The sequence below is a fragment of the Anthonomus grandis genome, chromosome 22 (assembly GCF_022605725.1).
Source record: "Anthonomus grandis grandis chromosome 22, icAntGran1.3, whole genome shotgun sequence".
Lineage (NCBI taxonomy): Eukaryota > Metazoa > Arthropoda > Insecta > Coleoptera > Curculionidae > Anthonomus > Anthonomus grandis.
Window position 1 is genome coordinate 38,676,020 of NC_065567.1, and position 255,364 is coordinate 38,931,383.

General features: G+C 32.6%; 4 protein-coding genes across 7 annotated transcripts; 1 reads left to right on the plus strand and 3 right to left on the minus strand.

Moving 5' to 3' along the window:
- Nucleotides 1–61,441: 61,441 nt before the first annotated feature.
- On the minus strand, nucleotides 61,442–63,862 carry LOC126748469 (uncharacterized). The gene is made up of 3 exons (XM_050457721.1): nucleotides 63,425–63,862; nucleotides 61,922–62,093; nucleotides 61,442–61,868 (listed from the first exon to the last, which is right to left on the minus strand). Exons 1-3 carry the CDS (start codon nucleotides 63,576–63,578, stop codon nucleotides 61,442–61,444), a joined length of 753 nt encoding a protein of 250 aa, XP_050313678.1. The 5' UTR covers nucleotides 63,579–63,862.
- A 19,009-nt stretch (nucleotides 63,863–82,871) lies between these two features.
- Nucleotides 82,872–86,114, minus strand: LOC126748470 (piggyBac transposable element-derived protein 3-like). Its single transcript, XM_050457723.1, has 3 exons — nucleotides 86,029–86,114; nucleotides 84,476–84,796; nucleotides 82,872–84,423 (listed from the first exon to the last, which is right to left on the minus strand). The coding sequence occupies exons 1-3, from the start codon at nucleotides 86,112–86,114 to the stop codon at nucleotides 83,757–83,759; spliced, it is 1,074 nt and encodes a 357-aa protein (XP_050313680.1). The 3' UTR covers nucleotides 82,872–83,756.
- A 2,527-nt stretch (nucleotides 86,115–88,641) lies between these two features.
- On the plus strand, nucleotides 88,642–221,339 carry LOC126748382 (lysine-specific demethylase 6A). Of its 4 annotated transcripts, none has more exons than XM_050457584.1 (15): nucleotides 88,642–88,832; nucleotides 88,937–89,003; nucleotides 96,245–96,407; nucleotides 98,128–98,239; nucleotides 176,763–176,938; nucleotides 192,837–193,295; nucleotides 193,415–193,637; nucleotides 196,705–197,507; nucleotides 197,567–197,813; nucleotides 198,467–198,902; nucleotides 210,953–211,098; nucleotides 211,196–211,483; nucleotides 211,653–211,994; nucleotides 215,864–215,990; nucleotides 216,051–221,339. In XM_050457584.1, the coding sequence occupies exons 1-15, from the start codon at nucleotides 88,735–88,737 to the stop codon at nucleotides 216,258–216,260; spliced, it is 3,897 nt and encodes a 1,298-aa protein (XP_050313541.1). In that variant the 5' UTR covers nucleotides 88,642–88,734; the 3' UTR covers nucleotides 216,261–221,339. The 4 variants fall into 4 exon arrangements, with proteins under 4 accessions (XP_050313541.1, XP_050313542.1, XP_050313544.1 ...); XM_050457585.1 differs by having other exon boundaries at nucleotides 196,705–197,483; XM_050457587.1 differs by lacking the exons at nucleotides 88,642–88,832; nucleotides 88,937–89,003; nucleotides 96,245–96,407; nucleotides 98,128–98,239 and adding exons at nucleotides 126,537–126,895; nucleotides 129,497–129,575.
- Nucleotides 98,003–103,347, minus strand: LOC126748385 (putative nuclease HARBI1). Its single transcript, XM_050457591.1, has 2 exons — nucleotides 102,241–103,347; nucleotides 98,003–101,194 (listed from the first exon to the last, which is right to left on the minus strand). Exons 1-2 carry the CDS (start codon nucleotides 102,537–102,539, stop codon nucleotides 100,282–100,284), a joined length of 1,212 nt encoding a protein of 403 aa, XP_050313548.1. The 5' UTR covers nucleotides 102,540–103,347; the 3' UTR covers nucleotides 98,003–100,281.
- Nucleotides 221,340–255,364: the final 34,025 nt, after the last annotated feature.

A 255,364-nucleotide genomic window follows, 5' to 3' on the forward strand; every position in this document is an offset into this window, starting at 1 on the left:
GCAACTGCTCGCAGCACCCGAAAATTCCTAGGAGATAACTCTACATTTCAGGTCACTTAAGGGCACCGAAAAGGCCCCCCCACAGACCACAGAGCTTGGTCCTTTTGATGTCGGAGGTATCTGGGATGGGTGGGTGGTCCCCCCCCTTAGAGGGAGTGCGAGCCTTAACTGGCTGTAAATAATAATAATAATAATCGTCTTTTATTCAAAGAAAAACAACGGATTGAAAATATTACAAATGAAAAAAAGGCGAAGTCTAGCCTAAGGCTACTCAAACTTAATAAATAATAAATAAATTTCGGTAATCATTCATAATAATAATAAGAAAAATAATATAAAGATGAAATATTATAAAGAAATAATTGTTCTCACCAAAAAAATACTTATACCCTTCCCAACCCAACCCAACACGAGGGAGATATAAAAGTCATAACCTGCACCAAAACAATACTGTACACAAACAAATACCCTTTTATGCAATCATATACAACCATCATGCTACCTCTGAAGCTCACGATACTAGTGAGTTAAAAAATAGGAGCTCAACTGTTCTCTAAACAAATACAACCTAAATCCTTTCTTAAACTTAGTTAAACTATGAAGTAGTAAATCATTGTTTGGCAAGGAGTTATATGTTTTAATCGCATTATAAGTAAAAGACTTCTTGCATGTTCCTATATTATGTCGAGGTATATCATGGTATATTTCTGGTATTTATATCATGGACGCTCGAATTGGTTTTAAATTATTTTTTTTTAAAGTTTAGATATGAATTTTGAATAAGTAATTAAACCATGCATAAAAACACACAAATGTTGAGTTCTACGATTTGACATATTTAACCAATTCAAATCATTAATTTTATATGATACGTTATCTGATTTTCTTAAATTAAAAATTAGACAAATACATGTATTCTGCACCTTTTGAATACGATATTGTTCCGCTTGACGAAGACAAGAGCCATAAATAAAATCAGCATAGTTAAAGTGGGAAAGTATAAGAGTTTCACATAACATTGCCATTAACTTGGTACTTAAAAGGTTTCTATTGAAATATAGTTGTTTAAACGATATATAAGACCTTTGTAGAAGTTGCTTAACATGATCGGAAAAATTAAGCTGCCAATCAAACATAAGACCCAGATTACGAGCAGAATTACAAAATGGTAATATTTGGTCATCTTTTTTGATTTTAATATTATTTTTTAAATATTCGTTTTGGTTTCTTTTGCCAAACAGCATAAGTTTTGATTTTGATGGATTCAGTTGAAAGGCCGTGTTTTTAGAGAGATCTTATAGGTTGTTTAGTCCATGATTAATAGTTTCGTTACAAGTAACAAAGTCTTTTGAAGAGAAGTGATAGTTTTTTTTTTATTGACCTTATGCTAAGCACATTTAGTCACGAGTTCCAATTGGAACAACCTCTATAATTTTGTTAAAACTAAATCGGACATTCACAACCGACCATGCTAAATCTGGGACTCGAACCCAGGGCCACAGGACTTCTAGGCAAGCACATACCAATCGCGCTGCCGGGGCCGGCAAGAAGTGATAGTACATCTGGGTATCGTTAGCAAAAGCTTGTTTTTTTCCGACATGAAGAGAGCTTATAAGTTCAGACGTGTAAATAATAAAGAAAAGGGGACCAAGGATAGAGCCCTGAGGTACTCCTGATAGTATCCCTTACAGTACCGACATAAAAAAAATTGAGTTTGGGGTTTATATTTATTTCACGCCGATAAAGTTCAGGGTCAAAAGGTACGGAAAATTATTTAAAAAAATATCAATCAATCAATCAATCATATGCTTTATTTTCAAAAAATTACAAAATTTTGTAGACAAAGCTAATAAAAAAAAACATATAAAAACAAAACAAAACACACAAAATAAAAATAAAAATAAATATACAAACAAAATAAATACATGCAAAACTGTACAAAAACAATGTACCTGGTCAATATACATCATGATGTATAAAAATATTCGAAAGGGTTAAGGGAGGGATTTAGGGAGTACACAATTGTGTGTCTAGGGAGCCAACATTAGAAAAGCACAATTGTGAAACAAAATTTATTACTTTGTATGGAATGAAATAAAACAGTTTTTATCTTTGGTTAAACAAAGAAAAACATTACATTTTAGGCAACGCATTCTGGACCGACTTTTGCACCCTTTTAACCTGCATTTAATTGGGTTCTTCATTTCTTTATTCTTTGGCCAGTGTTCAAAACCATCAAAGCGTTTGTCTGCACAGGGCAAACTGGAAGGCATTTTTCTCTTTTTTATTTCATTTCCTTTAACGCTAGTCTCTTCCTCTATATTTTCTTGGCATTCTGTTTCCCCCAATACACGCTTCTTAGTACCGGCAATCAGATATTCCCCAAGATTAAGTCTAAATTCCAAAACATCCATAATATCTTTGCTTCGAAGGTTTTGACTATAACAATCCCTTCGATACTCCATCCAGCTGTTTACTATTGCTAAGTCGAACAAATATAGGATGGCTTTAAGAGTCCATTTCCGGGTTCGAAAGAAAGATCGATAGTATTCCATCATTTGGCGCTCCTCCTCACTATGTTCTTCCCGTTCGGCAATCCATTTATCTTGATATGACCGAAATAATACTTCTGTAGAGTATACCAATTAAAATACGATGTATTTGTATTTTACCGACATTATTAAAAATATTGGAGGAAGTAGTTGGAACTCAGGTTCACCTTTTTCGCAATCAATAGTCTTTTGCCTGTAAAGCAGTCCGGCTTTCGGAAAGAACATAGTTGTAAGACGGAAATGTCTTATGTTACTGATAAATTACTAGGGTCCTGGGATAAAAGTAAGCTAAGTTTTCTTATTCTACTATACTACTCAAAGGATTTTGATTCTTTAAAATAAATTATTAGACATTGAAGAAAATAAATATAATAGCACCTCAAGGAAACATCCTTGGCCCTCTATTTTTTATAATATACTCATCTCGGTTTCATTAATGTGTTGAATTTTGCCAATATAATTTATATTTTATATGCAGATGATACACAACCCTACTGCTCACTCCCGTTAGAAAATTTAACAAATGCAACTAACTTAATAACTGCCGATTTGATAAAACTAGTTAAATTCTTTGAAAAGCATAATTTAAAGATAAATAGCACCAAATTTTTAGTAACAATCTTTGGTCGCGAACATCAAAATTTGATAAACCGAACTACGAACATCATCATTGCCACATAGGTTATGGTAGTTGCTTGAAATCTAAATAAATATAAACGTAAACAAAAGGCTCAAAATTCTTGCGTGTGTGTGAGTGTTACGGTCATGGCATTGGTTCAAACCAAATAGCCAACATCTATAAAATTCCTGCTTATGTCTAACTTTTGGTATCCGAAAAGGAAATCGAATTTTTCAGAAGATTAAGGACGCAGGATGACGAACAGAAGGAATGCACATTTTGCTAGAATGTGTTACAAAATTATTAAATTAAATTTCCTAGTCACCTTTAAAAAAAAGTTCATTTAGAAATATTGTACACGAACGACGTCTGCGAAATACAAGCTCTCTTACTATTCTTTGCCATTAAAAATAATTTTTCAAAAGATCAACAAAGTTGCTTACGTGTTAAATTCTTTAAAAATCTACTCTTTACACAAAAACCTAGAAAATACTTAATTCAAATTCAATGAACTTCATTCAGGCTTTCATCATGCCTAATTATGCTTGCTCCGCCTCTCTGCTTTCATGCTCTGTCCGCATTAATTATGACTGGAAAAACATATATTTGAATGCAACATTGGGTATGTGTAGTTAAATTTATATAAACGGTGATATGGGTTTTATTACGTTTAATTATTTAATTGCTTGTTTTTCGGGTTAAGTTTATAGTATATTTTGTATTAGTATTTAGTCTATATTTTTAAAATTGGACAGAGGCCTAAGCAGTCTCTAGCCTTTTCTAGACGTCTGAAACGACGATGTCATTTATTTTTATTTGTGAAAAAAAGGTAATATACCAAAAAACACTTATATAAAAGTTGCATAATCAGAGAGTTACTCCACATTATGGAAAATTATTTTTAACAAATCTTTATTAAGTTAAATGGTTACCATTTTTAGAAAAATTGTTCAAAAATTTCCCCATTCGTTCGATTAACACACAATCTTGCTCGGCGAATCCACGACTCTTTACAAGCTTCGAAAATATAATCCTGTGTCCACGAATTAAATCACAAGAATTTTTAATACGCCTTTGAAATTCTTTCGGAGTATTTACTGCTCCATCCTGATACACCAATTCTTTCAAATAGCACCACAGGAAAAAACTCTCAAGGCGTTAAATCTGGGGAGGGAGGAGGCCAAAAAATGGGTCCATTGTGCCCTATCCGTCTATTCAGGAACTCATTATTTAGGTGTTCACGAACTTCTCGTCTAAAATGTGGTGGAGCACCGTCATGTAAAAACCAAACATTTGAATGAATCTCTATGAATAAATCAAAATCAATGTGAAAAATTAGGTCTTTTTACAGCATGCAGATTTTCTACTGCCCAAACAGGATTGTTGTGGAAATTTTTGCACTCCATCTCGTGTAGATGTGGCCTCGTCTCTACATAACATTAGTTTTCTAAAAAATCTTAATTTCTGCTAAAATGCGACTGGTACAATACAACTCTTCTAGGATGATCTTCAGGTTGCAACGCTTGTACCTGTTGATAATGGTAAGGATAATACTGTTCTTGTTGTATCGTCTTCCACACTTTACTATGAGAAACTTGTCTCAAGTACTCATTGTTGGGTCGTCTTCGACTATTTCTAAAATGTCTTCCTCAATTTGTAACATTTTAGGTTGAGCAGCTCTCCCAGCGTAGCCTCCTAGTCGTTCCTTTAAATACCCTGTGTCACGTAGCCTAATAACTAAATTTACAAACATACGTGGGGCCGGATGATTTCTTAAAGGAAACCTTTCGGCATACAAGCTGCGTGCTACGGCTGCATTTTTTTGATGAGTATTATGGCTCTGCGTATATTTCTACAAATAATTAGAAATGTAATATTAAAAGCCATTGCCGAGAATATCAAAAAAATTGTTTATTGACATACCTATTTTTTTCAATTCTTTAATGTTTTATTATCTCTTTTATTAAGCATTTTTTATATAGGTGATTTTGGGTATCTGATCTCCTTTTCACAAGTCCCACATGCAATTAAAATAAATGACACAACTTTGGAAACACTCTAAATATATTTAAGTAAAATATTATGGTTAGCTAAATAGATAAATATTTTTTTGCATATTGTAATTCAGAGTTTGTTATATTTATGCTATTAAAGGTATTTCTTTGAAAGTTATTGCTAACGTGAAGGATCTAGGTTTTACAAGAGATGTACCAAAGATTTTTAAGATATAAATTCCCTAAAACTCCTTTATAGTACTCTGGTTCCAGAGTAATACAAGAGTCCAGTACAAGAGTAATATTTCTTTACCTATATTTGATTAAAAATCTGAAAGTGAACTACATTTTCTTAGTCTCCGGGCTCATGATGACATGATGATTTGATCGTCTTTTATGATGTTCTCCACTCCAATAATTCATCTCCTTATCTACTCCACAAAATTCGACTTCATGTTCCTGGTAGACAATCTCCTCACCAGACAAGCAGCTTCGCTCCAGACAGTTCTTTTGTCACTTGAGTCAGCAAAGCTGAGCTGCGTAATGGTTAGCTAGCCGTTACGCCGCTCAGCTAGACTGCTTTGAAGCAGTGGCGGCTCGTGGGAAAAAAAGTGGGTGAAGATCTGCATGGCCCAGAAAACAGTATTATAGTTAGAGCTGACTTACCTAGTTTGTATAAATCAAGTCGATCCTTCGGTCCTGAAGGGAAGCGAATCGGTTAATAATATCCTCGTAAAAAGGGATGTTGCATTTGCATAAGTTATTTTAATAGTTCTTTATGTAGTGAAATAATAGCCAAACTGAAAAGTCTTTCTTGTGAAATAGTATTTCTTGTAAATGTTTTTAGCCTTTTTAAACACGAAAAACTCCTTGCTACGGACCCGCTTGTCGATGGAATGGTGAGAATTAGACAAAATAAATTATAATCTTCTGTAAAAATGTCTTTATTTAGTTTTAATTTTATTATTAGTTCTTGCAATTTCACATTTTTATAATTTTCATCGGAATACAGAAGGCAAAGTTCATTTTTTAGTCTTTGTTGTTTTGTGAACTCAAAATTCCAGTAAATTTTGAAAAGCGTCCGAAGGAAATCTTAAACTGTACGTTTCAAACTTTGTTGAATCTGCTAACATACAAATTTTAACTTCTCACAATCTTGAAAACGTACATCCATTTCTGATAAAACATGGTCATATATTTCAAAATATAAAAAGCTCTATATTGTTTGATAATTTCTATTTTGTTCAATCCAGCTTCACATCTTGTATTAAAAACTTCTTCAAAAGTTCTTGTATTAAAAACTTCTTCATTTCTTTTATTGTTTAACAATTGACGCGTTCCTTTTATTTGATTTAAACAATAATTAATATCCAGGGATTTTTTTTGAAGAACATCATATAAAATATCTGTTAAATTGAAAATATCGCTAAACACTGTTGCTAAAAATGTAAACTCAAAGTCATTAAACTCTCTTAAAAAGCCTTTAACCAACTGAACTGAATTACGATCTGACTCTTCAGAATTCATAATATTGTCAAAAGTCTGTTTCAGTTTTTGCCAGTCATCAATAATTACGTTGATTAATTTTGAATTAGAAGTCCATCGTGTCTCTGTAATTGTTGGCATACGTCTAGCTGATGTAGATGCCAGAGCGTAGGATCGTTTTAGTGAACTATGGAAAAATGATGGAATTCCTGCAAAAAAAATGCGGCTTTTAAAATCTTCCTAAAGCTCTGTTGTAAAACAAGATTAAGTCGGTGTGCTAGACATTGCACAAAAATTGCTTGTGGGGCATGTTCTTTTATTTTTTGCTGAAGTCCATTCAAATGCCCTGACATCACACTCGCTCCATCATAATACTGTCCTATTAGCTTATCTTTGTATTCTAAAGGTTCTAAAACTGTTGCAACTATAGTGAACAAATGATCAGCGGTTTTCCCAGCACTAACATCATAAAATCTGTAAAACCTTTCTACTGATACCCCTTGAGAATTAACAAATCTTAATATTATTGATGACTGTGAGGCCTGAGTTATGTCAGTAGTGTCATCAATTTGGAGGGAAAAAAATTAGTATCCTTAATTTCAGATCTAATGTAGTCACTAATGTAATTTGAAATACATTCAATTATCTCATTTTGAATTGTTTTTGACTCGAACGAAAAATCCCAAACTAACCACAAATTAATAAACGCCCGACACCACGAAAAACAACAGGTGAATATCAAACCGATTGATCTGCACCCGCCTCAGTTTCTTATGGCCGATTATGCGATGCCGCGCGAGGCTGACGTGAAGGCGATCGCGGATATAACACGGGATCTTCACTTGGACATAAATACGTATAATAGTAGGACATAAATAGGACGGAACTGATTAATAGAATTTATTGTTTATTGGATAAACTGATATATTATTTAATAAAAACCAGTTATTTTGGTACTTTTGATTGTCTTAGATCAAAAAAGAATACTCAAATGTTGTTTTTATTTTCTTATTTTATTTATATTTTCTGGTGAAGCTCACCTTCACCTACTTCACCTGACGAGCCGCCCCTGCTTTGAAGGTAGAAATTAGTCTTTGAGGTAGTTAAGAAGCAGTGTGATTATGTTATACGTCTTGAATAGTGTATTAAAATGTAACTTTTATACTCCTTGTGTTACTATTGTTATAAAATGTAAGGTGTTAGGTTAGGTTAATTTACTTTTGTTTTTTTGAATCGCTTGTGAATTAATAAATAAATTACCTTATTATATCTATAAAAATGAATTCCTTCCCTTTATAATTTTTTACTTGGCCTTTCTAAGATTTTTTGTGTTTTATTATTTTCATTTATATAAAAATACTATGAGATCGATATGATTTTAATATACACTTACAAATATAAATAAGTGTCTGCAAAACTAACTACAAGAAGGATTTTGTATAACGTTTTTTAAGAGCTCTTGTGTGATCAACAATATACCATTATTAGATTGATAAAACAAACGTAAATACTCCTGTACGTACTGCGACCAGAGTGTTAAAAGTCCTGTAATCCGCATAAACTGTATGTCAAATTTTCGAACAAGCTGTGCTAAGCAGGCAAAAGTTATAATAAATAAAAAGATTGTGAAATGCTTCAATCCAATTATTAGTCCAATAGATGAAACGGTGTTGAAAAACATCATCATTAAAATATTAACTGGTATTCTAAATCCACTTAAGGACCATGTTAATAGGTAGTTCGCCAACCTTATAAAATCAATTTAATTTATATTGAAATGTTGTTAGGAACCGAAAAGGGAGCTGGAAACTGTAAACAACGACGCAAAGCAACTAAAAAATAAAAACAGTTATCAGAAAACTAAATTAAAAAAATAAATACTCAAGAATAAAAAGAAAAACAAAACAATAAACTTAAATATAAACATAAATGTACAAGATAAACAAACAAAAACGTGCACCAATTCGTGTAAACTTGTCCGAGTTTACAAAGTTTACAAACTTGTGCTAAAAGCTTCCTAATCCTAGAATTAGAAGTATTTATTTGGTTATACAGGATACAGGACAAAAACAGAATACAGAATCGATTTGATTGTACATAGAAGCGTATTTTATATAATAAAAGAAAAAACCAAAAAAGAAGAAAAGAAAAGGCGAGAACAAACATAAAACAAGAATAATAAAAAAAAAATAAAATAAATCTGATCAACAGATATATAATTAATTTTAAATATTAAAATGAGTCGTTAAAATACTTTTCAATGCTGTAGTAAGCTTTTGGTAAGATTAATTTCTTTAGTTTTCTCCTAAATTTTTTAAGGTTTGTAACAGTCCTAATCAAAAAAGGAACATGATTAAATATTTTGTGACTAATAAATATAAGAGAGTTTCTCGTAAGTGAGGAGGTGGGCATTGGAAGAGATAAGTTGCCCACTTGACGAGTATTATGACTGGTGCAGGATGGTGGACTTACGGACTTATATATGAGTGTTGCAGTTTCCAATATAAAGAGTGAGAAAACTGTTAAAATTCTTTCAGCTATAAAAAGAGGTTTACAAGAGACTCTCAGACCAACACCACACAGATACCTTAATGCTTTTTTCTGAATAGTAAAAATTATGTTAAGGAGTCCCTTGGAGCACAAACCCCAAAATGGCAACCCATAACGGATATTAGAGTCTATTAGGGCGAAATAAACTGAACGAGCAAACAACCCCCCCTAACTCATGCCTGGCAACCCTGACTGCAAAACAACCAGAAGAAAGTTTAGCAGCGAGGCCCAAAACGTGGTTGTCAAACCTTAAACTCTCATCAATGAAGAGGCCGAGAAATCGACAATAATCCCTACTTTGTAGTGGGCTCTGCTCATCAAACAAAAAACTCTCTACATTACACTTAAAGCCCAGAACAAAAGTCTTATCAACATTGAATACAAGCTGATTGCAGATGCACCACTCTTAAATTTTGTGAAGGTCCTCTACTATGAGAGATCTGACTACTTTTTGATCTTTGTTATGCCACAGAATTGTAGTGTCATCGGCAAACTGAACCACTAGTCCATGCAGTGATAGAGAGCTTAAGTCATTAACGTATAATAAAAATAAAATAGGACCCAACACTGACCCTTGAAGTACCCCACATTTAAGATGTGCTATCCCTGACGAAAATCCAGATGCAACCACCCTCTGGGTGCGGCCAGACAGGTATGACTTCAACCACTCCAAAGCCACTCCCCTAAATCCGTAAAAATCAAGCTTTGACAGCAGTATTCCATGATCCACACAATCGAAGGCCTTGGACAGATCACAGAACACCGCTGCTGCAGCCTCCTTGGAGTTCATAGATAGATACACACTCTCCAAGAATCTGAAAATGGCATCCTGCGTGCCCTTAGATGACTGAAATCCATACTGATTAGGGGACAGCACATTGTATTTGGTCAAAAAAGAGACAATTCTCTTTTTTGCAAGCCGCTCAAGAACCTTGGAGAGGGTAGACAAAATTGATATGGGACGGAAGTTAGAGGGTCGGTCCAAGCTACCACCCTTATGAAGATGGATAATCATAGCTTCCTTTAAACAGGATGGGAACTCGCCCTGAAGAAATGATTGATTTATTGCCCAAACCAAACCACCTAAAGCGCTCGCGGGCAGAAGTGACAGCAGACGTGAAGAGATACCATCGGAACCCGAAGACCTATGATTCTTCAAGCACCGAATTGTTTCAAGGACCTCGGTGGCATCTACAGGGTGGAAAAAGAATGATTGGTTGATAGCATTCCGATTAAGATACTGCAATGGATCGCCGTCACTGGGAACTGCTTCCAGTAACTTTTCAGCAATATTAGAAAAATAGTCATTGAAATCATCGGGCCCCAAATCCGATTCAACCAACCGCCGACGAGAAGACTGCCTACATTCGTTAATGATTAACCAACTTTCCTTCTGTCTGTTACCGGACGAATCTATGCGCTCATTGCAATACAGTTCCTTTCTGACTTTTATCAGATGCCTATAAATTTTCCGATAATCCTGAAAATAAGACCTGATGAATTGATTGTCAATAGATTTGCGAAGTCTTGCTAAGCATCGCAAATTTTGGGCAGATGTTTTTAGTCCCGCGGTGATCCGTGGTTTTTGTCTCTTGGATTTAAGTCTAACCAAAGGAAAGCAGATATTTATTTTATCACGTAATGTATAATAAAAGAAAGAAAATGGTTGTGGAGCAGCCCGAATTACATTCCAGTTAACAGACGAAATGGATTGAGAAAATAAATTCAAATTGTTCCCACTAAACACTTTCCCAATGCGGCGACCAGATTTGTTTTTAAAGTCACCAGGGAATTGGACATACACCCCCTTGTGATCCGATATACCGACTGAGTGCACTGAACAGGTAACACCGTCCAAATTACTGCAGAAATAATCAATAGTGGTCGATGAAGAGGACGAAATACGAGTGGATGCATTAACATGCATGGTGACTGCAAATGATTTGAAGATTCCATCAAGAGACATTCTTTGCGGTAAGGAAACCTCTGAATAATTAATATTAAAATCTCCTGCCAAGATAACACGCGAGTAAATAGGGAGCTGAGACAGAAGACAATCTAACCTGTCACGAAACACTCAACAATACAATAGCAAACATGCTGTCTAGCAAACTAGCCGTAATGCGAAGACCTTTCCGGTGAAAGAAGAAGGACCATTACCATTTAAAATCGAAAATGAAATAGACTTTAAAAATACGTTTGGTTCATGGAAATATGTTTTTTTTTAAATGATATTTCCATCGAAAGTAAAAAAATTCAATGGGCCGAATTTCAAGGTAGTATTGAATTATTAAAGCCATAAGATCTATAAAACCTATAAATCTTTTGGCTTTGACATTATACTTTTAAATGTACAAGGTATAATGTTTACTATTGATAAACTTCTAGTATTTCTAAAGGGGCAGAAGTCATGAAATGTGACTTACTCATCATTTTCAGAGAATGTCATAAATTGAAAATAGTCCAGCAAGTTAACATCCTGAGATTTGAAGTGCACCTAAAGTTAACTGAAATAAATTTGATGGTAGTAATTATTTCCACAGAAAGCTACATTAATCTTGTTATCAAAACTGAAAAATAGTAAGATAAGTATAACATTAACTTTTATACTTTTTTGGGAAATAATAAAATTAAAAATGATTATCTGTCCCATAAACCATATAAAATCTTGCTGACTTTATATAAATAAATAAATAAATAAATAAAAAGGACTTTATTTTTGACTCGGCGAATTTCAGCAATGCTGCTTTTAACCGATTATATATGTTACGAGATGATGTTTGGAATACAAAAATATAAAAGATTACCACTGTATCTAAATTTACAATCTTAATAATTATAAAGAAAAACAGCAAAAAAAATATATAGGTAAATCCAAAATAATGAAATCATAAAAAATTAAATTATGAATTTAACGAACTAAACCATAAATTATAACAAATAACAATAATCCATGCATACAAAACAGTAATGGGCAAGAAGTTCAATGTAATATCTAATTAAAAGACACAAGAAATAAGCAATAAGATGGAAAAAAAAATCATGTAAAAAAAAGCATTGTTATTAATCTAATAAAGTCTGTCTGTACTTTTTTTTAAAAGCTCGTCTTTGCAAACCTATCAAGCTGGATGGTATTTCATTTAAAAGTTTGCTGGCCTGGTAGCTAAAACAACCTCTGAAAAGGCTTGTTTGGTATTTTGGTATTTCCAGTCGATTTCTGTACCGTGTATTTAAGTTGTGTACAGAAGTTCTATATGATAGTTTGTCTATTAAATACTGAGGTGTTTGTGTTGTTATGATATTATTTAGAAAGGAAGCAAAATGCAACTTTTGTCGTTTTTCGATATTAAGCCACTGTAGTTCTTTTATTTTGTGACTTATGTGATCCCTGATTCTTAAATTGAAAATTAATCATGCACAAGAATTCTGTATCTTTTGCAATTTAAACTTTGTCCCAAAATCAATGAAAGGTCCGTAAACATAGTTGCCATAATTGTTATGAGAGAGCACCATTGATTCACAAAGTATTTTTTTAAGTGCAAAATTGATAAAATGTTTGCTTTTATAAAGATTTCTCAGCGCATAGTACGCTTTCTGGCATATTTTAGCAACATGCGATTTAAATCGCAAATTGCTATCTAGAATGATGCCCAAGTTTTTATACTCAGTAACCACCGGTACTCCCTCGCCCATCATTTTTACGTTTACGTTGGACAATACATAATCCCTCTTGTTACCAAAAAACAGCCCCACTGACTTCTTTGGATTCAATTTTAGACCATTTTTATTTGAATAAGCATGAATTTGATCTAAGCATTGGTTAATTTGTCTTTCAGCTTCAAAACAGCCTTCCTTCTCAAAAGAAAACTGAATCTGACTATCATCAGCAAATTGCTTTAATTTACACTTGTTGGTTATACATCGGTGCATGTCCATCGTATAGATTACAAAGAGCAGCGGGCCCAATATTGAACCTTGCGGCACACCTCTTAAAACAGGCAGCACACTCGAAAACTTCTGGTTAATAATCACTCGCTGAGATCTTTGTGTTAAATAAAGATCCTCCTAGAAAACTTTTTAAAAGTTTTATGGTTTGGTCGTTAAATCCATAATACTGTAACTTGGCACACATAAGTTCTGGATCCAGCGTGTCAAAGGCCTTGCTGTAGTCAAGTAACACCAGGGCACATTGTTCTCCTTTATCCATCGACTGGATAATTTCATCCAAAATATCCAGCAAAGCTGTACCTGTACTAAAACCTCTTCTAAAACCTGACCGATATTTATAGAAAAGATTATTTTTTTTGCAAAAAATCGAAAATTTGATGGTATATTATCTTTTCAAAAATTTTAAAAACCACGCACAACAAACTAATTGGCCTTAAGTCTGAGTGACTCTTAGGATCACTATTTTTTGCCAAGGGTAAGACTGTAGCTGTTTTCCATTGTTGGGGAAAAGTGCTAGTTTCAATCATTTGATGAAAATATGCGTTAGAAACGGAATAATAACTGGACAGCATAGTTTAAGCATTTGAAGCGTAATCTGGTCCGACCCTGATGCATTTGACGTAAGCGAAGAAATAGCACGCCCGACTTCGTAATCATTAACCAAACGTAAACCAAAAGTGTCTTGAACGGTCGAATTGATTTGGTAAAATTTTATTGTATCTGGATCAACATTTGAACATATTTGCTGTACAGATTGAATAAAAAAGTTATTTATTTCATTTGGATCCTGTAGTTGCATGGGAATGTGATAATTGCTTTTATTTTTATTATAAACATTCATATCATTAAGACCTTGCCAAATTTTTTTGCTATTATTTATGGTGCTCAGAAAATTAAGATAAGCTTTTTTTTCATTGCGAACTGTCCGTGTAAAGAGGTTTCTAGCTCTTTTGTAATCCTTCCAATCACCAACGTTTTTTGACTTTTTGTACTTTGACAAAAGGCTATTTCTATATTTTTTCATTGTTTGCAAAACCCCAGTAAACCAAGGAGATTTTGGTTTGGTTACCCTTATTTTACGTTTTGGCGCATGCTTATCAAAAAGTAACAAAATATTATCTGTTAGCCTACTAATTTTGTCATTAAGATCAACTTGATCAAATATTTGTCCCCAGTTTAGGTTAAATAAGTCGCTATTAAAATTTTCTAGATCAAAATTCCTGTAGTCACGATACTCAAGAATTTTCGGAGGCAACACTGGCAAATTAATTGTAATATCACAGTATATTAATTGATGATCAGATGTTTCATGCATGTCGTGATGATAGACCTGACCATTCAGCAATTTCTCATTTGAAATGATAATCACATCTATTAAAGAGGCCTTTTTTAATGAAAATCGAGTGGGATTCATAACAATCTGTCTGAAATTAAAAGACTCAAGCAAATTGTTGAAAGATTCATTAATAGTCGCATATTCTAACAAGTTTATATTAATATCATAAGCATCAAATTCAGTTACCCACAAGTCACTTCTGAAGTAAACACCAACACCACCACCTCTAGTATCACGATCTACTCTTAAAAACCGGTAGCCCTCGATAGACACGTATTCATTAGAAATGCCCTTAGAAAGCCAACTTTCTGAGATAGCCAAAATATCCAATTTAAGACCAAGAAGGCAATTTTTAATATCTACTATGCTTGGCAGCAATGAACGTACGTTTAAATGACCCACTTTGAGATTAGATGCCATAAAAAGTTAGAAAAAAAAAACAAATAAATCATACCTTAATAAACCCAAAGTAACCAAAAAAAAAAAAAGAAACAGTAAAAAACAAACCAACTAAGCCAGCAGACTTTCTAAAAACCCCATACTTTTTATTGCAATTACTGGCTCACCATCATTCCCTAAGATCTGTCTATTTTTGTGCCATACAAATTTGTAACCTTTTTGTCTCAAATTCTTGGCTTTTTTAAAAAGTTCGTATGTGCCTTTGGTCATATCTTCATCTAAGAAAATTCGATCCAATGAGTCTCCCAGCCCAGAATTCTTCATTGTCATTTTTCCCTTTTTAGAGCGCGCTTTCAGAACCGCCCTTTTCAGCTCAGTGGGTAGAGTAAGTATAACCTTAAAATCGCAATTTTTTAGTGAAACATGTTTTATATATTCTATGTTAGCCTCAGAAGCATCAACATTTAAAGATTGAAAAAGCCTGATTGCTTTTGAAGCCGTCTGGTTTTTCTCCTCTTCCCCCTTAATTAGCCCTGTTATGCATACATTATTCCTAATTTTGTTTAATTCCTGGGAGGCTTGAGATGATTTTAAACATTCTACCTCTTGTTTTAGGATAGCATTCTCTCGTAACTTCTTCTTCATCTTATTCTTCAACTTCATTTACCATGTCCGTCAAAACTTTTGAGCGGGTCTTTTCTTCTTCGTACTTTTCGTTTAAAAAGTCTACGAATTTTCGAAGTTCCTTAATTTTATCCTGAAGGCTTCTAAGGAGCATCTTAAGCTCCGGATCTTTATTAGACGTACTGGGTTGCGCAAAAAGCAGCGATCTTCTAGTAATATTATTTACTGACTTGAGCTTGCATCACTCGGGCATCTCCTTCGGTAACGTTTCCGCACTGAATATGAAAATAACCTTTGCAGTGGCCACACTGCAGTTTCATTTTCTTTCCAATGTTGGCCTTGCACATTTTACACGATTTTGAGGTCATATTGACAACCTTGAGTTTAGTTGTGGGATGGGATCGAAGGAATAAAAACAAACGTCACTTTATGTACTGGCCAACGTTTCGCAATAATTTTATTGCTTCATCAGGGCCATAAGGTAACAAAAAAGACACAATAAAAAAGGATTATTATATATAAACAAAATTTAACTTTTTGGGGTTATGTTGATACCACAAAAAAAAAAGAAAAAAACAGAAAAACAAAAAAAAAAAAAACACAAAAAAACAACAAAATCTTAGATTTGAAATAAAAAAAATTACACAACAAAAAAAATGATAAAATTGCTTACATAACAGTGTGATTTTGCTTGTCATAAAAAATCATGTTTACAGGACACACAGGTAACATAGAATATATAAAATATTGTTTTTTTAACAAAAACGGTTTAAATTGATGGGTTGTATCACAGACAGTTGCTTTAAAATTGATTCTACGGTGTAAAATAATAAATTAGCATCTAGCCAGAAAAACCGGGTATGCGAGAACACAATAGACGCATTCTTTTTAGTGATAAGAACCAAAACAGTCCCAAAAGTTTACATTTTGATTTGATCTATTAGATTAAAATAAGAGGAACTTAGATTGTCTATATCCGTTCTTTTATTTACCGCATTATTATGTTTTTTTATGTTTATCATTTCGGCTAGAAGTCTCTTTTTAAAAAGCTGCTGTTGGCCCATAATTGTAGTCTTGCCAAAATTAAAATTGTGTCCTGTATTCATTTTGTGCTCAGCTAAAGCAGTAGGGTTTTTTTTAAGGGCTAAATTCCTACAATCATACTCATGTTCGTATAGGCGCTGCCTCAAATATCTACCCGTCTGACCAATGTAACACACATCACACCCAGAGTAAGGTATTTTATAAATAATGTTAGAATGTAAATCAAAGGCGTCTTTAGTTTTAAGCTTCGTAAAGAAATGTTTTCTTACCGAGTTTTCACTTTTTTCTGAAATTTTAATAACATCAGATTTTGATTGTATGGTCTTTTTAATTTTATGAGAAAGTGTGTTAATGTAAGGAATCTTGAAATAAGCCAATTGATTATTTTCATTGTTTCGTGTAATATTTTGAGTAATGTTCTCGGTGTCGTTAATTATTTTTTTAATAATTGATAGGGGGTAGTTGTTTTTCTTTAAAATTGTCTGAACATAATGAAGGTTTTTTTTATGATATTCTGGACTAGAAAGTCTCAAGCACCGATGTTTTAAGTTTTTTATTACATTTATTTTGTGTGTCATAGGATGTTCTGAAAAATAATTTAAAATGCGTTCTGAAAAAGTTGGTTTTTGATACCAATCTGTTTTTATGATACCATCTGTGGATCTTATGACTTTAACATCCAAAAATGGAAGACTACAGTTAATTTCTTGTTCGATAGTGAATTGTAAACGTGGATGGAAACTATTGAAGACTGATAGAATTTCGTTTTCTTTTTTATTTGGAATTGCCGTGATTATGTCATCAACGTACCTACAGAAAAAAGGTACATTAAAAGATAGTTCAGAAATACACTGATCTTGTAGTTGTGCCATTACAATGTCTGAGCATATTGGGGACATGCAGTTTCCCATTCCTAGGCCAAAAATTTGGGTATAGAAATTTTCGCCATGTTGGAAATAATTATTCTCAATACAAAAATTAAAAAGAAAAACAACTGTTTCAAGGTCTAGCGATGTATTAGGCCGGATAAGATGCCACTTTTGGGTGATTATATCAGTTACTAGGTCCACCGGTATATTAGTAAATAAAGAAACAACATCCAACGATACAAGAATATAACCTTCAGGGACTGTTTGCTCTTTAATGTAATTAGCGAAATCAAAAGAATTTTTCACATATCGTTCATCTTTTATAAAAAAATGTTGTAAAATGTTGGACAAAAGTTTTGTTAAATTGTAAAGAGGGGAACCAGTAAAAGAGACTATGGGTCGTAGTGGTGTCCCCAATTTATGAATTTTTGGTAATATTTCTAATGAAATGTTCCAAACTTTCTGCAATTTTCAAGATCGTTTTTTTAATATCACTTGCAATAAATTAAAAAATAATCAAATAAAAAAGTTCAAATCTTTACTTAGCAAACAACGTAATGATAGTTGCATGTCCAGTTACAATGTTAATGATAAATGGATTATCAATTTAAGAAATATAGACATTCCGAATGATGTAAAATACCTATTAAGTTTAGGAGATAAATTTAATCTTCCTTACCCCACTAACAAAGTGCCAATCGAACAGCTGATCATAGACATTGAATACATTTTTGAAAAATTTGATGAACCAACTAGGATTGACTTGCGTAATAGGTGTATAAATATTATTACAAACCATATTAAGTCAAACAAATTTTGCAAAAATACTAACAATAATTTCAAGAAAAGTACAAGTAAAACTATACAATTTATACGTAACCATAAAGAGCTTGTAATCACGAATGCAGATAAGGGTAATTGCACCGTAATCCAAAACAAGTATGACTTCGACCAAAGGATAGTTAATGCTCTCAATGATACTGAAACTTATAAAAAATTAAATAAAAATCCTACCATGAACATTCAAAGTAAAACTAACAAAATTATATCACAACTTTTTGATAAAAAAATGATATCGATTGAACAACAAAAATGGTTAAAAATTAATAATGGTGTCGCTCCCAAAATCTATTTTTTACCAAAAATTCATAAATTGGGGACACCACTACGACCCATAGTCTCTTTTACTGGTTCCCCTCTTTACAATTTAACAAAACTTTTGTCCAACATTTTACAACATTTTTTTATAAAAGATGAACGATATGTGAAAAATTCTTTTGATTTCGCTAATTACATTAAAGAGCAAACAGTCCCTGAAGGTTATATTCTTGTATCGTTGGATGTTGTTTCTTTATTTACTAATATACCGGTGGACCTAGTAACTGATATAATCACCCAAAAGTGGCATCTTATCCGGCCTAATACATCGCTAGACCTTGAAACAGTTTTTTTTCTTTTTAATTTTTGTATTGAGAATAATTATTTCCAACATGGCGAAAATTTCTATACCCAAATTTTTGGCCTAGGAATGGGAAACTGCATGTCCCCAATATGCTCAGACATTGTAATAGCACAACTACAAGATCAGTGTATTTCTGAACTATCTTTTAATGTACCTTTTTTCTGTAGGTACGTTGATGACATAATCACGGCAATTCCAAATAAAAAAGAAAACGAAATTCTATCAGTCTTCAATAGTTTCCATCCACGTTTACAATTCACTATCGAACAAGAAATTAACTGTAGTCTTCCATTTTTGGATGTTAAAGTCATAAGATCCACAGATGGTACCATAAAAACAGATTGGTATCAAAAACCAACTTTTTCAGAACGCATTTTAAATTATTTTTCAGAACATCCTATGACACACAAAATAAATGTAATAAAAAACTTAAAACATCGGTGCTTGAGACTTTCTAGTCCAGAATATCATAAAAAAAACCTTCATTATGTTCAGACAATTTTAAAGAAAAACAACTACCCCCTATCAATTATTAAAAAAATAATTAACGACACCGAGAACATTACTCAAAATATTACACGAAACAATGAAAATAATCAATTGGCTTATTTCAAGATTCCTTACATTAACACACTTTCTCATAAAATTAAAAAGACCATACAATCAAAATCTGATGTTATTAAAATCTCAGAAAGAAGTGAAAACTCGGTAAGAAAACATTTCTTTACGAAGCTTAAAACTAAAGACGCCTTTGATTTACATTCTAACATTATTTATAAAATACCTTGCTCTGGGTGTGATGTGTGTTACATTGGTCAGACGGGTAGATATTTGAGGCAGCGCCTATACTAACATGAGTATGATTGTAGGAATTTAGCCCTTAAAAATAACCCTACTGCTTTAGCTGAGCACAAAATGAATACAGGACACAATTTTAATTTTGGCAAGACTACAATTATGGGCCAACAGCAGCTTTTTAAAAAGAGACTTCTAGCCGAAATGATAAACATAATAATGCGGTAAATAAAAGAACGGATATAGACAATCTAAGTTCCTCTTATTTTAATCCAATAGATCAAATCAAAATGTAAACTTTTGGGACTGTTTTGGTTCTTATCACTAAAAAGAATGCGTCTATTGTGTTCTCGCATACCCGGTTTTTCTGGCTAGATGCTAAATTATTATTGTACACCGTAGAATCAATTTTAAAGCAACTGTCTGTGATACAACCCATCAATTTAAACCGTTTTTGTTAAAAAAACAATATTTTATATATTCTATGTTACCTGTGTGTCCTGTAAACATGATTTTTTATGACAAGCAAAATCACACTGTTATGTAAACAATTTTATCATTTTTTTTGTTGTGTAATTTTTTTTATTTCAAATCTAAGATTTTGTTGTTTTTTTGTGTTTTTTTTTTTTTTTGTTTTTCTGTTTTTTTTCTTTTTTTTTGTGGTATCAACATAACCCCAAAAAGTTAAATTTTGTTTATATATAATAATCCTTTTTTATTGTGTCTTTTTTGTTACCTTAGGGCCCTGATGAAGCAATAAAATTATTGCGAAACGTTGGCCAGTACATAAAGTGACGTTTGTTTTTATTCCTTCGATCCCATCCCACAACTAAACTCAAGATTTCAAACCTATAGGATCGCAACTAGAATTTATTGAACATATTGACACCGCCGCGGGAGTACAACTCAGTCGTTATAATAGAATACCATGAAATACGACCTCGGTTCAAAGTCCAATTCGATTGTTTATAAAGGTTGTCAAAGCAATTTTTTACTTTATAAGTATTTCTTTCGCCACGATAACAGCACTGATGGATAATGCACTTGCCAGTTACTGATAGACGACAAAAAAATTAAATTAAAAGCACTAAAAACTGATCTTATTTACTTTGAACTGCTTAAGCCAAACAACCGTGCTTCGGGCTACGCTGCCAGTCTCTAAAACCAATATAGTTTTATTGGTTTTTTTAGAAATATTACCAGACCTGTCTGTGGAACATACGTTGATTACGTTTTGATCTGACCAAGACAAGAAAATCCAAGAACGTTGCAATAAACATTCGAATAAAATAAACCTAAACCAGACGTTAAGACCCAAATCAAGTTTTAGTTTTACTTAACCTATAAATTAAATATCTAACTAATCCTATAGAATCTTTGATACATAGAAATTTAGTACGATGTCGATCTCTAGACTATTTAGTGTGTTATGAAATTAACGATTTTTTTATATTACCTTTAAATAGGCACTTCGGAAAAAAAGGGACAAAAATATAAGTACTTATAGGGAGTCCCTTTATATAAGAAGACCCAAATGTAAACCGATATTTTAAGAAGCCCAAAAGAAGTAACGTTAGAGTGGTGAATGGATCTGCCAAATTGTGTAAATATGTCTGTCTACTTCAAGTATATTTTTATTGGCTTGCTCATGTTTGGACAAGGTGCTAAATTGCCACCTAGTAAGTATTGTTATGTCGTTTCTTTGTCAAGAACAAAAACCCACTTTCAATAGTATTTAGTTTGGCGCAAAAGTTTTCTGTGAATTTAAAAATAGTTTATTATAATGATTTAGGTCTTCCCTTCAAAATGATCGTGGGTCGAGATAAGGAATATTATATTTTCGATATAAAAGAATGGTTTATTTTTGTAAAACCAGATTTAAATTCAAATAATGTTAGCTTAAATGGTTGGAGATTTATTTTCGGTTAACTGATATTAATCTTATTTTGCCATTTATTTCTCTAGTTGGTAAGTTAGTATAAATAATAATTTATCGTCGGAAAGGTAGTTGACGTAGACATATGCCCTACGTTATTTCTATGGCCTTATTTTTTTGATTCGATAAAAAATGGGTTACTCCGTTACGAAGAGAGTGGCAATTATTAATTATATTTTACAATCAGTATGCAATGAAACACATTAACAAATTTCTTGTTCCGTTCATTCAATTGGTTCGGTGGTAAATAAAAAAACAGAATATTAAAAATTCGATAATATTCATTTGACAGTAGACGATAAGTGGCTCTGTTACAAATTAATAAACATTGCGTGTTTGTTTTTTTTATTTTAAATAAAGTTGTATTTGTAATTTTAGCTAATTTAAAAAAAATTATAATATCGTGAAGATTCGTTGTAGATGCATCTGATATCTTTGATCAAATTGAAGATCTTGGCAGACATATACTGCTGTCCACATTTAAAAAGCGGTATCTGCGTTAAGAGTAAAACTGAGAAAACGAGCGAAGTCTTTTGTGCAAGTTTTTTAGATTTTTTTTTTTAAATTAAAACAGTGTAGATTTATGACTAAAAACTAAACCTATTTGGCAATATTTATTCTTTTAAAGCTGAAATTTCACTTACCGCCTTTTGATTGGGTAATATTGTGTATTGTGTATTATGTAATACCCAGTATTATTGCCGTATCTGCATGATAATAATATATCAATAATAATACCTATTATATTATAAACAGATTCTAAAAATTTAAGGAAACAAAACTTTTGTAATTAATTTATTTATTACATATTAAATAATAAACATTACACAAAACAAAAAATAATTATATCAAAAAAAAATAAAAAAACTTCTAAAAAATAAAAATTATTGCAGTAAGTGCAATAAGTCTGCACATATTTTAAAGTTTGTCAGTGTCCTAATACTCTTCACTTACTCCTGGTAAATTAGTCCAGAACAGTTTTCTGTTTTCTGGCACTAAATTTCCCAATTCCTTTAATACATCCCTTTCTCCACAGGGAAGCCGTGAGGTCTAGAGTTTTTGGTAACACTTCCTAAGAGTTGCTTTTTTTCATTGCCTTTGGCTTAAGAAAATCTAAAGTTTTTATAAGGGGCAAATTAAAACTATTTCGATACCCCAGGACAAATTTTCCTCGCTCAGCAACAACCTGTACTATGTCTGACAAATAAGGGCTATTTTCACCAAGTTTCTTTAGTTTTTGTTGCGACCTGAAATTATCCCAATGAAACAATCCGTATGGTTCATTTCTATCACTTTGACGTTGCCCTTACAGGCAGATGCCACTGAACCAACAAAATCATTAAAATCGTAAATTTTGGATCTTCATTTCATAGACAGCTCCACTTGGTGGTGGAAGCTGTCTGCAGACAAAAATGTATGTCCCGGCTCAAAATAATTAAAAGTTATGCTTTAAGCTGAAATTTTGTTGGAGTTTACCATTCTGATTAAAAAAGTAAACAGCGACCAATTTTTGTTTTGTCTAGCACAATTGTCTAACCAAATAATAATATTTTCAGTGTCTCTATGAAACTTAAAAAATGAATAAAACGTACTTATTAAATCTTCTTTAGATCACTTACTTACGGCTTCATGCCATACAACAGCAAATGGTTTATTGGTTTTAGTTATTTTTCCTAAGGGAACAAATGTTTCATTATAGGCTATTAGACGTTTCAAGAAAATCGCAGTCTTGAACGTATCCACTTTTGGTAGCATAACAATTTTTTGTAAATCTGCAGAGACACATGTTGTACTGTGTTCTCTGTATAATTTTCGTGATTCACTAGCGCGATTTATATGCTTTTTCCAAAGTTGATTCGCACGAGTCTTCCAAGTTATCTTTATCATGCCCATGTAGCTTAAAATGTTCACATAAATCGCATTCTTCGTGCCCTAGTTTGCTGAAAGAAATGTGTTTTGCTTTTATTTTTTTTCGGTATGTTTCAAATGAAATTCTAGTTCCAGAAAATTTTTCTTTAAAATTATTATACATTAGTGTCACTGTTAAGTCGCTGCTTAAGTATCGAACCTTTAGAGCGTGCTCTCTACGATAATGTGATACCTCTGGATGAAAAGACTCAATATGTTCGTTAATAGCACTATCATCAATTTTTCTTTGAAAAGCCTTGCCTGAATTTCCATGTGGCAAAGGTGTCAATCGACATTTTGGTGTTTTTGATAATACATTATGCAAGACCCGATCATTGCCTTTCTTGTAACCAACTGTAGTCAAAAAAAAATATTTTGCATACAGGCACCGCTTTGCCTATGTCATTTTTTAAGAAATACATAAACGTATTTTGCTTGATAAATTTATCACTTGTTCTTCAACAGTTCTTCGTTTTACTTCTAATCTTGAACATGTGTTGAGTATAAATGCGTTTTGCTCATTTTTAGACAATTGCCAAAATTGACTATTTATTGATTTTCTTACTTCATTTGAAATAAGCGACGAACATTTTTTCTTGCAGTTTTTGCAGCCAGGTAAGACTGCATGATTTTCAGCACGTTTTTTTGCTGCTAACAATTTTCGAGTCTTGAGATCGGTATCAAATTTCCTTCTTTTACAAAAGGTAGCCGTTTCTAAAAATAAATATTAATAATCAGTTTTAAAATGTACTTAAAAATAAAATGTTTAACTAGGTACCTTTTTGATTTGAATCTTTAACCTGAACCCTAGGAGATAGACGATTTAGAGAAATATCTTCACTATTCGTATCATTGTCATGTTCACTTTCAAGATTTTTATTGACAAATTGAACAATATCACCTGAAAATATTTAAATATGTAATAAAAGGGTAAAGCAAAGAAGAGAAATAATTTTACACACCTTCATCAATGCAGCAAACCTCTTGATTTTTATTAGGCGATTGGGTCACAGAATTTGTGGATTTTGTTACTTCCTGGAAAGATGCTTTAATATTCTCTATTTCAAAACATTCTAAAAAAGAAACAAAAAAATGAGTATTTTAGAAATGATATAAAACATGGCAGATATACCTTCAATGCTGGTAATGTTTTTTTCAGAAGTGGGCATTTGAAACTCTAGCTCCATACTAACATTATTCTCAGTAATTGGTTACTGCATGGTTGCTAATTATACAAGGTCTCTATCCAGTTTTACAAAGCCTGACTTTAAATTTATCGGTAATGAAGACTTGTTAGGTTCCAAATTTTCAATGATTGGTAATTGTATAGGTGAAGTATAGTGTCGTACATTGCCTGAATTGCTATTTATCTCTTCGACATTATCTAATAATTTAAAAAAATACAAGAACAGATTAGGTGTAGTAATATAATATAGTTAAAATTTTTACCTTGATTACTAAAATTTTCTTTATTACTCAGTTGATTTGGTTTGGTGATATCCTCAGTGAAAGGTTCTATGTTACCATCATAGAAAAACTCAGTATCAGAATTAGGAAGATGATTTAACCAATTTGATACTTTATCGTTGCTAGTTATACAAGATTCATCTTTTTGTGTTTGTCGGTAAGAAAGGCATAGGCTGCATTTCATGTAATACATAACCTGAACTGGTTTTTCTATTTTCATCAGGAAATATATTCGTTTTGATATCATTATTTCTGCAACAAAAGATAACTTTATTTACACAGCATAATTAATAATTTGAAGTCATAACATCGGCAGCAAAAAATATTCATTTTTGTTTTGTAAAATAATAAAACTTACCTGCGAATATACGATGAAGTACTACTAGATTAGTCACTGGTATAATAAACTTGGTTATTTTCACTTGTATTTAAAGCTAACTCTAGTATTAGTTTCGCTTTTTTATTGGCCATTATTAACTAATTTATTTACACAATTTTCTAAAAAGCACCTGTCGAGCGTGTTACGCGAGCAAGTTTAGTTATGTTTTAAAACTGATTTTGAAGACAATATTGACCGGACAATTCTTAGTAAAACCGCGGGAAGTACAGCGTGCCTAATAAAAACGCGGCAACTGCGTACTTAACGTCAGCACTTGCCGCCTAATTATTAAGCATGTTGCAGATACTGCGTTATCGTTAAGCGGGCTTTTCACTTATGCAACTACGCATGCAATACAGACGCGTGCGTCGCTTGAACGACAGTGGCGCGTAGACGCAAAGGGAGAGGCATGCCGAAAATAGTTGCATACGAGGCAGTTGCAAATAAACGCAAGTCGTTCGATCTGGTAGCGGGAGACACGTGCGTCTATCTGCCTCTTTAATGTTTTTTGTTAAAATTGTCACTACAGATTGGGGATATTTTATAATTAATTATCGTTTTGGCAATTTTAAAATTTAATATTTGTATGTGTAGTGAGTAAGATGGAGTGGTCTAATGAAAAATGTATTGCGTTTGTCGAGGATTACCGCAGTTTTACTTGCCTTTGGAAGGCATCCGATAATAATTATAAAGACAAATTTAAACGAGGTGATGCTCAACAATATCTGGTGGATAAATATAAACTGCCTTCAAAAAAAGAAGTTTTAAATAAAATAAAAAGTTTTCGGTCATACTTTCGCAAAATACACGGTGAACTAAGAAAGAAGATAAGTGGAGCTGGAAGGGATGATGTTATATCAGAGCCCAGCTGGTTTCTGTACAAATATCTTTTTCTTTATTTTGGATGGAGAGGAGGATCGGCCAGGGAAAGAAACATTTTCAACTTTGTCAAAGCCATTAGAATGTATACAGGAGGATCAATTTAATGACGTAAATTTATTTAATTATAATTTAATTATTATAACAAAAACAAATAATAGACTCTATACACAAAATGTACAACACAAATCATACATGTTACAAATATACAGCTTGCTATATATTTGTAACATGTATGATTACAAAAAGGGACAGCTCCTTCATGAGACATAAAGTAGTTCATAAATCCCTCTCTTATATCGTTTGCTTCTTTTGTGGCATTTCTTCCCGTCCTTGCAAGGTTTGTAATTCCAGTGTCGTGTATAATTTCCTTTCTCCATCTTCCAAAAATCAAATTTCCATCTACATCAGAGTCGAGGTTACCCGGGGGGCAGTAAAGAGAAGACGATTGTCGGCTTCGACGTAAAAAGTTGTGGATATAAACACAGGCCAGGACGACATCCTCAATAGTTTCTGTTTTAAGCTCAATCGGAGATCGAAAAATTCTGAATACTGATCTGAGTAAGCCAAAAGCATTTTCCACTATATGTCGGGCTCTTGATAATCTGTAATTGAATACCCTTTTGGGAGATCCTTTTACCAAATCCGTTGCATAGGGTTTAAGAATGTGTTTTGTTAGTGGAAATGCATCATCCGCAACAAAAACGTATGGTAGAGGAAAGTCAGTGCCTGGTTAAATGTTTTCATGCGGTAAATTGAGTACACCATCTCTTAAAGCTGTATATAAGGAGCTGTTAGAAAAGACACCCCCGTCTGACATTCACACTGGTCTACCGATATTTACATATCGAAAACAGTAATTAGCATCAACCAGTGCAAATAGGACTATACTAAAATATCCTTTATAGTTGTAATAAGAACTTCCAGAATTGGCAGGGCATTGGATGTTAACGTGTTTGCCGTCATGGGCACCGAGGCAATGGGGAAAATTTCACCTTTCTCCAAAGAGTTTAGATATTTTTAACCATTTTTCATCAGTAGTAGGAAGCTGAAACAAAAACATAAATTTTAAGAAGTTTTCTTAATACTTACAATAACAGCTATAAACTATGTGTTACCTATAGATAGCCTAATTGGAAAAGTCTAATTTAAAATTTTATTTTTAGGCTTCAGAAGAAGGGAATGAAAATATTAATCACCAAAGTATCAGTGTTGATGAATCAGAACATTCTGTGACCTCACCTCCGATAGTAAATCGTAAAACGAATAATGAGGATAACAGTACCCCCAAACAAGGTTCGTCTTTCAAGAAAAACACGAAGATAGCAGATTACGACAAACCGAAACCTGCAGAGGAAGCTGTCTTACTTCTTAAAAATGTTACCGAAAACATAAAAAAGAGACCATATTTCCGCATTTTCTGAGTATGTTGAGGCTAGGATTCGGAACCTCAAAAAACCTCGTACTCAGGCAATTGCGCAAATGCATATAAATTATTTTCTTTTCGAGATAGAAATGGAACAAGAGGACTCTATGGGCGTTTCTTCTAATCTAGTCTCCAGGTCAACCTTTATCCCATAAGCAATCCGAATCCAAATGTGGTTAATCAGTATCGTCTTCGCCAAATGTCTATGCCGGTCCCTTTGAAAGAGACTTGTCCTGCTAATACCGCCAGTAAACAAGCTTTTCAAATATACTCAGGAGATGCTTCGAATACTTGTATAGTAATTCCTGGACCAAGTAGTGGATCTACTATTACCTCCGACATGTCAACATCAAATCACCAATATGATGAAGAATTTCGCATCACAAACTATTTGAACTTTAGCAACAGCGGACAATAATATATTATATTATATGTATAGTCTGTTAAACGAGAGAAACAACACTTGACGTTTGGTTCCTATGCAAATTATGTGACATTTTTTATGTCAAGTGCTGTTTCTCTCGTTGAATAGACTATATTATATAAACTATTATGAAACAGTACTGTTTAATAAAGAACAAAATTATTAAAAAGGTATGAGTTTTTTTAGCTCTGTACATATTAGGCCAGGCGGCAGAGACTTTTCTATGGGAAGCAATTTTATAAATCTGGAACTTTTTCAAATCACAGGCTCCGATTTTCGTTATAAATAATAGCAAAATAACTATAAAAACATATGAATTTTCTTTTCTTACCTGTACACAATCATGTAGAGCCTTTGCAATAGCTTGGCTAACAGCTTTTATTATGCGAGATATACTTGGAGTTGAAACTTTAAAGGTGTACATTAAGCTCGCTATATATCTCAAGAATATTGCCAACATTGTAGCTTCTGGAAGTGCTTCACGAAAGTATGTATTTTGTTTGCGTATTGCTGGGCCAACTAAAGTCAAGAGTAATTCAAAATCAGACGGCGACATTCGCGTAAAGTTTTTAAGCGAGTTCTAAGCCAGTCTTATTTCATCTACAATACTCAAAGTTTCATTTCTGCTCTGCAGAAAAGGGTTCACCCAGCATGAAGGCTTTTTTCGTTTTCTTTTTTCCGCCTCAACATCATTAACAATAATTGCTACTGCAGCAGCAATTGCACCAATTTGTATTTCATTCAACACTGGTAAAAAGACGAGCAGCACAACCAACACCAAATGTTTAAACAAATGTGGACATAAAGAGAGGCAATATCATTTAAAATTGAGGCACAAATGGAAACAACATTAGGCAAGATACAAATGGCAAGCACAGTTTTGCATGCGTTTGTTGTTCATGTTCCATGCGTAATTGCATGCGTAGTTGCATAAGTGGAAAGCCCGCTTTAAGAAGCGTAGTAAATTTTGCAGATACGGCTAAACAATTTTAGTGATTAATTCAGATTTTATTTTAGATACGGCCTTATAACTTTGTAAGGACATATATTAAGTAAGAAGAAAAATTTTGATACCAAAAACTCGATTTTCGAATTTTCTGTAGATACCGCCTATTTATTATGGACAAAAATAAGCGCAAAAAAGCCGTTACTAGCTCTTAGTTATGATAATAGAGTATATCAGAATATCATAACTCCAGCTAAATTGTTAAGTAATAATTAAGATGCCAGCACTCACAAAATGGATTCCAAACTCTTCTGTTACAATTACACACATATCAGGATTAAGAAGACCACTTCTTTGGGCCTGCAGATATTCGGGTGGCATCTATGGATCCACCCATCTATCACCTTCTCAGTCAGTTCTCACATACTCGGCTATCGTTTGGTAGCACTGATATAATTCGAGTCCAACGCCTCGCGTGCCTAAATGTCGCAGTATCTATGCGATCGGCTTAAACTAGAGCTCTTGAAATTCTATTGAACCATGGTGCATAGGGAGTCACTAGACCAGCGTTACTCAAAGTGAGCCCCGGTGCTCCGCGAAACCTCCGGTAAGGCTCCGCCAGTTGTCATAATAAATGAATGCATGTATTGAAGTAGACCCTATAAGAATAAAGTTACCTAAGATAAAAATAAAGAACTAAAACGAAACGCCTACTTATAGTTGTTACTGGTACATATACCACAAATTTGATATATTATGTATTATTAAGTAAATGCCCGACCTATTACATCGAAATGTTACAGCGTTACTCGTACGCCACCATTCGCTCCCGGACTATAAGCAATCGAATAACCTCGGTTCGTCGCCCTGTTTCTCGTGCTCGTGCGTCAACGCGTACTTCGGAGAAAATCGTCTAGCTCTCCGAAGTTTCTGAGGAATTCGAGATGATTCGATGGTTGATGGTATAATATAAAGGGATTAAGTGATAAGAGGATTATTTGGTGCGGAGAATTTATTAATCAAGCAACGTACCGCAACATTTACTCACACCGTGCTCAGTATTTTATGTTCGCTTGTCTTGTTGTTGTTCGTAGTGGTTGTAAAATCTTGAATTTCGTGCGTCAAGAGATACTATTTGTCATAAAATTGACCAAATCAAATTAGTGTTAAAGAAGAATGGAGCGCTGGCTTAAAGGTACTGCAAAAAATGTGGTTTGCTTGGATGATGCGTCAAATTCAAATCACGGTGATATGACGGCGTCAACTTCTAGTTTTATGGTTTTAAGTTCAAGTAGTAAAGCAACAAAGTAGAAAAAACGAAAGTATGACGAACCATACATTTATCTCGGATTTGTTGATTCTAACGGCTCACCTCTTTGTATGTTGTGCAGCAAACTCCTTCCTAATAGTTCGATGGTACCTGCTAAGATGCGCCAACATTTAGAAACTGTACATCCCGACAAAAACAAAAGTAAAGAATTTTTTCTACGTAAAAAAGAACAATTATTAAGAAGCCAAAAAACTATGACGTATGCGACTCAGACTGTAAATGAAAAGGCCACAGAGGCATCGTATTTGGTTAATTACTGCATTGCCCAAGCAGGAGAAGCGCACACTATCGCTGAAAAGCTAATAAAACCATGTGTGATAGACGTAACAAAATGTATACTGGATGAAAAATCTGTAAAGCATCTTTCTACAGTGCCGCTTTACAGTTACAGCCGAAAGATACAGTTACGCGCCGAATTAAGGATATCGCAGTAAACATAAAACAAGAATTGGTTTCACGGCTTCAAAATAACAAATTCGTCTTGCAAAGGGATGAGTCGACTGATGTTGCTGGACTTGCCATCTTGCTAGTAATTGTGCGATATCCATATAAACATTCACTCGAAGAAGACTTGCTTATGTACTCATCGCTGCCTACTAACACAACCGGCGAAGAAATTTTTAACACGATTAACATATCTTTTAAAGAAAACCAACTCGATTGAAATGATTGCATTGATATTTGTATCTATGGAGCCAAGGCAATGACAGGTAGAACAGCAGGAGCAATATCACGAATAAAAATGAAAGCGCCAAATTGTAGTTCCAGCCACTGCATCCTGCATAGACAATCACTCGCGGTTAAGAAAATGCCACCAAATCTAAAACTGGTTCTTGATGAGTCAGTAAAAATAATCCCGATTGTTCTCAATATTGTGTGAAGATTCTGGTAGCGATCATAAAACACTATTGCTCCATACTGAAGTGAGATGGTTGTCTCGGGGTAAAAGTTTGACAAGGCTTTTTGAACTAAGAACAGAATTAGAAGCCTGTATTACAGATGTTCCTTTTAATTTAAAAGACCGTTTATCCGATAAAAGCTGGTTATTTAGACTAGCATTTTTAGCAGACATGTTTGGAAAACTTAAGGAATTAAACCTGTCACTACAAGGAAAACAGACAACAGTTTTCAATGCTAACAACAAAATAACTGCCTTTGAAAGAAAATTAGATTTTTGGATTACTTGTTTTGGTAAGAGAGAAATCGAAAGCTTTTCATTGCTAAGTGAGTTCCTTAGTCACCATAGTCTTAGTGATACAGAAATATTTTAAAATGAAATATTTGTTAAATTGGTGCAATATCTCAATGATCTGCAAGGGACTTTTGAATCTAACTTTCCTGAAGAACTGAATACAAAACTGAAAATAAACTCATGGATTCAAAACCCTTTTTCATCTAAATTGCAGAAACCTGAAAATATTTCAAATCAGATCTATGAATCATTTCTAGAAATGACATCGAATACAAGCATGGAATCATTGTTCAAAACAATTTCACTAAATGATTTTTGGTGCAGGGTTCGTGATGAATATCCACAACTTGCCACAGAAGCTTTGAATGTTCTTCTGCCGTTCCCAACAACGTATTTGTGTGAAACGAGATTTTCAGCATATACAGCTACAAAAACAAAATACCGCAACGGATATGGATGCCAAACCAGACATGAGAATTCAACTTTCTTCTATCAAGCTTGACATCACCCAGTTGATGAGGAATAAAAAACAATTACATGCCTCGCATTAAATGAACTTAGTATTATCATTTGCTTACTAACTCACTACTTACTGTATCTATCTTTTTTTGTATGATTATTAATAAACAATTCATATATAACTGCTTTTGCTTTTAGTTTAGAGTTTACGGTTCCGTTAAAAATTTAGTTTTTTAAAAGGGTTCCGTCACGAAAAAAGTTTCAGTAAAACTGCACTAGACTATAAGAACTGCTAAGGAGAAAGCGATCTGCCTTGATGGACTGGCATTCACAAAACTGCTAGAAGGCCCTGATCCTATAATCGGCATAGCCAAATGTCTAGCTATCGTATCACTAATGGCCCTGCGGAGATCGCCAGAAGCAACCCGCATGAGACAGGCTATGGGACACCTAGCTAGGCCCTTTACCTGTATATATTATTAAGCCGTCTGGTAATATGGGATTCTAGATAATTATTTATATGAATGTTAAATAATTATTTTTTGATATTTAGAGGTTATCTTTCATGCAATTTATGATTAAATAAAAAATATCAAGTTAGCAAAAACGCATTTTTGCTGATTTTTTGACCTCTTGTTTTTTTTTACAATTAGCACACTTTCACTTACCATTATGCCATTAAATGTTTAAACTAGACCTACATGCAAAAAAAACCCACTATAACTAATAATCTTGACTGAAGATAAGCTTAGATTCATATATCCGCAATGACAACTAATTTTATTAGTGTTAATCCAAAGCAAAAATTACATTTTATTCAATTTATTTTTTAATAATAATCTTTATCTTCGTATAGCAATACTGGGTAGAATGCGTTTGAAAATATTATTACAATAGGATAAAAGCTTTATTTAAGAATAGTAATCTTTTGATACAATTTTTTAATTGTATTGTTAGTTAGAAGTAACTAAACTTGAAATAAGTATAGCTTATACTTTATTAATAATCTGCTGTTCTTAAGTAGAATGGAACTATAGTTTTGAATTTGAAATACGCATCTTCAAACAAAACGCTAGGGTTTTTATTACAAAGAATAGTTATGCTTGTATAAGAATATAAATAATATAAATTATTTTAATAAGAATATAAAATTTGCTGTATCATCGAAGTTGGCAAATGCGATACAATTTAAAAAAAAAATATAAGGTACTTTCGCCTACTAGCTTTTTCAACAGTCCTTCAATAGATTGATTAGTGAATAAGGTTAGGTAAAAAGAAACTCAAATCTTATGGCATTTATTTAAGTTTTTTTGTTAACAAGTCATTAATGCAAATGATAACATTATAGTCGTAATTTATAATTTAGGTAATTTGGTTAATTATAATTTAATTTTACCCTATAATTTGGTCTTCATCCATACATTAATATAATAACATGTAGATCAAGCTTCTTATGTCATTATGGAATAAGAGCATATAACAACGCAAGTCTAGGTAACAAAAACTCATATTAACATTAAAAAAATATTTATTCTTTTTTATACAGTAGGTATACCATATAATATATGTGGACTGAATAATTCATAACAAAAAAAATGTTATTCTATGTTAGGGTTTTGAAAATGAATCTGCATTAAAACATTTTAAAGTGACACCCACATGAGGCATTTACATGCATCAAAGAAAATTTAAAAATTAATTATATTTTTTTTTCCAATTAACAACTTTTCAATCAAGAAAGAATTTAAATTCCAAAACAAAAAATATTTAAAATTCCAGAACAACCGGTATTTTGCCACGATTTTATTTGATTTTACATTGAAGAGATCAAATAACACTCATGGAAATCACAAATCACAAACTACGTTTAAGGCAAATCATTAAACAAACAATTTGAAAAGGAAAATTACGGAAACGAGCCTAAATGAAATTTACTCGCTTCTCCTATTGGTCGAAGGATAAGTTCGAAGTAAGTGTTACCACGTGATGTTTCCATGGTACCTTCAACTGAATCCAAGTATAGCAAATATCGAGTGAAATAATTTAGCATCTTGCAGAGAATGAAGATATAATTTAATTAATCTGTTGTGCATTTCAAGAAAGGTAAATTATTCCCGCTTGAAAAAACTTGTTCTTGATTTAAGAAAAATAAATATTTGTGTGAAGGCACTGAAAATATATTTCTGAGAACATTATATGTAATTTTAATAATAAGAACTTACAGTTGATTTAGCTGTAATATTTTCCCTAATGTTAAATATAGCTTGTTCTTGAACCATTATAAATTTATTTTGGTTTAAAATAAGATTTACTTTAAATTTTAAAACAAGCATACATTTGAAAATAAGATTGAGGTGTTCTTATCTTAATGTTTAACGGTTTACAAGTCCCCATCTCTTTAGTACTGCTTTCATATATGGAGTTCTGCACCCAAATACACTTTGAAGCTGGTTGATTCGATCTAGAAGAGTGCCATACGTTTTTTAGGAGATGGCGGACCTGACTGTTTTATTGATACCATCACAGAAAATTCTCGTCCGAACTGACCTATATCATTCCGCATAGAGTTATGCACGCAATATCTGCTGCGACTTATGAATATGAATGCATCTGCAGACGCCTAGAACGTCGTTATATCAGGACTTCTTTTTATAGAAATTGCAAGTATGTGGAATCAAAGCACGTCTTTTCCGAACATTGCAACTTGCAGAATGTTAAGAAAAACATTCACAAACACCTTCGTAGCACGAGGGCTACTTGTGATACTCGAGCCCTTTTGTGTCCATAAAGAAAAAGCACGTTTTAAGTACTTAATATTTAATAATGATCCGTTTAACAAGAAAAGAAAAAAACTGTAGTAAAATAAAAATTCCACATTTCAACACTCAAAACTGCATAGTTGGCCATAGGTTTTTATTGTTCTTAATAAATTTAACAGTTTGTCAAAGTTTTGCTACGTTTATTTCAGCTAAAAATGTCTGAAACAGCAATTGCTATGGTTGTGTTAATTCCAGATGGAGGATGTAAGCGTTACTTTACCCAACGTGATCACCCGGTATTAAATAGACAAACGCTTATGATTATTGCTTTATTATCTTAAAAAAATCTCTGAAATCGTCATGCTACCGCTGCAGGAATCAGAAATCGTCTTGGTCACGCCCGGAATACCAACGTTACCGAACGGACAAAGGCTTGGTGAAGTCCATCTTGCAAGTCATAGACCCGCGACAGATCCAAGGCTTCTTAGTACACTTAGTACAGTTATCTTGTTACAGGACTTCAGTTTGCCAGAAATCATGAACACTGGCGTAAAAATTAATGGATGCGCCTTTTGTTTACTAACGAGTCGAGACTTAGCTTACCGTCTCCGGATGGTCGTGAAAGGATACGGTAAAGACCACAAGAATGTTTAGCAGAATGTCTTTAGTCCTAGAGTAGCCTATACCAAGAGGGTTCAGTTGGCGTGGGCTAGAATTTTCCTAAACCACGCACGCACAGATATGTTCTCACAGAACTGATGTCAGGTATATTCATGAAATTCTGCAATAATTTGTTGTTCCTTATGTTAATTTTAATGGAAATAATTTTATTCTGATACATTATAACGTTAGACCTAAGCATTCCTATCTTGGAGTGGCCAGCGTTAAGATCAGATGCGAACAATTTAACCTATTTGGACGAAGACCACGAAGGCCTGTTTCTGCTGTTTTAACCTTAAATGATTATAATATGCTGTTTTTTAGAGGAGTAAGACCTTTCTCAAAAAGACATTTGTCACTTAATTTTAGGCATGTGGAGAAGAATGCAAAGAAAGCAATCATTCAGGCAGGTAGAGGAAACACTTGATATTAAAGATGCCTATCCCTGATTTTTGCTAGCAATACGTCTAATATTTTAATATTTTAAGGTATCTTCTAAAGCAAACTCAGCAAACTACTAATTTATGTGTTTTCGTAGTGATGTAACAAAGGAGTTTTGTTTTTCAAATAAATGATTGATTGTTATTAGAAACAGCTTAAAATATTTTGTTTGATTTCTGAAAAAGGTATTAGAATAATACATCATAAATCAATTAATTTTTTTTAAAGTTATATGCAATGCATTCATGATGAAAGGAACAAATTCATTTAAAATTCAGGTATTTTTTTCTTCTTTTATTTTTTGAACACATCGATTGGTATTGTCACCTGCGCGTCTTTTTAAATAAAAAATTAAAACATAAAAAATTATTCTAAATTTATTGCAATTAATGTTTAATTTGTTGTCGATTTGTCCATTGTTGTAAGTGCGTCCTTTGCAATGAAAATTTTGGTTACTGGCTGTCTGAAGTAGAAACTATGATGCCAACTTTAATTTTTCATGTGATTTCATTTGTGAGTATATTTATCATATTAGTTGCGTTTTCATGCATCATTTTTTAATAAAATGCATTTATCTGAGAAAGAACAAGCAAAAAAAAGAAAAAAAGCGCTTTTTCACTTTGCCATCACCGTTCAACAATTGCTTAATGCAATTTTTCCTAACAAATGGATTGGACGAAGAGGACCGATTGAGTAGCCACCAAGATTACCGGATATAATCGCATTAGATTTTTTTCTTATGGGGCTATTTGAAGTTGATTTAGAGCAACTAGTTTGACAAGAAATTAGACTAATTGATCCGCAATTGTAAAAATGTGCAATTGGAAATTATTTACCGACTTCAAAACTGCATTGAAGTCAATAGACAACAAATTGATCAGTTGTGAAATATTGTAAGTTATTTAATTTTTTATTGCCGTATGTTGCATTGGTCTATTACATCAAATTTGATAAACCACTAAGTTGGGCTTATGATATGTTATAAATGTGGCGGCTTTTAGGTATATACATTTAGGCCAACTATTTCTCATGGCTTATGATGACAAAAATCTTTTTTCGCAGGTACTATGACTTCTGAACATTTCTCAAAATACCACCGAGAGCCATTCTTAGGGAGCACTCGTTGCAAACAATAAGGACAAAGTTAGAGGGCACCAAAGTCACCAAAATAATTGTTTTTTTAGTCGTTTTTTTGTAACTTTCTAACTTTCTTCAGCTATTCTAGTTGTTTCTGAATTCTATATTATATCATATCAGTTTTTTTAATTCGTCATTGATGGTAAGAGTGATACCTAACTTGTGATACTTACTTATGCACTTCTCATACCTAATATATATTTTTTTAAGTAGCTACAACTAGTAGCTAGCTAAGCAAAAGGCTAGAAATTAATTTTATTTTGTTAGACCCGGAATACACTTACACTAATTTTATTTATTATTTCAAAACTTCCTGTTAAATTTCTGACAATAAAATATCCGCTTTTCAACCAGAACTAGAATTATGAGGAAGTACTTTTAAATAATCGGATTAAAAAAAATAAAGTAAAACACCACAGACACCTTTCTTTTGTCACTTTTAAGGACCCCATACTGATCGCCACCAAATATATTTTGTAAACACTTCCTTAACGGCATTCAAGTCATTTTTCGACACTTTATGGTTAAGCCCATGAAATAAGGATAAAATCGCTTTTAGTTAACATCTATTTACTGAAGGGCCTACACTTAATGCACGACAAAAGGCCTTTGTAAGAAAATAATAATATGGTCGTTTGAATAGTCTTTTATATGTAAGGGTAGGCTTTCTGACGTTGTAAAGTCCCTAATGATTTAATTTAAAATAAATAAAAATAAAATTAGGGTAAGTAGGTTAAAGTTGATTTCTTATGGGCTAATTAGAAAAACAACGTAATTAAAACCTTGCAAAAAATATTTTTAGAATCAACTGACCGTACTTAAAGTTGTATTCGCCTTTAGGATAAAAAATATAATGTAGCTAGATCGTTGCCCAGCTTATGGTAGGCTGGACATTATTATGTTAAATATTATTATAACAGATATTTTTTCCATTATGCTCGCTCCATGATATAATTTGCCACTGGTAAAATTTTGCAGTCAGCGCAGATAATCGGATTCACGATTGTATGCACTTTGTAGAATGCCTTTTTACGTAGAAATTTCTTCGTATTTTGTTTCCTAACTTATTAAAATCTTTACACCAAAGAGACCTGTCCTACATCGGCACGTCCCAAGTTTGCCATAAAGTTTGCCAATAGATCAAGCCTACTTCTAGTGTTATACACATAAAAAAATGTTGCAGTATTGCCTATATAGTGCATCGGTAGAGTAGCGGATAAATTCAATAAAAATGAAATGGACCGTTTCTGAAAAAAATGCTCGAACCCGTCGATTTTAATCGAGGGGAGTTAAATCTGGCGATATGAGTGGCCATTCAATGAACTCTCGTCTACCTATCCAAAGATTGGAAAAAACTTCATCTAAATGCTTTCGCCTGTCAAAAAGAATAAACACCACTTGCAAAATACATTCACTTTATGACACTGACACCAACAATGACGACAACAACTAAAAAACCAAAATACCAACATTTAATTTAGATAGATATTTCTTTAATTTTACATTTTATCATCATTTTTCGTTCAAAATTGCTTATGTAACCACTATTCATTTGCATCATATCTCTTGTAAAAAAATGCGTTGTTTCTGATTCTGCATTAAAAAATGGTGGTTTTGATTTGAAGAACATATTGATAACGTCATATCTTTTTTTTTTATCACTGACTTTTTTTCACCCTGTATATTTAATTTTCACGTATAAAAACCCTAAAGCCAATATTAAAATCGACTGATTCGGCCATTTTTTTCAGAAACGGTCTATTTAATTTTTATTGAATTTATCCGCTACTTTACGGATGCACTGTATACTGAAATTGACAGAAAAGTCAATATCCCAACAATATACCACCCCACGCAAAAATCATCTCACTTGTAAAAGCGAAAACTATGCGGTTCTTGAGGTTTTATACGAGACACAACCTACCAGATTCCACAAGATACAAAAAGCCAGCTCTAAGTTATACACTATATACTATCTCCACTTAGGGTTTCAAGGCAAGCTCCAGTTCAAGTTTACTTCAGAAAATGTGAGGATAGATTTATAAGGCTCATTACTAAGCTCCCTTAGGGAAAAACCATATTTTGAGCTTCCTCAGCGTTGAGCAGTTAGAGTTTGAGCATGTAACAAAAATTACTCTCCCAAAGCTTCATGGGCCTCTAAAATCTTTCTTTCCACAGTTGTTTTGCCTGCAAAGAACATACATTTAAAAAAGAATATATGACACAATGAAAACACTTGCTAAGGTATTAAAATATTTTCGACAAAAACTCCACAGCATCCAGAACTATGTTCCTCTTGAATCTAAATTCTAACTGATGATACAAGAATCTGAAAATACAAGAGCGATGGTAACTGTAATTCTTTATCATACTTTGTATTTTGTATAAACTGTATTTTCGACTTTATCTTTAATATAAATCGTACCTCAATAATAATAATAAATAGATTATTTTAGAGTTATCAATGTTTTTCTGTCAACAAATTATTAACACAAGTGTGTCAGCGATTAAAACTGACAAATAATGTACTAAATAGGGTATTATCTGTAGAAAAGGTTTAGTCCTAATCTAAATAGAATCTAAGTATAAAGGGTAAAGTTAATACTCTTAAAAATTTTGGGGTGGGCTACCAATTTTGAGAATTTTGAAATTATTGACACTTCTAAATATAACGGTATTATTTATAATCCTTTAAGTACGTCCTTCAGACGCTTTGATAAATAAGCAACCTAGTATAATAAATGGTTTTTAAGAATTAAAAAAATACATGAGGAGTCAATGACGATATTTGTCATAAAACATTAATTTACTTATTTTTTTTTTGGTTATGTAAACTTATTTGAAGATGTATTGTTTAATAGATCTGATGACAATGTATAAGTGATGAAAATGGATTAGACTGAATGAAAGCGAATGTTTTTTTTATATAGGGTAAACCACCCAGTTACTGGACATGTTGCAGTTATTGGACATATTCATTTAAACAAATAAAATCAAGATTCCTAATTCTAATATTTCATCGATGATAATATAGATGGCGCCATTTAAATATCTCCGATCTGTCTATTTTTTCTTCTGTAGTATCGGCATGTTTTGGCACCAAATCCTATTAGTCTTTGGTACATCAACAAAGCGGAGCCGATAAGTTAATCGTTTTCTTTAGAAATGCACTTTAGGTAAGTTTTTTATTTTAATTGTGCAAAAGTGTGGTTATTTTGTCTAGGATATTCGTAATACCTGAGGACCTAATTAGGGTAAGAATTTAAAGGCTCATGACAGAAGGTATTATTAGTTAGGTTAGAATATATGGGGTGTCCAATAACTGAAATGAGTAACCGTCTTTTTTCAATTATTGGACGTTTGTCCAATAACTGAATTTGGCGGTTATTTTTGGTTATTTCGCTGAAAATTCAAATCTTTAATTCCGGTTAATTTAATATAGGTTTGCCTGAAATATTCTTTTGTCGAGCAGTTATTGGACATTGTCCAATAAATGGTACTGGTCTGTCCAATAGCTACAACTTTTGTATTTAGGTATTGCTAGAATGCCTAAAAAGGGTCAATATGATACCAGTTCTATGGACACCTCAATTAACGAGGTTAAGAATAATAAACTGGGATTAAGGGCGGCGCCAAAAAATATGGCGTTCCAAAGTCCACCTTGGAATTTAAACACAAAAACCCTGGTCATAAGGAAACTTGCGGCCCATCACCTATATTGACCTTAAAAGAGGAACAACAGCTTGTAAAGTAGGTTAAATATCTACCATCTAACCGTATGAATATAGTAAATCCATACGTGATTATTCTTACAGGTGGATAGAAGAGTTAGCAAATAGAGGATTTCCAAGAAAAAAAGAAGATATTCTCAACAGTGTTCAACAGTTTCTAATCGAAAATCCACGACCGAATTCGTTTAACAATAACAGACCCGGCGACTGTTGGTTTAAGGCAAATGTATTTAAAAAACATTTTTTATGCTTATTTAGGACTTTTTTCGCCAATGAAAACTTAAAATTTATTTAAGTTTTCATTGGCGGCTTTTTTAGGCTTTACTACGGAGAAATCCGACAATCGTGCAAAGAACCAGTTAGCAACGCAAGTGCTTGTGTCTCTGAAAATTATATCTTTTTAATGGTTTAGAGAAATTCAAGATTACCTGACGATAAAAAATATTAATATGAATAATCCTTCCCGAATCTTTAATGGGGACGAAACAGGTTTTCAGATTTGTCCTAGCACTGGAAAAGTTTTCGCTGGAAAAGGTGTTAAAAACGTGTACTCAATAGATAAAGGATCACAGAAAGAAAATATTACTGTTATGTTCTGCTTTTCGGCTTCAGGAATGACAGCTCCACCAATGATAATATATCCCTACAAAAGAATACCGGAAAAAATAGCCGTTACAGTGAATGCAAATTGGGGAATCGGGCGATCCGTTAATGGATGGATGACATCAGATACTTTTTATGATTATATTAAAAACCTATTCCATCCATACTTAGTTGAAAACAATATTCAGTTTCCAGTTGTATTATTCTTGGATGGGCATAAGTCCTACGTAACATATGATCTAAGTATTCTCTGCAATGACCTACAAATAGAAGTATTTGTCCTTTATCCTAATGCAACTCGACTATTGCAGCCTTGTGATGTTGCGGTATTTAGACCAATAAAGATGGGCTGGAAAAAGGTTGTTAGAAATTATTCCTTAAAAAGGGTAAAGAGTTTAAAATAAAATCTCTTTTGCTCCCTTATTAGAAAAGGTGGTGACAGAAGCAGTCAAAACAGAGACGCTTATCAATGGTTTTAAAGCATGCGGACTCTATCCATTTAATCCGAATGCTATTGAATATTCTAAATGCTTGGGAAAGCTCCATGAAACTGTTGAGGTAAGATTATAAATTATTCTTACTTTACTTCCGTTTTTTTTCTCATATTATTTTATTTGATATTTAGGAAACGATATCTGCTCCTGTAATGATGGATGAAGAGACTTTTAGTAATTTTGTTGGGGCTGACCTAATTACTAAATTCGAATCATATGACGCCATTCTCATCAAAGAAGGATTTACTCCTGAGTTTTTAGCCCTCCATAGAATGTGGAGTTTCTTCAGGAAACCTAATGCCAGAGAATTGGAGGAATCTTCTAATCAACACAATCCAACGAATGAACCAAATAACTTTAAAAATGACACTGAAAAAAATGATGAATCTAGGCAGGAAAATCAAACTTTCAATGGAGAAATTGATTCGATTTCAAGTCAAGCTTCAAACAGTAAGAAAGTTCATGTAATTGCTAATGTACTTATTACGAAAGATAATGATTCAACACAAACCATTTCTCCTGACATTGGGATAATTGCGCCTTCAAACGAACAAATAGGTACCGATTCGAAGAACAAGACCAATAGGTAAATGTATTAGTGACTTCCTTAAAATTCCTGATAAGCCTGAGCGCAAAAATAAGCGCCAAGTTGAACGTGTATCTTTTGCTATAACTTCACGAGCCTACCGGGAAAATTTTAAGGCTAAAAAGGCTCTTAAGTTCGAGGAAGAAAATAAAAAGATTAAAAAAAAACGTAAAAGGGAAGAAAAAGCTGCAACTAAACCTAACCTAAAAAATAAAAAAGTTTGTAAAGATACCGTCTGCTCGGTCTGTAAGAAACGCATAGCCAAAAGTAAACATTGGACATGTAATATTTGCCATAAAAAGTTTCATAACATATGTATCCCAAAAAATCATAAGGAGCATGTCCCCGATGTAGATGATAACGATTTATTCTTATGTCATAACTGCTACCAAGAAGAAAATGATGAAGATATTAATAGTGAGGAGAATTTTGAGGATTTAGAAACCAAACAAAATGTCTTCATTGGCGAACGAAGATTTAAGGATCTGGCGAGCATGGCAAATATAAATTATCTAGAAGAAGAAGAAGATGAAATGGTAAAAGCTATCGACTCGGAGGAAGTAACATGTCCGACTGACATGTCGGAGAATATTTTAATTGATCAAAATCAAACAGAAAATGAGGGAAATTGATGAATAAAATTGATTATTTTCGTATAAATAATCAATTTTATAGTGAGCAACTAGTCGGCAACGATCTAAGTGAATTAAACGCAGACAAACAAAATGATGAGGACGAGGATCAAAAAGTGGATAAACTTTTTGCTTTATATAAAAATGAATATAAACATTTTTAATAATGATTAATAACGGAATTTGCCTATATTACATGTTTGTAGACTAAAAAACTGAGTTTAACGCGTTTTTACCTAAATAAAAAATTAAAAGATCGTACCTTGCGTATCGTTTTTTAATTGTCCAATAACTGCTTTCAGTGTGTCCAAAAACTAGAAATTTTGTCCAATAACTAAGATTTTTGACATAGTCCCAGATTTTTTTTTGTAAAAAATAATTACTCCTTTATCTTAATCTTGTTAATACTAGTGTATAAATCCAATATATTTTCGATCCAAACTAGCAATCACTCAAGTCTCTAAGTAAAAAAATATTTTTTTTGCGTAAATTCAAACTTTGTAAAATCCTTAAATGTCCAATAACTGAGTGATTTACCCTATATCTTATTTATTTTATTTATGAACGGTAACCGTTTATAATATAACTATAGTATAAACTTTTAATAATCATTTTAGAAATTTGCTTAATAAACGTCTCTGTTATAGATCCAATTTTATCTGATGTAAGTCGCACCATTCTACATAAAGATTTTGAAAAATTCTTTCACAAAGGTGAAACAGGAAAAAATTAAGGTCCCGTCCACCGCTGATAAGCCTATTAGCTTTAATAATTCGTTTCAATCACATAATAAGCTTAGTATCTTAAAGAGAAAGACTAGCCCCGAAAATTTCTTTTTTCAGTAAATACTAAGACATACCAGTAAGGCTTTTTCTATTTAATTGATTTATCAAAATACTGCTCTAAAAATCTGTACCACTCATGTTGAACTGTTTTTAGTGTATTGACAGATTATTGATGTAAGTGTCTACATAACAATTGCATACTCAATTCTTGACCTTATAAGACTATAAAAATTTTGATTGAGCATGGTTTAATTTATTCTCATTAAAGTAGAATTTATATTTAAATTTAAAGTGTCAAAAATCCCTCAAAGTCTTCAACTTCGGATTGTTAATTCAATATGATGTTAATTATGTTGTAAGGATATTTGTACCAGCTTTAGATACTACAGAGTGACTATGCAACGTTTGTTAATTTAGACATCTTATTGTATCAGATAAACAACGAATTTCTTTATATAATTTAATATCATCTGCAAAAATTCGTGCTATTATGGTTAATTTGGTAAAATGCCCTCAAGAAATCGAAATAGATGCTATCAACCTGGTACTTTCATTTAAAGATATTCAGTATACTATGTTGGTAAATCCAGTAATGGTTTTGCAGAGAAGAACCAATGTTGTTAAGGAATAATGATTTAAAATCAGCTACGTAGCAAGCATTTGTTTGTTAAAGGTTTTACTAACCATTCAAGAAAGCATGATCCAAAGTGATATTTTAAATAAATACAGGCTCGATCTAGGAACACGCTCTGGAACACCTTGGCGTACTAAAAACCCATAATTAAAATCATGCCAATTAAGGTAAAAAAATACTAGTAATACTGAGAAAATAATAATATTTCCAAGAGAATAGGCAAGTATAACATAGTACTACTGGTTAAACATCAAATTATTGGTGAAGATTGCAACCCACTCAAATCAAGAATTTCAGAGCAATTGCTCTTTGAAGCAACAGTAAGTCCGAAAGAACACGTTGACAGAAATGGGTCAGAAGTACTGGTTGACCTCTGGAGAGTTTCTGTGAGATTTATTCTACCTTAAATTGGCCCCAGTTATCTCAACAAAAAACTAGCTGAAATATATGGTCAAAGATACCTCAAATATATAGCTACAGTTATAGATATGGGTGCTAACCGTCGGAACAAATTTAGCACCTCAGAAGTGAAGGTCAAATGTTCTTTGTCAGGAGCTAGCAGAGATGCTTAACCAAGGTTGATGTTTTTCACCTGGTACAAGCTGGCTCAGCTGGTAGAAAAGGTGCAATATTTGAAATGCTACAGCCAGTGTTGGGAAATCGTTTTACCGGACAAGATCATCCTTACAAAACACTACAGTAGGCCATGATACAGATCAGATATAGTAATTCTAGATAAAAATAAGCGTAGAACCAAAGCAATTAATGTTGCAAACATTTGAGGCAATGAGAAATCCTTTTGGAATGCATAGAAAAGCTCATATAAAGAAAACATTGCAATAACAAAAACATCCAAAAAAATCCAAAGTTCATTTTACAGTGCTTTATTACAAAAATATGAATGTAGTTGCAAATTATCTTGGCTAATTAATTTTAACTGCTACATTACCGTAATAATCTTAATATACTTATACGAAATGTACATAAAATAAAAACTTTTATCACACATATATCACATATTATATTATGGCACTATATATCAATTTCATATTCCATCAGTTTCTTTATCGTATTAGCAGATAAAATGGCCTTTGAAGAAAATTTTACACGTGCACCGGAACAAAATACAAAAACAGCTGCAGAAAGTGCTAATAATGAAGTTAGCAACGCCGTTAAAAGTGTCATTGTGGAGCTGGCCTCTAAAGTGATACGTAATTTTCTAATGGAATTTTATAGCCTGTATGTAGATAGGCACTCAGAAGTTAGTAATTTAATAAAACGACCTTTTTAGTTCCTAAACTCAATTGGCGCCCTTTGAAAGCAGAATACTAGGATACTTTTGAAATCCTGTTTTTCTCGAATAATCGAATGAAATGGAGATTGAACACTAAAAATTTGTTGTATGGGCGTGGATATTGTAGTTTTCACACAACAAATAGTACCGCCTATAAAATATAACTAATTTATGAAAAAATATATGTGATATAGTAGCATAGGATACTTAAATAATTTTAAAATTTAACCCTTTTTTCGCAGGAGTAACATAACTAATTTTCTTGTAAAGATTAGTACAAAATTTACTTTTTATGCGTTTTTTAAAAAACAAATTGAAAAAAAAGTATATATGAAAGTTAGTAGGGAAAGTCTTTTCTCCACCAATAAAATGCTTATCCTTCTTTATCCTAAAATACTTATCTTTATCCTAATTTCAGGAGTGATGCATTTACAAATGTTTTTGAACTGTTTGTAATATATTTTAGAGTCTGATGATAGCAAGAACACATTCTGTATGCATCACTCCTGAAATTAGGATTAGCATTTTATTTGTGGAGAAAAGACTTCTCCTACTAACTTTTCTATGTTGCATTGACTCCACTTCAGAATGGACTTTTTCCTCAATATAAAAAAGTATATTTGAAATTACAATTAAATCCAAATTTGAATACCGAGCTGTGGGATTCTTTATCTAAGTGTGTTTATCAAGCAGTGTATTTAAATACAGTTACTTCAAATTTTGTTCATTTATTAAAAACTCTTATTGCTAAAAGTAAACAGGTAAAGCTAGTGTACAGATATTAAAGTCAGCTAGAACAAAAAATTGCAAATGGATTACAAAGAGTTTGTAAAGTGAAATTAAAACGACAAACCAAACGAACTTTACACAAAATAAAATTTTTAAAAATTCGATGCAGAAGTATGTTGTGTGTGTAACAATTCCAATTCAAAAACTGTATGAAACAAAACGATGAATAACGGAAAAAATTTTAAGAAGATTCAAATTGCCACTCGCTTAAATGAGTACTTTTCTGCAGTAGGCGAAAAATTAGCCAAAAAAATAAAGTTATCTCCGAATTTATTCATCTCAGTATTTTTACCCTCTGGAAAGTGTACTGATACTATTTTAGGTATGTGTTTCATTTTATTGTTTTCATGCTTTTCTATTTTGTGCTAGATGTATTACCTCGTTTGTAGCTAAATTATGCTCTCTGATTTTGTTTAGTAGACGCTTAGTGATTTTTGGTTCTTATAGAACAGAAGCGTTTGTGTTGTGTTCCATTCATGGCACTCCTTGGGTTCATCTGTACACTCTTAATTCGAAGACTTCAATTCCTTTTTATCTATTTTCTTGTAGTGGCCATGTTTCAGCGGGATAAATAGTAATTAGGAATAGGAATATCAATCAACTTTTTTTATTATACTTATATATATATATATATGTATTTATTTTATTTTACCGTTTCGTAATGCTTTGATCTCTTCCTCTGAACAGCCTCCATCTTTAGTTATCTACGATCTCAAACATCTTTACCTCATCATATCTCATTACGTTTTTGATATTGGATGTGCCATTGTATCGACGATAATCATTATTTTGGTGTTTTGTTGATTTTTAAACCATATTTTCTACTATAGTTCTCTAATTTGTTCAATATATTAATAACTTGTTCTTCGTCTGCTGCAATAACCAAGGTGGCATACGCATACCTCATTTTTCTTCCTTCAATTGATATTCCATCTTCCCAATCGTCAAGGACTTTTGTCATGATGTCGCCGCTATATATGTTGTAAAGGAGAGGCGAGAGTATGCATCCCTCTATGACATCTGCCTCTTAAAAGTACCATCTTAAAAGCTCACTTTTTAAAAGTCGGGAATTGAATGGCTGCTCTCATGTATCTGGTATAAACCCTCTCTGTTCATCCGATATTTGTAGAAGTAGAAATGTTTTCAACGTTCATTAATGTTATGTAGTAATACTTTGCCCGCGTGGGGGATAAGAGTTACGGTTTTGTAGTTATTACATTCCGCCGGTAATCCTTTTTTATGGTTGGAAATGAATATAGATTCTTACCATTCTATTGGTCATTCAACCATTTCCCATACTTTAGATCATAACACGTGCATTACATCTGTAGTGTCCTATGGGTTTAAGTATTTCAGCTGTGATTCTACTTCTGATTTTAAATTCCCATATTCTCTTTCTTGTGGTGTTGCTTGTTGTTCGGATGTTGTCGGGTTGACTTAAATATATTTGTGCAGTGTTGTCTCGTACTTTATCATACGTTTATCATACATTTTATGTGGCGCTTATAACTTCATATAAGTAATAATAAGATTTAAAAAAACCGTAATAGATTTGATATTAAGCTTCAAAAAGAAACTAAAGTTTAAAAAAAAAACTTTTGAATTTGTCCTGAGTTTTTTTGCGAATCGTAGTTTCAAATACTTTTCTCCAATCATCCTGTGGCTTCTGTAGAGCGTAATCTGTAACCTATGGTTATAACTGAAGGTTAACGCTTATAACTTATTATTTGCAAGATGTACCTGAGACGTTAAATGAGATATTTTTTTAAGATTAAGTAAGTTAACGTTGAAACAACTGAGAGAGCTACTTATACTTTGGTCCAATTCAATAGCCGGATGAGGTAAATTAAAAACTAATGTTTATGCTGAAAAGCCAAACTTTATGTACATCTTTAATGTAAGGCAGTTGTATTACGTAAAATGCTAACATTTATAAGCAAAAAAATACTTTAATTTAATAGTCATTTCATTACAAATTTATTTTACTTTCTAATTACGATATAATAATTATGTGATTTTTCAAATAATCATCTCTAGCAATGATCCAAGGAAACAATGTGACTTTGCGCTTATTTTCTTTAAACTATCAATCCTTCTTTTCAAATTAAGTTTAAATACTTATCATTAATTCATCGCTCTCCACTTTTGCTTTATTTATATATTTCTTAGCACAAGTAATACACAAAAAAGATGTAAATAGGGGCAATTGTCCACGCAATTATAGTTATAGTTTTTGTGTTAAATATTTATTAATATACATATATATAATTATACCAAATTTAAATAAACAAAGTGTGTTATTAGATTAGATATTAACAACAAAACCAGCTGTTATTCATGCGTATTATTTTGAAAAACAATGATTTTTGAAAACAATTTCTTACTGGTAAGTTGTGTGGGGTGGGTGGGGGGTAAGGGTAGGTTTCATGAGAAATGGTTTATTTGCAGTAAATAATTGCCTGAGAAAAAAATGGTTTTTAAGAAAATTATAGATGATAACAAATCTATAGTTTTTATATCTATACTTTTCCCACATAACGTAATTGGTTTTCGAGTAAAACGTGAAAAACCCCTATTTATCTATCTAGATTTATCAGCCTTATGTGATAAAGATATATTTATTAATCTGTAGAATATACGTTTATCATATACGATTCTGTTTACACAAGGGAGAAAATGTTGGCATTTAACAAAATTGACACGGGATTTACAAATCTAGTTGTTAAACTCGATTACTACACCTCAAATATTTAATGAAATTCTTCTGAAAAATCACTGTTTTTCGTATATATATTATACAATCTAATAACGCTATTTTTACACTAAATATTTATACTGGGTGTCCGGAAAAAGGAGGCCAATCCGCGGGCCACATGTAGGTTGGACCAAAATAATGCCACTTTCGTTATGCTATTTTTTAATTGGGCACTCGGTATTCAATATACAGGGCGTCAAAATGAGAAATATAAAATCGTTTTTTTGAAGTAAGTCGAGTGTTTTATAAGATATTAAATTAAAATTTGGTGTGAGGGGGTTTTTTAGAACGAGAAATTAAAAGCCGTTCACGGATTCGCTATACCTTGCAGAATAAAGGTCACGTAGAACAAATAATTTAGGATCATTATTGTATGATTTTTATTATAATAATTAATTTAGCATTGATTTAGAAAAATAATTTACGTTTATTTTGTTAACTTGTTAAAATGTACCTAGATTATAAAATTAAGATATCTCATAAACGGATTCTCAGGCGGAAATTTACCAAGAATACTTTTTTTACAAGAAAAGATTGGATGATTAGAATTTTTTATTAGAATTTTATTATACAGGGGTACAAAAAAGTTTTGGTATTTTTAACACATGCAATATACCGCAGGTGGCGCCCTCTACAAGGTATAGCGAATCTGTGAACGGATTTCAATTTCTCGTTCTAAAAAACCTCCTCACACCAAATTTTAATTTAATATCTTATGAAACACTCGATTTACTTAAAAAAAACTATTTTATATTTCTCATTTTGATGCCCTGTGTATTGAATACCGAGCGCCCAATTAAAAAATGGCATAAGGAAAGTCGCATTATTTTGGTCCTCCCTATATGCGGCCGACGGATTGGCCTCCTTTTTCCGGACACCCTGTATATAATATATTATATCAAATTTAAATAAACAATATTATTAAATTAAATATTAAATTTATATTTTGTTCAAAACATTGTTTTTTATTAACATAACCCTTACCCCCCCACACACCTCAAACATTTGCCCAGTAATGAGTTATAGTTACAACACAATAACAATAAATAAAAAATTTAAACATCTATGGGATGTTTAAAATTGGGATGGATAAAAAAAAAAGTCAAAAATTCTTGCTAGCAATTTTTGTTGGCCACTTTTGTCAGCCATTATTCCGTAATGCTCCTGGATCATTCATTGCTGAGATATGGAACCTTGTCACCTTTAATCAAAGGCCATAATATCAATTCCTCTTTTATGCATATGATAAAAATAAATGAAATGTGCCCATGCATGATCATCAAATTAGAGAAGCAAGAATCAACGTCACCTAAGCCCCGAGAATGTCGAAATAATCGATATAGAGCTTCATTTGTGCTTAGACGTTTGGTTAATTCATGATAATAATTTAGAATTCAAAATGTTTTTGCTAATAATGTTCACACGATTAAAGAAAATTTAGTAATGGTATTATTAGATCAATGAAATAGCTTATTATATAAAATTAGAACTTCTTGATACCAAATAAAATTCGAATTTAGGCACAATAAAAATCCGGCGCCAAATTTGAATTCAATTAAGCGGGGAAAATTCGAATTCTAACACGGGTCCAACTTGAGAAAACTACTAAATTTCACAACCTATACGAGTACTCCACTCGGTTAAAACAGGTTCAATCAATACTTGTTCTTTCCAACATTTTTCGTCTTTATATTTTAAAGTTATAATAAATTATAAAATTGGCAACTCTAGATCTGTTCAAAGTTGAGACAAATAAGTATAAATAAGAATTTTTAAATATTTATTGCCTATAGGCAGGTATAGTTAAAAAATACTTCCGGCGAATGTTTGGATTATGAACATCTGTACGAAATCAGATGTTGCTATAAAGGCAAGGTGGACATTTAAATTTCATTATTTTATAAAATAAACAGAGAGACTACAAAAGGCGTCTCTTAGCCATAGTAAGCCGTTCCAATTCCCTTAATTTGTAGGACACAGGCCGTCTTCGTCTTATTTTAAATATCAGAGGTAACAAGATTTTTACATCCTTTAAATTCTTTCTACATCCATATAGTCCAGGAAGGAACCATAAACAGGATCCGCAAAATTAAAATTTGACAAATGTCTCAAATAAAGAAGATTTTGTTTTTGAAGTAAGTGAATGTCGCTGTGCGTAAATTAACTTTCTAAACACATACTTATATGTTCTTTAAATTTCAATTAATCATCCAAAACAAGTTCCGACAGAATTTTTAAAAGCAATATTTTCATTCCCTTATTTTTTAAATTTTCAGTGAGCTGTGTGCAGTTATTTTCAGGGCAGAATAATATAGCAACGTTTTTAGTAAGATTCAATTTAAGTCACTAAGATCGTTTTCTATTAGTTTTATAACATTATGAAAGCTCATCTTAGTCTCGATATTTGGATTATTGTTTTTCATGGGAATTTTCATCGATAAATAACTATGCAAACATTTTTAATGAACTAAATATTTCTCTAGAATCTTGTGTATTCCGGATCCGGGAATATATAATTTAACATAACTAATTTAACATAATTTAACATAAAATATATTTTAACATACATCGTACTACTCTTTTTAACCCAAAAACGCAATTTTAGTAACATTTGATTCCAAATTTCAAGGAAATTGTTTATACTAAGAAAAAAGTTGCGGTAATTATAAACTATCAAATGTGTCTAACGTCCACAGTGAGGTATTATCTATTAGGTTTCACACCTATCCATTAGGTTTCACATCTTAAGATATTATTATACAATTTTTGAGTACCAACATTTTACTAAGGTAAGCATCCTGTATCTTTTATTTGTAGAATCATATAAGATAGAATCCCCGTATATTTACTTGAGAAGAAATAATGTTGATAAAATATCATCATAAAATATATCAGCGATTATAATATCATCAATTTCCAAATGTACTAATTATTGTATTTTAGGCCCAGGCAAGATATTATTAACAAATATTGACAATTTTATACCTGGGTTCAAATTATGCGTAAGACATGATGCGTAAAAATATGATTTGGCAAAGTGGCGTCCCGCCGCCATTTTGAAGTTTTGCAAAATGAGCTAGGGCCCAAATAGTAGTATTTAGGTTGCTTATGATGTGTGCCAAATTTCAATTTTTTATATAAACCCACTTAAAAGGTAAGACGGGGGGGGGGGGGACAATTAAGAGCCGTACTGTATATGTACATGTATGGGAATCACGTTCAATGCTGCAGGAATTGTTGACCAAATTCAATCCATAAGTTTAAGGGTGTTGTAGTCCATTCACATAAAAAAGAGTGTATGTGAGTGTACTTTAGTGCATACCGCGCCATCTAGTAAGATTCCATTGAACTAAGGGATATTGATATTTTGGTGACACTATAACGAAATCTGTATTGCGTCAATCAATAAATTTCTCCTATTAGGGTACATAAACTAATAAGGTGTGGTGTACAGGGAGTAGAACAGTTTTATAAAAACAGTGCCAGTTAAACTTGTCTGATAATTATCAGCGATTTTTCTATTAGCAGTCCTCCTCCGTAGAACTTTAAAATAAGATAAGACTCCTGCCGTGATTGCTCTTACACAAGATATCCCACTTAGAACAATTTCTTATAATAACATTTTTAGCTAATTTTCCAGTCACGGATGGCGCTAGAAGCTACATTCTATGTCATGATGTTTTTTTAATGATAATAGGTGGCGCACATTGTATATAATGTTGCTTAATAGAAATAATAGCGAAGTTGAAGTGTCTATTTTCAATTCATTTAAGAAAATTATTTGATTATAAAACAGTAATTTTTTTTTATTTTTATAAATTTTGTGATTTCTGTGTACGAACACGTAAATTCAGTCTCATTATTTGTGAACAACCATTGAACTCGGGGATATTGATATTTTGGTGACACTGTAACGAAATCTGTATTGTGTCAATCAATAAATTTCTCTTATTAGGGTGCATAAACTAATAAGGTGTGGTGTACAGGGAGTAGAACAAATTCTTGCATTTTTTTATAAAAACAGTGCCAATTAAACTTGTCTGATAATTATCAGCGATTTTTCTATTAGCAGTCCTCCTCCGTAGAACTTTAAAATAAGATAAGACTCCTGCCGTGATTGCTCGCACACAAGATATCCCTCTTAGAACAATTTCTTATAATAACAGTTTTAGCTAATTTTTCAGTCACGGATGGCGCTAGGAGCTACATTCTATGTCATGATGTTTTTTTAATGATAATAGGTGGCGCACATTGTTTATAATGTTGTTTAATAAAAATAATAGCGAAGTTGAAGTGTCTATTTTTAATTCATTTAAGGAAATCATTTAATTATAAAACAGTTTTTTTTTATTTTTATAAATTTTGTGATTTCTGTGTACGAACACGTAAATTCAGTGTCATTATTTGTGAACAATTATATAATTAGTGTTTTTTTTTTTTAAATTAGTTGTTATTTTGTTAGAAATGTTATCTAACCCAAAAAAACCCTCTTATAAATGTTGTGTGGTACAATGCGAGGATATTAGATGATTCAAATCGCTCAAAGACCTAATATAATATGAATTAGGTTGATATATCTGGCTTGACAAGACAATATAATTCCAGCTTTGCTGAAATTCGTGAAAGATTTCGCATTTGTGCGAAGCATTTTCCTCAAGAAAGGGTTCTTGAAAATCTAGAAGGGGAATTTTGGAAAACGCTGTTCCTGTTTTATATTTAAGCAGTGATATTAATTGTGAGTATATTAAATAGGTAGCTGAAAAGTTTCTGTATTTTTCTAGATATAAATCCAGTTTTGAAATATTAATACAAAAGATTTTAAACTACAGTGAAACCTCCCGATACGGACACCTCCAATAGATGGACAACTCCCTTGAGCGGACATTTTTTTTGGTCCAATTAAAAATACACTAAATTCCCATATGCTTCAACGGACACTCTCGGGCGGACGCGGACACCTAAAAGTGGTCCGAAGAACCGCTAAACCTTCTCTTGAGCGGACACAGAAAAAATTTAAACATGCAATCGGGGGTTGCATTGGCGCCAGAGCCTGGGTTTTCCCCGATACGACGGTACTCTTCGCATGGCGCCGGTTTGTCGGGATGTTTTTGTGTTTTGACTGTTTTGTTAATGCATTTGGCTTTAGTTTATTGTCGTATCTTCTAGCGTTATTAGCGTAACAACCGATATGTCGTCGAAACGTAAAATGCTAACTCTTAAGAAAAAGTTGACATAATTGAGATTTTTAAAAAAGACAAACTAAGCGTACGCGACTTAGCAAAACGGTTTGGAATAGGAAAAACACAGGCAGCTGAGATTATTAAAAATAAGAATGTTTTATTAAGTAAGTTCCACTCAAATATAAATGTGAATGAAAAAAGAAGCTTCCTAAGAGAAGAGGGCAGAAATATTGACAGACAGTGCTATGAGTGGTTCATTAGAGCTCGAAGCAAAAATATTCCATTATCAGGTAACATACTTCAATTATTACACATATTACTGTATATTTTACATGTACCTATTTTTTTTTAGGTACAATTGTTAAAACGAAAGCCAAAGAAATCGCTGATGGTTTGGGGTATAGAATTTTCAGTGCATCAGAAGGTTGGCTGCAAAAGTTTCATACCCGGCACAACATTGCTTTTAAATCAGTGGGGAGGCCGCAAGTGTGAACTCTGCCGATGTCACGACATTTTGAGAGAAAGTACCATCTATAATTAAGAACTATGCTCCCAAAAATATCTATAATGCTGATGAGACTGGGATATTTTTCCGAGCAGTGCCAAGCAAGACTCTACATTTGAAGGGAGAATAAAAAAGCTTGGATGACCGGTGAACTAATGGCCGAATGGTTAAATCAATTTGATAAAAAAATGATGCGTGAAAAACGAGAAATTTTATTATTTCTCGGCAATGCATGTTGTCACGCAAAGGATATAAGATTGAAAAATATTAAATTGATTTTTTTGCCTCCAAACTGCACTTCCCATGTACAGCCTTAATAAGTTTAGTGTTCAGCCTTAGTAAGGCAATCATTATTAAAAAACTCTAGCTAAATTAGAGCCTAAAATTTTATGTGAAGAAATAAATAAAAAAATAAATATGTCTTTATTTAAAAACGAGACAATTTTACCACTAACCAAAACTCTTTATTTTTACTCTAGACACGTGTTTCGCTAACGGTGTTAGCATATTCGGCAGAAATATTAAAACTAAACTAAAACTACTTACAAATGGCCTTATATAAAAATGATGTAACTAATAGAGCGGAAAATGCAATGAAGCATGGTTGAATAAATCTTAAATACTAACTAAACTATATAATTGACTATAAGGGATTGGACCTTTATCCCTATTAAGAATGTTTTTTTTGATTTTTGAATATTGCTAAACTTTCGTATGCATCTAATTTTCTATTATTATTAACTGGTTTAAGTGATTTTACGCTGTCTGTCCCTACAAAGTGACCGGTATTTAAAACATGTTCAGCCACACTTGACTTTTCAACTCTTCCATATTTCACATGAGCTACATCTTACATTTGATCTTCGGGTTTGTCCTATGTACTTTTTATCACAATCGTTGCAATTAATCTCATAGATCCCAGACTTTTCATTGGTCTCTATTTTAGACCTAAGTCTTTAAAAACCCTCTTAAACCCTTTTGCTAAGATAGGATCGTATGGTATTGCAACGAAAGTTTGCCTATTTTCATCTTTTTAAAATGGGGTAGAATTTTTAAGATTAACTTTAAACCTGTGTCTTCTAATCAGCTTATAAATAATCTTATCGTCATAACCATTGACACTAGCAATTATTTTAATTGTTGATTTTTCTTTATTAGATCTGCTGTTACTTAGAGGAAATGAAACCAAACGATGTACTAAGAAATGCATGCTAGCCACTTTATGTTGTTGAAAACAATGGTTTGAGTCTCTAAGTTATCTATCTAAAAGTTTTTGTTTTTTTTTTCTATAAATATCAAATTCTAACTTATTATTATTTTTGATGACAAGATTATCTAAGAATTAAAGTTGGTTATTTGTTTCTTGTTCGAAGGAAAATGTAAGAGATCGAAAACAGTTATTGAGTTGTTCTACAAAATGATCAGTATTGCATTTGCTTTTGTCGAATACGGCAAACACATCATCAACTAATGTGGCAAGCTAATGTTTGGCTAAGATATGCCAAACTCGTGGACAGTACTGAAATTTATTTTTTGCATTTAACTCAAAACGGCTCACGAAGAGCTCTGCTAGGGAGGGAGAGAGGGAATTTGGAAAATTGTATATTTTTATATTCATAGGGATATAAATTACCCAATTCGAAGAAAAATCAACACCAAACTGTCAGAAAATTGTTGCATATTGTTTGAGTTGTTCTTTAGGTTAAGGTAGTGCAAGAAAACAGTGAGCCTAAGCGACATTAATGTAAACGAAGCTTAATAAAAGTGAGGTGCGCATGACAGTGGCTAAAAATATGTAAGAACAAGTGACTTGAAGTTGACAGAGTGATTATGACTTCGAAAAAGAAAGGAAGAAAAAACTATGCCTGTTAAGCACAAAAACGAAGTAAAAGTTGTCTGGAAGTGTTGTATATTTTTGGACACCTAAGAATGCTATTTTGGCAATAAAATGTATATAGAAGATAAATTTGTTTTTGAATAAAAGGTAATCAAGAGAAGACGCTATTATCCAAAATTTATAAAAAAAATTGGAATGTGAAAAAAATTGGAAAGGATTGTGGGAAAAAACCGATTAATTTCAAAATCTGGTTACAAATAACATCAGTAAAAAAAGATTTATTTAAGTGTTTAATATGTAACTTTTCTCCAAATATTAAAAATACAGGTGTTACCAATATTTTATTAATAGCACCCAGAAGCACACATACTGGGCCAAATTATTTCGCTCTTATCGTTATTATAATTTCTTATAGTTTACGGGATAAATACTGTAACTATATAGGAAACGTCGAGAATACAAGCTGATTCTCGGTCATTCCGGAATGACACAAGTGGCTCATGGCACGACGTCTCGGACATAAATAGTAGTAAATAATTACGGTGCAAATAAATATTTCTAGTAGTCGTAAGTGAGTACCTGAGCAGGAAGTCGTGTTTAGTAGTGCAGGTGTGAAAATAAATGAAATTCCCCATTTTTGGCGCAATCGGGTATTTAAGTCACACTTTACCGAACGGGAAAAACGCTATATTGGTGTCATGTGTGGTGTGTGAATTGGACGTCAACTGGACATTGGTGAAAAACAATAATAGTGAACTGAAATAAAACGGAGTAGAGTTTGTGAAAATGCCAAAACTGGTGGATTTAAAAGTTGTTGAGTTGAGCAAGAGCGACTTCGTAACGCATTACGTGAGGACATCTCCTCGGACAACTCTGTTGCTAGGAACTCTACTGCTGCAAGGAATATCGACAAAATCTTTGAAGGTTTGGAAGCAAACTTGCTGGATAATTCTGCAAGATGGAAAAATATTTAAAAAAAGAATTGCTGGAAAATTCCGCCAACCTGTAAGCTAAGTTGCTCGAAAATGCTGAAAAATTGAAAAAAAGTTCTGTCACACGCACCAATTTAAAAACTGAGCTTGGGGAAATCCTAAGAGGGTATTCTGTATACTGCATCATGGAATATTTATAAGCATCAGTTTGAAGCGGCTGCAAAATCAAATGGTTGATCATCCAGGGAGAAAATAATTCCCCTTACGGCCTTAAGAGGATATTCTGCTGCCATCCTACAGAGAATGTCCTGCGAAGAACAAGAAGTCTATGACTACCAGTGAGGATTAGGAGATGCGTTATAGGTGTTTACAAGAATTTAAAGCCGATATTGCATGTTTGGTATGACTGGCATATCCAGATATCCAGGAAAGGATGATGGAACATTTGGCAGTCCAAGCATTCCTGGATAGACTCTGCGATGGCGAAATGGGGCAGGCCTTACTACTAGCACATCCACCTAAGCTAGTAGATGCATTAACATGGGCTCTTGAATTAGAGGCTGCCAAAAACACGAAGTGATTCCAGAAGAGTACAACTTTGAAGAATCGGTCAAGCGGATGATAAGGAAGGCGATTAAAGGAAGTAGCCGCCAGAACCGGAAGCCAGAATGTTGCAAATGTAGCAAGACAGGTCATATAAGAAGACATTGTCCAGCTAGTTCCATTTCTACCAATCCGGAAAACTAAAAAAGGTCGATACAAAGAGGCGATCCTTGGCCTGTATACAGAAAGCCCCAGTCAAAGTAAATAGGTCTCCTCGCTGCAGCACTATAGCGACAGTGTTTTTGTCGACGCGTAGTCTGGATGGAACCGCCTGCACTGTACTGCTGGATGCAGGTGTAACAAAAGATAATGGTAAGACCCGACATAGAAAAATCTGTAGCTAAGGTGCGGCAATTAAAATGGTGTCTACAAACATCAACGGAAGATTAAGCAAATGTCCATTGTGAAACAAACATCACTATAGGAAAAGACACACTTGAACATCTTGTGATAGTGGCTGAGTTTGAGGATACGGTGATCATCGAAACAGACTTGATGGACACCAAGGGTTTCAAGTTAAGCTTTAAGCAGCGAGTCTTGAGGATAGACGATGACGAAGTTGTTTTACATTATGAATGAAATTACAGTGTTTGAGTCCAAGTTCCGGATGAAGCTTTGATACCAGATCAGAACGAGATGTTGTGGAAGGCTGCGTTGATAGTAAAACCACGGACGGTAAAATAGTTATATTCAAACCTGCAATGCATGGCGACGCTGTTGGTTGAGGGATAGCGATCGGAGAAACCCTTGTAAGCGCTAAAAAGAGTATTCCTGTGACGGTAATGAATGCCATGCTCGTCCCATCCGGCAGACAGCTAGAGAAAACTACCATTGGCCAAGAGAGAAGAGAGCAGAAAAGATTATTGAGAGTATGGCCAAGAAAGGCATCAAAGAACCGTCTGGCAGTACATGATCTTTAACGGTGGCACTGGTAAAGAAGAATTAAGGCTCAACCAGATTCTACATAGATTACCGGCTTAATAACGTAACTTAAAAGGCTATTCTCTACAGCTATTCTCTTCCTCAGTAATGACAAGTTGAGTTGATTCCTAAGGATCGGGAAAAGCCAGCTTTCACGGTAGGTGTTGAATTATGGCAATTTGACGTGATTCCATCTAGACTGTGTAATGCCCCTGCCTGAATGGCTGAGGGAAACGATTTTAAGAGGACTGTCCTGGAAGGCTTGCCTGTTTTACCTTGATGATATTATTGTAGGAAAATCGTTTGAAGACTTCATGAAAAATCTAGACGAAGTATTCGGTCCGTTTTTGTTATAATGCACTTACTACCGCCGCTATGTTGAATTTGCCAACATCGCAAAACTATTGACCAGGCTGATAGAAGGAGAACGAAAATTCCAATGGTGCCAAAACTGTCAGGAAGCTTTCGATCACCTACAAGAGGCCCTGACAAGCGCACCTTTCCTGAGCTCCCCTACCTGAAGGAAAATTTGTACTGGACATCGACGCTATCAATGTGGGCATAGGGCTCCGCTATTCCAAATCCAGGATGGTCAAGAAGGAAAAGACTTTGGTTATTTTAGTAAGATGCTATCTAAGCTAGGGCGTAACTATCATGTCACTTTCTGAGAGTTGTTAGCTGTTGTCAAAATGAAGCAGCACTTCTACAAGAATCTCTACAGGAGAAAGTTCCTGCCGCGAATTAACTATGCAGCTTTAGAATGGCTCCTTCAGTTCAAATATCAGGAGGGTCAAACGGCAAGATGGATAGAGAGGCTACAGGAGTTTTATTTTGACATTGAGCATCGAGCAGGGTGAATCGCGCAGCAAGAAACTACAAACATTATCACCGAGCAGAGGAGAAAGATGCTCAGTTGTTAAGAACCACCATTGTTGATGATACTTGGCAAATTAGGAATCTTATAAGAGACCAAGCGGAAGATATCCAGATAGACCTAACCTAGATAAAGGAAGGGAAGAAGCCAACTGAAGAAGTTGCCAAGTATTCTCCCAATGTTAAGTCATATTGGATACAGTAGAACTTCTTAATTTTGGGAGATGGACTCTTGCGGTGAAAAATGGTTGACCACGACAGCAACGAGGATCAGTGGCCTTCTTAGAGGAGTCACGTTTGCGGCGTTAAAATATATTATGCTGTTTTAATCCTAAAGATCGTTTTCTGGAGAAAGCGCGGATTGTTATTTTTACGATCCCGTTGCGAGAGGGAATGCATGGGGCAAGCATAGGAGATCTCTCCGCCCTCCAGAAGTCCGCCAGAAGTCTGCAAGGAGGAGATATATCTCCTATGCTGGCTACAGATCTACGTGACCAGCTCGTTTTCACCCACTCTCGCACGCGTCTCCATTGTCTGTCTCTTTTTCGACTCGCTTTTCTGTTACTCCCGCTATCTTAAGGCCTGGTTTCCTCGAACATTCGGTCGCGGAAAGCGGACAGTCCGTCGATCGCCGAGGATAGCGATTTCTGCCCGAGGTGGTTTGCTAGAATTTAGAAAATGATAATTTCCCTCGTGTCTGCAACCCGCTGTCCTGTGTGTATTTAAAGCAAAAACAAATAAAAAAATACGTACCCACAAAAATGAACTCAAATAAATTGATTGCGCTGTTATTGCTAGAAGAAGAAGAGGAAGAGGAGCTGGTACTAGCAACACTCAAAGGTTCCAATAGGCCAGTGGATAAGTTGTTTTTGTTTCGCAATACGGAAGGCGCCTTTAATATCACCGTGCAGAGAAGGCTTTTTGGAAATGAATCCAAATTTAGGGAGTATTTTAGACTTTCCACAGAACTTTTCGAGCTTGTGTTGAGTTTTGTTAAAGACGACATTTCCAAGAAACCTACCAATAGAATCAAATGCCCTATTTCTGCTGAAGAGAAGCTTTGCATTACATTGAGGTAAGTTTTTGTTTTAACGCGCTGGATCGACAACGTGAATATTTTGTTACTAATTTCTTATTATATATTTTTTATTTATTTTAATTACTTAAAAGGTAAAATAATATACTTAGGAGTATTAAGACTCTCTATCTAAAAAGCTAATTTTTTTAAATTATAAAAAAAAAGTAATTATATTAATAATATACGAATTTATTTAAAGTATGGAGGAAGTTGTTCAACTGTTAAAGCAATACTACGAAAGAACGTTGAAAGTGCGGTGTCATCCTCTTTTGTTTTGTTATTACTTAAGTCTAGCAACTCTTTCATCAACTTGGTTCTTTCAATTCGGCCTTTCTTAATTTCTTCCACTACTGCAGCACCTCGTTCTTTTGGTATAGACTTTCTTTTGCGTTGGGATGTAGTAGTTGGGGATATGAAAGATTGGTTCTCGTGAGATTCTTGCGTATTGGGAAAGACCTCAGTAACCGGAGAGACTTGGGAGTCAACCATCTCTTGAGAATCCTCTATATCACTTACAGCTGCTTGTGATTCATCCAATACGTCTTGTGATTCAGTGGAAATATTATCTGATTGCTGATTTTGTGAGTTACTTTCTTCATTGATATTACTAATTGACCTGAAAATAAACGACCCTAAAATATTGTGCAAAAATGTATATTTAATACGTACTTTCTCTCTACGATTGAGGTATTGTCCAGGAAGCTTAAATGTTTGTACTTGACACCAAAGTTTTCCACATTTGTGTTCCTGGCTGAACCAGTTTTCTGTGCTTTTATTACCTCGCGTTTCTTCTTTTGGTAATAATCGCGGATATTTTTCCACCTTATTTGGCACACTTTTTCTAAAAATTCATTTAAACTATTGATAAAATGAAGTGCACCACGATTTTTATTGGCAAAATTTAAGTTGCTATAAATATAAATGGCCATTTCTGTGTGAAGAGAGCTTTTAAAAAATAAAAGCGTGTTACAGCTATAGCTGACAAACGTTATAGGGGATAAAATAATATACAGGGTATCAATACCAGTAAATTTTTAATCAAGCGCAAACATCTACATCTACTCACGAAGCATATGAAATGTACATCGATTTTTTTTACTAATACTTAATTTGTTATTTTCAGGTATCTAGCTACAGGGGAGACCTTCAGATCGCTAGCGTTTCAATATCGCCAGCATCACAGCTGGATTAGCGTTTCTGTTATAGAAGTGCTACGCAGCATTAGGGAACGCATGCTTCCAATTTTTATACCAAAACTCTCAGAAGAACGCATGAGAGCAAATGCCCAAGATTACAATGAATTGTGGAACTTTCCTAATTGTTGCGGATCCATTGATGGAAAGCATGTCCGAATACAGTGTCCGAAGGCAGCAGGGTCACTTTTTTATAACTACAAGCAGTTTCATTCTATTGTATTGCTGGCTATAATAGATGCAAGATATAGGTTCATCGCAATTGATGTCGGTTCCTACGGGCGAGAAGGAGATGCAAGTATTTTCGAAAAATCGATGATGGGAAAGTATATTAATAATGGTAATTTCAACATACCACCTGCAATGCATCTTCCAGGAACAGAAATTTTACAACCTTGCATTATTTTGGCAGACAGCGCATTTTCGTTAACAACTAATATAATGAAACCTTATTCACAAAAAGATTCTATTCATGACCAATCAAAGGCTGTGTTCAATTACAGACTCAGTCGGGGGAGGCGAACTTCCGAAAATGCTTTCGGCATATTATGTCAGTATTTTAGAGTATTCTTTACTCCAATTACTATTAACCCTACTGGTGCTGATGACTTAATCATTTCGGCATGTATCTTACATAATATGCTACGAAATGCAAAAATACCAATTCCTGATGAAAATGTAGATTTCATCCCTCTATTGCCAAAAGAAAATCTAATTCCATTAGCACCCACATGTGCAAGAAGATCATCCACAGATGCTGCTTCGGTAAGAGATACTTTTAAAACTTATTTTTTTTGGACCACATGGATCAGTGCCACGGCAAAACGCAAAGGTGCAGAGAATGGAATAATTCGAGGAATAATCGTAGAAGAAATATTATTTCACGTTATTAAAAGTAAAGTAGCGGAATAAAATTATGTTAAACCCTGTATATTATTATATTTTTTTTTTAATAAATGACATAATATTATATTCTTACCCTTTTTATTCATTTTCGCACCTATTTCCTTCCAAATGTTGTTTTTTACGACCAAATCCTTATAACTTTTGCCGGCAACACTATATAATGGTGGATGCTGCCTCACCAAGTCTATTAGGACTTCATCATCCTCAGGTGAAAATTTTTCACTCATTATGCTAATTATAATTATAATATTACTATTAATATTTATATTTTATTATAATATTACTGTTAAGTGCAGCTGAGCGATTCCGCTGTAATCAGACTGGACAGATATGAACCGACCAGTCGTCACAGGTCGGCGGAGAGGAATGCGTCCGTTCAGATGAGCGGAACCGAGGAAACCAATCCCAATCCCAAAAATTGAAATGCATGGTTGGATAAAATCGTCAAATCGCGGCGATCGACGGACTGTCCGCTTTCCGCGACCGAATGTTCAAGGAAACCAGGCCTTTATGTTCCCCATCCGCATGTTTCGCGCTTGTTTACTAGTTGATTTTTATTTACATTTGTCAGGCGGGCATTACGCACTACTCTACTGCTCAAACCCCAGTCCGAGAATAGCATTGTGTGGGCGCGAACTTGCCTTACGGGATTTGGCCCACCCAGCACAGTCAAGATATCTCTCCTCCTTCCAGTCTTCTTGAGCGAGCGCTAGTAAATTGATGGCTGGGAACCGATATATGCTGCGTTCGCGATTGTGAAATCCATTGGAAAAAAACTAGGGTGGCTCCCTCACTGGTTCGGTTCAGGTAAAAAACCGCATTGTTGTATTGCCAATGGTCTTTGGTTTTAGCATTGAGAGGAAAATTCAAAAATTGGCTGTTTTTAGTTGAGGTTATGTTTTACGTAGCCTTCCCTTATAATTTAGTTTTGCTTATGGGCTATAATTTATCCCTAATATTAACTAATTCTAAATTCCCTAAATATTAACCGCCATGTTTTCTACTTACGGGATAGGTACTAGAGCCGCACGACCTCCCATAGCTCGTGCGGAACTGGGCACAGAAAACAAAGAGAGAATAGAAAAAAAACCTAAATGGCAACCTCTGCTGGAGATGGTAGTTCGGATCACATCCACTGCGCGCTACCGTCGGCGTCACGTCCTATGAAAATTAATCAATAAATTAATGCTTTAGTTTTTTTTGGGTAGATGGCGGTCGCGTCATCAGTGATTCACAGAATTGTTTATCCTTCAGTTCAGTACTTCAGTCGAGTTCTGCTTCTGCTTTTTGACATAAACCTAAATTAAAACGGCCCTTACTTAAAATTGTGTGCAAATTTGCTCCAGATTACAGCTATTTTGTGTGTTCTGTGGATTACAATAGTACAAATAAGTAGTAAAGTTTAGTGGTGAAATTAGAGCCCTATAGAGATCTGCGATTTTTCAGGTAAGATTATTTTTTTATAGAGTGGTGCAGTTTTGTTGTTTTAAATTTACTTTTCTTTATTATCATTACATTTTGTAACTAGGTATATGTATTTTAGTACTTATACAGGGTGTTGCACCGCCAGGCGGGACATAGGAAATCCCATGTAATTTTTAATAGGATTAATATTGGCTTCCCTAATTATTTTAGAGAAAAATGTATTGAAAAAATTTAAAGAGCACCAAAATATGCAACCTCCAAAATAACTTTAATTATTTTTCGTTTGTCCATTTAGGAGAAACAGCCAAAAATCTTAACGAAAATTTGTCTTTTTTTATTGCCTCGTATTCACAGGTATGCCAGCCAAAATTTATTAGGTACCTTGACAGGTGGTAAACATCAAATAATTTGTCCTAATAAGTTCACTGCATTAAAATTCTAAATTAAAAAACTCAGCTATCAGTTACAACACTACTGAAGAAAGTGTACTTAGTAATAGTTATATGGTTTTACCAAGGCAATAGTTACCGCGAAATTTTGAATAATAATTTAATTAAAACCACAATGTTATTATGACAACTTAACTTGGCAGTTTACCTTTACCTAACTTTCTCATCTCGAGGGATATCTGTAAGTATGGGGTGACAAAAAAGACGAAATTTTTACCAAAACTTTTCGCCAATAACTTCTAAAACTGCAACACCCTGTATATACCCTATACCTTCTATCATTTTGTTTCTTAACTACCTACTTAATATTGTATTTTTAATTTTTTTTAGTGCTCCTTAAAATCATGTTTACTCCTGCTCCTCAATCTCACCGAAAGAAATGTTGTGTTGTTGGCTGTAAGAATCAAGATAGCAAAAGGCATCGATTTCCGAAAAATGAACCTGAATTATATGATATATGGATATCTATTATCAAACCACCCAATTATGATAAGTTAACCCCAGAAAAAGTTTATAACAGATATTTTGTTTGTGATGATCATTTTGAGATGTCTTGCAAAGTATGAAACACCAAGAGAGGACTTAAAAGCACAGCAGTACCTACAGTGTATGTCACAGGTATATAAAAAATTATCATGTTTAAACTAAAGCCCAGTTCCCACCTATGACTGCCCACCCCGACTTTTTTTCCCCAGGGGGAAAAGTCATGAGTATCCTGTCCACACTATTTTAGCCCGTGCGGTTCACAAAAAAATGCCGCAAATTGGAGTAGAAGCATGTAACTTACCATAGTTGTTATTTAGGCCATTTAAAATGATTTGACCCGCAGCACCTAAAATTTCACCCCATAGGGAGCTGTTTTTACCCCTATTTTGAAAAAAAGGGTAAAATTTTCAACAAATGAAAGCTAGAATAATTAAATAGCATTTTGCTTTGTGGTTTTAAAAATCTATACAACAATTTGTCCAAAAAATATGTTGCTACAAAAATTCCACCCCATAGGGTGCTGATATCACCTATAGGGGTGAAATTTTGGGGTGAAAAATATATTTTGAAGAAAAGGGAAAAAATTTCAACAAATTAATGCCAGAATAATTAAATAACTTTTTGCTTTATATTTTTAAAAATGTATACAACAATCTGTTTAAAAAATATGTTGCCCTAAAAATTTCACCTCATAGGGTCAGCAGATTTCACCTTTATTTTGAAAAATGGCAAAATTTTCAAGAATTTAAAGCCATAATAAATAAATAATGTTTCGCTTTATAATAGTTTTAAACATATCTATTTACACTATTGTAGCTTGCATGTGTTGAACGTTTTACCCTTTTTTTCAAAATAGGGGTAAAAACAGCCCCCTATGGGTGAAATTTTAGGTACTGCGGGTCAAATCATTTTTAATGACGGATGGCCTAATTAACTATTGTAAGTTTCATGCTTCTACCCCAATTTGCGGCATTTTACCCCATTTTTTCAGGGTGTATAGTAAGTAATAAATCAAAAGAGGTGATGATAAAGTGGGACATTTTATACAGCATAAGCATCAAATTTCTTGTTAAAAGTATGTTATACAATATTAGAAACAATAAAGATATATGTATGTATGTATGTATGTATTATAAACTTTTTCATCAGAAATGACCTTGCCTCTCCTCCATTTAAGTTAATTCTGTGAGGAATTTAATTTGTAAGTCTTGTAGGTACATAGCAGATATTATAATAATTATTATTAGTAAGTATACTATACAAATATTAAATAAAATATTTTTTATGTTTACGTTCTTTTTGTTTCTTTCAAATTTTTTAATAGATATGTACATAGGTGGGTATTTAAAAATTTAAAAGGTTTAGAGGCTAAAATTAATAATAAGCAAAAAAGATTTCTTTCCAAAATATCTAAAAGAACCGGTGGGCTTATTTTTGTTGGACCACCCTGTATATAAGTCTCAAGATCAGCAGGACATCAGCACCTGAACCCTAGAAACCTGTAACTCCTGGAAAGGAAATTTCTTTATTTCTATTTTTTTATAGTGAAAATTTCCTGATACTTATTCTTTCTCGGTCTCTTTTGTATTTTGCGGTATTCCAGTGAACCGATAATCCGCGTGAATTCAGAAATTAAAAAAGAATCAGTCAGGAGATTTTTACTAGAAAAATAGAAAGGAATTTCCTTTCCACGAGTTCAGATGCTGAAAAGCTAAAAACGTTTAAATTATTTCCTGATATAATGGTGAAGTTCCGTTGCTATTAGTTCGGAACTCATCCACCGTTTTGAAATGGCGTTTTGGTCCGCAGAATTTTATTAGGCTGTTTTTCTTCTATTCTCTCTTTGTTTTCTGTGGAACTGGGTGCCCAATGGATTACACAAATATGCAGTAATTACACCTATGGTTTATAAATTTTGTCCTGGTTCCGCACTCGTGCTACATTTTTCCCCAATAGATTTTGGCAATCGCCTCACACCACGAACTTAATAAATATACCTGGCTGCTAATGCATATGGCCACGATACCCAAAAATGACCACTGTCTGGACACTCTGGACGCGGATTCCGTGTACTGTTGAATTCCATAGCGACATGTCGCCTATAAAATTTTGTATTCCGTGCACCGTTTGCTAGACGACTTTCGCCTGTTCTCAGTCGCTACGAAGACGGCACCTCTTGACGTGTTGATTTCATCTTTTCTATATGACTTTCTTTGTTTTTTTCATATTTTGACGTTGGACGGTTTTGTAAAAATTGTTAATTGTTTTTTTTTGTTGATGGTACTTATATGGGTACTAATAATTTCAAAAAACTAAAAAAAACTAATAATTTTTAAATTGTAGGTATTTGGTAGCACCTTTTTGAGCTTCTTAAATTTGCCTTGATATTGTTACGAGCTTCATTTTTGTTAGGTTTGTGTTGTTTTTATTTGCATTACATTTATTTTGGTTATTATAGTTTGATTTTGGGTTCTAAAGGTGTTGTAGTTAAGTTTTACGTTGTTATTTCTGTTTGTTTTTGTCATTTGTTAGGTTAGGAGGGCCCCAATAGGGCGCCAAATTTAGCTTAGTTAGGTTATATTTTTGTCTGAAACTATAATGTTTTGTTGTGTTGCTTACCTTAATTCTTTCTAATTAGTTCCATGGCTACTTTCTATAAATTTCATCTCAAAAATTTGGCATGTAACATATACATAGCGTGTTTCCTTGTTATACAAATACCGATTTATATTTTAGATGTTTCCTGTCAATATAAATAATATTGATAACCAAAGTTGGGTGCCTTTCACATATTTGCAAAAAAGTTTTCCAGTGCTGGGAAGTCACCCTCATTATTTTGTGGTACCTATTTTATATGGCCGAGTAAATATCGAATTAGTAAATTGCAAGTAAATATTTTTGAAAGTAAATATCGAAAAAAACAAACCATCATAGATCACATAACCTACAAACTATTGACCAACACAAACACAATTAAAAAAATATCCCTAGATATTTAGTAACAAAGAAAAAATACCTAGAATTTGCTCAAACATTTTCAGAATGAATAGTATCCAAAATGCGACATATTGATAAATCCCGACTTTTACCGAACCGGTAACGATGGGTACACGGAATACATATTTGGCGACGTGTTGACTTTAGAAGTGGAATTCAACACTAGAATTCGACATGTTGAAAGCGACAGAACACGGAATCCGCGTACTGGTCATTTTTAGTGTTGCCAACAAAAAATATATTGAATAACGGTAATAAAGTTGACGACGCTGACGTTTGACGTGTGTGTATAGCGGATTGCCTAGTTTTTGGCGATTTGTAAACGACGATTGGGTATATCCTCTGAAACAGGTGATGTATCTTTCTCCTTATTTAATACTGTATAATAATTTGATATTGACTAAAATAGTTTCGTAGCCAAATATTTTGTATAAAGAGTTTTTATAATCCAGTCCTCATATCAATAACCAAACTTGAAATTGTTATTGATGAACAAAGTTTTATAAGAGAGATTATCAAAAACACTTGACATCATATAGACCAACACTTAAAATGCAATCGGCACATCCTTAACTAAGATTCATAAATTTTACTTATAAGTCATAATTAATGTTATAAAAATTACATCTCTTGTATGCTATGGCATAGTGAATTAGGTACAGTGGGTAGTGGGAAACTAATGTTTAAAAAACACGACTTGGACCCAACTTTTACTCTTATGTAGTACTACATTTCTTAATGTTAGATCATTGATCTGTATTCCCGTTGTACGTTCTGTAACGGAGAAAAAATTACATTAAACGTTCTCTTTTTTAAAAACTACAGCAAATTTTAGTAATGATAATCTATTTATTTAGCTCTTGGCTAGACAAACACAAATAGTACAAACATAAAAAATCTTCACTATGCTAATAAATATACTGTTCTTTCAATATTTAATTACTTTTATATTAAAAACATTTAGTAATACTGATAGAGCATTAGACAAATCCCTTCAAAAAAATGTTCCAAGATATCGCTGCCACATTGTTAACGTTAGCAAATGAAGCCTTCAGTCAGAGCCAATTTCAAGCATATTAAAAAATATTAGTTTTTATACCCAAACCCAAGAAAGATGATAAAGGAAAAATTAAAATTTTAGGGCATTTCTCTAATTCCTGCCTTTAAAAAACTACCCTAGAAAATTTTTTATGGGAACAGCTGTGTAGCATTTAACTCACTAGCATCATACTGGTTATCTAGCAAACAACAGAAAGTTGTTATACAGACTTGACAAGGAAACTATTCGCCAGAATTGTGAGATGTGGAACATTAAGGTATATCACGAATTTAGGGCAGAGTTACAGCACATTGATTGACTTGATTGGTCTTTATTATGTGAATGACAAAAGTAAATTCTAAGTTGATATTTCAAATTCAAATTTGTTGTTTGATGTATAAACTTTAAACCATTGAAACTGGAAAAATCAAGGCCATTATGGTTAATATATAATTTTAAAAAAATGATGTTGCTATAAAAGAAAAAAAGCATATTTTTCCAATAAAGTAAATATAATGGTTCCAATAAAACCAAAGAGTTTGGAAAAAAAATGCATTGCAAAATAACTAATAATGCACCAGCAATAATTCCAGTTGATATTGAGGAACCAAACAATATTAACAATAATTTCTTGGATAACGTTGACTTGCAAATTAACCCAGTGGTTATAAGTGATTTTCCCAATTTTTTAATCTAGCGAGCCATTTATTTACAAATTATGCACAGAGAAAATTATGTAATGAGACTTATAAATAGTATAGAGCAACACAGTAGGAGTAGTCGGAATATCTATAAAAATGTTAGAAGCTTGTATACTTTTTTGCCTAAAACCCTTAGAACATTAAAAGGCCTTTCAATGTTCTAATCTTTCTATGAAACTGTTAGAAAAAATTGTGAAGGTTCTAATGCTTAACTATTTTTTGAGTAGGAATTATTTCAGTCTGGTTTTTAGCCTAATTATAGTTGAACAACAGGTCTTTTACAATTAACCAGTAAGATAGCTTTGTCTATGAATGATGGAAAGTTTTTGTCCCTCTGTAATAATGGATATGACAAAGGCATTTGATGATTTGAGACAAAGTTATTACTAGCGAAGGTAAACTATTATAGTTTTATAGCTTGTCTGAAAATTTTGTCACTCGACAAACTTTGTGCTCAGATTGTAGCCGTGGTACTCGTGGTCGGCGACACCTCAAACCTTTTGCCAGTATTCGCCTCCGCAATGTAGAAACTCCCAAAGTATCACGCATATCTCTTTGTAGTGCTGGTATTGCCATTGTTTGAGTTTCTTCGGTTGGTTAAGTCAATATAACGGTTCTGTTGCTAATTAGCTACACGCTTTCTACCGCTTCTTGGTCTATCATGGAGAAAATTATTCTGGAGATAACGATTCCAAGTGCGAGACACATCACTTTGCCAAACCCCAAGTCTATTAGCCCCGAACCTTAGAGAGTGGCTTTGTTCTCAACAAAGCCACTATTCCTGCACGGTCAATCTCACTTACATTACACGTTTTTGTCGGGCAACAAATATGGAACGAATACAAAGATAAATAAAGACGAAGACAATTAATTATTACGGTTATTAGCAAATGAATTATTTCTTTGGATAAAAACAAGGTGATGCAAAACTTTTAAATCTATGTGCATATGCCATTAGGGCTATTGCTTCAACTGCGATATTTAAACAAAATTTGAAGTTTTATTGTTGAATTACAGCTCTCATTCTCAACGATTTTTTTTCAATGAGCTGGTAACAATTTGAAGTTTAGTTGTTTTATATAGCACTTAATGTTTCATGTAGTTCAAGATTGCTAGTGTTTTCTATCAATATAGCATCTAGAATCTAAGTAATATTATATTTATTACATTAAAATACATAATTTTATCAATAATAGATTCATACACTTTTTTGCAATTTTCAATATACAATTTTAAGTTAATATAAATTAAAATATTTTTTTTTACAAATTTTATAAGACTGTCACAATATAATAATGAAAATTTACTTATAACTAATACCTATTTACCATGAATGAAAATGAATACCCTTTTTATTTTATATCACGGCAACTCTTGAAAGTCAGTGTCTTCTAGGAATGCACTGATAGCACAATACCATTTTCTAATGAAAAACTTTTTTATACATATTTTTATCTTTTTGGAATATTTATTTTTAAAAAGTTGAAGTAGCAATCATGTGTGTACAGTTCCTATTTATTTATGTGAAATTTGGTTTTTCAGGAGTAAGAAACTTCTTATATTTAGTGCTCATAACCACACTGTAACTGCTCAATAAAGAAAGACGAGAATTTATTTTTAATAAACTATATAGGCTCATAAATATATAAGCTATAGAGTGTCAATATATTGCTTGTAATAAAAGCATGTCTACATGTTTCTAATGGTTTTATTATGAAAATAGACCACATGAAACCATGAAAATATACACCATAATAGACACCATGAAAATAAGACACTTTTTTTGAAGAGTCAAAATTGTGTTGCTTATTACACTATTTCCCGGAAACACAATACCATACCTATGCCTGGACTGCAGGGAAACATGACATGATGATAGTGCAGCACCAATGCCTACATCAATACCATCAATATCTAGTTTGATATCCCTAATCTTGAAATCACACGACATCATTCTTATGCTTTAATGTTTTATAAGATCTTGAATGATTTATATCATTGTCTTACTATCTTCAAAGCAATTCCTTTTAACACCTGTCAAAGAAGGGTTTGTTCTCCAATGAAGTTCTCGAATTACTAGGACTTTGCATTTTTTTAATGAAAACCAGCTCAGATCCATTCCAGTGGCTTACAGCCAGTCATATAAAAAATGGTCAATCTAAGGCTATAACCTAAGTTTGTAAAGTGCTAAGTGTGCTAAGTAAAGGTTATTAAATTTGTTCTTATTGAGGCTTCTGAGGTTTTATTTTAATATACAGTGGCGGACAAATGTATGGAAATTTTTTGTTTTTGTTTACTATTAAAGTACCAGGCAATAAAGGTACAAATATTTTATGGTACTTTTTGTTGGTGCATACTTTCTTCCGGATAAATAGTTGTTGTGTGCATTCCTTTTTTTATCATCATGTTTATTGTTTTTTGGGATGGACCCAAGAATGAAAATTTTTTTAGTTTAAGTTTTCTGGGGTATATTTAGTTTATTGTTGTTTGTTGGCTAATGCATATTGTAGCAGGCAATAGTTTCTTATTTATGGGAAAAACAAATATTTAAATTACTATCGTAACAATAAGTAATTTTTTTAATTACTTACTATAGAGCGAGGGATATATGTGGCTCTTGACACATTTCTTATACTTGCCTCCGGATTTTCTTCAAAAACATTTAAAACATTTTCTAAATTATAATCTTCTGTTGGTCTGCCTTGTCCACGAGCTCTTTGAAAACTTCCGTTATTGCATAAATTTCGGTGAGTGTTTATAAAAACTTGACGATCTGGAACATTCGGGGATACTCACGGACAGCCGCTAAAGAACTGCCATTACACAAACCATAAACAAAATGCATGTCAGCTAACTCTTGATTTGTAAATCTATCCATAATTTTTGAAAAATGAATCACAAAAAGGAACTAATTTACTTTGCCAAAGCAAATTTAAAAAATGTGAAATGTCAACAAAACGTTAAACAAAATTTAACAAATAAACTAATTGTCAACAAACACAGCTAACTATTATTTTACAAGATGTTATTTGTAGTTACTTTTTGAAATACCAATTCCTGATTTATTAATAATTGATTTTTTCGAAAACGGAAGCTCCTATCGAAATTAGAAAAGAGCACCTTTTTATGTAAAAATGTTTGTTCTTTTCAATTCTAATACCAAAATTATCACGGAGTTGCTAGAAAAAAAGTTTTAACAATTTAAACTTTACCGACCACTTATTTTACACGACCCTGTATACATTTTGGCAAAAATGGTTGCAATATCAGTTTTTAATAAAACCAATAGTAAATGATTCATAAAACACCCTGTAACTTAAAAACAATGCACTTTTGAACCATACTGTATATGGACTTTTTGTCTTATTTTTAGACAAAGATGGGGCTGGTAAAATATTGCGATGTAATTTCGGGACACCCTGTATACATTTAGGGTTAGGATACAATTTATTTTGTAATTTTGTCAAAATGGGGATATCCCGTAAATAAATAAATAAATTTATTCTCCCTGTCCTGTCGTCTCGGTAGTAATACCAATCTCGCCTACTAAACGTTTTAGGTGTGACGTAAATCGACTGTAATTTTATAGATCTTGGTGTTTTTTTGACATACAAGGCGAGCAAAAAATACCATTTCAGTGGAAGTGGAACTATTTGGAATTTATCGACTTTCGTAAAGATATGGTTGTTTTAAATGGGTATGTTTTTTACCAATTACTAGGTTTACACGTGACATTAATGTAAATTAGGGCAGAAACGCTTTAGCTTGTGTTTACACAAGGGTATTCAGGCTAAGTTCCGTAACCTAACCTTGGTGAATCGTCAGTTAGAAGCGGTATTTTTACGGTTCCTCAAAATATCGGTTTGAAATGGAACGCTTTATATATATACCATATTAGGTTATAAATTCCATTTTTGTGTTATAGGTACCTCTAGTATTATTATTTATAATACTAGATCAAGTCCTGCCAGTCAAGTATATTGAATGCAATGAATTGAATGAAACAATCAAATGATCAAATTTCATAAACAGACAGAAACCACGAAAAAATCAAACCAAAACTTCATTACATTACCTACAAACACAGGATTCCCGGATGTCGTAGATTAAACTCAGAATATATTTAATCCACGACATCCGTAGGAATAACCGAAGGTACCGAAAAAAATAATTGGTCGTTTCGGTTGACATTTGCAACCAATTTTTCAGAAACCGCGTTACATAACCGAACCAAATTTCAGAAATTGTATCCTAATTAGCAATTTTTCGACGTGACAACGTTGCAATTTGCAACGCAACATTGCATTATTACGTTGTCTTAACCGTAGAGACAAGCCCGTTTTACACCAATTTGAAAGTGATTTTTTTGGTTGTCTCAACGTTACGCAGTGACTACCCGTTAACTTTCTAAAAGCTTTTGCAACGTTTTTAGAGTAACTGATTTTCGGACGGATGAACGCCATAACGACAGAGAACTTAATTACTTTTTTAACAGTGACCTGATAGATAACCTAGTAAGCAGTTGTTCCAAAAATACAACCTTTTTAATCCATCTTTTGAACAGTCCTTATTAATATTTGTTTTGTATGTAGTTTAATATATTGAATTATACGGGTAAAATACCCGTTTTGAAAGATTTACAAACACTTAATTTATAAAGGAACATAGTTTAATGTGAAAAGATGCTATTTTAGCCCTAAATAACACGCGCGCCCTGAATTTATAGCAGATTTCGAAAAAAAAATAAGTATTTTTTTAAATTTTGTATCTCTGAGCATTGGCTACAGGGCAATGATATACAGTGTTTGGCCCTAATGGACTATCGACCAATTTGTCATTCATCTCGAACTGAGTTTAGAGGAGGAGAAACTGCCATCCTTTCAAAAACAAATACAGTTTTCTATCCTTTAATCGTTAAAACAGCTTGTGTTGAAAGACAGTGTGAATTTTGCGTTTGTCAGTGTCTTATTTTAAATAGGTCTTATTATTTTATTTGTCTGTATAGATCACCCTCGGGTAATGTTAATACTTTCTTGTCCATTTTAGATGAGTTGATACACACTATATACATGGCCAACAGGTATCTGGTAGCCTGTTGAGATTTTAACATAAACTTTTTAGTAAACGATCAGAACTCCTCTCTTACCAAACAATTATGAGCTAGCTATGGTTTAGCACCACACATAAAGGGTAAAACTAAGGTGGTAGGACAATTTGGCTCTCAAATTGATAATATTTTCAGCAATTTGGCTAAATGTTATGTAACAAGTAATACATTATTCTCAGATATATCAGATAATTATGGTCAGAAACTCCATATAGAAATACCTAAAGAGAGTAAAAAGCCAGTATTTGTAAAGAAACGTTCATACACAGAAAATAACATTAAGAAGTTTAATGATCTTTTAACACATGAATCCTGGGAAGATGTATATAACTGCACTAAAGTCGATCTAAAATATGATTGCTTTTATATTTTCTATTACTATTTTAATGTAACATTTCCTCTAAGTAGCCACAGTTACCCTACAAAAATGGGTAAACTCTGAAATTAAAAATTATTCTAGTCATATTAAAGATCTGTATGTATGGTACAAGGAAACAAATAGTGAGGCAGCTTATAATCAATATAAAAAAGAAAAAAAAGAATATAAAAAATTTATTTCTAACTATGACACTTCTTTAAATGAAAACAAGATTATCTGTTCAAATAATAAAACTAAAACTACTTGGACTATTTTCAATCAATGCTCAAATAAGTCAAAGTCATCTAAACCTGTCACCCTAAATTCTAGCAATAATGAAATTATTGAAAATTTGGATGAGATAGCCAACATATTTTTGAAGAAATTTAATGCTTCATCTGTTACTCCTTCAATTTCTGGTCAATTGCCTAAAGGAAGTCACATCCCCACTATTTTCCTCTTTTCCACAGATTCAAAGGAAGTTCAGCATATTCTATCGGCCTTGCCAAATAAATACTCTGCTCGTCTTGATGAAATACCAATAAACATACTAAAAAAGCTAGTCACCATATAGATGTGCCTCTAGCTCACATAATAAATGCCTGTCTGCACATGGGAATCTTTCCATCTAAACTAAAAAAGGCGAAAGTTCTTCCAATTTTTAAAAATAAGGGTGATGAGCAGGATGTAGAAAACTATCGACCAATATCTCTCCTTTCTTCAATATCAAAAATCTTTGAGCGAGTCATTTATATCCGTATTATGAACTTTTTAAAAAGGCAAACTATTCTTTCAGATAGCCAGTCTGGTTTTAGGCCCAATCATTCAACCCAGTTGGCAGTTTTCAAGCTTATATACTTTGTGATTAAAAATGTTCACAAAAAAGAAAAAGTTGCCGGACTCTTTTTCGATTTATCGAAAGCATTCGACACAATCAACCATGGTCTACTGCTGTCAATCCTTGAAAATTGTGGACTAAGGGGAAACTGTGCCAGACTTATAGCCTCTTATTTAGATCAGAGGGAACAAACAGTTTGCCTTGGCTCTGGTAATGGTACATATGTTTACTCAGCGTCATCCTTGGTGGTACAGGGAGTGCCTCAGGGTTCAATTCTAGGCCCAGTACTATTCATATTATATGTAAATGGTCTCAGTGAGTGTTTTCCAGGATGTTTTATCAACCAATATGCTGATGACACTTCCATAATCTTGTCAGAACATCTGATTGAAGAACTATCTGTCAGAGCTTCTCAGGTGGTAGAGAGGATGCAGGAGTGGTGTGACAATCATGCTCTGATGCTAAATGCTGATAAAACCGGGCTTCTGACATTCTCCAAAACTTTACCTCAAAATTCCCTACTAGTAAAGTTTGAAAAAAAGTCTCTTCGAGAAGTAGCTTCCTTAAAATTCCTTGGTATACAAATTGACTCCTGTCTCACATGGGTCCCACACATAGACACTCTTGGCAAAAAACTAAATGGTTTCTGCGCGTTAATAAGGCGTCTACGAGAAGAGCTTTCCCTAAATTGTCTGAAGCAACTTTACTATGCATCGGTCCAATCTCTAATCACTTATAGTGTGATCTTCAACTGGCGCCGTGTCAGTCTTTATAGCACAAAAACGCATCATAAGATGCATGCTCAGACTCACACCACAAACGTCTTGTAGGAATTATTTTACTAAGTTTGGTCTACTCACTGTTCCAGCTCTGTACATTCTTATGTTAGCTATTTTTGCAAAGAAACACCTGCATCTTTTTCAAACTAATGAAGATCATTATGCTGAGGGTATGTCTATTGTGACAAGGGGGAGAGCTGAACTGAGTGTCCCAACTCATCACTCTGCCTTTTTTTAAAGATCTCCTGCCTTTGCTGCTATTAAAACATATAATAGATTACCTCTCGCCCTAAGGCAAGAGAAAAATATCATGAAGTTCAGGAAAGACACTGCAAGGTATCTGTTGGGCAAGTGTATCTATAGTTTCTTATATACTTTAACTTTTACAAAAAAATTCATAAGCTCTTCGAAAAATATAATTAAAATATAATTCTCATTGCTGCTGCTGCTGCTGCTATATAAATCCTAAAAAATAAAACTTTATAAAATTTACCATTGTTTTCAAACTGGTTAGTCCCTTGTGTAAAGTAGGATATAGCAACCATGAAGGAAACCATTTACAAAAAGTTAATTTAATAAATTTAATACAAACCTTTTCACTGCTATCTTCCGCCACTTCCATTGATTCTACATAATCCATATCAACTTCAGGTAAGTATTTTTGCTTCCATTGCAAGTTTTTTTTTGCGTCTGTAGTAAGTTGCAGATAAATATTCTGCAACTTTTAAGTCTTTATATCTCTTCATTTTTTAAAGCAAAACGAAAATAATAAATCCCAATAATTCCAAGCAAAAAATGAATTATAAAAATAAAAATATAGATTAAGTAGGTTATGTTGAATTGAATATTTTTTCTTCCTTTTATTCTCTCTACCTTTGTTTTTCATCTTCTACCTTAAACTCTTTAACATGTCAAAAAGCTCTCTCCACAGCGAAAAATGCTCAACACAGACAATTAGATAATGTAATGCCCATTCGCTAACGATGAGGTAACGTTGTTCTTACTGGGTTTTTGATTCGAAAAATTGTACACGTCTTCACGTCGTTGTTTTAAGTATAAATTACTACTGCTACGATCTATAGTAAAAAATAAAATAAAGACAGCAGAGTTTTACAACAGTTGCGATACAGGTACATCGAAGTTTGGTCGAAAAACACGTCGTTGCAAAACCAACTAAATTTTGCACTGAAAACAACGTTGCAACTAGTGAAAATAAAAATAATCTTAACTTAGGTGACTGCAAATTGTTACTTGGGATAGTTATGGAACGGTAACCGGCACAACCGGAGGAACCGGTTCAGTTTTTTTTGAAAATAAGCACATATTTCTGAAAATAAAGTTTACAATTCAATTTTACAAACTTAACAACTCTAAACAGTGCATATAGCTCTAGCCTGGAGAACTGTAGAATATTCAACAAAAATTAGTGTTATTTCCAAGATAAATAATGTACATTATATTACCATTACTACCACTATCACTATTACCATTATTACCATTATTATACGAAATTAATCCTAGTTCTAATAAACTATATAAAACAATAATATACTATGCAGAAAGGAAATATTTTAATTTATTTACAAATAATTTATTTATTTTTATTTTTTTTTAATTATTAGGCAATTCATTATATGTCTTAGATGCGCGGTCAATTGGGCTGTTCATTCCTATATTAGTTCTACTATATACTACATATAAGTTGGATTGAGATCTGGTGTTGTAGCTGTGAATTTCGTTGGAGAATGTTATACTGGAATTACATTTTAATTGTTTTTTTTTAAGATTTTATACATTAATTTACATTGTACAAGAATTAACAGTTTTTCCAAATTAAAAATGCCTATAGTCCATTTCTTAATCCGTAGGAGCACACGAAAGGGTCGATAGCCATAAAACGGTCGTAAACCATTGGCGTCCCACTTTTCAAGTACATTAAGACCTGAATGTTTTGATTTGTTGGGTTTATTTAATAGTGCAAGAAATAGGCCAATTTTAGCCATAAATTCTTTGAATTATTTAAGTACCTAATGAACAAGTTCTTTTTAACCCTTATAAGTAGATATTGTCTAAGTAGGTAAATATGGAGGTATAAGTATTATAGGCACCTAAATTGTGCAATCTTAAATGCAAACAGGTAGTTATATTTTATGGTATATAATGTAGATATATCCTAAAAACTTAATTTATTTTTCAGTATTGTTCCGTATTTGTTGTAAGAATGTCAAAGTTTAGCCCCGTAGTGTGTAAAGGTGTTTTAGATTTTAAAGCAAGGACTATAGTACTAAACGTACATGATGCACTTGTGCATCAAATGCCTCTAAGTACTGTTAAAAATCTAGTTTCTACATGTGCCAATATGAGAGGCATAAGTAAAGCAACAATTTACAGACTTCTTAGTGACAGAAAAAGTGAAAACCGTGAGAACTTGCCTAAGAAGAGTGTAAAGAAAACTGCCGGTAGAAAGCCGATAGCAGTTGATGAGACAGCATAGCATATCATCAGGAGGACAGCACATTCATTTTATTTTAAGAATGAAATCCCAACTATCAACAAAATTTTGACACTTATAAAAGAAGACGAAAATGTACCAGAAATGGGAAGAAAAAAATTATGGAAAATTTTACACGAATTACATTTTTCTTGGCAAAAGCAAAATAGAAAATCTATTTTACCATTAAAATTAAACTAAAATTACTATTAAAATTAAAATTTATCTTAATTATAAGAAGAAATAGTCTGTTGGAGAAAAAAGTATTTAAGGCAAATTAAGGAGTATCGAAAGGAAGGAAGAAACATTTATTATTTGGATGAAACCTGGCTTAACGAAGGACACACCGTGAGCAAGTGCTGGCAGGATAAAAATGTTGGAAGCTCCCGTCACGCTTTTTTAGAAGGTTTATCGACTGGCTTGAAGTCTCCTTCTGGTAAGGGCCACAGATTAATAATTACACATATTGGGAGCTATAAAGGATTTTTAAATGGCGGTCTGTTTGAATTCGAATCGAAGTCAACTAAGGATTGAAAGAACTCGTCCATTATCTCAAAGAGACCTACGTAACTAGAGAAAAAAATTTACATTTTGAGACTGAGACTTGGAGTTTTCATTTTTTTCTCTCAACTAAGGATTACCACGAAGAAATGAACGCTGATGTTTTGAAGATTATTTTTCCGAAATGATCAAGACAATTCCTGAAAATTCAATTATTGTTATGGACAATGCCAGCTACCATTCAAGATTAATAGAAAAATTACCATCATCCTGCTGGCGAAAAGGGGAAATAAAAAACTGGCTTACCGAAAAAGAAATACCTTTTGGAGATGATGCGGTAAAAGCAGAGCTTCTGACAATAGTTACAGAAAATAAATCAAAATATAAAAGACACGTTGTTGACGAAATGGCAAAACAACACAATATAACTGTACTTCGTTTGCCACCTTACCATTGTGAATAAAATCCTATAGAGTTAATTTGGGCTCAATTAAAAGGATTTGTGGCTAGAAATAATAAAACCTTTAAATTGAAAGATGTGAAAGAACTTCTGAAAGCAGCAGTGGATAACGTTACCCAAGAAAACTGGAGCAATGCTGTGAATCATGCTATAAAAGAAGAAGAAAAGATGTGGACCCTCGATAATCTTCTAGAAGAAACTGTCGAACCCTTAGTTATAACAGTGAGAATGTCTGATTCGAATGAATGCGAGAGTAATGAAATGTGTGATTTATAAATTGATTTTTTTTTGTATATTTCGTAAATATTTTTATTGTAATATATGTAAATATGATTAATAAATTAAAATATCCTTATATTTATGTATGACATCTTATAAATGACAAGATATGTTTGGAGAGTTGCATTTTTTATTGGTTGGTATTAAAAAAATGAAATTTTACAACAATTTTTAAACATTTAAAAAACAATCAAATTGCGGTATTAATCAAATTTTTATATCTCATTTTATTTGCCATAGTTTTATAATGAGGCTTTTTCGCTTTTAAGAAATGTTTGTTGTTAATTTAATAAATATAGATTATACCTACCAACCATACTTTTTTTAAAAATCTTTATCTAATAAATAATAGATAAAATCCAACATTATTTATAAATTTTTCATAACAGATAATTATTTATAACTTAAAAATTAAAATCAATATCCATAGTCGGGACGACACTGGCAACCCGTTGTCATAAAAATGAACTCGAAACCATTTTTCCGAATTTTACGACCTATTGTACTTGAGACCATACAGGACTTGTCCACTTAAAATTGGTAAAAGCAGCCGGGTTTATCATTTTGTTACATGTAGAAAAATGGAAGAGTCACCCTAAATTTATGCTACTTCTGCATAAATAATGAGGCACTGTGCTCTCACCAAAAAGGAAATAGAGTATAGTACACTATACAGGGTTTCTGTAGTTATCTCATATTTAAACATTATTTTAAGTACCTTATTTTGTGTTATTTGAACATCACTAAATTTTAATTAAATTTTATTTATATGCATTTGCCAGTTAAGAGATTCATCTATTTGTAAACCGAGATATTTTACACATGATGTCTTTTCTAAATTAACATTATTTATTTTAATGTTTATATTACCTATATGTTTATTTTTTTGCTTGAACAACATAAATTGTGTCTTATCGATGTTTATTTTTAACCTATTAGAAATTAACCATTTATAATACAAACTTAAATCGTTATTAGCTATTTCTACAAGTTCTTGCTCATTCTTCCCCATGTATAATTGAGCCGTATCGTCAGCAAATGTAAAATATCGTGCATTTAGTTTTGCAGATTTTAGGTTTAAAACATATAATACATACAATAGCGGCCCGAGTACCGACCCCTGTGGTACACCATAGTTGTTTGTTAATAATTCGCTGCTAATACCGCTCAAATCAACATATTGCCTTCTATCCACCAAATAAGTATTCATAAGATTTAAGAAAAGTGCCCCCAGACCCAAATCCTGCAGTTTTCTCATCAACAAATCGTGACTAACCACGGCAAAAGCCTTTTTCAAATCAATAAATATTACCACCACAATTTTTCCCTGATCTAATGCTTTTCAAATGGTACTAATAAAATCAACAGTATCAGCAAGGGTGCTACTATTTTTAACAAAACCATATTTTCCTGTGATCCCCGGCCAGCTGACTTTTAATAAACAAGGATAAACATAATAGTTTATATACTTGGGATACACTTAGTATAAAAATACATGTTTTTTTTTTAAAGTCAACCATTTCTTATTTTTTTGATGTCCACTTAAATGGACGTTGGGTCATAAAGAAACAAAAAAAAAATGCATAATTATGTGTTTTAACAAAAATATTTCTTAAACTACCAAAACTTTCGATGTAATTTTATTGCCCAGTCACATGATATTCATAAAAACAATTATGATCAGCAGTGACACACAAAAAAACATCACAGCTGGTACAATAAAATTTGGTTTTCTTCGCATACTTCGATGATTTACACCGAACCGAATTCTTTAAGTGACCAGCTACGGCTGGCAAGTGCATGTCTTTTTTTCTTTTTGTCATAGGGGGAGTCAATGGTGTTGGTGTAATGTAGCCCAAAGCCTTATTTCGAGTCTTTATTGCCAAAGGTGCTTCATTTTGGTCTTCAAAATTTGTGGCTAAAAGTTTATCCATAACGCTGATCTTAAAATCTAAAAATTGTTGAATTTACTTGGCAGAATCACCTAGTTTTTTCCTATCAGTTCTGTAGAGGATCCAGGCATTTGCAAGAGCTAAATCTATGAAATGCAAAATTACTTTTACAGTCCACTTTTTAGTTCTAGTATTGATGCGATAGTAACTAATCATTCGATCAATCAAATCAATACTACCCATACAATCATTGTATGATTTAACAATTTTTGGTCTAGAAATATCTAGGTATTTAGCCTCCTTTTTCGACTAACGTTTACATACATTTATTGGATCTTTTTCCATTTTAGATGATGCTAAAATTATTGGTTTTTGATCATACCATTGAACCAAATTAATCTTTGAATCATCCCTTACTGATTGTTCACTAAAACCTTATTCGAATTATTTAATTTCTTTTTCTGCTGTTAGATGAGCTGAAGAAGGAATTCTAGACTTCATAATAGTACCCGTACCATAAAAGTTTTTATCAAGTAAACTCTCTAACAACGATATTGTTGTAAAATAGCGATCCATGAAGATGTGAGAGCCACTTTTAAGGCTTTAGGATAATCGCATCACTGCTGAAGTTCCAACACCCAATTTTTTTGAATTTTCGTCCAAAAAAGTTTGTTTACCTTGATAGATTTCAAAATCAAGCACAAGTCCTTCTGGTGTAGCACATACAAATTTTTTTAGTCCTTCTGGATTGGGTTTGCCTATTACGAATTGTTTTAGACCACAGGTGCCAGTAAATGGCATCATTTGTTCATCCACTGCAACATTTTCTTGCCTCTCTAGTTTTAAACATCCTTGTCTGACTTTCTCGGTAATTGGTTTTACTTTCCATAACCTGTCCTTTTGTCTATCATTAGCTGATACATCATTGTCAATGACTACTTTTAAGTGACTTCTTATTGAAAAAAATCTATCCCGCGTCATGTGCTTCGCAATTGAATCAACTCTAGTTGTTTTGGCCCAAAACATCTTCACCCTGGGATATTTTAAATAAGAGATTAAAACCGATATTCCAATACATTTTTTTACTTCATCGGTCGATAAATTCATAATTTTATCATTTTCTAAAAAAAATTTTATATTTGTGCAATCACGCATTGTCTCAAATAATTTATCGTCAATAAATACTGACACATAATACATAATTTTCCAACCTGCTCTTTGAAAGTGACTTTCTTCAAAACCGTCTTTGACTACTTCTACTCCCTTGAAACTGCAATAGAAAAAAAATTAGGAAAAGATAAATTTTACTACGTAAAAAATACCTGTCAGATTTTCTCCAAGTCATTCTTTTAGCTTTTGCTGACATTTTTTCCTTTAAAATGCTAAGTGGAATGTCAAATTCTGGGTCTGAGTCACCATCATAATCATCTTGATTTTCATCTATTTGATCTTCTATAATATCCATAGTTTCTAAGGTTTCTTCCAAATCTTCTTCTTCAATTATTGTTTCACCAATTGTTTCTGCATTTATTATCCCATCTTCATTGTCATCTGAGTCTCCTTCAAACTCAGAATCGTCAGCATTCAATAATTGAAGTAGCCTATCGTCATCTTTACCGGGTCGCAAATAAGATAAAATGTTTCTTAAAATTATTTATTTGGCTAGTTTGAAGTTAACAATTTAAAGCAAGTCCTAGTGTCCACTTTAATGGCTCGTGTCACTAGCAAATAAACTTGCTAGAGTTACTCTCACAAGTCACTTGCAGCGCGTGTAAACAGCCACCGTAGAGTAATATTGCAGAAAGTTTACTTGCCGGGCAAGTACTTGCTGACTTGCTAGAGCTTGTAGTGTACACCGCGTGTTTCAGCAAGTTAATTTGCAATTATCAAAATCGAAACTGTTCCGAAATATTTGCAGCAAGTAGTGAAATATTTACGTGTATTTAAAAAAAATGGTGGACCGGCGTGTTTGGACTAGGGACGACACTAATTTATTGATTGAAAATGTTGAACTATACCCAGAATTATGGAAAGTACATTGCAAAGACTTTAAAAACAGAGTAAAAAAACAGGGTGCTTTTCAAAAATTAGCAGAACTATTTGAAACGTCTGAAAACGAAATTCAACGCAAGTTACACAACTTAAGAACACAACTGAATCAGGAGTGGAAAAAAATTCAAAAGAAAAAAAGTGGACAAGGAGCAAATGAAGTGTATAAGAGCACATGGGAATTCTTTGATTCTTTAAAATTCATGTTAGCTGCAAATGTTCAAAGCTGTACAGAAGATAATCTAATAAGTAAAAGTCGAAAATTAATTTTATTTTATTTAAAGTATTTTATATTAGGTGTTTAAAGTAATCAGTAGTCAAAACCTTAACCTATATATCATTTTAGATGTATTTGTACTGCCATGGAACCTCACCTTGAGGGGAAATAAAGTAGTTTTTGAAATCTTCTCGAACCATTTTAGCATTTTGGGAACAATTATGGAGATTTCTGGTATTAAGTGGCAATAAGTTTTGTTTTGGCATACCTTCCTGGTGCCACTGACCATTTATAATACCTCCATCGCCTTCTGTATCGAAAATTCCTGTCGGTGCATAATTTGCTTTCGACGAATTTCTGGTTATTAAAAAGTTATGAAGAACGCATATTGACAAAACAATTTTTTTTACTTTTTCAGGGCAAAGTTGTATAGGTTTCCTTAATACCCGAAAACGATTTGCTATAATACCAAATACATTTTCAATTATTCTTCTTGCACGTGAGAGTCGGTAATTAAATACGCGGTTTAGCCCTGGCTGATTTTTGAATGGATATGGTTTAAGCAAGTTTGGTTTCATTGCAAATGCGTCGTCTGCTACAAAAACAAACGGTGAAAAGTTTTTCATTCCCGCCGGCTGTTGTGGAGGAGACAAATTTACAGTATTATTTTCCAAAGCGGTAGACAGAGAACACATGTTATACACGCCACCATCCGAAATTCTTCCATTACAACCAACATCCACATAAATAAATTTATAATTTGTATCAGCCAATGCCATTAAAACTATGCTGTGCGTGCCTTTGTAGTTAAAATAATAACTTCCACCGCAAGGTGGGGATTGCAAAACGACATGTTTTCCATCCAGAGCTCCTAGGCAGTTTGGGAAATTCCAGATATTTTCAAAATCTTTTGCAATCCTAATCCATTCCTCTTGGGTATTTGGAACCTAAAATTAAAATATTTTTTTCAGACTCAAAAAGATGAGGATACACTGACACAAAATTCCACAATAGATGAGGGACAAAAGATTGAAACAGAAACAAAAAGTACACCGTCCAAAAAACCTAAAAAAATTAAAGTGACTGAAGAAGATGCGATGTTGGTAAATGCAGTAAAGGTGATGAATCGACCCTCAGATAACTGGTAAATATTTGGAGATTATGTAGCATCCGAGCTTAGATCCCTACGTTCAGAGCAGCTCCAATTAAGGTTGAAAAGAATGATACAAAGAGATATTCTTACAATTTCAGAATTAGCTGATAACTATGATTCTGGACATTCAACACCGGCCTCTGTCCCTCTTTTATCCCCTACATATCATTCAAGTGCCTCATCGTCAACTCAATATACTGTGCAGCCCTATACTGACAAGACAATTTACACAGGTACAACAGCAATTAAAATTATAGACATTTAAATACATACCTTTAAATATTCCTTTTTTAGAGCTTCCACAATTGCAGCACAGTACTCAGGAACAATCCTTGCGATCGTACATACAGGGATTCGATACAAATACATAAGAGAATGGTAGGAATCACCTGCAATAATTAAAGTTGTAATTTTTTCTTTGTGATTATAATTACTTTTCATGAAAATAAAAATATTTTGGTGTAAAATATATAAAATATAATATTTATTTTAGTATATATATTTAGCTTTCTAAGTAATTACCTGTGGCTAAAAAGCGAAGTGTCAAAGACAGGCGTTCTTCTGGTCTAATGGCCTGTGGCATTTTTGTATCTTTCTTATATATCTTTTCCTTCACCAAACCAAGCAAAAAATCGAAGTCTTTTGCAGACATTCGTAGAAAGTTTTTCAACTGTTGTGGGTCTTCCATTCTTAACTCATTAAGTAACTTTTCATGTAGTCCTAAAGTAGCTCTACGCTGAATCCATTTTCTTACCCAAATTTTTCTTTAATTTTTTTCCTTTTTCTCTTTTCGTTTTTTTATTAAATATATCACAACCGCAGCCTTAGAACATTGAAAGGCCTTTCAATGTTCTAAGACCGCAGCAGCTATTTGCCGAGATGACATATTTACAAAACTAGTGTACACGTTTCACTTAAAGAAATACAGCAAGTAAAGCTTGCTGAGTAACTTGCCCAAATAAATTTGAAAATAATTGAAATAAAGTGTAGACACTCCAGCAAGTTACTTGGTAAAGAACTATCGCAAGTTAATTGCATGTGGACACGAGGCTTAATGGATTAAGGTTAAATGTAAAATTAGGGGACGAATTCCCGACGATCATTTAAATGGACATGGCCGTTTTTTCCATTCATTTAAATAAATTTCCACTAAAGGCTTAAAATATTAATCGAATTATAAACAAAAATTATTTAGAAAAAGATTATACTAGTTTTTACAAAAAAATATTTAGCAAAAATAGAAAAATTAAGTGAAAAGCTTACAGTCAATTGTTGCACGTCCGAACGCCGACATTTTAACAGCTTTTTACGTTTAGATGACGCGATGGGTTATAGTCGAAGTAGAAATGCGTAGATGCACTGGTAAATTAGAGTTTTTTTTCTTAATTACTACGTAATATTGGAATGTCCACCTAGATGGACGCAAGTTCTCAGGAGGATATTGATACTGATCAAGCAGTGAATTTTTATCAACAAAATTCATTAACCTTTTCTTAATAACTTAAGTTACGGAACTTACCCTAAGAAGACATTTTAACGTTGACGTTATGATAGTGTTTATTGCCAACTTTAATTTAACTAGATAATTTAATAATAAATAACTTAGATTGAGAGATTAAGTAAGAATATTTCTAATAAAAGAATATATTACTTAAAATTTTGCGAAACACTATAAAGAACACCACAAGAAAACCAAAGTGCAAATTTTTTCTCGGTCTCGGTTATCAAATTTTTGTTAGTTGGCAGCACTGAAAATTAATGCGAATTTGGATTTTCTCCCGTATACACAGAACCTTAATGCGCATTACAGCGAAATCATCCACCTATTTAAAATGTTTTAAAATAAAATGAATGATAAAACGGTTTACGGGTGTCTACATATGCCATCTAAAAACGCATTTCGCTAATGCGCGTTAACGGATTCGTGTAAACATGGTAAATGATTAAATTTACGCGGGTTTTATGTGGCACGCGCAAACACGGGAATTCTCTCTGTTGCGCATGTTTCTGTCGGCCTTATAATTTATCTACAGTCTTGAAAAACGTATGACGTTGACGTATGTCTTTAGATGTTTGATGTATAAGCATTGTTCAATGTTTTGATGTTTTGATTTTAACTAGAACATCTATAATTTCACTACATTTGCTTCAGATTGAAAAAAATGGGTAATAGGGACAAGATCACTCCTTCTAGTGCTACAGAAGACGAATATATTACCATGACAGCTCAGGAGCTGCATATTCTGTCGGAGCTTGATAGGTTTGTTTTTACTAAAATTACAATATACCTAATAGCAATGATAAATTGTGTTCCTAAAACTATGTGATTAAAAAAAACTTTAATTATTATGTATTCGTTTTTAGTCGTCAGTATGGTTACCTCCTGCTTAACCAACCTGAAAATGCTAAGAAAAAGGCCTTAGTTCAGAAGGTAAGATATTTAATAACATTATCTAGACTACAGCATTAAACATTTATATATTTTTCTTAAAAAAGAAAAAATTTTTGAACCTCTCAGTAATTGTTTGAAAGTTGTTGTTCCCTTTCTATCTCCAGGTTAAGGGCTTTTTTTTGGTGGAATTTTGGGGTGCAATCCTTGGAAATTAGAATTAGTGGGAAATCAAAAAAATTGTGGGAAATGTAAGGAATTGCTAGGGTAGTTTGGGAATGAAGAATAGGAGAAATCAATTGATATACCCAGCAGTGGATATCAGAAAGCTAGGAATTTACATTGTCAATTACAATAAGTTGACATACAGTGGTGGCCAACTAATTAGAAACAGTGTGAATAAATTAATAAAAATCATAAATCTTTTGTAAATAAAATTGTTTATTCTTAAATTTCTCGCCCATTGTTGTAACTAACATTTATTTATTTATTTAATAATGGAATCCATTTACAAAAGTGTTACATAGCATACCCATACAAACATATATATTCAGATACAAAACTATCTATTAAATCAGTGAAAGGTGTAGATGAGTTAATTAATTAAAGCCCCTATGAAATAATATTCTTTAACTGCCCCTTAAAAGATGTTATCCTAGAGTCAAAAAAGTTTATCTGTCCTGACAGACCATTAGCACTTCGAGCCAGTCATGTAATTGGCTCATTAATGCCATAATTGGTATGGTGGAATGGGACTGAAAATATTTCTGATTGTCTATTCAATCTGGAAGGCACCCTAAGTTTAAAAAGAGACAATAACTTAGGACAATCTATAGTAGCATTTAAAACCTTATGCATAAAACATAAGTCGAGTAATGTTCTTCGTGACTCTAATGTGGGTAAGTTCAGGTTATCCCTGACCCACTGATAGTAATACTCCTGTCTCCTGTGACCACCCTTAAAAATTTATTTTGAGTTTTTTTAATCTGTTCAATGTAGCAGTTATATGACGGGGACCACACAGTTGAGCCATACTCCAAGATGGGCCTAGCAAGAGAGCAATAAAGTAATCTAAAAGTAAACAAAGACAAATCAGTTTAGATAAAACAAAAAAATAAAAAAAGTAGACCTTTAGATAAAACCCAGCATTTTCATTGTCCTACCAGTCACCTGATTGAAGTGACTTTTAAAATACAACCTGGAGTCAATAAATATTCCTAAGTCAGAAACCTCTGTTTTGACACCAATTGCTACATTATTTATTTTATAAAGAAAAGCAATAGGGTTTCTTTGCTTAGAAAAAGTAATCTTATGGCACTTATTGATATTAAGGGACATTCTATTCAAGTGGCACCAATGAAAGAACAAATTGAGGTCTTTTTGCAGGAGCACAGCATCAGAAAGGGTTGTGATAAGCCTAAATAGCTTCACATCATCACCGAGTGAGAGCCCTTTTACCTTTAATATTACCATAAATTTAGTGGATTTGTCTTCACATATATACTTTAAAAAAAGTTAATTTTTTATACAAATATTGAATTGGACAACTAATTAGAAACCAAAAAATTATCAATTTAAAATAACAAAATAAGAACTCTAAACCCTAAATAAATCAATATTTTGTAGTAAATCCCTTATTTTCAATGACAGCTCTACATCTCCTGGGCATTGACTCCACCAGATGTTGACATCTCGCTAGTGGTATTGATTTCCACACCTGTTCTGCTTCTTCCGCCAGATCTTTTAAGGTTTTTAATATTTTTATGTTCTAAAAGTTGTTTGATGCAAAACCCGAGGCACCGGCAAAGTTTCATCAGCAAACGGTAACATGTGGTTCTCTATAATATCTTTATATTTTTCTTGGTCAAGAATACCGTAAATTTTCACTAATGGACTAACACCACGCCACGAAAAACATCCCCATAATGTTATATTTCAACCTCCATGTTTGACTGTGCTGGATGTATACTTCGGATTATTTTCCGCACCCCTTGGTCTTAAATTCAAATTCAAATAGTTTATTGTCCAACAGGAAAATTCCCAATTACAAGACAATCGAAATAATTAAAATTAAAACAGTACAAGTTATAAGCACCTTAAATAAGTAGTACAAAAAAAATAATATAAGATCCAATATAGAGTGATAACAAAATTTAAAATTTAAAACAATAGCATAATTGTAAGAATATAAGTCACACTAACCAAATGATAACAATCACAGAAAAATAATCAGGTATCATTCAAATTAAGAGAGGAACACATCCTTTTTTTAAAAACATATTCAGTGCTGCTAAAGATGTCGACATCTATAGCATTCATCTGATTATACCATGTACAAGCATGGCACAGTGGAGCTTTGCTGGACAGATTTGTTGAGTTAAGAGAGGGATAAAATATATGGTGCCTCCTTGTATTGGCAGGAGGAACAAATAGAGGTAGCCTCTCTAAGAGCTCAGAACAATCAATTTTATTATTGCAAAGTTTATATAAAAATATCTGACTAGAGAGAATAGTATTTTGCTTTAGTGACAAATAGTTGAATCTATTCAGCAGGTACTCCTGTTCCACACCTCTTACTGGATATACTCCATCCAACTTAATAGAAAGTAACTTTAAGAATCTGCGCTGTACATACTCCAGTCTGTTAACATGAACATCATAGATGGGGAACCACAACATAGAGCCATAAATTAATTTACACTTTACTAATGAATTGTACAATACAGTCAAGCTGGATATATTCTTAAATTGAGAAGTGGACCTTACTATAAACCCGAGGGATTTTAAGGCTGAACCAGTGACCTGTGCTACATGCTGGTTGAATGTGAGCCTCTTATCTACTTCAATGCCCAAATCCTTCACTGAAGAACAGTCTAGCAACTGAGAACCACTCAATATATATGGGTATAAAATCTCATCATGAAGAATGGAAATAGTCATTTTTTTACATTTGTCACAGTTTAGGGGTAGTTTATTTCTTTCACACCATTCAAAGACCCTATTCATGTCCTCTTGCAGCTTCAGGCAGTCCAGCATAGTACGAATGATATGAAACAACTTTAGATCATCAGCGAATAAAAGACAGAAACTCTCCATACAATCAACTAAATCATTAATAAATAGATCGAACAGCATTGGGGCGCACCACTCGAAGCCACGTAATACTCAGACCCAAAACCATTAAATTCAACATACTAAAGCCTGCCAGTCAGATATGAGATGAAGAACCCCACCAGACAAGGTTGAAATCCAGCCAAAACCAGCTTCTGTGCCAGCAAACAGTGATCCAGCCGATCAAAAGCCTTCGAGAAGTCTGTGTACAGCACATCCAACTGGCTTTTCTGATTTATAGCTAGATATGCTGTTTCCAAGAAACAAGCCATATTAGTGACAGTAGATCTTTTCTGAAAGAAACCATGCTGCTTTTCTGTAATTATGTGCTTAATTTGAGGAGACAATTTATCGTGCACACATATCTCAAAGACCTTCGAAAAATTAGAGAGAATTGACACCGGTCTGTAGTTCTCTATTCTGCCATGGTCGCCACTCTTAAACACTGGACATATTTTAGCCTTTTTCCACTCTTCCGGAAATGTATTGGTCTTGAGTGATAAGTTGAAGATTTGTAAGAGTGGTACAGCCAGGGCCGATGCACAGTCACGCAAAAGAAATGAAGGTATTTGGTCAGGACCCGCAGTTTCTTTGTTTTTTAACTTCTGTAAAGCTTTTCTTACATCTGCTTCAACAAAAGATTGGACCAAAATGTTGTCTGAACCATATGTATCAGATTCTTTGGGCTAAGCAATAGAGGACTCAACATAAACACAATACTTTTAGGACCCACAACAGTGGTATCTTTATAGCTCATAGAACCTGGAATGCGAGAGTTGTTTCGTTTAAGGTGAATGAACCTCCAGAATTGCTTTGGATCACTCGAATAGCTGACTCAGTCCTGGATATATACTCGTGATAAGCAAGATCCATTTTTGTTTTTACTACCCTCCTAGCAGCTCTAAAATCCTCATAAGCAGCAGAGCACCGTGTATGAAGCCATCTCCTTTGTAGCCTAGAGTATTTACTATTAGAGGGTCGAAAACGAGGAACAGCTAGACAAAGAATTTGATGGATTTTGTCATAAAAGGTTTTAACTGCCTCATTAACATCTGACTGGGTGTGTATAAAAGTCCAATCCACATCAGAGATAAGAAACTTCTCACAAATATTCTACTATCACTACCAATGCGATTTATTTTTGTCTCATCAGACCATAATACTTTTTTCCACTCTTTTATGGTCCAATTAATATGGTCCTTAGCGAATTTTAATCTAGCCTGGCGATTTTTCTTCTTTAGCAGTGGTTTCTTGCGGGTTACTCGTCCAAATTGGTTGGCCTCATTAAGTCGTCCTCTTATAGTTCGTGATGATATCGCGATAGCTGGAGAAAGTTCTTCTTTAATCTGGTTGGAGGTTAAAAATGGATTCATTCTAGCCATTTGAACAATAGTTTTATCAGTTCGTTGGCTGGTTTTTTAGATCTTCTCTTGCGTGGAATATTTTCGTACGTTTTATGTTCTTTTATGTGTTTGAGTGCATAGAAAACCATTTTTTTTAACATTTTAGGTGGTCAGCTATTCTACTATAAGTCCAACCTCTTTCCCTTAGTGTAAAAATTATTTTACGTATTGATGGATCACAATTTTTTTTTCCCATTTTAAACTGTGGAAGACACAAAGACAAGGCTTGTAGATACAAAAAACACAAATTGTTACCAGTACAAAGGTTTGAAATGAACTATACGCGCGTTTATTTTCGTCGTTTCTAAGTAGATGGCCAACTGTGTTATCTATAAATTTTGTTTATATTCTGCATTCCTTACAAATTTCTTAGTGGAATGTCTATAACTAAATTATATATTGCTGTTGTGATGAACAATCAAAATTTTACAACAAGTTGGTTTTAATTTATTTTAAAGAACTGAAACATTGAATAAAGTATTTTTTTTAAATCGTTTCTAATTAGTTGGCCACCACTGTATATTTAGATAATTACTATGTGATGACAAAACTCACATTATTAATCAAAGTTTTTAAGGGAAGAGGTTGACAGATTTAGGGTCGGTATTATAAACATTTTTCAAAAGTTAACTTCAACTATCAAATTACCGTTAGCAATAAAATGTCAGTTTTATAATATTCTGTTTTTATTTGACAAAATGAAATGATCTAACTGATTTCTAAATGTTCTTGGCCGCCGAGGCCTTTCAACAATATTTAGAGCGTTGGATAATAGGTCTTCAAAAATATTGCATATGTTGTTTGCCAACATTATTGCGATTTGCGATACCAAAATAAATAAAGACAACAAAACCATAGATATACTTTTAGAAAGCCTCTAAAAGCTAAAGAACTATGAAAAATAGCGGCATTTTATATAAAATATAAAAGCTTGACAATCTGGTGGTCCCGAGTTTGCTTTTTTACCGCCACTGAATGTTGAAGTAGAGGATTTCTCAGGTTATATTTAAAATGATTGACAGACTATATGTCGAAAACCAGGATTATAATACCAGGAAATAGTTTTATAATACCAGCCCTTATTTAGCCCTGAAAAAAAGATAATGACATTGTTCCTAAACATTTTATTTTTGCAATTCTATTAATTTAATTGATAGTAGTCCACTTCAATTGAAACAGACAGACCAATCAAAAGAAAAACTTTAAAAGAGAATAATGCTTTTCTGAGTTTAATAATTGTACTAGAAAAATTATTTTTCATTGATTATAGTGTTAAAACCTAAAAACCTTTGTGACAAACTTTGACAGATAAGTTCATTTTAATAATTTTTCTTTAATAATGGGTCCAATTTTCCATGGTTTAGAAGTTACAAAAAAAGCAGACTTTGAATATGTAGCATATAAATTTTATCATAAGAGTATATATAAAAAAGGGGACTTAAATGCAGAAATAATTGGTATGTCAATCGGATACCATTAGAATTAGGCTATCGCTAGTGATAAGTAAATTTTTAGAGCAATGCTAATTGTGCCATATTTTAATTTTTTTAATTGATATTTTTTGCTAAGGTCAATGCAACAATCTAAGTAAAATCTATTAAATAAAATATGTAAGGGCATGATTTAATGATATTAGTTATTAAGTATTACCAGTACCATGTGTAATATTTTCATCTGCAGTAAAATGAAAATGAATAGAAACATATCATCCATTTTTTCTTCAAGATACCAAACGAAAACAAAACAAAGGTAAAACCACAAAGTCACAGTCTCATCAAATCCATATAATTTTTTAAATGCTACACGTGTTTCGCTCCGAGCATCATCAGGCCTAGACCTACACAGATCACATTACAACTAACTTTAGAGTTGTGATTAGTGATGAGACCGTGAAATGAAAATGAATTGTATGTTACTGATAATAATAAAGTGAATTGTATATGTCAAATAAAGTATATTATTGCTTGGGTCATTTAGACTACTTAACAAATTATAAATAAATTCTATCATAAGCAAAATGAGAGTATATCTAGATAGTGTTATGGTTAAAAAACAAAAAATCCAAAGTAAATTTAAAGTAATAGGGAATCAGATCCATATTTATTTAGAAAAAAATGTCTATAAATAACCAATCTGAAATTTTCTACTTACAAAGCATTCCTACTTACAAGCTTTTACTTCAGGTGAAATAATCTGAATTCTTATCAAATATTCAACTGTATTCAACTTGCAGACACTGTTCTCTGTGTCGCTCCATTACCTTTTAAGTGTTCCAAACCTGTTTGAGATTGGTCTTAATGGTGAAACTGATGCTCCATACACAACCTTTTTAATGTCATAAGTGGTGTGTTTTTGAAGATTTACTTGTCTTTATGTTATTTGTTATTGACACATTCTGTCAACATTTCAGTTTGAGTTGTATTAGAAGTTCTGTTTTCCAGAAGACATGCAATGTGAGATTCATAACTGAAGATATCAATTTATAATATTTTTTTTTCATTTAATATCAACAATGAATGATGGAAAAAGTTTTAACAATAAACCAACAAGGATTCATTTAAAACAGCCCAATTGAAAGCAGGATTTCAATTTATAGTCTGTGCTGAAAATGTTAAAAACACTTCAACTTCTCCTTGTGTAATGAATCTATTCTTCTCTTGGCCAGATTGTTGTAACAATACAGAAAAAATTTAAAAAACCATATATGCAAAAATTTATATTTGTTAAACATTTACCTTCAACTTATATATTAAATGTTTACCTTTTTAGGCTATTAAGTATTTACAACTTATGGTAGTTCAAGCACGTAAGCATCATAAAGAGCAGAAGGAGAATGAACCACAAAACTATCAAATGAAACAGATTAGCATTGATCCCAAGACCTGGGTAAAATTGGGGCACTTTCATTTGCTACTTGAAGAACATCATAAAGGTAAGTTTCTTCTGACCTTGATGACCCTACCTTCTACTACTTGGTTTACATATCATCTCACAGACATGTCCACAAACGGCTGAGAAAAGTATAAAACAATAATGAAATTTTGGAAACATTTCTAATCTATAACCAAAACAACTTGTATTATTAATTTAAATATTGAGTTTGGCTTTAATAACTTCTTGTCTTTTGCCTTTTTGTTGCCCTATAGAGTTTATTAGTTCTGATAGTACTAATACTTCAAGTGCTTTATTGCAATATATAATATCTTATTTTGTTAAATATTTTATATGTATACTATATTCTTCCTGCACTACTTACAATTTTACTTGGTTTTTAATGCTTCCTTTTCTAATTTGGTTTTCTGTGCTTCCAAAGATTCTCTGTGGGATTGCAATGGCGTTAGTTTACAAAAAGGATGTGAAGGACCTTTTTACATTTACATTAACTTTAATATTTCTTTTCCAAGGATATATTAACTCTTGATGGCAAATAAATTACCTTTGAGTTTGATATTTGAATGTAGATAATTCTCATTTAGCAGTTACTACTGCAGTTATCAATTTCGACGAAGTCGTTCATAATTCCCAAAAAGACTTTTGTTATAATAAAAATGAAACCAAAAATTAAAACAAATATAACTACAAACAAAAAGGTAAGGCAAACCTAAACTGTGTACCACAACTACAACACCCACACTGATATTGCTCTCTTTACCATAGACATGTAACCTGTTTTGATTTTTGCTTTGTATTGTAACTTTTCTTGAGACCAAGACTTCGCCTTTAATTTTTATTTTATTTATTTAACAATTTAATCTTCATTCTCTTTATAAACTTTTGAAAATAAATTCTGACAAATAAACCAAAATTGCCGAAAGTATTCATTGGCAGTTAGGTTGAAGCCTTGACCAACAGGCTTCCTGACATGTGCTGTGGAATCCTTCTCAAGTAAATTAAACTCACTTTAATGACTGAAAAGTAATAAAGTCAACTGGTTTATTAGAGGCCTGTTAACCGACCGCGTCTACCTTAAATAATGTACATCATAAGACGGGACGAGATCTGACTATAACAACAATATCAGAAAGGTTTACATTTTAGAGTTTCTTCTTAAGATTAACATCAGTTTTTTTCAATTACTGGGTTTTTTCAAATTGTTCTTTTTCATCTTCTTTCTTAAAGATCTGAAAGCCTATTAGCACTAACAAAATCCAGTTGACTATACATATATCTTTTTTAAATCATTTCCAAAAAAAATTTTCTTACAATTTGATAATGTATTTCAGAAATTTTAACATTTAATAATTAGAAAATGGGGAACTAAACATTTGTGCTTTTAATTGTTAATCTCATTAAGTATACATTTTCTAAATAGAGGCTTGTTCACCAATAACAATTAGATAATTGAATTAAAACTATGGTTTAAATTAATTTACATTAAAATGAACTAATACATGATAACATATATCAATCAACAATATCGTGAAAATTCATTTAAATATTTAAAAACTTATTTTTCTAAACTAAACTTACTTTACATGAGCTTGGTCTATTAAATATCACAAAATTATTATTATTTTGAGTTACAAGCTTGAACACATAATTCCTTTGCAATAATTTTTAAATTAGGCTTTCCATACATTCCATGAAATAAGCCATAACCTACATTTTTTAAACTTATTCATTTGGTATAACATTTATGTGTGTAATTTTAGCCCTTTCCGCCTACCAGATGTTTTACAAGACTCAAGCAGAAAATCACTGGCAAAATGTGACATTTTTATATGGTCTTGGTCTTGTTTATTTTCATTACAAGGCGTACCAGTGGTAAGTTATATAAATAATTGTTTATTGAATATTGTGTGATGCTTTTGTCTTAAAATAATTGAAAGTGGAATAGTCCAAATACAATATTTTATAAAAGTGGTCTAGAAAGTTACATGTTAGCTGTGTATTATTTTAAAATGAGTAGATGTTATATTTTTTACTGCATTAAAAAATTTTGTTTTATAGAAGGTAATATTATGGCCGAAGTATTTAATTTGAAAAATTATATCGATGGCTAGGAAGCAAAGCTCGTATCTGCGAAGTTTACCAAACAACGAACATAATATGGGTGCAATTATTGCTGTTTATTATTACTTGTAACAAGTAATATTCCCAAATGTTGACCTAATAGAAATTTATGTATTAATCATGTGATTATACCTATTATTCACGTGCTATACGTAAGCTTATCAAATACGTTCAATTAATGGATGTTTTGTTAAAATTAAGTAAAGGTAAGTACATTATATTTTAATTTTAGTATTTTCTATTTATATTTACTGAAAGAAAGTAATACTTTCGCCCGTTGGGCAAATAAAAAAAGCCACATTTCTTTTTAGTAAACTAGAAATATTGTTTACTAACCACAAAAGGAAATAAAAAATATTTAAATGACATGTTTGTCATCTTCAACTTCATTTAGAGTGCCAAGTTACATGCAATCTGGAGCATTAATTTTTTTAATAGACATCGTCAGTTGTACTCCTTAATCTAAGTGCGGGAAAGTAAAAATAAAATAGATTACGTATTCATTGTAAGAAAGAATGTACTAATATCTGCCTATCGCGTTCGGTCATAGACCATCATCAATTCAAATTCAAAACTTTTTTATTTGGTCCTTAGAATACAGAGTTGTAAGTCGATTTTCAGCGTTGAATTGGTAAAAACCGTGATTACTCTTTTGGTTAACAACTTTGACAGGTAAGTGTGACGTATTGTTCCCCCACCACTTAAAAATTCTGATCTAAAGGAACAGTCGCTGAAATGAATTGGTTATTAGGAATCAAAGAGTTTATGTTTTTGTTTTTTCTTTTCTGTTTGATTAAAAAATGAAGTCGAATTTTTTGATTTTCCAGAGCTTTAGCCGCTCTTTTCTCTCGAGTAAACTATTGTGCTTTTATTAGATCTAAAATAAATTATGTATAATGGTCATGAAAATTTGCATGGGTGAAGCAATAAACACCTTATTGCCGAAATTAATTATAAATGTTCTCTCCTTTAATTTAACTTTTTTTTACTAAGTAGCGTATTAATAGTTTACTATGAAATAATTGAAAAGAATATAAAATATGTTTGCGTAACAAATATAACATAATATAAAATTTCTTAAATAAGTACCATCAAGCAAATTGCTTGTCGTTTCCAGGTCCTCGACCTTAACTACTACTCGTTCTCCTTAATAATTTAAAACTAATTGGTGTTTGTTTTTCTTAATTTATTAAGGGCGCATGCCATATCGCAATCCTCAATCAATTTTTTACAATCTAAGCATAGCCTTATTCTGGACTGTAAGCCCAAAACCGGGTAATAATTGGTAAATACCAAACGCCAAACAGCTGATCCGTGACGTCACGTTTTCCCCTATTTTGGTTAAAACCAGAATCGCAGAAACATAAGGCCCTTCGCACTTTAGGCAACTAAAAAGAAACTAATTGCAAATTTAAATCGTCAATCAGTTGCTTATTAGTTGCGGCCCGTGTATTTTTGTGAGCACTCGCACACAGCGCAACTAGTTGGTAACCAGTTTGAAACGCGTCGGTGATCTGTCAGCAGCAACCGGACATGCGAGTCGCTCGCTAGTCTCGATTAGTTTCTAATGTGTTTTATGAGAAAACATTCAAATTGTCGAAAATGACAGAACAATCATTGAATATTAGATCAGTTCAAGAAGTGGAAAAATACCCCTGTCTATATGACTATACATTAAATGAAAATTTGCGTAAAGACATAACCGAAAAGTTTTGGAATGCTATTGGAAAGGAACTAAATTTATAAGGTATGTATTGATTTATACAGATTTATTTAAATTATTACAAAATAAGCTATACAGTGTAATTCCATTGCCATGGAAGAGCAGCTGCTGGAGTTATGAAATAGTTAGATAAATAATTCCTTAAGTTGTATGCGGAAGATTGAGCACTTATTTGAAGATTTTGGGGTTCTATATCGGGATTTATGACCGGGCTATAATTTTCTTCAAATTGCTGTGGATTATATGGTATGCCTTCCCGTTTTCGTACATAATTGTGTAGAATACACACAGATTTTATTATTTTAATGATTTTCTCGGGCGAATGACATTTTATTGCAGTATCTAAAACTTGAAATTTCTCGGCCATCATTCCGAATGAACATTCTATGATACGTCTTCCCCGACTTAATCGGTAATTGAAAATCCTTTTTACATTATCCAATGTACGTTGTGGATATGGTCTCAGTAAGTAGCGTAGTAAGGGAAATGCTTCGTCGCCAACAAAGTAGTGAGGGAATTGATTATTGCTCGCGTCACTGGGCAATTTTAAAGATAGTGGAAAATTTAGGACTTCATTTTCAATCCAATGCTTAATAGCTGAAGCACGGAAAATTCCGCCATCGCTATTTCTGCCTGCATAACCGGTTTCAATTAATGTAAATAGACCATCAGCGTCACAGCATGCTATCAGTACGATAGAATGGTACGATTTATAATTAAAATTAGTGGATCCGGAATTTGGAAGTTTTTCAATACGAATATGTTTTCCGTCAATAGCGCCTAGGCAGTTAGGTAAATTCCACAATAAACCGAAGCGTTCTGCAATTTTTTTCCATTGTTCCATATCTGGAATGGGCAGATATTCTTCCTTTAATACATCCCATATAATCGCCGTGGTTTCGGTCACAATTTGTGAAACGGTATTATCCCCTCTAGCAAAATATAAAGCTAGACTGACGAATGTTCCTCCAGTCGCAAGATATCTGAAACAAAAATGTATTTAAAATAACACTATACATATTTTGTTTTTATTTTGAATTTTTTTACACACTCTACTACCCTATACTTTTCTGCCGAAATCTGCCTTGGACCAATAGTTTTCATTTAAATAAAAGATAGGCAAAAAACACAAATCAGAAACATCATTTCTAAATATATTTTTTATTTCAGTGACCGAATGCAAGGAGAAGTGGAAAAACTTGAGAACAGTATTTGTGAGACATATGAAACCAGCTCCAAGTGGCTCTTCAGCTAAATTAAAAAATGCTTATTATCTAACAGCTGCGATGCAGTTTGCTTTACCATATATAAAAGCTTTAAATTCCGCGACTTCAGGGAATTAGCCAAAACAATCGGAAGAAGTTCATGATGATCATGAAGAAGAAGAGTCGGATGATTCCCAGACAACACTTCCACGGACAAATTCTGTGTCCCTGCCAGCACCATCCCCACAATCAAATTCATTGCAATTACCATCTCCTCACTCGTATGCTTTGCCATATGAGCCTCCACAATCATCAATTCATAAAAAAAAAATCTTCAAAGCGCAGAGATAATAAACAATCAAAAGATAATGTAGATGAAAGCTTTGATGAATATTTAAAAGCAGAAAAAAAAACTTGATGCCAATATGGATCCGCTGCAGGAGGCCAATAAAATGTTTTTACTGAGCCTACTGCCCGATTTGAACGAGATGTCTTCCCACCAAACAAGAATGCTTAAGCGAAAAGTAATGGATTTAATTGATGATATAGTGCATAGTACGCCAAAGATTTTGAGCCCAAATTCAAATATATCGACAGGGTCTGAAGTCTCGGCAGAGTTGCAACCTACAACCTCAACAATTCAAACAGAACAAGGAAATATCTTGACCGCCCTTCATATTGCAACACATAATCCACAGAGAGCCTCGTCTTATTATGAATTTGTGGGAAATATGTTCAATACTAATGATGTTTAATTTAGTAAATAACATTTTTTTATAATTATTCAGTTTTTATATTAAAGAAAATAAATTTATTTTTCTTACCTGAGGGTTATTAAAATTCTTTCGTCTGCTCCAACACATTCTCGCATTGGAGTATTTTTCTTGTGGATAGCAGGGACAAGCAATTGTACTAAATGTACATATGATTCCTTTGACATTCTATAAAAGGCCAGAAACTTGGCGTCAGTTTCTTGTAGTTCTTTTGCAGCAACAAAAGCTCTGCATTTTATATTTTTCTCAATGTAGGGGTGAATCCAATATCTCCTTTTCTTTTGTCGGTTTCTCCTTTTTCTATAATAGTAATAAAGGATAATATCTTCATCACTCGAATCACTAGGCATTTTTTTAACGCGCACTGTACTAAAATAATAGTTTAAGCACAAAATTCCCCCGATAATTCAGAAGCGAAGTGATTTTATCAGTTGCATCGTGTGCGATTCTTAGTTGGTAACTAGTTTGTGATTTAAATTTCCAATTAGTTGAGTTTCTTTTTAGTTTCTTAATGTGCGGAGGGCCTAACGTAAATACCAACTAAAAACCGTTCCACGCTGAAAATCGGCTATAGTTACAACACAATAATAATAGAAAAAATATGACAAATAAGGACCACCTCGCGATTATCTGATTCTGCCAAATTGGTTGGGTTTTATTTATCGAAACTGTCAGCATTTTGAAAATATTTTAAAACTTTAAATTTGGTACCCAATTACATACCCAATACAACCTGATAGATAATATTGAGCGCATTCAGCGCAAGTTTATGAAGTATCTCTGGTTTAGAGAGGAAGGTATCTTTCCGGCAAGAGGTTTGGTTAGTCAATTATACTTAAATAAATTTAATATTATACCTTTAGCAAAAAGAAGAGAAATTCTTTTTATAAAGCTCTGATATAACCTTATTCATAACAAGATTGACTGTCCTACCCTTTTGGCTGGATTAAATTTTCATGTACCAAGAATAAAATCATTAAGGCATTTTAGGTTATTTTATGTAAATCCCGCTAAGACTAATATTTTGTTTAAATACCCTATTTATATTTTTGTTGATAGTTCAAGGTCCATTATAGAAAGTATAAGCTAGATAGGTGCTACAGGGTCTTTCTAGTATGTGTATAGATAGTAGGTTTAAGTACATAGAATGTTAAGCGTTTTTATTTTTGTACACAAATATTTTGTTATTTTCTTTTTTCTTTCCTGCTTTGCATATGCTGAAGCACCAACTTTATAATATTTCAACATATTTTTATTGTTTCTCTTTCCTATTTTTTTCAAATCAAATTCTTTCCAAACACAAATATTACACACACAGTATTGGGTAACAAACTTGTTGGAAATAAATGCCTTTTTTTATTATTCTATAACCCATCCACAAGACTCGTTTGAATACAAGCTTGTGTGAAGTAGCCCAGCTCGCTGTAATACTTTTACAAGTAATATAGAGATACGATATCATCGGGTCTATACAAGAAACGTGAACACTAAATGGAAACTGTTAGCTTCACATTAGCATCTTAATACTTAGTAGGCCTTAACAATAAGTGCCTCTTAGATTTTTCGTTTTGGTAAATTTGTCCTTTTGACAAAGCAATTTGTTATTTTGTTTTATAACTTCTCTATATTTATGAAACCCTATGTAATATTGTAAAGAAATAATCTGGAATTTTCAAGCCTGACGATGGCCTGTGGCAGAACCACTAGGCCGAAGTTAGTTCATTCTTTCTTACGCTAAATACGTGTTTTGTTTTATTTTATTTTGACTTATTATTATTATATATATTATTTTTTTCCTTCCTAGGATAATAATCTACTTCTGTGACAAAACTGCAAATTTTGTTGTATTTTTTCAGAATAAGGAGTGTCTCGCCACAAGAATGATTGATACAACAAGACCAAACAGGTGTCAACTGATCTAATTATAACTACCTCAAATAAAGAAAAATGATGAAATAGAAAAATAGGACTTTGTCTGCAAAAAACTTCTATAGCTATTTTCTTATTTTAACACAAATTTAAATACTCTAGTTGAAACGAGCAATTTCTTCAAACAATAATACATTGATTATATTCAAGGTAACAGAAGACAGCTGACGTATAAAAGTACTTGCTGACGTTACAGGTCATATTCTGGAGACATAATGACAGAAATTATATGGACGTAATGCTAATGAAAAAAAATACAATGATCACTGGTTTGCTGAAAGCCGAACAATACCAACAAAAAGGTGACTCACAGCAGCGAGAAAATAATATAAGGGACAACATAAGGAAGCGGCAAGGTTAGGAGTTATTGGTTGCTAAAAGCACCTCTTAATAAACAGGTACATTGCCCAGAATTTAATGGAAGGCCAAAGTGCGAGACAGTTTTAGAGTAATCAGAGGCAACCGACATTAACCTGGTTAATCTGGAGACCAAGGGTGCTTATACCTGGACATTTGATAAGATTGTGTTATACCAGTCAGAAATTACAAAAGATTCATTATCAAATAAGAATTTTAAAGTAATAGAGAATTGACCATGTAAGATATCTTAAGGAATTTCATATACAGGGTGTTCCGCGAGAAAAGGGCCAACATTTCGTGACGCGTTCCTTAAGTAAATTCCAGTTCAAAATATTCTACGAACATGGGTCCAACAAAGAGTCAGAAACAAGAGGTTCCTGAACGAGGTTAAAAAAAAATTTAATAGCGTGTCCTGGTCTCCCCGTTTATTGAATTTAAATGCTATGAATTTAAATGGAACCGTATAAAGCAAAGCTTAGTGTAAGTAGAGAAATCATATACCAGCGCTGAACTTCTTCAAAAAGTTAATAATATATCTGAGAATCTAAGAAATAACCACCGTATTATTGGAAAAGCCATAAGTCAGATTAGTATATCGACTAGCATACACTTACGATGTCAAGGTGGTGACTTTGACCAACTATTGTGAACATTTGCGTAAATAGTATTATTTTTTTGTTAACTAAAATAATTTATGAACATTATTGTATGTTATGTCCCATGACCACTATTAAATTTACAAAAAAAAAATTATCGCGATAAGCAAGCATTTGCCGGCCCATAATCATGGACATGATATTTTCGACTCGAATTTACTTAAGGAACATGGAGTAAAATTTTGTTCCTTACGTTGCTGGATATCCTGTCTGTACAGGATATTAGTATATAAGTGCGAGAAACTTTATGGGTAATTCGGCATTAAAAAATAACAGTCTACTAAACAAATGTATGTCCGCGAATTTTTCGTTTTCCGAGATACGTGTTAACATTTTTCTTACAAAGTATCGATGGTACCATTGATGGTTTTTCGTCATTTCTGAATTCCTTGTTTTATAAATGCAGAATTGTTTGACCACATAATTTTGGTATTGGAATGTAATGGTATCGCCATCGAAGTAATGGTATTGGTCACTAATCTTAATGATAGCACGCAGAATTGTATTCAGGACGTAGGGAATCCCTTCAAACAATATTTGCTCATCTTCACCAACATTTGTTTTAAAAAGGCGCATTTATCAAATAAACGGCTAATTGCACTCTCGAGAAGTACGGAGTGTGCGAGTAAAAGAAGCAGTTTGCGGTCTGAAGCAAGTACTCACAAAATTTCCAATACATTGAATGTAAGTAACTTCAAAAAATGATATTTAAAATTCTTAACAAATATCAATTGTATTAATTCCATATCCGACCAAGTGTGCAAGCTCTACTACTTTTTTCCGCGCTTATTTTTTTGCCAAACACGTTAATTAAATCGTCAAATTCGTAATTCCAAAAGAAGTTTTGTTTACGGACAATCAGTTATGGGATGATAAAAATTCACATGGAATTTTTGAATCTCTTTTTTAGCATCCGTTTTCAGTAAAACGTCTTAAGATTAAATTTTTTATTATATAATTAAAAGATTCCTCTACAGCTGAGACAGCAGCTCCTATGGTTCATGTTTGATGGTGCACTAGCTAATTTTAACATTAATGTACGTAATCACTTAGAAACAGTATACCTAACTCTTTGGATAGGTAAGGAACATTGACCTGCTTGATCGCCGGATTTAAATTATCTAGATATTTGCATTCGGGGTTGTTGTAACTCCTTAGTTTATGCCACTCTAATCGGAAAGGCTGATTACCTGAGGAATCAAATTATAGCCGGCTGTGAGACAAGCAATACACCAGGAATATTTGCGCGAATACGAATGAATATTAATGAGAATTGAATCTTGTGTCACGTTTGCGGGAGGTTTTTTTAAAAATTTGTTGTAGCTTTGTGGCTTTAAAATGTTCTTAGTGTTACTTCCTGTTACTGTTATTTATTCTGGTTTGTTATTATAGTGGATAGTTCTTGATAATGTATTGCAGCAATATACGCGTTGTAAAAAGTAATTATTCATTTTTTTGCATAAAAACGGCGCCTCTTTGAAAATGAGAAATTCAAAATTTATTTTTAATTTGAAGTATGTTGAAAGCATATCATATTTTTCATTAAAAGAAATTAGACCCATTACCCGTGCACGCGCCAATAATGCATATAAAATTACAAATCTCTTAAAAACCGCACCAAATTTCATTTGTATATCTCAATAGGTCTTAGTGCAGCAGTAAATGAATCGGTTATAAGAAAAACTTTAGCATCTCGGAAAACGAGACATTTGCGGATATTGTTAACTTGTTATAATAGTTGAATGGAAGAATCACCCCCTGAAGTTTGTCGCGTTTATTTACTTAACACTCTGTATACTCCATACACAAGCTAACACATGCTCAAAGCAAAAATAAGCTTTAATTAAACAAAGAAAGGAGACAGTATTGAATGATGGTTCGAATAAAAGCTTATAAGTTAGGTTTTGTTCCAGTTGGTTTGCGTTGTGATTTTATCATATATTCATTAAAGGGAACCAAGGGTTCCACATGAGATATGACTGGATTAGCGCCTTTTTGTTTTTTGTTTGTTACTGCTCAGTTTGTTCCTATAATTAATTAAGAATTGCATGTATTACCAACAGATGTTTTTTGAATACGCCTTACAATCCCCTTCATAAATACAGCAATCAAAATAATAGCAGTACTAAGCTATAAGTGCTAAAACACACACTCGCGTTTACAAAAACGCGATTTTTAAAAGTTTATTTAACCATGTCTTACATCTTTAGCGATATTCGCGAACGAGGGAATGCTCCTAAGCCATCGATATACGTACATATGTATATCCTGTTTAAATATCTTAGTATCTAAAAAAAACCACAATATGGACGTAAAAGTACAATATATATATAACTGGAAAATTTTTTTTAAAGATATATTCGATTAACCTTTTTTAATTTTCCTATTGTTTTGTACCTATGCCTTTAATTGAAGAATGAATTTTGGTCGATCTTTTGAGTCGATATACCATTGGAATATTGAGGGTACCGTTTTAAACAGGAATATTTCTCAAATGAGTCTTTAGTTCGGATTGCTTTTTTTGTTTTTTAATTTTACATTAAAAATCTATTTTTGATGAACTTTGTGAAAAAGTGTTTGTGCTTTGAATGTATCGCCAGAAGACAACATTTAGCCTCGAGACATCTTGGAGTATCCCTTCTAGTACTAGCCAACAAGTCATTAGGCGTTATATAGTTGAAGTAGCAAAAATGTAATATTACGAACAATTTGTATTAATTATAGATAAATTTGTTTTTTTCGCAGATTTGAACGGTGATTCTTATGAAATCAGATTTTTTTTGGATTAATTGGATTTACAAATTACACATACGCACATATTAGATTCTTCGAGAAGAACTTTACACACAGTCCTACATAAACAGGGGCCAATAATTACTACCGATATATTAAATATATATAAAACTATTTAAAACGAGATAATTTTACAGGTCCTTTCTAAAAGCGATTGCGGTAATGCCGAACTAGAGCGAAGTGATTACATCGTCTGAAATAGCACAGTGATATTAATATAATCATAAAATGTACATTTTAGAATCCGCCGAAGACAAGTTCTTGCATTTGTTCGGTTGACGATTTCTGGAGAAATCCAATTTTCTTAAAAGATGAGAAAATTACAGTATCAGAAGCGGATTTATGGAAGAGGGAGGTTTCCGTCATTTCCTCCAAAATTTTCCTAAAAATTAAAATGATCTGGGATCCTTAAATAAAAAGTGATCGTAAAAAAAAATTAATAGTATTGAAAACAAAATGTTCAAAATATGTAGATTCAAACGTTTTGCATCACCCTAAATTTCCGAAAGTTTTTTTTATCGGCAAAGTGAAGCATTTTAGTTGTTTTCTTAATTAAAACTAATCAATAAGTTTCTAATCTATTTTTGCCGATAAAAAAAAGTTCCGGAAATTTAGGGTGATGCAAAACTTTTGAATCTATGTTTTTTAATACTGTATAGTATTTTATCAATATTCGCGGGTATTTCTAAGAAATAATATATAATCAAGATAATAAGATATATCTCAAAAATATGTGATTTAGTACAGTAGTGGCCAAAAGTAAAATAGACAAAATATTATTTTCATATAATTGTTTAAAGATTTACCCACAGGTCCCCTAGATTTTAAATTATTGTTATTTGTAAGGCGGTCTATAAAAAGATACCAATAAATGTCAGTTAAATATTTTGCTTGCTATCAGATAAAGCAATAATATAAATATAGCTGGGCAAAAGTAGATAGACAAAAACAATTTTGGATTTTTTTTCTAGATATTTATAAAATAAAATTAGTATAGTATTGCTTCTCTTTAACTCAAGGTGCAACATGCCACGGGGAATTAGATTCTCTCTTGATTTAAGACAACCCATTATTAATGCATATCGCGCGGGTGATCGTCAAATTGATATTGCTCGTAGATTTGATGTTAAAAGAAAAGCTGTTTGGGCAATTATCAAAAGATATGAAAGGACAGGATCATTAGAGCCAAAAAATAAATCTGGTCGACCAAAAAAAATGGACATTAGAGCTGTACGCAAATTAAAACAAATTAGCCAGAATAACCCTTTCATGACTTCTCGTCAAATTCAGATAGGATTACAGGCTCTAGGGATTTGTAATGTGTCCTCAAGGACTGTAAGACGAAGATTGGTAGAAGAGAATCTATTTGCACGTAGGCCAGCAAAAAAACCATTGCTTCCCAAAAAGAATCGCTTAGCCCGATTGGAATTTGCTCGTCAGCATATACACTGGACAAAGCATAAATGGAAACGTGTTTGCTGGAGCGACGAATCGAAGTTTAATTTGTTTAATTCCGTTGGAATTCAATATGTTAGACGTCCTTCCAAGTACACAAAACCCACAGTTAAGCATGGAGGTGGATAAGTGATGGTTTGGGGTTGCTTCTCAGGTTATGGAATGGGTCCGTTACATCGCAGCATAGAGGGCATAATGGACAGGTTTATGTACAGGGATATTCTCAGAGATGTTATGTTGTCCTATATCGAAGACAATTTACCACTGAGATTCCAACTCCAGCAAGATAATGACCCGAAGCATTCCTCCAAAATTATGAAGCAATTTTTCGAAGAAGAAAGCATACCAGTTTTAAAATGGCCATCCCAGTCACCCGATCTTAATCCCATCGAAAATTTTTGGGAAATTGTAGATCGTGATATTAGGGATACAAACCATTCAAATAAAGGTGAATTATTCGAACGGTTGCAACAGAAATGGAAAAATATTGGTTTTAAACTCATAGACAATCCTATTGAATCAATGCCACGTAGTCGTCAGGCTGTAATAGACAATAATGGGTATTTTTTCAAAATATTGTAGATGGTTTAGTTTGTAATTTAAAAAAAATACTTCGAAAAAAAAAGAGTATTGGTTATTTTTTAAATTTGTCTATCTACTTTTATCCAGTGTATATTTAGTTATTTCTTATTATTTACCAAATTAGGTGATTATTTCTAAAGAATGTTTTATTATTTTTATGCATGTTTATGTTGCCCATAATATACTTAAATATCTTTATTATAGAATTTTTATTTCCTTTGATTTTTTAAAAAAACCATTTGTCTATCTACTTTTGGCCATTACTGTATATGCATTTCAGATGTGCTTATAGTTATTATCTAAGGCATTTAATTTGTAATCCTGAATTTTGCATTAAATTGAATATTTGAGTCGATTTTCTTTTTCCCTGACAAGAAAGGTAGTATCCGGCAGCAAAAACTGCAACTGTGCAGTTCTCTCTCGCTCTCTGTTATTTTTCACTACCTTCATAATGAATTTTGTTTGAACTCTAGGATCAGTTGGTAAGAAGGAAGTAAGTTAGCGTTATACCTTTTGCATTAAATATATATATTACAACAAATAAGTGGAGATGAAATGTGATAGCTGTTGGCACATGCTATATGCCATCCGCTACGATGTCGAAAACGAACAAGTTTGCACATGCAGGATATACAGGTAGGGAGTGACTAAATCTAATCCTAAGTCATTATCTACAATCACTATTATATGGTATAGAGATTTTTATATACAGAGCAGAAAAAATGTTTCAAGTAGAATGAGTTAATAAGAATTATAATAGTTGCAAGATATTTTTTGTGAAGTGTGAGAATACAAGTTTTGCTTGTGTTAAGTTATATCATGTATGAATGATCTAAATAAACATGAGAAAAAAAGAAAATCTTAATACATCTTTTCGCCATTAAAATTTTTTCTTATAACTTTATTTTATATTATCCTTATATTGTACAATAGAATATGAAAAGCATAAAACTAGAAGTTTACCATAACCAAATCATATAGAAAATATAAACAATAAGACGATTGTTTTTCCAATTTCTTGTATTGTTTCTAAATTTAAGCTTTTTAGTTATACAAAAATGTTCTTTTTTAAACTTTGTAAAGACTAGCTCGTTAAATCAGTAAATGAACTTCTCTGCCGAGGGCAAATTCACTGCATTCAATCTAATGAAGTCTATTAGCGCAAAAATCGGTAGTTAAAATAACGATAATTGCTTATTTATTTTTAGTAAAAATCTTAACATTGTTCGGAAATATCGCCGGCAAAAGTTCCCGGAGGTGGTAAAATGGCAAAACAATTTCTTTTCTTTTTTTAATTATTATTTTGCTAAATCTCTTCGAAAAAACAAGAAAAATTGAAATGTTTTTATAAAATTTATTCGATTTTTTGCATATGCTCTAAATAAAACTATAATTAAACTATATACAGATTTTTGGTGAAAGATCATTATAAGAAACATTCTCTTGATTCCTATTTATTATTTTCTAGGCAGACGGTAAAAAATGATGGATGAACTGAAGATTCTTGGCAAGGCAACAGTTCGGCCATAAGTTTTGGACAGAAAATATTGAATGATCATTGAGAACGTATATATATTTTATTATAATTTATTGCCCCACAATGTTGTACCATTTATGTTACAACATGAAATAAATTATGCTGTAATATTAGCGTGGTTGAAGTCGGTATTTCAAAATTTATAATTAAACGTATCGTGGAAACTATGTTTGAGTCTAAGATTAAACTAGATAAAATTTTTGAAAAATCACTGCACATTTTGTATATTATATTCTATTGTTTTATATAATGTTTAAATTAGTTCGGTTTTTTCCTTAAAGAGTTAACTATATATAAAATAAAACGGATCTTTTTAAACGTTTCAAGATATATAAAGATTTATTGCAATCTATTTAAAAATAGAGTAAAATGTTGCCGCAAACAGTTTACTGAGCTTTGTAATACCTTTAGTTTGTTCAAAAGTATTCTAAGCATAAAAGACCAGTTTCGTTGTTTAGAAAATTTATTATAACTATAATAAGTTTCAACAAAGATGTCATTAAACATAATCAAATTTGTTTGATGTTTTTAATCGAATCAAGAATAAATATATAGTTTTTCATATTATGTTACTTTTAATGCAATACAAGAATGTATTATATTAGATTCTTAAGTTCCATTTAACATCTATACAGCCCAGTTGCTTTCTGGAAAATTTTCGCCAACTCCTAAAGATTCTTAATGGGATCTGGATACTGGTGATCGTTTTAAGCATTAAATTTTATTCCCTCAAACCATTTTTTGGCAGCCTGTTTGGGATCAATATGGTGTTGGAACGAGAATCTTAGTAGCATTCTCTATTCGGCGTAACGCACCATTACATGTTCCAATATAGTACGATCTACAAGACTATACATTTTTCGAATCATTTGGTAGATTTGTCTCGTTCCAGAACCTTAAACCAACCTCAAACCATTATATTTTCGCCTCCCTGCTTAAGGGTACCAGAACCATATTTAGGATTAATTCTTTTTTTGCTGGAAGATACACGAATCGTGTTCCATTATTTATAGGTGATTATTTTATTATTTAATTATTTATATTTCATTCTTTATACAGGGTGTTATTTAAGTACGTGGTCAAATGCCAGGAGGTCTATCTATTCTATGAGTAGTTTCAAAATGAAAAGTTTACATAAACATAGGTCCAGAAATGCTTCAGATACAGGGTGAAAAACTTTCTTTAAAAATCGGTTTTTCCTAAATATCTTAATAAGCTTTCAGTCGATTTTGTTCAAATTTAACAGTGATATTAAGGGCAGTAAGAGGCTAATTAAAATTATTAAATCCAGTGGCGTCCTGGAAGACAGCCCAACCAATATTTTTGACATAAAAATTATGCGCCACAGACTTTTTTCCAATGTTTTTATTTGTTTCGAATTAAGCAGCTAAAAATACAACTTTTTTGTCTCCTGAGTTTCTTACATATCTCTCTTCGTTTGCGAGATAAAAAAAATATAATCACTTTATTGCATGTCCTCGGGAAAATAACATAAGAAATATTAGAACCACCAAACTAATAAAGCAATGAAAATTAGAGGAAAGTCGTCGCTTGAATGTTTTCGCACAGATAAGAAAAATTAACCTAAAATAATCACATAACTAATAGGCGCATTTATCAAGAAAGATACCCTCATCGCATTATACCAAATAGACAAACATTTGTGAGCATATTTCAAAGCCTGTGCGAATCAGGCACATTTCAAAGGTCGGCTGCGTAATTGGGAGCCCTGCCACAGTAAGAACAGTGAAGATTGAGGAAGCGGTTTTACATGAACTTGAGCCTCGATACAAGTACACGAAAATTTCAGAACAATTAAATATTTCTTACTTTACTGTATGACAGATTTTAAGAGAATATCAAATGTATCCTTACCACATACAGCGTGTTCAAGCGTTATACCTGCCGATTTTCCCCAACAAGCTGTTTATTGTACCTGGCTTTTGCAACAATAGGTAGCGTTTCCAAGATTTCTATACCGTACTTTATTTACCGATGAAGCGTGTTTCTCCCGAAATTCAATTATGAACTTTCACAATAATCATATCTGGGCTGAAGAAAATCCCCATCGGTTACAGAAGTTAGTTTTCAGCAACAGTTTTCCGTGAATCTTTGGGTTGGTGTTGTAGATGATTATCTCATTGGACCTCAATTTTTACCCTTAAGATTAAATGGTCAAGAATATCTTAAGTTTTTGGAATTTATTTTACCTGGACTATTAGAAAATGTACCGCTGGAAGTAAGAAGAGCAATGTGGCTCATGCATGATGGGGCTTCACCTCACTTCAGCATAATATCTCGTCAATTTTTGGATGCAACTTTTGGAGAAAAGTGGATCGGGCGCGCAGCTCCACAGTCATGGCCACCCAGGTCACCAGATTTAAATTTATTTAAGTTAAATTTTTTTTCTTTGGGGGCATTTAAAGTTCCTCGTTTACAAAACTCCAGTCAACAATGAAGAAGAATTAACCTAGCGGATACGGGATCAGATAAGACATACGGCGGGAATATTTCAACAAGTTCGGCAATCAATGTTAAGGCGAGCTAATGTTTGCATTGAGGTTGAAGGAGGGCATTTTCAGCAACTGTTATAAGGCTGGTGTTATTTATTGTTATATTTTTTTATTGAAATAAAAGTTTAAGGGTACATTTAAAAATAGGTTTTTTTACGAAACGAAATCGACTGAAAGCTTATTAAGATATTTAGGAAAAACCTATTTTTAAAAAAAGTTTGACACCCTTTATTTTGAAAATGAAATTTCCGGACCCATGTTTATGTGAACTTTTCATCTTAAAATAACTCATAGAATCACCTCCTGGAGTTTGGCCACGTACTTAAATAACACCCTGTAGATTAAGTGGCCTAATCGAGTCAAAATTTGATTTGCAGACAGCCGCTAATTATTCTGACTTGGCTTCTATACTTTTTTTCTGTTAAATCTATAGACTAGTGGTTTCCACGATTTATTAATTATCTTCCTTCTGGTTTACAACAAATTTATGAACAACCGCACTTCAACAAATCTAAGCTCAAGACAAAAAATTGAAGAACACCTTAAAGTAGAAAATACGTAGATATACGAAAATTGAATATTGATTTTGTCTAATAAGTAATCATAAAACATATTTACATTTATGACTATATTATGTGAATATTATAATTCCTATAAATCTACTACTGGTCACTGTTAAAACATTACTTAGGTGCGCTTTGAACTCGCGCTATGATAAATGCGCTATACAATTCCGTATGTTAAAGCGTACTTATCTTAGCGTTTTCAATATACTTAGTTTGTTATATTCATGCACCATGTTTTGTTTACTTTATTTTACCAATCTTTATACTATAAATTTGTAAACCCAATTTCTTTGTTAATTGATTTTTTAAATTAAAATAATAATTTATTAAGCATAAGAAAATGTGGTTTGAAAAATGCGTGGATCAAATATTTTATTATTGTGCCAATCTACGTAATAATTTGTTCTAATTTATGACATAGATTGGAAAAAAATTAACACCAGGAGTTCTTTTAAAAAATAATACGTTTATGATTGTTATTTTTCTTAATTGCATTTCAGTCAGTAAATCAAATATTAATAAGTTTCTGAAGACTGTAAAAATGCTTCCACGATAAATCCGAGTGTTAAAATGGTAATTCCTTTACTTTTATGGTGCCAGAGATTCAAGAATGACTCTTTTGGGCCGTAATAAATTTACAAAATTGTTATTTATTAATATGGAATCATTTAAAATGAAAATATTTGAGAGAAAGTATTTAAAAATACAAAATGATTATATAGGTGGGAACCGAGCAATTTATTCCAATTTTATTCAATAGTATTAATCAAAGGATCTATATAAAAAGAGTTGATGGAGACTGTCAATACATTTAAAGCAAACATTCTAAAAAGGTCTCACGATATTTTAGTGTATTAAATCGGACGGAAACGAAGTTACCTTCTTATAGTTTATGGTGCCAGGTATCGAGACTGATACTTTTTTGACTATAAGGCCATAATTGTTCTTTTTGGTCATTTATGTCTATGTATTACACTCGTCTATCGTTTATTATTTTGTTACATTAAATAATAATAAATCAGCATTATAGGAAAGCCAATACAGTTTACAAGGTTTTGAAAAGTAACTCAGTCCTAACTTGACTTGTCAGTTTTCTAGAGAATTATCAATAAAGACTAAAAAAAAAATACAAATTCAATATGGGCGCACATAAGCAAAATCGTACTGAAGACCGTACAAATTGTACCGTTTTAACATATTAAAGCATATTTAGAATTGTTAGAAAGAAACAATAGTAAAAATGTTGAAATATAGATTAACTACCCTAATCTGTTATAATAAATAGCATAAAAAGCATTATCAAAATGAAATAAGTGTCCAAAAAACTCAAAAATTGCCTTACACTAAAGAAAAGATACTTGAACAGTAGAGAACAATAAAAAAGCATGAATTACTACAACAATATTTTTTTCCTTCAGCCCTTTTCTACGCAGTTATATGCCTCTAAGCATGCATCTGAAAACTGTATAATTTCATGAATTTTTAGTACATTCAAGACGGCTGCACAGTTGTGTTTTCTAGGGAGGTACTACCTTACATAGGGTAAACTACCCAATGATTGGCACTTTAAGGTAGTGTTATTAATAAATGCGTTCCTAAAATTATAAATTTAATTTTAAGCCAATAATAGTAATTTTTATTAAATATCTAATAATTTAATACCTGTAATTTATTCATTTTGTTATTCGTTTTATATTCTTTGACCCAAATTTTATTTAATTCGTTACAATTGAGAAAATTTCCAATTATTGGCACCAAATATTTTTAGCAAAATAGCAAGGTACCTAGGTATTGTATGATATTTTAAAGTAAAACAAAAATTATGAAAATACAACAAAAATTTTGAAACTTAGTCCAATACATAAAAAAAATTCTAGTCATCGTTGGGATTTTGTTTGCTTACCTATGCAGGTTTTACAAATAAAACTTTCTGTATAAATTTTATTTTTAGTTAAGCAACTAACATGATAAGTTCTGGCGCAGTTCTTGCATCTTATTCCTATGTTAGTCCTATATATATTATTTGTGCAAATAAAACATATTCCGCGGGGAACAACAATGTTGTTTTCTGGTAAAAATGGAATTGACGAACGATCGGGACTTTCAGGGAGAAGATTTTTTATGTGAGAGAGATTGGTTTTTAAACTTATAGCAAAAGTTTCTGGTTCTGGAGATTTATGAAAATACTGTCCGGTTGAGTATGGCAAGTCATAGCCATTATTATTAATTATGGTACCAAAGCTTCTACTAGGAGTCGACCCAAAATTGGATTCAAAATTGGACTTTGCTTGAGCTGTGTCATATTTGTTAAAAAAATTGTCAGATTTTTTGCCTTTTTGTTTGTTCTTCGCGTTTTTTATAGGTTGCTTCTTTTGAGTCTTCTCTTTTAAATTCTGTTTTTGTTTTTGCTGTTCTAATCTTTTTTGTTTATTCTCCTCTCTCGTCTTTTCTTTTTCTTCTTTAACTTTTTCCTTTTCTTCTATTTGCTTTTTATATTTAGTTGATGTAAGCACAAATGATGATCTCTCAGTTTGTCTTTTACCTGTCCTTTCGGGAGTTTTTGGGAAAATTTAAAAATCTTTAATGGATGAGTCTTTCTTGCAACTGTTATTAACTGTAATAATTTGTGTATTGCCAAACTTTTCCTCTATTTTCTTAGCGTCGCTCTGGATAATATACTCTGCACTGTTTGGATCGCTGACAACTAGATCCTCACTGTCTAATACACTGTTTTGATATTTTATTTCCTGGTGAAAATTTAAAATTGTTTCAGGTTCGTCGGGTAGTTTAGGCTTGTCGGGTGTAAAAGAAGCTTGTGCTTGTGTAAGAACTTTATTTTCTAATATGACAATTTTGTTTCTACCAACGTTGTCATTATTTAAGGGTTCGTCACAAAACACAATAGGTATATTTTCTATATTATTTTTGTCCAAAAATATTTCGTCATTGTTATGGACCAGGCTGTCATTTGGGTCTTCTATCTGTATATCTATCACATAGTTATCTTCATTAATTTCAGGTTCAGATTTAAAATACGCTTTCAGTTTTTGTAGTAATAAAAAATTTTCACAGCTTTCTTCACATCCAGTAAATGAAGCACCAGAATCATCAAGTTCTAATGATTTAGTGGCCTCAATAAGCTCAATAAACTTTTGATATGTTAGGAACTTATTATTATCATCAGTCTTATTTATGTCAGTCTTTTCATTATTGGAACTTGTCATTTTGTGATACTGCTTATTTAAACATTTGCTATAGTCGATTGAATCTGGATTCCAGGGATATGAGCCACAAGCTTTAAATCCGCTACGGGCAACTTCAGGTTTTAAAAAAAGTACAGCTTCTTTCAGGATTTTCGCAAAGTGATCCTTGCCAAACTTACAAAAAGGATTTTTTCGACGCCAATCCAAAAGCGACTTCTTGCACATTGCCTTAAGTGGTCTAAAGTTGGAGACATCTGCTGGCTGTAATATTCTTGTCGAGTTTGGGTAAAGGGCTATTAGAACAATGCCAAGTTCGGTACAAAGCGTACTAAGCTGATAGCTAAGGTGAGTTGCATGCCCGTCTAAGAATAAAATAACTGGGAATTCTATGTTTTTGGTTTTTAAATATGGATGGAGTATATTTTTGATATAATCTATAAAAAGTTCGGTCTTCATCCAGCCGTTATCGCTTAATCCAATTCCCCATGAGTCTGGAACACTATTAACGACTGCTTTTGATAAACGCTTATTGGGGTAGATTATTAAGGGTGGAGTGGTATCGCCTTGTGCCGAAAAGGTAAACTGTTAGATTCTTCTTGGCCTTCCCTTGATCAACCTCGTACACATTACGGGAACCTTTTGGTACTAGTACTTTTCCCATTTTGGGACAGAACTGAAAACAAGTTTCATCCCCGTTATAGATCCTGCTTGGGTCACTTAAAACGGAAAAAAGGTCTTTTTCTTTAAGGTAAGTTTCTATTTCAGAAAACCAGCCTCGTATGTTTTGCTCAGACACATTTGCTGAAGCCGCAGTTACTCCTTCGGGTGTTCGCTCTGTCAGAATTGGATGCCTCTTTAAAAATAGATTATACCAATGGTCACCAGGAATATTATTTTTAAATGGGGTGATTCTGTTATCTACATCCAAGTAGTTCTTTACAGATGCCTGAACATCTACTTTTCTTCGTGGAAAACCTTTTCTATGGCTATCTAGAATCCATTGAACCAGTTTATTTTCTTCGTCTTTTGTTAGATATGTATTTCGTCCAAATTCTGGTTTTGAAAATTTGGGGCCTAAACGGTATTGTAGCGTTTGCCTGGGTATGCCGTATTTTACAGCAACGGTTTTTTTTGCTACACCATCCCTTACTTCAGCCAATGCCTTCTGAAGCAGTTCTTCGGTGTATGATTTTGAATATTTTGTGTGTTTCTTTACTTTTGGCATCTGCAAGTAGAAATAAAAAGCAAGTTACATTAAACAGAATATAATTTTGAAGATACTTAAAAATATACAGAGATTATAACATACTTCTGATAATAAATTTTAAACATGTGAATATTTAATTACCCCTTAGTGCAAAAGGATCATATTGATTTAAATTTGTCTTTTATTTACTTAAATATAAAATAGTACAATTTAAAACCTACCTAACTTATTTATTAACCAAAAAGTCTTAAAAATACACTTAGGTAGGAATTATTTTTAAATTAGATTAGGAACATTAAAATTACCGCCAAATCTATATTTTGGCACCCATGCCAATAATTAGTTTTTGTCAAGTTATGGTTTTTAAATGTTGGCACCCTATAAACCGGTGTAAAATAATAGTTTTTATAGCTGAAAACATGGTAACAACAAACGTACAGGGTCTATAAAAGTGTATAACAATTTGTACACTATATATGAAGAGCCAAAATAGCTTACAGAGGATTTAAAAAAAGTAATTTCCTTACGAAAAAGCTAAAAACCTACCTTGTTTGGTAACAGCGTCACTTCTAACACACAAAACATCCGCCATACTAGTTTTAAGATGCACGCGCAGTTGTCTAGTAGTAAGAGAAACGTTGCCAAATGTAAAAAGAAAAACGAGAATTTAGATATTTTGCATCGATTTCTTATTATTATAACTTTAATTTTAGAGTGCCAATCGATGGTCTGGTGCCAACATTTGGGTGGTTTACCCTATATTCTTAGCTTTTACACCCTGTATAATGAGAACTAAAAAAACATACTTTAAGCATAAAACGAACGGTTATCGGAATTTTTTTTCGGTAAAAAAAATAAAACAAATTGGTCGGTAGATAAGGTCGGCTTCTAATATTAAGCAAAGTTATAAAAAATAAAAATATCATTTTCCTTCATTAAATTAAAAAGTATATTATTTTTTTAGGTTTATAACCGAATTAGGACCTATGTATATAAACTTACTTGAATGATATTTTGCGGCATTTCACGGTAAAACGGTAAATCCCCTTATTTTATGGTCTCAGGTATTCGAGGATGACTATTAGGCTGTATAACTGACAAAAATTGTAAACTAAGTGTTTTTTTTATATCGTTTTGAGCTTAGAACATTGAATAAACTAGAATAAAATATTGGCTGCTTTGGATTGAGCGCAACATCTACACAGCGGGCAGAGGGGATATTTTGTTCATAAACATACTTAGTATTATATGTTGCCAGTGATTACTCAATTTTAACCGACGAAAATAAAGTGATATAATAAATTATTATAATTAGCACAAACTGAGTTGCATTCTTTATTATAAATCAAAAAAAAAGAGTGAACGTCGTTTAATAAAAAAAACTATTTTGTACTATATTTACACTAAACACTAATAATAATTAATATTTTTAACTTGGATTCTTTAAAACTTGCAAATAGCAAGGCTGTAGATTTTGCTCAGAAATATTCTCGCGATAAAGGTATTTGGCAACTGCGCTCGTTTTTTACTTTTGGATGATGCACCTTTCGTATAATATTAGTATTAAAAAGATGTTTTGAGTGATTTCAGTGCGTTTTTTTAAATTAATATTATGACTAAAACTCCCCTTTTGCTGAAAAATGATAAAGGAATCTGAAGTGGGTCATATATATTGGAAAAAAGGAAATCCAAATCGTTCCTTTCACAGGCGAGTTAGGTGTCAATGGTGTCATCCATCTAGGTTATAATATTATATAAGACGGCATATTTGTAAAGTATCTATTAATTATTGGATACCAAAATATTAATATAAATGTGTAATTAATTATATTATTATATTCTAGCAAATTTATTGCTTATTCGAACCCGAAATGCCGCAAAATTAATGTGTGCAAAAATGAAGGTAGTGTCTGGTCGATATCCAACAACAAAATTCGAGAACGCAGCATATGTCGTTTGCCAACAACATATTTATAGTCGGCGTCCATTATTATTTAATCAATATAATGCCCTGTATCTCCTGGAATTCCAAAGGAGTTTTAATAATTTTTTGTCTAGACATTAACCATGGATAACTAAATCGGTTTATAGTGGATATAAACCGCGACAAACTAAGTTTTTTTTGTAAAAATTTATTAAAAGATACTATTTTTATTTATTAAAGATACTAAGAACTTTTTTCTGTAATATATAATAAATATCTAAACGGATTTGAGATGGTTAAAAACCTCTACAAACGAGAGTTTTTTTGATTAAAAATTATTGAGTAAGATGTATAACGTCTATAACTGTCAAAGGATATGGATAAAACTCTTCCTTATAGCCGTTAGGAGTTACAGAGCCCTTTATATTTTCTAACATCTAACAATTCAATAATTTTTTATCAAAAAACTTTTGTTTGTAGAGGTTTGCAACCATGTCAAATGCGTTTAGAAAAAAGATTGATTGAAATCCTTTGGGAGACTTTCAGTTCTTTAACATTCGACTTTTTTGTATAGGTTTATGACTACTATAAATCGATGTAGTTATTGATTGTTAATATCTGGACAAAAAAATATTAAAATTCCTTGGGAATTTCAGGAGATACAGGCATTATATCGATTAAATAACAGCGTGCGCGGACTATAAATAGGTTGCTATTGGAAAGTCAATTTAAGATCATTGTCTGAGAGATGGTGAACTCAAACAACCTCGCCTATGGCTAGGCTTATTCTAGGCATTCAAAGTTCTAAGGTTTTGAGTAAAGTTACGATAAGCCTTGTTTGCCATTTTTTCAGGTGAATTCTAAAGGTGCTAAAATATTTTTACTTTTGCAATAAGATTGTTCTTTTTTATAAATGCCGTGACATTTGACGACCTTTAAAGATATGCTGTTTTTCCTATCGATTTTCAATGTGTCGGTGATCGATGATTTATTTATATATATTTTATTTATATTGGCAAATAGAACTACTTTTTGTTATTGTATCACTTTCAATATATGCCCCACACGATATCGTCTACATCTAAAGTTTATATTCTTGTAAAAATACTCGTCTTATAACGTTTTTTTTCTCCACATTAAAAAGATACGGATATATCACACTCGAATCTTTAAACTCCTAAGGTTGTCTTACAACATAAGTAGTTCTTTTAGAACGTAGGTCGTTACGCAGGCATCGCCCATCATCAGTTAACTAGCAACCAAAAATAGACAAACATTGAGCGTTATTTTGTCAATCAAAATTTCTTGAAAGTTTTATATAGAATGGCGCAATATTTTTCTTTTTAATCCAATTGCGTATCCAGAACAGGCGTTTTTATGTTATCTGTTCGTTCGCAGTAAAATTTTTGTCTATTTCCGAATCAAAAACTATATAATTTGCATTTACATGTATAATTGCACTTAGTGCTATTTTAGATAAACTAGTTTCATGAAATTTTGATTGAAGTGTGTGAACAAAAAAACTTGTGATGGGAGAATTTAATGATTATTCAATAAGTTTCAAGGTCGCTGCCTCGCAAACGTAATTAACGATCGATTCTTGAAGCTCATTCCTTAAGCTCCCGAGTGCGCTTTTAACTCTCGTTTTCGAATTTAAATTGTCTATGACTAATGTGACTGACTATTAAAAAGTAAAAGACTTTAAAATAAGAAAAAATGGTTGAGTAAAATTAGCAGATACATTTCTTATTAAGTGTTTAAGTAATACAAAGTTTATTGGAGCGCCGCCAAGTATGCCTACAAGGCAATATGAATGAGAAAATTCATATTTTTATTTTATTTTTCTTATTCTAAGATTTTACGTAAATGTAAATTTTTCAATTTACCACTACCATAACTCACCACGCGTTTTAACAATTTAAGTTTTGAGAAGTCTTATATTTTGTAAAAATATTTACATTATGTTCTCATACTTAGGCTACCGCATTCATTACGTACTCTCGATTAAAACCGCATGACGAACGCAGTTGACCCAACTCATATTGATTCGATACTAATTATTAATACATTAGGATTCAGCATAAAGCGATTATTCTTTCATCTTGTTGTCTCACTTGACGATTTCGATGTTATCGCATTTGATTGTTTTTTTAATTATATATATTATTTGAATACTTCGCTAAAAATCAAATCCACGCCAGAATCGAATACTTATTTTATTGATAATCGAGTAGTCCCTTCAATAGACTTCGAATTCTTGACATAAAAAGGGTAACAAAGTAACAATATAGCCGTACGGCCGAATTATAAATATTTTGCAAAAAAAATGGATACATTTAAAATTGCGAGGATAAAGATACGTTTTCTATAGTTTTATTAATAATAATAAACGTGTGTTCTCTTTAGCGATTTGGCCTTTAAACGTTATTTTCTTATGTCTTATATTATTAAGATCAATCCTAAGCATGAATAATTTTTGAAGAAAGTTACACAAAAACAAAATAACATTAAAGCAATAAAAATGTATTCTTATTGTGAGGAAATAAAGACATTGCAACAACAGTCCCTCTTCTGCCTCCTCTGTTTCTGAACCCCAAAAACTTCGGAAGCATGAGGATCGTCCCCAACATAGAATCCCATACCAGTAATGCGACTCAAAGTATTTCTTGAGAATCTATGCTTCTTAAATTTCGAATTGCAAATAGGCTTATATAATGCAATTGGCTAAGTGAGATTTATCAGCTTACACAGTCAATTTGGTATCAAGGTAGAGTGAATAGAATAGTTCAAAAATCTAATTGGTTTATTTTTGTCATCAATTACTAAAAGCTCGGTAAGAAAATACTGGATTTTGCACTTCTTGTCAATGAGTTCACTAGAGGTAAACCAAGTAGTCATATCTTCCTGTGATTGACATTTCTTCTCAGAATGTCAATACTTTGGATAGTATTCAGCAGTGTTGTGTCATCTGCAAATAGAATTGTAAAGGATATGAACTACTATTACTTATCTCACTATATCGTTTACATAATAAGAAGGACCTCAGGACTCATCCCTGAGGAACTCCATGCTCATTCCTTGCATTAGCTGATTTTTTTATGACACGAAATATATCGATAACGTTTGGTAAAACGTTTCATCTCATGACTGATACTCAAGAAGTGAGGCGACAGCTTCAGTAATAGACAAACTATAGAACTTTATAGCACTAAAACCAAATTGATTTCTACTGAAAAGGTTGTTCTCTGAAAAGTATTGCTGTATTGTCATAAAAAAGCAACTGTATTGGTTTTTCACTAGGGATTCAAATGTTTTGCTAAATATAATATGTAAGATAGACATTGGGCGGTATCTATTAAGTTCATTCTAGTTATCTTTTTTTCAAACTGGCACCACACAAGCCAATTTTAGACAATCTAAAAAAAACACTTAACTTATAAATTGTGACTTAACCTACAAAGAGAAATGGAAAAGGAATGTTTTCCAAATAACGCCCTCTAGCGAGGTCCGAGGAAATCAACGCGACGATTAATTTCTTTTAAGGACCAAATCTTATTTGTTCTTTTAATTATACTCTATGGCATAAGAAGTGTTACACCCAGAAGGAATCATTTCTTCAACTTGATTTTTCGGCCACATAATCACTATATTAAAGCATGCTATGGTAACATCGACAATGATTTATCTTTGTTTTTGGTTATCATTCTTAAAATTTTATCTATTAGTTTTTGTGAAGAAAGCATTTTCTGTGAGCTGAATAATACACATATAGTTTTAGTTATTGCTCGTCGATGTACTAGTGTTAAGCATAACAAAATGCCTCAAGTTCGAAGACGTCAAATTTGTCACCATGTTAGCGATTTTGACAGGGGTAGAATTGCCTATCGAGATGTTGGTTTATCCTATCGCGAAATTGGCCGCCGTGTTAATTATTCTGCAATAATGGTGACGCGTGTATATCGGATATGGATAGAAGAAGGTAGAGGAACACGAAGAACGTCAACTAGTCAACCGAGTCGTACCACAGAGCGTCAAGATAGGTGCTTCAGACAACTAGCCTAACGAGATCGTTTTGCTACTCCGCGTCAGATCGCTGACCAATGGTTTGGAGAAGAAGGTAGACCTGTTACTATGCGTACACTCTATCATCGCATTCGAGCCTTTGGACTTTTCTCATACCTTCCACGGTTAGTGCGTTCTAACTGCGGACCACTATCGTCAGCGTTTGAAATGGAGCGGAGAAGGGCAACATTGGGAGGCAGAATGGCATAATGTCACCTTCGACGATGGCCGTAGAAGGATAAGACGCCACCGTGTAGAACAGCCTGACATTGGATGTGCTGCTGACAAGCATGTATACAGTACTGTTAGAGTAATGGCTTAAGAGGCTATTACCATAGCCGATCACCCCTACTCGTTGTTCGAGGTAATATGACTTGTGCGCGTTACGTTGATGATGTCCTACAAACCACTTTACTGCTTTATCTAGAGGGTCATCCACACGTCCTTGTTCAGCAAAACAACGCACGTCGCCATATTGCTCGTCATACTACGAACTTTCTTCAAGTAGCAGGTGCTGATTTGCCGTGGCCATCCCGTTCACCGGATATAAATCCCATCGAACATGTATGGGATATGATGGGTAGGAGACTAATCACTTTGCATTATCCGCCATGACTCTAGCACAGCTAATCTACGAAGTTCGAGTTGCTTGGAATGAGATGCTACAACCAGACATCGATCATTTCATTTTGTCGATGCCTAAAAATATACAGGAGTGTCACTAAACCCCTTTTTTTTCCTATTACTTGTCTATAAAGTAATTGTGTAAATTTTTGCAAATGTTATCGTTCTTGATGTAAGACTACTTCATTCCCAAAAAATTAAGTTAAAGAAATTATTCCTCTTTGGTGTAACATTTGTCAGTGAGTGTATATTACCCAATTTTTTCTCTAAAACTCTTGGATTATTTATTGCTAATATGTGGTACCTTGCCACTCTTAATCAAACACCTTATATATTTAGTACCTTTTTCTAATAGGAGAAATTTCGAAATTCTAAGACTTAGAAGTATTTACTAGTTCTTTGTATTGGTTTTGTCGGACCATTCGCTTCGTCCTTCGAATGAAAAAAATATTGTCGCACAATATCACATCCTCATTTTGGCTGTGTTTTTAGGTAGCTTTACCTACCTATTATATCCCTCAGAACTTTTACCTACCTCTGTATGAGGTGGGTAAAGATTTGTAGCTACGATTTCCGGTTACCTGTCACTAAATTTGGACTCTAAATATTGATTTTTAAGAAAATTGCTGTAGTAAACTTCTTTTTAAAATTTTATTTTGAAGATGTTCTAGGGGTTGTACTATTACTATATCTTAATTTAACGGTATGAAGACATATTCGGGTATCGTTATCCATTAATGAAATCAGGAAACTAAGAAGCGGCAACTCCGCTCGATGCAGCTATTGTCGAGCCAGCTGTGAACCGCGGAGGCCATCACATTTCCTATCATGTGCAAGTATACGAACTAAGTCGAATCAAGATCGTCTATATTCGTTCCTGAGTGTGCGCCGCCCTTGTTTAAACGAAAATAGACTTTAGTGACAGAATGTTTAAAGATCATGTGCAGTTGTGTCCCCGCACTTCCCTCAGTATCACTTGTATAATGATGCCATGGTTTTTTTGGTTTAGGGTTTAGTTAGGGGACGTAATTCCTGTTCAGTCGGGTATGAGGTGTGCGGGGTTTATGTGTGCATGTTCGGGCGCGCTGCCGATTTTTTTATTTTGTTATTTTTTTTGCTATCTGAGTGCTTCATGCTAATTAGTTTTAATAAAAGAAATCTTAGATGCTTTATAATTTTACGTGTTTCCACACTTGTGATGTCGCCTGAGTTTTACTTTTGAGATGGCTGGCGTTTTTATAGTGTTTTTCTCCCGTTTACTGTGATGTTCTATGATTACACTATACATTGTTGTGGTAAGTTTTGAATTACGTTTTGAATTATAATTTTTCCTGATTATGCAGTGTCTTTTATCATTGTTTATTTTCATATAATCTATAACTCAAAAATGGCGGATTAGGCAGGTACCTGAACTTAAAAACAAAACAAATAGGGATTATTAGATAAAGTTACAAATAGGGATAGTTAGCCAATTGTTTAATACCAAATTATTATAAAAAATTACTTGCACATGGTATACATAATAAACAATCAGTGAATGTATATCTGTGGTCTTCAAAAAAAATGTAAACAAAGGAAGTTTGCAACAAATGAATTAAATTTTTTTCTTAAGTAGTTAAAACTTAAACCTGTAACAACTGTGATGTTAGCACTAATTAACAAATATTTATTAATTACAATAAAACGCAAATCTCACCTAAATACATATATAAATACCTTAATTTTTTATCTAATCTTACAATTTCATTTAATGGATATTGTTTTGCTCTAATTTGAAAACATCGAAAGCCAAAATTTGAAACAGTATAGTTTTGGTGACTGCTTTCTTTCATTTCTTGCATTTTTACTGAAAGCTTAGAATTTACTATGGTCGGCTATACCATAGGCTAAACTGCCCTTTATTCTCAGGTTTCTTGAATACTTATTGGCTAGGGTAAAAATAAATCAAGGGTGTATGTGGAGCCAAAAATAATTATTAGTAGCAGAGCGTTTTCGGCCTTTTAGTCATCATCAGTACCAACTGAAGTTTTAAGGACGTTTTTATTAACAAAATAAACTAATTTCATGAAGTTTTGAATGGAAAAAAGTACTCACTTTTCAAGGTTATTTATTACTTATTTTGGTGCATTGTAACTACAAGGCACTATTTATAAATCAAATTTTAAGCAATAGACAAGATGACTGATTACATGTCACTATAAAATATAATAGTTAGGTTATGTTGTAGTCTATTATTCTTACAGCTAGTGTCTAAAGTTGGAAATTGCCAAATGTCAAATATAGTAGGTACTTAGGTAAAATAAGTGAGTTAAAAATGCTGTAAGAATTAGGTTTTCAGTTGTTAATAAAAATAAATAAAAAAGAAAATAAGTAAATGGTAGTCCTTACCAAGACTTGCTGATTTTGTACTTAATTCTTAACGTTTATTGATTTATTAATTTTTTTTAAGTTTTTTAAACCATCATTTTAACAATGGCATTGTTATCCTCCTGTGCATGAGTAAATACTTTTTAGTTTTCTATTCAAATTTGTAAGTAAAAGAACATTCTCCTAACTTTCTGTATTTAATCTACAGGATTTAATTGAATTTATTTGTTTGTAGAATTAAGTTTTTTTTTCATTAAAAACTGTTTTGAAATAAAATATACTGGTTTTTTATCAGCCATAAGCAAGTTTAAAGCAAAAATAAATAACCAGCTGTGCATGAGTCATTGGAAGTTATGTAAGCATGCTGCATAAACCATTTTCATTGTTTCCAAAAAACTGCTCTTTTATTTTAATTTCCTTGATAGATAGTGCACAATAAAGTAATTTTATACATCAAAATAAAGTCCCATAAATATTTTTCAAAACAATACAAAAATACAAGTGATATCATATTTTACAGTCTGATCCTCACCACCAGGCGAAATGCACACAATTTGCTATCCAACCTGAGTTGAATATTTGCTGGTTGGCTATAAATTTTAGTTTTCAAATAAACTTTAAAGAAAAAAAATTAAATCTGCTTGAAAGCTGTTTATTGAACCACTCTCAATAAAGAAATGTTGTAAAACAAATTGTTGAGATGCATTTCTTAAAGATGAAATAATGAAAGGGCTTATCACATTTTCCAAAAGGTTCAGATACAGTTAAATACGAATGTTTCTAGTTCATTTTTTTTCAGAAGGAATGACCTGATAATTTAGTTTTGAGAAATACTTTTATGGAAATTGTGTATGACCTTCCTGAAGGCACAGATTTCCGTTATGCTGATATCTACAATAGTATCTGTTAACTAATCCATTTAACACGAAGAAGTGAGTCGTAAGTAAAGCAAAAACTTTTGATCAAAACATTTCTCTGGTACATTCTTAAATTCATAATATTGGCAGTTTGGGGCACAATCTGTCACATATCACAAAAAAAGTAAAAAAATATCACAAAAATGAAAAAAAGTTTAGAACAGATTCCACAATATTAAAGAAAAAGGACAAAAACAAAAATTTCTACATATTATATAAAGAAATCCTATTATTTACAACTATATAATTGTTTAATATGTGGAGTTTAAAACTTCAGATTACTTATCAAATAGTCAAGGCCTAAATATCATATTTGTATTAGATTTAAAATTCATTATTTATTATTATTATTTATTTATATTATTCATTATTTATATTATTATTCACCTAACAGGAAATTATAAAACAAAATATAAAATTAAGGTTTTCAAACAGAAAGGTTTAGGTCTTTTTAAGAGCTACTTTTGAATAGTTATTTATCCTTTATACATATGCATGATAGCTATGTTTATGATGGCTAAGTGAACAGGTGGAAGTCCAATATTTACATTTTTTAAATTTAGCAGAAAAATCGGAGAATTACCTTTTAAAAATTTCTTTTTGGTGCTTTAGGTTAGATCAGAACAAAGATCGATAATCAGAACATAAAGGGCGACTGCGAGCAGCAACTCAGTTCAAGTTTTGTAAAAAGGTAATTTGGTGTTTCTGTTTTCACAGACAGAGAAACATTTTGTTTTAAAATATTTTACATCAAATCGAAATGAAACATTTTAAAGCAAAATGTTTCATTTTGTTATACACAAAATCATTTAAAAAAAAGTGCAAAACTAACCGCGAAAGCTAATATTCCATCCTGCGGATTCTGGTTGGTAACTTGTTGTGATCTATTGAGGCGCACGGAACCCAGCATAGCGCAAAATTGATATTAGAATAGAGTGATTTCACATATCAGGTGGCTTGCTAAAGTGTAACAAAACAAGGGCCGTTATCTGCCCCCTATCAATTGATCTAATTAAACCGCCTGTTCCGTCAATATTTTGCAGAGGAACATAGGATACAGGCTCATGGCCAGGACAAAACCCAGATGGATTGGTAAAGATAACATTAAACATATTAATAGAGAGCTGAAATGTGCTAACTTTTTAAAATTTCATGGAAAAGGGGTGTACTACCTATAGAGTGTAGATGAGTTAGAGGGTTTACTAATTTTGGACAGAAAAATTACATAATGCCTAACAAAGTTGCATAAACTAACAGTTAATTCAAACAAAACCAAATGGCTTACTTAATTTTTAATAATATTTAACTTACCTTATCTTCTGGCACTAGTTCAAGGGACTAGTTCAATTAAATATTTGAATATGTTTACTTCTTGGGTAAAACAAGTTATTATCTAGGGCTAGGGGATGCATAGATCAGGACAGATTAATAGAAAATTTACAAATTAATATTTAAGTTATAAAATAGAGTTTGAAAAGTATTGCTTTGTTAGATAATTATAGTAAACTGAATGATCTGAATCTTCATACGTCACAAGGAAAGAGGATTGTTCAGACTAACTAGAGAGATTTTTAGACGGAACCTATTTTGTTATGTTATTGCCTAACCTAACAACCATTATTGAATATTTATCCATCTTGGCCTGTTTTATACATGACACTTCTTCTATGGTAAAACAAAATAAGTGTAATGCATAAAACTGGCCAAGTATATTTGGAAAGCATAGTGAGCAGGTATAAATAGACCCATTTTTTGCAAAATAATCGCATTAAATCGAATTTAAGATTGTGAATAAAGGAAACCAAGGTAATAATGTAAGTTACGGGAACGAATATATATAAAATATTAGCCCTATACTAAATTGCAGAAATATAGAAAAGCGGCGGTAAGATTTTTGACATTTCAAAACTTCGCCGACGTCATTAGTTTTATATTTCGAAATATAGATATATAAATATATTCTAGTTGATTGTTTTTTTTTGTTTTGTCTAGCTGATTCGCTTAAAAGCGGCCTGATTTATAGTTTTGCACCCATATTTTTCCTCTTTAAAAAAGCTAGATCTAAATATCTTTGAAACTCAATCGTAGATTGAAAAGTTTTTACTTTATAACGGAGACACGGAATGCGAAAAAAATTTCATGATTTTTATAGTGTTTTTTTGGTCTAACTTGCGATATTATAAACCACCAATAGATCGATAGTGCAGAATCTGTATAAATCTTAATAACTCTGTTTCTCTATAAATCATCTTTCAAAATAATTTCCTCTCATAAAATCCTTTTTCGGGGAAATGAGGTACCGATCACAGGACCTTTCGGGCTAAAAAATCGTTAACTTTGGCCTATAGCAATTTAATCCGTTAATAGAGGCTTTAGTTTAGCTGCAAGTCAGGTATAAAAATATACCTTCGAAAAAAATAAGACGCTGTTAAACCTGCAATATTAAGTCGTTGTACAAATGGTTATAATAATGGTGAATTATGATTCACACCATTAATTTACGACAGATGGCATAATAATTATATTGATATATTTTAAAAAGTGAAAAATAGTGGCTCTGGTTTAGATAACATGTAATTGAATTATAAGGCAATGGGCAGCCAATGGGGATGTTATGCACATAGGTCTTCTAACGCATCCGTCGTGCCCCACCTAGTGTTAACAGAAGCCTTGGAAAAACCAATCAGGCACTCTGGTTTGACAGACCTAATGTCGCTGGGTAAACTGTAGGTGCTAGCCAGATAGGCCCTCCTTGATAACTTGGTCTGCAGTTTCATCCTCCTCCCAACATCATCGGCATGCCTGATTGTCCGCTGTGGTATGGAGATGGCGTTTTCAATGCCAGTGTTCGGTTAAAACACCTATCACTAGCCGAATTTCGCATCTCTTTAAGCGCAGTAGTTGTCTGGCAGAAGGCCCATCTATGTGTGCCTTTACCTATCTTATTCCAGGTACTTTCGTTCATCTCCGGAGGGTCCATTTGTCCAGTAGACTCTTCCACTAGCCCCTTGGGCTATACCGATTTTAAGTTCGGAACCTATCGGACACATGTAGTAAAGAAGGTTTTATAAAAAAGGTAAAAATTCCTCAGAGAAAAGAGAGTAAATCGCCTCTTGAGGCTGTCCCGAAACGGATAGAGAAGAAGATTAAAAAACGTCCACATCATAGTTCCATCCATATTTACACAACCATATGAGCCATTTTCAAGCAGACAGCTAGTAAATTTGGTAATTAGCAACTAGATCCAAGCGGCAATTTCTGGTAATAGTTTGTTTACAAGAATAACGAAATAAAATTTTTGACGTCATTATTATAACATAACCGTTATCAAGATTAATTCAAGGAATTCTATCGGTTACACCTGTCAGAATCGCAATACCAATATCAAATATGAAAAAATCTGGAAGTCAAGGGATAACTAAAGCATGCACTTTATATGTATTTACAAAATGTTCTTTTTTTGTTTAGTTTTTGCGGAATCTAACGATTTCCACATTAGGAATACATTTTCTTGTATTGAATTTTTCAATGACAACGCCAAATTTTTAATCGCAAAAAATTAACAAACGCAGTCAGAGAACGTTTTCAAATTATTCAAGCCGAACGATAAATGCATTTTGTGCTTTACATGGACGTTTTTGTGCTTTAGATAATGTTTTCGCGACGACAATCGACATTTTTAAAGGACGATTTAGAAAGTCCAACTATCCATAGCTAACATCAAAGTCCCTCGGTATAATCATAAAGGGCGTTCGGAAAACAATACTGCTAGAGTAGACAAAAGTCGACAACACTCAAAAGCCGAAAACAGCAATTGGGCTTTACCGATTCCATTATATGGCTGGGGTAAAAAAGATTTGCGGTTACATACATGCAGACTCCAAATAACACAGGAATTGAAGCCTATGGACATAATCCATAGCGAATAAGATAATAAGAATAATCATAAGAGAATAAGCAGAAAATGTTTCAGTGGAAATTATTCTTAGCGATAAAGCTGACTTTCAAATTGATGGCTTTTTAAACCCGTCCAATTGTGGTATTTGCGAAAAAAAAAATCAAAAAATATACGTTTTGTGTGCATTTTGTTCGCGAAACCTAATTGTTTTTTTTTTCATTCAGAGAATGTGTTGGGGTAATTCTCTGTAATGGGGTTCGACATAGGAACATGTTACTATAGTTTTTCTGCAGCTCTCCCAAACAGCAAAACAGGAGATTAGAAGCAAAATAACTGGCATAGAACCAATTTTTGTGTCGTAATGTAGTCGAAAATTTCTCGATACACATTACGTCATGCTAGTATGACGTAATGTATGCATGAACCGCTGCGGTCATTTAACTGATATCATCTTTCATACAAAACTGTAATCAACTACCCTCAAAGAGGTAATAAGTATTTGTTTATGGTTTTCAATTTAAGTACTTTTAATGTGGAAGTCTAAATTGAATGACCCTAATTGTCATTTACGTGATTTCATATATCAATTAATTCAGGTCCTAAATTAGTGTGTTTTCAACATTTTAAATTTTTTGTGACCCTTGTAATGTTTATTTATGGTAATAAGATTGAATTGCGTAAACTCCAGAAACTGTCATTTTTAAAAAGAATTTAATAATTATGTATTTATAGATTTCTGGACCATTAAACGGTATTTTTTCAAGTCTTGTAATTAGTAAAAAGGCGTAATTAGAACGTAAACTACAGTGAGGTGTGTCAAAAATTTACAATAAATGACTATCGCTACTGTCAAAAATAAGGTAGGTGGTAACTGGTTATACCGTTTTATATGAAGCTTCCGTCCCCAAGAAATGTGTACTCTATAAGATAACCTAAGGGGAGGATTTTTTTAGGCAAAGGGATGTGCGGTGCGGGGAAAAACGCACACCTGCATCAACTCTTTGTTGGGTTGCTATGCGGGCTCGAAAGAAATTATATTATTCCTTTAATAACTGAAAAAAATTTATAACTGATAAGAAGGGAAATATATGAAGCATATACAAGACAGCAATTGTGCCCATCCTGTGAGACTTTTGCGTAAAGCCTACCTTATTACTCATAGCAATAAAGATCTTAAAAGATGGGTCGATTGGTGGATACCCTGCCCTGTGTATTGCCAAAGTAAGCATATGAAGTTGATTTTAAGAACCCTAAATGGGCTACCATCCATCACCATCGAACTGACGTCACTGGTTGGTCAAAGTTTTATCTCCTTTCCTTTTTTTTACTCCATGAATAGTGACAATGACATGAAAATTTCTTTACGGTAACCAGCGCCGTCTGTTGGTGGACGGTTTTCGCCAATATTAGAGGAGATACACAAGTATTGTACCTTTTTATTGTATGTATTTTACACATGTTAGTTCAGAGAATCGAAAGCTCATGTTAATGCATTTACTAGCTTAATTAAATTAGCAAATTCCTAAAGTAAAATTATGTAAATACAGCTTTCTGTTAGTAAAAAACATTCTTAACACCCAATGAAATAGAAGAAGAAGCCTTTTATAATTAAATAAAAATCCTTTTACCACTAAAACCGTCAGTTTTAATCTTTTCCTATAGATACAAGTGTTGGGGAAGTGGTAAAATTACTTTTATTATAGTTCATGCTATTTTATATCATATATACAGTGCATTCACGAAACGAACAAATTTATTTAAAATTCAGGTATTTTTTTCTTTTATTTTTTGGACCCATCGGTTAGTATTATCACTTGCTAAAAATTTTCTATTTCATGGTGCCTCAAGCGTCAACATTAATTTTTTTTTAATAGTACACTCTGTATATTATGACGTGTTAGAATTCTATATCATATTCTGAAGACTTTTTGTATAGCAAACCTTATGCCTAAAGTCAATGGCTTGTCAAATGACAAACAGTTTCGTAAGAGACTAACGAAACATGAAATTAAAACATAAAAATATTCTAGATTTATTGCAACTAATGTTTAATTTGTTGTTCATTTGATTCAATGCCTCCTTTGCAATGAAACTCTTGGTTACAGGATTTCTCAAGTAGACTATTACGCCAACACTAATTTTTTATGTGATTTCTTAGGAAGTAAGTACATTTTATTATTTCAACGAACAGTTTCCAATTTTAGAACCTACTTGATAACGGTTTATCATACATTTGTGAGTACTACTATATGTATTTGTCAGATTAGTTGTCATTTCACACATTTTTTAGTAAAATGCCATTATCTGAGAAAGAACGAACTGAAATACTCATGATGATTGGTTTTGGAGACCGTTTGCGTACACAACAAGAAGTCTGTAATCTAATTAATGCAACTCATGGTGATCAAAATTGAATCAGCATTTAGGAAACATGCTCATCTAAGAAATTTATCTAAAGGAAAACCTCCAAAAGTATCTTAAGATGCTACGCTGAAAGTTCTATTAGAAAAGGAGAATAATCACCATAATCCGATTAGGCTGAATTGGAATCAGTAGGGTCATTGGCAAAAATAATTCGTATAAATAAACATCATCCTTATACCGTAAAACTGATACATGAATTGTTAAAAGACGATTTTGACTGCCGAGTACAGTTTTGTGAGCAGATTCTTGCGGCTAATAATTACAATGGAAATTTCTGGAAATGGATGATGACACCTTTACGCTCAATGGATACGTTAAAAATTATTATAGATATACACGAGCCTTTTGTTAAATAGAATCAATAACGTATAAATTAACACCCTCTGCTTTTTATAGGGTTAAAGCCCCTCCTGGTCAAAGGCTTGCACATATGGCTATTGAGCAGTTCCCCTTTGAACGGAAAACGGGGACCAAGCTTTATTAAAAAAAACATCCCAAAAAATTAAGGCGTAAATTGTTTTTGTGGGGCTACCCTGTATAAAATCTTTAAGCCTTCTATACAAGGCCAATTTAATCAATTTCTGATATTTGTAGTTTAATTTAATTTAGTATTAGACAAGATAATACAAATATTGAAATTTTTGTTTTAAAGCCAAATCACTTGGATTTTCATTCCGTCGAGCAATAAACTCCCTGAAAGCTTCCCTTGACTGTTTTCTTGTTGATCGAACTAGCACTCGAACCTTTATACCTGCATAATAAAACACAATTCCAACTGTGCAGGTAAATAACAGATGTTCGTGGAAAGCAGATATAAAAAAACTTGAATTCGGAACAGATGATGGCATTTTACATGTAGGTATACCTATATTATTTAAGTAAATATATTTGATATTTTTATTTTACGTAGTTCAGACTGTTGGTATCAATTTTCCTCAATGAGACTACTTATTTGAATTTAGTTCCTTATATTCTAATATATTTTTCAAATTCATGTCACATTTTCCTCACTTTTTATTAGATCGTTTTTAATACATCTGTTTTAGGAGAATTAAGGTAAGTACATACTCCATCGCTGTGTTATAAGGATTATATTATTTTATTTTTATTATAGTTATTCTTTTATTGTCATAAACTATAGTGAAATGCGTATAAGAGCCACTATATAATATATTAATTTATTCATTAAAATATAAAATTGTGTTTACATATTTTAAATAACAGTTAAAGTGACCATGTCAGACTAAATATAAGATTTGGTAATTTAACTTTACATTGTAAATATCCTAATATCAAAATTTACTCCTTGAAAATAAAAATAAGAATTTTATTCTAAAATAGAACAATTCACCTACTTAAAACCCTTCATTATGTATTCTTTCGGACAGGATGGCCGTTAGAAAAACCGGATGTAAACGTGCCATACTTGAACCACGCTCTATTAGATGGGAATATTTCATTCACTATCTTTCTTACACACTGACACTTCACTATTTCATCTGCTCCTCTTATGGGCCGGTATTATAAAACTATTTTGACAGATAACTTAAAGTTAACTTGTGAAATAACGTCACATATCACAATGTTAGTTATAGTAAATATAGTTAACTTCAAATGGAGAAGTTAACTTTATCGGGTGGATGGGGTATCAGTTAAAGTTAAGTTTTGACATATATTCTGTCAATAATTTTGAATATACCCTGACACTGAAAAAGCTTCTATTCCTCGACTAGATGGCAGTAAAAAAAACGAAATTCTCTTCTCGAGACTAACGGACTGTCAAGCATCTGATATGTCATATAAAGTGCCGCCATTTTTCATAGTTCTTTAGCTTGCGTGTTTTTCTTTCTAGAAGTATATCCACGGCCAAGCCAAGCCAAAATAAAAACACGAAAAATTTGTCTTTTGACAGTAGCACATGGCCCTAATAACGTCTCACAGACGAAGGAGAAAAAATGGGATGTATATCAAACTGACATTTTATTGCTAAGGGTAACTGATAATACTTGATAACTATAATAATAACTTAATATTTATAATACCGGCTCTTAGAGGTTAAAACGTTTTTGTTAAAATATTGTGACCATGACAGGCCATGTTGTGATGGATACTTTCTCGAGTTAGTACTTTTTTTTCCTCAAGTCTTTAAAAGACTGTCTCCAGTCATTCTAATATTCTATTCTCTTTATAATTTGTATCTATCAGTGGAGCATAGGATCGAATTTAATGACAAAGAGTATATAAATCTGTTTTTAATACAGGTTACTTCTAAGCCTTTTAGCCACACGATCAATTTAAACATTCTAATTAAAATGTGAATGATTATAGACTTCCCAGAATTTAACAGAGTCTGTGTTCACACTGCAAAATTTTCTCAGAGAAAATAGTGAGAAGATCATCAAAAATACTGTTGGGTTTAGTTTAGTTCTGTTAATCAAACTATGTCTTATCCGGCTGTGCTGTAACTGCTAGTCTTAAAAGTGTTCCAAGGTACTAGCAAAAATGGAGGGAGTATTATCACCTGGGAGAAATTAAAAACACACTCTGTATCAGTTCAGCACATGTCATTGGCGAACAGTAAAAATAGCATAGGGTCCAAAACTGAGCCCAGCGGGAATCCCACTCCTGACCATCTGGCTCCTTTTTTTTGCCGAATATGCTTTAAATAGGCAGCGTTAAGTTTATAGTATGTAAGCTTGTTCACGATAAGTTCACATTTGTATTGGCTCCAATACAATCAATTTCAATTTTAGAGATTAAGAGACAAGTGAGCTCAATAATTATGAGGGATAGAGTATAACTGATGGCAAATTATATCCTGTATGAGGTTTTTTTGCGATAATTCATGTGACGGTTAAGAGTGGGAGAGGAAAACAGTAATATGGTACGATGAATCTAAATTTAATTTATTCAAGAGTGACACTATAAATTACGGAAGGTAACTTATTAATGAAGGGCCGTAACCCGTATGTGCTTTTAAAGTATTATAGAGAGCCTCCATTAGAACGAAACATTAAGAACGAAGTTGATTATTTACCATACAAAAAAAAGCATATAAAGTCATTTATATTCTCGTTATCAGTTTCTAGTAAAAAAAAAATTTAAGATATGTTGCCTCTAAGCACCTCAAGTATATCCCGCTAAACTCTGTTTTTTTTCTCTCACTTGCTCTCTATCTGTCTCTTTTACACTTTAAATTTTTCTCTTTTCCTTTCTGCTTTTCTCTTTGTTCGATAATTCTTACTATACCATTCTGTTAAGATATTATAAAATCATTTTTTAGTTAAACCCGACTCGTTATAAGATTTTATACAAATAGTAATATTCATAGTTGCCATAATTTTATTATTAATAATTATTATAATTTTATTAATATTAACATTATTATTATTAATGTAATCCCACTTTCTCCTGCGGAAGGGGCAATCGTCCTTTCCATGTTATCGGACTCTGTTTTTTACCTTTATTAACAAATTATACACATAGACTAAACTTACATGATATATTTCTTAAACTAGTTGACGTTATCTGCCTTTCCAATGAACTCTCTGACGATTCGAGATGTAGATAGCGTCGACTTCTGCATTATTTTATAGATGCTTTCCTTAGGGTTGAGCAGTTTTATGTTTTCGATCAGCCTGTTTGGTATTACTCCTGTTATTGACACAGTAATTGGGATTGTCCACACTTATTTTCCATTGTCTTTGTATTTGGTGTTCTAGATCCCTGTACTTGACAATCTTTTCTTTATACTTCGCTTTTAGGTTGTTATTATTAGGAATAGCTACATTAATAAGGGTTGTCTTCCTAGAAATTTTATCGATTATTATTAGGTTAGGCCTTTTACTTGTTGGTCTTTGAGTACAGTGCGATCCCAATACAATTTGTGTTGCTCATTTTCAAGAATTGGTATTGTTATAATATTATGGTACCTTGGGTGCTAATAAGAGGCTTAGTTTTTCTGCATGCAGTATATTTGCAACGAGATCATGCTGTTCTTTATATTCCGTTGGTGCAAAAGTTTGATATCCACGGGTGACATCCTGATTGGACTCTGTTGTCTCACATCCATACCTACTGTCACTTTGTACCGTCGGGTCACCTACGACAATTTACATAATTTCTTGTTGGTATTACTTGCCCTCCATGTAGTGGTTTTCCCATTCAAGTTGCACTTTTACTTGCTCGGTGCTATGGTGTATGGGTAGGTCAAGCTCCTGGAGTTTAAGTGGTACTGAGTAGTCTGCTTCACATACGGGACGATGAATGTCTGATGTCTCTGCTTATCTTAAGAATTTGCTAAGTCCGTTGCTTTTCTATGTCGGGCATTCCTCTTCCTACCATATGCCGAGGCAGCGTATTTCGTTGTACGGCACTACGCGGATGATGCTTATTGGCTTTCGTTAGGAATGTTCTAGCTAACCTTTGCAAGTTTTCGATGTCCGTTTTAGTCCATCCCATAAATACTATTATTATTATTTTTATTATCTAAAAAAAGATATAAAATTATATCTTATTTGAACTACTAAAGAGATTAAAATACATACGCTTTAAATTAATAGGATTACTACAGTATATAGTCATAAAATATACAAAAAAAAAGAAAATTTCCTAGGTGCATGTCTGTATTATTTCGGGCTGCGATGATATTTTTCTGTTCAGAACAGAATAAACGGGAAATGTTGGTATTTGAAGCTCGGGCGAGGACATTGAACGTCGGGCAGTCTGTTTTTACGAAGGGGCTTTGATTTGCCCTATGCAGTTATTAAGCCGCCCTGTTTACGTTTAACCATTCAACTTAAAATCAATACTGATTGGCTTCTAACGGTAATGCATATTATTGTGTTTTATGCCGGGGTGAGCAATACAAGCAAATTTTCTGGTTGTTAAATGTCATTATTTTAATTATAACGCTTTTCGCACTCATAAAGGAATTTCGAGAATTTTTTTGATTCATTTAATAATGGATATTTGGCACTAGCAATAATATAATACAACTAATAAACACCCATCTATTAACATGCAACAAAAAAGAATATAAAAAGCCTTAAGTTCAAGAGAGACAACAATGTTTCACTGATATCCTGACCCCTCACGCGAGACATCTCGGGATCGATCCCAATCCTGCCTCTCCTGCCGTCTCTCGCCCTCGGCCTTCTCTTTACGTTCAATGTGGGTCGTACTGTAGATAGCAAAGAAGGAACAAAAAAAAACACGATCGTATATCCTAGACTTGTTATTGCAACTTAGCATGCTGAATTTCGCACCCCAGATCTCTATTGAACGGGCCGGTATGTAGTTTAACTATACTACATACCCTCCACCAATAATCTATTGGGCGGTTTCTTTTATTATCAAAACTATAATTTAAAGATCATCTTTATTAGTGGTCGTTTACTATTTTTTCTGATCTCTGATTACGCTAATATGTCTACAACAATAACACGTCAAAATGTTACAAGTGCTTGTAAAGTTGGATGCCTGGAAAAGTAACTATTAAAAATTGCAAAAAACAATCGACCAGCTTGAATTTGATCCAAGACTAATTATACCTAGAAACTGTAAACTATAACAAGAGTAAATTTAAATTATTTGGTTCTGAATAGGTTGTTCATTTGCGAACTTGTTGAAAATAAAGTGTTTTATATAGTATCAGAAATATTTTAAAAAATAAATAGATCTGGCAATCGTATGTGATGAGAGGATGCGTTCTCAGATCTAGAACGGATAGTAAAAATAGACAGATTTGTTTACCGCAACATACTAAGGAAAGCTATGTTGGATTGGAAATTTGTATCTCGATTATGTTCGAGTGAGCAGTTCTTTGTCAATAAGTTTCGCCCCACATCATATAGCTCAGACCATGCATCATGTTTTTTTGGTCTGGTTGAGTTGAAGATACTTTCAATGTCGGTAAGTTTCAAGTAGCACTCTTTAAACCACTATAATATATGTTGTATTGTTATGAATATTGTTGTATTTTTTCATTATACAGGTAAATAAAGAAAGTATAATGGTTTTTGTAGGAACACAACAAGATATAGATTAGGTTACGTTGTTCTTAGAGCTATGGTTTTTCAGAAGAAGATAGGTCACAGATATTTTATTTAGATATAATCTTAGGATTATTATGATTTTTTAGAAGTCTGTTAATGTTGCTATAATGTTAGTTTCTAATTATAAGATTCCTAATAAGCTTGATATTGATTTATGTTGTATTAAGTTTTGGATTTTTCATAAGGTTGACCTGACGGTATTCCAGAATGTGATTGGTCAGCTTATTAGTACTAATAATCCTTGTGTTTAATAAACCTGTAATTCAATCTTGACAGAATTTTCGAGAGTTTTTGGAAAGAGAAGTTGAAGAAGAACGAGAAGAATCCATAATGACAGACATTGTGCATCTTTATTAAGGCAGACAATAGGGAAGAGATAAGTAATTAAAGAGAGAGTCTTTTTTTGCTACAGAATCAAATGCATCATACACTGAGACTGTTGTGCTTTACAGACATTACATTTTTCGCCTGAAGTATATACTGGACGTAGTTCTTCAGTGTTCCAGGTGTCTTCTTTTTGAAGCATAACTAATGATGTTGTCAGGAGTGTCTACGACTCCAAACCCTGCGGAGAGATAGACTCGACGGCATGCTATCTTTCGCACTCAAAAAAGTGCGGTCGGCCGTCATAACGTGATAGTTCAAACTGGCCACCTTTAAATAATAGCAGAAATGCAAAAGTCTGTTATCCTATCCACCTGTTCCATTGTTCGAACCGTTTTGACCCGCAATTCGTAAAACTCCTAATTTCGTCGAAAATTACCAGTCAAGCTATGCAACAAAAACATAATAACTTATATTAATCTCATAATAGTTTGTTCTAACATACCAACATAAGACTTTGTCTAAGTCAGCATCCTAATAAAGCTGTTTTTGCATGCCATTAAATGCATTCTCACTTGTTTGTGTAAGCATATTATTTTCAATGAGAAGCATGGTTTTACCAAAGAACCATCAACATTTGCAAATCTGATTGTTTATGTGGATGCTTTGGAGGATGATTCTATACAGATTTTTGTAAGGCATTTGATAAAGTAATATAGCGGTTCTTTTGAGAAAAAAAAAGGATTTTGGAAAAATAGTTAAAATCAGTAAATTTATTTCATTTTCACAGAACATCGGCGGTCTCGCAAGTTGGAAACTGTGCACCACTCCTTTTTAATCTATTTCTTAATTATTTAAAATATGATATCGGTTCTTTTTTTGTTTTTTGTCATTGAAACTACTTTGCAACAATACTTGAATAGTTTAGTTATTTAAGTAGTCAATTAGTTAGCAGTGAGTTAGTTGTTTTTTAAGTAATCAATGTTTATACCAAACATTAGTTTTTATAGAAATTGAGCACAGTTGACAAAACTCATTATACAAGATCATACTGAGAAGCCGAAGAGGCCAAGTTTCGTAAATGATTTTGGTGCCTTTTGCAGAATTACTGTTGTATGTTGTCTACTTTGATACTATCGAAAATTCTGTAGATGTATTCTTCTAGTATTATGTCATCCAATCGTCATCTTTTGCATTAGCTATATTTTTTTATTGGAAGACGTCCCAAAATGTTTAATGGAGTTTTAGTCTGGGATAGATCCATTTAAGTATTGTAATGTTTTTCACAGCAAACTAATTTTTGAACCTGGCCCTACCAAACTCCATAATTTTTTATTCGACCAAATAAGATATAACGATATCTTACAATCATGACATGTATTTTTCCAAGAATAAGTTTATTAATGTTGCTTACATATTTAAACGCAGTCGAGACTTTTTTATCTGTAGAAACTATTAGGCAATATAAGTTTACATTAAATAACGCATCTGAATGACATGCAAAAATACAAATTTCAAATCACATGCACTCACAAGTCTATTCATTCTTATCTGAGAATGCTAATGTGATTTTAAAAATTGCCTATTATACAATGAAACAAAGGAAATTATTTGCTCTAATAAGCTAATACGTACGAATTGCATTATCGTAACTTGTAAAAGAAAGTATATGAGCCTATTAATACCTTACGTTTGGTTTTGTTAAGTATATTATGGCTGTGTTTGGTATGTTAAATAACCATGCTATCAACAATAACAAATTTAATCGAATGATTACTCGTTATTATGGGAAGTGATGACGACAGAAGAAAATGCATAATAAACTTGCTAAAATCAATTGAGAAAACGCTCACTTCTTTGTGACACACCTGCTTAAAAATATACATGGTGACGTCAGATCTCATCTTCAGAACCAACAATGGTTTTATGGCTTAACGGCTCTTGCCCTTCTTTGTCGAAATAGATATAGACCAAAAAAAAAAACCGACACTCCGTAGCAAGAATGGATTAGAACCTTTGTTAGCGTTATTTAGTATATATTTGATAAAGAATACATTTTTATTCTTGCAAGCCAAGGAAGCATAAATATTGTAGTTGGGATAACAGGTAGTCGAGCGGTCATTGACTGGTTGCCAAGGTTATAACTTAGTCGTGCCGATGCTACGCTATCTCTGTGTTTCGGTTTTGGCGACCACACCTCAGGCCAAAGCCCCCTTGCTTGGCTTGACCCACCATGGACCGACCGTTCATTATGCACTAACACGACCTTCCACAACTATTGTTTTTCTGATTGTCGGATTCTCTTTTTTTTCTTAGTCTATTATTTGACTGTTTTTCGGGTTAGATCTATATTAGACATAGGTTAATGTATGATACCTAACATCAAAATAAAGTGTTTCGAGCTTAATATGGCTTAGAAAATTGTTATTGGTTTTCATCCTACAGGGTGTTGAAATAAATTTTTTTGAAAGATATTTGTTGAAATATCTCCTAAATTATTGTATAAATTAAAGTGAAATTTAGTGTAATTTTTTTATTACGCGAATATGTTTTTTATTTTACCGTTTCCACTAGATGGCGCCAAAAACTGATTAAAATGGTCATAAGTTTTTAATACATACATAATTGCGAGTGCGCAACATTTATTCTTAACTAAGAGTTTTGCAAAGTAAGCTTTTCTTAAGGCGAAAATAACACTAGCACAACTATGACCTGTCAAGGTGAAGTAATAATAAAAAGTGTCTTCAATCTGTCGAAAGCTTGAAGTATTCTTGTTGTGTTATTTTTCAATTAAAAAATGCCGTGTCACAATGCAGCGTAGCGTCCAGTCGATATCCAGCGACCAAATCGAGAACGCAGCATATGTGGTTTGCTAGCAACCTATTTATAGTCCGCGCCCGCTGTTATTAATCGATATAATGCCTGTATCTTCAGGAATTTTCATAATTTTTTGCCTAGATAGTAACAATATAAACTAAGATAGTAACAATATAAAAAAATATAAACGGCCAAAACTTCCAAAGGATATGGATAAAACTTTTCCTTTCATTCCACTTTTTAATTAATTGTCACTAAAAAACCTTAGTCTGTAGAGATCTGTAACTGCCATAAATCGATTTAGGTATTTATTGTTAATATCTGGATAAAAAATTATTAAAATTCCTTGGGGATTATAGTAGATACGGGCATTATATCGATTAAATAACATCGGGTGCGGACTATAGAGTGCTGGCAAACGACATATGCTGCGTTCTCGATTTCGAAAGTATATAATATTAGTTAGCAAATAAAAGAAAATTTCAAGAAGTACATTTTTGAGCTGTTAGAAAATACAACGCATTAAAAAAATATTTAGTGGATTAAGAAAAATATATATTGTATGAAAAATTAGAACGTCGTTTTGTCATCATTGTCTGAAGGATGGTAAATTCGAACACCTCACCTATGATTTGCAGCTAGGCTTATTCTAGGCATTTAGCTTATTCTAAGCTGCTAATTCACAAAATTTGTACTACATTTTCAGGTAATTTGACACATTTTAGGAAATGTTGGGATTTCTGGAAGCATTTTTGTTTAAAGGAGGTTTTACAATATTTACAGAAATTGTTGTTTTTATCTTTAAAATCGTAGTCTAATCATCTATCTCCAAACATCACTTTTTGACTTTACCATATTATCGTAACTACAAAATAAAAATGCATTTCGGGAAGAGGTCAACTTAAAAATATTTAGACTCTGAGGAACCATGATCTTGGCTAGGCAAACAATTGAAACGATTTTTTGTAATATTGATAAGTATGATAATCTTCTGTTAGAGAAGGTTTTCGAATTCTCTCTTTCTTTTTGTAAGCGTTTTAATTTATATATTCTTTGTGTTTATAGGCCACCTATAGGAGATATTGCTATGTTTTTGGACAAACTTGATTCTCTTTTATCCCAGTTGTCCCTACACTCTAAGGTTATATTGGCTAGTGACTTTAATATCAACTACACTGATGAAACCTTGCCACGTACTTCTCTTTTGAGTATTTTAAATTCTTACGACTTGAAAATGCACGTTCTTTCTCCCACACGAATAACTTCTTCATCTGCAACTACAATTGACTATTTCTGTACAAATTTTGATGACGTTTTATGCACAGTACTCCCATCTGGTATTTCCGACCATGAAGCTATTCTTGCTAAAATGACATATAATACTGTATTATCTTCATCTCATTATATGGAAAGAATTTTCAGCAGGAGAAATTTCAATGCTTTTTCTGCTGCTACAGCTTTGGTAAATTTGAATGCAGTTGAAACGGCTTCTGACCCACTTACTTTATTTTTTCAAGTTCTGTGTGAAAAGATCAATCCGTGCTTTCCTAAAATGAGGCTTAAAACTAAGAAACGAAAACCATGGGTTACAAGAGGCCTTAGAATTTCAGCTAAAAACCTCCGTTTTTTAACTAAATTGTGCAAAAATAATTAAAGCAGCAAAATCTAATTATTATAGGGATCGCTTAAATATGTCATCAAATAGGCAAAGAGAGTGTTGGTCGATTATTAATGATTTTAGACATTGCCATAGAAAAGTATCTGAACCGGAGTTAAGACCTGACATTTTAAACGACTATTATTGTGATATACCTAATATCTTGCTCAAGAGCATTCGTAGTAACATTGATCCCTTACACTATCTTCAAGAAGTGTCGGTTGAGCATTGATTTTTCTTTCATCCTGTCGATCTTACCGAAGTAAAAAATGAAATCAAACGCCTAAAAAACCATAAATCATCTGGAGCTGATGGGATATCTTCGAGGTTGTTACTCTTTTTGCCTGATTCAGCCTTAAATACTTTAGTTTCTGCCATAAACAATTCTTTACATATTGGCATTTTTCCTTCATGTTTAAAAAAGGCAGTGGTTATCCCTCTTCATAAGGGTGGAGATTTGGATCAGCCTTGTAATTTCCGTCCCATTTCTATTTTGTCTACCCTCTCTAAGATAGTTGAAAAACTTGCAAAAAGCAGAATTTTGTCCTTTTTACATCATAATGGCATTTTTTCTGCAAATCAGTTTGGATTTCAAGCCGGTAAAGGGACTCATGATGCTGTTTTTAGCTTTTTGGAGAGCGTCTATGTGTCCTTGAATTCTGGAGAGTCATCGGCGGCAGTGTTTTGTGATCTATCCAAAGCATTTGACTGTGTGGATCATGGAATACTGTTATCTAAGCTCCATAAATATGGTTTTAGGGGCGTAGCGTTGCGATGGCTTGAGTCCTATCTATCAAATCGTACTAAGAAAGTTGCAGTGTCTGGGCGTTTGTCTTCTAGATCCCTAAAATGCGGCGTTCCCCAGGGTTCAGTGTTGGGACCACTGTTATTTTTACTGTATGTGGATGACTTGAGTTCATTGAAACTGCAGGGCAAGGTGGTTCAGTTTGCTGATGATACCACCATACTATAGAGCCATAAAAATTCAGATTATATTAAGACTTGTATCCTTGAAGACCTTCAGATTTTATCAGGGTGGTGTGCTTCCAACAGGCTCGTGTTTAATGTAAGAAAGACGTCTATTATGGGGTTTAAGTGCGATGTTCAGGGTCTGATGTTTGACGAAAATTCCCTTTTGCAGAATAAAGAGTGCTGCAAGTTCCTAGGAATTACCATTGATAGTCGCCTTCGGTTTGAAGATCATATTTTATATTTAGCTGAAAAATTATCTTCTGGATGTTTTGCAGTAAGAATGGCAAAACAAGAGCTGGGAGGGGAGATTACACGTTCAGTGTACTTTTCACTTATTGAATCTCATATTCGGTATGGCTTGCCTTTTTGGGGTTTAACCAATTAGGGGCTACTTAACATTGTCTTTGTTATTCAAAAAAAAGCAGTTAGATACCTGTGTTCTGCTAAGTTAAGAGATTCTTGCAAACCCCTCTTCATTTCTGAAAAAATCCTAACTCTTTTTTCACTCTTTATCTTAGAAACAGCTGCTCTTATTCACAAAATTCCCAAACTACCCTCTGACACTGGCCATTTGACTCGTCGTGTAAATGATGTTCCCCTACCTATTCCTACGTCTTCCCTTACCAAAAACTCATTAATTTACACGAGTAAAAAAATTTACAATCATGTTCCTCTATGTGTTAGACATATATCGGATGTTAAGAAATTTAAAAAAGAATTAAAGACGCTTTTATTGGCTAAGGCATATTATAACCTGGATGACTTTTTTAATGATAGGTTTAGTAGTAATTGATTGTTTTATTTAGTTATCTTTAATTCAACTATGTTCAAAAAGTTTTGTCTTCTTGTGTTTAATTTTGTTCATTGTTTTGTCAATTTTTGAAATTGTATTTTTATTTTGTTTTTTTGGCTTGTAGGATGCTTGTACACAAGATTATTCTTACGTAATATAGCACAGTTTCTTTCTTCTTTCTTTCTTTCTATCACGTAACAAGGCAAAACGATTACAGTTATTTTTAATAGAAATCGCATTGATTTAAACAACACCCTTTATAACTATAATGTTACTAACTATGATCAAAACACGAAGCCTGGTTTAGTGCTGGGGGATGTTTATCGATGTTTTTGGAACATCGATGTTTATCTTTCGATATCCGAGGTTGGTAAAGAACCAGAATATTGATTGAAAATTAAAATTCTCAATTTTCGTAGTAAAAAAGTAAATTATACCGATTTTAAAATTAAAACAGAGAACAAGAAAAATGAATACCAATTTCTAACCCAACTCCTAACGTCTTTAAAAACATTAGGCTTGGGCACTCGCGTTTGCCTCTGTCACGTCAGAACCCAGCTTTAGATTTTGATCGATTTTTCTATCTCAGACTGGGTCGGTCAAGCGTTGAATCCGGGAGATCCCTGCAAGTCCCGTAACTCACTTTAGGAGAATAACCCGTCTGACAAATGCCAAGTTATTTTTTGTTTATGCTTTCGTTCGTGAGTATACACCGCGAAGGTGTATTTTAAATTTTTAGTAGTTTGATAAATACGATAATATTGACAATAAATAATACTGATAAATAAATAAGCTTTTGGATTTGCATTTCTATGCTCTATGCAGACCCAGACTAAGCTTCAATTTATAAGTGAAGTGTTTTATTATTTAATTTTGATTAAGTTGGTCATGGATGTTAGGGAAACATCCGATGTTACCTTTCGATGTCACCATCGATTACAAAATATCGCTTGCCCCGGCCCAAAGGGAACCACAGAGTTCTCACAACTCAGATTTCGGGTATTCCCCGATCGATATGTTTAGAAAGCGGCGTCGCGACTACCCAAGCAGAGCTGGGCAAATAAATGAAAGTATAGAGTGGAAAAAAAACCAATATTTCCAATGTTACCGATTTTGCGTTAATATTACCTAATATTACCGGTAACGTTACCTTGGTAATGTTACCCTTTACATCACTAGCCAAGGGTAATTGCAACAGATATGAAATTTTAGTCAGGGTTGTTGTAGCTCAATTGTATTATTGCAGCCACATACAAGTGAATCTTCTGTATGCTAAAAAACTGTATCACGCATCACTTTTATCTTTTCACATCGGTATCACTTTACTTCAGTTTAGAATTTTATCTTTGGCAAAACTTTTTGTTCCGTTAGTTTTTCAGAGAGCGCCAATTGAATGGTCAATTTTTTTGCAATAAACGTTTATCAGAAGCCTCACGTTTATCAGAAGTGTTTTTAATTGGTGTAATATTCTTATCTATTCGATTGAAAATCTTTGGGGATTGTATTTTCGGATAATGAAGACAGTTATCAAAACTTCTTGAGGCATGATCAAGCCATTCGTTTAGAAGCTGTGCCTCTAAATTTAAGACTTATTATATGCATGATGTTTCGCTGTAATAGAGGTGACGAATAACCGTTAGAAATTGCGGCAAAAGATTATGGAACGGTCAATCTATTAGAACCCAAGAAGAATCATTATTAAAGTCAAAGTTTAAGCAAAAGAATTGCAAGTATCTATAGTTTTTTTTAACGTTGTTAATTTAAGTGTCTATGCGCAATTCAATAAAAAATGCCTTTATTTCAAAAACGGTCTACTTTTTGGCGATCAAATAAGTATACATTTTTCAGCTTAAATTAAATCCTTTTTTATTATTTTCAATCGCAAATTTACGTACAGGGAGGTCAACAAATTTTGTGAGCACTTTAATCAATCAATATAACCCTGGAATACATTTTGTTAATATATTAACTATCTATTGTGGAGATTCAAAGAGTAATAAAGCATTACGCGCAAAAATAGCAGATTTTTTTGCACAAAATGAAAGTATTTAAAAAAAGTTATTAAAAAATTTTGTTGATTACAGGGTATAAATAGAAATAAAAATATTATATATTATATGAAAAATTATGGTTATGATATTTAAAAAATATTGTAGGAGATTTAAAATGTAAAATATAGAAACATATTCATAATCATATGCAGTTGGGTTGGCTACCTATACATATAATAACTGAAAGTATTTAATTTTTAATTTAAGGGTCTAATCTAATAAAGATTTTGAATCTAATAAATTATCTTAACAGTCAAAGTCAAAATTTATTTAAATTCGGAGATCTCCAATACACAATCTGAAGAAAAATTCTCAGCTACAAAACCGCGTGTCTCTTAAAATAAATGGCCCCAACTTTACTCGGCTAGATTTTAAACTAACCTAAAAAAACATAATTCAAAAGTTTATTTTGACAGGTAAATAAGCAAATGTGTGCGCCCTGTATATAATTTCAAAATTAGCTAGAAATTTTTCTCGAGTTAACCCGAAATATCTCAAAAGCTGGCTCAAATCCAAAGTCAAATGGTAATACTTTACCGATTTCAAGTCAGCATTGTCCAATTCTTCTTATGTGTGCGTTTTGGTAAAAACTACCACGTGTTTGCTACATTTTTGCTACCACTTTTGATTGTCCTTAGACATGCTCCTTTATGTAGACCTAAAGAAAAATTGAAGACGCTTTAGATCCTAGGATTGCGGTGGTCAATACTTCCACCCCTTCCTCTCCATGTTATTTGATAGATATTTACTAAAAATTGTGTATATGTTACCCTCCACCAATATTCTATTTATCGCCTTATTTGTCAAAGTCGCAATCATCTTGTGCGTAAAACTCTTGAAAATGTGGCCTTGGGCATGCCACTATTAAGAGATTCACGTAAATTGCATATGGGATCTTTTCCAATTTGCAAAAATACTCCTCTCAATCTTCCTTCCCGGTGTGGTTACACAGGGATATGGCTTTAAATGTCCAAATGTGTATGCACGAATATAAACTCGATTATCAGAATAATTATCTCTTATGTTGTCATGATTAAAATATATTTGTGGATATTTCGAAATTCCAATTCTAGGTTCTTCTAAAATAAATTAAATGGTTTTTTTCTTCAAAACAAAAAATCTTATTCACAAATTTTTCTCTAGTATAGCAGTCGTTATTAGCAGGTATTTAAAAGTATTTGGTGCTCATAAACAGGCAGGCAGCCAGCATGCAAATTTGATCATGCTTCTGAGCTATTGCTACGAGACTGAAATAATTTTTATATAATTATTGATTATTTTTCAGTTTGTACCATGACCACACCGGATCAATGTACTCAATATTTAAATCTTCTATGTCTATTTGTCATTGGAAGTAACAATAATACTTAATAATAATTCTAGTGATAGGTGATTATAGATGCATTAGTAACACATTTTTATAACTGCTTAAAGCAGGATTATACAGCTTCTTGCGTAGAACTACAAAAATCGTTACTTCTATCGACAATACTATTAGAATAAAAGCCTTTCTGATTATTACATGTTTATGCTCTTAGCACTCGAACGCCTGTATATAAAGAAAGTAGGTTAAAAAATGAGAACAACAATAGGACCTTATTTAAAACGCGAAATCTGACTGTAACGTATTCCACTTAACGTTATAACAATAAAACTATAGATCAAAATTATGTAGAATATGAAGAAAATACTTCATTTCAATTATAATCAGGGCTAAATAATATATTCCAGATTAATAGACTAAGACAAATAGAAAAGATTAATAAGAATTAGTCGCTTATAAGGTTTAGGAAACATAAGCCCACTTCCTACTACATTATACAATAGAAATGTATAATGTAATGTTTTTAAATTTATAATTAACGTTCCATACGCCTGTAGAATGTAATAAGAATTTCATTAAAACAAATAGAAATGTTATAATAAATAGTAATAGAATATGAGTTAGAAAAAAGCAGATAATACAGAATCTACTACATTATTGTTTATGGTAAAAACCTAATCCTCAGCATTTATCTAGTGAGTCAGACTAATCAATAACGAAGCGTAAAAATCGCTTATTGTGATAAATTATGGTAAGATAGAGAATCTATAAAAAAAAATATGGCATTTAAGTGATAATCTATAGATGCCTAGTGGAACACTAGAGAGATGTGGGGGCTTGCAATTGACAGAAGGGAACCTAAAGTCTCTTCGCATTACTTACAATAACCGATCATTAAATTTTATTAATACTGTCAAATCATATCATGATTAATATTGTTTCTGATAGTTTGGACTACTTCAAACCCTCTTCAGCCAAAGAACTAAGATAACATATAATATTAATAATAATAATAAGCCGCTATTTCCAAATATATTTTCAAAACAATGAAAAATATAGTTAAAAAAAACACACACAAACAAACCTAAAAGAATGAAAAGAAAAGAAAAAAAGTAAAGTAAAGTCACAATCTCAAAAGTTATCCAAAAAATTAGAACAAATAACTATTAATATGGTATAAAAACCCAATTATAAAAGTTTAACAAGATAATCACATATTCAACAAAATTAAATTAAATTAACCGCAATATACCTACTAACTATAACTTTAACTTAAACACATGGGTCTTAATCCCAAGAGTAATGATCCATCAAGATATCGACAATCACATAAACCGGAGAGAAATTTATATCGCACATGTGACAGATTCGATTAAATATAGCGCATATGTATATAGTGGCGATTTCAAGAGGATTCTAGCATTAAGTCTAGGCACCATGAAACGTACACCAGAAAGAAGTACAGGACTATCAAGGAATCCATTCAGTAACCCATGCAGGAATTTTACAATGAAGATCATTCTTCTGAGATGTAGATTGAAGCGTTCCAATAGTTGCCGATGATCAAACCCTCTTACCGGATATATGTCATCCTGCCTGAAGGCCAAAAACTTAGCAAATCTACGCTGAACAGATTCAAGGAGACCAACATGATTCTGATAGAGCGGGTTCCATATAATGCAGCCAAACTCCAGTTTTGATCTCACAAAGCAACAGAAAAGCAGTCTTAATGTAGATTCCAAAGTAAAACTCTGAGAACTTCTAATTATGAACCCAAGCCTTTTCTCAGCGCTGACTTGACTATGTTGTTGAAGTGTGGAACGAATGTAAATTCAGAGTCAAAGGTGATACCAAGATCAGTAATTTGCTCTAATCTACTCAAAATAGTATCATTAATAAAGTAATTAAAATTTAAGGGTGTTTTTGATCTAGAGTAACTAACCACACTACATTTACCCGCATTCAAGCCTAACCTGTTAACAGCGCACCATACCTCCAATGTATTTAGACAGTTCTGAAGAAAAACACAATCCCCCAAACCATATACATTTAAATATAGCTTCAAATCAGCGGCAAACGCCAGCCTATGACAAGTGAGTGACTCAATCAAGTCATTTATAAAAAAACTAAACAGGAGCGGACCCAGGCTCGAGCCCTATGGCACACCCGACGTTACATTAAAAAGTGTCGATTTAAAGCCCTCATATTCAACATATTGAGATCTACCAATCAAGTAGGAATGAAATCAATTAAATATTCTCCCTGAAAAATCATACTGAGTTAATTTATGCAGCAAAATATAGTGATCTATCCGATCAAAGGCTTTTTGGAAGTCGGTATAAATAACATCGACTTGAGTATTAACATCAAGCGATTCACAGATGTGGCTAGACAGACAGGATACGTTAGTAACACAAGATCGCCCGCTAAAAAATCCATGCTGGTCTACAGAGATGAGTTCTTTTGCGTGACTAAATAGCGACCGATTCAGGATAATTTCGAAAATTTTTGAGAAGTTACAGAGTAATGAGATTGGCCTGTAGTTCACGATCTGATCAGAGTCCCCAGCTTTTAAAATAGGTATTATTTTAGCAGTCTTCGAAATTTCAGGAATTTGTTCTGTTGACAGTATTAAGTTAAAAATGTAGGTCAGCGGATCAGCCAGGACACCAATGCAATCTTTAACCAAGAAGCTAGGTACACCGTCTACACCAGATGTTAACTTATTTTTGAGTTTTTTACTAGCCAAAATAATCTGGGAAGCATCAACGTTGGAAATGTCAAAGTGGGGCACATTATCAGACGTCGACGAATGGTTAATGAAATTTGATTGTATAAATGCCTCACCAAAGAACAGTGCAAAAGCATTAACTATGTCTTGTGGGTCTTTAATTACCACGTCATCGGGTAGCCTCATCATACCAGAAATCCTGATGCCAGCCTTCTTAGAACCAATAAAATTCCAAAAGCTAGATGGGTCCAAAGAAATATTCCTTTCGGTGTTTGATATATACAATTTATATTCATTGCGTATTTGTAGTTTGATAAGGCTTTGATATTATCAAGACATCAAAACTTAAGATCAACTTGAAGGCATTGCGTTTTCAGACGGCATTTTCAGTCAATTGGGTTTTCCAATTGATCACTCTGTATATAGAAACTCTTGCCATGGCTTTCATACAGTCACTCAAGTTTAGAGTAATTGTCACTTGGAAAGCATGCTTTGAGTAAATATTATGGTGCAATAAAAGGGCTTTGATTTAATATTGTACTTAAATTAAAGAGCTTTTTTTATGATATATCTTATGTACATATTGTAACAAAACTTTTACGTGCATTGTTTGTGTTCCTTTAATTATAACTTTAATTGTTTCTAAGATAAACAACTTTGTCTCTTTTAAAGACTCATGGAACAATTTGTGAATTCTTGGAAGTTTCTACATTGTTACTGCCGATGGAGACTAATAATTTCAAGAGACCAGTGACAGTCAAAGCTAGCAAGTACTTAAAATCTAGAGAATTTGAATTAACAGGATTTAAAATAAAATAACCCGAATAATGTAAATTAAGGCCTTTTTAATAGAATGAACTACTAAAACCTGGACCCTATAGATGAAACTATTAAACTAAAAGTTATAACCATAAATAAACTTAACTAACCAACCTAAATGAAAGCAAAACAGTACAAAAACCTTTAGAATAATATTTTACAATTTACGTATATACATTTTGAGAACAAGAGTATAACAGGCCCTTGCTAGATTCGGAATAATACTTCCAACACACCACTGATCCTCCCCTATAATTACCTACGTTACTTACTATATTTTTGTTATATTTGTAAAGAATAACAAAGCAAATAATATACCGAATATATGAAAATTTGACGCATCAAGTACAATCGGATAAAAATACATAAATTTAATTCATCACCAAAATAAACGCGTTTCCGTTATTCAATTTCCTATTATTGATGATCCTTAATAAATTTTAATAGGTCCTTAACGATCTCAAGACAGTAAAAGACTTTTTCGCGGCCTCGTCGAAAACCAATCATCTTCCATTAATTTGCGTCTAATATTGCCCTTGAACTTACAGATTGGATTTCATTTTGCTCCGTTTTCACTTTTATTTAATTAGATTTCTCATGAAGTCGATACGGCTAAAGGTGACTTTTCTAGGAGGATTAGAATTTTGTTGATGATACATCATTTTTGTGCCATTTATTCATAAAATTAAAAGAAAAAGACATTGTATTTTTCTAGTTGACACTATTCCAGCTCAATTCGTTACTCTGACTGATAAGCATATAGTAAGTAATATTGGGAAAATTGGAAGATTTCTAGGAAAAACGGGATTGAAAATAAACAACTGTGCAAAGTTCGACTTGCTAGTTTAATGGCTCTGTTACGAAGCAATCGGCCAGCACGATTTGGAGATTTGCACGCTACCTTTTACAATTCTTAATAGTGAAACGCACAGTGAACCTTCTCCCACGATGCATCCAGCATCATTCCTACCTATTCAAGCTATATATACAGCTACCAATGGCAAAGGGTTCCGAAGGATAGGAAAGGCAAGAACGACCACGTGTTGACTGGGTGAAGGATGACGCCATAGTTTAAAACTTCTTAGATATGAAATTCCCAAAGAGCCAATGGAACACTGAACTCCGATTGACTGTTGCGCCCTCTGAATGTCGAGGAGTAATACTAACCGGAAGTGAAAATGGGTTTGTGACGTCATAAAAGCGTGTAATTCTAAATTTGATATACCGTGCGCTTAAAATTAGTGGGAAATGTGGTTCTTTTGGAAATTATAGTAGGCAGACGGAAAAGGTGGTCAATTGGGACTTTTTATTGTCCCTATATCAAATAATGTCCTCGATTGGTCACTTTTTTTATTCGCGTACTATTATTATTGAAAGACCCATACATTTCTTACTAGATACATCCTTCTGGGTTTCAGAAAATAAACAACGAATATTCATAAAATATATTACTTTATTATAAGAAGAGAGTATAGCAAAAAATCACAAGTTATATAATAAAAATTAACAGTTGTACACGCGTGTTAAAACAATAAATTAAATATAAGATTTTTCCAAATTTAAAATTAACTTACAAATTAATTTAATGAGAAACTTTGTTGTGTAAAAAACAAACTTTTTAAAGCAGTATTTAATCAGGGTATTACAAAAGGTTATAGTAAATGTATAAAGGCCAATGAAAATTTAATAAAATCACCAATAAATTAGCGCATACTCTATTCACCAGTAAAAAAAAGTTTAAAAAATCACAAATGTATAACTATATTATGAAGAGATTATAGAAAAATATTCACAATTTACACAAAATTAACAGTTATACTTGTTTGTTGAAATAGTAAATAAAATTTTTCCAAATTTCATAATGTATGAACTTACAACTTAACTTAATGAGGAACTTTGTTGTGTGAAGAGCAAAGTTTGCAAAATAGAATTTATACAGGGTGTGGCAAAAGTTATATTAAATATACAAAGGTAATAAAAATTTTATGAAACCACCAAGAAATTACCCCTTCCTCAATTTACTATAGTAGCTACGTTTACAACGCGTGTACCAAATATTTAGTACTTGGATCAAATGACGTCACGAGGACTATTTTTTCGGTGTAAACGGCAGCGTACCAAAATTTAATACGCGAATTTGATGCCCAAACAGGGTAGATTAAATTTAGTTTTTTTCGGTGTAAACACCTAGGGCCTATTTTGAAGTACTAAAATGACAAGTTTGACATTTTATTGGATGTTAGCTTACAAGGTTTATTTTTGTACATCAAAATAAAGAAGAAGATATAGAGGACAAGCTTAAGCCTTGAAAAATAAATGATTAGTCTATTTTTATTATCTTTAAACTACAACACTTTTAAAGATTTAGAGATTATGTCCTATAATTGTTCGTCTAAACTGATAAACTCAGTTCCACAGACATTTTGATCCTAGAGATAATCCTGGACTAATTTAACCCTCAAAATCAATCCTTGTAAACGGGGCTGTACTAAATAAAAATAGTCTATCATTTGATCCATGGACCTAATAGATCCGCGCGTTGTGCTATCAATAAATTAGTTGTTTGATATTTATATGTATTTGTATTTATTTTTTTATGTATGATATTTTATACTTAAAACATATTTATTTAAAACCTTGTACACTACAAATGTAGGAGGAAGTAACAAAGTAAAATCTTAAAATTCTAGCACATGTTCATCTTCTTTGAAATTTTATGAGATTCTCATGACGTAAAGATATTATTGACATGGCAGACGTCATTTGCTTCACCTTAAACTACGTGTGCATTAATGTCTAAAACTAAAGGACCGTTGACAGGAAATAAATTACACATTAGTAATGAAAGAAGGAATAAGTGAATATGTTAAAACTAGAATTTACGGGAGTTACCATTTTTCTATTTGCCTTTGAAAATTTCAGACTCCAAGATTTGTATAGAATCCAAACTTGCTCATGCATTGAAACTGCTGAAAATGCTCTTCTCTCAGGTTTGGCGTTAGACTTGTATAGGTTTTGACATTGAGGCTGTGAAGAAGACTTTGTTGAAGAAGATTTTTGTGAAGAGATTGTTGGCTGCTGCTTTTTGTGTTCAAAAGCGGTCAGTTCTTTATAAACGTGGTATGAAAAAAGACATTTTGGAATAGAATGTCGTATACACCTTGGACTCAAAGAAATAAAAAGGTATTATTTTATTGATTCCAAATATATCATTAAAAATATCGTTTGGCCACAGAGGTGTAGAGACACATTAATAAGTGTAATATTTTTTCACCACGATAAAGCTAAATTATTAATTAAAGAGCTTAGTTTAACCCAAGCAGTTTATCATTAAATTATGTAATTCATGCCCAATTCAAGTAAGGCTTGAATTGGAAATAAATGAATGACGAGTAAAATAATTTTCACATACATAGAATTTCAAATAGAATCGTTTGTTACCAAGATTTTCATGGTATCAAAGCATGAAAGATGAAGCGACGCTAGGAAATCTGCGTCTTTTGCTATCCACGGATTTAACACAACAGCTTCTTCTTCCCAGAATCCATTTCTCATTTTTGTTGTTTACATTTGCACTTGTCATTTTCACAAAAAGTTTATTGCAATAACTACTTATCCAAATGCAATATCGCCAAGGTCTATCTATATTCGATTCAATGTTTTTACTGTGTATTTCTGTTCTTTTACAGTATAATTCACTTTACGCTATCGATTAAATAACAGCGGGCGCGGACTATAAATAGGTTGCTGGCAAATCACATATGCTGCGCTCTAGATTTTGGTTGCTTCATACATATGCAAAAAAATCTAGAAAAAAACACAGTGGCAACATCGGATACTTGCATTGTAAGCATATAGGTATTCTACGTTACCAAGTAGCCTTTTTTTCATTAACTTTTTTTGTTAAGAATGGTTTTTGATTCTGAGAAGTTTGTTGATTTGTATCAAAGTATATATTATTAGTTAGCAAATAAAAGAAATTTTAATTTTTTACCTGTTACAAAATTCAACACATTAAAAAAATATTCATTGCATTAAGAAAAATATATATATTGTATGAAAAATTGGAAACTCGATTTTACATAATTGTCTGAGAGATAGTGAACTCGAACACCTCGCCTATGGTTTACAGCTAGGCTTTCAATGTTTTCGCCGAAGCTTTCAAGGCCCTGGATGATACGGAAGTGGTGCATAGTTGGATAATTGCAAAAGGACTACTTTAATAGGCTATCTTCAATATGATGTCATGCAAACTAAAGGATAGTCGACACTGTGCGACAAGTTGCTACGTATTGCAGAGGGCTCGTTTAACATACTTTAGAGATACATGCTATTGATTTAATTTTAAATATAACTACAACAAGTAAATTAAAATGTTGCGAAAACTATCACTACTTCGGATCAATAAATTTTCGACTGGTCAGTAGCAAAAAAGGAAAATTGTTTCAAGCACATAGTTATTAGTGAATATTAAAACCTTTTTCAACATTAGATATTGGACTGCTCAAATGTTGATCGTACTGTTGTTGCTTTAAGATAATTGTATCGGTTCTTCTGCAATGTGGGAGATAGCACCGTCCTGTTGAAAAAGATGTTTCATGTTTAAGTTTTGTAACTGCTCTTGAAAATATTGTACTATCATTATCCCGATAGCGAACTCCCTAACCTTAACATCTTTTTTCCGCATGATCCTTAAAAATTAATGGATAATTTGACACTTCGCACCAAAAGACACACAAAACAATCGCTTTTTAAGGGTTAATTTTTTATTTTTCCCCTTCATCTGATTTCGATTTTTCAATTCCTAAATAAGGCCATTGTAACTGTTTACTAAGGTCAAAAAAAATGAAAACATGCCCTGTCGGCAAAAATGATTTTTATTCAAAAATGTATCCCTTGTTTTCTTGTCCGTTCGGCAAGCTCATTGCATCATTGTTTATGGTCCCTGGATTTCAATTCCTGTGTTGTTTGGAGTTTGTAAGGGTGTAACTGTATGTTTTTAATTCCCTGTATCGAACCGATGTTTTTGAAATTTCGGCTGCACTTTTGCTAACAATAGCAAAATTGTGTTCGAACGATGTTGGTTATAGATTCAGTTTAGGGATTAGCATTAAAGGTGGAGTATCGATTGTTTGTACGATCGATATTTTGCTCCAAGAATTTTTTTTCGCCAATAATCCTCCTTTCGATAGCATTCGCTAGTTTACAATTAAGATTGTGGTTCTTGTTAAAAGTTTTGTTAAAATTGATAATAGGACAAAGGATCTTTCTCCTATTATCAATTTTTCCTTTTTCAATTTTCGTTTATTACTTTCTTCTTAACAATTATCGTTATTTTTTCCAATTATAATATTAATATTAAATTGTTGCCATTTAGAAATTTAGCTTTTATCTTTATGATTATCACATTAAAGAGGACTATAGCTTAATATTATGTACAATAAAAATTAAAAAAAAAATTTTGCCATAACACAATTAGGTATGGTAGAATACTGTAAATGCCAATTAAAAAATGTTGGTAGCATGGGATGCCATGCATACGATGAAAATCCTAGTTAAGTAGTTATATAAGATTAAAAATGATCAAAATGGCTACGATAATATAAATTACTAGATTGATCATAACAAATATTCATCTTCTCTGAAAGTTTTAAAAGCCATAATAATTAAAACTGAAACAGAAAGTATTGTTATTGTAGACTCAATTTTCAAAATACAAGCAAAAATATCGATAATATTTGCAAATATACAATTAAATAGTTGTAATATTAAATTGAAAATGATATTAAATAAAAAGTTTAAGTTCTTCAAGGCATGTTTAGTGAATTAAAAAATATATTCAGTACAATTTTTTGCTGCGAGTGTAATGAGAATTTTTTTTAATTGTACATGCAACATACAATAATCAATATGCAAAGGCAACATCTTAATCGTGAAAATGTTGGTATGATACAGTAGTACAGACTGGTGTGCACACCGGTGACGTCGCAGAAGCTGTAAATTCTACCAATATACCTATAGGAAGATTCTGGCGGAGATTTGAAAAGACGTAATGTGAGAGAAAGACATACTGGTCCAACAAGAAGAACATAACCTATACATGATAGGTTTATATGCCTTCAGGAATTACGAAACCCCGATATTATTGCCAACCAGCTAAGAAATGAGCTTCAACAAAATGTTCTTTACTGTCGTTGCTAAACAATAACAAATGGTTTACATGAAAACAATCTTTACATCAGACGTCCCGTTAAAGAGCCAGTACTATGCCGTAGAAATCGCACAAGGAGACTAGGGTGGGCCGAAGAACATCAAAATTGGCAGGAGCGTACATTATCATGCATTCATTTTGCCGATGAATCAAGGTTTGGTTTACGTCCTCATTTAAGGAGGCTAAGAGTGTGGCAAAAACACCTGACAACGCGTCCCAAACCAGTTAACAGGTACCAAGGCGGAACTTTGATGGTTTTGGCTGGAGTTTCCATAGGTTTTTAACAGGAACGAATACCAGGATCAAATTTTGGCATCTATTATTTATTCACGCATTACAGAAATTGGCGAAAAGCTTATACACGACAATGCACGGCGGCATATTCGAAAAACCGTTTGAAAAAGAATCTTTTTGGGGAGCACAATAATCAGGTAGAACTCGCGCAATTCTTGATTAAAATCCTATTGGTAACTATTGCTCTTGCATACTAGAACAATGTCTACCAATTGAGGAAAACGATTTTTTTTAATTTAATTAGAAGGATGTTAATAACAATAGGTGTGGTCATACACCCTTCTTTTCTATTAATCTTTCGTTAATAGAAAATAAGGGTGTTGTTATTTCATTGCTTTAACATCTTTGGGTGTATGTATGTATCTTGCTTGGTCATATTTAGAGTATTTGACTGTAGATCATTTAGTCTTAATAATCTATTACTTAATGCAATAATCAATAATCTATTACTGAATGCCTAGAATAAGCCTAGCTGTAAACCATTGGCGAGGTTGTTCGAGTTCACCATCTCTCAGACAATGTCAAACCGACTTTCCAATTTTTCATTTAATATTTATTTTATTTAATTTTCTTAATCCACTACATATTGTTTTAATCTGTTGTATTAGTAACAGGTAAAAAATGTACTCTTTAAAAGTTTCGTTTATTTGCTGACTAATAATATATACTTTAAGAGTAATCAACAAATTTTTCAGAATAAAAAAAAGACCATGAATTAATAAAAATGAGTTAATGAAAAAAAAGTTCTTGGGAACGTACAATACCTCTATATGTACAATGCACGTATCTGATGTTGCCACTTATCGATATCCAGCAGCAATTGTCTAGAACGCAGCATAATAATTATGTCGTTTGCCAGCAGCTTATTTATAGTCCGCGCCCGCTGTTATTTAATCGATACGGGCATTGTATCTCCTGAAATGTCCAAGGAATTTTAATATTTTTTTTTATCCAGATATTAACAATTAATAACTAAATCAATTTTAAAGTTGTTTTTTTGTGAAAATTACTTAAAAAGTCGAATGTTAAAAAAATGAAAGACTCCTAAAGGATTTGAATTAATCTTTTTTCTATAAAAAATATATATATCAACATAAACGCATTTGACATGGTTGCAAACCTCTACAAAAAAAAGTTTTTTGGTAAAAAATTATTGAATTGTTAGATGTTAAAAAATATAAAGGGCTATAAGGAAATGTTTTATCCATATCCTTTGGCAGTTATAGCCGTTTATAAGATCTAACTCAATAATTTTTATTCAAAAAACTTTCGTTTGTACAGGTTTGCAACCCTCTCAAATCCGTTTAGATATTTATTATATATTATAGAAAAATGTTTACCTTTTAATTAATTTTTACAAAAAAACATTAGTTTGTCGCGGTTTATACCCACTATAAACCGATTTAGTTATCCATTGTTAATATCTAGACATTTATTAAAAGAAAAATTATTAAAACTCCTTTGGAATTCCAGGAGATACGCCCGTATCTTATTCTGATTAAATAATAATGGGCGCCGACTATAAATGTTGCTGGCGAACGACATATGCTGCGTTCTCGATTTTGGTTGCTGGATATCGACCAGATACTACCTTCATTTTTGCACACATTAATTTTGCGGCATTTCGGGTTCGAATAAGCAATACATTTGTTAGCTTATAATAATATACTTAATTAAAAATTTTTATTAATATTTTGGTATCCAATACTCAATAGATACTTCACAAATATGCCGTATTTTATAATATTACAACCTAGAAGGATGACACCATTGACACCTAACTCGCCTGTGAAAGAAACGGTTTGGATTTCGTTTTTTCCAATATATATGACCCACTTCAGACTTCTTTATCATTTTTCAGCAAAAAGGAAGTTTTTAGTCTTAACATTAATTAAATAAACGTGCTGAAACCACTCAAAATATCCTTTTAATACTAATACTGTACGAAAACGAAAGGTACATAATACAAAAGTAAACGACGAGCGCAGTTGCCAAAAACACAGTTTCTGCTTATTATAATAATTTATTATATCACTTTATTTTCTTCTTTTAAAATTGATCATGGAATACTTAGCATGTTTATCAACAAAATATCCCCTCTGCGCCCTGTGTAGATGTTGCATTCAATCCAAAGCAGCCAATGTTTATTTTAGTGTATTCAATGTTCTAAGATATTCACTAATATTTATTTGTTAGATATTGATGATAAACTCTTATTATTCTTTATTTCTTAAGTGTTTTACTTGAGGATGTGTGCCAATAATTCATACATGAGTATAATACGTAGACTCGTAGTATATTTAGTATGCTTGAAAGGACAATAATAAATTTTTGGAATCAATCAATTATCATAAGAGATATATTTTTAGAGACTTGTGGAACACGTTTGAAAACGACATGAAATTCAAATTATTAATAACATTAATATTTTTAATTTTATTTTATTGATAATGATATGTTGAAGCTCAGGAGGAGTCGACAATTATTTTATAAATTATCATAATGTCTATCCTCATCTAGAAACTTCACAAAATTTTAATTTACAGTTGTTAAGGTTTCTTTTTTTTAGAGAATAATCTGACGCAGATTGGATTACTATACCTATGGAAAAAAATCGAAATATTTCAAATATATATTTAGGAGCTATACCCACAAAAACTTTTAAATTAATCACAACCCACTTTTCTTGACAGACCTAGCCATTCCAAAAACGCAGGTGAAATTGTATTGGATTGAAAAATCGTGTTCCCCAAGTTCCCTCAGGCAGACGGTTATGGTTGAAGCTACTTTGGCCATTCACACCACTTTCTGTGCCCTCGTCTCCAGTACATGTTTAATGAACGAGGGATATTTTTTATTATTATAAATATTATATTATATAATATTATATAAATAAATGAAGATTATTGATTTTAGTGTGTAGTGAGGTTAAGGGTTCTCAATTTCAGGACACGGTAGTGTGCTTCTCCCACGATGCATCCGGCGTCAGTAGCTTTAACTTATCACCGTCTAAAGGTTTGTGAGGAAAGGAAAGGACAAAGGTCAACGGGAAGATAACGCGGAAGCTCCTACAGCTGAAATTGTTGTTTGCATGTTTGATGAACTTATAACGTCAACAATGTCTTCCCGAGGTGTGTCACAACTGTCGAACTCTCAGCCCAAGATGAACGCCGCCAAAAAATCTGCCTTGGCCAATTAAGTTTCATGGCGCTTAGATATACTAACGTTGGCTTGAAAAACCGGTGTATTTTTTACTATAATAATTTGACGTATCAGACGGTTTTACTCTCAAACTTAATCAACACTTATGTATATCAAGCAAGGATATCAAAATCGACTAACCGTCGATAACGCTTATGCTTTTGTTTGATTCGGCTTGAAAGAGGGTAATCGCTCTGCGCCCGGCGTAGGGGACGTCAAACGTATAACGGCACATTGACACTATAAAATGAGAGTTGCGACGTTGTCTGTTCATTTATTTAGTCGCAAGTTCTGTTTCATTTTATATATGCTAAAGAAAATTTAAAACACTGCTTTTCAAATATGTCTGCAATTAACGATTATAATAATTAAAACCTGTGAGCGTCATTTAAATTATTTTATAATTTTTGATACGTTAAATAAATTCAAAATAGTCCAAAATAACCAAAATAAATCATAAAAATAGAATAAACACCTTGAAAAACATTTGGGCGCTTGGGCGACTCCAAAGTAGAGATGGTGACGTGTAGACCTGAAATAATAAAAGTAACCTTAGCACACTTATTCCCGTGAAATTCATTAAATAAAAAGAAGTTAAGCAAAACTCATTAATATGAATTAATATGTTTTAAACTTGCTCAGTGATTTTACTTTTACGATAACTATTTAATTCATGTTCACCAACATTTAACCACTTTACTTTAATATACCAAAATTCATTATTCACCAATTTATTACTTTTATCCGATTGTTAAATGTCCCAGTAACGACAACGTACTGATATTGAATGATATACAATCGTTCAATATGCCAAAACGTGAGCACTACATTACTCACAAACCGTAGCCAAAATGCTACCAAAAACATTATCATAAAACATGAGATTGAGACAGCAATCTCCGATCTAGACCACTTGACGATAACACACTTTGTACTGAGGGGTGCAATGGACACCAAAACGCGAGGGTCCTCTCCAGATACAAAGCCTTGTTAAATACAACGAGCTGTGCAATGGTCCCAGACCAGCTCAGTATCTTAACAAGAAACAATTAACAATCGTCACAACAACACAAGCAAGACAAGCAACAATCGGTCATTAAAATATTTCATTTATCACATTTTTAATTAAAAAGGTAAAATATCGGTGTAATCAATAAGATAGAAATAAGCATACTCTGTGATAACACTCACCCTTTCTTGTATTAAAACACTACACCAAACCAACACAGCTTATTTCACGTCGCAACACCCTTTATTGTTTTTATTAAATAACTTCACTCTTTAGTGACCAAAACTCAAATGAATTTTATAAACCAAATATTTATCTCAGACTCTTTTGTCGAAACCCATAAAAATAATTCCTGAGAGGAAACGCTAAGTGTAAACCGTATTTGGTTACTTACGGTATCGCTGAGCTAGCTTTAGTTTTGTAAATATCCTAGACCTCTTTTCGGTCAGACCGATAAATTTCATCTTAATGACTAAGAAAAATATTTCAATTCTTTAGAAAATAAACAGGGTCTTACACGATGTATGATTTCGTAGAGCCTTTTACACGCAAATATCTCTACTAAAAATTACGACGAAGTTCACCAAGAATTCTAGGAAAAATGTAAAGCATATTCTACAGTGTGTCCAAGATAAGGATGCCTATCATGAAGGTCTTGGAAAACAAAAGAGATACGAAGATATGGAAAAACAAAAGACACTCCCTTGTGGCCAATTGTTAAGCTCTAGAAAACACCGTTGAGAGATTTTCCATACGACGTTTCGTTTTGGAGAAAACATCATCAACTTAATTTTTTTTATATGGGACTTAAAAAAAGTATACCCTGTATTGAATCGCATATTTTATTACGAATACAACGATTTATGACACAATATGATTCTGCAATATTTGAATTGAAAAAAATTGGTTTTTATTAAATTCTGAATGTTCTATTTGTAAGTAGAAGTTCATTGATGAGTGAACTCATCGAAATGCAAAACTCTTGACAAAAGATTAGCATTTACATTTGTGGAGAAAAGTCTTCCCGCCCTTCCCAACCCGCTATCTGAATGTTTTGGTGAAGTAGGCGGTGGAATCATGGCACTGAGAAAATGTCAAAATAATTTTATTGAAATGTTTAATTTGTTTTGTTAAAATGTTATATCCTATGTTCCTATAGCAATGTCGTTGAAGCTGGTCGTATGTATTTAAATAACTATTTAAAGAGAAAACAACTCAGTACAAAATTTTTGAAACGATTGGTTTCGAATTTTAAGCTGCACCATAATGCAGCTAAGACACCAATATTGTCAAGAAATGAAGAAGAGGAAAATAATATAGTATTACCTGTAACGGAAAATCCGGAAATATTTGTTAGAAAAATTGACAATATTACTGAAATACCGAAATCTACTGTCCATTTGATTTTGAGAAAACAGAAATTCCACCCGTTCAAACTCAGAATCTGTCAAGGCCCTAGACCAGGTGACGAGAAAAGGCGAAGAACATTTTATGATGGTATACCAGGAAGTATCGGGAAGATGCAACATTTACTCATAGAACGAGAGTATGGTTAAAAATAATTTTTAATTGGAGAAATATCCATTATTGATCAAGGGACAATTCCTCAATAAACCGAATGGCTAGACATCAGCATCGTTTTGGTTTTAATGTGTGGGTTTATATTTTTTAGATAGATTTAATAGGTCCCTTTATTTACAATAATTTCCTTTTCCGGAGCATTATCGCAACTTCTTGGAACTCGATTTGGAAGAATCCTTGGACAACTTACTGCTTGCAAAGCTTAAAAACTGCTGATTTAAGCAGGATGGTGCTCCCGCGCATAATACCCTAATCGTGCGAGAGCAGCGCCAGTATTCATCGAACAGATTTCCCTGAAAATGGATAGGTACACATTCAACAGTTCCGTGACTCCCCTTATTCGCCGGACATAATTCCGCTTGATTTTTACTCTGGGGGTATTTCAAAAACTATGTTTACAAACTATGGTTACAAACGTGTTTTTGAATCTGCGGATCAGCTGAGGCAAATAATTTTTGAAGCATTCAAGAGAATTACACCTAAAATATTAAGAACTGTTTTAAATTCGACAGTTATATGGCGTTATCTGTGTTTGAAGAATAATGGTAATTTGTTTGAACATTATCTATTATCTAAATTAGTTTTTTTTTTGGGTTTCTAGTTTTTAACTAATTTGTTTAATTAACTAATATATGACGTACCTACGTATATGCATAAGGTTTTTAAATCGTCAATAACCTGATTTTAATTTAATATTTTGAAACGAGAGTAATAATAGCCTACTACTCCATACTCGGCCACATCATTTCACAGCCTATTACACCAAATCATAAAAAATTTGATAAAAACCCATTTTTTCCAATTTAAATATTGCAGAATCGTATTGTGTCATACATCGTTGTCTTCGTAATAAAATATGCTATTTAATACAGGGTATACTTTTCTTACACGCCATGATGGTTTCTCCGAAACGAAACATCGTATGGAAAATCTCTTAACGTTGTTTTGCAGAGCTTAAAAAGTGGCTATGAGAAAGTGTCTTTTATTTTTCTATATCTCTTTAAATAACGTCAGAAAAAAATAAAAACAGAAATCGGCCAATTTCGGTTTTTTAGGCATATCTCTGGAACTATTCAAAATTTTAAAACTTTCCAAACCGCATATTTTAGGCTTGATGCACATCTTTTCTCTAGTTTAACCATCTTCGTATCCCTTTTATTTTCCGAGATCCCCATGATAAACATCCTGATTTTGAACACACATGTATTAAATTACGAGACAGTTTTACCACAAACCAAAACTCTTTATTTTTACTCTCGATACGTATTTCGCTAACAATGTTAGCATTTTCGGGGAAAGATTAAAATTATTTAAAAAGTATTAATTTTCTTCCGAAGATGCTAACATCGTTAGCTAAACACTGTGTTGAGAGTAAAAATAAAGAGTTTTGGTTTGTGGTAAAACTGTCTCGTAATTTGAGTGTCACACCAAAGATTCGAACCATAAGACTATTCACATGTGTGTAATAACCTAAAATGTAGTTAAGGCTATAATAATAGAACCTAAAATAAACTGGTTATATAATATAAGTAAAACTAAAATAAATCAAAAATTTATAATACCCAATCATAATAATTTTTATATGTTGTATTATTTTTATATATATTATGAGTTACTTATTTTATGGGTATTACGTCACTTATAGCAAAAATCAATTTAGAAATTACTGTCTCACACGCTCAAAAAATTGAAAAGAAGAGGACAATAGACTTATTCACGTATTTAAAAGAAATATGAACTCAAATCTGTAATGATACCGTTCGATATACTTAATTTAATTTAAGTTTAATAAGTTTTAAATACAATCATTTACTTGAGGTATAATAGATTTTTTTATATACACTGCCGCTCAAAAGTATTTGCCTACATATGACTGTTTTAAAGTAATAACTAAAAATAATAACCCCATCAGTTATTATTATGAAACGGTTTATTTATGACAAAATAAATATAAACAATACATTTTTCAATTAATTAAATTTAAGAAAATCAAATTTTGGATTCATCTACATGTCCGCCTCGATTTTTAATAACAGCTTCACAGAGTTTCGGTAGTGTTCTAATTAATTTGTCCAAAGTTTCCTGAGGTATCTTGTGCCACTCTTCTTGGATGATCCTCCAGAAGTCTTCTTTTAATGTGGGGCATGATTTTCGCACTTGTCTATCTACTTCATCCCACAGTAATTTGATAGGATTGAGGTCCGGTGATTGTGGGGGCCATACCATAACTTTCAGAAGATGTTGCCTTTGTAATTGACCTAAATATTGCTTGCACAATTTCGACGTGTGCTTGTGTCATTGTCATGTTGAAAGATGAAGTTTTCCCCAATTATTTGAGTACCAGAAGGAAGTACATTGTCACTTAAATTTGTTTTGTAACCCTCTTTTCGAAGAATTTCCTCTATTCTAATTAGATCGCCCACTGCAGATCCTCCGAAACAACCCTACACCATCACCGAACTACCACCGTGTTTAACTGAGCCCACCGTACAGTTCTCAGCGACCCTTTCATTGTCATAACGGTGAACAAAAACTCGCCTCTTCGTTCCAAAAACCTCGAATTTCGTCACTCCAGAGAACTTTCTTCCAGTCAACAATGGTCCATTCTTTGTGTGATTGGGCCCACTCAAGTCTTTTCTTCTTATTAACATTCTTCAGTAGCGGTTTTGATACAGCTAAACGTCCTTTAAGGCCAGCATTATAAAGTCGCCGTTTTACTGTCGACTGACCGCTTTTTTACGCTCCTTGTTGATTTTTGAAAACATCTTGTCGGACTTGCATTGTCTTATTTATTTAATGTAACACGACGTTTCAGTTGGTAAGTATCTCCAACCGTTATCAAGTGTAAACTGACTGTCACTACAGTCAGTTTACACTTGATTATCAATCTTGATTATCACTTGATTATCAAGTGTAAACTGACTGTAGTGACAGTCAGTTTACACTTGATAACGGTTGGAGATACTTACCAACTGAAACGTCGTGTTACATTAAATAAATAAGACAATGCAAGTCCGACAAGATGTTTTCACTGTACCATTGTCTACCACCTTCAAAAACAGATTGTTGATTTTTGCTGTGATTTCAGGGGCGGTAAGGCGTCTATTGCGTTTGCTTGTAATTATAATATTTAAATCCTCCTTTGAACTTGTTGCCTTTGGCCTTCCCAATTGAGGTTTGTTGCTAATAGTCCCTTCTCTGGTGAATTTCCTAACATTATAATCGACAGTCCACCTTGGAATTCCCAAATCCGTCGAAATTTGACGGTTAGTCTTTCCAGCCTTATAAAGTCCAATGATAATACATTTTGTTTCTACCGATAACCCTTTTGTTTTAGCCATTTTAAAGAATGTTGAAAAACCAGCGAAGAAATGGTGATAATCGTCAATAAGCAAGCGAAATTATTTACCAATGTTACACAAAATCAATTCTTGAAGACTAAACACCTTTAAATGTTTCTAATTTCATCGGAAACGAGCTGTAAACAGATTAGTTTTTTAGAAGAAGTGCATATTTTCACTACATTGTTTGTTATTTGCAAGACTATTTTTAAATACTTTAGTGTTTTTCAACGAACCATAGTTGATAGGTAAGCTGTTTAAGCATATATGCAATTTACAAGAGATACAATCTAAATATAGGTATGAAGATAAGATTTTTGTATCTAATTTAAAATATTAAAAAGTATACATGGTGGGCAAATACTTTTGAGCGGTAGTGTACCTAGGAGCTGAGGTTTAATCTATTAGTCTCCGAGCTCGTTTCGTCTTTTCAGTATCCTACCTAACTTTGTTATGAATATTAAAATTAAAAAACGATAAGAACAACGAGAAGACGTACTTTTTGAAAAATACCTAATTTGAACCAATGTGTCGGTAGTTATATCTACTACCGTTATTAAGGTAATTAAAGTAAAATTAAATTAAATTAAAAATATAAACAAAATATACTTGTCTTGCAAATCTTCAGCTATATAATACTGCTATGAATTTTTAATGTAAGAATCAGAATTATTAGTGTATGGAGTTAAGATATTTAAAAGATATTTTGCAAGAAGGTGAGTAGGTGAATTTATGCTACTAACTATAGGTCCTAAAGAAATATTTATTCTATTTATTTTTGGTAAACCATAAAAATGTGGTGTTATACTATTATATGTAACAGTAGCATTACCTCTATCGGCTGGAAGTATTTTAATAGTGTTATCGGATTTAAGTGTGTTTAAAGCTTTTAATTCTAAAGAGTTTAAATTTTGTTGAATTTTAATTGGTTTTTCAATTTCTATTTTGCTCTAATTCTAAATTCATCTTGTTGATACCTTGGTAAGTCTTTCGTTGCGTTTTCTATAGCTGAAATTATATTTCATTTAGGCAGAATGTTTGGAGTAATCGAGTAATTGAGACCTTTAGAAAGAACAAGTTTTTCTGTATCAGATAAAACTCTATCTGATAAATTTATAACGTTATTTATAAACTCGTTATTATTTATGTTTAAAAGTTCTTGATTTATATTTTCATTATATCGCTCCGTTCATAGAAGAACGTCATAACTAAAAAAACTGCATTTTGTAGATAAATTATAAAAACAATTCATAATCTCATCTATTATTTATGTGAAAGACCTCGCAACTTGCACTTCATAACATTACCGACAGATGGCATAAGTGTCGCTTTACAGTTCATCAGATTAACTGCTCGGTTATGCGGAAGAACGATAGTTACTTAATTCGCAAGAGAGACTGTTCGTTTGGTCCTAATTTTGTGGAAGAACGTTGCGCTGGTCAGCAAAAAAACAAGTACATAATTTCTATGTATATGTATGCTCTAAGAAAGTATACTAACATTAGATCCATATGCCATAATTTCTTGTAACAGCACATACGCAAAATGAGGGGGATTGTGCATATTCCGTAATAGAACGGCAAGTAAAGCGCTACTTAAAATCAAGACAACTTTAATTCGAACTGTAAAAAAAACTGGTAAGCCTTTTCAAGTAAAGGAGCTAAGTTTTAAGGAGTTTTTTGATTTAAGACATTTAAATGGAAGGATTGAAAATTTCGTTGGACAGAATAAATTAAGAATCAGAACTCTTAAAATTAAAAAAAATTATCCACTTACAGTTTTTTATAAAACATCGTATTCTTAGAAAGAATTTTCGGAAATGACGATCAAAGCAGTTCGAGGTAAGAGTAACGTAATATCACAGACTTTTGAACCTACATACAAGTCTAAAATAAAAGTTAGTGAACGTAAGAGGTCAGATCTTCAAGATTTAGTAAATGATAAGGCCTTCCATCATGTTATGCAGATTTTTACAATAACCTATAATAAGTGCTATTTACTGTTTGTATCCTTATTACAAGTTTTGTACTTCCTTAATACAAAAAAAGACAAAGATTGTTTTTTACTTCAAATTTATTTTAGCGTCACAATATGATATATTATGATGACAAAGTTAAAAAAAAAATAAATAATGCATTTTTTTTTGGAGAAGAAAGACACAAGTGTTCATAAATCATAAATTTCTTAATTCAAGTGTAAATCTCATGTCACTTGTTCACCACTATACTTTGAGGACTAAAATCACAATAAAAGCATTTAATTTGTCTGCAAGGTTAAATTGTTACAAAAAAGTAAAAAAGCATTAATCTTTAAACCGCTATTTTGACAAATAATAATTTTTGAATTATGACGTTCTTCTATAAGCGGAGCAATATAGTAGATTTATTTTATATACTTACTTCGACAGTCGACAGAAACAACTTAACCCATCTCTCTTTCACTCAAGATATTTAAGGGCCTAGCATACCTCCCATCCCTCCACCCATCGCCCACGAGGATATGTATACACATGTCTCCGTTATATGGACATGTGTATACATGTGGACATACACAATCCAGGTTTCAAATATTGATCAGCTTGAGCCTTAACAAACAAGAATTAATACAAGGTTTTCGAAATTAATACAATATTTTCTAGGATCAAAAAAAAATTCCAGCCTGGCCAAGTTTTATGGCCACATCAGTTTAATTTGCTTTCTTATAAAATGATTGACAAACATTAAACTAGGTAAATATGAAGGAAAATCTGAACAATCTTAAATCGCAATGGAGTAGGTAAATATAATTTTATTACTTATTTCACATAATTTATATTAATTTAATTTCCTTTCGCATTACTTACTAGTAATGAGAAAAGCAATCAAATGCTGCACTTGTGTCAAAGAATAAAGTGGATATGCACTCTTTCCCTCAAAATATTCTACATTTAAAATGCTTTGAAATATGAAGTTGTACTGAAATCTTTCTTCAACTCATTGTTCACTTTTAAATAAATTATGCGAGTTGAAAAACTCCAAATACCGCTAGGAGAACATTTTGAACAGGAAGTAGCAAAATGTTTACTGGGGTCGTCTGTAGCTTTCTTTTTACAAAATGGCACTACTATTTCAGTGTAGAAGAACGCCAGCATGTAAACAAACATTGATGATTTTAGTTAAAGGAATAACTATGATGTCTCTAATAAGTTTACTTGTGAGGCGAAAATGATCCATAGTTTTCTTATTTAAAAGAAGATATAATGATGACTCTAACACAAATTATTTAAACCCAGATGGAAAAACTCTATACCCAGGTTACTCTAAAAATGCTTTTCCCACGCCATAATATCTGTCATCCATGTGGTTTATCTGAGCAAATTCTCAGGATCACAGAAATCTATATCGACTAATTTATGTCTTAAATGTTGTTAAAACTTACTTCATCATTACAAAAAAGTATTCGAATATATCAAGAGAGATCACATACTTGATGTTACTACGATTAATGTTCTCCGCAATAATTTATTAGCTCGGTAGTCAGTAGATTGTTATTTGCCACTGCTTTTCTTTAAAATCCTCAATCATGAGCAAATACAGTGCAATTGATGTTTAGGATTTCTTGCTGCTCAGTTCGCAGTCTAGGTTTCTGCCGCATTAAGGTCTCTTAAGTCTTTTCTCAATTGTGTGTTTCAATTATGAGTGTGCTTTTATCTTTTGAGATTTTTTTCGAATATGATATATTGATCCTATAAAGTGAAAAAAATTGATAATCATAAAATTTAATTAAATGAAAAAACAAAGTTGAGTACTATACTTTTTTAAGTTAAAACCGAATCTTGCATACCCCACATGAAAGTTAAAATTAAACTTAAACGAAACCGTTTAATGACGCTGCGTGTCCCGGGAGGACATTGAAAAAACTCAACGAAGTGTGCTTCGAGCAAATCTTTGATTAAAATCATGGCAAAGCACGTTCGGCCTATGAGCCATCCTTAGTCATAACTGAAAGCAAGGCCACGGTTTTAATACAAGAAATTAATTTGAAATCTTAGAACTTTAGGATAAAAATTAAAATATAAATTACTTGTCAGTTATGCACAGTAGAATGGAGGCCAAGCCTATTTTAGGTTAAAAGCGCTTTGCTATGCTTTTAATAGCAATTTTTCTCGGAATGAACCTTGTTAGATTTTATCAAACTATTAGTTATTAAACTCACGCCTGTTTGACAGAGAAAAACGACAATAATTATTAATTAATAGGTATCAAGTGAACACACATTATGAATGTAATCCAGGTTCTTATAAAAGACCAATGATATATTAAGAATGTTTGATTTTGCCAAAAAATGGCACAATAAAACAAAAAATTAAAAAATACGAATAAGTATTTATTTAATGCCAAATAAAAAGAACTCTTAAGAACGAAATTTTTCTTTTCTTTTCATGCTTTATTTTTATCTTTGAGATTTCTCCCCCAGTGTTTATTAATGGCTAGTCTATATCAAACTATTTTTAGGAAAATTCAAACAAAAAATTGTCAAAGACATATAGTGAGAATGTATAAAAAACCGTTGATTTATTATGTTAGGTATCTTTGCAAATATTTGATTAAACAGGAATCTTATTTGCAAAGTATTATTATTTATGAAAAATAATAATATGTCTATAAAAAAATGCACACACATCAAGAAAGTATAGGGGACAAGAAAAACCGTATTATTTTTAGACGAAAAAATGTCTTTCCAAGATAAATTGTGTTTGTTACTTGTTCTACATTCCTTTGAACATACATTATCGCATTATTATATTACTGTTATTATTGTTGATATTAAATAAATAGTTTAAATTCTTCAAGGCGTATTTGGTAAACTGAAAAAAGTATTCAGTACAATTTTTGCTGCGAGTGTAGTAAGAATATGCTTTAATTGTATAGACAACATAGTCAATATGCAAAGAAAACGTATTGATCGTGATACACATTTACAAGCTGAACATCCACGACGTCGCAGAAGCTGTAAATTCTACCAATGTTGTGGCAGAGATTTAAAGAGATTGGTGATATGAGAGAAAGACATACTAATCCAACAAGAGCAGCAGAACCTATACATGATAGGTTTATTCACCTTCAACGAAACCCCAATATTACTGCGAGCAAGTGAAGAAGTGAACTTTAAAATGATCAAGGCTTTAGTGTCACTGTTCGACTCGTAAGGAATAGATTACATGAAAAATTGAAAACAATCTTTACACCAGCCTGCAGGGTTTTTAACATCAAACGAATATCTGGATTAAATTCTAAAACACATTAATGTTCATCCACGCGCTACAGAATTTGGGGAAAATTTTGTACTTGCGCACAAAAATGCACGACCGCATGTTCCCAGAATCGCTAAAAACTTTTTGAAGCAGCACAAGATTCAGGTATTGCCACGACCTGCGCCATGATTTAAATCCTATTGAGCACGTGTGGAGTATGTTGATAAGACGTGTTTTAAATTCAGAAATAGACAAGAAAAGAGTTGAACTGTATGCAAGAGCAATAGCTACAAATTGACCAAAACGATATTGAAAATTTAATTAGAAGCATGTCAAACAAATATCGAGCTGTTATTAGTGTAGCTGTTATAACCTAACTCTGGTCATACAATCTATTAACAAGAGCTTTTTCTTTTTTGTTAAGATTTCTTTAAATTGTGTTATTTCGAATTTTTAATATTTGACTTCTTGAAAATTTTCATTATTAATCCCCCGGTATACTACGAGGAATTTTTTCGTTTTTAACAAATACGTGTTTCTAAACTGAAATCACATGTGTTTAATTTCAAAATGTTGCGAATTTTCTTTTTTTTCTCTTTTTTGAATACCTTTGTTTATTCCCTTGACCTTTTTGATAATTATATATATCGGGATGTAAATAGTCAATATGTTAAATCTTAGATCTAGAATCTATCTAGATTTATTTAAATTTTAATATTATTATTTTTAATATATTTATTTTAATATTAATTTAAATCTAGAACGTAATTCTTTCTTGTTGTTAGTCTGAATTTTTTTTTCTTTTAGGCTCGTTTAGTAAAATTGTTTTGTCATTTATTTATTACTATATTTATTTTTGAAACGAAATTAGAACAGTGGTATTATATTAGGTCAATTAGCGCTGCATTTTTATTTCCTAAGAACATAACACCTTCAATTAAAATTATATATATGTCGGTAAACATATTATGTTTTCCAAATAATCTGCAGTTTTTCCTAGTGCGGTTTGGACGTTATCTAGAATCCCTTCGCATATATATTTCAGATAATATATAATATAAGAACTACTTATTTAATTTGCTTTTACATAGGTTATTGTTTTAGTGTACATATGTATATAAAAATTTAACTTTTTGTTTCAGGGCCGTTAAAGCATTTCAAGAGCTTCTTTATGTTTCTCCATCATTTCAACGTGCAAATGAAGTTCACTTAAGGTTGGGATTAATGTTCAAAGTCTCTCAGGAATATGAGCTAGCACATAAACATTTCCAGCTTGCGTTAGTAGATACTAGTCCTTCTACAACTCCAAAGAATAATAGTGAGTTATTTTTCAGAATTATCACTTGCATGCGTTCTCTTACTAAGTTTTAAATAAAAAGTTGTTTATTTTTCTGTTAATACAGGTTATTACACAAGTCCGGGTTGCTAATTTGTGGGCATGAAATGCACGCTATTTTACAATAAAATTTTAAATATATTTTTTTCTAAACCACTTCCTAATAAAGATGACGCTGGTATAAAGTGATTTTTTCCACATAATTCTTGAACTAACCATCACAAATTCATGAAATTTGGCAAACGGCAAAAGAGAATGGCGTAGAGTGTAGAAGTGCCCACGTGCTTATTTTTGCAATTCGTAAAAAGCAACAATTTTCCCTAAAAAAAGATAGCTTTAAAAAACCACTAGACTTTTTATTTTAAAAGAAAATTTGCCATGCTTATGAATTTCTAATAGTTGATTAGAAAAAATAAGTTGGCCATGGAAACTTTCGAAGTCCCTACCATGTCTCATCAAAACGCATTTAGTTCAAATTGAAAAAAAATATTTTACTTAACATTTGAATTTAGGTGGACTTTACAAATTTAATTTACAGTTAAATACTCAGTTTCGTTAACAACAGCGGCTTGAGCGCGTACATCTAAAGCAAATGCTTAAAGTACTGCGTCAATACATTATCCTTTCGTCTTCTAAGAGACCTCCTTACTTTTTTGCAAACACATCTGGTTGCAAATTTGATTAAATCCATTTTAATTCACCCACAAATTTATTCATATTGCTAACAGATGTAGAGTAAACAATTTGGTTTAAACAAACCCACAAATAAAAGTCCAACGGATTAAGGTCGAGATATCTAGCCCAGGGTACGCACCCCCTCGACCTATCCATCACCAGTGATTTTCATTTAAAAATTGTCTAGCAGTTGCGCTAAAATGCGCATAATGCGCTAAAATGCGCACGATTTGAGTAAGTTTTTTCAAAAAATGGCCTGTCAACCTTTAAGGTCAAAAAACGGACCATATATATGTATTTAATTTATTATAAGTCTCCTATTATCCCTCCTCAAACGTTAAGACAAAAACGTTGTCGGTTGAGGTTTTCAATTTGCCACCGATCAATTCTGAAACAATTTTTCTAAAAACGATTGGCATAATTGGCATTTTTGTCAAACGCTGTTTAAGTTTAAGCGCCTGTTTGAAAGAACCTTTACTACCTTTTTTAGGAAAAATTGTTTCTACAAATTAGACCTTTTATTTTGAAACAACAAAAAGTGTTAGAAAAAATAAACACGCGTGTTTATTTACACTCTACTAACAATTTTAAAATTTCTTTTATGATGATAAAGCCATAACGTAATTTTTCTGTCGATTGCCAAATTTCATGATTTTGTGACGGTTAGTTCAAGAATTATGAGCAAAAAATCACTTTACCAATGCCATCTTTCGTCATCCTCTTCTTAGGAGGCGGCTTATAAAAAAAATTATTTAACATATAAACACTCTATACAACGCTTTCATTTCAAAACGATCCACACTTAATAACTAAAAAAAAAAACACGTCAAATTAGATATACAGGGAGACGTTTAATTATGCATTTACTAAAGTTCTGTCAATCACCTCCTCACCTCCAGTTAACCTCACTTTAATATGTCAAATGGGAACCCCCATCGTGTGACTATTTGCTTACACATTTACCGATTTCATTTTTTTTGGTACCGTTGAATAGAGAATTTTACGCTCCTTACTATGATGTATCACACGATGGAGGTTCCCATTTGACATATCAAAGTGAGGTTAGCTGGAGGTGAGGCGGTCATTGACAGAACTTCAGTAAATGCATAATTAAACGTCCCCCTGTATATCTAATTTTACGTGTTTTTTTTTTTTTTTTTTTTTTTTTTTTTTTTTTTTTTTTTAAGAAAGTTATTAAGGGTTGATCGTTTTCAAATAAAAGCACTGTATAGGTTATTTTGTCTAGCTTTAGCACTATTTTAAAACTTAATTTAAAATATTTATTTTTCATCCAAGTCCTAGGCTTCTTTCTTGGTAGTGAAATACTTAAATCAGCATTGATAGGTAGTTATGAAAACTCAGTACGAAGAAAAATTTTGTATATAAGTTATTTTTTCATCGAATTATCTTCTTTATAAGTAATTAATACAAAATAATTTGGTTTAAAAATCTATTTTCTTATTTTCAATCATTGTTAACAAAATAATGAAATAGTATTGAAACAATTATGTGCGTTGAAGGTTAAATTTTATTTAACCAAAAAGTTGATTAAAAATTTTCATTATATTTTTTCATTTTCAACCTATTTTCTGTACGTTCGCCATTGTAAAAATTAACCATTGTTGAATCACATAATACAGGATATGATTCACCTCCAAATATTGTACCTGTTTTAGAACGAATTTGTACATTGTATTCTCCCGATACTTCCATATCATACGTATGCGAGTCGCGAGATGCTTTTACGTGATGTGTATAGAATACCTGATTTAACTTTCTAATAATAGCTGGATTGCAGTGTATATTTGTTATTTTTTGGCATGAAAAAGTGCATTTTTCTTTAAAACGTAATAACATAAAGGCAGAAATTCTCTTTAAAAAAGGTCATTTAATTAGGGCAAGACTTGTATGCTTGTGTCTTGCCAACAGCTGATATATATCAGTCATAGTTGGTTCATTGACCTCTGACAAATTCAATGAAACATTTATTTAAGAATTTATATTATAGTTTTTGTTATTTTCATTCTAGTTCATATTTATTTAACAAAAATCGATAATAGTAATTTAGCGTTTAGGTTATACATATACAGTAGTGGCAAAATTATAGCAACTTATGGAAAAAATAAATGAGTTGGTTGTAACCATTTCAATATCAATAAATCGCTAATATTGGAATAATTATTTACTATTGCTAATACCTGGTAAAAAATAATATTTTTTTTAGTATGAAAAATATTTTTTTTTTAAATATTTTGTAAATTAGATAGATGTCTATTTATTTTTATAAACAAATTATTTCTGTATATAACTTATAGTTAGAAATAAGTATAGCAACTTACAATATTTTATAACATAAATTGGATATATTTGCATGACATCTTATTAATTTTTCTGGAGTTTCCAAAGGATTTTGCAACTACTATGATTTATTTATTTTAAACAATAATTGTTTATATTTATAATACATCGATCCAATATGTTTCAAATAAGTTTAAGGATATTTAAGTCTGGGTATTGCAATTGTCATTCAAGCAATCAATTTATTAGCTGATTTTTGAGCTTTTACTTTCTTGGACCCTTATTTCAGATCATTGTCCTGTTGAAATATCTATCGTAGTTGCATAACTTCTTCTGCAAATGATATCGTTGTACTTTCCAATATCTCTTTACATTAAAATCGGTCTATTTTACTATGCACTTGAATCGTTAGTAGGTATCTGGTACTTCGCTTTAGGAATTCGGTATTTTACTTTGAACCTGACTCTATTCGGTCTCGGCGTTTCCTGCCATCAGATACTGAAAATTTGCTTTTATCACTCCACAGAATGATTCTATATTTTGAGACCAAAACTGTGTTCTGCAAACTTCATTCGGGCCTTTAAATATTACTTTTTGGCAAATTTCAGTTTATTTTATTTTCATTTTGTCGTTGCGTTCTTTTTTAAACTTTGAACTCTCAACTTGCAATCAAAAATTGTTTTTTTCTAAACGTTTTAAACATAAATACGTATTTAAGGAGAGTAACTATTGATAATTCTTATGATCCGACTACCAAGATTCTAAATCAGAGATCAGAGGTAACCACAATTAATGAGGTGTAAAAGGCGATTTTTGAAATGAAAAACAACAAATCCCCAGAGGATTGAAAGAAGATGAAATGATCATTGATCAAGCTCTAAAATAAACTGGGTGGCGAAAAGCTATTGCAGAGTCTTAAAGTTCTGTTTAATGAGTAGCTTATACAAGGCAAAACACCGTAACAATGGAACAATGGGAACATTATCCTAATACATAAAAACGGTGACTTAACCAATCTTGCAAATTACCATACAGTTATTTGATTATTAATTATCAGTCGGCTTTTTCAGCTCTTTACTCGAGTCATCGCAAATAAATTAAAAGTAAAACTGGCCCTTTATCAGCCAAGAGAACAGGCTGGGTTTCGACCAGGTAATGGCACAAACGATCATCTCTAAGTCCTAAAGAATCTTATAGAAAGTCCATTGAATACAATGAACCACTTATCCTGATTCGAAAAAGCCTTTCACACTATAAATTAATATCAGATGTCACTCTCCGAATGTAGAATAGACCATCGGTATACCCTAATAATAGAGTCTATACATAAAAATACTACAGCTAACGTAAAACTACAGGAGTTACGTATACAGAGGAAACTGTTTACGAACCTGTTTAAGTATATATTTAAATCTTCCCATAAGTTACTCATACAAGTATCTCGGCCACAAAAGTATAAACCGTATAAACAGGGATAATCAAACTTGCGAATTGCTTAGGCAAAAAGGATTAACTTGGGCCGCTAAATAACGTTTTTAACGAATTTGCTCCGCCTGTCCTAACTTATGGCTTTATAACTTAAAACATAAGACTTTGACATTAACAAAAAGGCTGTTTGTGAATCAGCGTGAAAATTCAATGCAGAGATCCCATCACAAACTTGAGGTACTTAGAAGAACCAGAATGATTGCCGCAGTAGAAAGAATAGTAATCCTAAAGTGGAATTGGGCGGGACACATGCGAGAATACGGGACAACAGATAGACTAAGAGGATGATAGTATGGAGGCCTAGACAGGACGCATATGGAAGCACTGATGATCGGATAATAATAAACGGATCCACACAAATCGTATGTAGGAGGCACAAAATAGGATCATGTGGAAGCAATCAAAGGAGGGTTATGTCCAGCAGTAGACCAACATGGACTGATTGATGAATTTATTGATACCTGATTATATTTTTCACTTGCAGGCTGTTTTCGTTTAAAGAAAATATGTTAAATCCGGCAACGTTGTCTATGTTGAGCTTTATAACCTGCATCGAGGTTCATTTGATATGAATTATAGGTACATCACAAGATCATACAAGTAAAAGATTAAAAAAAAATATTTAGGTTTAAATCTAGTTGCACTAATCAAATTTCAAATTCATATATGCTTTATTGTTCTCAACAAAAAAAATGTTATAGACAAAGCCTTATTGTGTCTAATAAAATAATACTATAATAAAAAAAGTCACAATATACAAAAGTCGCATAACATTGAACACAGTGCATTAAATATGCACATATATACCTAATACTATTCTTTTTAACATTAGCATCTCTCCACTAGTTAGCTACATTATGAGTGTCATTGAAATATTCAAGCACTAAATAGTAAGCCCGAGTACATAGTAATTTAAATTGTTTAGGAGATTTTGCCTCCTTAATGCTTCTCAGCAGATGGTTAAAATTTTTTCTACCCTCATAAAAACTGATTTTTTGACTAAAGCAGATATTGGTATAGAAAAACGTAAATTACCATGTTGTCGGGTAACATATCTCGGATTTTGGGTGACAAACTTGTGTTGATTTAGGAAAATCAGGCATGCTAGTTATTGGTTTGAAAGACGAAAAGGCTTTTTTTTTTTAAATTATTTTAAGAACGTTACAGCCTTGTGACTTAACTCTACTAATGCTTAAATCTATCTGACTAAAAACGATACAAATTACTTCTTAGCTAAAGTAAAAATGATAACAATGCAAAAGATCATATTCTATAAACTAAGGAATAAAATATACTATAGTAAGGGGTTATATGTTCCATAACTCCTCCCTCCTAAGAAACGAGCTTACGGATGGTACAGGAGTGGAGAGGTGGTTATATGACGATTTCTGAACAGGATTTCGTCATAGATTCGTCTGGATGTAGGCTTCTCTTAGATATTCTTGGCATCAGGAATTTCTGCACCATAAAGTAGCTAATTATTGCTACTAGCAGAATATAAAGTAATACGATATAAATGCTGGTTCTGTGGTAGTATACAGGTTGGTTCAGGGCCCGGTCAAGTCTTTGATGCTGAATCTCGATGGATTTATGAAGATGTTTGGCTTCATTTAGGTCCAGTGAGCTTAATTCCAAATTATTAAAGAGAATTGGTGTAGCTTCATTGCTAGGCGATAGGTTGATTTATGGTAGTTCGATGTTTTTGTAATGAGTTTCTGGATCCTTGTAATTTTTGATGACAATGTTTCCGACACGAAGTTCACAAGTAGAATCCAGTTCTACGATGTAGGTGCCATTTAATGGGATATTGTCTTTATTGGAACCACAAGTCTGGATAGCTGCAAGAGGTCGAGGTACGATTAGCATCCATTTTCCTTCTTCCAGTTTTTCTGCTTTGTTGGTGGTAATTTGGATTTTCGTCTGCTGGCATTGGTATATTGATTCTCTAAATTTTAGCATCTGTACTTCGCAAGATGCATCTTCGTCTATAGGCAAGGGGTTAAAGTCTTGGCAAACGTATTCGTTGGTGGTGATCTTCCTGCATGGTTGGTTGGATTTTGCATACTTCAGCTCATTAAGGATTAGGTATTTGGTTTGCGGAAATATTACATCGTGGAAGGTTTTTGAAGGTGTAGGTAGAGGGTAAAGGTGGTACAGTAGATAACTGTTCTTCTCTACGATCGGCATTTCAATGATAAATATGACTTTATTTTCCTTTGCTTAACTTTTTATATTAAGGACTTTCTCAAAAAGAAATACATTTTTAAAAGTTGGATCAAATGGGAGTTTACCGGATGTTAAACTCGTAGAAATTAATTGAATTTCCTTAAATAAGTCTTTTGGACTAATGATCGATGGATGAAAGGTATTTAGTTTTGAAAAAGTTATTGCTATTTGAAGGTCTTCTAAGACATCATACATTTCTTGTAAGAATGTGGTAGCATGAGATAGAATTGTTTGCTAAAGAAAGAAATGCTTCTCTTCAAAACTGATTTTGTTATGTCTTCGGACCTCTATTTGAATTTCTTTTATTTGTGATTCCAAAATATTTTGATTAGAAGTTAAATTTTTTGAGAGTTTTTGAAAAAGTTTATTAGAATTATCTATTATGGTAATTTGTTCTTGCATTAAAAGTTTTATATTATTTTTGTTTTGCATAATTGAAGTTATTGCTGAATCATAGCGCTGAGCATCCTCATTATCTAAATTGCCGGTTATACTTTTGACAATACTGCCTAATCCATTTATAAGGCCTCTTTTTTCGCGAGTTTTAAGAGAGAATGGATTTATTTGAAATATTTGATTTTTTATTTTTTCTTTTAAGGTTGAAGCTAAATTCTATGAATTAAAATATTCGTTTTTATATAAAGAACAGTTTTCTATGTTTTTTTCTAAATCGTATATAGTTTTTTGCATTATGAGGTATTGACTGATAATAAGGTTGATGTCGTAAATTTGAATAAAAGTCCAGTAATCAAATATGCTTTGCGAGTTTCCTAATTTCATTGCTAAAAGTCCGGGGTTCTTGGATACGTCATGAAATGTTACGTCAGGTCTTGCATGTTTGATGTTGAGGGACAATAGCAAAAATCCAGCGATGAAAAGCTGCATTCTCTTAGACTACGTTGCCTATAGGAACCGATGCTTGTGTTCCCAAGCCTAATCTAGGGTTGGTCGAAGTTGGACCGTTGCTGAACGCTCGTTTCCCAATAGATTTGGTCGAAGTTTGATTTCCTCCTGGATGCTGCCTCTTCGTAAATTCACAAGGTTCGCGATTGCCGATAAACCGTAAAAACGGACCAATTCCGCGATTTTTGTCGGTTATTGTTCGACTTAGAACTCCGTCGACTGCGCCAGTTATAGGTTTGAAAGACGAAAAGGCTTTTTTTTAAAAATATATTAAGAACGTTACAGCGTTGTGACTTAACTCTACTAATGCTTAAATCTATCTGATTAAAAACGATACAAATTACTTCTTAGCTAAAGTAAAAATGATAACAATGCAAAAGATCATATTCTATAAACTAAGGAATAAAATATACTATAGTAAGGGGTTATATGTTCCATAACTTGCTACTTCCTGTATGTAGAGGCAGGAGATAGTAAAAATACTCTCTTTGATAAAGCATGACTGACAAGACTCTCTAGGTGATATTCCGCATATATATCTCACAGCACGTTTTTAAAGAACAAACAAAATCTGCAAAAGGTAGTTACTAGCGCTCCCCCAAAAGCAGATGCCATACCTGAGAAGTATACTGTCCTTCCAATTTCCCTTCCAAGCTCTTGACAACCCACTCTAACAGCAAAACAGCCTGCAGAAACTCGATTGCTGAGGGACAGTAAATGCTCTTCAAACAGAAGATCCTTGTTAATAACTAGACCCAGAAATTTATTGACACAGTACTGCTGGACAGGACAGTTGGCAACAAGAATGTTAGTAAGGCTATGGTTGTTTGTAAAACATAATAGCTTAGTCTTTTGTGGATTCAAAGATAGTAAATTTGCCCTAAACCACTCAAATATAAGTTTAAGATCAGTCATTATGGCTCTCCGTAGGAAGTCGATATCAAAACCATGCCAGAGAATGGTCGTGTTATCCGCAATCAATATACATTTTCCCTGAATACAGAGTTGGGTAAGGTCATTTATATATAGGAGAAAGAGTATTCTAGGTCCCAATACAGACCCTTGAGGTACTCCCCAGTCGACAGTTTTATATTTAGAAAACTTAGACCCCACACACACTGGTTGACAGCGACCTTTTAGATATGAAGAAAACCAGGTTGCCACAACGCCCCTGAAGCCATGGTAAAAGAGCTTTTGCAGCAGCATCTCGTGTCTGATGCAGTCGAAAGCTTTCGACAAGTTACAAAACGCGGCAGCAGAAAATCCTCCACTGTTGATCTGACAGTAAAGATCGTTCAAAAGATTGTACATTGCTTTTATTCTCCCGAAAGCCAAACTGAGAAGCACTAAGAATATTCTTGGATTTTAAAAAAGACACCATACGAGTTCTGACAATCTTCTTAATGATTTTTGGAAGTGTGGACAAGAGCGATATGGGTCTAAAGTTTGATGGTTTATCAAGACTGCCCGTCTTATGAACTAGGATAACCGTAGCGGATTTTAAGCAAGGCGGAAAAGTTCCCATAACCTATGATGCATTAATAGCTTCAACAAGGACATTCAAAGTTATATCTGGTATGTTAAGAAATATTTTAGCAGATAGCCCATTCTCTCCAGCTGTAATGAAGGCATAAACTGTGGTAAATAGAAGAAGAGAATAAAAGTACCTATTAATCAAGGGTCATTAAAGGTTATTTTTTGCGAAAATAATTTTTTTCTCACATAATTGTATATGCTATTTAATGTTAGGATGGAGTGACGCGGAAACAAAAAATCGAGAAGGCTCCCGTAGGTAAAGACAATGTTTTTTTGTAATACAAACTGAGGATGAATAATTCTGGACATCGCCCCCAAAATGCGACACCGTAGATTTTGTTATACACAACTGAATTTTTTCTTGGCTTTTCTTTCTTTAATACCATGCATTAACGTGTAACAGAAAATCACAGGCAAAGCATAATAAGTAAGTTAAAGAGAGAATGACAGTGTTTCACTAATCCTTTATACCACACGATATGGTGGTCTCGCCGAACTAAGAGAACTCGTCGAACTTTAATTAGTAGAGAAAGAATTGGGAGAAATTCTCTTTTTAACTTGTGACTTTTGATTTGATGTTGCAAGATCATACATTAATTTTTGCACTTAAGACCTGAGATGGACCTGTACCAGACCCGTATATATATACACAATGACAATTTCAAATTTACAATGACTATATCTGAGAAACAAAAAAAAATTGATAAAATATTTGCTTCTGTTCAGACATAGCTGAAGAAGCATAGCTGAACGTATAAATATGATTTGTCTATGGTAAAGAATATCAGTGTTTAATAAGAATAGCTCAAGTAGAAATACTTAAGACACAGGTATTCGGGGAAAATGTAAGTGTACATTTGCCAACTAGTGGCAAAATTTCAAGAAACTGTCGCAAATAAAAAAAGAGATAAACCAAGATTACTTGACGAAGTAAAGCAAATTGATTGATGTATTCGGACATTTTGTGATAAATCCTATTTTATCGACTCGTCAGACAACTATTATAGCAACCAGATTATGCCGCGAATCTAGAAGGAAAGTACTTAAATGCCATCCCTATAAAATAGAAATCCTTTAAGAATTGAATACGATGACCCTGACAAAATTTGAAATTTTGACAGTTAAAATTACTGTAAAACCTCGGCTCATCAAAAGTATTTGCTTTAGTGTTTTGCTTTAACCTCTGATAGCTCATGAATTAGAGAATCATGGAGACGCGTACTGCAATTTATCTTTAAAGGTAATAAGTTATTACATTTTGAACGGGATAGAAGGGAGCACCTCCCTATTATGTACACTATCGGACAAAAGTAGAGAAACTTTTTAAATTTGCGTTTTATTTGAATACTTTAAAACTAATGCAGTTCTACACATAATGAAAATCAACAATAATTGTTAAGACTTAATTTGTATAAAGTAAAATAAATTGTAGAAGAAAATCCTAAGATTTAATTTAATTAAACAAAATATTTATGAGACAAAAGTGGAGAAACTAAATTTTATTCCAAAAGTACAAGTTATTTCTTATTTCTATCTTAGAAAAATTAATAGTAAGTAGAGTATCCCTTATTGGCAATCACCTATCGATTTGGCATGGATTCCAACAGTTTCATAATGGCTTCCTCTCCAATAGAATTCCAGGAATCTTGTAAAACTTTTATAAGATCATTTTTATTACTGATCTGATGTTGCCTTACACGCCGGTCTAGTTCCTCCCAGAGGTTTTCAATCGGGTTAAGATCGGGACTTTGCGCAGGAAAGTCCATAACCCTAATATTTTCCGATAAAAACCAATCTTTGACAACCTTTGATTTATGTTTGGGGTCGTTATCTTGTAGGAATATCCAAGTCAAAGGTAAATTATCCTCAGCAAAGCGTAGCATTACATTTTGTAGGATGTCTAAATACACAAATCGATCCATGATACCCTCAATGATGTGTAATGGTCCTGTACCGAACCCAGAGAAGCAACCCCATACCATGCAGGAGCCACCACCATGCTTTACCGTAGGCTGTGTATATCTTGGATCGAATCTTTTGCCTTGTGGTCGATGTACCCATGAGATTCCATCGGACCCAAACAAATTGAACTTACTTTCATCAGTAAAAAGAACTTTTTTCCAGTCGTTGGTTGTCCAATGCAAATATTTTTGTGCAAAGTTGAGTCGGGCCTTCTGATTCTTCTTGCTAATAAACGGCTTTTTAGCGGCTCTTCTACTAAATAATCCTCCTTCCCTCAGTCGTCTTTGTATGGTCTTAGAACTAACATTAACACCAGGTAATTCACTTAAAATTTTATTTGCTGATTTGTGAGGATCAGACTGGGCAATTCTTTTTATCATCATTTCCATGTGTTTGGTTGTTTTTCTTGGGCGGCCACTTTTTTTAATGCTTTTTGTTGAATTTCGTGTTTTAAAATTAGAAATTGTCTTGCTAACAACGGACTTATGCAAATTAAGCGTTTTACTAATGTCCACTTGTCGTATACCACTCTTGTGTGCATCAACTATTTTTCTACGAAGGTCTTCAGACAAATATCTTCCGCGAGGCATGTTGATTAAAAAAACTATGCAAAACTATCAACAGAACTCACGTAAAGCGAACTAAATTTGGACGATTGATATTTAGGTTTCTCTACTTATGTCCATCCGAAAATATTTGAATTCTTTTATTGTAAATAAACACCTGATAAGAGGCATGTAAAATGCGGTAAAAAAACGCAGTTGTTGAGAACTACAATATTTGTAGTAAATATTTAATTTAAATACATGGTTTCCGTAAATCAAAGAATTTTTAGAAGTTTCTCTACTTTTGTCCGATAGTGTAGTTCCAGTTAGGTAATGGTTATAAAATAATTATCTTAATCAATAGATTAGAAGAGAAGATCTTGCTAAATGGCCACCTGGGTCAACCTAGGACCTTTCGTTTTTGATTTCTTGTTTTTAAGACGCAAAGAATAGTTTAAAAATGCCGAGCTATTTTCTGAGAAACCTTTGCAAATCTACGTCACGAATTTGAAAATAAATTCAATTATTGTCTTGAAAGCAATGGATATCATTTTTTAAATTAATAATAAAAAATAAAATATTAATATATTATTAAGGAACGTTTTAGGGTACCACTTTTGTGGGGTACCCTTGAAAAGAAGCTTTCAGATATCGCAAGCAGGGGGTTCGTATTTAAGATTTTAAAGTTATTGCGGCTGGGGGTGAAGGAGTAATCGAAAACAAGTTAGCTTTTACATTACTAAACTTCCCTTTCACTACTGTAGAAATTGTTAGATTTTTTTTAGTTCCAGATGTAGCCATATTAAGTTTTCAAATTGTCATCTTGTATCTATGGATATGTATGATCAGTGGCGTTCCTGCATTTTACTAATATTTAACAGGCTTCTGATAAGTTTGTTAATAACTTGAACTAACTTTATAAATTTTTCATACTGTTATTTCTAAAACAAGGGAAATTCTAAATAATAAACTAACAATTGGTATAGTAGCTCGTAGCAGCATTGAGCCAATTAATTTCTAATGTATATAACATGTTTAGATTTTCCAACCAGAGTTAGAAATTCTGAGATAAATTCGATAAAATGGAAGTACCATAATTTACGCCGTATTTTGTGATCAACGTAATACCTCAGGTTTTCGATGTGATTTTAGGCCTAATGACTCTGAAGCCCTCTGTAAAACATTAATAGTATTATCTTAAGGGATAAGTGATTTCTGTGTTTCAAAATTCAAATGAGTTTATTACACTTAAGCTGGTAAAGCCAATGGAGTTTGAATTTATGTATGTTTGAATATATCGAATCAATTCTGCTGTTCAATTTGTTATATATAAATAAATAGGTCTGCATGATCTTCTATAATAATGGAATCCCTATCAGGTTTGACAGTTGTTGTAATACATTTTCTTGTTCCGTTTTGACCACCCTACAGGATATCTAACTTATACAACTAGAATCCATATCTTGGAAATAAATTCCGATTCGTCAATAAAACGATCTTTTTTCTATTATTGTTCTATGTTCTTAAAATATATAATATATAAATATGTGTCTATCCTTTTAAAATCTAATTAACCATCATATTATTTTTGATTGAAATGTTTTTTTCTTGTTAGTCTTCGTCCAAAATCGCTCATCATAAACACATCTGAATACTGTATTTGTCTGTTATTTTTCTAATATGACCTGGATTCTCCATAACTCTTCTCCAGTCAACATATATTTTTTGATAATTCGGGCAACAATGGCAAACTACTTGCAATGATCACTTCCTTCTCTTCATCTTAATAACATCGAATTATGAAAACGTCTTGTCGGATTTGCATTGTCTTATTTATTTAATGTAACACGACGTTTCGGTTGGTAAGTATCTCCAACCGTACACTCGTTAGTTTACACTAACAAGTGTAGATAACGGTCTCTCCAACCGTACACTTGTTAGTTTACACTAACAAGTGTAGATAACGGTTGGAGATACTTACCAACCGAAACGTCGCGTCGTGTTACATTAAATAAATAAGACAATGCAAGTCCGACAAGATGTTTTCACTGTACCATTGTCTACCACCTTCAAAAACCAACATCGAATTATAATATTTCTTCCCGCCAGTGAAACAGTTTGACCTATTTATTAAAAATTGATAAGAAAGGCTTGTAAAAACAAAGTAATGAGAAAGGGTTCATTATTTATTATAAAATCATTTAAACTTCACAAGAGGCAATGAAAAAGACTAAGTATGCAAAATTTGCTATAATTATAGCTACTACTACAGTATTGGCCATAATAGTTTTTAGGAACTTTTTAAAATTTATTATATTTTGTGTGCCTTTTAATTAGCATTTTATTTTCTTTTATAAAGTTGTTGTACACGAAAAATTAGTGTTAATTAATTTAAATGTTGACAAAAATTCAGCACCGGTAGCAGTTCGGAATAAAAATTTAAAAAAAGCTGGAGATAATACTTGAAACTAAATGATTTTTATTTAAAAACGACATAAAACATAACTTATTGAAACCATAATATTATAATTAATATTTGGTATTATAACCCTTAGGATTAATTACTGCCTGCATTTTTCTGGGAATTGATTCAATCAAATTTTAAATTATTTGTTTGTCAGTGTGAGTCCAGGCTTCAACAAGCTTATGAAATAGTTCATCAGCATTTTTGACTGTTACAGATGCCCGAATTTTGCGATCCAGATGTTTTCCCATAAATTTTCAATCGGGTTTAAGTCTGGACTCTGGGCCAGCCACTTTAAAACTGTGATCTTCTCTTGGTCCAACCATTCTTTTACCAATTTTGACGAATGTTTTGGATCGTTATGGAATATGATCGCTGGAATACAAAATTTACTGGCATAGATTCAAATGTGTAAGGCTCCATTATATTTCGCAAAATATCCCGATACATAAATCGATTAATTTTCCCCACTATTTTATGTATTGGCTGAGTACCATACCAAGAAAAGCATCCCCATACTATCACATTACCACCTCCATGTTTAACCGTAGGTCGGATAAACTTTTTCTTGAGTCTTTCACCTTTTGGTCGTCTTACATGAAGTATTCCATCACTGGAAAACAGATTGAACTTAGATTCGTCACTGAATAGCACTTTTTTCCAATATTGTACAGTCCAGTTAAGATGATCCATTGAAAATTGTAGGCGTAACTTGACATTTTTCTTCCGCAGCAACAAGGTTTTTTAGCAGGTCTGTAGCTGTTAAGTCCACCAGAACACAATCGCCTTCTTACCGTTCTTGTAGAGATATTGGAAGGCTCACCTTCATTTAATTTTTGTAAAATTTTGGAGGCTGACAAAAATGGGTCATTCTGGGAAATATTTAAAATTCGCCTATCTACACGGGCAGTCGTGGCTTTAGGTCTTCTAGTGCTTTTACCTGGTACCACATTTCCAAATATACGATATTTCTTAATTTTCCGTGACACGGTGTTCTTAGGAACGTTTAGTCTTTGAGCAATATTACGCTGCCTAACACCCTGATTGTAAAAATCTAAAATTCTTTGGCAAATGTCACTGGAATAGGCCTTGCCTTTTCCCATGGTAACACAAAATAGAATAAATAAAAAGAACCCACTTGCACACTGGTGTGTCAAAGTCTACCTGTAAAATACATCTTTTATAAAAAGTTGCAAGCATTTTGTCCAGCACAAAAATTTAAAGTATTTCTTATTGTCTGAAACAAGATAAGGTTGAAATTCTGGTATGCTTTTTTGTTTACTTATAAATATGTTTATTGATTGGATGTACAAAAATAAAATATAAATTTAAAACATTGGAAAAATTTTAAATTTTTAAAAGTTCCAACTTTTATGGCCAATACTGTATATGTATATCAAATGGGTTTACAGATCATAAGGAAATACAAATTTACGATTAAATAGGAAAAGCCTGGTAAGCCTTATTTTCCAACTTGATAACAGTCTTTGACAATAGAAAAATAGAGGCAAAGCATATTATGACTTGTTACTGTCAATATTAAAATAAAAAAGTGCATCATCTGTTTGTCGGGCGATCATACGAAGTCAATGCACCGAGGTATTTTGTTACACTCTTTGCCCGAAAACGGTATACAGAACTCCAAAACCCTTTAAATTAGTAAATTCCAGTATAATTTCTTGCATAGAAAACGGTTTCCAATTTAAAGAGAATAAAAAGTACCTATAGTAATTTTTTTATTTATATCCATTATTTTTAAAACTTTTATATTTGTCTATTGTAGTCCGATTCCATATTGCTCATTTATTTGAGATACAAGGAAAGGTGAAAATTGCCAAAGAAAAATATGAAGCCCTGCTAAAAGATAAATCGATAACACCTTTGCTGAAAGCGGAAATTTTTCGACAACTAGGCTGGCTCTATCACAGTCATGAAACCTTGGGTGATAAAAATCAGAGAATACCGTTAGCCATACATTGTCTACAAAAATCTAATGAGACTGACCAGTTTTCAAATGGGCAAACTCTTTATCTGCTGGGGAGATGTTATGCGGGTATAGGAAAAGTTCATGATGCATTTATCGCCTACAGAAATTCAGTGGAGAAGTCTGAGGGCAATGCTGATACATGGTGCAGCATAGGCGTCTTATATCAACAGCAGAATCAGCCTATGGATGCTTTGCAAGCATACATTTGTGCTGTACAATTGGATAAAAGTCACTCAGCAGCTTGGGCCAATTTAGGTATATTTAATGTCTCTTAAGAATCAGAAAAAAATTAAATTTAAGGCTTTTTAAAAAAATATTTACACCTCAGTATATCACGTTTACTGTATATCAGCTATAGCAATTTTTAATTTTAGGTATTTTATATGAACATTCACTTCAAGCCAGAGATGCATACGCATGTTATTTAAATTCGTTAGCTGGATTTAAAAGCAAAGGGATTACTGAGGAAACTTTCGGTAGTACTAAACTACAAAAAACGAGTATCACCGCTGTGGGAATGAACCCACATCTCTCTCAGAGGATTAATTTTCTCCAAACCCATCTATCAAACGCCCCGATGCCAAGTGTAACATCACAGTGAGTATTTAGATTCAGTATTTCTATATGATTCTTTTTAAGGGCTAAGGCTTGAAAACGGCCCACTTATAAAGCGGTCCTTTTAATGTGCTGATCAATTGGTTATTATAATTCTTAAGTTATCTCGATAAAAAGACTTATTTTTTAAAACGTATTTTTTCTTTATATTACGACTTTTACCCATACGTTACTGATCAACAATTTTTATTAAAATTGTCATTGATTTTATAACACTGTACAAGATCTAAAAATCTCCGTGGGTGAGTGACTATCCTATAAGTTTAACATTTAAAAGGCATCGTGGGTAAAATTGCTGAAAACTTTATTGTTATCGCTCTATTGATCGGTGGTATTTCAAGTCGAAGGCAGCGTACACCGGGTTTGCAAACCATAAATGAGACCTACTAGAATATTATGTATGCTTTTCAGATAGTTTGTAATAAATTCCTAAAAAACTTTTTAAGATTAATACAGTGATTATATTTATTTATCATCCTGGAGTAATATCTCTGACTTCTAATAAATCCATTTCCCTCAGAGATGATGATGAAAAAAACAGTTGCTTTACATGATCATTCTTTTGACCTCTTTATTGAGTAGATATGAATTTAGAGAGCTTGGGAGAAGGGCATTGCTAAAAATAGTGGCCTGTGGGCGTCATAAAGATGAACAAAAATCCAAAGAGCTATAGATGGGTGTAATAACATCTTCCATATCTAGTCTAATTAGCACGATTAAAACTACTAAAAACTAACCACGATTAAAAATCCATATATCCATCATTGCAATTCTATGCAACTTATTATTGCGACCAATTACTTAAAGGGATAATGTTTTCTGTTGCAGAAAAATATTTTAATTATTGGAGAATGGCATGTTAAGCTTTTAACGCCTTATTAAATATTGTGGGAATTAAAAAAACTAAATTAACAAAATTTTGCTGTGTAAAAGACTCGGAGAACCAATATATCTGCGTGGTGAACGACTTGCAGTTACATTAAGCATGTAAAGGATATTTAATATAAAGAATAAATATTAATTACAAATATTCTTTGCTGCACTCATATGTCATTTGCAGGAGCTTTATCTCGTAGAGTTCGCTCTTTTTGAAACATTACGGCTAACATATCAGATATTCTCTGACAGATGGGATTAATATCTGGCATGGTAGGAGCAGGTATATACAGAGATGCATTCACTTTTTCAAGCGACTTCAAAATTGCTTCTTCAATCATATTCTGAGTAGGTGATGGAGCAACCAAAGAGGCAGTTCTAACATTAACAGTAACTAAAACAAAAATAGTGACAAATTATTTTATACTGACCTCCATCGGACACATGAAAACTAACTAAATTTAATAATATAATTTTCTGATCAATAAGAAGCTAGATTTTCACCAATAGAAACGATTTCGTACCGTCGCCATGAAAAATCACCTTAAAACAATAAATACGAGAACATAGGAGTTATTCGGAAAATCCTCGTGAAGATATTTGATTCAGAAACAATAGAATGTAAAAATAATTCATATTAAAATCAAAATGAATAGATTTTTTTTTGCATTTCAGGAATATATTTGGTGGGCAGGAACACTCTATAACTTTGTTGCTTTTTGACCGAAACAAATCAAATTTAGTATACAGGCGAATGTTTTTCCCAAATACCTTTTGTAGTAAATTTCATTTGTTACGAAGTTATAGTGTTTCCGTTTTCCTTGTCCACCTGGTCTATGTTGGCATTTTAAATACGTTCAAATAAAAAAATATATATCTTTTTACATTGTTAATTGTTGCTGCATTAGTAGTTACAAGTCTTTGTATAAAGCAGGCCATATAATAATAATTGAAAGGTAAAGTTAGGTTAGGAGAAGGCATATTGCAAAATTTAATATACATAGATTCTAAAAGAAAAATTATAAAATCGATTTAAATAATAAAGATATAGATATATATACTTTGATGTTTTATTTTAATTCTTAATAATTTTCCAGACTTGCATTTCTAATTGAAATAATTTAAAAAAGAAACCGGCAGCGAAATAATTATAACGAACAATGTTTCAGTATGTTTTTAAAATTTTTCTTGTTTATTCATGCGAACTATTAATTTTGGTTTAAATATACGTCATGTTCCATTAAAGGCTTGTGAACTTTGCAATATCTCCGTATCATATTTTACCAAATTTTCTAGCGATTTAAAATACGCTCTAGAGCTTTTGAATATAAAGAAGTTTTTTTCAACCTCCTGTAATAGAGATACTAGGCGCGCTCTAAATATTAGCAATAATTGTACTCGGTCATTCCAAAGATACGTACATTGAAAGCAAAATGCTGATGCCTAGAATGGGACAACAATTAACTACTTATAATGTCAGAATCTATCTGTTGAAAGCTGCCAGACTAGAAAAGTTTAAAGATTTTCAGTCCCATAATTGAAATTAAATTGTATATTTACTTATTTTCTTCATTTTAACATAACATAGGTCTCACACTTCTTCCATGTGAAAACTCATTTAGAAATCTCTTCCTTAAACCTCTTATGATCACAAACCCATAGATAACTCATTTATTGTCAACTTTTACACCTATTTTGATTATATATTGTTTGTTTTTTTATTACTTTACATGCAATTCATTGCAAAATATGTTTTTATGACTCTGATCCATACCGAACAAACACCTATTAATAAAAATATTACTATATAAACTATTTAAAATGGGTAAAATATTTAGCGATATACTAATTTCCAATGCCAAAATTTGAAAACGCAGTAATTAGTTGCTTTTAGCGAGGTCTCCGTAGGGATCTTACTTGAAATACATACCTATAATCATAGGCACGATATTATATATTATATACATACATTATATAATATATAATATGGTTTTATATTATTTTCAGCATAAATATTATATCAACTATAAATATTATATTATATCAACGAATAATATTTTGTTGGCTTATAATGAAACATTATTTGTGGATATTGGTGCATATACATTTTTTATTTTTTTACTTTATGTATAAATAACTTTTGAAATTAAAATCAGTGAAAACACTATTTTAGGCGAAGGCAGTTGCTTTCTATAGAAGAGGCTTGGAACCTTCCCATATCTGCTGAGATGTCATCGAGGCAGCAACAACAACCAAATCAGTCGCGTGGAACAGGCCAATCCTTCCAAAAAGTATATGGTCATAATGGAAATGGTTCCCAAGGCCCCCCTCCTCCCTACCCAAGTCCAACTTCATCAGCAGGCAAGAGGGGTTTTAAAGTTGAACCAGATCAAAAACCGACTGCTGCTATTTCATCTACCAATGCAGGAGGGCAGCCAACTTTTGTTCTTACTCAGCAGCAAATTAATTTGTTGAATCATTTACAAGCAAATGCAGCAACATTAACACAGCCTCAACAGAACATCATGAGGCAGCTGCAACACCAACACAACTTAATGCAACAGCATTTAAGAAATCAAAGCAGACAAAATATAGGAAGGCCATCATTAGTAGCTCCTTTATCAGGATCAAGAGGAGACTTAACATCGTCATTGGGTAACACGCCTATTATCGCGCCAATACATTCTACATGTAAAAGCTTTTCACCAACGAGTGCTAGCGGTACAGTCACTATTCCATCAACTCAGTTTATGCAGAGCCAACAACATGACCTTGATGTAGAGGCAGAACTAAAAGATCTACTTTCACAAAAAGATCTGGCCACCACTTTGGCTGAAAATTTATTGAAGCATTTTGGCTCCGATGATATTGATAGTTCGAAACCGGAAGCAGATTCTACTACGCCTAATACAGCAACTTCTAGGACAGGCTCCACACTACCACCAGCTTCAGGTAGTCCTGCTCTCCCTAGTTTTAGTTAGTATTTTAAAGTACTCCTAGTTCTCTTTTTATTTAATTTAACTATAATCTTTTAGAAACAACAATTCATACTAAATCTTCGACACTTTCATCTGGGCCGTTTTCCCCATCTAATACAGAAACCGGAAAATCTGAGTTTATGGAACCAAAAAAGAGGAGAATTAAGTCGCCTTCTAGGGATGATGTTTTAATAGTAAAAAACGAACCTCCTTGGGACTTTGAATCTCTCCATTCCCCTGAAAAAAAAGCTTATATTGACTATAATATCGATATGAGTGCAGAAACTGTGCTTCAACTATGCAAGTAAGTGCTTCTATTTTTTGTGTGTAGTAGTATTTATTTTAAAAGGATTTTTATTTAATTGTAGTAAATCAAAAATCCTATGCATGTATTCGGTTTAACTCTAAAACTTAAAGTCTGAAGAAAAGTTATTGGTGGTTTAGATTCCTTTGATGTTTTGATTAAAAGCATGATAACTCGAACAATTGACGATGAATAATGTTTTTTGATACTAGCTTCCTTATTTCTGTTTTTTGAAGTATCATAGTCTACCTACCTGCAGTAAGAACTTTTTTGATGAAAGAGAATGCTAAATAATCATATACTGCCTTTTATTATTACATTATATACTGCTGTTACGATTCTACTGAATCTAAATATATTAATCTTACATTTTTTTAAACATTTAATTTTGAATTCACTGTTCATCTATATTAATCCATGTTTAAATCATATACTTATCTTATTTTGTCGATTATGTTGTCCAGGCTCTTGTTTTTATTAGCTTTATAACTGTTATAATAATATTACGATTTCATTTCCACAACGACATATTTTACAATATGAATATAATAAATTAGTTCCTTCTGTGAAAATGAAAAGGTTAAGGTCTGTTCTACTTAATAGTAGTATCGTATAGTTTTTTGTTTTATATTTAATATTTGATTTTATTTCAGAAGTGAATCAATTACTGGGGAGATAAATGGCTCAATAATATCGGAGAGTGGTCCTCCACCATCCCCACCCGAACCTCCTTCTATAAAGTTAAATCATCAGCAGCTAATTCCTCCTACGCCATCTGTTTATCTAGATAATAAAAAACATGCATTTAGTCCACAATTGCAAGAGTTTTGTCTAAAACATCCAATCGCCGTAGTGAGAGGTCTAGCTGCGGCTCTCAAATTAGATTTAGGACTCTTTTCAACTAAAACGTTGGTTGAAGCGAATCCAGACCACAGTGTAGAAGTAAGAACACAAATTCAACAACCTTCTGATGAGAATTGGGATCCTCAGACTGGAAAAAAAGTTTGGGCCTGTATTTCACACCGATCTCATACAACTATAGCTAGATACGCCCAATACCAAGCTTCCAGCTTTAAAGAAAGTCTGAGGGTAAGGACTTGAAAACTTTATACCAATTTTTCTCTACATAATTTTTATCATCAAAATTACTTCAACCCAGATGCGAAAGTACGGTAAAGTGCGAATCAATTTCTGTTGTTAAGTATTGTTTATTTAAAATGAATATTACTTACCCATAATAATGTAATTTATGTGATGAATGTGGCCACAGCTTTCGCATTTGGGTTAGAGTACCTAATTTGTGGTTACAGCATCTAAGAGAAATAATTTAACTTAATTTACAAAATTCTAGCAACAATTGCATATTATTATAATAAATAAGAAAAATAAAGTTAAATCATAATAAATTTAGCACAATAAGGTACTATTTATTCTATATTTATTTTACAACATAGGTACTATTTTTTAATATTTAGCATGAATTATACTTTCGTATCTCTTCGGCATGTATTGAGTTGCGTGGTTAATCACTTTATGCAAAAACTTTTTCTCACCATTTGTTTATATACGAAGCTAAATGGATCATTGTAAAATGTCGATAACTGCCCAAAGGTTAAAAGGTTCCAAAAATAGGAGTAGCATGAGGTACCAGAAATATTGATGCCAATATTCTTCAGCCATTTTTCACCAGTTTCGCGTTGAAATGGGTATATTATTAGTAGTATTCATTAGTGGTTTTATTTTGTGGGATGATGGCCATACCATATATTACGCAGTATTATATTTAGCACTTAGGAAACATATTTTAAAGGTACAGTTTAAAAGTTTAATTACTATTGCTTAATTGTATAAAAGTCTTATATAAAAATGTTAATACCTTAGACATATGCTAGTTGTGTTGATGACAGCAAAAACAAACTCGTAAGAACAACGTTGACAATGTTACCAGATCATTATACAAGAAATACTAATATTGCTTAATATTACTAACACTTCCTGTCAATATTATATTTTCTATTTTAATTTAAAATTAGACACATTTTTTTAACAACAAATATCTCCCACTGAAATAAATCGTCCTTTGAATTAAATTAACCTGCCTTCTAAATTTTAATAATTTTGCAGTTGTAACTCCTTTACCAGCATATCAGCGACCTGATCTTTAGTTTAACATTTTAATTAAATTCATCTATCTTCTCTTTAACAAAATAGTGTTTAATGTCTAAATGTTTTATTCGTTTATTATTTTTAGAAAAATTTGCTAATATTTTATAGCTGATTGGTTATTCTTAAAGATGCATGTTGGTTCATTTAACAAAAAAGAAAAGTTGTATAATAGTGTTCTTAACTAATACGCTTCTGCTACCACTCGCGAAAGAGTTACGTACTCAGATTTAGTAGAAGAGATACCAGACAATCAAATACTCTAAATACCAAACCTTGACTTTCTTTTACATCTCCCCCGCAATAACCTTTAAAATCCTAGAATACTCTTACATGTTGTTACTATCTGTATCAAATCTACGTTTTAAATTTGCAGAACCTTTGATATATCTTAAAACTCTTTTAAGTGCTACAGCTTCAAAGAGGCCATATCAATAAAACAACTCAACATGGTCACACTAAAGCATAAATCGGGTCTGGTACTCAAAACTATATACATTAAATAACCCATGATTTTCCTACATATATTTTCATACTTGTACTTTTCGTGACAATTAACATTTTTTAGTGAGTTAAAATCAAAGTTATTATCCATTTTAGTAGTTACTGATTTGCAGTTAGAAATTCCATATTTTTCTAGGATATGTAACAAATATTTAATTTGGTTTAACTCAGTAAAACCTTGATTGATATTTTGATTCACATGTATCAAAATGCAGAAATATAACACAGGTCCTTCATTTCAAAATTTATCTGTAGTTTACTTTTTAAATATCATCAATGCTCGTTCCCATAATAAGTAAATTATCAACATAAATAAAAAAAAAGTTTATCTCGATTTTGAAACCTATAATATAAACAAAAATCATTTTTAGACGTCTTCAAATGTAATTCTCACACAAGTCTATCAAATTTACTATTGCAACATTTTAGAGATTTTTTTAAGCCAAAAATTTACTTGTTTAGCTTACACACAGACGTTCTAATTTGTTTAGTAACCCCTTCTTCATCTTTCTTTAATTTCCCCTCATAAAATTGTACACTGTTCTTTTATTTGGAAAATTTGCAATCCTAATCTATTATCTACAATTAAGAAAACTATAAAAGCACTCAAATTAAGTGCTACAGATGAATATATATCATAAAACCCTATGATTGAACTGTCTCGTAATTTGAGCGTCACATCTCAAATTACGAGACAGTTTTACCACTATCAAAACCCTTTATTTTTACTTTCGACACGTGTGTTTCGCTAACGATGTTAGCATCTTCGGGAGAAAATTAAAACTTCATAGGACTACCATAAAACCCGTTAAAATGTTATTAGAAACCACGAGCAACAAAACGAGCCCTGTATTCACTAGTACTTTTTACTTTAAAAGCCCATTTGTTTTCAATCATTTTTTTTATTGATAGGTCACGGCACTACACTCCACGCACCATTCTTTCTAAGCACACTCAACTTCTTTTAAATAGCAACCTTTACACTTATCTGTCACTGGTCGTGGCCTCCTCTAGGGATGGTTTTTTGAGAAAGAAGAAACTAGTGTCATACATTTGGTAATCTTCCATCCCTTCTGGTCTTTTCAAAGGTCTACTTCTAGGGACTTCTATGTCAGCTGCATCGTTCCAAAAATCGCTTTCAACATCATTTTCCTCCTAACCTTTCAGTTCCTCAATCTCAAATCTAAAATTCTATCTTCATCCACAGTCCTGATATTCTTAAGTTTAATAGTACTACCAAAGTTTACAGAATAGAATACAAGTTAGGTCACTCGGAGCCAGCTCTTTGAAAATCATCGTACAAAGACGCGCCGCTTCTGCAGGTGTGAGCTATAAAACGAGTGTGGAGAATAAGGGTAATAAAAGCCAAAACTTGGCCATTGATAGTGTTTACCTGGGTGTCGGGGAACGCTGGAAATTCCATAGGCTCCTAATACCACTACACGAGTACCTATTTGCATCAATTTGTTACCTGTTTGTACCTATTTGGTCATGAACATATTTGGGATTGTAGGATATAAAACTAGGTATATAGGTTATTATTGTAAATAAAACAAAGATAATAATTACAAAGACTGGTTCAAGTTTATACAAACGTAGACACCAACAAAGCTTCTGGACCCGATGGAATTCCAGCCCTAATACTAAAACGTTGTGCAGACGAATTGACTCCTCCCTTATGTAGACTGTTCACGGCATCGTATAAACAGGGCCAATTTCCAACAAGCTGGAAAACTGCTCGAGTGCAAGCTGTACCCAAAAAGGGTAAGAAGACGATGCCCTCCAATTACCGCCCGATTGCACTAGTTCCAGTAATATCGAAGATTATGGAGAAAGCAGTCAACCAGCAACTGTTAAGATATCTGGAATCATCTGGACTAATCAGCGACCATCAATACGGCTTCCGAGAGCTTAGATCCACCGGCGATCTTCTGGCTTACGTCACACACTTGTGGACAGAGGCCATGGAGAAGCACAGCGAGTCCCGCTTAGTCGCTCTTGACATTTCCAAGGCATTTGACAGAGTGTGGCATGAGGGACTACTAACCAAGCTCTCCTCAATCGGCATACAAAACTCATTATTGAATTGGATCAAAAGTTTTCTTGAACAACGAACAATCCAAGTAGCCGTCGATGGATACCTCTCCGATAAATTTAACATTAACGCTGGAGTCCCTCAAGGATGCATTCTATCCCCCACCCTTTTCTTGATATATATCAACGATTTGCTAGGAACTACTGTCAACCCAATCTACAGATTTGCGGACGATAGCACACTTATTTCCACATTTAAATCCGCCAAACCAACGACAGCCGCAAGTTCTTTGAATCTTGAAAGACAGCAACAAGTAGCTTCAATCAACAATGATATTAGAGCAATCTTGGAGTGGGGCGGAAACAATCTAGTCTATTTTAACGCTAAAAAAACGCAGGCTGCAGTATTTACGACGAAGACTAACCTTGGTGGCCCGGAGCTGGTTATGGCAGGGAAAACATTGCCAATGAAATCATCTTTACATCTTCTAGGAGTCGAGGTCACCAACAGTGTGTCCTGGCATGACCACGTTGCTGAGGTCGCCAGGGCGGCTTCCAAAAAACTCGAAGTGCTTTTCAAAACGAAAAAACTGTATACACCAGAACAGCTGCTGACTCTTTATAATGCTCAAATACGCCCTTCCCTCGAGTATTGCTCGCATGTCTGGAGCTCTGCACCCAAGCATAGTTTAAACCTGCTGGATTCTATACAGAAGAGAGCTATTCGTCTTATCGACAAACCAGAACTGATAAAGAGTCTGGATAGTCTGGAGCACAGGAGAAAGGTGGCTGATCTCCGTTTATTCTACCGTTATTATCACGGTAAGTGCTCCTCTGAGCTGGCAGGCCTGATTCCACCCAGGGCTGTTCCGGCAAGAAGGACGCGTCTAGCAGTTGCGGCTCATCTACATCGAGTCCACCTTCCTACCCCAAGGACGTCGCTGTATCGGGACTCATTCACAAGTACTACGAGTATTTCTACAAATGTTTTAATATGTTAAGCTTGGTTACATAAACATCTTTTACCTTTTTACCTTTTTTTCTACTTACCTTTTTTTTTAGATTTTTCTTTTTTAATATCGGCATTTATAAATTTTAATGTATAATAAATACGTACCCTTATGTATAAACTTAAAAAATAGTCAATGGGAAATTCATTACAGATATGCTTAAAGGTAATGTTAGAAAATAGTTTTTTAAGATTATAGACAACTGATTCTTGCGCGGATAATTTATTAAATTCAGCGATAAAAATACTTTCTAATTTTATTATGTACTTAATAATGTCTTTTGGAGGTATGGTTAGACCACCAAATAAGGTATTATTTTCATATATTTCTAATTTACAATAAAATAACTCTTCATTAAACAGGGCATTTGCAAAATTATTGCAACTCTTAATAAAATCGGGATATAAATTTAATAGGGCTTTAGCGCCATCATCTATACAATTAGCTGTTTCGACATTATCTAAATATCCTAACGCAAAAACCTTTTTAAAGGATCGAATAAATAAATATCTATAACCTTTTTTTTGTAACATTTCCCAAAGAATGAAAATTGATCTTATTGTAGCCGCCACCCAGAAATAAATTTTGTCCTATTTGTCATATTTTTTCCTTCAAAACTTCTTACTTTTAAGTTTTTAAAAAGGTTTTCCATATCTTGCAATATCGTTTTTTGTTTTTCAGTTCCCATGAAAGCTTGAAAATCTTGTAAGTTGTTGGAGTTTAATAAATCAAATAGATTATTCTTTTTAAATATAAAATTGGCTGTTATAGTTGCTTCTTTTGGCAAGGCGTTAAATTCAATATAAGTATGTATAGCTACCGCTACAGAGCGGCTAAATACTTGCGAAGCTAATGTTACTTTCATTTTTTGAAATTTATTAGGATAAATGTGGTCGTTTGTTAATTTATGGGCCATTTTGAACTGCTTCTTTTTGTCAATATTATACATCATTTCTAAATATAGTTTTCTCTAGTGTTTTTACTGTCTCCTTAAGTAAAACTTTTCTTGGCGTATCTGCTGAAAGTTTTACTGACGTTTGGGTTCCTGCAACTAATTTTGCTAATTTAGATTATATATTCAATATTATGTGTTTAATTTATATGAAAAACTTAACTAATTTATGCCGTTTATAATCAAATCTACGATGGATTTTTAAGGCGCAATATTTTTATTTTGGCATGTTACAAAAACATAACGACTATTTATACGTATTAGTATATAATAGGTATTTTGATTTAGATAAATATCTTACCTTTTAGTAACGGCTGCTTTGGCTCATTTACTTCGAAGGGTTCTGGCTGAACAATGGCATCAATACTGGCTTTAGGAAAATGTGCATCGTCTACAGTATGTCCTATATTATTTTAAGTTAAAATCATTAAAAAATAATTTGATTAGGTTTGAATTTATAAAAAAAACATACCTTTTTGGGTAGGTACTCCAAACGATGGGATATCATAAGAATGGATTCGGGTTTTCGAGGAATTTGTAAAACTGTCATCATTAAAATGCAAACTACAAATTCTAATACGGTTATAACGTTGCGTTGGAGTATTATCCGCATATCTATGGGATCCTATAAATCCTAGGACATTTTTCCAAGCTTGACACCTAAAATTTTTGTTTCATTTAAGACTGCATAATATATTATAATTTTTTATTATTTTTAAGTTAGTTGGGTGGTTAAATAAATAATTATTATATTTGCAATATTCATTTACTAATATTAATCCCTTGTAAAGGATTAAATAGAAGGTTGAGTTAAAGTAATATAAAGATAATTAAAACTCAATTTTCATAATTAAAACTTATTTAATAGAATCTATATTTGGTACATACCTTCCTTCATCTTTAGGGCACCTAAAAAACGATATCTGATCTGTCATTCGACTTTCACAACCATCCACTGAACAAATATTTCGATTAGACATTTTATTCTCCACACAATCAATAAAATCCACAACTATTTCTTTTAACTCCACCCTATACACCGAAACGTGAGTAAAACTTAAATGAGCTTGGCGCGCTCGGTATACATCGATAAATAAATGTGCACCAGACCTGGTGCACCGGGCAGACGGGGAACTGCGGGGTGGACTTTGACGGCCGCCGACCGGAGTGACCCAACTTGTATTCTATTTTGTAAACTTTGGTACTACTTTTTCTGGTGCCTGCTTAGACTCAGTATGATTTTCTGGAGGGATAAATACTACATTTCTATGAATCCCTTTATAGTGTCACTGTAGCCAACAAATATTTACATTTCATTTTTGGGATTCAATTTCATGCGTTTTTCGTTAGGAATAAATGCATATATTTTTATTTCAAAAATCCTTAAGATATTTAAATTAAAGGGTCTGTCATAGTAAAACTCTGAGAGTGTGTTGGTGCTAACAGGACTTTTTCCTACTCTTTTTAATACGAATACCGAGCTATTCGTAATTAAATAGAATAGTATTAATTGCTAGAGCCTACAAAAATTTAGGTAAACCTCTAGAATGTAATAATCTCCTGGCTGCATTCACAATACTGCAATTCTCATACATTCTCATTCGCTCATTCTGTTAGGAGAATAAACGCATGTCCCCTCATGCTTAATACCCTTTTTATATAAAATTGCCTTATGAAGCTTATGAAAAAGGCGTCCATAATTGCCAAAGAGAGTTAAATCTAAACATGTGCCTCCATCGTTTTATCATATTTTTCTCTACTTTTTACTGACCCTTAAAAACCTGCTATTTTCACATTTAAAAACACGATTACGACTACCGCATTGGCGCAACGATTTCTCGATTTTACGGCCCGTCACTACTTCGAAATCACTGTTATACGCAACTGCCGGTTTCTAGTCATATCGATACTTATACTCTATTTCAGAAGTGTATAGAGCAATAAACTGGGGAATTCCGTTCTGTTTGGCTACATTTCGTGGTAGTTCATAGGCGCAGGTACTTATAATATTTATGAATTTAATTTTCACGGATTAAATGCCTTTATTTTGAAAGAGATTAAATACTAAATAAATACTTTTAATCCTTTTGTATAGGTACCTATCTTTTAACGCTTTGTAACATGCAAAAATGGGGTCAGGTAATATATACAGACTATAAATACTTTTAAATCATATTTTAAACGTTAGTAGTCACTGCTACGCTTTAGTGTAATCACAATATTATTATCCCAATATTTAAAAAATGGAGGTATTCAGTCCAACGAAAAGATGTACTAAAAATTCTCCACTATCGCTGAGTGAAAAAGTTATTATTTTAAATGTACATGATTGCATAAAACACGATTACCCTAGTTTTACTGTGCAAGAAATTGTTGAAAAATATTCTCGAATGAGTGGAATTGGAAAGTCCACCATTTTCAAATTGTTGCGGGAAAGAAAAGTAGCAGGTCAAGTGGAATCTCCCAAGCAGAAGCCAGGACGACCTACAAAAGTCCTTGATGAAAATGCTAAATGTATAATTCGAAGAAAAGTTCACTCTTTTTATTTTAAAAAGGAAATACCCACCCTAGACAAAATTTTAATGGAACTTGGCCGAGATGACAGTATTCCGTTGATAAGTAGAAAACTTTTATGGAAAACTTTAAAAAATATGGATTTTGCCTGGGAAAAGCATAACCGCAAAGCACTTTTACTGGAGAGCGACGAAATTGTTTGTTGGAGACGACAATACTTGAGAAGTATCAAGCAGTACCGCAGGGAGTAAAAGAAAGTTTTTTATCTTGATGAGACGTGGATTAACGAAGGTTATATAGTCCAAAAAATGTGGTAAGACAAAAATATAACCAGTGCTCGCCAAGCTTTCATAGAAGGCCTGTCTACGGGTATTAAAGTACCTTCGGGAAAAGGAAAAAGACTTATAATCACACATATTGGAAGCGAAGAGGGATTTTTAAAAGAAGGTCTGCTAACCTTTGAGTCGACTCGCACAGGAGATTACCATGAAGACATGAACTCAGACGTTTTCGAGGACTATTTTGGTGAAATGATAAAATTTCTTCCGGCTAATTCGGTGGTGGTTATGGATAACGCAAGCTATCATTCACGGCGAATAGAGAAGACGCCAACTTCAAGTTGGAGAAAGCAAGAAATTATCAATTGGCTGACTGCAAAAGGTATTGCGTTTGAAGCAAATTTGATAAAAAAAGAACTGCTGGCAATAGCAAACTTACACAAAACTCGTTTCATGAAATACGCCGTGGAAGATATAGCCGAAAAATATAATATAACTGTACTGCGCTTACCGCCATATCATTGCGAACTAAATCCTATAGAACTGATATGGGCGCAGGTAAAAGGATTTGTAGCAAGACAAAACACGACTTTTAAAATGAAAGATGTTAAGCTACTGTTTGATCAAGCCATTACGGAAGCGACACCAGAGAATTGGCGAAAAGCAGTCCAGCATGTAATTAAGCAAGAGGACAAAATGTGGGATTTTGACAACCTCATCGATCAGTCGATCCTTTAATTATAATGTCAAGAGGTGATGACAGTTCGTCAGATGACGAAGAAGACTAGAATCTATTATAATTTAAAATTGTTATACCCAGATCCAAAAGTGACATTTTCAACTGTTTTACTCTACATATTATGTTCAATAAATTTGTGAAAAAAATATATTATTCCATTTAAACAAAAGTAACTTTCTAAAGTAAAATAGCATTTAAGTACATTCATTATAAGGTAAAAAACAAGTCCCAGTTGCACGCCTTTGGCGAACCGTTTTCAATGTTTATCAGTGGGTAACAATGGGCAAAACTCATAAATTGACCCAAAACCGGGTGGCACTACCTGCAATCAACGAAAAGAAAGAATTTTACATTGAAACTAATACCCAACTAAGGTAGTGGCATAAAATATTGGTGGATCACCAGGTACCACTTTTGCATACCTAATGAGGTTTTATTGCTCTACACACTTCTGAAATAGAGTATAACAACGATACCACCGTGCCCGTAGATTTATCTTTAATCGGCTTTTGCTGCTTTTTATTTTTCGTGTTTTGTTTCATTCAATTTTGTTTTGTTCAACACGTGGACTTTAAATTCGATTTTTCGACCAAGCTCACTAGGTACATAACTGTGATATTTAGGGCTTAAGGACATACTTTAGGTACTGTTTAAAGTGTTAATTACTACTACTGAATGGCATAAAAAACATGAAATTGTTAATTCACCGACATATTATGTTACTTGTATTGATGACAGCAAAAGACAACAGGTAAAAGCAACGTTGACAGCTTTGCCATATTGTTATACAAGAAATACAGTGCGAACGTAAAGGTTGGAATAAATTCATTTAAAATTCAGGGGTATGTTCAAAAAAAAAACGCTCGGACATGTCGATTTTTATTTTAAACTGCGGGTTTTCCTACTATAATTTTATGTATACAGGGTGCCCCAAAAATAAGTTACGGTCATCAACGTAATTTTTTTAAATGTAAACACCTATTTTTTATTTTAGATTTAGGTTCTACATCAAATTCTAAGTACATTTCATGTACCGTGTCCTATACCTAAACTCGACCGTTGACGATTGAACACAATAAAAGGCTATTTTTGGAAAAGTTATTTATATCAAGCAACCTATCAGTTATTGTTTGGTTATTTACATTTGTGGTTGGTGTTTTTGATTGTCAACTTGTCACAATTTGTTGACATCAAATAATTTTGAGTGAATTTAGTTTGATTTAGATGCCTAAGCAAAGTTTTGCTTGTGTTAAGTTTATCAAAAGATAAAATTAAAATTTCAAAAAATGGTACGTCTTAGTGAGCGAGAGCGAATAGAGATTTTGATGATGATTGGTTATGGAAACAGGATGCGCACTCAGGTGGAAGTCTGTGAAATTTATCATGCCAAGTATCCTGATAGGCCACGTATATCTCAAAGTACTGTCAGTAAAATAGAACAGAAATATCGGGATTTGGGACATGTCAGGGATAATTATACGAAAGGTCGGTCAAGTATATCAGAAGAGAAGCAACTAAATGTTTTGCTGGCAGTTGAAGAAGATTGCCATAAAACGACTCGCAATATTGCGTTAGAAAATCAGATATCCCAGACATCCGTCGTTAAGTATTTAGGTATAAATAAATGGCAGCCTTACAAAGTTCAATTGGTTCATGAACTAAATGGAGATGACCCAGATAGGCGTTTAGAATTTTGTGAGAGACTTATGGACTTGTGCCATGCTAATGCACAATTTTCAAAAAAAATTGTATTTTCTGATGAGGCAACGTTTTGTCTTCATGGTAGTGTAAACCGGCAAAACTGCCGATATTGGGCTACTGAAAATCCGCACTGGATGATGGAGTGCCACAGCCAAGTCCCTCAAAAAGTAAATGTTTGGGCGGGGGTGATTGAAAACAGGGTTATAGGGCCCTTTTTCTTTGAAGGATACTTGAATGGTGAGAGGTATTTCGAGTTTTTAGAAAATGACTTGGTTCCATGCCTTGCCACTTTATACCCCGATCCAGAAGACCCGGATATATTAGATAATTCCTTATGGTATCAGCAAGATGGAGCTCCAGCCCATTACACTCGTCCCGTGCGCCAGTACCTGGATACCGTTTTCCCTGGACGTTGGATTGGTCTGAGGGGTGCAATTGAATGGCCGGCCAGATCGCCGGATCTGACTCCTTTAGATTTTTTTTGTGGGGGTATCTTAAGTCCAAAGTTTATGTTAATCGGCCAAACAACATTGAAGACTTAAAAATTAGAATAACGGAAGAAATAAGATTGATAGAACCTTCTGTTATCGATAACGTTTTACAAGAATTTCAGCATCGACTGGGATATTGCCATGAGGTTCGTGGCAGCCATTTTCAACACTTAAAAAATTAATTAAAATATTTTTATGTATTCTTGCTTGATATAAATAACTCTTCCAAAAATAGCCTTTTATTGTGTTCAATCGTAAACAATCGTCAACGGTCGAGTTTAGGTATAGGACATGGTACATGAAATGTACTTAGAATTTGATGTAGAACCTAAATCTAAAATAAAAAATAGGTGTTTACATTTAAAAAAATTACGTTGATGACCGTAACTTATTTTTGGGCCACCCTGTATACATAAAATTATAGTAAGAAAACCCGCAGTTAAAAATAAAAATCGACATGTCCGAGCGATCACATTACATTAACCTGATCCTCCTAGTGCTTTCACGATTTTTATCGGTGATAAAATTGCTTTTTATTGTAAATTCTTCCACTAAAGCGTTCTAAATGAAAAAGTAAATAAGAAAAGACTGGTAAAACAAATTTTTGTCTTAAGACTTGCAAATTTCTAGATTCAATTTTATAAACAATAGATAAGAAAGCTAAATTTTTAATTTATTTGATATTTAACATAATTCATTTGTAGGATAAAGGAATATATTAAAATAATAATACTGTAATAATACTGTTTTTAGGAAGAAAGAGAAAAAGCTCAAGCTGGTTTATCAGACTCCGACTCCAAAGACTCGACGTTTTACGGAGGAAAGAGAAGAAAAATAAATTTATCTACCAATATTCCTTCATCAATCACAAAGGCTCTTAAAGAACATAAAACACTTAAGTAAGTATTCTATCTTAAATAACAAAAAAACTTTAATTTAAAAAAACCTCAACTTGATGGATAATTATGTTTAACCGATTGTATTGATTTTTTGAAGATTTGGTACCAATGTTGATTTGAGTGATGAAAGAAAATGGAGAGCCCAATTACAAGAACTGATGAAACTACCGGCATTTGCTCGGGTAGTATCTGCTGCCAATATGTTATCACACGTTGGTCATGTTATATTGGGAATGAATACGGTCCAGTTATACATGAAGGTGCCTGGAAGTCGAACTCCAGGCCATCAAGAAAATAATAATTTCTGTTCTATCAATATAAATATTGGACCTGGTGATTGCGAATGGTTTGCTGTACCTGATTCATACTGGGGAGCTATTTGCCGGTAAATTAAAATTGCATCCAGAAATACATATTACAGTTTTGATTATACTAGTTTAGTCATGTGTCAAGCAATAACTTATATTAGAATAGACATTTAAAAGTAGATTTGACTTTTTTTGCATGGAAAAAACAATATTAAGCATCTAATTAATATTTTATTTACTTTGCAGATTATGCGAACAAAATCAAATAAATTATCTTCACGGTTCGTGGTGGCCTGTATTGGAAGATCTCTATAAAGCTAATATACCAGTATACAGGTTTCTGCAAAGGCCCGGAGATTTAGTTTGGGTAAACGCTGGTTGTGTGCATTGGGTTCAAGCCGTCGGTTGGTGTAATAATATTGCATGGAACGTTGGTCCTCTTACAGCTAGGCAATATCAATTAGCAATCGAGAGATACGAATGGAATAAACTCCAAAGTTTTAAAAGCATTGTGCCTATGTTACATCTTTCATGGAATTTGGCAAGAAACATTAAAGTTTCGGACAGGAAACTTTTTGAGCTCATTAAGTAAGTTCATAATAATGCCTTCTAATATTATTTGGTTATAATTATTATAGGTATTAGAAACTAAGCTAATTATGCAGCTATAATTTGTTCCAAACCAAAAGGCCAGACGTACACGTAGCTTTCCATTGCAAGTGTCAACAACTAGCTCTATATTTTACGGCATGTTGAACAATTAGAAGCGATATAAGTATGTTCTGGCGTGTTAATTGTGAACGGACTATAGTAGGAGTATTATGGCTAGTATCGAATAAAACTAGTGTTTCTAAAGTGATTCTCACCGCTTTAATTGTATTTTGATGGAAATCAATAATATGCACGCCCGAAAAAGCGTTCCGAAATACCCAAAGCTTTAAGTTAAAAATAGTAGCGACAATGCTTCACTGATTCCTCGAACTTTAGTTAGTAGAAGGGAGGAGAAACACAGAAACATTATTGTTCTCTTTTTCACATCTGATTTATGTTTTTTTATTGCATGTGAATAAACCTACTCTACAGAACCTAGAGTAAGTATGTTAAGAGAGATCTTCAAACTAAGTAGTAAGGGGTGATCAAATTAGTGCGGTAGGATTTGTGGAATATTGACAAAAATAATGTACATATGAAAATTCTTATCTGACAGTTTTGTTGTAATAATCTATCTGACAGGTTAGATTATTACAACATTTATCCCATCGAATATTTAACACCCCAGGAACGTTGTGAAATTATAAAATATTATTAAAAGCGCTCAACAAAGGAGACTTGGTGTACATTTCGTTGATATTATGGTCCGCATCATCGACCAAGTGAACAAATAATATTGTTAAGTAATATGAAAGAAATCTTACTTTAGTGGAATATTTGAGACCGAATCGTATTAAAAATGTAAGACATACGAGCAATGTTGAAGCTGAGGCAAAGTTTTCAAGACAATCCACATTTTTGCTGTTAGACGATGTTTTCGGCAACTTTACCTTATACAGGGTGTTCCGTTGATCATATTACAAACTTCTAGGGCAGATAGAAAACGTCAAAAAAAGGAAAGTTCATATGAACATGGCTTTGGAAATGCTTCCTCAGGGAGCTAGAGCTCTTTGAAGATAACTTTTAAGAACTAGTTTTCGTTTTATAGCTTTGGAACTACTTTACCTATCGCAACCAATTTTGAGACATACATTATTGTTAATACGTTTATTCTGTTTGATTAAACAAAAATAATTAACCAGGGGCGTGGAAAGCAGCAATTTGTACAAATCACCGTTTTTGTACAAATTGACTAAAAGTACATTGAGTTACAGCACCAGAATTAATTATTTTATTAATAGTACTAAAGTTCATTTGCCGAAAAGCGATAGTGCATGTTAACAAGGTTCGAGAATTAAGCAGGACTGAACCTCTAACTTTCTGCTGGACATCCCACAATACTGTGCAATCAAGTAATTTTAAAAATTACATAAATCTGTATCTACCATATCAAAAATTCTTTCAACCACCATAAAATTTCATGTTTAATACTTGCTTTTAGCCAATTTTCACAAGAACTGAGAGCACTCAGTAGAATCGCTAAATATCATCTTTTTTATGCAAAATTCATAATAACATAATCTGATGCGCAAACGGGCAGAAATTGAATACTTAAAGAAATGGGGTTAAATTTACTCAATTAACAATGGCTAACTAAATCGGTTTATAATGGGTATAAACCGCGACAAACTAAAGTTTTTTTGTAAAAATTAATTAAAAGGTAAACTTTTTTCTGTAATATATAATAAATATTTAAACGGATTTGAGATGCGTGAAAACCTCTAGAAACGAAAGTTTTTTGATTAAAAATTATTGAGTTAGTTGTTATAAACGGCTATAACTGCCAAAGGATATGGATAAAACTTTTTACCAAAAAACTTTTGTTTGTAGAGGTTTGCAACCATCTCAAATGCGTTTACATATTTCTTATATATTATAGAGAAAAGAATAATTCAAATCGTTTGGGAGCCTTTTTCATTTCAACGTTCAACTATTTAAGTAATTTTCACAAAAAAACCTTAGTTTGTAGAGGTTTATAACCACTATAAATCCATTTAGTTATTGATTATTAATATCTGGAAAAAACATATTAACATTTCTTGGGAATTTTAGGAGATACGGGCATTATATCGGTTAAATAACAGCGGGCGCAGACGTTGCTGACAAACGACATATGCTGCGTTCTAGATTTTTAGTTGCTGAATATCGATCGGGCGCTAGCTTCTCAGATATGAAAAAATATCTAGAAAAATAAAGTGGCAACATCGGATACGTGTATTGTAAACATTTAGGTATTCTACGTCGCCAAGTTGCTTTTTTTTCATTAACTTTTTTGTCAGGAATCTTTTTTTATTCTGCAACATTTGTTGATTACTCTTAAAGTATATATTATTAGTCAGCAAATAAACGAAACTTTTAAAGAGCACATTTTTTACCTACCTTTTACAAAATACATATAACACATTAAAAAAATATATAGTGGATTAAGAAAATTATATATTAAATGAAAAATAAGTAATAAATCTGAAGCTATAACACGAAAACTAGTTTTTAAAGGTTATCTGCAAAGAGATCTAGCTCCCTAAAAAAGCATTTCCGGACCCATGTTCATATAAACTTTTCTTTTTTTTTGACATTTTCTATCTCCCCTAGTAGTTTGTAAGATAATCAACGGAACACCCTGTATATCAATCAAATGTATTTACACAAAACCTTACATATCATTTATCTTTACACAAAATTTAACTGGTTCAAAAACTAAAACCCAATTCATAATAACTTAATATTTTTGTCTTTGGTGCTTGGATGCTTGACTGAAGATCCTTTTTCTTATGAGTATAAAATGTTAAGCCATGTTTCGTTTAATGGTTTCATGAATAAGCTAATCTGCCGAAGTCAGAGCGAGGAGAATAATCAGATGTATGAAGAAACATCGTTGCATCCAAACAAAATTACAGTGGAGTATGCTACTTATACCTGTAGAGTCACTGTCCCTTATTTATTCGAGAATCCCGAAGGACAGCGTGTAACCATTCTCGGGCATGGTCAAATGGTTATTCCTTCCGAATTGTCATTGTAAACCAACTAAACGATGTCTGGTTCTAACATAATGATCTTATACCGCCAATGCAAGGGCAGGTTGGCAATAAAGGTATTTTAAGCATGTCCTGTGAATTATTCTGGTGACTTCTTCCTGTAGGGTCTTGTGAACTTAAAGCTCTAGGCTAAAAATCCAGACAATTGAATGCTTAAAAATTTAATGAATAATCGATGCGCGTATTGTATGCACTATTGTCAACAAAGTTATGTAGTTCATAGCATCGATATTATTTTTAAGACATAATTGTTATTACATGCATTTGAATAAAACGGTAATACATTTTATTTAATTTGAAACTGTTAACTCATTTAATCGCCCTTTTATTTTTTTCTAAATTTACATCATTTAGGAGATACAGACTCAAAAAGAAAGATTAAAAAAAAGGTTCTATATCAGGTTCTATGAGAATTTCAAATTTCATTAAAAAATAGCCTAATATCCTAACTATGTTTATGCTTCTGTGTAAACTTTAGTTTCACAGTAAATCTTAGAGGCTAGAATATTTTACGATATAAAGTATCATAAATATGCTAAAGTATATGTCTTTCGAAGTTGAATTATAAAACTGGGTAGATCAACATTTTGATAGATAAGCCAAAAGTCACCAGTATCAATCAGTACAAAAGTCAAGAACATGATGTTTGCTGTATTCGCTTAAATTTGCAGTAATCTTTAATTTTATAGTTAACAGTAAATTCCTAGTACAGAAAAATCAACTAAATTGTCTCTGTGTATGACGCTTTATAATAAGTCTTTTTATTTTCAGAAACTGTCTTCTTAGAGCTCTTATAAAGTGTTCCAGAATGTTGCAATTTGTGAAAGATAAAGGAGTCGAAGTGAAATTTCATGGAAGGGGTAAAAATGAAGCATCTCACTACTGCGGCCAGTGCGAGGTAATTATGAGAGCTGAAGTAAAATGATATCAATAAAAATATGTATTTCTTTTGTTTCAGATTGAAGTTTTTAATATCCTTTTTATTAGAGAGCAAGAGAAAAGACATGTCGTGCATTGTATGGATTGCGCTAGAAAACAGTCGCTTAATCTTGAAGGGTTTGTTTGTCTTGAAGAATATAAAATGCAGGAACTTTGCGAAGTTTATAATAATTTTGTCTTATATAACAATATTTCTACGAATGCAGATGCTTTTAGACTTATTCCTTAGTAAAACTTTGAAAATGGAGAGAATGAAGCTTGATTGATGATGAATGATTTGAAATCATTTATGGGTCTGACATATAAGTCTAAGAGGTGAAAATTAGCCCCCAATGCATTATTTTACATTCAAATGTTGTTTTGCATTCGTGCTATGCAGATTGTGAGAGTTAATTGATACCTGCCGTACGTTGGGAAAACATTTGTTAAGGAGGTATTACAAAAAAATATAGTTGTTTTTTAAAGGTGGTTCACCCTTAAAACATTTTTAAACATATAAAAATTGGCACGTAGGGTGTCTATATCCTGTCGTATTTGAAATGATATTTAATATATGTAATTATAATTAACCATTTTAACCTACTTATTGCATTCTAAATTAAAATTGGAATAATTAATGAATTTCGTGTGACAAAAGCTTCAAATTATTTTTATTCTTAGATTATAATTTTGTGTATTGAAATATGCAACAAAATATATTTGAAAAAAAATAAAAAACGTTACAGGAATAACGGTTGAACTTGTAGGAATACAATCGAATATGTTCATCATTTTAAGCTTTTATGAGTTACATCAAATTGTAATTTTCCACCTAGAAATGTTTAGAAGGAAATTATCCTTTTTTGAAATACATAAAAAAATTTAATGATCACGTTTGGTAACTAAATACTAGATATAAAAAAATAACACAACCTAGACATGAATGAAATTAATAAAACTTTGAAAAAACTAGAAGTCAAGAAATTAGTGAGTAAAGTTTTAGCATCATTATTATTAAACATTATTAAAGGAAATCATTTAAAAAATCGACTTAAGATTAAATAATTATTAATGGTTAAAGCATTTTTAAAAATAATTTTTGTACCAAAATAAAATAGTTAATAGGCAGCAATGAAATTATAAATATTCTGAGCTAAATGTAAAATATGCGGGATAATTTTTTTTTGGAAAATGTAAGCATTACTCAAACAAACCATTATTTATATAGCATATTTTTATTTTACACATAGCTTTACAAAGATAAATGAAAGCGGTTATATAAGTGCCTCTAGAAAGGTATGAATAAAACAAATTAAGTTTATTAAAATAATTCCTAATGATTTTTTTCAGAGATTATTTTTCCGTTATCAGTTTTTTAAAAAGCAATCCTTTATTTTACAAATTAATTAATTCTCATTTGGTATTTATTAACTTTTTGCTATGTGGTTTATTAAATAATCAGTTATAATTTTGAAAGCAATAATTTCATATGGTAGAAACGTGAGTAGATCCGTTTATTTTGTATTTCAAAAATTATTCGTTACCCAGTATTAGTTTCTTGCTTCACAAATTACTTGAAAATGCATATGGTACAAAATAAATGTAATAGTTGATGTTGTGCATAGTTTTTGAAATGCACAAGTTGGCCCTTAATGCTAATATTTGGCGTATCACTAGTAAGTACAAGCAATATGTCGGATCCCTAAGAATCAACTTTAAATGACAACAATGAATATAAAACATGATCGGAATTTTGTTTTCCAAAATTATTAAAATATTGTCAGAAACAATCAAAAATCTATTGACTATAATTGATTTTTAGGATAGTGTCAAGCTAAACCAATACTCGCTTGGAATTATTTGGGCTTTTTTTTATGAACACTCAGATTAAAGTAATCACTGGCCCCTCTGAATATTATCATGAGGTCTAATGGACAGGTGCTAGCTGCTAGTAATTAAAAAGATTATTACCATTTATCTCTATGCAATATGGTGAACGAAGTAAGAATTTGATGCAAGTGCGACGAATTTTTGTAAATTTATTTTGACAACATTATCTTTTTTTATCAGTAAATACGAAAATAAAACTATTTTCATGGCTTTTACTTAATATGGTTCAGTGTGCTTAATGTAAATTTTGTTTCATACGTAGACAGAATATTTATTATAAAATGTTTCATAATAGTTACGTTAGATGCTCATTTGGGCCTGAATTTTACGCGTCTTTGCCGCAATATGCCTCCGAAAATCGAGCAGCAAAATTTTTAATCTTTTGAAAATTTTTCTTATAATATGATACCAGTATCACCTTAATCTGAGTCAACCCGTCTTGAATGTCTTGAATCTTATTACAGAATTTAGTAAGTAATGTAAAAAAAAAAACAAATAAAACAAGTAACTAACGTAACGTCGCGATAAGATGTTGTAGGCAGAAGCAGGGGGTAAAATGGGTTTTGGCGCCTAATTTGAATTTCGATTTCATGTTCCAAAGGCAAGTTCAACAACCGCAATATACTGTGAAAAGCGGTATTACGTTTGTCGAGCGGGATTAAATCCCGTTCTTAAGTAAATGACGTAAACGAGGTAGGATAAGTTTGGTGAGACTAAGGAAAACACGGCTGTTGTCTGTACATTGGCGGATAATTGTTATAAATAAAGCAAGCTGTGCTATTTGTGAAACTAAATATTTCCATCTTTTATGCAAGCAACCGATATTTCTCTAATAATTTATAGAAAGAAATGATTTACGCTTTTAATAGTAAATAGGTTGACCTGGTATAAAACGTTTTAAAAAAATAAAACAGAGGCTAAATACTTTTTTAATTGATTATTCTATGGTTATTTATTTTATAACCTCATATATATTGATGATACAAATTCACTGCCACTCGTAACATAATGTACAACTATTAGTAGGTAAGTGCTTTTAATAAAAATGTAAAAAGAATCCTAAAGTGATATATATTATATAGAAAATATTGTAATTTATTGGGTGTATATAATTCATAAACACGTGTAATTATAGTATAGTGGAATTTCAAAATACATATTGCAGTCGACCATTTATTGATCTCAAGATTTTATTTACATTATATTGTAATATAATCAGAAAGTAATTTATCTACCACTTGTATTTATATTTACACATTTTACTTTATTTTATTTATATTTATTACTAGAATACATTGTACATTTTTATTAATGAATATTATTTTTCTGTACCGAAGAAACAAAACCATAACCTCATTATTGGAGTTATGAATGTTGGCCAGATACAGATTTAGATATACAGTATGTCTCTCTAGAACCTCCATTTATCGATAGATAAAATTTTAAGTTGTTACCTAAAATCCAATATTTTAAAATAAATATTGTTGTCGAGATATTTCATATTGTAAACCTTACTATAGTACCTTTCCTGCCTACTAGCATCTTTGATTGATGAAGTTTCTGGAGGAATAACCTGTATTATTATATGTTCCTTTTTTTAAATATTTATTTCTATTATCTTTATACTAGCAAATTATTTTTTAGTTTTAAGCAATATTTTGGATTTCGAACGTGAAAGTAAACTATAGTTTGTAGGGATCAATATTACTTATAATTTCTCTATCTCTTTGGTAATAGTGGTAATATTATTTAATAAGTTTTCTTTGAAGTATTTTTTTACTCCTCAAATAAAACCGTCAATACTTTTTTCTAATCTTATCGATCGTAATCTTGGCGATTAAAAAATATCAATTATAAATTTGCACAAGCTTTTTTAAAGTTAAATGTTAAAAGCTAATAGATTAAAAAGTTCTTTTCTGAGCTGGTTAGTCGCAAATAGCGTTTGTAAAGTATATTAGTTAGACGTATAGCACCCATATAAAAATAAGTGAATTAAAAGCCTGTAACTTATTTTGTTGAAAAGTTTTGTTATATGTCAATAATAATTTTTGAAACAATAAGTAAAATTTTAATCCTTCGCGCCAATGGTCACAATTTTCCAATGTAACAACATAACGTACAATTAAACACCTCTGAAAAGGACATCCCACTTTATAGAGATTTTTTTTTAACTTTAAAATTTTAAACGCGCGCTGTGCAATTCTAAGAGCAAACTTATATAAGTAGTAAGTTTATTTGTATGTAAATAAATAGGTAGTATCCATTTAGTTTTATAAACTAGATAGGAATTCATTCTGAGATCAGAAGGGCTATTATGAGGATATTGGAAAAGTTTAATAAATAAATTTGCTTATCTAAATCACTGCAATAATACCTAATATAAACTTAAATGGCTAAAAAAAGATGTTTTGTCGCCACAAAAAAACAACTTTTATTGTTTATTTTACTGCTTTTTGAATAATTTTAAAAATCTACCTAGTTTATATTGTAAGTCGGTATACTATAGTATTTATTATTCATCAGTTTATAATACTATATATGATTTATTTTTTTTAATAGTAGGTGATCTAATATTCATACACCAAAGTTTGAAGTTTGTGTGTTAAGTAAAAAAAAAACGAATTCTTAACTTACCTATTTAAGTAAGTGTTCAATAGTTAGGTTTTCTAGTTTCTGTTTTTTTATTCGTATAAATAAAACTATATACAAAAGCGATATAACTTATATATGCCACTACAGGACGTTTTAACGCCAGGAAGAATGCCCAGGACTGTTTTTCCTTTATATAAATTGTCGTCTTCATAAAAGTAGTTTAATTTTATGACCTTAAAATAATTTGTAAAGCATTGGTTAAAATCGTGTTTTATGGTAATATACTAAAACATTGTTTAACTAATTTAGATATGTAAACTTTATCGTATAAATAAATACATTTTATTTCGACTACTTCGACACTTATAGGCAAACTTAGAATTAATTTAAGTGTTTTTGTAACACTGCCATATTGTGATAAATCATATACTGCCCACATACAAAACGTTTTATATCTGAGACTGAGATGAATATAATAAAAATACTTTTTAAAATTAATGTACTAAAAAAATTCTCAGTCTCGAGTTATGCCTGGGTTAACAGTGCCTTCTGTTGTAGCAATTATTTTTAAATAACAAAAAAGTATCTATTTTTTGTGCATTAAATCACATTGGACTTATTAGATTTCGCATATATACATATAACTAAATAGTATAAGTAATAATGGGAACTAGCTCAATTTTGTATGTAATTTCTAAGAAAATCAATATTATCCATAATAATAATTTCTTATAGTAAACTATATTATTTGTATTCAAAGTCTGATTTTAATTGCTTTTTTCTAGGTTTATATCGTATGTATACAACTCATTTATGTAGACATTAATAAATTTTAATTTATGACAAATGGTTTTTTTTTACATAAATTTAAGATGTTAACATTCTTTGTTCTCTTATCATTTGTAAAATTTGCTCTAGTCATATTTTTATATTTAATCATAATCATATTGGCTCCGGAACAACCAAAGTAGCTGGTTGTTCCTCAGCACGGAATATAATTTTATTTATTATATGACGTATAACTGGGTTATTATGATTTATATAATGATTAAGTATTTTTATATACTATGGGAAAAAGGAATACTTTATAACTTCTTCGTTTTTCAAGCAAATCAAGCAATTTAAGGAAATCATATACAGCAAATGATGCTCGGAGATATCTTGAGTAAAAGTGCATTTTTTGACGAATTACGGTTATTTTCTGTCACTTCACAGACTCTGTACGTTCCTAGAAATTGTTGGCTCGGAACCCTGTCTGGTGATGGATAGAGGTCATGTATTTGCCTAGCTTAACAGCGAGGTTGTCAAAACGTTGGCGGCTAGATGCTGCCCGCAGAGACGAGTATTGTTCCCAACCCTGTGGTGCCTTGTAGTCGACAGCCTAATCAATTCTTTAAACAGGCTGGCCTGTACCCGCAGGCCTACGCTGATGACCTGGTAATCCTTTGCCCGGGGAAGAACGCCACCACAATGCAGGACTTAATGATGCTAATAATAGGCTCTACGTATAGTGCACCAATGGTGCCTCTCACAGGGTTCACCCCAGAAAAAGCAGAGCCGCTACTAGTCACAAGGAGGCATAACTTTGGCACATCCACCAGTTGTGTCTCTGCGAAGCGTGCAGTTGCAAGACTCCAGGACGGTTCGGTTTCTGGGAATCATATTAGATTTGAAACTCTATCTACTTATCTATTGTCCAACCTTTTCTCTTCCACATACGGGGCTATTGTTTGGTGGACCTGTGGGAAGGAAGCAAAAATTTGAGCTCAACTCTATGAAGTCTAACGGCTTGCATGCCTAAACATAATGGGTTCCATGCGAAAGGCCTTAACTAGAGCGCTTGACACTTGTATGCATAGTCAATCGCTGGGAATTTGCTGGAGAAATTCCCGGCAATGCGCCAGCTGAAGAATCATTGCCAGCCTGTTTTTACTGCATAATCGATCTCCAGCACATCTCCCCGCCAGCGAGCCCCAGCACGTGGTCATACCGCTATTGGCACACTTTTCAAATTGTATTTTAGTTTTTAATAGAAAATCGTACAAAAACTGTACGAAACTTTAAAAAACCGTTATATTTTAAAATATTGCGGTTTACTTTCTAGTGGATTTTTTTTTTGGGTATGTTGTAAGTAATAATAATATTATAATAATATGTTTATTTGGCATATTTGCTACATACATGGTAACAAGGCAAGATTCGCGAAATTACAAACTGATAATTAACAATATGAAACCCAAAATTAGTGTGTTAAAAAGTGTAAAAATAAAAATAAAAGACACAAAGAAAGATAATTAAAATATAAAACACTTAAAAATGTATGTATATATGTCTTTTTAATGTTTTTCTAAATATAATGAAGCTTTTACAGTTCTTTATATTAATGGGTAATTAATTCATTAAAATATTTAAGACCTTTGTGTAGAATAGTGTTTGTCATTCTGTTTGAAGTATGTCTATCCATCAATACAAAATCCTCCTGTTGTCTGCTAGAATAGTTATGCAGATCACTAAAAACTGTAATCTTTTCACAAATATAGTTTGGAAGGATTTTTTTTAGTAAGTGGCACAAATTATTAATTTTGAGGACATATTTTTTCATAAATATAAACTTTCTACTTACCGGTGCATGTTGTGCGGCGAGTTGCTGGAGGTGGTCCTAACCACTTCCGTCAAATCGCCAGCATCTCGCCGAGAACTATTGATATACGCAGGCGCCAAGCCATCAGTGATAGACTATGCATCACAATTTTCACTTGGCGGACGGTGACTGTTTGGCGAACGATGAGCGCAACCCTATGCATACCAGTGTCACACTGACTGAGACTCTGTTGAGACTTTCGCCCCCTGGACCTTGTGGTGCAATTCGAGGCAATGATGACCGCGTATAGGCTACATGCCCTTAGTAAACTATAGGCTGCTGAGACTGATTATGCAAAAATCTGGTCAATCGTACAAGAATGTCCTTTCCGTCTGATGGGTAGTGATTATATGGCACCTGAGATACTGGATTTAAGAGTTTTGACACTCACATCGCAGGCAGATAGCAGTCGCAGGATTCCAATGGGCCTTCATTGCTAAACAGTGGATCCATCAGGTATATAGACAGCTCCAGAATTAATAACAGAACTGGTGCAGGGTTCTGTAGTGGAGCCCCATATAACAGCAGGGTATACCCGCTGGAGGAGCACACTACTGTCTTGCACGCTGAAGTCTTCGCTCTATTAAAATGCCGACAGAAAATCCTAAATTGCAGACACCGTAATATTGTGGTATCAATTTACTCGGAAAGCAGCAAGGCTGCCACTAGACAGCACAAACACATTGGACGCATATACCCAGAATATCCAATTGGCATATTCATATATCCTAGGAATATTTCGTATCTCACTTGGCATATGATAAACATAATCAGAGGATATCGCAGGTCACCATAAAACATATACCAGGAATATCTTTATTTTCTACAGGGTGTCCGGAAATTACGCGTCATCGATTTTGGTGCGCGATTCTACATGAAAAATTATTGCAACAAACTTCTATACAATTTTTTCAAAAACTTAAAATAAAGGAAGATACAAGGTGTTAACATTTTTTTTCGCCCAATTTTGCATGGATGTTACTAGTGTTTCTTTGAATTCACCCTATTATTTGACATAGTCGTCAATGACAAAAGGCGTAAGCTCCACTTTAGGAAAATGACTTAGAACTTTTTTGTTTTAATCTTTTCATAAATTTGGATATCAAATTAATAAAGAGCATCAAATTATCTTTTAAAAATGTGCTCTTTTGCATCATCGTAGAATTAGCGGTTTCCGAGAAAAACGACTTTGTAGAATCTGAAAATGTAGAATCGCCCACCGAAATCCTGACCCGTAATTTCCGGACACCCTGGTTGATGGTACCTTAGACGTTTACGGAGAACGGAAAATGGATTTTTTTTGAAAATTTCGCATCATGGATTTTAACTGGTGATCTAACGATTAAAAAAATTTTTAGCGATACAGCATTGCCGCTTAAATAAAAAAATAGTACTAACTTTATTATATTAAATGGAATACCCTGTATATTATTTTATTTTCCGATCCGCTATCACTTTATGATTGTTCTTGTATAAGTTGTTCCTATATCTATCTTTAGTGGTTTTCGAAAAATTAATTATTTTCTCTATTTTTTGACGAAATATAGCTCCAAATAGATTTTTATTACTACAGAACTGGAAGGCGCAGAAAATTGAAATTATAAACGTAATTAATAAAAGTACTATACATTGGTTTTTCGCTATAGAAATTTGTTCTACGTTATACAGGGTTGCTCAAAATTAGTAATTTTACCGCTAGATACAAAAATTGTGATATTATGATATATATATGACAAAAAGTGTGAATTTTTTAAGTGGAACACACTGTATATTATAACATATTCTAAAAGGAAATTGAAATCCCTTTCTAACGGGGTACCATATTCCTATATCTAAGTATTGCTGTAGGTGGCCATAAAAGGTCATGACGCATCAATGCTATGCTATTGATGATTGACAGTTACATTTAGTTGATTAATAGTAAATACGATTGGGTGTTTTTTTTTAAAGTGACCTAAAATTCATTAAAATGGAAAGAAATAGTTACTAAAATGAAGTTTTGATGAATCTATTTATTATTCATGGCCAATGTGACAAAATTTTAGCAAGAACATGCAGAAAGTTCAACGAAATGTACAATAAAATACAAAATGTTCAAAAAATGGATAAAAGAAAATTTGTGCGAATACAAAATAACTATGAAATATGGTTCACAATTTAAAAATGATACAAGTTTACCCAAGCCTGTAACGTCTGATGAGGACAACATCGTGAATGTTTTAGCCTACTTTCACCCATATCCACAAGCTTCGATCCGGAGTGCAGCAGATAATTTAAGCCTAGAACTTATTATTCGGTGCAAAAAAATTCTGGACGACAATAATATGCATCCCTTTAAATTTTCAAAAGTATAGCAGCTGAAACTGGATGATTACCAACGTCGCGTTCGATATTGTGAGACACTTTTGACATACACTCAAGAGGATCCAAACTTTCTAAAAACATAATATGGACAGACGAAGCAAAGTTTTCTAGAGAAGGTATTTATAACAGAAGAAATCGACATTTTTGGTCTAATCAAAATCCACATGCGGTTAAAGAAATGGGATTTTAAGAAAAATTTAGTTTTAATGTTTTTTGTTTAATAAAAGACAATCAAATAGCTTTTTTCATTTACGAAGATTTTCCGGAAAATTTTAACACTTGAAGATTATTGCACTTGCTGGTTCCAATTGGATGGGGCACCCGCTCATTGCACTGAGGGGGTGACACGTGAGTTATTTGACAAATTTGATGACCGCTGGTTTAGGCGTTTGGGACCATGGGATTGGCCTGCGAGATCACCTGACCTTACAATACTTGATTTTTACTTTTGGGGTAATTTGAAGCAAATGGTATACAAGACACCGGTAAATAGTAAACAGGAACTGCGTCAACGACTTATCAACTGCATTGGTCAATAAGATCCTTCTGAAATACAAGCAGCGAGCGACAACACATGCTGTACAACGCAGGATTTTAAAGTGCTTAGAAGTCAATGGCAATCATTTTGAAAATTACTTATAATCTTAGGATAACTAATTAAATAATTGAAATTTTTAAAATTAAATTGATACATTATTAAGAAATAGAAAAAAAAAGTTTTATTTATTTTGAAACTTATGCGGCTGGAATATCTGACAGATCTGTTAAATACATGACAGGAATATTGCTTTTGCATATATGACATTTGGCATATTCGTGCGATATTCCAGGCATATTCCAATATATTGCGTCAAATGAAATATAGGTGGCATATTCCACAGATATTAAATATTTAGCATTAAGGCTATTATAGCTGAATATAGATGAGATCCAAGCTCGTACTGGAGTGCATAAATGGACAAGTGTATCCTCCAGAGATCGACGGAAGCTCCTGGCATGAAACAATCGAAGGCACAGATAAATGGGTTTTCTGTCTGACGTTATCGGGAATACCCAGCACTCACGCGCATTAAGTTGAAATATCTGGGTACTCTCTCCGGCAACTCTTGGTGGGGTACGACGGGTCCATTAGGAGATATCGTGCATAACAGCCTCTTTGGCTACCCACTGTCGTACAATTCAATTTACTGGTACCTCACATGACACTTCTTGACCATAAAAAATAATATTTTTAATCTTTAAATAGAGTGCCATAAATGGTGTGCCATGAATGGCTAAACTCTATCGAAAAATACCTTTAGAGAAAAAAAAGTAACCCAATCAGGTATAGGTAACTAAATACATAGCACTTTATTTGCATACGTCGCTAAAACGCTTTGCTATAACTGATAAAATATTAACTTAGCATTTCGTTGATTTCTTATTATCTCTTTTTTGTTTCTTTTTTTCAAGACATTAAAGAAAATATTTGCAATATGAAACCGACTACAGGAAAGTATTTTGAAGCCTGAAGATTTGAAAGAAGACCAACTTTTTTTCAATATTCTGGAGTAATGCTCTGGAACGCCTCCAAAATTTTGTGCTGATCCTGTAGATCTAACACTGGTGTTAAATATATGTAGTAATTTCCAGTCTTAAAACATGTTAAGGCTCCATTTCAGAAATTGACTTTTCAGAGGTTTTGAAATACGCGTTTTTTTGGACGCAGTTGCACTTTTTGTCTAAATTTTAAAAAAATTTATAGATAAATGATACAGGATGTCCAAAACAAAACAGTCTACCCTGAAAATGTTAAAAATAAAATAATACACAAAATCGCATTAAATTAAATATTGGAGGGGACATTTATTGACAGAAATAGCGTTTTTCTGACGTCATCTGCTTACTCCCCAGAGCTCCCATGTTAATTTTTTTAAATAGAATAGGGGCCAGTGATACCTTACATTAAAGGTCATTTTATACTGTATGAATAAACGTGGATGACATTCTTCAAAAATTTAAATCTTCCAATTTTGACAAATTGTCTGCATAATTTTTGTTTTTTAATTTTCCAGGTGTTATCTCTAATCAAAAAAAAAACATACATGCCATAATTCAAGTTATTTTGAAAAAACGTCAAAATTTGCAGTAAATAAGTGCATATTTCGACGCTTTTGTTGGTTTAGTTTTTTTTTTAATTTTGGTATCGGTGTTTTGATGAATTGAGTAAAAACAGTAGCACGAAGTATTTCTTTCATCTAGTCCGGGTGATATTGGTAGAATTCATAACAATGGTTTATACGATGCACGAAAGAATTAAGTTGGTGTGTCTTTATTATCAATAAAATAAGTCTGCTAGAGCAGCAGCACGTGCTTTTTTTAATTGTAATCATCCGGGTATGTATTTATATATGCTTATACCAAGTACATGAGAAGTGTGCATATTAAAAGTCCAGAAAGACATGAGTTTTTAAGTTAATTAATTATTAGTATAGTTAATTATTGGTATACCTGAAGGCAGTTTAAAACATATTAGTAGACCTTACATTATATTTTAGAATAGTTATCTAGCAAGCTTTCTTCTCTAAGTTAATAAAACAAAATTCCATTGGCAAAAGAAAACGGCGATTTCTAAGCCCTTTCAAGTTCATTTTAAATCGCCGCGACGCGACGCCGACGTGACGGCCTCTACGGATTATATAATAACTTATTTTTTAACGCAGTGGTTTAGGTTTTCAAGTAACTATTTAATTTAATTTGAATTGCACAAATTCGAATTTGAATATTTTTAGATAAAGTAATGATAGCAAGGCCAAATACTTTCAATTGATAATGGTAAAATCTTTTCTTAAATAATATTGGTAATTGAATTTCTTCAAATTTGAAAATACAGAACCAATGTATCGGTATTTATATGTACTCGTAAGCCTTTATTTTGTAACAATTTTTTCACTAATAAAGTTGTAAACCTAATAGCAATAGTAATGTTAAACTCGGCCATATTTAGCAGTAAAATGAGCAAAGTTCATTCTAAATAAGTCAGTCTAAACTGCTCGAAAAAAATAGTTTCTTTCTCTTTTAAAATAATGCGGTAATAAATTAGGCTTTTGACATTGATAGCCATAGGCTAGATTCAATTGCAATAGTATTTTTTACGTGATAAACTTTTTTGCGTCTGACGTATTTTTTTAGATTCACAATTTTTTAGCAATTTTGTTACTATTTATAGGATTCCCCGTAATTAATTGGAGATTTATTTTATCATTACCACTAGATGGCGCCACATCAACAACATATGTTGATTAAAATAGTCATTTATTTTTTGACTTCCCTTTACTCATATTGCCGAGTGAAAATAATAAAACTAGTTTTAATTTTACCCAAAAAAGGTATATACACCTTCTTATCTTGAATTAATTACAGTAAAGTGAACACTATACTTTTATACTTTTTTCATCCCGAAATGATCTCAAAGATGGTGGATGTCAATATCGGCATAAGGTTCCCCTATTGCCGCAGGATCTCTCATAAAAATAACAATACACGCTTTTCTCCAGAGAACGACGTTAAGGACTCTAATATCACACCAGAATTTCGGCACCTGTAAACCTAATAACCGCCTTTAACATACTGCGAATCATCCTCCAGCTAAGTTATGAAGCCTGCATGCGAGCTTGAGAATTACTAGGTTTTTCAGATCCTCGGCAAACAACTTCTTCTGTACAAAACAGAAAGCGCCCCAAACGTCCTTATATGTTTTTCCTTCAGAAGCTTATCCCGGGGCAGCTTTTGTATTCTATAAAAAATATAGTTGACGACTTCCAGAATTTTATATCGCCCATCCACGAGGTTTGAAGTTTCGGTGAGAGACTGTATCTTCCCTTAGGGTTATAAAGCCAAACCAAGTGACCGTTGTTGTACTTCTGATATTTGGCATTAACATCATATGCGTCCTTCATTCAGTCACTGTGTTCGCATCTTAAATGGAAATGCGCACTTGACTATGAATAACAGGACCATTTTTGTACGCAGCTTACTGACTCCCTGGCAATGTCGGTTGCTGGCGGGCTATCAAACTTGAGAGCACATTGGAGAGGGAGTTTCCTTCCTATCACTATTCAAGCCGGAAACTCTTTATGCTTTCATGGATGATCGCCAGTAGGTTAACCACCAGCCATTTGCTGAAGTAGTCTATCACGACTACGATGTACGTAAATTGGCTTCATGTTTGCTATCTCTATATTGGGATCTTCCTCTTCTTCCCTAATAAGATCCCCAAGTATCATAAAGGATGGTGGTTCTTAACTCAGCATTCTCCTGTCCGCTGACAATGCTTGCAGTCCTTAGGACAGGGTCATCTTCAGATAACCTGTATTCAACAGGCCGACGATCGCCCCTTCACATCTAGATATGCCAATCGAATAAAACGTGCAATAACAGTTCATATTCTTACAAGGACTTTCCTGATTTTTGACACCGATTTTTCAATTACGTGTGGTAGATATGGCCTAGAAGATTAGTTAACGTATCTCCAAATGCCTCACCAGGTTGTCGCAGACTTCGTGTTCTTCGGGGGATATTTTTTTCAGGATGGTAGCAACATCTGCTCTAGGCCAATGTAAGGGCAGTCGTTTTCACCCTGGATCTCAAGCATTTGCTTTTGTGCTTCAAATTGACGCTGATAAATCTGGCATTTCAATATTTCTTGTAATACCGTAAAATTGATGTGGTTTAAGGCGTATCAGCCCAACAGATTCCGGATTGCCACAGACTTCAATCTTGTTGTCCACTACTAAAAGTCTACAGGACAGCTCATTGATAGTGGTGACGTCCAATTATGCGGTTATGTTTTGAACTTCCTGGATCCTATCCTCCACCAATGAGATAATCCACTTTATCAATAAAGCGATTTTTCCAGAATGTCTTCTTTTAACTCTTTGTGGTTCTCAAAAATCTTTTCTTCCAACTTGGCAGAACTCTCTTACCTTTTCCATAAGCTCACTTTTTAAATTGGCATTGCTTTCAAAAATCTTTTCTTCTAATCGGGCATAATTATTTCTTAGTATGGCAGAATTTTCTAGCGACTTCATTGTGCAAGAAGTTCTTTATTTTTATAGCCAATATTTTGACTTGAACTGGCGTCCAGGAGGCGCGGGCTCCTTATATACTCGGCAAACCATGATTTCGGAAGATTCGCTTCCACGCACAGAGATGTTGTGCGGTGTGTCTGCTTGCGTTACCGCGGATTCTGGAATGACAAAGCACATCTCATATTCGCGGCGTTGCCAATATCGGTACGATATCATAGCCTATACACTCTTCGAGCATAATGATCATTTCACATTAGCAAGAACATTTTTTCCATGTTTGAACGCTGTGGCCACAAGCAGTTGTTATTTTTTGACAATAAATGTTTAATACTTTTCTACGCTAATAATCCATATTCTAAGTCAGTTTAAAAGCACTAAAGAATAATAACTACATTTGATGCTAATTAATTAATATGTAAAGTATAATTTTTAAAAAATCATCATTAAAAGTACTGCAAAAGACGTGGATAGAGTTTTAAAATACTCCGTTTGGCTAAATACGGCTATGAAACGGTTTTCAAAGTTAAGTCGGCACTATTGCTAATTTCGTTATTATTCGAGCCACAAAGTCAGTTAAATCGGCATATTAATAGTATTTTTTCCGCTGATTACGATAGTGAAAAAGAAATAAAAATCAAACAACGCGTTCGCGAGTTACGTCAAAAAGTTCCATTGTTTTAATGGCACAAAATTGTTGTTTTATATTTTATATTTAGTAGTAAAGTCCTTTGCTAGCTCAAGCAATTTAAAGTCACCAAACTATCTAAAACTAAAGTCTCTCTCACTCCTGCATATTTCCTTGGTTCTAGCTTATTAGCATTCTTTATAAACCTTTGTACTGGTCTTTAAGGTGGTATTATACAGCCTCTATTTAAATTTAATTTAAATTTAATCTGATCGCATGTAATATTTTTATCTAACCTCCTCCTCTATATACCAGGTCACAGTTTTGTTCCTTTTAAGGTCCTGGTTTGAGCCTGTACTGAGCGGCCTCTTTTTCTGAATAATCTGCTAATCCTAGGTATTTGAACCATATGACAATATATTGTAGGTCTTCATACTAGGTTCCTTTTAATTTCAAATCTTTTCCGTCTACCAGGCAACTAGAAAAAAAATATATTAGCGATCACAAATAGGTTACGTCACCTTGAAGAGGCAGATAAGCAGGAACATGTATCAGATACACGCGTCCCACCCTTACTTTTTCTATTTTCTTAATAGTGTGTAGTATCTTGAAAAAGTTAGTTACCTCATGGTCAAATTCTTAAGGTCATATGGTGTTCCCTTTTCCGCGTCTTTCTCCTGGCGCATTGTATATTGCTTGTTGGCTCAAATTTATTTGTCGCAAAAACAAAGTTCCAGTATATGAGACCTGTTTTCTATAATGGATTCCACAGTAATCCCTAGAAGATAAGGTAAGTGATGTCTACCAGTAGCATAGCAATATTATAGAGAGAATTTCTATATAATACATAGGATCTCATTGTATTGGTGAATATAGGATAACATAGCGTCAGTTGAGCAAGCTGAGGGCAGATGCTAAGGGCTTCTGGTTCTCTGTATGCCTCTGCATGCCCTCCATTAATGGTTTATTATTTCATGAATTTCTTTTTTTCCTTTTTTTGATGTAAGAGAGTCATGCTTAAGAGGTCTTGCTGACACTAAACAAGTGCTATATGAAAAACAGCAGCGTGGAGAATCTTCAGTTCATATGCATAATCTTTCGTGTAATCATATCCAGAGCATGCCACTCTTCTTTGGAGTATCTTACTACCTCAATAGAGCAGATAGTGCAGTACTCGAATAGCTAGCTATAGCACATTGGCGGCGACAACCATCTGTAACTGTAAATTGTACAGAGTGGCACAAACACCAGGCCTTAATACAGAGGACAGGAGCCACCACACTCAGCTTTTTATCCAGCTCAACGAGAGTGACGGCGTCGCCGAGGGGGAGATTTTCTGATCTCTCCAAGGGCTGGAATATACTGAGCATTTTGTTGCATATTAATGAGAAAGCAGGCCAATCAAATATCAAGGGCTTCATTGTCTTGCCTTCATGCGCCGTATGGTAAGCTCGTGCTTAGTTTCAATTCGAAAAAATGGATATTTAGTGAAATTCTCACTACAAGTTACAATGTATTGCCAGTATATAGCCTTCTTCTAAGCAGAGATAATTTGCGCATTACCCCTCATTTATCTGATTTGCTAAAAAGCTTCTTATCGATATTTAAAAGGTGTACGCGAGTGTATTTTTATTGATCTTTGATTTTTAACATAGTTAGACCTGCGAAAGGCTCTGGCTCTATTGATTGAAGAGCGGCGGATATTTCCTAATCGCTGGATTGATCGGTGTCGAGATGCTCCTGTTGCGTGGCCACCCCGTTCGCCCGACCTTACACTATTGGATTTTTCAGTCTGAGGATGTATGAAAGACTTTGTGTATATGTCTTGATATAAACTATAACGAGGATCATTTAAGAGAAAGAATCACTGCAACTTGCATTTCAGGTAAAAACCAAATATTTTATACAGAGCCTTAGATTTTCTTTACTAAAGAGAGCTCGTATGTGTATACAAATTAATGGAGGTCACATAGGACAAGTAATTTAGGATTATTATTGTAAGATTTTTATTATAATAAGTAATTTAGCATTAATTTAGAAAAATTATTTACATTTATTTTGTTAACTTGTTAAAATGTATTTAGATTTTAAAATTAAAATATCTCATAAACGGATTCTCAGGCCGACATTTACTAAGAATTCTTGTAAAAAAAGTATTTTTAAAATAAGTATTTTTAAAAGTAAGATTGGATAATTAGAATTTTTTACTAGAACTTTATAATACAGGGGTACAAAAAAGTTTTGGTATTTTTAACACATGCAACCTACCACAGGTGGCGGCGCCCTCTGCAAGGTATAGCGAATCCGTGAACGGATTTTAATTTCTCATTCCAAAAAACCCCCTCACACCAAATTTTAATTTAATATCTTATGAAACACTCGACTTACTTCAAAAAAACGATTTTATATTTCTCATTTTGACGCCCTGTATATTGAATACCGAGCGCCCAATTAAAAAATGGCATAACGAAAGTCGCATTATTTTGGTTCACCCTATATGTGGCAGGCGAATTGGCCTCCTTTTTCCGGACACCCTGTATATATTGTAAACATTCCAACCTTAGGTAATATTAAGTGGAAACGTCATTTAAACCAAATTAAAAAGGTGGAATTTAGTGTAAGAATAAAAGTTAAACACTCATCATTTCCCAAAATAACATTTATATTCCCGTAATATTAATTATAACTTATATATTTATTATAATAACGAAATATTCGACAAACTTCAGCCGATATCTTTTTGTCATTGCCTCTTCTCCACCGTCGTGGCTTATCGCTGACGCATCATTTTTAGAATTCCTTAACATTCGGCCATCCTCTTCTGATCTGACCTCAGATCCTAGTAGTTCCCCATATAAAATAGATAAAGAATATGACATACTTCTGATAATCTTACCCTGTTCGAATAATAATTTTCTTTGCACCCCAAAAACATTTAACATAAAATCATGATCAATGGACATATCGAACCTTACGACTCCCAATCTTGTGCATAATGTTTGATCTTAGTACCTCTTAGTATGTACACTTTTCATCAAACACCTCACATTTTATTAACCATAATTTGATGTTGTGCTTAGTATTTGGTGCTAGTACCTCATAGTATGTACTTACTCCAAATACCTCACATTATTTCCACGGTGTGGTGCATATTATGTAAACCTAGTACCTCATAGTATGTACTTATTTTACATAACTCACATTTAATTTTGCCTCTTCGGCCTTATCATTTTGTTAACCAAGTGAATTCTTACCCTTTAGTATAATCCACGGTTTCATCTTATCTACCGAGACCACTGTCTTCATCCCTCGAAAATTCTTTCTCATATCCTGGACTTCGTACCTGTCATTTAAAAGGACGTTAGTAACCTTGAACGGTCCTTTAAACTTAGCTAACAACTTTCTACTTGAACCGGTGCATGGTGCATCTGCCCTCAGGATCATTACAACCTCGCCCTTGTTGTATAATCGTGGTGGTTTTCGAAACTTGCCAAACCTTTCCTTTTGTTTTCTCTGATTTTCAGTCAACTTCCTTGAAATCATTTCTCTTAAATCTTCCAAACTTGTACGGTCCAGTTCTCCCTGCACCGCATTTAATATCGGAGCTTCAGACACATTTTTTCCTTTATAACCAGCCAAAGCTTCCAAAGGTGTTATACCAATGGCTGTATTAAAAGTCATGTTTAATGAACTTTGGACCTTCTTGACAGCGGTATTCCAACGATCTTCAGCAACGCCAGCAGCACTGCACGAAAGTGCGTTTAATATCGTGCGGTTATACCTGTCGCACTGCCCGTTTGCCCTTGGAGTTGCTACTGCATTTAGGATATGTTTCAAGCCATAGTCCTCACAAAACTTCTTGAACGTCGCTGAGGTGAATGCTGTGCCTCTGTCTGACACAACTCTGGTTGGTGCTCCAAAAATATACATAATGTTACTTAAAGCATTGACTACGGGTTTTGTAGTTACGTCCTTTACAGCCTCAATAAAACAGAATTTTGTAAAGCCATCCATCACAACTAGAAGATACTTGTTGTTTTGTTTACTTTTTATAAACGGCCCAAGATGATCAATATCGATTATGTGGAAGGGGATTGCAACTTTTTCTATTGGGTGGAGATACCCTTCCTTTTTACCACTAGGTTTTTATAATAAAGACAGGAAAGGCATGAAGACACATACTTTTTTACATATTTTCGAAGTTGTGAAAACCAGTAATTCTCAGTTATATTTTTAACAGTCTTTTCAAATCCAACTGGGTGACCTCCTAACATATCAATTTGATCTTCGATCAAAGGAAGTGGATATTTTTCTTTGACCGTGATTGCATTTAACCGGCGATAATCAATACATAGACGATGATCGCCAGTTTTTTTTTTACCAATAGGATCGGACTAGCATAAGCCGACTTTGATTTCCTTATAATTCCGTTACACAAAAGTTCTTGTAATAATTCGTTAAGTATGGTTTTTTCATAAACAGACATACGATATGGATTATAAACTATAGGTTCGCTAGACTTACATGTTATTGTCAACTCAACTAATTCGGTTTTGCCTAATTCTTTTAGATTAAATGATATCCTATCTCGATATTCCTTTAAAAGTACAAGTACTTGATTTTTTTCCGAATCCGTGATATTGCCAAAATTCAATAAATCTAACGTTATTTGGTTTTGCGAAATAGTATCAATTTCTACGGAGCAAATATTTTTAAGCTAAAAAGTATCATTACATTTAAACATAGCTATTTGAGGTTGATTCAAATAGTCAGAACCAATAATAACATTACATGAAAGACAACTATCATTGATGATAAAGGCACTAACATTCCCCACTGAATCATCAATTTTAATATGAACATCACTAACAGTGTTGCATGATATGTAGTCACCCATAAAACTCTTTAGAAATACCGCATTATTAAGTGCAATATTTTCTATTGTTAGTTTTTTGGCTATTGACCTTTTAATAAGAGTACAAGAGCTTCCTGTATCTATTAAACAATTATAAATTCATTCGCCATTAATATTATTATTTTTGTATAAATATATTTTTTTTAAACAATTACCGAATTTACATTTTGCATTTTATTTTTATTACGAAAACACCGATTTTTACTATGACCTAATTTATTACACAATTCACACTTTAATTTTACACTCAACTATAATTTTTGGACAATCTTTTACAATATGTAGTCCCTTGCAATTATAACATATTTTGTGGTTAGAATATGAAGGTTTAACGAATTTACCTTTGTTGGCACTTGCCGATTTTTCTCGAGCAATTGTATAATTAGAAACATTTAATTTTTTTGAAAGAAAATCCTGATTAACACTATCTAAATAACTTACTAACAACCCAACTGACTTAAAATTTGGCCCCTTAGCTGCTAGTTTTATATTCTCATTGCTTATTCCCTCGATAATACAATCTATTAAATTTACATCACTAATATTTAAATTTAATTCTTGTAACCTAGCTAGTTTTGCAAAACAATAGTCGCCTAATTTTTGATTAGGCATATGCACATAATTCGCGGCCTCAACAAATAATTTACCAAACTTAATCTTGCATGGAAATATTTCCATTAATAACACCTTCATTTCGGCCCATTGTTCACGTTGTTTTTTTTGTGAGTCATACCACTTCCTAACATTACCCCTGATTCTAGATGTCGCAAGTTTTATGATTAAATTGTTGTCCCAATTATAAATGTTGCTAAGTTCATTAATTTTGGTTATCCAATCTTTCGCCGTCATGCTTTCATTGGAGGCATCAAATATAGGTATTAAAGACACATCGACACTTAGCACAAGTACTTACAGTTTTCTCCTTACGTAATTTTTCACTCCCTTTTAATTGCCTTTTTAATTTTTTTATTTGTTTCTCAGCACTGTCCGATCACTAGATGATGAACTAGAGGATCGTGTTCTACTTCTTTTCTTATGTTTTCCCATAGTAGACGTGAATAATCCCACTTCTGAATTGTAAGAGTAAAAGTTAAACACTCATCATTTCCCAAAATAACATTTATATTTCCGTAATATTAATTATAACTTATATATTTATTATAATAACGAAATATTCGACAAACTTCAGCCGATATCTTTTTGTCACTGCCTCCTGCCTCGCTGCCATTCTCCACCGTCGTCGCTTATCGCTGACGCATCATTTTTAGAATTTCTTAAAATTAGAGAATCCCAAATTTCAAAAGATATAGGTAAAGATGTAGGTCTTGGTGAGGATTTTTGTGTGTAAAATTCAGAGAATACACCTCTGGACTCTAATAGTGATCAAAAAGTTAATATTATTGGGGAAATTATGGTGCGTCCCAGGAGAATAATTAAACCTATAGAAAGATTTGGATTTTAATGAAAAGGATGAATTATATCTATTGATACATATTGAGTTATAATTATATTATAAATTTAAAGTTAAATGAATATGTATTTTTTTTGTAGGGGAGAAGAATGTAGTATCTTTCAGTTTAAATAAAATAAGTAGTGCGTCCAGCTAGCGTATTTACTACGACATACCGCACATTGTAGCGAAAAATGCGGCAGATTCTTACTAACGAGATCAGTTGTACTCGGGTCATGAGTTTAATAAAACGTTTGTGGTAGGTAAAAGTAATAAGGAATTTATTAAGTTATTAAATAAATAAGCAGTGAGTGTTATTACCGGTGTTTTATTATAGTTAAATAATAACTCGGAACATTACAAGTAATAAAGAGCCTTTTTACACACTTAAAAAAAAGGTATAAACAAAAAACAGTTTTTAACTTAATATAATAAATACATGATGGGAGATTCTGAAACAAAATGGAAACGTAAAGTTCGCATACAGACTCCAGACTAAATAATAATGAAATCTAGGAATTTTAAACTAATGTATTAATGACAGGCTGGAATTTGTTTTATGTTCCTTTTTAGGCGACTTTCCAGATAAAGATAAAAAGCCTAGGTGTGACATTTGCTATCACACACTTTAAGTATCCTGTTTTATCTCTCTCGCACGCACACCATTTTAAATTGCCTCAAGAAGCGCTTGCGGACATATTTAAGGCCATAGCTTACGAATTTTTCATGATTTTGATTTTGCCTGCTTCTCATTTAAGTTTTCAAGTCACATAAATTTAGGTTGTTAGTGAAGTGGTGGTGTAGGGGTATGTTGTAGAGATTTTTCAATAATGTAATTCGCTAAAGAAAACGATAACTTCCACAATAAAAACCAAACACCAAATTTAACAGTGATCTGGGTCACTACTCCAATCTTCATTTTCCAGAATTGAAGAAGCAAATAAAGTAAAAAATGTAGGAAATCAGGCAGTCTTTAGGCAGTTCTTAGTAAAAATATAAAACAAATTTGTTTAAACGTATATCAAAATTTTATAAAGGATCCCGAGTTTAAAAATGAAAATAAATGAGGCTTTGCAAAAAGCACCTTATTTTAACCGGTGTCTATATTCGGAAATTTAAAAACAACCAAGAATTCTAAATTCCCAAATATATTGACAAATAAGTTAGTTTTTCGGGGATTTTAGGATCGTTTAGAGAGGGTATGATAACAGTCAGCACAACAGAAAACTGTCAAAATCAGACCCTTTTTTCTTATGAATTGATTATGTCACAATTTCCTTGCATAATCTTCCCATTTAGCAATGGTCTTATTTTTGTTATATCTAAAAACCGCCTTTTCTCTAACATTTATAATCTTTAATTATTTAAAATATATGCCATATATCAAATGGTAATTGGGATATATTTTTTACACTTGCAACATTTAAAAAAAGTAATATCTATGTCTTATAGTCGACTGTTTATAAAGTCTAATGCTAATTAAATAATAATTCGACATATTATCTAATGAGAGAATCCCAGCATTCGTAACATAGTCCACATAAGTTAGTGCTATGTCAAAGAGTGTGCTGCAATATGATCGGTTATTCTGCAGGCACTATTGAATTTAAATTTCATTTCTCTAAAAAAATTATAAAGGCTCTCACTACAGAATTATCGGCAATCAACGTTACAATCGCATCCAAAATCAGACAATTCAATCGGCAAGCAACTATATATGATTTTTAATTCAAGGATATAATATAGTTCCTAAACAAACGTATATTCTACGACCGATAAGACTTGTTATATAGCACAATAACATAAAAAGTAACCCCGCTCATTTATCCTGTATCCCTTGATATTCAAGGCTTCAGTCATTACTGTCTCATTAAGCCAAGCATAATTCAATAATATTATTCAAATCTCATAACAAATTTCTCGCGTCAACATCATCATTACGAACTCGTAGCACATGCACCAACTTAGTTGCTAAAATTTATATCCTGACTCGAGCTTTTACCGGATGGAAGACTCCAATATACCCAAAGCTATATGGGAGCATAAAGACCTTAGTTTTTTCTGACTTTTTATTTAAATGTCAAGTGTTATCGAATCTCTGCACTTAAAACATGTGTCTGTGGAACGCATTACAATAAACGCACTTAAATAGGTGTGGTTCCTTGTTAAATCTAATCTTCTCCCATGTAGATGTATTTGACGATTACTATCCTTGACGTCTATTCGGTGTAGATCTTACAACTAACTGGTGGGCCACCAAACGGCTATGATAGATTTTTTAAATTTTAAATCTTAAGTCTTAGAGGCTGTTGTTCTGCTTATTTGTAGAGATTTTGGAAACATGTTCCAAATGCAATTTGTACTTATAATTGGTCAATATGTTCCTTTGAAAAGAATAATAAATAGAGCATTGAAAAATATTGAGAACGAAGTGATTTTCTGCAGAACTTAAACGACAAATTTTTCTGAAGAAAACAAGCTCATAAATAATACCAACTTCTGGTTCTTAAGAGGATTATCAATATTTTTCTGCCATCTCGAAAGTATGGGGCTTGTAGTAAAAAATTTATTTGCTAAATAATTTGGTTCAGTCTATTCTAATATACCACTTAATAAAACAACACAACTTTCATTTAAAACTTATATAACTTTTTCTCTTATTAAATAATAATTTCATCATTCAGACATAAAAATCCCTGGATCAGATGGATTACCACCAAGAGACCAATTAGTATTGTTAGTACTACTTGTAAGTATAAACATTCTAGTCTCAGTTCTTGTCTTAAAGTTATATTATCAGTAATTTGTCTTTATTATCATCTTATATAGTTCAGTTCAGAGATCTATTAGAACCTTTGATGTGCCGCGAATAGCCCGTGTGCCGGTGTTGCTTGTATTGTCACATGACATGCATGTTTAAATCGCAAAATTTTATGTGAAAAGAGTCATAAAGTAATATTCTAAGCGATATTTAATCATTTCATTAAATAAATAAATGTTTTAAGCATTTTTTTAAGAATTTATACATTTGATTCGTAAAATTTGACAACATGCGCCCTCGTACTATTTTGTTAGACGTTGCTGACTGCTGACCTCAGTCATAGCCACTCAAGCGTGAAAAGTTGCACAGGTCCGGCCTTAAAATTTATTTGTATTTAAAACTTTATTATTCGGAATTTTTGGGTTTAGTTTTATTAAGTTCGAAATTCAGGATAGTTAATAGCAAGATAATATTTAATTTAAATATAAGATTAAAGTACGTAAAATGAGTTTAACCAAAAATTTTAATTTAATAAGTTTAGTTTTTAGCGCCATCAGTGGGGTGTTTATAACAAGTGATGAGAGAATAGGTGGTACAAATTACTTAGGCCCATTTATTCTGTGGATTAAGGCATTAAATATTTACTTTTTGACACAAAAGTGTAAAATGTTTTAGTTTGTCTTCAAATTTTATATATTTGAAGACTATGATGCAAGAAGGGGATATGTGCAAAATTTGGAAAATTGAGGTTATTTTGGCTGTAGTTTAGAAAATATGTTCTTTTATTGTGGTGCAAATATGGTACATTTTCGATGAATACCTAGCAAGTTATTAAAGAAAAACACATATCCCCTATGATGTACTGGTACATTAAGGGTATATGTGTAGTGTAACATATCCCGTTCTTGCACCACAAATACTTTTCATTTTATGATATAAATACCACATCCCTTCCCTGCAGCAGTAAAACGGTCATATTTGTTTACAAGCGACGGAGTGCGCGGGAACGCTGTTGGATAAGTAGTTAGTATTTTGTTTTCGTAGACAAGAAAGCTTCGCGCGTTGTTTTTCAGGTTGGTTTTTGTTGCAGTTTTTACAATGTTACATTGTTATTTTAAAAATAAAGAATAAACTATTATGAGTACTGAAAGTGAAAAAGAGGATAGTGAGCCTTTTCAGAGTTCGGAGAGCGAATATCAACCATCCTCACAAAGTTCATCTTCTGAATGTGAAACTGTCAAACCAGTAGAAGTACCAGAAGCCAACGGAAATATAAAGAAAAAAAAGCGTGATGTGAAAGGTTGGAAAAGGAATATGCAAAAGGTAAAAAGAGCTAAGGAGAAACCTATAAGTCCATAACGTCGGGAAGAATAGTACCAGCAAGAACACAAGGCAGTGACTGCAAATGTGAAAAGGAGTGTATAAAAAGGCTTTCTCCTGATGAGAAAAATGAACTATTTTCATCATTTAATGACCTTGCAGATCAAGAAAAACAGAATTCATATCTATCTAGCTTAATAACGGTTAGCCAGATTAAAAGACGTCGTAAAAATAATTTAAACATTAATCCACAAAGAACTTATACCTACAAGTATAAGGTAAGCCACTGAAGGTTTTGCATCTTGTTTTATTATTCATATTTTATTTTTATTTTAGCTTAGAAAGAGAGCATTCGAGTTATCAGTCTGTAAGCAAGCTTTATGTTTAATCCACGGAATCGGCAAAAAGCGCTTGGAACGCATAGCAAGTTATTTAACAGCCAACGCAACTCCTCTTCAAGATAAAGGAAGTAGGCACAGTGATAGACCAAATATGATTCCGGAATTTTTAAGAAAGCAAGTTCGTGGGCATATTGAGAGCTTTCCTAACCAAATATCGCATTATTCTCGAGTAAGAAGCAGCAAGCAGTATTTGTCTCCTGATTTAAATCTTACAATCATGTACGATCGATACCTGAAAAAATTTGAGCCAGAAAATTACAAACTAAAACAAGACAAACTACCGTTTAAACCTAAAATATGTTATGATTTTTATGGTCGTTATTTTTGGGAAAATTTTAATATCAGTTTTGGCCGTCCAAGAAAAGATACGTGCAGAATCAGAAGAAGAGAAAACAATTTCGAAACCCAAAAAAAAAGTACATGTTCTAAAGTCTGAGTGGTTCTACAAGGAACTGAAAGAAAAATCAAAAGAGGCAGAAGAAAATTATCATGTTAAACTTCTGTCTTTTGACTTTCAGCAAAATATGCCACTTCCCAAAGTACCATCTGGAGATGCTTTTTATTTGCATCAGCTATGGATTCAAAATTTTTGTGTGCATTCGGCGAAAAAAAAAATCGGGACATTTATTTATGTATGATGAAACTATTTGTAAAAAAGAAGCCAACGATGTTTTAAGCTTTTTACAATATTATATTGAGAACATACTCAGCAGAAACGTAAAAGTTCTGTACTTATTTAGTGATAACTGTTGCGCTCAAAATAAAAACCATACCCTGGTTAGGTGCTTAGTAACTTTGTGTTATACAGGAAGATTTGAGATAATCGTGCATCGTTTTCCTGAGCCAGGGCATAGTTTCTTACCATGCGATAGGTTTTTCGGCATAATAGAGAAGAGAAAACGTCGTGTAGATAGAATTTTTTTACCGCAAGATTATATGCAAATTGTTAAGTCATGTTCACGAAAATTTCATGTTATTAAAGTTAAACAATCTATAGTTTTTTACTACAGTGATCATTTAGAAAGTTTTTTTCATCCATCTTCAAAATCTGAAACAAAAGAAAAGTTTGCAATTTCCTCCTATAGGGTATTCAAATACTTCAAAAACATGGGTGAAGTTGCTTGTAGCACGTCAGCTAGCGCCGATGCTCCTGTATTAAATTTTGCATCGTTGAAAAATAATGTAAATCCTACACTAATTAATATGGAAAATACTTACTTAGATAAGTTGGCTTTGAAAGATTTGAAATATAAAAATGTAATGGTGCTGGCCAATGAATATGTAGGAAAAAATGATATGAACTTTTATTTGTCTCTTAAATCAGATAAGTGTTCAAATAATCAAGATTCGGCGGTTAGCGAATCCGATAATTCAGATGTTGAATAAGATTTTTTATCCTAGGATTTTTGTTGGAAATTTGAACGTATTTTTACAAAGCATTATTTCTATATCTAGAAGTACTGAAATGTGTGTTACTTTTACATTACCATATTTTAAGTTTTTATTTTTTAGCAGCTTCGCTCTTTTATAAAAGGTTATGTTTTTATGTTTTTATCTAAAATAAAGTATTAGAAAACTAAAAATGTTTTCATTTAAAACAATAATATTTTTTACCTATCCCGTTTATGCACCACAAATCTTTTTTCGCAAATTTCTACCTTATTTCTGAAAATAATTTTATATAGTATAGATCAAACCAATCAGTTTTTATAACTCTTTTTTAAATAACATTAAAATTAACCTAAAAAAATAAAAAAGTTTTTTGCCCCTTCTGTAAAATCTATAAATGTTACTTATCCCCTTTTTGCATTTGAGTCTTCATTTTCTTTTTTTAGATATTGAAATTTATTTTTACTTGGTGGTGATTATTAATGGGTATTTTGGCTGCCATATTCAATGTCCTTTATCACTGTTTTTTTTTAATTAATACATATTATGATATATTATTATTATAATATACTCATTAAAACCCCTAAAAAATATTTAGTACTAACTTTTTTTGATAAAAAGTAATTATGTAGTCAGAAAAGTGGAAGTATATTTTTTAAAATAAACATTTACATTAAAAAACATCTAGCTGTCTATATTTTATGCGTTTAAAAGACACAAGTTTTACTTATAAAAACACATTTTACATCCTGAAAATATCGAACGGTATCGTTACAGATTTAGGTTCATATTTCTTTTAAATACGTGAATAAGTCTATTTTCTTCTTCTTTTCAATTGTTGAGCGTGTGAGATAAAAATTTCTAAATTGATTTTTGCTATAAGTGACGTAATACCCAATATAATAAGTAACTCATTATGAATTCGTCACAACAATACAGATTTTACTTTTATCCTGAATGTAATATTTGTTAATTTGTTTGCCTCGTATTTAGTTATTATGCCCCAATCTGCATAATAACTAGGAACTAACTAAAGAGATTAGATAAAAATTAACAAAAATAAATGATCATACTAAAAACTAAAAATCTTATACAAAACACTACATTTTAATTATACTGGATCCTAAAACTACAGTGAGGATACTAAATACTTTTATAAATTTCACTACTCTTTTGAATCGGCCCAAAAAATTAATACAATTTTCTAAATTCTGTTTTTTTGTCATTGTTCTTTAGCAGTTTCTTCTATTAAGGAAGGAAATAGTTTCTCTGTTGCCGCTATGGATTCCAACTTCATCTCGCACATTAGCATATGGATACTAAAGCATTACATTATATATACTTTATTGCGTTGCTGAAGGACAAACAGGAGGCAGTAAGCTGTAAAAAACAAAATTTTAAACTTGTTTAATTAATAAAAATATGGTTTTCTTACTATGGCAAAAAAGGGACTTTTTCCCAGAGAATGGAAATTATACATCAATCATAAATGTATCATACTATGATTCGGCTAAATAATATATGGATCTTTCTTGCTCCCAAAATTTTTTAATTATCCTCAGATATTCAATACACCACCTGACAATTCCATTACAGCAGCTCTTTTGTTAACCATCTTAAGTCCAAGTTTTATCAGGTATCTCTGCAAGGTTGAGACTGAGAAATGTTTGTCCCTTGCCGATAAAGTGTCAGAATGTCATTGTTTTTGTATTTAGAATACACACCTTTCCTTAGCAATTTGGCAATATCCGTGTCAAGTCCCTTTGATTGTCCTGCATCTTTCCTTTATATTCTGCCTTTAATCCTTTTTTTTTACAGGCATATTGTACTATAGGGAACCCCTGTTAAAAACGCTGTTTTTTGCAAAGCACTACAATAATTTGTGAACTGGGGATCAATCCTTAGATTGTTATAGATATTTAGATAAATTTGTACTTAAACAATTACGTTTCAAAACTGCTCGATTTTCCTCTGTAGCTTTTACTTCCCTTGCTTTTTTTGCTTCCTCAACACTAGAAAATGAACTATCAGAACTATGTAAGTTTAAATCACTGTCTAGATCACTCTTATTGTTTTCATCACAAATGTTATTGTCTTTCTTGTGCGCCCACGGTCTCCATAAGCCCTCGCACAAACACGTTCCTCTTCATTTGCCAAATTTTCCTGCCTATTTTCTCAGGGTCGAAACATTTTCAAACAAGGTCTTTAGATATAATACCAAAACAAATCCACAAACACAAATAAAAAAAAACACTTCCTCACAGTAAAAACTGCAAAAAATTTAGACGAATACAGGCCAAATTCTAAATTCTTTACTTTCATAAACGTGTAAAAAGCATAACTGGCAAACCACATCAAATAATATACTCACATGACCCCTCTCCCAACTATTAAAGGTGATAGACCCATCCAACAACTATTTTAAAGGCGATAGACCCATCCTTAAAGATATCTTTAAAAACGCGTCGAAAGTAATACAAAAACAGCCCAAAAATTTATTTGGGTACGGCCCCGTAATTCTCAAAATCTGTGGGATAGAGGGAGACACAAAATCACTTGCACAGCCTAAAGTAGGAATCGCCAGAACGCAGGTGTTTTATGTTTGTTTAATGAGCTGGCCAAAAAGAGGTGACAAGTCTGTGAGTGATGGAAATGTTTAAAATATTTTGTAAGATTCTTGGATTTTAGTCCGCGGTCAATTTTTTGATATTATTTTCTTTCTAAAAATTGACATTTTCAAAAGAAAAATAAAAAATATTATAAAATATGGGGTTTTACGTATATTTAAAATTATTTCATAGATAAACAAATAAAATTTTGCCATTTAAACATGTATATCATGCAACAATAAATATGACATAGGCGCACGGCCTAGTTAGTGCGGCATCTGCGACACATCAAAGATTTCTGAACTGAACTTTATTGATAATCTAAAAAAGATACAACCAAATAAATGTTTATATTAGAGGAGCAAGGTCAATAGAAGCTTGGCGGACTATTAGCTGTCTAAAATCAAACGAAAATTACAAATCAAGTCTTTTTATAATCAATTTAACAAATACGGCTCATCAAATTAATCTATGATAACAGGATTTATGAACCGATTATTATTATTGAAGAAGCTGCCATACATAAATCTTGGAAAATTGGATAGATTAGACCTATTAGTATAAGGGGCGAAAAGACATAAGACATGGTACTGATAAAAGCTATAGGAAGTACAGACGTAGGAATAGGTGGGGGAACATCATTTACACGACGAGTTAAATAGCCAGTGTCAGAGGGTAGTTTGGGAATTTTGTAAATAAGAGCAGCTGTTTCTAAAATAAAGAGTGAAAAAAGAGTTAGGATTTTTTCAGAAATGAAGAGGGGTTTGCAAGAATCTCTTAACTTAGCAGAACACAGGTACCTAACTGCTTTTTTTTTTGAATAACAAAGACAATGTTAAGTAGCCCCTTATTGGTTAAACCCCAAAAAGGCAAGCCATACCGAATATGAGATTCAATAAGTGAAAAGTACACTGAACGTGCAACCACCCCACCCAGCTCTTGTTTTGTCATTCTTACTGCTAAACATCCAGAAAATAATTTCCCAGCTAAATGTAAAATATGATCTTCAAACCGAAGGCGGCCATCAATGGTAATTCCTAGGAACTTGCAGCACTCTTTATTCTACAAGAGGGAATTTTCGTCAAACATCAGACCCTGAACATCGCACTTAAACCCCATAATAGACGTCTTTCTTACATTAAACACGAGCTTGTTGAAAGCACACCACCCTGATAAAATTTGAAGGTCTTCAAGGATACAAGTCTTAATATAATCAGAATTTTTATGGCTCCATAGTATGGTGGTATCATCAGCAAACTGAACCACGTTGCCCTGCAGTTTCAATGAACTCAACTCATCCACATACAGTAAAAATCGCAGTGGTCCCAACACTGAACCCTGGGGAACGCCGCATTTTAGGGATCTAGAAGCAGACAAACGCCCAGACACTGTAACCTTCTGAGTACGATTTGATAGATAGGACTCAAGCCATCGCAACGCTACGCCCCTAAAACCATATTTATCGAGCTTAGATAACAGTATTCCATGATCCACACAGTCAAATGCTTTGGATAGATCACAAAACACTGCCGCCGATGACTCTCCAGAATTCAAGGACACATAGACGCTCTCCAAAAAGCTAAAAACAGCATCATGAGTCCCTTTACCGGCTTGAAATCCAAACTGATTTGCAGACAAAATGCCATTATGATGTAAAAAGGACAAAAATTTTGCTTTTTGCAAGTTTTTCAACTATCTTAGAGAGGGTAGATAAAATAGAAATGGGACGGAAATTACAAGGCTGATCCAAATCTCCACCCTTATGAAGAGGGATAACCACTGCCTCTTTTAAACATGAAGGAAAAATGCCAATATGTAAAGAATTGTTTATGGCAGAAACTAAAGCATTTAAGGCTGAATCAGGCAAAAAGAGTAACAACCTCGAAGATATCCCATCAGCTCTAGATGATTTATGGTTTTTTAGGAGTTTGATTTCATTTTTTACTTCGGTAAGATCGACAGGATAAAAGCATTCATTTTTATGAATGCTCAACCGACACTTGTTGAAGATAGTGTAAGGGATCAATGTTACTACGAATGCCCTTGAGCAAGATATAAGGTATATCACAATAATAGTCGTTTAAAATGTCAGGTTCAGATACTTTTCTATGGCAATGTCTAAAATCATTAATAATCGACTAACACTCTCTTTGCCTATTTTTATGATATATTTAAGCGATCCCTATAATAATTAGATTTTGCTGCTCAATTGTCTTTCTGTACAGACTACGGCATTTCTGATGATATACAAGGATATTTTCATTTGTGGTATATTTGCACAATTTAGTCAAAAAACGGAGGTTTTTAGCTGAAATTCTAAGGCCTCTTGTAACCCATGGTTTTCGTTTCTTAGTTTTAAGCCTCATTTTAGGAAAGCACTGATTGATCTTATCACATAGAACTTGAAAAAATAAAGTAAGTGGGTCAGAAGCCGTTTCAAGTGCACTCCAATTTACCGAAGCTGTAGCAGCAGAAAAAGCATTTAAATTTCTCCTGCTGAAAATTCTTCCCATATAATGAGATGAAGATGATACAGTATTATATGGCATTTTAGCAAGAATAGCTTCATGGTCGGAAATACCAGATGGGAGTACTGTGCATAAAACGTCATCAAAATTTGTACAGAAATAGTCAATTGTAGTTGCAAATGAAGAAGTTATTCGTGTAGGAGAAAGAACGAGCATTTTCAAGTCGTAAGAATTTAAAATACTTAAAAGAGAAGTACCTGGCAAGGTTTCATCAGTGTAGTTGATATTAAAGTCATCAGCCAATATAACCTTAGAGTGTAGGGACAACTGGGATAAAAGAGAATCAAGTTTATCCAGAAACATAGCAATATCTCTTGTAGGTGGCCTATAAACACAAAGAATATATAAATTAAAACGCTTACAAAAAGAAGGAGAGAATTCAAAAAAATTCTCTAACAGAAGATTATAATACTTATCAATATTGCAAAAAATCGTTTCAACAGGACACTCTGGAAACTAGGAACACTCTGCTACAATTTCCACCAATAAAGAGAAGTTATTATTCTAACTGGTTTTATTTATTATTTGTTTAAGATGGAGGATTGAACTAACCAAATTTTTCGATATATTCACTTTAAGTTGTTTCACACTGATAGTTACAGCTTATCCTAATATCAAAATTCGGTCTAGCCATCGTATAAATGGTTGATTTTGCTTTTTCAGATCTTTTTTAAATCCCTCAGCATATTTCTTTTTTTTTCAACTTGATATGGCTATTATTTATCCTCAACTGGACCTCATTTCTGCTTCCTTATGACCAAGTAGGTTACGAATTTATTCTAATTATCAAAAATTACAATGTCTTTATTAAGAATTTAAAATTCAAAATTCTAATGGTAATAATTCCAAAAAGTAATAAATGCTCCTTTTTAAATTATATAGTCTCGGGTCAAGGTTGTATTACACCGGTAGCATCCTTAGTCTGAATATTTTATTTTTTTCTTCGAAATTGGAGGAAGAGTTTATTCAACCATCTTATGCGGTTACGTCACAATGCGTAACGTCATCTGCTATTTTATGCACGTCGCAAACTAGTTCAACGCAATTTTAATATTTAACCTTAAAATCACTTTCACTGACCTTGTTAAGGAGTAACACGAAAAAGTTGTAACTCATTTAATATGGTCAACATGTTTATTATATAAAACAGTTTAATTTGGCCGAATTTCGTGTGCAGACTTTTACCTTTAAATTCAAGTTAAAGTAAGTAATTTTTTTAATACCTCGTATTTGGCCAATTTGAAAGTATATAAATATAATTAAAAAAGAACACTGGACCACTGTTGCTGAATTAATTGACAAAAAATAACATAGCATACATCAATATTAGATCAAATGACAAGGTTGGTTCAAAGATCATACACTACTATTTTTCATTGTTGAAGAAATTCGGAAACAGCATCTGAGAAGAGGCTCCAGATTACTTAAAATAACGGTGGAGCAAGTCTCTTCTTGTGTTTGAGATGTTTGAGATTACCTCTATTTACACACCTTCATATATATTTTAAGACCTACCGAAGACCAATTAAGGCTCAGGTGCTGGCTTTTACCGTAACAAACTAAGAAAAAAATTATCATATGGAAACTATCTATAGCGGGCATCTAGCAACAATCTAAATCTCATAAACAAAAATCTCTGTGTGCTGTCAACAGGAGAACGATGCATCTAAGCATGCAACTGACAACTATTATGCAGGATGAGCTTAGAGAAGCTAGAAGACGCAAATTCAGAACCTGGTAGATATATGGAGAAGTGAGTGCCTGTGAAGACGAAGTGGAGCCATTTCTCTGGAGTCTAATCAAATAGACAGACTTAGGCAAAAAAGAACTAAACTAGAAGAACTCCTTTAAGCATTTCTTCAAGGCCAATTAAATGACATAAAATAATAAAGTTCTATCGCCGTTTGTTAAACCAAACATTCAAGTGCTGGATAATATTACTATATTCTAACAAACTACGCCCGAACCGTATAACAATTTTTTTTAGAATGTCAATAATCAGAACGCCGTTTTATTCGGTATCAAGAGAGTCATCCTTACTTTTTTTCTGCTTTTCCTGCGGAATATTGCGAAACTTCCTTTTTTTATTTCTTTAAACGTCACATGCATATAGAGCAATAACATCGAATGTCATACTTAAAAGTTGGAAGCTACCACGGATTAATTTAAGAAATAGGAAAAACCTCGTAAGCGAGAATCGATGCAAAGCTTTACAAAGTGCGGCATACCTTTATACAGACAAATTTAAGTAATATTTCAAAAATGATCTTGCGATCAGGAGAATAACACTTAACTACATTTTCGGCTAACATCGAAGTATCTCTTTAGGGATAAAAATTCAAATTATTTTCTTATTCAAAATTTTAACTATTTCAAATAAAAGAAATCTTAGTAGTATAATGCATATTCCTTATAGGAAAGTCGCAACTACTTACGTAACTTTCAAATATGATTTTATGGAAACAACTGAACCAAAAATACTAAATTTGGTTCCCGTTTGAAAAATAATGAAATATCTTTATAGAGAAAATTTATTAAATATAGTTGGCGTCAATTTTGGTGTTTTATTTTTAAATTTGAACTTTACCTACAACTATACTTTTTGGCAAGATGAATTAATAATTTAACTCACTTTGAGCTGCTATAAAGACACAAAAATGAGAAAAGACTACTTATTTGCATTGATTGGCTTAAATAACTTACACTAAACAAACAGCCTACACTAGTCAATGGGCAGAAATTTTAGGTGATCAAGTAATTGTACTAAAATTCAAATTACTATGTAATTACTAAAGCAACTGAAAATCAACTCAGTAGGCATGGGAATTCTATACTTAATGAAGTACTTAAGATAATTCCTTTCCAATATGTTTTTCTAGTCTGGTAGTTTTAGTTTAATGGATTTCCAAATATATGGATAGTGAGATAAGAATTTATCAAGAGATAGCTAGATCATCTGATTTGAACCCATTAGACCTTTTTTTGTCATTTGTATTCTAGCCTTCAAAATAGTCTTCAGTATGGCTTTAATTCAAAAATCTAATTCTCAAAATTAATTTTAATTTGTCTATAACAAATTATTTTTTAAACTTATGTTGTATTTTTAATTAAATATTATATTAAAATATTTATTATTTTTTAAATGTTCTTCTTCGTATAGACATAATAGATAACCACGGATCGGCTTGAAAAATTCGTTTGATCTTTCTATACATCGGAACGTAGTTTTTCTAGGTTTTCCTCATTTCGGAATTTCTTCCACGAATCGCTTTCAACGTGCTTCCATCTTTGTAACCAATTGATATCCGTACCTATCTTTACAAAATAATTGTTAACGTACCGTACGTCATGCCATCTCCAAATTAATAAAATATCTGTCCTCCGAATGCAATTTTTATAGAAGGGTATAAAAAGAAGTTGCTATACAAGTGACTATTGCTTACCACAAGTTGCATCTAGTGAATAAAGAGGGTAGTTCAAACTAACCCAGCCTAACCGCTGAAGTGTGAGACGACGCATTGTCTTGATGAAACAGATTTTTTCTGCACATGCGACTGTTTTTCCGCAACTTCCAACTTCAGCTTGATCAGTATGCCATGTACATATATTTTCCTGTTTCAACATGATTCATTAGCATAACTCTGTCATCATCACGTTCTCAGCTTTAAAATAAATAAAGAAATCTGTTTTTTTTTGGAACAGATTTCCCCTTTTCATTCCACTATTTTGACTGTATTTTTATTTCGAACCTGTAATGGTACATCCTTTTGTAGGTTTTATCTACAGTAGTTAATCTGCGCCAAAATTATGATTTTTTTTGAACAGAGCTCTGAAAATATTCATTCGTTTTTGCTTTTATGTCAATAAACGCGGCATGGCGAGCAAACACTCCTAGAGCATGTTTCCTCACCTCTAAATTCGTTCTTTGGACATTTGAATAGCCTCTGCTACCTCACTCATTTGAATTCGACGGTTGTTTAGCGTTTGGTGAAGTATAGCGATGTTATCGCCAGTGGCCTTCCCGAACTTTCTTTAAGCTGGTACGGCCACGTTTAAATTCAATTCCCCAAAATTTCATAGCAGCAAAAAATGGTGAGCCTTTGTATAAGGCGTCCAGGTCGATAAGTTTTCATTTTCAGAAAAACACTCAAAAAGATTGTTAAACAGCTATCTGAATACCTATCAAATGATGGTAAAAAAAGTTTTTTAGTTATTATGCGAAATTTAAAGAAAATGCAATTTAAGATGGCAGTTACCTCCTTTGGTGATAATTTTTAGAACTTGAAAATATTTTTCATCGATTCTTCATGACTGATTTACCCAACAATTTGTTTTCCCCTAAGTCGTACGGCTAACGGTTCCCGAGATATGGCTGAGAAACAGTCTTATTCGGTCGCCCGGTATATGTTTTTTACTAAATACAGTATCTATACATTATTTATAACGATGTGTAAACAATGTTATAAATAACGAAACTGTTAGTCGTTTCACAGTTTGTTGTTCGCCGTTTGTAAAATGCCATACTTAACTGCAACACACAAAATTGCCATTCTAATGATGATTGGCCACAGAGCTAGGACAAGAACACAAAATGAAGTTATCCATTTATTTAGAGAGAAATATCCTGATTTACCACTCATATCCTAAAATACCGTAAATAAGATCGAAAAACAGTTCCGGGAAACCGAGAATTTAAGACAGACAAAAAAACGTCGTAGGAGTGCGCTTAGTGAAGAGGTCAAAATTAATGTTCTTCTCTCTGTCGAAGAAAATTTCCATGTTCTTATTAGGGAGATAGCTAGCAAACTCATATAAAGTAGGAATAATTCAGCAACTCACCAAAGATGATTCAAATAGAAGACTCCCGTTTTGCGAACAAATGTTGGATGTACTAGACAGGAATGTTCTACAAATTGAAAACGTCTTTTTCCAATGAATCAACGTTTATGTTGAATGGTGTGGTAAATCGTCAAAATGTCGTTATTGGACAGACAAAAACCCATGTTCAATGAGCGACGGCTACACTCAACATCTAGAAGAACTCAATGTTTGAGCAGGCATTGTTGGTGATCGAGTTATAGGACCCATTTTCTTCTAAGAAAATCTTAATGGAGTAAGATATTTAGCTTTCTTGAAGAAGGACCTAGTTCCAAATTTAGCCATTTTGTTCCCTTGCCCTACAAAAGCTAACTTTTCGAATGGAAGTATCTCGTTTCAACAGGACTATCCTTCTAATTTTGTCCGTGATTACCTGGAAAATGTATTTCCAGGTAGATGGATTGTCAAAAAAGACTCTTTGAATAGCCGCCCAGGATTTAACATCTTTGGACTTTTTCTTATGGGGTTACTTAAAGTGCAAAATTTCCAAGACCAAACCGGCAAGTATTGAGGATTTGAAAGCACGAATAAGACAGGACTGTAGACTAATTGTCAACGAAGTAACTAAAAATTTTCAAAACGTGTTCCGTTTAAGGTATTGTCAGTTAGTAAATGGACAATATTTTAAACAGGTAGTCGGACTGACATTGTCTTTGTTTTCGTACTTCGGTCGATAAGTATCTCCGACCGTTATCAAGTGTAAACTAAAGCAATTTTCTATTCTGCAGGCTTATATATGATTGATGGGATCACTGAGGCGTGAATTCTGACGATGCGTGAAGAGGTCTCCATATGTTGGGAACATCCACACTGGGTTGGCTGAAGACGCCCTGGTTTGGCGTTATGTAGGCAGCTTTCAGAAATTTCCTTTTACGCCAGTATGATTCCTTCTTTAGGATTTTTATTTCAGACCAGTGAATGTTATGGCCGTTTGTCCAAGCATGTTCAGCAATACCTGATCTGGCTTCTTCTCCAGTGGTCGTCCATTTGCGATGTTGCCTTGCTCCTAACTGCCAAAGGTCTTTTGGTTTCGCCAACATATGAGTCCCCACACTCACAAGGGATCTGGTAGATACCGTTTTTGGTGTCTGCTGTAGATTCTGGCTTTGTTTTGGAAATAGAACTTCTTATTGTATTGCCAGATTTAAATGCGGTTTTTAGATTAAACTTCTTAGCAATTCGTCGGATTTTCTTGGATGTACCTTTTATATAGGGAGATTGCGAGAAGCCCAGTTAATTCATCCTCTTGCTTGGTTCTGGTTTCCTTCGCCATCGACCTCTAGATAGTTTTCTGGATCATTTTTTTGGGATAACCATTCTGCTGCAGATCTTTAGTAAGAAGTGCTACTTTCGCCTTGAGGTCTGCGTCTTTATTGCAGATGGTTACAGCTCGGTTGTACAGAGACCTGATGTTTCCAACTTTAGTCGAACCAGAGTGATTGGAATCAAAGTGTAGGTATTGTCCAGCATGTGTGGGTTTTTGATACACAGACGTTCTTATAATGCCATTTGTATTCTTGACACGAATATCTAAGAATGGCAGCGTCGAATTTTTCTCCGCCTCCATGGTGAATTTGATACTTGGCACCATGTTGTTCAGGTGGTGTAAGAAGCCCTAAAGTTTGTCTTCCCCTTTATCCCAGATCATAAATGTATCATCAACGTATCGCAGCCACATCTTTGACTTTTGTCGTGAGGTGCTGATTGCCTGTTCCTCAAACCATTCCATATATATGTTGGCTATCACCGGAGAGAGCGATGATCCCATAGGCAGGCCTTCATCCTGAGCTTAAAACCTATCTTTAACTTGACAATAGGAATTACGTAGGCAGACCTCCAAAAGTTCCATCACTCCTCCGAGCGGAAGCTTAGTTTGAGACGGAAGTGACGTGTCATTGCTCAGTTTATTCTGGATAATATTC

What these genes read in the sequence shown, in the direction of transcription:
- LOC126748470 (XM_050457723.1), bottom strand. Translation starts at nt 86,114, where the DNA reads ATGTGTTCTCTGTCTACCGCTTTGGAAAATAATACTGTAAATTTGTCT. An exon ending in GGAATGAAAAACTTTTCACC is followed by an intron (nt 84,797 to 86,028) that starts GTTTGTTTTTGT and finishes AATAATTTTAAG; the next exon opens with AAACATTTTATCTTATTTGC. An exon ending in ACTTGGAGAAAATCTGACAG is followed by an intron (nt 84,424 to 84,475) that starts GTATTTTTTACG and finishes TTTCTATTGCAG; the next exon opens with TTTCAAGGGAGTAGAAGTAG.
- LOC126748469 (XM_050457721.1), bottom strand. Translation starts at nt 63,578, where the DNA reads ATGAGTGAAAAATTTTCACCTGAGGATGATGAAGTCCTAATAGACTTG. An exon ending in TGCGAAAATGAATAAAAAGG is followed by an intron (nt 62,094 to 63,424) that starts GTAAGAATATAA and finishes ATGAATTTTTAG; the next exon opens with AAAAAGTGTGCCAAATAAGG. An exon ending in ACCTCAATCGTAGAGAGAAA is followed by an intron (nt 61,869 to 61,921) that starts GTACGTATTAAA and finishes GTTTATTTTCAG; the next exon opens with GTCAATTAGTAATATCAATG.
- LOC126748382 (XM_050457584.1), top strand. Translation starts at nt 88,735, where the DNA reads ATGGGTAATAGGGACAAGATCACTCCTTCTAGTGCTACAGAAGACGAA. An exon ending in TACAACTCCAAAGAATAATA is followed by an intron (nt 176,939 to 192,836) that starts GTGAGTTATTTT and finishes TGTCTATTGTAG; the next exon opens with TCCGATTCCATATTGCTCAT. An exon ending in ATGCCAAGTGTAACATCACA is followed by an intron (nt 193,638 to 196,704) that starts GTGAGTATTTAG and finishes ACACTATTTTAG; the next exon opens with GCGAAGGCAGTTGCTTTCTA.
- LOC126748385 (XM_050457591.1), bottom strand. Translation starts at nt 102,539, where the DNA reads ATGCCTAGTGATTCGAGTGATGAAGATATTATCCTTTATTACTATTAT. An exon ending in AGAATTTTAATAACCCTCAG is followed by an intron (nt 101,195 to 102,240) that starts GTAAGAAAAATA and finishes TTTTTGTTTCAG; the next exon opens with ATATCTTGCGACTGGAGGAA.